Genomic DNA, 275,422 nt, shown 5'->3' with positions numbered 1-275,422 from the left:
GCATATGGTATTACATCACAGGATGGCATAATAGAGGTTCCTTCTGGCTCTGCATGGAGCTGTCAGGTTTGGAAGCAAAAGGGACAAGAGGGCTGAGCAGCATTCCCAGTCCAAGCAGTGCTGTGGGTTCACAGAGCCTGGGGATGTGCTGAATGCTGCAGCTGGCTCTGAGCAGACCCTCCCAGGTCACCAGCAGTGCTCCCTTTGCAGAGGAGCCCACACACCTTCCCCAAGACAACCTGGTACACTCCAAAGGAAACCACTATTGCTCTTTCCTTGATTACCTACACTGAGGCTGAACTGCCTCTTGCATTCAGCAGAGCTGATGCTTCTGCCTCCTAAACCCAAACCAGGGCTTGTTTGGGGTGAAGTGAGCCAATCCCTCCATGAGCTGAACTGGTGTTTTGATTGACCCTGGGCTGCTCTGCCAATGGATGCTGGTGAGAGCTGGCTGAGCTTCCTTGGCATTGCTGGGCATGACCAGCACTGGGGAAAACAGAGGCACTGGGGTCAGATAACTCTCCTCTTCCTCCAATTTCATGTCAGAGTGGTGCAAACCTGGAGTCATTTGGCAAGGAAGCAGAAGCTGCACTTCAGTGGCCATGGGGAAAAAGAGAACAGAAGGTAGATATCCCATCTCTGGAAAGAGAGAACACTCAGACATCTTCCAGGGAGCCCTGCAAATGCCCATGTTTTACCATGGCTGGGATGTCCTTCACCCATCTCATCCCCTCTGCTCTTAGCACCTGGCTTCTTTGCCCTGCTGCCTCCTGAAAGGCACCCACATAAAAAGTAACTGGCCCCAGCTGGTCTTGCTGAGTGCTCTGTTCCCTCAGTCAATGGCTCTGCCCCTGTCCTTCCTCTGAGGTGGCTGAGATATCAAGACCTTATGCCAAGAGCTCTGCAAGTCCCCAGGATGCAGCAGGGATGGGCAGGGGCAGAGCTGAGACTCCCAGGAAATTCAGGAGAGCTCCAAATGAGCACAAAAAGGCAGAAGCTGAGCCAGAATTACAGCCCAAAGACTCTGAAGGGGAGTTTGACAGAGATGTCACCTTGTCTTCAACAGCATCCACCTGGCATCAGCAGCTCTGAGGCACAGAGCAGGAGCTGGAGCAGGGACCTGGTGCTGCTGTGTCCAAGCCCACACAGCACTGAGCAAAGCCCCTGGGGCCAAGGGGATATTTAATTGCTCCTGGTCCTAAGGGAAACCTCACTCCAGAACATACCAAGGACAGGGATAAACCAGAGACCCAGATCTTGCTTCTGGATCCTTCACACACTCCCTCAGCTATCTTGGGCAGCCTGCTCATGCTGCCTTAGCAGCAGAAGAGCTTTAAATGACTGTCCTACTTTGCAGTGATGGTTTGAAGACAAATGTGTGTTTCCCTAGGGAGAGGGACTAGAGGAAAACCTGTTCACCAACCACAGCAGGGCTTAGGCACCCAGTTTGCATCAGGCATGTGAAGGAGCCTGGGCAAAGGTGCTGTTTCACACCCCTTTTTATGTCCATAGGAGGAAAAACCATCAAGATAAATTCATGGATGTGAAATCAAACGAGTCTTTGGTAACCTCTTTGACTATTAAAGTCAAATAACGGTGCTCATAACGAGCTCTGCAGTTTCCCTCATCTCAGAAGATGAAAAACAAAGAAGTCAGGCCAATTTCTTACTGCTTGCCAGCAGATAAGAGCCTGACCCAGACTGGCAGAGCTCAGCTTTGATTTCTAAGCTTAGTTGTGGCTGTCAGACCCCAAAGCCCAAGGCTGGAAACCAGAAGCAGAGCTGCCAGTCGCTTGCACTGGAGGTGGGAGAGGGTGGAGGGTTTTCAGGCAGCTTTTTGCTGGGGAGCCCTGTGCTTTGCTCTCCTGCCTTCCATGAGGCTGAGCTTTCCTGCCCCTCAGGTTCACAGTGAGAGCTGCTTTCTCAACACACAGCCTGGCAATTTATTCAGGTGACTAAATAAAAAGGAATGAGGTGGGGAGGGAAAAGCCCTGCTCCAAGCTGGGAGTGCTGAGCCCTTGGGAATCACAGCCTGAGGTCTAGAGGAATCACAGGTAACCTGTGGAGAGGACAGTGTTTGTGCTGTCTCTCCTGCAGACATAAAACCTTGCTGTTAATTACATTTAGAAGTTATTTCTGCCAAGCCTTGTAGTTTAGTAGTAGCAAAGGTTCCTTTGGTCCCTTTGTTCCCCCCTCTTTTCCTCTTTCTGGCACCTGTGTGGGATGGCAGGTTAGCCTAGAGCAGGCTGCAAGGGTGTGATCTGATTGAGTGATGGATGGGGTGAAGGAGTTTTTGCTACCACAAAGGGTTATGTGGTCATTGCTTTAACAGGATGGCATTATTTTCTGCTGCAAACTATGATTAATGGTCTCAGCTCAGCATCTGAATCCTGGGCCTTAGTTTTGGTTGGTGAGTCCAGTGATCAAATAACTACCACAGCAGTTGACCCTTCATCTTGCTGTAGGCGACCATCAGCAGCTAATTGACTGGGACATGGGGGGACACAAAGCTCTTTGTCACTTCTTGGCTCCTCAGGAACAAAATGAGCAGGAGAAATCCCTCTCACATCATGAACTTGTTCATTAGGTGCATTTGAAGGGGAGTGGGCTGCTGGTGTGGGCTGTGGTGGTCCTCCCAGAGAGCAGGGCTCTGATGTGAGGCTGGGATGGAGGCAGTCTGAGCAGTGTCTTAAAGCCTGGCAGCCAGGGAAAGAAAGGAGGGAAAAGGGGTATTTTCCCCCCTCATTGTCAGAGTCACACCATGGAGGGGTTGGGAGGGACCTTTAGGGATCATCCAGTGCAACCCCCTACAGAAGCAGCTCCCACCTAGATCAGGTCACACAGGAACATGTCCAGTGGGGTCTTGAAGCCTCCAAGGAAGGAGCCTCCACACCCTCCGTGGGCAGCCTGGGCCAGGGCTCCCTCACTCAAACACTGACACAGTTCCTCCTTGTGTTTCAGTGGACCTGTTTGTGTTGCAGCTTCATCCCATCAGCCCTTGTCTGGTGCTGGATACCACAGAACAAAATGCTGCCCCAAGCTCCTGACACCCACCAGTGAGATATTTGTCACTATTAATGAGGTCTCCCCTCAGTCTCCTCCTCTCCAGACTGAACAGCCCCAGGTCCTGCAGCCTTTGCTCAGATGAAAGATGTTCTACACCCCTGAGCATCTTGGTGTCCCTGCACTGGCCTCTCTCCAGCACTTCCCTGTCCCTCTGGAGCTGGGGAGCCCAGAGCTGGACACAGGACTCCAGATGAGGCCTCAGCAGGGCAGAGCAGAGGGGGAGCAGAACCTCCCTTGACCTGCTGCCCACACTCTGCTTGCTGCCCCCAGGCTGCCATTGGCTTCTTGCTGCTCATGGGCAGTTTATTCTCACCCAGCACTGCCAGGTCTCTCTCCTGGAGCTGCTCTCCAGCAGGTCACCCCCAGCCTGTCCTGGGGCAGGGGGCTGCTCCTCCCCAGCTGCAGGACTCTGCCCCTGTCCTTGTTGAGCCTCAGGAGGTTCCTCTGTGCCCAGCTCTCAGCCTGCCCAGCTCTCACCGACTGAGCACAGCCTCTGGGCAATCACCAGTGCTCCCAGTTTGGTGCCAGCAGGGCACTTGCTGAGGGTCCCCTCATCCAGGTGGTTGATGAAGGTGTTGACCAAGACTGGCCCCAGAATCAATCCCTGTGGAGCTCCACTGGCCACAGGCCTCCAACTCGACTCTGTGCCATTGCTCACCCCCCTCTGGGCTCTGGCATTCAGCAGCTCTCCATCCACCTCACCTCCACTCATCAGCCCACAGTGCCTGTGATGGGAGACAGTGGCCAAAGCCTGGCTGCAACCAAGGCACATGACTTCAAAAACGACATTTCTGGGGCAAAGCAATCCAGTTTGACATGGAGTTACAAGTTCACAAGACTTCCCACAGCAAGGGGAGCTCCCCACCCCTCCCTCTGCTCTGTGCTCTGCCTCTGGTGACCATTTCAGCCCCTCTGAACCATTTGTCTGGGTGGTGACAGAGATGGATCAGCCGTGGCCTTGCAGGATCCTAATGAAGCATTTAATCACTTGGTGTTTCTTTTGCTTTGGCTTCATTTTGGTTCAGTTTGCAGGAATCAGAGAAACACTCAGGCATGGAAAAAGGCTGCTATTGAATGTCTGTATCTCTTATTTGCCCCCATGATGGGGAATTAATTGCCTTTTGATTAATGAGCCCTTCAGAGCTGTGCCTGAGCTGGGGCTGGGTGAAAAGGGAGAGAGAAGGAGGGAGAAAAGCAGCTGCTGTGCTCTGTTTTTCTGGAGGGCCAAGAAGGGGTTAAAGAGCCAAAAGCTGATGGTGATCTTGTGGTGTGTGAGAAGACAGTGAAGCAGGAGTTGAGTGTTGTGAGTGCTTCCACACGCCTGGAGTGGAGAAGGGGAAAGTGATTTAATTAAAAGTGTATTTCCTTTTAATGCAACCATCAATATTTCCCTCCATGCTGATTGGGAAGAGGGTTTGTGTGTTTGCATGTTTAAACACCTCCAGGCTCTGCCTCTCTGCTCACTCCTCCATCAGCAGCTGCTCGTGCCCACTCACACCCTGCCCCATCCCCTGTGCTGCTGGGGCTTGGGCAGGTAGCAGCCCCCACCCTGCAGAGCCAACTGGCACCAACTGGGAACCCCTGTGTCTTTTTCCCCAGTGATCAGTGGGGTTTGCCATTGGATTTCTCCTGGAGGTGTGAGTCAACCCTGAGCCTCCTGCTGCACCCCAAACTCCAGCCCCAGAGGTGCTCAGGGCCAGCTGAGTTCTGAGCCCTGCCAAGGGAAGGGGCTTCGTGTGCAGAGGCTGTGTGAGCAGGCAGGCACGAGCATCCCCATCACAGGAGCTGAGAGCTGCCCCTGCTGCTGTTTCCTACATCATTTACTCAGTTGAAAATGGCAGGATTCAGGGATTTTGGCAACAACACAGGAAGAGTTGTACAGTAAAGCTCCAGCAGCCTTTCTGATTTGTATTCCTTCCCAGCATCAAAATGCTTCCCAGTTACCCATTTGCCTTCCTTCTTCCTACACCACATGGATGGATTTAAAGGATTTCTCCACAATAGCCTTCAAAGCTCCTTGCTGGGTGCTGCTGAATGGTGGCCCAGTTTGCTGCAGCTTCCCTGGCTGGGTCCTGCCCTCGGTGCTTTGCAGCTGACCACACCAGGACAGCAGCTTTGTGTGAAATAGGGCTGGAGGAAGGTCCAGGGAACAAAAAGTTTGGCTTCTGAGCCAAACAAATAGCCTTTGTCAGCCTGACCTTGAAGCTCAGCCACCACACTGCTAGGAATGGCAATGCTTTGCCCAGTCATCTTTCTCCCTCTCTCCAAAGCAGCTCTTGTCCCCTGAGCCTGGCAGCTTGATTCCTTATTTCCAAGGCTTGTGCTGTTTTGCTTTGGTTGGTCTTACTTTGTCATTTATTTGTTGTTTTCTCTAAGGTTTGCAAGGCCACTGTGAACAAGCCATCCCTGCCAGGTTGCTGTGACAATATTCAGCCTCACCTTTCCTTCCTCAGGGTTGTCATAGCCTGGATGAGGCTCTGGCTGAAAGTCTGAGCTGTGGCACAGGGTCCTGCAGGCCTGAGCTCCCATCCCACTGAGCCAAAAGCAAAGCAGCAGCTCTGCCTCTCCTTATTGATGCAGCTCACAGCTCCCTTTTCCCCTCTCATATTTCAAGTGGAAAATCTGGTGAAAACAGAAAGATCAGCAGGACATTGTTAGTAGAGCAGCACCAAGCAGTACAATGCAACAGGCTGCAGTTTGCACAGGTGCAGCCATTGCTGGGTGTGTAGAGCAGAGCTGCCAAAGGACAGAGCCAGGGGCATCTGAGAGGCTCTGAGTCTTCCTTCTCCTGGCAGGTTTGTGGTGGCAGCCCGTGTGAGTGGCCCCATCACTCCCTGTGTGCCCAGAGGAGAAGGTTGCTCTGGAGGCTCCAGTGGGGAAATGCAATTCACTGAGCTTGTTCTAAATGTGCTGTTGAAATGATGTTAATGCCTGGCTCCATGGGAAAGATGAGAAGAGGCAGGGAGGCAGTGTGAGGCACTGAGTGGAGAAGAGGCAGGGAGGCAGCGTGAGGCACTGAGTGGAAATCACACCCTGCAGGAGCCACTTGGGAGCTCCCTGCTGGGAACAACCTGTGTGCTTCAACCAAAGGTGCCTTTGCTGGACCCACACCTCTGAACACAAAACCAGGCCAGAAAGCCCCAGAGGGCTCCAGCATTTCACTGCCATGCCTGGAGAAGGCTCTTTCTCAGCCATTCCTAAGGCAAGGCTGCAGACAACCCTTTTGCCTTTTATTGCCACAGTCTGTTCCACTTCTCCCTGTGTTTCCCACCGAGCTGCTGCCCAGCCTGGTGCAGCCCATCTGCTGTTGTGTGAGCAGCTCCCTGTCCAGCTGTGTGCTGGATCCCTCTGGATCCCATCAGCTTGGCAGGATCTCTCAGGCCCCTCCTGCAATTCCCTGGCACTGGGGCTCAAGTGTGGTGTGAGTTTGGTGTCGTGTGCTCCCAAAAGCCTGCAGCCTTTGCCGGGGTGAGCTCTCTGCAGATCTAATAAACACATCCCCTCTTCCATCATCTGGGAGGTTAATTGAAATATTGAATTGTAGCAGACCAAGAGAGACCCCTGTTAGACACATCCCTCCTTTCTGACAGGGAGCCACTGATAATCCCTCTCTAGGCACAGCCTAATTGCCATCCAGAGCCGTTTCCCAGCGTGCTGAGAAGAACGTCGTGGGAAGACAGCTTGCAAAGCCTTCCAGGAGTAAAGCCTGATGACATCTCCTGCATCTTCCCCCAGCACAAGCCCTGCCACCCTGGCACTGGAAGGAATTAGATTGCTTTGACCCTGCTTGGTCTTTACAGATCCATGTTGGCTGGTGCTGGTTTTCCTCTGTTCACCCAGGTGCTCGCAGGGGCTTTGTTTGCTCTGCTGGAAATCCCAGGTACACTCATTCTCCTCCCTCCCCTCTTGAAAAGCCAGGTGTGGCTTCTGCCCTTTCCTATGGTTTTGCATCATCATCTTCTCAAATCTCTCTGGCTTGGCTCTGAAATTGTGTTTGGTGCACCCAGGGATGGAGCTGGATCCCAAACTGCCTGCCTTAGCCAAACACCTTCCAAACTGGCCCTTCCTGGCCTGGGCTCTTGCTCCTCAGAGCTAATTGTGTCAGACACCAACTCACAGCTGATCCAGTTAGTAAAGACTCAAGTGAAGGAGGCTCCAGCCTCCTCAGCACTGTGTGTCAATAGCTTTTCCTCTTCAGTTTGGGGTTTGTGTTTGAAATTCAGAGTGAGTTGTGCTGGTTTCAGATGTGAATCCATCCCCCCTAGAAGGACACAGAAGCATTTTATAACAGTGCTGCAAAGGTTGAAAAATCATGCTTTGGGGAAGAAAAATGCCTCTTGTTACTTGAGCTCAGCTCTCTTTGGAATAACTACTAATGGCTGGGCCAGAAATTGGGGTGGGGGGTTGTCCACATGGAACTAAAAGATCCAACCCCCAGACTCTCCTCCTTTTGTTTCTCAGTAACCAGAAACACCACTCACCCTGCCCTGCCTTGGCTCCAGAGAGCATCCAGTGCTGCTGCAGCTATTCCTCTGTCAGAGTTTTGTGGGCCAGAAAGCTCTGGATTCTGCTGCAGCTCCATCTGTGTGAGAGCAATGGGTGCCTGAATCCACAGCAGGCAGGATTGGACGAGTGTTGAGCAGAGATGTGTCCTGTCCCACGCACAGCAGCTGAAAGCTGGCTTCAAATGCAACCAGGATGGGGAAACACTGTGGAAATTCAGTGGAGAATGTTCTTTGGGTTTCTTTCCATCCAGCAAGGATCATTAGGTAGAGCTTGAGCTTGCCCAGAGACCTCTGGCATGAAACAGAAGGATGAAATCAGCCCAAGTGAGTGCTTGAGCTCACAGCCCACGTGAGCATCACATCCCACGTGTGATGCTACTTGAGCTCACTCACCTGCTCCAGCTCCAGCTTAGGAAAGGGTGATATTTCTTATCTCCTGATCCCATTAGAAGATCATTCCAGAAGCCCAACGCTCTTCTTAATACCTCCTCCTGACTTGCAGTGTGAATTGATTTGTGGCCCAGCTCCTCTTATGCAAACATTGTCCTTTAAGTTAAGTAGCTCTCCTTTCCTTGTGCCTGGGTGATGGATTGAGCACGAGCCTGTTTGCCATTTCAGCTGGCTCCCACAGCAGCTGCTGCTTCAAGTGAGAGAAGGATGGTGGTTATAGCTGTATAAAGCCTCCTCTAAAAAGTGATTGTTTCCAAAAAGCCATGATCAGCTCTCTAAAGTCAACACTTCAGTGCTTTTAGTGGGTTGGGGAACGTTGGAGTCAGGGGCTTCAGTTCAAAGCAAATGGCAACTTCTCTTCCAGAAGTCAAAGTTTCCATTTTCCCCTTCAGTTTGGGCTGAGAAGCCACCTGGAACAGAACAAGAAATGGTTGTTGCATAGGAGGAATCTCCAGGCTGTGCAGCCTACCTGGAGCATAAAACTCAGGCTCAGGGGCCTGAGGTCAGCTCCTGCATCTCACCCTGGCCAGGGTGGGACTTTGAGCAAGTCCTTTGCTCCCTGGCTGTGTTTCCCCATCTGTAAAGCAGGAAAGGGGAATTCACCTAGTTTGGGGGGGAAAAAAGGGGCTAAAAGAGCCTGCAGGGTTGTTTGAACAGCCAGCAGGAAGCAAAGAGATACAGGGAACATTGCACAGGGCAGGGGATGGGAAGGTGCAGGGAGCATTGTACAGGGCAGGGGATGGGAAGGTGCAGGGAGCATTGCACAGGGCAGGGGATGGGAAGGTGCAGGGAGCATTGCACAGGGCAGGGGATGGGAAGGTGCAGGGAGCATTGCACAGGGCAGGGATGGGAGGGTGCAGGGAGCATTGCTCAGGGCAGGGGATGGGAAGGTGCAGGGAGCATTGCACAGGGAACCTCAGGGTCCTGTCCCATCACTGGCTGCTGTGTTTCTGGTCTCAGATGTCACTGCATGTCCTTGAGGCAGGTGGATGAGCAGCACTGCCTGGGCAGACACAGCCACCAAGACTGACAGTCCTGACTCTTTGACCACTTCTGTTCCACCCCCAGCTCTGCTTCAAGCACAGGAAGGGCACAGCACCACTTCAGAGGTGACTGGGGCACAGCACCATTTCAGAAGTGACTGATACCCCACTGCTGCCTCGTGCTGATGTGCCAGAGAGGGGGGAGAGCAGGGGAAGGACGTGCTTTGCCTCAACAACTGCAGTGCAGCCATTTCCCAAGTGCACTGAGAGAGCAAAGTCTGTTGTGGAGGGTACTTAAATCACTAACTAAAGCTGTTACCCTCTGCATGACACTGGTATGGCCCCTTCTGAGCCTGCCTGGGAGCCATGGAGGTGGAAGAGATGGAACATCATCTTGTTTCTCTGTCTCGTGCCTTCCCCTTCGCTTTTTCCCCATCCCTCATGCTGCCTGGCCTCGCTCCTTTACCCTTCCACACCTCTTGCCTGCTTCCCATGGTTTGAAATGAACATCATATTGATTGGAGGGGCTGGAGGGGCTGCAGGGCATTTGCATTCTCCCGTCCCTCTTCGTTTCTTCATCCAAATTTGGCGGCTGGAGTGAAAGAGGGCTGGTTGCTATAGCTACCAGCACTGCCTTCCTCCCCAGGAGGAGGAGGAGGAGACCAAGGGACTTCAGAGCAAAGCCATTTTGCACAAACTTGTGCCTTTGAAAGTCAGCCAGGGGCTCTGTGGCCCCCTTGGGTGACCCTTTTCCTCAGTGCAGTGCCAGGGAGGAGGAACCTCTGACTGCTCCTGGCTGCAACGCTGAGGCTGGGCAGCATCTCCAACCAGGCACCACCTCCCAAGGCCACTTGTGTCCTGGAGGACACATTTATATGCTGGAGAAGGACATGGGGGATAGTTCATAGGTAGCTAGAGCCCTTCAGGACCCTGTCCCTTCCTGGGGATGGCAGGTACAACCTGGCTCTTTGGGATGCCCAGGGCTGCCAGGGATGATGTGCATCATCTGACATTAAACACCCAAGTGTTTAACTTGGGGGCTTGATCCCTTTTCTTCACTTTTCCTGCAGCATGCCCCAAATCAGTAGAGAGGACTGGGCACTGCACTAACCCCCTGCACCCCAAAACCTGGGCTTTCATCTCTCTTTACAGAGGGTACAAGGCCCATGAGGAAGGACAGACAAGACTCAGTCGTGTATAACACGGGCTCCCTTTGTTTCCAGGTTACCCTGTAATTATGTCTAGGGATGCATGCCATGATAATTGTTGATTATTTGCAGCTCCTGTGGGACTAGTTCCTTGTGAAAGGGGAAGAGCCTGCACGTAGCATAGACAGGGAAATCAGATCAGCAGCAGATTCCTGGAATGGGCTCAAGAGCTGAGTAAATACGTGAAGAAATGAAACAAAGGAGAGGTGTGGGGGGTGAGTGAGGTGGCTTTGCCATGTCAAGATAACTGTACCCTGTCCCCCTGCTCTGCAAACTCTGCTGAGCAGATTTATTGGTTTTAATTAACAGGAGGAGGGGGGGGGAAAGGAAAAGAAAAGGAGCTGGGAATACATCCAAATTCCAACTCACCAAATCACTTCTCCTTCCTTAAGATTGAGAGAGAAAGAGGGAGAATGACCAGAATAATAATCAGCAAAGAGATCTGGGTGCCAAGAAAGCCATTTCCCTGCCCAGCCTTTGCACTGGCTCTTAGGATGAGGAGGGGCTTGTTTCAATCTGAATGGGAGCTCCTGGTGGAGTCAGAGTCTAGGGCTGGAGCCTGTGCCAGTCTGGAGTGGGGCAGATCAAAGCTCCTGGAGAAGCTTCTCCTCTGGTAGAAAACTGAAGCTGGGTTTAACTTTTGTGTCTGTGTGTAAAGTGCTGCTTTTCACATTGTTTTCTTCACTGGGAGTGGTTTGCAACCAGGCACTTGCTGTTGTAACCTCGTGGGCAGAAACGCTGGGCACGTGCCCCTCTCCCCTGGACCAGGCTCCTCTGACAAGTGCCAGCACCCAGGGCACCCATGAGGGGAGAGCACAGATGCTGTGACCTTCTGTGGCATCCCAGAGCACTGCTATTTGCCTTTCTTTTCATTCTCCAGCCCTGTTGTGCAGGCAAACCCCAGAGCTTGGGAAGGTTTGGAGAGGGCTGTGTGCTCCTGCTGCAGGCACTGTGCATGGCTGGCTCACCAAGGACTGAGCATTGTCAGTGCCCCTGGAGCAGCCAGCTCTCTCACAGACATTGCACTTGATGATCTCCAAGGTCTTTTCTAACCTTAATGGTTCTGTGAGTCGATGATTAGTGTTGCTGGTGGCTCCTCTTTCCCTTGCCACCGTGGCCCTGTGACATCCTGGGCAGGTCCTGTCACAGAGACCTGTCCTCATGCTGCCCTGGCCATGGGGGATGGCATTCTCATGCCACAGCAGCATCAGCTGTGCTGCCCATGAGGTACACTCCTGGATGCTGGTAGAAAGGTCTTTCACTGGGGTGTTGCTGAGGCCAGTCCAGAAGATGGTGTCAGTTTAAACCATGCAAAAGAAAAGAGGCTTCAGTTGATTTATGAGGGTGGGTTTTTTTCCCTGCTGGCATCAAGTTGATGTTTCCTGCCAAGGATTTGATGAGGGTGAAATACATTTTCTCCCTGTGAGGATGGTCTGTGAGGGAGCCTTGGTCTGGAAGCATCTCCCTCACTGTGACAGGGCAGAGCTCCCTGAGCAGCTCTGGCTCCAGGACCAGCAAGAGTGCAACCTCAGCCCAGCAGTGTATCAGCTCAGGAGCCCTGGTGGGCAGCCAAAGGCTGAGCATCCCCTGGGCTTCTCCTGCTGATAATTGCCTCATTGCATGCTAGGTCTTGATTCAGGGAACTTGCCTCTACAGCCTCTGCACCATCAGTTTGTCCCTCTGATGAGGCTGAAGGTCTTCATGTGACCCCAGGAAGGTCCTGCAGGGACTCAGAAGCCAGGCTGGGAAAGGAAAATGAGCTTTGGTTTTTCTCCCATGTCAAAGTTGTTCCCTTTCAAGTTTCCTTCCAGCCCTTGAGCATTTTGGAAGAAGAAGCTGGAAGAAGAGCTGGAAAGAATGGGCTTGGATCTGGCTGCCAACACCTCCAGGGTTCAGAGGTGCTTGGACCACAGATTGTGCCTCAGTCCCATCCCTGCCCTTTACAGATGTCCATTCAAGGAGTTTCACAGGAGAACACAGCATCACTCTCCAGAAAACAGCAGCCAGAACATTTCATCTTTGACTTTCACAACAAGTCCCTTGGGGAAGAGCACAGGCAAGTCTTATTAAACATAAAAAGCCCTCCTGGAGCTGCCTGACACTTTGTCTTCACCAGGAGCTGCTGGAGACAGCAAAGCCTCCTCAGAAAGGCTCTTGGGGCAGAGCAGGACATAAATCAACCGTCCTAATAAAGGCTGGAGAGACTCAGCCCAGTGATGAGCACACAAGGGCCCGAAGGCCACAGCCAGGTGCCATCTGTCTTGTGGCCAAAGCACTGGGAAACAGCAGCAGCTCCCAGGGAAGACACAGCATGGGCTGGAAACAGCATGAGAACTGGTCCTAGAGGGTAAAAAACCCAAGTGAAAACCAGGCAGAGAGCTGTGTTCTGGCCCTGGGATGAGGAGCAATCACTTCATGCTCATGTCATGGAGCTCTGAAGGCTGGCACAGGACACACAGGGCAAGCTCCAGGGGAAACACTGTCCCTGGGGTGACTTGAGATGGAGCAAGGCAGAAAGGTTACTTCTGCTCCAAGTGCATCTAGGGGAGTTGGGCTAGATGAGCTTCAGAGATCCCTTCCAACCCTTTCCATTCTGTGCTCTGCAGGCCAGAAAGGTGCCAGCTCCAGCTGGGAGATGCTGAAGGATTCAGTGCACCTGAGATTGGTGTCCAGTGAAAGCCAAGGCCCTGCTGCCTCCCCCCTTCTTCAGAGGGAAAATCAAGTGTCATTTAATCTGGACACAACCCAATTATCTCCAAGATCTCATCCCATCTCTGCTTGAAATCTGCCCAGGTGTGTGAAAGCTTGATGGTGGAAAGGTGACAAATAGATCCAGGGGAGGTGTGACTTTACAGCCTCATTTCTCCAGGGAAGGAGGCCAACAAGGGCTAGTGGGAGAGGTCACACCTCAGATCTGATGGCATCTGTTCAGATGACTTCATCAGAGGCCTCTCTGAAACATTTCTATGGATGCTGCTGGCAGAAAATTGGTCTAAAGCCAGTGGGTTTATTCCCACTGTGTGCTAAAACCCCAACCAAGCAGCCATCCAGACAAACAGCACATGGGGAACAGACAGAGACCACTTTGCAACCAAAATATCAATACATCTGTTGAATTTTCCTCCTGCCAGTGCTGCTTGCAAGGTGCATTCCTGTGGGTTGCTCATGGCAAAGGGTTTGTCAGGTAGCTGAAGGCCAGGAGCCTCAAAAGGAGCCGCTGCAGCACCTTTGGGGTCCCTCCATGGTGGCAGCAGGTTTGTCCCCTTTTGCTGCACCAAACTGTTGTGTCCAGGAATGACACTGGACTTCCTCAACAGCAGATTTAGCCTTTGTTTCAGACTAGTGATTTATTGAACTGCATTAGAGGGTGATCTTCAGAGCCAAGGAGGTGCCAGTGCTGAGCCTGACGGTCATGGTGCTCCGGTTCTTAAGCAAGGAGAAGCTCCTTTGGTGCTGAGGGGAGGGAGCCCTGGCCCAGGCTGCCCAGGGAGGGTGTGGAGGCTGCTCAGGAGGTTCCCAACCCCACCTGGACACGTTCCTGTGCCCCCTGAGCCAGGGGAAGCTGCTGGAGCAGGGGCTGGAGCAGCTCTGCAGGGCCCTTCCAGCTTAGGACTGGGATCAGGTCTGGGATCAGCTTGAGCTGACAAGCTCAGTGCCACGAGGCTCTTCCACTTTGTTTTCTCCTTGGTGGCACTTTTGGGCAAAGGGGAGTAGGTGACAGATGGAAATTGGATGGAAAGCCCCTCTCCACTGAGGCAGGGGGGTCTGAGCAGCTCCTGCACCCAGTGCAGTCAGCCAGGAGAGAGGTGAGTTGTTTACAAGAGAAAGGGGGGGGGGGGGGTGTGGAATTAAACCTGAAAGAACATGAAAAATTAATAGGGTTTTAGGCTATTCCATTTTCCAGGCCTGGCTGCATTGTGGCTTTCAGCCCTCAATCAATCACAGTTCAATTGGACTGATGAATTCTCAGAGATCCCTCTTTGCCTGGCTTGGACTCCACTGCCCCAAAGCCAGGCCTAGGGCTGGCCCTGGGCTGCTCCTGCAGGGTCTAAGCAGCTTCTGTGCACTGACACCCACCCCTTACCAGCTCAGCTTCCCCTTCCCCAGCCCCTTTTCCCCTTGGAGCTGTGGGGTGGGATAAATCCCTGCCCTGCAGCCCCCTCCCTCTCAGCCCAGCCGTGCCCAGGGGTTAAGGAGAGCACTTCATTGTGTGGAACATCCAGCTCAGAGCAGCCAGCTCAGCCCTGGATTGTCTTTCCCTTTTTATTGCCCAGCGGGAGGAGCACGAGGAAGGTCTTTATGTGATTGTAGAGAAAGACAAAATGCCTTAATAGCAGCCTTTGCTGCCTGCCTGGGACCCAGGGGAGCCTGCAGCAGCCCACAGTCATCATCGTAAATAAAAGGGGACGGGTCTAGTGTGCAGCAAGGGCCCTTAAAACAAGCCCTAGGGTGGAAGGGATGTCTTAAAAACAAGCTTTAGAGGATGTTTCTCTCCATTTCTCTCCTCATTGCCCCTCTAATTCTCCTTCCCTGCATGGGGGAGCAGGGAAGGCTGGCAGAGCTCTCCTTTCTCCCAGCCTCCATTAGCCTGACAAGCACATGTGTATCTCCTCATCTTTACTTTTCTGCTCCTGCCCCCCTTAGGGAGGGAACTCCCACGTGCTTGGGCTCATGCCTGGCTTTGTAGCAGAGTAAAACTGAGTAAAGGGTGTCTAAAAGCTTCTCAGTCCTCCTCCACTTAAAACAACCCAACCTTTTCTCCTCCAGTGGCTTCCCCACAAGTCTTTTTGTATCTCAAGGGGCCCAAGTGCCCTTCTCTAGGTGTCACAGAGCTCTGTGAGCATCCCTGCCTGGGCTGGGAGGAGAAATGCAGATCTCTGTGCCTGTGGTGCAGGGCAAAAGGCAGAAATCAGCAGTGTTCAGAAGAGGTAAATGGGGAGAGGTGCAGATGTTCCTAAGGGGGAGGATGCAGGTGCTTCTGCAGGGATGATGCTCGAGGCAGCTGCATCGCTTCCAGGCTCCCAGCACCCAGCAAGCAGATGTTCAAAGCCCAAACTGAGTGTTTGCAAAGTTCAAAGCCCAAACAGTGTTTGCAAAGCAGCCCCTGTGCTTTTAGGAGCTCTGGGAGCAATGCTGGTGAGGGACCAGCGTGGTCATTGGAGCAGAGCTCCTCAGCAGGACACTACCCCAAGCCTGTGAGGAGCAAGGGACTGTGACCACAATAATCCAGAGTAAACTCAGGAGGCCTGAGCCAGGTTTTCAAGAGCCTGTGGCGAGGCTGGGCTGAGCCTGGTGTGGGCTAAAACCACCTTTAATGACTTGCAGCATGGGAGGGTCATGGGAGGTCTCAGGGGGGAAAGGGGCTTTAAAAGACTTCTCAGCACAGAGGATGCACAAAATCCTTTTCCCAACACAGGCTCACCTCTCTCAGGGCACTTTCATGGCTTTGCAAGCAACAGATTGGCAGCTAAAACTGTTTTTCTCTCGTTTTCTGTAGTTCCTTTCTCCCTCTGCAGATGTTTGGCAGAAAGGAGAACCTGCAGTAGAAAAAAAGGAAAGAGAAAAAGATGATTAAAAACCCTGAGCCCTGGCTGGGAAAATGTTTTGAAGCAACTGTAACTACCTTTATTTTGGATGTAATTCTTGTGTTGCCGTTGCATTCACACCCTTCCCAGCTCCTGCACACGCCTGCAGCTCTGAGGCAGCAGCACTGGGGAGGGGGAGCTGCTTACATGTGCAGGGAACCACTTCACTCTGCTTCAACCCCCCCAGGCTGCTCATGGCTGCAGGACACCTTGGAGAAACCTCTGGGAAGAGCTCCCAGGGGATTTGCCACACAGGGAAGGGATTTGGAGTGCTCCCCACTATGGACCTTCCAGCTGGCTGGGGTTGAGGGGTCCCTGTCTCTGTTTGTGGGGCTTGTGCCCTCAAAGGTGAGGGCAGCTTTGGGGACCACAGCCCCACTTGCTGGGCCATGGTTCTCCATCCCAGATCCTGCTGCCTGGCCATGACCTGTCTAGTCAAGGCTTTGTAGAGTGGGAGCTCTGTTTCAGGCTCCCCCTCCTGTTGCCCCCTTTTTGATTCTCTCCTGCATCTCACAGGGCATCATCTGGTCCAGAACTGACCAGAACTGCTTGTCTCCTCCTAACCAGGGTTGTTTTGTGCTCCTGTAGCTCCTATGGGGCAGTAGCACAGACAAAGAGAGCTCAGCCCTGGCTGCCTGGTCTGAGCCAGCACGTTCCTCATGGTGTGAGGTGAGCAAACCCCAGGTGCCCAGCTCTCACCTGAGAGGCTAACACAGCTAGCCACAGTGCTTCAATGTGCAAGCAACAGGCCTCATGTTTGTCCCCCCTGACATCTCCTGAGCAGCACAGGCTGTGTGTGAGGACAAACACAGCTCCAGGACGAAGCTGCTTCCCAGCCACGCTGTGTGACAAGAGTTCATCAAGCAATTACCATCCTTTGCAGTGAAAGCACTTGGCTTCCTCCTGCCACTTTGCCTATTGAGTCCTCTCCCTCCCACTGCAAGGAACATTTTGACTTTGGAAGCTCAGCCTCTTCAGGAGAGCTTTAATGAGGGCTGAGTCCTTCCCAGCCCTTTGTCCCATTAGCTGGAGGCAAAGCTGTGATGTCCTGCTCTTGGAGGGGTTGGATCCTGACCTGTGTGGTGACTATAGCCCCAAATCACTCAGCAGGAATTGCATTGAGGGTCTGCTCTGCTCTCTTGGCCTGTGCACAGGGTGTGTGAGGAAAGGCAGAGCCAGGCAGGACAGGGCTGTCAGCCTGCACAGGATCCATCTGTTCACCTGTGCCAACAGAGGGAAGGAGAGAAGGATGGAAAGGGAGAGAACAGGGAAGCACATGTTTAAATGGGGTGTGGATCCAGACCTGCAGGACCTGATGGGATGGAGCTGGCAGTGCTGGTTCCCTCCTACTTGCTTGCCCCTGTGCTACCCTCCTCCTCTGTTTTGCCACATTCTCCTATGGCAGCAGCTTCCTCACATCCCTCAGGGGCTGGGGCAGGGGGCTGGGCCATCAGACCTCCATGGGCCACAGCATCCATGGCTCAGGATGCAGATATTTAAGCCTGTTCTTCATCTCCCAGCCCAGATATCTCCCCTTTCAACAAGTGCAACCCAGAGGCTTTCCAGCTGCTCTTGGCAGGCTGAAAAATGATCAGTCAGAAGAGGTGGAGGGAATGGGGGTGGTGATGGGGTGCAAGGGCAGAGCACCAGGCAACAGCCACCTGAGGAAGCAGGCATGGAGGGGAGGAGGCTCCAAGTGCTAACATGAATCCTTTATCAATAGGATATCAAATGCTGAAATAGGATTTCCCATAGGGTTTGCATCTGGCCAGACTCCCCTCTGCCTGCTGCTGCTGCAGAGCCAGCACTGAGTAGAGGTTTCAATGGCCAAATCCAGCCTTGAGCATCCTGGGAGCTGTGTTTTGGGATGAGGTGCTGGGCTGCTTTGGGTACAGGGCAGCAGCTTGGGAAGGAGATGGAGATGGGGCATTGCAGCAGCAACCTCCCCCCATGGAATCAGCTCTGACCAGCCCCTTCCCAGAGCAGTTTTTCACTTGGCAGAGTGTGGGGAGGATGGCTGCAAATTACAGACAAGCAGGGGAGAGCCAGGAGTCATTGATTTAGAGAAGAGTCTGCAGGTCCTGGTTAGGGGCTGGTTTTAGCCTGGCACTTGTTGATTGTATTTGCACTGGGAACAAGATAAATGTGACACCTGCTCCATTTAATCTTTCTCTCTCTTTCCCTCCCCTACCCCCACCTTCTTCTGTGAATCCACCACAGGAGCCTGAAAAAGAGGGAGAGATGTGAGATCCATGATTCTCTGGGGGGAAAAGAAATCACTTAACTCCAATATAGAGCACTTGTGACTGAAAAGAGCTTCAAATTCCATCTTGGAGCCAGGAGCAATGTCTGGGATGACAAAGTAAGGAGAGCTCATGTCCACTGAGTTTATCATCTCTGGCCCAGGGGGGGCTTTGTGCTGCTGTTAAAACAAGCAATTGAATGAGTAAATAGCCAACCAGGCTCCCAGAGAGAAGAGCAAACAGGGAGAGAGGATGGAGAGCTGCTAATGAAGGGAGGGTTCCAGGAGTGAAGCTGGGGGTTGGATTCAGTGTTGAGGTTTGACAGGAGGGTGCCTCAGACTCTGTTGTGTTTGTGGGTGTTTGCAGCAGGCTCCTGGCTCAGGCTTGTCCCTGGATCCCTGCACACCTCAGAGCTGCCAGTCCCATGATGTCCCTGTGCTCAGGGCCACCAAGAATCACAAGGGCTGGAAGGGACCTGCAAAGCTCATCCAGTGCAACCCCCCTGCCAGAGCAGGAGCAGCTAGAGCAGGGCACACAGGACTCATCCAGCTGGGTTGGAATGGCTCCAGAGATTCAATCCTGCCTCTCTGCCTCCTTGGCTGGGCTGGGGGATGCAGTGGCAGGCAGGAGCAGAAGGGACAAGCCTGTGTGTGGGCAGTGAGGCTGGGCTGGGGGATGCAGTGGCAGGCAGGAGCAGAAGGGACAAGCCTGTGTGTGGGCAGTGAGGCTGGGCTGGGGGATGCAGTGGCAGGCAGGAGCAGAAGGGACAAGCCTGTGTGTGGGCAGTGAGGCTGGGCTGGGGGATGCAGTGGCAGGCAGGAGCAGAAGGGACAAGCCTGTGTGTGAGGCTGGGCTGGGGGGACCCTGAGCAAACAGCCCAGTGCCAGGGCCATGCCCCACCAGCCAGAGCCAACCCCCATGGCTCTGTGATGTTCCTTCCATCATTCCTCCTGTAACAGAGCAATACCAAAGCCAGTAACACAGAGCCTCAGCTTGCTTTGCCCCCCACCTTTTCTCCTGCTCTTTTAACATCCAAAGTACCAAAGCAGCAATTGGCAGTTCCCTCCAGTAACCTGGGAAGGATGAGGGGAGAAAATATTGTCACAATGGTGTTAATTCCATCGAGGGTGTGCTGATGAGCTCTTGCTGTGCTCACTGAGCTCTCTGCTGACTTCTCCCCACCCTCCTCCTCCTCCTCCTCCTCCCCCTGAGCCCCCCAGAGCCGTGTCATCAAGAGCTCAGAGTGGCTGTGAACACAGAGAGCCAAGGCAGAGGAGGGGATGCTACAGAAAAGGCTGTTTGCTTTCCTCTGATTGTTGCTATTAATAAAACATTGCATTAAATCAGTGCTGGAAGGATGTAATTGGGCTCATCCATCAGGTGTGCAGAGGAGAAGGGCTCCTGCTCATCAGGAGAGGGAACTGCTGCTGCCCCGGTGCTGAGCAGGGACACAGGGTGGGCTCCTGGCCCCATGGGCTGGATCCATCCTCTGCCCATAATCAGCACCAGTTCTGTGCATTTTCTGCCTTTCTTTGGTGTGGGGAAGGGCAGGAGCTGGGGGCAGAAGGAGCCATCAGCTGGGGACCCTGTGGCTGGAGACTGCTGGGCTTTGGGTTTGAGGCTGTTTGTGGCCAGGGCTCTGGTCACTCAGCACAGGGATAAAGGCTTCTCTGGCTCTTCTCTACAAAGCCTGAGGGAAACACCCCTCAGATTCACACCAGTAAACTCCCTTGCAATAGGGAGCAGAGCAGATGTAATTTCATCCACTTCTCAGGGCAGCTGAAGCCATGGAATGAAGGAGTCGACTCACAACACGAACCAGATTCTCCCTGAGCCTGGTCATTTGTGTTGGCCTGATGCAGCTCCTCAGTGTCATCACATGCAGCAGCAAGGAACAACCCATGTGCTCCCAGCCATGGGGATGGCATCAGTGCTGCTGGGATGGCATCAGTGCTGCTGGGCTGCTGGGGATGGCATCAGGGCTGCTGGGGATGGCCTCAGTGCTGCTGGGGATGGCATCAGTGCTGCTGGGGATGGTCTCAGTGCTGCTGAGCTGCTGGGATGGCATCAGTGCTGCTGGGATGGCATCAGTGCTGCTGGGATGGCATCAGTGCTGCTGGGCTGCTGGGATGGCATCAGTGCTGCTGGGATGGCATCAGTGCTGCTGGGATGGCATCAGTGCTGCTGGGGATGGCATCAGTGCTGCTGGGCATGGCATCAGTGCTGCTGGGGATGGCCTCAGTGCTGCTGAGCTGCTGGGATGGCATCAGTGCTGCTGGGGATGGTCTCAGTGCTGCTGGGATGGCATCAGTGCTGCTGGGGATGGCATCAGTGCTGCTGGGCATGGCATCAGTGCTGCTGGGGATGGCCTCAGTGCTGCTGAGCTGCTGGGATGGCATCAGTCCTGCTGGGATGGTCTCAGTGCTGCTGGGCTGCTGGGATGGCATCAGTGCTGCTGGGGATGGCCTCTGTCCTGCTGGGGATGGCCTCAGTGCTGCTGAGCTGCTGGGGATGGCATCAGTGCTGCTGGGGATGGCATCAGTGCTGCTGGGGATGGCATCAGTGCTGCTGGGGATGGCATCAGTGCTGCTGGGCATGGCATCAGTGCTGCTGGGATGGCATCAGTGCTGCTGGGGATGGCATCAGTGCTGCTGGGCATGGCATCAGTGCTGCTGGGGATGGCCTCAGTGCTGCTGAGCTGCTGGGATGGCATCAGTCCTGCTGGGGATGGTCTCAGTGCTACTGGGGATGGCATCAGTCCTGCTGGGATGGTCTCAGTGCTGCTGGGCTGCTGGGATGGCATCAGTGCTGCTGGGGATGGCCTCTGTCCTGCTGGGGATGGCCTCAGTGCTGCTGAGCTGCTGGGGATGGCATCAGTGCTGCTGGGGATGGCATCAGTGCTACTGGGGATGGCCTCAGTGCTACTGGGTTGCCAGGAAGCAAATTCTGTTTACCTTCAGGCAGCCTCAGCCACCCCCCAGACCCTGGGGCTCATGGAGCCAGTCCCATGGAGGGCTGCAGCTCTCCTGGGTCTCTCAGGGTCACTCTGCAGCAGTCCTTAGCCTGACCTCTAGTGAAACCCTGTGCTGGCAGCCTCTGACCCACTGAACCCAGACTGGATTTCCAGCTGGGGGTTTTGTTCAGTCCCATGTCTGTGAGATTTAATCAGCCCTTTAATATCTCCTCCTGCTGAGGGTTATTTGGCACTTTGACTTGCAGCTCTGGATGTCTTTGATAAATGAAACAGGTGGAATCTCTTTGGTCTGGCACAGCATCTTCTCCAGGTTCACTCCTGGGGCTCTTCAGATCCTGGAGCGTGGCTGGACCTACCAATGGCCCCAGCAGCCTCAGCAAGGCTTAGACAGAGTCTCCACTGAAAAGGCAAAGCAACCAGCCCTTCTGCCACCTTCATGTTTTGTTCTCCCATCCCTTGTTATGCAAAGGACAGCAAATAGATGCTGCCAGATCCATACATCAGCCTTAGAACAAGCACCAGTGATTCTGCAACAAAGCCAGGCTGATAACTGGGAAGACAGAGATTAAGAAAAACAAGACAAATGCATGTGGTGAAGTATTTTCAAAGGCTGCTCCTAATTCCAGAGCATCAAGGCATGGTCAGAGCTGGGGCTCAGCCCATCCCTCACAGCCCTGTCTCACCAGAGCTGGGGACTCAGAGACAATGAAACGGCTCCAAGAAATGCCTCACAGTGTCAATACATAGCTAAGCAATCCAAGAGGAGGGGATTACACTAATGGCATCAATGGATCATCATAAAAGACTGTCCTGACATGTCAGTGCTCATCCTCAGCTGTGCTGGAGGAACCAGGGATGGAAAAGGCCTTTTAATGAGGGGCTGGCGCCAGCGTCTCTGAGCAGCCCCGACAGCCTGGCCCAGGGAGTGGAGCTGGGCTGGCTCTGCCTCCATCTCCCAGGTCACAGCTGCCTCTTCCTTGCCTGCCTGCTCTCATGTGTTGTCAAGTGCTTTGGGAGATGCAGTTGGGGAGGGCCAGGGGATGCAGGGGGTCTGGCACAGTGCCTGCTGCTCTGCTTGCAGTGCATCCCCCACTCCTCTGCCGTCAGGAACGGGGTTGTCTGAGCACTGAAGATGAATTACTGCCACTAAATCTCCTCACACAGCACTTAGGAAGCACCACACATTGGTCTGGCTTCTGGGGCAGGGTGTTGGGTGTCCTAGACAGCCCTGCTTTAGGGGCTCTTGGGTTTGGGAGGGGGGGCTTTGCAAGGTACAGCAGCATCAGCACCCTCCCCAGCCTGAGAACTGGGTGTCACAGCAAAGCCCTGACACCACAAACCATGTGGAGCCACAAGCCATGGCCCCACCATGCCACATAGCACCACATCCCCAGCATCACATCCCTCATCACCACATCCCCAGTACCACATCCCCCAGCATCACATCCCTCAGCACCACATCCCCAGCATCACATCCCCCAGCATCACATCCCTCATCACCACATCCCTCATCACCACATCCCCCAGCACCATTCCCCCCTGCACCACATCCCCCAGCATCACATCCCCAACACCACATCCCTCATCACCACATCCCTCATCACCACATCCCCCAGCACCACATCCCCAGCACCACATCCCCCAGCACCATTCCCCCCAGCACCACATCCCCCAGCATCACATCCCTCATCACCACATCCCCAGCATCACATCCCCCAGCACCATTCCCCTCAGCACCACATCCCCCAGTACCACATCCCCCAGTACCACCCTGCCAGGCTGGAGGAAGCCAATGGGCTCTTAGGAGCAGAGAGCACAGTGTCACCTCCCCAGGGCTCCAGTTGCACATTGTTGTTGTTGCCCACTCCACAATCAGTCTGTGTTGCTTCTAGAAGCCCAGCATGAGCAACACAGGTTTGGGGAGAGGCAGAGATGCTTTCTGTGCTGGGCTGGAGGCTTGGCAACGTGGGGCTTTTGCTTTAGTTCAGTTTTGGGCAAGAGCTGGGAACTTTTTCTTGCTTTAAAGACTTGGAACTGGGAAAGTTTGGGGCACAGGAGCCAAGGGGGAGATGAGGGAACGTGGTGGAGGGCTGCTGCTGCTGCTTTGCATTTTCTGATCACTTGGTGAAATGAATCCAACTCTAAACTGTGTCTTGAGCCTCCTCAGATGAGAGAAGGACCAATTTGCTTGGAGCTGAATGGGACTGAAGGGCTTTTCCCTCTTCCTTTAATTAAAAGGGATTCCCATTTAAAGAAAATAAAACCAAACAGAGAAGCCAGAGGAGAGTCTCCAGTGGAGAGCCAGGAACAACACAGCAATGTGTCACAGCAACTGGAACCAGGCAGAAGATGTTCACTTGGGGCACCTGCTGACTAAGGGAACAGTGGTGGTGTTCTTTTCCAGCCAGCCTTAGCAGACAGAGAGGAAAGTAAAGCAGAGAAACAAATGCCCCAGTGTGTTTTCTGGGATGGGTGAGGGTCCCAGCAGTCCAGGAGAGGGGGCTGGGAGGCAGGAGGATGCTGCCATCCTCTCCTAAAAGCTCTGTGCTCTCCTGCCAAAGCCTGGCCAGGGATGCTGAGGGGTTTGGCTGTGGCTCTTTCACCCAGACAGATGCTGCCCTGCCCAGGCTGTGCTGGCCCTGCCCCTGCTGGGGGAGACAGGGTCACTTTGGGTGCCATCACTTGTCATTTCCAGAGGGGAAATGCTCCAAAGCAGGACAGAATGGAGCCAGATGTGCTTAGGTTGGGTTCTGCCATCTGTGCAGGAGCAAGCAGCAACCCCCTCCAACAGCACTCAGAGAAGGTCCAGCACTTGACAAGCTGAGGTCACCCTACTAGAAGATGGTGACTTGGGCTTGTGGGACTGTGCAGCCTGCCTGAGGACACAAACCTTTCGTGTCACAACAGTCTCTTACAGTGAGCTGGGGGCAGCATCTCGCCCAGGGGGCACCAGCAGCTGTGCTGAGCTCTGGAGGTGGGATCAGAAAGCAGGTGCTGAGCATCACCAGCACCCTGCCAAAGCTGCTCCTCAGCATCCACAGCACAGCCCTGCTCTGCTTTCCAGGAAACCTGCCTCAAGTGTTTCTGTATCCCAGCCCAGCCTTGTCAGCAAGTTCCTTCTCCTTGACTAAAGATTAGCTCAGAGGGATCCTGCCAGTTCCAGTCACACCACAGACCAGTGTCTGGGCAAAGCCACCTCCTGCAAAGGAGCCTCTCGTGACTTCCAGCAGCTGCAGCTCCCAGCACAGACGTCAGCCATGCACTGGGTGATGTGAGTGGCTCCCAAAGATGATTAGACAAATGAACAAGCTGATTATCATGGGTGGGTAAGCCCCAGAATGAAGAGAGAAGTCCTGAGTCAGGCTTTTCTTCCCCCCCTGTCCTTATGATCAGTCTCCAGGCATCTGCTCCTGGCCACTGCCACAGCTGTGATGGGAAGGGCAATGGATTGGTGAGACCCAAACACAACCCTTGCCTTACCCTTCCCTGCCTGCCCAGACATTCCCCATCATCCCCATGATGCTGCTGCCCCAAAATGAGGGGTGGGCAAGAAGAGTTTGCCTGGGTGTGACTGCAGCACCAGCAGGGCTGCTGGGCTGATGCAAACAGCACTGCTCACTCATCACTTCTCCTGGGCTTCATGAGGCTTGTGTGCTGCCAGCCACAGAGGGAGAGGGAAGCCACCCTCCCACCCTGGCCATGTTTTGTGCTTCCCCAGCTTGCAGGAGCAAGCTGTGAGCTCAGCCCAGGCAGTGGGACCAGGGGCACTGCTGCAAAGCCAGGGCCATCAAACAGTGAGCCATGACCTGGTGGCGACTCTGAGGGTCACCAGTGTCCCACAAAGCCATCACACACTGAGCCAACAGCAAACCTGGCACTGGGGTGGATCTCTTGCAAGGTGAGACAGGAAGAAAGCCTGGATAAATGGCCTCAGCTGGTCCTTCATGTGGCTTGTGTTACACTGGGTGGAGAACAGCTCTTGGTGATGTGCTCAGGGGCACTTTAAGCCCCCAGCACCACTGCAAGGGTGGCACAAGGGCTGCAGAGGTGTTACAGTGCCAGGGAAGGGAACCCATCTGTCCAGCCAGATAACCCACCTTCCTTGCAATGGAGAGGGCACATATAGAAGTCAGGGCAATGGCTGAAGAGGTGCTGTGGCTCTGCCCTGGCCAGGAGAGGTTTGGGAATGGCTTTTTAACCTTTCTCTCACTGATTTGGGGTAGCTTGGGGGCAGTTTGGTTTAACTGTCTTTCTCTAGGGTGGCTGCTGGGGGGGATCTGCTGCTGCTGTGCTCCAGCCTGGAGGAAAAGCTGCATCTGATGCCATGGCAGAGCCTTTACCCCCTGGGTGACTGATGCTTGCTCCTGCCAGAGCCACCCCTCTGAGGAAGATATGTGATGTTGTTCCTTGCAGGGAGCCCAGTCTGGGTGTGATGTGCTGGAGCCATGCTGGTTGGCACATGGAGAGTGAGTGGAGGGCTTAGGAGACACTCCCTGAGCCAGCTCTGTCCCACCAGGTAAGGAGTGTGTCTGGATCAGCCTCAGTTGGGTGCTGCTGGGGGCAGGGGTGAAGGGCAGCAGTTCTGGGGGACTTTTCCTGCACTTCAGTTGAGTTGCCCCAAGCATTTGATTGAAATCTGCTCCAGCTGGATAGTGGCTGGGCAATGGGAGGCACCTGCCCTTGAGTTGCAGGTCTCCTCTTGCAGGGTTTAACTGGCTCTTGCCTCTCAAGGCATCACTTCCACTGGAGGGCTTGGAAAGGGGAGAGTGGAAGAGCTTTAGCACAGGCTGTGTGCAAGGAGGCAGCCACAAAATCACCTCCAGTGTCAGCTGAGGAGTTAATGCCAAGAAGCAAGTTGCAGCCCTTTGCTGCTGAAGTGAGAAGTTGAGGGGCCTGAACTCACCCCAAGGCAGTTGCAAAGTTGAGCTCAGGCCCTGTGGGGAGCCAGAAACTGTGGTGAGAGGGGGAAAGCTCTGGCACATGTGCCTGGTGGTGCCCAGGCCACAGTCAGGGACTTGGACAGCTGTTCAATATCTTCTCTGTGGTCTTTTCATGCAAGAAAACCCCCCAAGTGAGTGTAGATGATGGCAATATTGTGCAAAATGCCATCTGCATAACCATCGTGCAAATGGAGATGGATAACCAGCTTTCACCAGGCTCAAGCTGCTTTCAAGTGCCTCAGCTGCTACTTCCATCACTTAAAGGACGGGGGGGGAAAACCAGACAAACCCACACCAATAAACACCAAAACTAACTTGGTGAAGCTCTCCCTGGGGCAGGGAGGGAGGTGATGTGCAGACACTGCAGTACCCAGGCAGCCTCCTGGGGTCACTGGTGGCTTTCACATCCAGAAGCCCCAGCCAGGGCTGGCCAGAGCTCCAAACGCTGGGCTTTGAAGCTGGAGGAGCCCAATGCTGCTGTGTCACAGCTTGGAGAGCTTTGGGAAGTCTCTGGGCATTCATGTGCAAGGACTCAGTGGGGCTGTGAGGAGAGCTGCATGAGGGCTGGGGCATGCAGGTAAGGTAGTGCTGTGAGGCTGCTCCTGTTGCATCTGAGGGGTTAAGGAGATGAACTGTCTCCTGCTAGAAAGGCTATCTGAGGGATTCAGTATGACTGCATGGAGGAGAGTGGAACAGGTCTCTTGCTCATGCTGTCCCTCCCCTCCTGATCTGGAGGAATCAGTCCTGCAGCTCCTGCAGAGCTGAGGGAGCTGGACCAGGGTGTGCTCACCCCTCCAGGAGGGGACCAGCACGAGCATTGCACACTTCCATCTCTTTCCTCTTCTCTCCTTCCAGCTGGTTCAGGGGACCAGGGTGATGGCATTCCCTCCCTGGGCCTGGCTGCTGGGATGCTGCTGCAGTGGGAGCTCACATCAGTTACAGACTGTGCTGCTCACGCTGCCTTCCCCACCAGCCCCTTGCCCTGCTCACCCACCACAGCCTCCTGCCAGCCCAGCCTCTTCTTTTCCTGCTTGCCCCCCTCAGATCCCTGCCTGAGGTGTCTTCTGGGTGTGTGATGCCTCTCCAGGTCTCAGCCTCTGTAACAAGAGATGAGAGCACAAGCCACGAGGGGCTTCTCATTCTGCTCTGTGCAAGGGAACTCTCAGTCCCAGTCCTCAGACTGGCTCCTGTGTGCCCCATCTGCACTGGCTTTGTGCTGGGCTGGCTCAGGAGGTGATGAGCAGGTGCCTGTGTGATGCAGCTGTGCACCACTTCAGCTCTGCTCCCTCTCCAGACCCTGGCAGTCCTTAGCTGCTCTGACCTGCATGATTCAAGACATCACTGAATGTCCTGAGGGAAAACAGGTTGGGCAGAGTGACCCAGCTGGGGTACAGGAAGATGTCCTGCACAGGCTCCATCAGTAAAAGCCACCCAGGGCTTGGTGCAAACCTGCCTGAGCCACCCTGGATGTGTTTCAGCATCTCCCAACCCAGCTGGCCCAGTGACCTCCCTGTCTGTGGCAGGATGTGACTCCTCAGGGTGCTGGCTGCCCTGTGCTACACTTGAAGGTGTCTGGGGAGAAAGTGGTGCTGGTGATGAGCTGTGCACAGGTCATGGCTCAGAGCTGTTCAGCTGCCTGCTGTGGGCAGGGTCCTCCAGGCCAGATGAGCAGAGGCTCTCAGCTCCTCTCTCTGGTGCCTCAGCGCTTCTGTGGCCATCTCCAGCTTTCATTGGTGCTTTCACCTGAAGGGGCAATAACCTCTCTGCCACAGCACAGCACCCTGCCAGGCTCTGCTGGCATTTTATAACTCCCAGCTGTGTTGTCCTTCCCTTTGCTCTTTCCTCCATTCAGTATCAGCCCAGGCCCTGGGCTCAATCCTGTTCTCCCCTGGCTCTCCCAGGCAGAGGAGCCTGTCTCTTGGGCTGTGCAATGCACCCTGCTTGCATGTGCCTTGCTGCAGAGCTGAGGCACACACCTGCCTTCTCCCCTCCTCCCATTGCTCCCAGATTGCCTTGCAATCAGACTTTGCAGCTTTGAACATCAGCTGTGGCAGACTTGGCATGGAACAAGCTGGAGATGTGTCAGAGCTGCTTTCCCCAGGGACAGCAGGCTCTGGTTTCACATCTGTGTGTGCATCCAAGGTGAGGCCAGCCAAGAGAAGCTCCACACTTGCAGAGGTGTCAGGCAAGGGAGGGAGCTTGCATGTGCCTTTTGCTCCCATGGGAGAAGGAGCTTAGGGAAGGGCCCAGAGCTGGGACAAGCTGCACAGTTGCCTGGCCACTGGTTCTTTCTCTTCACAGCTGCTTTGGAAATGCTCAGCTGTCTGTGCTTCCAATAGCAGCTTCTCTTGGGCAGCCTCCAGCCTGGCCCTGCAGAGCCAGTCCTTTGGTAGCTGGAGGAAACACCCCCAGCTTCAGTGACTTAAGGACACAGTGGGCTGCTGCAGCTCAGCCTTGACAGCACAGGGTGCCCTGGGATGCCCTTGGCCATAGGGCAGTGCCAGAGGTCCCAGCCAGCTCCTGTGCCCACCCTGTGTGCCATGGTTCTGACCATGCAGGCTCCTTGGCACTCATGTTGCTGGGCCAGAAATGAGGTGGCTCCAGTTGGCTGTTTATTGGATGATGACTTGAGGTACTCTGTGCCTCCAGTCAGGCTCTTTTCTTCCACTGTGAGATGTGTTTTTCTGGTTTCCCTGCTGCCATCAAGGTTTCAGCCCACTCAAGTGATCCTGAAACTTGCCTTGACAGCGTGTTTTGCTTGTTGCCCTATCAAACCCCCATCCTTTGCTCACCAGCAGTGCTTTCATCTCCCACTGCCTGTGATGGCAGCTCCTCTTTTTCTCCCCACACTCTATCTGAGGTGCATTTTGCTCCAGCTTTGTCAGCTCCACGTCTCCCTGCACTCCTGCTGACCCCAGGAAGAGCCCTGCATGCTTCAGCACACTCCCTCCTTCACTTCTTTGTGTGCCTGTGCCTTTCACCAGAGCCATGTGAAGCCCTGGAGCTGATGTTGCTGACTTCTGCAGCTGCATGCTCTGCACAGCCTGTACCTTTGGGCATGTTCATGCAGAATTGCTCTCAGTGTCCTCCTTTGAGCCACCTCCCAGGCTGTCACTGCCTGTGCATGGTGCAGCCCACACCTCCTGCAAAAGCCCTTTGCTAAAGGCTGCAGGTGGTTTCTCTGTGCTTGTGTCTCAATCTGCTGGCTGTGTCTCTGTGATCACACAGTTGGCAGGCTGTAATGACTGCTTTTATCTCCTCTCTTGGCAACCTTGGACACTCTGGTTCTTCAGATGCCATTTGCAAGTGCTGACTCCTCTTCCCTCAGTGATCTTGCTGCTTGGATTTCATCAGCTGGAGATTAGGGCTGAGGGATGTGCATCTTGCAGTTGCCTTCATTATTGCATTCAATGGGCTTGCTCACTCCTTGGTTCTCTCCATGGAAAACTTTGCTGTGCCCAGAGGGTGTGAAGCCTCAGGGAGGGGGGCTGTGCCTCTGAGACCAGGGAAAGAGGCAGGAGGAGCCTGTACTGTAGCTGCCTGGGGTGCAGACCCAGCCTGGATCACTTTTAGGGGGCTGCTGAAGTCATCACCTGACTGCATTGATGCAGCTACTGCCCATGGGAGGAGCAGCAGCTCCCAGGCCTGGAGAGGCATCAGTGCTGCTCCCAGATGCATGAGATGGAGAGATGTCCCTGCAGCACCAGGGAGAATTGCTTACCCCATCACCTCCCAGGGGCTGGGACTCCTCTCCCACCATCCTTTTTCCTCACATCAGCCCCTTCACAGGGGATGTGGAGCATCACTGCAGGCACCAAACCCCCTCCAGGTCCCCATCCCTGGGGTCAGCAGCGTGGTCCAGCTGGCTGTTCCTGTTGCCAAGCAACCCATCTCCCACCCCTGGGAAGCCATGGTGATGGAGCAAGAGCTTGAGGTGGGGGAGTATAGGCTGAGCAGATGCTGCTTCTCATGGAGCTGCACCCCTGCCCAGACAGGCCTGAGGGTGCAGGGGTGGTGCAGGGATGCAAGGGGAGCAGCAGCTCCATGGGTGCTGGGCAAGTGAGAAGCAGGTGTCCTTGGTGGTCCCTCAAATCTGTAGAAGGGAGAGAAGGGTGTCAAACAAGCCAGCTTGAGAGCTCAGTGCTTGGCCAGACACGATTTGGTACCTTTGAACATGCAGCAGGGAGGGACTGGAGGCTGAGCCAGCAGGAGTTGTGAAGGGGAGGGACTGTGTGAGTCTGTGGGGCAGACCTGTGTTTGATTGCTGCCCTCCTTGCTGATCAGAGTGCTCAAGCTTCCCTGTCCTCTGATGCCAGGCTGGCTCATTCATAACTCCTGGCCTGTTGGCTCACAGTGTGCTCCTGCTCTGGCTGCTGGATGCACACTGAATGCTGGTCAGCATGGGGGAAGAAACTCTCCCCCTCCCAGACTTGTTCTCCTTCCACTTGGCTGAAGCCTTGGTGGCTGCACCCTATTTCTAGAGTGCTGTGTCAGCTGGGGATGTGCCCCTTGGGATCCTGCACCACCTGGGAACCTGGGCACAGAGCACCAGCCAGGCTTGCTCAGCATTGCTGGGGCTTTGGCTGAGCTGAAGGCAGCTTTGCACACACTGGCAAATCCATTTTGGTGCAGGGCTCTTGGCACTGTGACTCTGTGGGGATCAGAAAGAGGAAAGATGAAGCCCCAGATGGGTGCTGAGGATTAGAGCAGGAAAGGAAAGGAGGAGCTCGTGCTGATGGCCTGTGCCAGGAGTTTGCAGCCACGTTCAGGAACAGTCCCAACTCTTTCTGGTCCAGCAAATGCTGCTTTTACCCTTCTAATCCCATTAGGAGTGGCAGGGGCTGGAAGGACAAGTGTGCATGTCTGCTGGAGCAGGGCTGGGAGCTTGAGGCACATGTACCAGAGGGGCATCAAGGGGGTTTTGCATGGCAAAGCTGGCTGTTCTTGCTGCCCCTCTGCTTTGGAGAGAGCATGTGCTGCCTCAACCCTCAGTGGCTGCTGGCCCTTCCCCTGCCCATCCCACCTTCTCACCCTTCATCCCCTGGCCAAAAGTGCACAAAACCTTCCCCAGAGAGCAGCTGGTCCTGTTGGGTTTTGCATGCAGAACATCTGTGGCCCAGACTTGCCTCATTAAATGGTAACAGATGAGCCCCAGGAGAGCCAGGGCATGGTACAGGGGAACCCCCAGAAGCTGGCACCTCCTGTGGGCAATGAGACTGGACAGGAGCCTGGGACAGCTCTTTTGGTGCTTTGCCATGCAGGTGATGTCTCCCAGCCCCCTTCATGGGCTGGCTCCTCAGGCAGACTCTGATTGCAATGCCAGAGCTGGATCACAGCAATAATTGGACATTTCCTTCTGCAGTTATTCACAGCCAGTTTCTACCCACTTGTCCCTGTGCCAGCATTGTCTTCTGGCTCCAGTGGCTTTTCTCCCTTCTGTGTGTTTAGTCCCTGATGTATTTATAGCTGCCATTCCCTGTTGGCTTTTGGCTTGCTGACACAAGTGATATTCCCTCTCCTGAGCACAGGTGAGCAGCTCCCAGGTCAGATCTCCCTACAGCCCCACTACCCCTCACCCTACCAGTAAATTGTGCTTCTCCCCTCTGTGCCCCAGGCCAGGTTCATCTCTGTCCTAAACCCTGACAGTTGGTCTCACTCCCAGCCACGTGGCAGGACTTGTCTCAATCCTCCTCTGATCAACCTGGTGCTTTGCTGAGGAACTGGCAGAAGCAGAGAGGAGGAGAACTTTAACCCAAGTGCCTGCTCTCACATGCCATGCTGTTCCCAACTCCATCCCACTTGCAGTGCACTCAAGTCTTGCACTCCACTACCCTGTCTTCCAACCTCATCTGCCTTCTCCCCTGGGGAACAAGGGCTCTGCTCAAAGTGCTCAGCAGGTTTGGTCTCTCTATGCCTCAGGCACATTAAGAGGCTTTTATTGCAGTGATCAAATAAGAAGAGGATTTCTACATGGAGAGGCAATGGTCCTCTGCTGCTGCTGTGGGCATAGGGGGGTTCTGAGCTGCACAGGAGCTGATCTGCCTTTGAGGAGCAGTGTCTGATGGCAGGCAGGTGAAGTTTCTCTTCTTTTCTGCCTCTTTTGATGCCTCTTCTCTTCTCTTCTCTTCTCTTCTCTTCTCTTCTCTTCTCTTCTCTTCTCTTCTCTTCTCTTCTCTTCTCTTCTCTTCTCTTCTCTTCTCTCCTCTCCTCTCCTCTCCTCTCCTCTCCTCTCCTCTCCTCTCCTCTCCTCTCCTCTCCTCTCCTCTCCTCTCCTCTCCTCTCCTCTCCTCTCCTCTCCTCCAGCCCCTGCAATATTTCTTCTGTCTCCCCTTCATCTTGCAGTGCTTCAGCTCTGTCCAGGTGGATGAGAACAGTTGATCCTGCAGACAAAGAGGATGCAGTAATCCACTTAGTGTGGCATGATCTCCCCTTGCTGAGCCCTTCCTAATGTTGTTTACTTACTTGCAATTAGCCTTGCTGTCTGAATCTGCTCTGAAGCCTCATCCTCCACGAGATCAGATTAATGGCCTTGTGTCTCCTGGTTAAATGCAGCTCCCACATGTGCTGGATGCCAAACCAATAATACTTGATGTGATAAAAACAATTGCCAGTAGAAATGCTTTTCCCTTGTGCCTGTTCTTCCCCACTCCAGGGAATTGCTCCCTCCTGCCTCTGTCTGCCCATGGAGGCAGCTCACCCTGCTTACAAACAGAGGTCAAGTGGTGCTGGGACGTGCCCTGAGTTATCCTTTCATCTTTCCCTCTCATCTCCTCACATAACAACACTTGCTCTTTCTCTCTTTAAGCCACACAGCTTCTGAGGCTTTAGAACTAGCTGTTTGTTTCAATACCTCTGGTTTTTTCTGCAGGCTCTGACTGGCTCGATGCAATTTCCACTCAGCTGAAGATCTGGTGGCCTCTGTGACCTCCATCCCAGGCCTCTTCTCTTCCAATCTGTGCTGGGGCCCTGCTGCTTCCTAAGACCTTCCTTCAAGTCACTGCTCAACCCATTACCTTGCAAGATCTTCTCTGTAAGCTCTTCTTTTTAGCTTCTCCTCCCCCTGCTTGGGAAGTCTTTGCCTCTCTCACCCTGCAGCTGATGCACCTCAGGCATCCTGCATGTTTGTGGCCATGACCTCTCACTTCTCTCACCAATTCCTTTTGCTTCTCAGTGTCCTCTCTGCTTGAAATCCAGATCCTCAGCTGCAGACTTGCTTCCATTTGGTCATTCCCCCTAATCACAGGTTGATTTAGGTCAAAGTATTCCATTTAGGGCTCATGTCTGCAGTCAGCTCTTGCATGACATTTCCCTTTCTGACTGCAGTGAAGCAGGAGTAACCATTGCCTCGTGGGCTGAGGTGAACAGAAACCTGGCAGCTCTCACATCCAGCTCTGGCTGCTCTGTGGCCACAAGCAGGGTTTGCTTTCCAGCCTCCCCTGCAGACCAGAGCAGTTGAAGTGGGTTTCCACAGGGTAAATGATGGGAAGGGTCCCAGCCAGAGTTGCTGCTCCATCTCCCAAGGGGAGGTTGGCTGTGTGAGGAGGTGACAGCTTGGTCCCCTTGCTCCCAGCAGGTTCTCTAAGGAGGCTGATTACCTCAACCTGGTGGTTCAAACCACTTTGTCCTCTCTTCATCCCTTTGGGTTGGGTCCCCTGCCCATGTCTCCTCCATAAGATTGCTCTCCAAGGGATCCATTGGCTCTCCAAAGGGTCTTTGGAGGAGATGCCAGTGTTGCATGTGAGCAACCACCAGCCAAAGGGGTTGCTCCTTAGGCCTCACCCCACACCTCCCCATCCAAGCCCTGGCTGCTTGTGCAGGGTTCCCTTGCCAAAGCTGAGCCTGGGCTGATCACTCCTCCATTTTTCAGGGCTGCTTATCTCCAGCAGAGCATGAGGGAGCTGGAGGTGAGCAGGAGGCACAGCCCAGGCAGGGGACTGCAATTGGCCAGTGTGCTTTCATCCAGTAGACATGCCCTTGCTTCAGTGTGGGGTGCTGGAGGTGGCTGGGCTCTGCAGATGGAAGCAGCAGCCTGCTATCTCTAGGACACTTGATTATTCTCTGCCATGGCCTTTCCCCTGAGGAAGCACTGCTGTAATGAAACAAGCACGTGGGGGGATTCATCCAGCAGGCTCCTGCTCTCACAAGCCTTGGTTGGCTGCATCAGTGTGACCTCCTGGGTCAGGGTGACATGCAACAGAAATAGCCAAAAGAGCAAAATCAAGCTGGGAAGGTTGGCAAGAAGGCTAAGGAAGGAAATCTTCCTGTGCTCAGCTTCTGGTTTCTTGTAAGATAAAAGCTGAGTTTACACAGCTCAGGGCAAGATGTCATTTTCTGGTTGGTTTTACTTGCAGCTCACCTGGCTGCTCTGGGTCCAAAATGCCTCCATCCCTACCCCTGCACCCCAGCTGCCCTCCCAGGCCTGTGGAGGAGCAGATCTGAGCCTGACAAGCAATCACTGTCCCACCACAGAACTGGACACAGGTGGGACACAGGCACTGGGCACCCCAGGAGCTGCCCAAGCAGCTGGGGACTGAGGGAGGTGGGTGGCAAGGGAGGGCTGGGGAAGTGATGGCAAATAGGAGCTGACTGCCCAGTAATTGTGGACAGCAAGGCTGCTGAGCAGGGCCATAAATCAATGGCAGATGGAGACAGGAGGGGTGGTGGTTATTGATTTCTTTGGGTTAGGTTTTTGTTCCCCCTGTTTTGTTGCCCAGCAGAGTGGAAAGGCTCTGGAGGCAGCACTGCAGGGACTTTCTGCTCAGCACCTTGCTCATCTTGTCTCCCAGCTCCTGGCTGCTGTGCTGGGAGAGCAGCACTCATGAGGGGCAGCATCCACAATGTTCCCCCATAGAACCCTCCTGCCTGCCTCTGGCTGAACCTGCCTCAGCACCTCAGGTCCCTCCTGATGGGCAGTGTGTTGGCTGCACTGCTCTCAGAACTGGAATCAGGGCTCAGCAGCTGGGAGGTGAGATCTGCTCCCAGCCTGCAGCACGTGGGCTCAATTTAAACCTCCCTGAAGCTCTGGGTTCAAAATCCCAGCCCCAGGCCACTCTGCAGAGCTCCAGAGATGCCACAGGCAATGAGCAGTGGTGGTGGCAGGAGACAAGGTTCCCTCCTGAGCACTGGCACCAGGCTCATCCCACACCTGGCTGGTGAGATGTGCAGCTCCTGGCCACACACAGCAGCTGCTTTGTGCACTCCCAGCTCCTTGCAAGCCACCCCTGCAGCTCAGGCCACACTGCTGAGCCTGCCCAAGGCAAGGTGGCAGGGTCTTTTGCTGACAGCAGAACTGGGTTTGGTTTCTGAGAGCCTGACCTTGCTAATCCCTCTCTGCACACGTGCTGTGGAGCAGGGGAGTGTTGGGAGGAGATGGGATGCAGGGAGAGGTGAAGCATCAGTGGTGTGGCTGTGCAAGAGGCTGGGGCAAGGGAGGGGAAGCTTTTCATGGGGAAAAACTGCATTCCTGGGAGGGAGCCCTGGCCCAGGCTGCCCAGGGAGGGTGTGGAGGCTCCTCAGGAGGTTCCCAAACCCTCCTGGACACGTTCCTGTGCCCCCTGAGCCAGGGGAAGCTGCTGGAGCAGCTCTGCAGGACCCTTCACCCCCACCATTCCATGATCCAGTGAGGTGGGGGCTGCAGTCACATGCAAGCTGTGGCCAGGGGCACCTCAGAGGTGAAATTATTGCAAGCCACAGCATTTTGTGGGGCTCTGGTTAATCAGCGTAATGGGCTGCTCACCTCCAGGCCTTGGCTCCCATTCAACACTCTGTCCCTGCAAGGCTGTAAGGGACCAAGGTCGAGGGGGACGAGACCCCCTCCTGGTTGGGTGACAGTGTGGGTGCCTGTGGGTGCCCCTCAGGGCTGCAGGGACAAGGCTGTCCTCAGGGACACCAGGGTTTGGGTTGCCTGTTTCTATGGTTACAGCAAACCCCTGTCTGGTTGCTCCAGCCCAAAGTGCTCCGTGGCCACAGACCCCTGGGCTTGCTCTGCATCAGCAGGGAGAGCCTTAGCAAAAGGGAACCAAGCCACTCACACACAGCCCCTGGGGTTTTTCCTCCTGTGTGCAAAGGCAAAAGGCAGTTTTGTGCATGAGCTGGTGCTGTTGGGAGGCCTGGTAGATGTGGCTTCTTCCCCATGAGTGCTGGAGGGGGTCTCTGCTGAGCCCACCACACGCCTCTTGCAGCTGCATGTGAAGAGAAGGAGGGAGCTCTGGTTGAGCACTCCCAAAGCAGAGCTGGGAGAGGCCTGTGGGATGCTGAACAGAACAGTCCCAGGGCAATGAGCCCTGGCCCAGCCCCTGAGTCCACCTGGAGACTGAGTTTGGGTTAAAAATGGCTTTTCAGTGAGTCCTGGCAAGGGAGGGCTGGGAGGTTTGTACCTGAGCAGCATCAATACATGAATTAATGAGTGGATTAAATGTAAATTGTGGCAGCTTATAATGAAAGTCAGACTTTCCCAAAGTGCTTTTAAGCAGTGCTTATTTCTGCAGCAATAGAACTGCCAGCAAGAGCTTAATTCATTAGCACCAGAACAAAATGAAGACCCTGTACAGTTGAAGTCCAATTTCATTTCCCCAGAAAGAGCTGCTCCTTTTTCCATCTTTCTTTCCCTTTCCCCTCTCTCTCTCTCTCTCTCTGCCCACAGAAGGAGGATTTCCATCACTTAGAGCTGCTGTGCACCTCCTGCAAATGGGATTTGCTCAGGCTGCAGACAGCCACGTGCTGGGAGCCAGGTGCTGGCCTGAGCTGGGGCTGTGTGCTGGGGATTTGTGCTGCACAGCAGCCCTGCAAAAGCAATGGCTTGGGAGAGTTCAGCCTGTAAATCACTACTAGGGTAGGGAGGCAAGGAGAGGCTCAGAGGGGTAAAATCAGCTTGTCCTGGATTGTCTTGTGTTGGTGGCAAAAGGGAAGGGCTGGAGTGGCTGAGCCCCAGCCCCGTGGGCAGCAGAGTGGCTCCAAAAGGGTTTTCAGGGGCTGTTGGTTGTACTTGAGGCAAAATCACCCAGGTTTGGGGACCTGCTGCTGGGAGGACTGTGGCTGGTTGGTGAGTACCTGAGGGAAGGCAGGATCTGGCTGGGATGGAGGTGCCTCTCCTGGGGCAGAGCAGAGGCAGCTGAGCCCATCCCTGTGTGTGTCTGTGTCTGTGTGTCTGTGTCTGTGTGTCTGTGTCTGTGTGGCAGCCCTGGCTCCCCCCTTTTGCTGCCAAGGGCAGGAGCAAGAGGGGTGGCTCAGCTCTCTCAGGGCTGCATTGCCAGTGCAGATGGTCTGTGCCCAGCCCTGTGTGTGTGCCCACATGTGCCTGCTTCCAGAGCTGCAGAAAACCAGCAATCATGTGTTTGTACCCTAAAATGTAAGAAGGGGCTGGAGCTGATGGGGGAAGAGACCCTGATGCAGCAGCAAGAGCACAATGAAGCCTCTGGTCTCCATGGAGCCTTTGTTTATGCTCCTCTCATTCCCTTCTCAGCTGTGTGTTTCTCTGAAGGGTATTTTTAGCAGTCAGGGAGCAGCACCCTGCTCTCTGCACCCAGGGCAGTCAGGAGCAGATGGTGTACAAGCTCCTCATGCTGCCCTCCCTGTGAAAACACCTCTGGCTCGAGTCACCTTCAGGTCACTGTGGTCCTGGGCTCCCCATCCTCCTCCTCCTCCTCAGCTCAGGCCATCCCTGGCTCACCCTCCTGTCCTCAGCTCCTGGGACAGCTCTGGGGCTGGGTGACAGGGTGAGGCTGCTGATGGCACATGAGGCAGCATCTTGTGCAGCTGGGGCAGATGCTTTCAGAGGAGCAAAGGATGGGGCTGGTGGCCAGGAGATGTGCTGGTCCCTGGCCACCACTGGCCCCTTGCTCTTGCAGCACCATCCCCTCCCTGGACCAAACCACATGGGGTTTGGGTGTGTTTATACCAAATCTGACCTAGTCCTGAGCATCACCTTGTTTCACCACCATCCTGCTGGCTGCTGTCTCAGTGCTGCACCAGCAAACCTCCTCCTTCCCTCCCTCCAGCCCTGGCAGGGAGGGGAATCCCTCCAGGTGTCTGACCAGAGCAGCCATCCCTGCTCAGCTCCTCTTGTTCACCACTCACAATGCATGTAATTATAGCTATTACACTCCATTCTCCTGCAGAGAATGACTTGCAGGGTGCTCCCAGAGTTCATTTGGAACACAAAATGCCTGGTGCAGCTTTCAGCCTGGGAGAAAGGCTGCTGGGACCAGCAGGGTCCCACACACAGCAGCCCTGGAGTGATGAGGGCAGTGAGGGGGGTGTTCTCTGTGTGCTGAGGTGTGTGTTTCCCTGCTCCAGCCACAGCATCATCTGAGGCTGGATGTGACCATGGTGTGCTTGAGGAGAGAGGTCTGCAGGAGGTGTGAGGCAGCTGTGTGAGGGCTGGGTGCAGGAGCCACAGGGAGCCCTGACCCTTCTGTTCTTTAGCCCTCTGCATGAGAATGCAGAAAGGAGGGGAGAGAAGCATGAGGGAAAAGGGGGCTGTCAGGGAATTGCACCTACAGATGCCACTTGCTGGATGGGTGACACATTCCCATCCAACAGCAGCCCCTGGATCAAATATCCACTCTGATATTTCAGTGTAACTAATTCATGTCATCTCAGCTCTTCCACCAGAGGAAAATATTCATCTCCAGGTAGTGCAACAGTTGAGAGTCCATCCATCAGAAATGAAGGGGGAAAGAGAGCTGAAGCTGGGGAAGAAGCTCTTCATTCCTCCCCCATGCACTGGCTGTTGGGGAGGTGACACAGGAGCATCCAGGTGATTCACTGCCCTTGGCTCCTCCTGCAGCTTTGGCTCTTCCACCAGCTCCAGCACAGACCCCTCAGGTGCTCCCAGTGCCTGGAGAAGATTTTGGCACCTCTGGGGACAGAGAACTCCTTTTCCTTTAGCATGATCATTTCATGTGCAAACAGAGCTGGGACCAATGTGGCTCTTTACCCACAACAAGCTCCAAACATCACACCTTGCAAATGAACCTAAAGGAGAGATTCTCCCACTTCATACCCCCCCAGCTTAGAAGAACCACTGCTTGGATTTTGAGGCCCCTCTGGAGCAAGCTGCAGAGTTGCTGCAGCAGCAGAAGCTTGTCCTGGTGCCCCCTCTTCCCCAGGAGCCTGGCTCCATCTCTGCCCAACGAGGAGGGGCTTGGTCTCCTCCCCACAGCAGAGATGGGGGGTTGGAGCCAGGGTCTGTCCCATCCCAGAGGGGATGTGCAGGAGAAATGCTTCTCATGCAATACTTCAGGTAGGATGGGTGTGGGAAGGAGCTGGGAGGAAGGACAGGAGACCAACAGCATCCTGGATCTCTGTTGCCTTAACTTGAGACCTGTCCCTGTTTTGCATCAGCAGCTCCAGCCATGGCCCAGTGCTGCACTGGGGATTCACTGGAGGGCTTTGGCCATGGATTCCCAGCCCATGCAGGCTCACAGGGGCTTGAGAAAGGAGGATTTGATTTAGCCCCAGCCCAGTGCCAGAGCCCACCCTGTGGCTGTGAGCTGGGGGAGGCAGAGGCTGAGGCCATGGGCTGCCCATGCAGCAGCATGCAGGGAGCTCCTGCTGGATCATTTACATGGGGGAAGGTCTCCTGCTCTGCCTCACAGCTCCCAGAGCACTTGCTGGAGGGAAACCAGAGAGGGAAGAGAAATGATTTCAGCCCATAGGGCAGCACAAGTTGTCTCTGGACTGAACCTGGGCCAGTGATTAGCTCCAAGATGGGCTTCATGGCTTGTTGGAGGTTTGGGGCTGTGAAGTACAATGGAAAGCCAAGTGTTTGACTGTTGTTAGAATTGTTAACAGGCTCCTTTTGGAGCCCTGTGCAGAGAAATGGAGACTTCAGCCATCAATAACATCGCTGGAGGAGAAAATTGAAGGGATATCTGCCCAATTAAATCAGCTCCAGGGCTGGAATTGAGAATCAATGTGGCATGAAGGATGAGGCAGGGACTGGCAATTCTGCACACTCAACCCAGCCTGGCCTCTGAGACAGGGATGCTGAGGAATCCTGCAGCTGGGATTGCCCAGGCTGGCTGCTGACAGAGGCAGGAGGTGGCCAGGGAAGGGCTCAGCATCACTGTCCTGTGGGCTGGGACACAGAGAAGGCACAGTGAGGTCTTCAGGGATCTTCCTGCTGAGGTGGGAGCTTGGGCAGGGCTGGTGGTGTGAGGGGATGTGTGTGGGGACTGGTCCATGTCCCTGAGGAGCACCCAGGAGCTGCCTGGGGATGTAACCAGGGGCTGCTGGGAGGCTGAGGCTTTCTTCTGTGCATATCTTCCTCCTGGGTGAGCTGGCAAAGTGGGAGCTGAGACAGGTTTGAGTGTTTAAAGTGGACTTGTGGAAGGGGAGGGGGGTGCTGAGAGGAAGAGGAGGGCAGGTTGCTGTGGGGATGGAGCAGAGCATCTGCAGGGCCATGGGGCTGCAGCTGAGGAGCAGCACAGGTCCTTTGTGCAGGGAAAAGGAGAATTGGAATAGAGTTTGGGGGCAGAACCATGGATCTCTGGGGTGTCTCTTTCCCCCTAAGGAACACCCAAGACCTCATCAGTGGTGTCTGTGCTCTGCAGGTTGGATCACTGCCTGGGACAGCCCTACCCAAACCTCAGCCAAGCCACCAAGGCACAGTGGCCTGGGGAAGGACAATCCCATCACCAGCAGGGTCTGAGGGTAAGAAGCATCTGCTCTGTGTGGCTCCTTCCTCCTCCTCCTCCTCCTCCTCCTCCTCCAGCCGTGTCCCCTGCAGGGTGGGCCCTGAGCTGCTCAGGTGGGGTGGCAGGAGGGGCACAGCCCAGTCCTTGCTCTGCCCCTTTAATGGCCTTTTATTAAGGAGGAATTAATTCAGTCTTTGCCTAAGTACCCATCACTTTCAGTTAATGTCTCAGAGAGTGAAGATGACGAAGCAGCCAGGTCATTAGGCAAGTTTTAATTAGAGGCTCAGATGGCCTTTGCTAATAAGATGCTGCAGTTCTTTCCCACTCTTCTCACTTTCCAGCCATGGGCTCTTCCCAGGCTCATCCACATCTTCCCATGGGCTCATCCACACCTGGGGATGTGTTGCCATGTCCTTCTTGGCTCCTCTGTGTGGGCATCAGAGCTTGGGATGGGACAGGGAGGGATGCCCAGTGGTCAGCAGCTCAGGGTCCAGAGGGAGGTGGGTGCCAAGTGGTGTCCCTCAGGGGTCTGTAAGGGCACCAGCACTGTGCAGTGTCCTCAGCAGTGGCACAGACAGTGGCATTGAGTGCACCTTGAGCCAGTTTGCTGATGCCAGCCAGCTGAGTGGTGGGGTTGGGATGCCTGAGGGTTGGGATGGCATCCAGAGGGGCATGGACAGGCTGGAGAAGTGGGGCAGTGTGATTCCCATGAGGTTTAGCAAGGCCAAGTGCAAGGTCCAATACCTGGGGGAGGGCAGCCCTCAGTGTCCTTCCAGGCTGGGGGATGAAGGGATTGAGAGCAATCCCTCCCAGAAGGATGCTGATAGATGAGAAATGGACCTGCCCTGGCACTGCCAGCCCACAAAGCCCCATCCAAAGCAGCATGAGGCAGGATTCTGCCCCTCAGCTCTACTCTGGTCACACCTTCCCTGGAGCCCTGTGTCCAGCTCTGGGTCACAAACATTCAGTGGCTGCAATTCAGGTGATGTCAAGACCTTGCAGCATCTCTTGGTGCCACAGGAGAGGTTTTGCCACCCCAGTAGCTGGCTGGGAGCTCCCAGAGTGGGAACACCTCCCTGATGCTGTGGCTTGATGGTTGTTGCACTGAGCCCACGTGCAGGATGCTGCCCCAGGAGCCTTTGCCAGGGCCAGGGAGGGGTTTAGAGAGCCAGTGTGTTTATGCAGAGTGAAGCTGCTCCCCATACACATCCCTCTCCTCTCTCTGCAGTTGTTACAAAGGGTAAGAAGTTACCTGATGAGCTGTTGCTCCCCAGGTTTCCTCTGGCTGAATAGCCAGGGCTTGGATGTAGAGAGAGCTGGCTGGAAACCCAGCTAAAAGGCTCAGCCAGGGATGGACTGAGCCATAAACAAACAGCTCCTGCTTCTATATGGCCCAGCCAGGGAGGGGAAGCAGCCCCTGAGCTCTCCCCAGGCCAGCACAAGGCCCTGGCCACACAGGGGAAGGAAACAGGAGGGAGAAGGGAAGGAAAAGGCTCTTTTCTTGCACTCTTTGCTGGTGGTGGGATGGAATCTCCTCTCCTCTGGTGTGACCAGGGCTCTGTGCCCTGCAGGTACATCTGTTTTTGTGCTGGGTAATTTCACAAGTGAGATCCATCCATTAAGCTGCTGGTTCCAGTCACTCCAACTGCTGCAAAATCACTGACAAATGGGGCTCTGACCTACTTCTGGTGGTTTTCTCCCTGTCAGTGCAACGTGGCTGGAGCCAGGCAGGGAGCAAGGAGGGATGCAATGCAGGAGGGTGGCTACAGCCAGCCAGTGCCTGGGACCCAATTGCTTGGGGCTGAGGGCAGGAGGAGGGAGGGGGACTGGGCTCCTGCTCCTGCAGCTGATCCCTCAGTGGCTGCACAAGGTTCCAGCAGCTGCTGTGCAATCCCCTCAGCCCCTCCAAAATGCTGCAGGGAGGGAAGGGAGCTGAGCCAGGACAGGAGCAAAAGGAATGCTCTGTTTTCATGGCAGAACTGGCTGTGTCCATCTAGAGGTGAGTCATTTAGGGCTGCTGTGATGAGGAGGGGACTGGAGCATCCTCCTGGTGAGGAGAGGCTGTGGGACCAGGGACTGCTCAGCCTGGAGAAGAGAAGGCTGAGGGCAGACTGTGTTAACAGCTATAAACAGCTCAGGGGTGGGTGGCAGGAGGATGGGGACAGTGTCCTTTGTGCAGTGCCAGGACAAGGGGCAATGGACACAACAGGTTCCACTGGCACAGGGGGAGCAAGTGCTTTGGTGCTGAGCTGAGGGAGCCCTGGCCCAGGCTGCCCAGGGAGGGTGTGGAGGCTCCTCAGGAGGTTCCTAAACCCTCCTGGACACGTTCCTGTGCCCCCTGAGCCAGGGGAAGCTGCTGGAGCAGGGGCTGGGGCTGGATGAGCTCTGCAGGGCCCTGCCAAGGTGATGCTTTCAGTCAAATGTTGTCTGGGAGGACAAAGAGGAGGGGAGAAAGGGCACAGAGCATTGTGAAACATCCTTGTCTCCACACATTTGGAAGGGAAAGCTTCAGGTTTTTGCCTCCAAATGTTTGTCATGCTGCTGGTTGTTGTGTTCCACAGAAGCAGCAGCTCTGAACGTGGGAGTCTCACCAGCTCAGGGAACTCTGAGTGTCACCTCCCCTCTTTCCCCACCTTCCCTTTCCTCCTGGTGGGCATCTGGAAAGAGTGGAATCCCCCTCAAACACCAGCATCTCACTGCCTCTGCCTTCAGCACTTTATACCTCCTTCAACCCCTGAGGACACCCCTTGGCTTGCCCCTCAGCCCACTCCTGCTGCCCCTGTAGGCAGCACAGCACCAGTCACTGCTGGGGGCACAAATCAGTGTGTGGACACCCCTTGGCTGGAGACTCAGAGCTGTTGAGCAGCAACCAGGGGAAAGAAGAAGACTTATGAAGAAAGATTATGCAAAAGAAGTAGTGGCCCCTTTTTTTCTCCCCCTTTCTCCTCATCTTGTGCAAATTACCCCATTATTCTGCTCCCTCAGGATGCCTGAGTGTCCTTATTTCTTCTTTTGAGCTAAAGTCATCCATGCATTAAATTAGTTCTCTGCCTAGAAATAGCTTGATTACTTTCTCCAAAGTGCAGTTAATGTGAGGCTCCCTCAGAGCTCCAAACAATAAAAACAGGGCAAAAAAAGAGGGAGGGAGGGAGAGGGAGGAGCAGGGGTAGGATGTGAGCTGCTGGAGCTGGGAGGAGATGAGTTTGCCTGCAGTGTGAGGTGCTGAGGAGATGAGTTTGCCTGGAGTGTGAGGTGCTGAGGAGATGAGTTTGCCTGGAGTGTGAGGTGCTGAGGAGATGAGTTTGCCTGGAGTGTGAGGTGCTGTGGTGTGTGCCAGGGGCTGTGAGCTGTGTGGGGTGAGTGGAGAGGCTGATGCCTGAGCCTGGGAGCAGTTGCCATGAGGACACATGGACTGGCTGGGGCTGGTCATTGTCTTTTCTTATGGCTTTGAGTCGATCAGGGTGTTTTTCCTCCTGGCTTGCCTTGGCTTGTGTCTCAGGTGTCTTCTCTTCCCCATGGTGTTGCTCTGTTGAGCTCTGGCCAAAGGTGGGACACCCCACCCAGCACTGAGGGAGACCCAGGATCCCTCCAGATCCCTCTGCCCTGCCAGAGGCTGACCCCCAGTGCAGGGCTGCCAAGGGGGAGCCTACTGCAGAGAACAGTGTATCTGAAGAGTGAAACCTCCCTTCTCTTCATCCATCAGCTGCAACAACACCCTGCAGGAGCAGACACACATCCCCCTCAGCCAGGAGCTGATCTTCAGCCCAGAGTGCAGGACACACGATGCACTCCCAGCTCCCTCAGCACCTCTGAGCCTGTTCCCTCGTTGCTGGGGGCAGCCAAGCTCCTCATCCCTCCCCCACCTGCAAGCCCCAGCATCACCCCCCTCACCCCCCTCCTTTGAGCCCATAAGCAGCAGGAAAGGTGAATGCTCCCCTCTCTCCTCTCTGAGCTCAGCATCCCTGGCTCCCTCTTTCACTGGTTTTCATCTCTTCCCCCTCATCTCCCTCCTGAGGAGCTTTTCCAAGGGGCCAGACCCATCACCTAAGGGGCTGTGAATCTCAGCTAATAGCCTCAGAGAATGTCCTGTGCTATTTGATGCTCATTCCTTTGTATTGCCTTGACATTTGACTTCAAAATGATCCAAAAGGAGAAGCTGAAAGCTCTTACATTGAAAGCACCAGACTGGAACACTTGAGCTCCTTCCAGAGCCATTCCTGGGTGTCTCCAGCCAGCCTCTTGCCCAAGCTGAACTCCCCTGTGCTGGGTATCAGCCAGTTGATGCTGCTCAGTACTGGAATAGGTGAGTGTGCCATTGCCACAGGGCTTTGCACTGATGATTCTGCTGGTGAACCACAAAGCAGGGCTGCTGTTACCTGCCAGAGGAGCTGTGCAGGGGCTAACACAAAGCCCAGTGCTGCAGCACCTGCCTGAGCCCCAGCTATGTGCTCCAAACCCTGCTGCTGTTCCCACTCAGAGCAGGAGTTAACTCCAGACACAAAGGAAAGGAGCCCATTATAGCAGCCATCAAGCCTTGTCCTTCAATCAGACAAGATTGCCACCAAGCAGGGGCATTTTGCTGAGATGTCTCATCACCTCTGGTTTATTTGATAACTGACCTTTATGAGATTTGCCAGATCTCAGGCAGCCCAAGTGAGCTCAGCAGGGTCCATCCTCCCACAGCTGCCTCCCTGCTCCTAATGACCAGTCTCTTCACAGCCCTGCAAACCCCTGACAAGAGCAATTCAGGAGCTGGATGAGCTGCTGGGATGTTGTACCCTGGCCCTGTAAGTGAATGAGAGGGATGGGGATGAGAAATGTCCCTGGGAAACAGGGAGTTTGGCACAAAGAGCCAACTGTGCTGGTGGCTCAGGTGTGGCAGGTTGGGTTGGGAGGAGCAGAGTGTGGCCAGGCTGGGGAAGGCACTGCTGGGTGATGGCTCCCATAGGGAGGGTCATGGTGTGACATGAGGCTGGTTCTGCTCATGGGGAAGGGGCTGTAAAGGTGGCTCCTGTAAGAAGTTGCTTGAAAGTCTCCCCCCAGCTCTGAGCCAGAGCCACTGCTGGGGCTGAGCCAACTGGGCTTCATGTAAGAGCATCACAGGGGGGTGCTTTGAGCTTGAGGCAATCACATCCCCAGCCCCAGTGACTGAGTGCTTGGAGGGGGAAGGTTGGTGGTGCCACTGGGAAGGAAACTCCCCCTTCCCTGGGGTGAGGGTGGGGATGCCAAAGCAGGATGGGGAGGTCTCTGCCCCAGGATTGTTGGGGTGATACCTGAGAAAGGCTGTGAGGAGTGATGGTTGTGGGAAGGTTTGCACAGCCTGTATCACCCTGAAGGTGCTTGGACTATACCTGGGCACCAGCCCTGATTCACTCCAGCTGAGACCCCAGTGAGAGCCACAACATCCCAGAGGCTCAGGGACAGCTCTGGGTCTGCCTGGGGCTCAGCACCCAGGGATGGAGAAGTCCCCAGACCATGGGGAGACTGTGGGGCTGTCAGCCAAAGGGGAGGGAGGTCAACCAAACAAGGCACTGATGCTGCATGGAGCACTAATCCCCTGCAGAAACAGGGAGGGGGAGAGGTTGGGATGTATAAAGGCTACTGGGAGGAGAACAGAAGGGAAACCAGCCAGCTCCTCACTTGAAAGGGGAGAAAATGAGCCTTTGTGCTGTCCTCACCCATTTACACACATAAAACTTCCTAAATGCTAAGCCAAATAAAGTCTTATCAGGTGTTACCACTTAAGGCTCTTCCAGGCACACTGGGGATGAATTAGTGCTTCTTTTGAACTACAAATAGGAGCAAACTGGTTCTTTTTGACTCCATCAGCTCCTGCTTTAACCCTTGGAGGGGAGAGCAGCTCCCTGGGCTCCAGCCTGGGCCAAGCTGCCTCTTGGTCCTGAGGTCTGGTGTGAAGGCTGCTGACTCCCTCAGGTGCTGGAGATGTGGGGACAGGTTTTGCTGAGGTGAAGGGGCTCCACACCATCCTGAACCCCCCCTGATTATGTGGGGTTATGCAGCTTTATTGAGCACAAGGGTGGGCTTTCCCTGTCCCACCTTACCATTGCTCCAGCAATGCCACTGTGGCTCATTGTACCAGCAGGTTTGGTACTTGCTCAGGGTGGTGCCAGGTGCTGTGCCTGCCCTGTGAGCCCCAACCAGTGCCCAGGGTCAGCTGCATGTCAAGGGGGTGACCTGGGAACCTGGAGGAAGGCCAGGTCCTCTTGTCCTTCCCCACCCAGGCAGGGGTTTGGGCACGTTGCACTCACTGCTTGATCTCTGCATGGAGACGAGTCACGAGTAGCTCAGGTGTGGCACCTCTCCCCTGGTCATGGCCTGGAAAAGGGGAATGATGGAGCTGAGCAAAGCCAGCTGGGAAGTGCTGGGGGGATGCATTCCCTCTCCCCATGCCCTGAGTGCAGGTGAGAGCAGCTCAGTGCCCACAGGCATGTGTGGCTCAGCTGGGGAGGTGTGTGTGTGTGTTTGTGTGTGTGTGTGTGTATTTGTGTCCTGGTTTGGGACCCCAAGGACCCAAGTTTGCACCTGACCTCTGGAAAGCCAGAGCTTGTCTCTGTTGTGTTTGCACAGGACTGATGTGGTCAAGTCTCCTGCTGACTGTCCCCACCATGTCACCCTGCTGAATCCTCACAGGATCCCTGAGGCAAAGGCTCTGCCAGCCCCAGTTGTGCCAGAGAACCCCAGGGGCTCAATCAGGCTCCTCCAGTCTTCTCCAGCTTCAGTGGAACGTTGGCAGCCAGGGTGTGTGAGGCTCAGGAGGGCTGGGAACTTACAGCAGCAGTGCTATGAGGTACCAGCTGTCCAGCACAGGCTGAATGATGCCTCCCAAACCCTCCCTGCCAGCAGTGGGGGTGACCTGGGCTGTTTGTGAAGGTGAAGATCCAAAGCCAAATCCATCCCTGCAAGGTTCACCTTCAAGAGGGACATCACTGGTGCCCTTCCAGAGTCCTGCTATTAATAAGGAGTCATTAGCAGAGCAGCTGTTGGAAAGAACCTCCTGGGAGGCAATGTGTGAGAGCCATATGGTGTGGGAGGGATGGGTGGAAGAGCAACGTTGGCATCTGCCAAGCTGGGGTGATGTGGGAGGCATCTTCTGCCACATGCCATGTGATAAATGGTGCTAGGAGCAGGGCTGACATCTCCATTTGCTCCTGGCTGTTGGGTGGCTCTTGGAAATGTGCTGTGTGTGCTTGGGGGTGTGGTGGAGCTGGGAGGGTGTTTGCCATGGAGCTTGATGCAGGGAGGAGATGCTGCTTCAGTTTGGGATTGCTCAGGCTGCTCTTTTGCACTGTGTTAATGTGCCAGGCTCTGGAGCAGACTCCAGCTCCCTGCACTGAGAGAAGGGAGGATTCTCCTCTTGGTGAGGGATCAGCCTCTTCCCAATTCCTTTGCAGTACCTGCCAGGATGAGATGAGGAATCAAACTCTGCTCAGGCTCCAGCTGGGGATGAAAGACCCTGGCTGACCCTTCCCTTTGCAGTCTGTTAACACCAGCTCCACTCTCTTATTCTCCTTGATTTCTGAGAGCTCCTGGGCCATCCTACAAAATTCAGAAGCTGTCCAGGTCTCTCTTTTTATAGAGAAGATGAGGGGTTGTTTTCCAGCAAGAGCACTTTGTTCCCAAGGCAAAGGCTCCTCTGAGCATGTCCCTTTCACACAAGGCCAATGGAGCTCACTGAGATCAGCCCCACACTGAGATCAGCCCCACACTGAGATCAACCCCCCAAAGGCAGGAGAGAACCCCCCAGCCCCTGGCCCCAGCCTGTGGAAGAAGCTGGATGCCAGTCCCACAGAGACTGGTTGTCCTGCTCTTTCACACTTGTATGCTCCAGGTGGCTTTGCTGGGATGAGGCACTGCTCTTCCCTTGCTCAAAAGCCAAGCCAAGAGTTGGCTGAGCCTCTGGTTTGCCTACACAGGTGGTGGGGCTGAGATGGCAAAGACCTTCCCCTCCTGCTGCTGTGGAGTTCCCCAGCTGTGTCTGTTCAGGACAGGTTGGTCAGGCAGGGTTTGGACTTCTGACTCTGTAGCCCATTGAGTTCTCTCCCCAAATGACCACAGTGAAGCTGGTGCCAGTAGCCACAAGCCCAGCAAACAGCCCCCTTCATGGTGAGCTCCTCAGCTTTGGCACCTTTGGCTCTGCAGCTCAGCATCTCCGTGTCTCCTGCTCAGACAAGACTCTCCCCTTGATACATGAAACCTCTCCCAGGTCAGTGCTAATATCATGTCCTCTGACAAGTCAGTGCCAGGGGCAGCATTTTGCTTGCTCTGTGCCCCTCACTTGTTGCTTTTTAGCCAACTTGTCCTGCTGAGCTGGACCACAGGCTGCTTAGCTCCTGGAGCAGTGGCATGTGGCAGCAGTGCCCAGGCTGTGCTGCCATGGCTCCTGGCCAGCAGCTCTCCTCCTTGCCAAGGGCTGCATCTGCATCCCAGGGGTCTCACCCCCTGCCTGATGGTTTGGGATCCTCTCTGCTTCTTGTAGACTGGCACAGTGGGGAGCTGAGTGCTGGGAATAAGGTGGAACAGGCACCCAGCAGCTGTCCTGGGAGGGGTGGTGACCTGCTTTTTCTCTTTGCATCCAGCTTGTAGCTGCAGATGAGCCCAGCTCAGACACCTGATGGGCTCAGCTCCACACCAGTGCTGCTGTGAGCCCAGTACCTGACCTTACCAGAGCAGAAAGTCTCCCCCTCAATGCTTTTGCATCACCAGAGCTGATACAACCCAGGTTGTCTTTCCTGGGCCACCATTCCAATCTTCCTGTGGTCCTAATTCTGTCTCCTCCTGCCACACAGAGCTCATCTCTTCCTCTGTACAGGTTGCTGAATGCCTGGGAGACAGAACTGCTGGGAGATGATGTTCTCTGGCCCATAAAGATCCCACCTACCCCAGAGCTCTTTGCAGGAATAAGCCCCAGCTCACCAGGCTGTTGGACTTGGTGGCTGGTGCCATGCCCTGTGACCACCTGGGACCTCAGCAGGAGAGCTGGGGACCAGCTCAGCTGGGCAGGGCTGACCCTGGGCTCTCAAGGCTGAAGTCAGAGTCCTCCTCTGCTTCTCTCCTGCACACATCCAAGGCAAATGTCTCTGCTTTGCTCACCTTGGAATGAACGTAGCAGACATTGGGTGCCTCAGGCTCAGAGTCTCTTGCAGGAGCCCAGGGCAAGGGAGAGAGCCCAGTGCAGTGGGACAGGGTGGGTGAAGCACCCAGGTTGTGCTCAAGAGGCTTTCTTTGCCCTAAAGCCCAGGTTGTGTCACTGCAACAGCTACCAAAGATGCCAGGGCTCTCCTCTGGCAGTTTGGCCCCCAGCTGGGGTTCAGTGGGGCTGCAGTCAGGGAGATTTCTGTCTCATCTCAGTTGCCTGCAGAGCCCCATCCCCTGGCTTATTGCCCTGCTGCCCCTGCTTGGCCCCACTGCTCCAGGAGGAGCCTAGAGAGCATCAGCACCTCCCCAAGTCAGGGTTCCTTTCCCCCTAACCAGGGGAATTGGTGCTCTCCCCAGGCTCAGCTCAAAGCCAGGACATGCCAGAATGTCAGAGAAAAGTCAATTTGGTCGTTTGAATCACTGTGTTCAAGAAGAAAACTGGTGCTGTGAGAGCTGGGCTGAGCCTCAGCTGCAGCCACCCAGGTGCTGGGCTGTGGCAGGATCAGACCCACCTGGCTAAAAGGAGCCCCTGAGGTCTCTGTGGGCTCCTGGCTCCTGGCTGAGTGCATTTGGTGCTGCAGTAACAGGGCTCTGGGTTTGGCAGCCTGCTGGAGCTGTGAAGGGGACAGGCTGTTTTGGGGATGCTGCTGATGCTCTTGTTTCAGATGCAGCAGGTTTGGGGGGGGATGCTGCCAGTTGCCTGACTCAGGGTGCTTTAAGGTGCAATGAAAATATGAGGCTGTTGGCTCCCACCTTCTGTCTCTCCTGCTGCCAGGGTTCATCCAGCTGTTTCCTTCAGCTCCAAACTTGATGTTAAAGCTCCTTCTGGAAGCTTGGGGTGCTGCCATCCCAAATTGGCTTCTTTGGAGCTATTTTCATGCCTTCTTTTTCCCCCTCCCTTGGTTCCTTCTTCCCTGTTCAAACAGGCTGCCAGGTGCTTCCCTGTTCTGGAACAGGAGTTTCTATCACTGAGACTTGGGACACTTTTTCCCTGGGAAGCCAGGCTTACAGCAACAAAACCCCCTTTTGCTTTTGATGGGAGCTCAAGCACGTTCATCCCAGCATCACTGAGGGCTGGCAGCTCTCTGGCAGGCAGCAGCACCCAGGGACTGCTCCCCTGTGCCCTCAGAGCCTCCCACAAAACCCCTCCCAGCAGAAGCTCACAACAAATGACCTGCCCTTGAGTCACAGGGAGAAAGCTCCTGGCCAAACCCAGCCCTGGATTTGTTTGCTGAGCTGGAAGCACAGTGCTGAGCATCACAGTGGGAGATGCCCCTTGCCTTGGGCTGGCACACTGGGAGGTTCTTTCTTCTTGCCCTCTTCCCAGTAACCTCAGTGGAGTGCAAAGCTGGGTCCTTGCAGGGGCTGGGATCACTTCTGTTTTGAGGGCTCACAAGCAGGTAATGGGGCATCTCCATCCCTTCCCTGGGATGCACCAAGTGTCCCTGCTCAGGTGCAGCTTGGCACTTGCCATCTGCATCACAAACAGAAGAGAAATGGCTTTATGGGGTCAAGGCCAGGGGAAGGGATCCATCCTGTGTCACTCACCCATCTCCCTTCAGCTGGGGAGGGTGGGAGCAGCCAGGCAGGGCCAGAGGAGGGGTCCTGAGCAGCCACATCCATCTTGGCTCTGCAACAAACTAGAATAGAAGATTAAATGTTTTCTCTCCCTTTTTAGTGTGCCTTATGCCTTATTTATGACTCTCATTGAAGGCAGAGAGGGAGCACAGGGACGTGGGCTGAATAACACCCTGGCTGAAGGGAGGGGGGAGAGGGGTTGTGGCTGAGAGGAACTTGCAGCACAGCTGGGGGAGTGACAAGGGGCTTGGGCCACATCCTGATGGGGATCAGCCAGGCTCAGGGAGAAGGGCTGAAAAGAGGGGCTGGGTGGTGGGTGAGGGCTGGGAGGTGGGTGCAGGCTGGGAGGTGGGTGCAGGCTGAGAGCAAGAAGGGCAGGACCCCAGAGGCAACTGAGCCACCATGAGCATGGTCAGGCTGGGGGTGAGAGCAATGGGTTGGAGTGTCTGTCAGGTACCAGGTGGGAAGGTGAAGGATGGGGAGCCCTGGGTGCTTCCCTGGATAAGGGTATGCCTCATCTGGGCTGCTTGGGCACTGCAGAGGGAGGGACCCTTCATACTTGGAGGCTTCACTTCTCAGCCCATCCTGAGCAAAGGGAGAAGGTTGGGATGAAGGTGCTGAGCTCCCCTGTGCTGCCTGAGGATCCATCCCCAAACCCAATAGGCAGCTAATGGAAACTCTAGAGGGCATTTCAGTCTGCCTTCTTTCCACAGTGCCTCACAGCCTGCAGGACTTGTTTGTGCTGGTGCTTGCCCACAGCACGGGAAGGTGAGTGTGCAAACACGAGCCCTCGCTGCCTCTGCTGTGAGGAAACCCCCCTCTCCCAGGGAAATGAAATCATCATCCTCCACAAGACACCAGAATGCCCAAAGCAGCTGAGATCCACCTCAAAGAAGAGCTGCCCAGGGTGTTAGGTGGTTGGGTAGCTCAGCATGTGTGGGGGAGGCACGGCGTGGTCGCTCTGTGCCTCAGAGGTTGGATGTGCCCTTGGGAGCTGTGGGGGAGTGTTGGGTTTGCTTTAAACCCATGGCAAAGGACCACTCTGATGTGCCAAGAGATGGGAAAGTCCCCAAAATGCTGCAGCTTGGGCTAGCAAGGTGCAGTTCACACAGATGCCTTGCAGCCCCAGCTCTGTGCCTCTGAGCAGATGTTGCTCATGCTGCTACCTCAGCATGAGGCTGCACAGATGTCTCTGCTTCACCAGCAGCTTCTCTGGACATTTTTCCCTTGTGCTGTGGGTCATCCCAGGTCTGAATGATTCATAGAATCACAGAATGGTAGGGATTGGAAGGGATCTGCAGAGCTGCCCCTGCTCCAGCAGCTTCCCCTGGCTCAGGGGCACAGGAACGTGTCCAAGTGGGGTTGGAAACCTCCTGAGCAGGAGCCTCCACACCCTCCCTGGGCAGCCTGGGCCAGGGCTCCCTCCCCTCACAGTAAAATAGCTTTTTCTTATGTTTCAATGGGACTGTTTGTGTTCCAGCTTCATCCCATCACCCCTTGCTCATGGGCAGTGCAGCCCAGCATGATCAGTGGCTTTGTGCCATGTGGCAGTGGGAAGCTCTGGTCCAGTGATGGAACATGAGGTGGCTTTTGAGAGCCTTTTAAAGCCCCTTTTAAACCTGGGCTGAAGCAGCAGGGTTGGTGCATTGTGTATCCCTCATTTACCCTCCAGCAAAAGGAGGCTTTGGGTCCTTTGGATCCTGCAGCCCCATTGTGCTGGAGGATCTGTGTGAGAAGTGGTCTGAGAGCCCCCCAGACTCATTGCCCACAGGATGCTTCAGTGCCATCAGCTGGTCTTTTTGCAGAGCAGGGACTTTGGAAGGGAACAAGCAGCCTACCTGTGACATCTCCACTGAGCCATATTATTAGTTTTGGCTATTAAATAGGAGGCTGTTTGCAGGTGACAATGCTGTACAAATCAGAGGGTACCAGAGCAGACATGGTGAGAATGAGGCAGGAGAACAGAGCTCAGGCAGCATCCATAATCCCTGCAGGAATAAGCATGTGAATAATGAATGTGCACTGGGAAAAAAATCCATTCTTGTGGTAAAGATGAGTCTATTAAAGAGCTGCTGCAGAGCCTGTGCTGGGAGGTTACAGCCCTGGGCACCCCCACCTCAGCAGCCCCCTGGCATGGGCTCAGCAGATGCCCCTGACTCTCCTGGCATGGACACCTCAGGCTTTCTTGGCCCCTTTTCCTCCTCCCTGTAAGTAGCTTTCAGTGGCTTTAGCTGAGCTCAAGGGAATCATTCACTGATGGGAGCTGGGTGCAGCTGGGCATGGCCCCAGGCCCCTTCCCCCAGGGCTCTGTCCCTGAGTGGTGGTAGAATGATGGAACAGGGGTGTTGGGGTTGGAAGAGACCTTTAGAGCAAGCCCTGGCCCTCAGCACCTCAGCTGTGCACCTTTTAAATCCCTCCAGGGCTGGGGACTCCCCCAGCTCCCTGGGCACAGGGGCTGACACCCCCCTGAGGGAAACACTTCTGCCCCAGCTCCAAAGTGTCATCTAATGATCCCTCTTGCAGAGAGACCCAGGTGTTGCAAAGCCTTTCCCTGCCCCACCAGCCCTGTGTGTGCTGGCAAAGACACCTCTGTCCATCCCTGGCCTGAGTTTTGCTGTTGCTGCTGCTCTGGAGGATAAAGCCAACCCCTCCCTCACCATCCAGCTCCTCCTCAAGCTCCCAAATCACCCAGCTTGAGCAGATGAGGGTGAGCTGAGGGGCAAACACCCCTCTGTGCTGCACCAGCCCAGAAGCAGTGGCAGCAGAGGTGTTCCAGGAGCTCGTGGCATGGGGTGTGAGCAGAGCTGCATCCACCCCTCAGTCCCCACGTGGAGCTGAGCCCAGCTCTGCAGCCCCTGCCTCAGAACACCCCCAGCAGCTGCTGTGTTGCTCGTGCATCGGGGCCTCTCAGCTCTGACAGGAGCCTGTGTTGTTCTGCACTGACCTGAAACGATTTGGCAGCAGCCAGTTCAGCCCTGGTGTCTGCTGCCCTTCTGAGCTCAGCTCCCTGTCCCTGCCCTGCTTGGTTGGTTGCCCAAAGAAAGGGGCTTGTTCACCCTCCTCCTCCAGTGGGAGGCTGCTTCCAGAGGAGCAGTCACTCTGCATCACAGGCTTTCCCTCCTTGGTGTGGTTGGGGGAGATTTTGCCCATTTCTTTGCTCATTTCACCTGGAATGTGGGAGAAGGGGGTGGGAGGAGGCCTGGGGCCACCCATGGGTGCTGCCTTCCCTCCTGCAGGTGGGATTGGAGACAGAAGGGTTCAGTTCACTCACATTTGGCTTTTCTTCCCCACAGGGCTTTTTCCATTCAGTAGAGTATTTTTAACCTGTGTGCTGGGGTTTTTCTTCCCAGCTGGGGAAGCTTTTGCTGTTTTCTTTACCTCCTTTTGGAAGCAAAGGACAAGAAGGTGATGCCTGGGGCTGGGGCAGCTCTGCCATGGAGGATCCCAGCTTGGGTGGCTGTTTCCAGGCTTCCTGAGGAGCCTCCACATGGTGTGATTTGGGGAATGGCTGAGGGTGGCAGAGGAAAGAGCAGCTGGAATATTGGGGTAAAGGGACATCAGTAAGGAAAAGGGAGCAAGAAGGAAAGGAGCCAGAGCTGCCTGGCAGCTTTGCTGGGTTAAGATTCACTTTGAAGACTTATTCCCCATCATGGGAAATGTGGCAGCTGAGCCCAGCACTGCCCTGACCTGGAGAAGGCAATGAGTGACCTGGAGAAGGCAATGAGTGCCCTGTCCTGAGCTGGGGGCTGAGAGCTGCAGCTTGGCCAGGGCTGGGGCACAGGGTGGTCCTGGAGCAGGGGCTGCAGCAAGTCCCAGGGTGAGTTACAAGCTGGAACAGGAGAGGTCCCAAAGGACACAAGGAAAAGCTTCATCCCTGAGCTGAGGGAGCACTGGCAGGAGCTGCCCAGATGGGCTGTGGAGGCTCCTTCTCTGCAGACATCCCACCCCAGCTGGATGAGTCCCTGTGTGCCCTGCTCTGGGTGCTGCAGCTCTGGCAGGGGGTTGCACTGGGTGAGCTTTGCAGCTCCCTTCCAACCCTCCTGTGAGTGCTGAATCCAGGCTCATCCTGCAGGGAAGAGCTTCAAAGGCTCTCCCTCCTGAAATCCCTTCCCTCCTTACAGCTCCTGCTTTGCATTTGGGTCTCTCACACAGCCCCTAATCACACTAATTAATACATCCTGGGATAATTCTTAGGCTCCATCACATTTCAATCAGCATTTATTAGCATATTGCCATGTCTGTGGTGGTTGTTAAAGTCCAGCACAGCCTTGTGCTTCATTATGAAGCCAGGAGCTGTTTCAGGAGGGAGCTGCAGCACTGCTGAGCTGGGAACCTGCCTTGACTTTTCCTCCCAGATCATTAGAGCTCTTGTGAGTGCCTCAGAACCATCCTGCTAGCACCATGCCCAGGGTGAAATGCAGCTGCAGCCAGCCAATTCATCACCTGTGGTTGCCTCCCCAGGCATCTAGGCAAAGCTTACATCAGAGAAACAGGATCATTGGGGTTGGAGAAGCCCTTGAAGCTGCTGCAGCCCCAGCCCTGACCCACAGCCCTCAGCACCACGGCTGAGCCAGGCACTAAACACCCCAAACACCACCTTTGTGAAGGCTCAGGGAGAAGGAGACTCTCTGGGAGTTGGGTTGTGCCAGGCTGTGCCCTGGGGAAGGGATTTGCTGTGTGAGTCCCTCCAATGTGGGATGTGAGGCTCCATCCCACTCCTTCCCCCCCCACCCTGGCTTTTGCCACCTCCTGCAGGAGCAAAGTGGCTGTTTGATCCCTTTGGCCTCCAGATTTCTGCTGGGAGGGACTGAGAAGGTTTGGAGGCTTTACCAACAGCACTCACTCAAGGTTTTGCCCTTGGGATTTGGGGTCAAAAGCCCTTCCCTGCCCTGTCCCTTCCCTCCCACCCTCTGATGAGCCCAGAGAAGGTGCAACAAGGATGATTGGAGACACTTAAGGGTCTTTTTTGGCACATTTACTCATGGCCCCTGGGGAGATTGGCACTGCAGGGCACAGCCAGCCCTCTCCCCTCCCCACACTCTGTCTTTGCTGCCTCTGGCCATGGCTGCAGTGATGGATTCGTGGTGTCAGCACTGGCCCCTCTGTGCTGGGCCAGGTCAGGCAGCTGTGCCCCCAGCACTGGCCAGGCTGCAGAGGAAAGGTCAAGCAGATAACAGAGCCATTCATCACAATTAGAGGTGCCAGGGTGGGTCAGAGCAAATGTACCCAATCTCCTGTTGGCTGTCAGATGGAGATCCCATGGGGCTGAGCCCCTCCATGCCCCTGGCTGGGCTGCTCTGCACAGGCTGGGGCTGGGGGGGATGTGCTGTAGCCTCTGGGAAGGGGCAGAGAGGCTGCAGATGAATGAGGAGGAGATGTGCAGGAGCCTTTTCTTCCTTCTTTTAAAGATTGTGCCCTTGCTGGGACAGTCACTGTCTCCCTCCTCCTTCTCTCTCCCACCAGCAGCAGCTGCAGAGCCACCATCACCTTTCACAACCTGATGCAGAAGCCCCAGAGGAGCCAGACACCAGCCCAGGCTGCAGCACCACACCACCATTAACCCCATCCCTGGTTCTTTTTTTCCCCAGCAGTGGTGGTTTGGATGGGAAAATCTCCAAGACTTTTGTCCCTGGCTAACAGATTCCTCCCCTTGCTGCACTCCTCCTCCTGCAAGTGTTCCCAAAATACAGGTGAGGCTTTTTCCCAGCCATCTGGCCAGTGAGAAGGGCAGAACAGAGCTCAGACTCCAGAGGCTGCTCAGTGCATGAGCTCTCTGCTCTTGCTTTGGCTGTATCAGCTTGGGAGAAGTATCCTTCAATCAGTTGAAACCCCCAGGCTTGATGTAATTTTACTGCTGCCTTCTCTCTAAGGTACTTTTACTGCTGCTGTCTGTAAGTATTTACAGATGTGGAGAGCAGCACAGTGAGAAGAGGCTTTGCTCAGTTGGTCTTGACACAGGCAGCAGCTCAAGTGTTGGCAGATGGGGCTTTTCCCCTCGCTGATTCAGGGGGACCTGTGGTGGGACCCATCCTGCTCCCTGTCAGGACCAAGGAGCCTGTTTCAACCCCAGCAAAACCTCCCTTGGCAGCAACTGGGGCATTTGCTGCTCCTTAAATCCTCCCATCCCAACCCTTCCTCTGGGGTCAGAATGAACCTTGTTGTGGGTGCAAGCCCTTGCAGGGATGCTCTCTGACCTCTGCTACCTCTTCTGTCCTTCCAGTCCCTTCCTTAAGGTCCAGCATCAGATTCCCAGAGGGAAAAGCAACCCTGGAGATGAGGGAGGCTGCAAATCAGGTTGTGATGCTGCAAGAGGCAGCACATGGGTGCACACACTGAGATCTCCACGTGCTGCTGCCCCACAGAACCCACAGAGCTGGTGCCTCTCTCTCCCCAGTGTAGAACTGGGTTACATTCTGCCTCCATCTCTGCTCATAATTCTTCTTGAGCAGGTGTCTGAAGCTTGAACTGTCAGCTGCATGGTGCCTTCAAGGAAATCCATGGAGAAGGAGCAGCAGAGTCAGAGGGACACTCAGTCTGGAGTCAGTGAGACAAAGGGAGCTGCTCACTGCTCTTCAAGGTGGGCCAGCTTTGCTGAAGCCCTGCAGGGAGCTTTTAAACACAGGTAAGTGCACAGTGTGTGTGATGGGCAAGTGCTCACCTCCCAAATAACCAACAGCTGGGTATTAGAAAGGTTCCTTTGCAGTCACAGAACAGCCCCTGATGGGCTCTGGGTCCCTCCAAGCTGCACTCATGAGGCTGGTGGCGTTTTGCTCCATGTGTGTAAGAAGTGGTCTAGTAAAGCAGAGCAGAGCCTGTGTTTCAGGCACCTTGCTTAGAGCAGGGCTGAGCCTTCTCCTGCTGGGGGGTGTTGGAGTGGGACTCACACAGCAGCCAGAAACACTCAGCAGAGCAGGGAGGGGAGGAGGGATGGGACTCCTTCCCATGAGCATCACTGGCCTCTGCAGCTCTCCCTGTTCAGCCTGTACCCTGCAACTGAGGTGGTTTCTGCACCTTTCCTGCTTATCTGCTGCCTCTCCCCAGGAGCAGATCATGCATGGGGAGGGTCTCTGCTCTCCCTGCTCTGGGCAGGGCCTGGCAGAAGCATCAGCATCTCTCTCCTCAGGTTGATAATGTCCCATGGGCAGTGTTGTGGTGTCATCTGGGGATGCTCAGGCAGGAGGGATGCAGCAGAGCCAGAATGTCACACCTGGGGCTGCAGTGACAGCTTTGGCTCTGACTCTTGGGGACATTCATCCTCACCCACTTTTAACCTGAACCCCATGAACCAGCTCATCCCAGAGCCAAGGCTTTTGAACTCCATCCAGTTTCTCTTTCCTGGGGTAAAACCTGCCCTAAACCTGACTGAATGTGTTTCATAACCTGCTTTTTATCCCACCCTGCAGCCAGTTGAAGTTCATTTACCCCCATGGCCCCAGAACTACCACCCTCTGCTCCAGCTCCAGTGCTTTGACACATCCCTCATGGAGCCATTCTACAACAGCCTTGTTTGCACTGAGATGCTCCAGCTTTGGGTGGCAGAGGTGGGAAATGACCACAGAGAGCAACAGAAAACCTGTCCTGTGGTTAGGTAGGTGTCTTTTCATCCTGTCCTTGAAAGGCAGGAGGGATTGCCACTGAAGTGATGTGGTTCTTGCCAGGTGGGACGTTGTGAGCAGCACCATGCCTATGAAAAGCCCATCCATCCAACCTCCCATCCATCCCTCCCATCCATTGCATCTCTCTTTGGGCTGTGCTGAGGCAGGGCTGCTTCTTGCCTTGACCATGCAGGTGATGGGATGCTGCTTAGTGCAGTAATCAAAGGGGAGAGAAGGATCCTGAAGGGAGGAGCATCCATCCATCCATCCATCCATCCACCCACCCATCCCCTCACTGACCTGTCTAATGGTGCTTTTGTTTGCCTGCATCTTCATTTTGTCCCACAGCCACACATGGGGGAATTTTCAGGCCTGAGTTGCAAAGAAGGCCAAAAATCCCCCCATCAGCACCTCCCTTTGTGTCCTCCAAAGTGGGGAGGTTGCTAAGTGACAGCATCTCTGCTCACACTCACTCAGGGCGAGCTCTGAAAAGCAACAACGTGGCTATTTAAGGACATGAGGAGTCCTGTGTTGGAGCACAGAGCCAGGAGCTCTTGGTTTGAGAGCACTGGGGATGTTTTTCACTCAGACATTCCATTTGGGGGGGGGGATAACAGCTTTGGGAGGGGGGTTGTGGCTTTGTGTGCAGGCACATGCTGGGATGGGGATGGTGCTCAGGGACTCACACACACGTGGGGGGGGATTTTAGCCCAGGTTGTGACCATGAGGCTCAAGGACTCTGCTCCAGGCTCCCTGCCCTGTGCAGAGAAGCTCTGGACCTTGCTGCAGGGATATTTGCATGGAGCCCAGTGCCCTGGATCCTGTCCTAGGTGTGATGCTACAGAGCTGAACCCAGTTTTGCTTGTAACAGCCAAGACAAAAGAGCAAGGGGAGCTTGCTCAGACTTTTCCAAGCTTACTCCTGGCTTGGCTTTGCCCAGGCAAGTTTCCAAGGGGGTTGGATGGATCCTGGCTCCTGTATCCCACCAGTGACTCCAGTGCCTGTCACTGGTGACAGCCTGAACACTGTCAGCCTGCCATGCTGTCTCTCCTCCCTGCCCACCAGCTCCATTTCTCTCCTTCCCCTCTGCTGTTGTTGGGTTTGCTCTTCTGGGATCCCATTTAAACACCATTGATTTACCACAGAGGCCTCAATAAGCAATTTGGAGCAATTGAAGCTGTTATCTTGCTGCAGATCACATGGTGCTGGGAGCAGGGGGGGAGGAGAAAGAGGGAAGGTGAGGAAAAAGCAGCAAGACAAAGGGCTGGAGTTCTCCCAAGCAGCCTGGGTCTGTCCTGCATTGCAGCCCAGCTCCCTGAGCACTGGGCAGGTCAGGCACTGCTCTGCATGTTATGGTCCAGGGGAGTGAAAGAGGATCTTTGCTCCTTCTATTAGGATTTAACCCAGATTTACCAGCACATGAGCTTGGGCTGGGACCCAGCAGCTTTGCAAGGTGGGCAGCATGGCACCTGCAGAGCCTGTGGGACAAGGGACAGCCAAGGTGAGCCCTGAGGGTCAGAAATGGGGGAAAGAGCTGGATTTTGACTGGTAACAACCACACTGAGGGCCAGGGGCACTGTGGAAGGTGTAGCACAGCCCCTGTGCACCAGCTGTCAGGGCTCATTCAGCTTGGGTTCAAAGGTCTCTCTGTGCTGGGGAGGAACCCCTGAAGGTTGGCTGCCACCTCCCCTCCTGGCTGCCTTTGCCCTCCTGCACCTCCTGCCATGCTCTGCAGGAACACCACTGAGATTCTGGGGAGAGCAGGAGGGAAATCACAGCCTGCTCACAGGGGGAGGTTGCCATCAGTGAGCCTTGGAGCAAAACCTTCCCTGGGGCAAACAGCCATGGCAGAGGAGGATGGAGCATCCCAGCACCACAGGCTGGGGGCTGGAGCTTCCAGCAGTGGCTTTCCAGAAACTTCATAACACCCCCAGAAGTGAGCTCAGGTCTTGAGAGTAAGAAATGCCCCAGACCCAAAAGCACCAGGAGGGAAGGTTTGAAGAGATCTCTTTTTCAAGTACAGCCATTAGCTGGGAATCAAATCCTAAGAGCTCAGGGAAGCTGCCCCAGAGAGACTTTGCTTCCAGGCTAATGGATGGAGAGCTCTCTCCTGATCATAACCCAAGATGCAAAGCCTAAGCACAAAACCAGGTAATAGGCAGAGGAGCTGGCAAGTGTGTGCACTGCAGTGATTTGAGGCAAATTGGGAGCATTTTGAGTGTGGAGAGGAAGTAAAGCAGTTCTAAAGCAGCTACCTGAAACACAGTAATGACATGAGTGAGCTGCTGCAGGAGGGTGCTGGTGCCCTGGCTGCATTCACAGGCAGCCCAATGCCATCAGGCTGTGGTGGGAAGCACAAATGCTGTTTCCAGGTGAAATGGCAGTGAGTTGGTTGCTGGAAGCCCTGGCTTGTCTCTCTCACCCCTCCAGTGCTTCCCAAGCCCTGCATTTGTGCTTAGCACAGCTGAAGTGGAGATGAGCTGTGATGCTTCTCATGTAGGGGGTGTGTGACTTCACACCATGTGGCCCCAGGCAGCTGAGGGGACCCAGTCAAAAAGCCAGCCAGGTACCCCAAGAGAATATCTCAGCAAGTTATGAAGAGCCCCCAGAGTCCCTGTTTTGCCAGGGGAAAGAGAAGGGGTGGTGCTGTGAGGAGCCAGGGCAGGCAGCTTTCCCCACACTGCAGGACCTGCTGCTTCTCCATCCCTCTGAGAGCCTGGAGACCCCTCCAGAGGGGCTCATTTCCATGCCAGAGGGATTCATCCTGGCTTCAGGGATGTTCCTCCACCTTCCTTCTACCAAGCCCACCAGGACCCTGCTCCTGTAACCTCCCAGCTCCCTTCCAGCTTTCACTGCAAGTATTTTGGCATCTTTAGCTGTTGGCAGAGCTGAGCCAAGGCCAACAGAGACCTCCACACACTCAATATCTCCTCAGCTGTGCCAACAACAGATTTATTTGGGTGAGTTTTTCTTCTTCTCAGTTCTGGAGTGGTTCAGGGGGGGAAAAATCCCTTTCCAAAGCCATCATCTGTGCTCCTGCTCTGTTCCAGCCCCAATCCAAGGGGCTTGAGCTGATTTCCAGCTTTTCAAAGCAGGACAGAAGGGAATGCAATCAAGGGATGTGTCAAGGGGGAAGCAACTTCAGATCAAAAGGTGGAAGCAGCCTGTTGCAAGCCAAGCAAACGTGGCACAAGGACATGGGCTTAGTTTTGAATGTGGGTTTTCCCCCCCTCTGTCTTTTGTTTCTGCTGGAGTGGCTCAGTGTTTGGGGCAGGAGTGATCAGGCCAAGCAGGGACAAAGCTGAGGGACTCAGAGCAAACAGCCCATCGCTCCTGGAACAGCCCAGGTGATGTTTCCCCATCCTCCAGCAGCTCCTGCCTGCAAGGGCTGTCCTGGGAAGCTGCAGGCACACAGCAGGCTGGGTTGCTAATGCAAAGCCTCACTGGAGAAGGGGAGTGGGCAGGGTGACACTTGCCCATCTCCCACTCTGAGGAGCTTTCACTTGGGCACCTCTCAGCCCCTCACAGCTCCAGAGCAGGTTTGTGCATCACCCTTTAGCAGCAGTCATCAATGGGGAGTGATGAGGAGCCTTCTGAGCAGCTGGGACAAAGGACCCCAGGGCAGGTCTCTCTCCCACCATCACCTCTGCCTGAGCTTGTGTTTTAGGGGGGTTATTGGTGTGGGTTTTTTCCCCCCCTGGCTATTCACAGCATTTGCTGAGGTTAACCCTGAGAAACAGGGATGTTGGGCAGGTGCCTGCAGGCATCTGAGATGGGGAGAGCTGCTTTAGGGGGCTGCTCTGATTCCCCATGGAGCTGCCTCTGCTTTTAGATGGTTCTGAAGCTCCTGGTCAGTGCCCAGAGTGGCTGTGAGGAACTCAGATCAATACTGGGGATGGGCAATGGGTGAAGAAGCAGCACAGCCCTTAGCAGCCTCTGGAGGATCCATGGTGGGACTCAGACCAGCTCATGGCTCTTGCAGAGGTGCTGATGGGTGCAGGTTAGAGTCAGCTCTCACTGGGTGCTCCTCATGTCTCCAGGCTCACCTCCCTCAAGCTCCCTGCAGGACCCCAGCTCTAGAAACCAGCAGCTGGGTTACATCAGTCATTAAACAGCATTTTCCCCCCCCTCCTCCATTACAGCTACAGCTCAGAGAAGCCTCCTCTGTCCCTGAGTAGCCCCAGGACCATCTGACAGCACAATGTGAGTAGCAACTGTTCCTCATCTTGTCCAAGTGTGAGTGTGGGAGGGCTGGGAAAGGTGCTGTCTCCACATCCCCCCACCCACCCCAGGGCAGGGAGATGTTTATTCATGTGCTCAGCAGGGTCCTGCCAGCCCAAATGGATATCAATGCTGAAACAGAAAGGAGTGGGCTCCCAGGAGCAGGCAACATTAGTTCCATGGCATTGATCAGTGCAGAGCTTTTGCTGGCTCAGCAGTTTGAACCCCTGCTTTTCATCAGCAGAGTGCTTAACCCTTGCCTAATTGGATTTGCTGGCATCAGTGTGATCTCTGCTGCCTCCAATTACTCTTTGCATGGCCCTGCCTGGGCACCCACCACTTTGTACAGGGGACAGGGAGCCAAAAGACCTGACCCCTCCCCTGGGCTAAAGCATCTCAGTGTGTTGGGCCATCAGCTCAGTGATCAATGAGGGGGACACAGCTGGGGCTGGGGGGAAGCTTGGGCTGAGGAAGGGTTGTGTTTGCTCCAGGGTGGGTCAAGTTTTAACTGTCCTAAAGAGCATCTTGCAAAAGAATTAGACCCTGTAAATCCAGGGAGAGGGTGAAAATCAGCTGTGATTAATTACCTAGCAGAGTAATTTATTAATTACTGAGACTACAGCCCTGAGCCTGCGAGTCACAGGCTCCCCAGCAGAGTGAGGATGTGGCAGTGCTGAGGTAAACTGAGGCACGGGTGGGTGAAGCCTTGTTGCAGGGACACACCATCTCCAGTCTCACCTTCCCAGTTGCATCCCAGTTTAAGCCACTTTTCCCTCCAGGCTGAGCAGGTTTCACACAGAATAACACAATCACAGGATCCCAGCTGCTGGGGGGCTGGAAGAGACCCCCCAGAGCTGCTCCAGCCCCTGCTCCAGCAGCTTCCCCTGCTCAGGGGGCACAGGAACGTGGCCAGGGGTGGTTTCTCCCACCACACAGCCCCCCATCCTGCAGAGCTCTTTCTTGTCTGGATTCTCAATGAAGAAACAGAGCAACAACAGCAACAGAAGGTTCCTTTGCAGGGCAGGAGGATCTGTGGGGCCAGAGTCTGTGTTTGCCCTGGGCTGCCACCAGAACCTGCTCTGGTTTGGCCCCAGAGGTGTTGGAGGCTTCAGATCTGTCCCTCAAAAGCCAACTATTTGAAGGTATTTTCTTCCCATGGGGGCAAAAGGGTGGGACTTGGCCCTTTGTGGGCTCTCACAGCCTTGTTTTCAATCATGGCCAAGAGAAACCCCTTAATGGGACCCAATGCAGAGCCTCAGCAGCTGGGTAATTGGGTGCCACTTGCTGAGCTGTGTCATGGGAGGTCAGACAAGATGCTCTTTCGTGACCTTTAAATCCACAAAGTAATGAAATTGGGGCCTTTCTTTGGCAGGGATGCCCAGCAGCATCTGCAGCCTGCCCTGCCTGGGATGGCTGGGTTTAGCAAAAGCCCAGCTGGCTGCTCATTGCACCCCAGAGCAGGGAGTGATCCCTTCTCATTGCTGTGGGTGAGGCTTCCTCACCTGCTCCAGCTCTCCATCAGCCCTCTGCTGCAGGCTGGAGGTGTCCTGGGGGGACACAGATCTGGCCCCACAGATGCCTGGGCCAGCCCAGCAGCCCTGCCCTGGGAGCCTGTGGTGGGCAAAAGCTCCTTGGTTGTGAGCTGTGGGAAATGATCCCCCTGCAGGGCTGAGGCAGTGGGATGAGAAGGAGCATTTTGCCTTATGGGAAGAGGAGAAGCTTCTTTAAAATGCAAAGGCCTTGCAAAAGCAAGGATCTGCCTCTCCTGATGCCACCTTGAGAGTGTCTTTGGGCCTTGGATGAGCCTGGGGGAGCTGGAGCTCAGCTCTCTGTGCCAAACGTGGGTCCTGGTGCTGTGGCCAGCGTGGGGAGCACCCACCCCATGGGGCTCCATCCCTGAGCTCCACCATCCCCTCAGCCTCAGAGCTTTGGCTTTGTTTGCAGGGACCCTCTGGCTGTGCAGCAGTTGCATGTTGGCAGCTGGGACAGAGCATCCCACATCTCCTCAGCCCCAGCCTTGGGGAGAGACACTTGGGGGCACAACTGGGGAAACTGAGGCACTCCTGGGAACTCAGACCAGCTCTGCTGACCCAGCTGTTGTCCAAGGGTTACAAACCATCTCTGGAGCTGAGGATTTCAAATGGCAGTTCCTGGGAAGGGCAGAGAAAGCCCAGAAAGGCTCTGGAGTTGCTGGTGGCCAAGGGACTGTCCTGGAGAGCACCAAAAGGTGCCAGCAAGCCCCCTGGCCAGGCTCTGGACCCTGAAAACATAAGGAAAAGCTACTTTACTGTGAGATGAGGGAGCCCTGGCCCAGGCTGCCCAGGGAGGGTGTGGAGGCTCCTCAGGAGGTTTCCAACCCCCCCTGGACACGTTCCTGTGCCCCCTGAGCCAGGGGAAGCTGCTGGAGCAGGGGCTGGGGCTGGATGAGCTCTGCAGGGCCCTTCCAGCCCTCACCATGCTGGGATGCTGTGAAATTCAGTTGAATGGCAGGATCCCAAACCCTTGTGGAACCTCCCTGGTGCTCCTGAGTGTTTTGGGGATCTGCAGCCTGCTCCCCTCCCTGGGGCTGGGGGGGTCAGATTCAGCTCCAGCTGCCCTGCAGAAGAGAACATCCCTCTTTCCCCAGGAGAGTTTATCTTTGCTGAGCCAGGCAAAGAACAAAATGCTACTGAGAGCCCCCAGAAATAATGGTGCAATTACCAAAGTAATTATCCTGCCTGCTGTGCAAATCCTGCCCAGTTAATGTCAACAGGGAGAGGGGGGAGCAGCACCTTAATTAAACTTCTCCTGGCCAGTCAGAGATGGCTGCAGAGAGGCTGCTGCTACTCTGGGTGCTCCCACAAGAGAGATCTGCTGCTGGTGGAGCATTTCCCTCCATCCCCTGTGATGTGGGGCAGCTCCACAGTGGCATCGTGGGGCAAGGCTGGGGCAAAGCAATCAGAGCCTCCAGTGGCCCTGGGTTTTGGGGCCTGTGTCTGAAATGTCAGGGGCAGAGGGTGGGGATGTGGCTGGAGACAAGGGGAGCACAAGAGAAATGTGCTGAGGTGGGATTTGGGGGGTGGTTCCTGAGAGCTGCTGTTGGTTGTTACCAAAGCACCAGAAAGTGATGGGGAGGTGGATGGAGGAGAAGGGGAGTGGGGGAGCCTGGGGCATAGCTGGGGCTGACACCAGCAGAGGAAAAGAACCACTTTTCACCCTGCTCTGTGTTGCATTGAAGGGTTTGGGTGCTTGGGGGAGCACACCCTCTTCTTTTAAGGCAGCATCATGAGGACCAAGCATCTCTGTGGGAGCTGGGGGGGGACATGGGGGTGCTGGGGTGCCCATCCCCAGCTCTGCCTCCTCCTCACAGGTGGTTTGTGCAGCCTCACAAGCCTGCATTAAAATGCAAATGTGTCCCTGTCTGCTGGGAGCAGATAGTGAAATGCTCAACGGGAAAGAGGCAGCAGAGAATAAACAGAGGGCAGAGGGAGAGAGGGGAGGGAGCTGGAACAGAGGCTGCTGCTTCATTGTTTTACCTCTTTTTTCCCTCCAGTGAGATCTGGCTGTAGGGGGGGAGGGTTATTTAATGGGATCTGAAGCAATAAAGGGGGGAAGGTGCTGCTTTGGGACTAGCTGGCTGCTGGTGGCCTGTCCTGGGGGATGTCCCCAGCTGGTTTTATTCCATGGTCATTGCTGATGGGGGGGATGAAATGACGGCACTGGGAGGGAAGAGGAAGAGCTGGGGAAGGGACAAGGCACTGTCAGACTCCACAGGAGCCTTCACAGTGTTCCTGTTTGCCTGGGCTTTGTCCCCAGTGTTGTGCCCACTGCTTTCTGTTGCCTCTGCTGCTGAGCTTCAGGGCAGTAGGAGTTCAAGTGTTGGTGAGTGCTTTTGCTCCTGCTGCCTGGGCTATTGGGTGGGTTTTGAGAAGTGGGGTGATGGGGATTGCTCAGGGCTAGGAGTGTGTGTGTATTTATATGTGTCTGTGTGCACACACACGTCCCTTTGCACCTGGCAAAGCCCTTTCAGAGGGAGCTGCACACATGCAGCTTTAAACACACATAGAAATGGCCCTGTGCATGCACACTGCCATGAGCTGGGCAGGTACTCGCTGTGTAACTCAGAGCTACATCCATATGGATGAGCTGCAAGCATATGCATACTTACAGCTCAATAAATAGATGGCTGTGTGGCTGCAGAGAAGGGTTTGCTCTCTTTGCTCTCTCAAAGTTGGCCAGGTAGCAATAGCTGCTGGTGGGACATGAGCTGGGAGAGGGGGAGTGTGCACAAGAGCATCATCAACCCCCCCAAACAGCTCAGGCTGCCCAGCTCCGTGGGTGTTGCCTTCCCAAAGGCTCTGAGGCAGCTCCATCAGCTGAAATGGGAAGTGATGGGCTGGCAAAGCACCGCTGGGCTTTGGTGCCAGAGCTTGGGTCTGGTGAGGAGCAGGCAGAGAGAGTGAGCAGCCAGCCCTGCCAGGGGAAAGGTGGGGCAAAAGCTGGCAGAGCTGCAGCTCTGGGGACATTCCCCTGCCACTGTGCCTTGCCCCTGACCTCTGAGGGTCTGTGTCACCCTCCCCTGCCACCTCTTACCTTGGCAGCCCCCAGGACACGCTCATGGACCAAGAGTCAGGTGCTGCTGGGTCTTATCACAATGATAAAACTTTATTGGACACTTTTCTTCCCCCCCTTTTCCTTCCTTTGCTTCTTTCCTTTGTGTCTCTTCTCCCTTTGTAACAAATACCCATCTGTGCTCCTTTCAGCAGGAGGCTGGGCAGTTCCAAGCAGGGAAGAGGGCTGGGTTAAGGGCACTGCTCAGAGCCCCTCTCAGCTCAGCAGCTCCTTCACTCACAGCTGGCTCCTTCACAGGGGCACAGGAAAGCCAAAGTCCCTGCCTCAGCCACCTGGCCTCCCAGCACATCTCCATTCTCCCATGGGAATGCACCAGCACAGAGCTCTCAGGTAAGTTTTAAGGCCACTAAAGGGGAGAAACTGAGAAACTCCTGCAAGCAGCTTTCAAAGCACCACTGCTGCTTGTCTGCCAGGGAAACTGAGGCACGGGGAGCCAGCAGGGATGGGGGCTGCAGCATTCTGCCCCCTGCCCATGAGCCTTGCATCAGGCTACCTAAAAAGGGAACCTTTTCCAGGGGGGAACCCCAAATCCATCACTTTGACCCCAAAGTGCTCAGAGCTGAGGTGAGGGGTGGGGGGTCAGAGCTGAGCCGTGCCCCCCACACCCCTGGCAGTGTGTGTGTGTGTGTGTGTGAGCCCCAGAAGCAGAGGGAGCAGCCCCCCAGCAGCACAGCAGCCCCCCAGCAGCCCCCCAGCCCCTCCCAGTGCTGCAACACCTTTTGGTTTCTGCTTTTTGGGGTGGGTTTTTTTCCTCTTTTCTGGTCTTTTATTTAAGAAAAAAAGAAAAAAAGATAAAAGAAACAAAATAAAAAGAAAAATAAGAGACACAGTGGTGGGTAACTTCCAGTCCCAAAACAAGCCCCTGCCAACCTCCACCTGCCCCTGCAGGCTGATGCCAAGGGGGCAGGGGCCCCATCCCCACACGCTCGCTGCCCGTGGGGCCGGTGGCATCCCCCAGCCCTGGCAGCACCGTGTCCCCCCCCCAGCCTGAGCCAGGCTGAGGATGCTCTGAGCTGGGGGAAGGGGTGGCCCTGGGCTGGGGAGAGGCTGGGAGCTGCTGCCAGCGTGGTGGGGATGTGGGAGGCGTTGGGTTATGGCAGTCAGAAGGCACCACAGAGGCTGGGGCTGGCTCTGGGTGTCCCTGCTGGGCTGGCACTGGGGGTACTGGGGGCTGGTTTAGCCCCTCGGGGCTGGGGGAAGCCCCAAATCACCTTCCCATCCTGGAGCCACAGCTGGGGACAGAGGGAGAGGCAAAGACAGGCAAGCTCCCAGCTCACTGGTCACCCCCAAACTGCCACAGCCCTCCCCAGGCTGACAGAGGGGTCCCAGCCCCCCCACCAGCCCCATCCCACAGGTCCTGAGCCAGAGGGTGAGCCTGGCATTTGGGGCTGGGACACAGCAAGTGCCAGGGACAGCAGAGCCCCCCCTGCCCCAGCATCACCCCAGCATGGAGCAGCAGCATGAAGGAGCCCCCCAATCACCCCAACACCCGTGGGGCAGCAAATCCCTGAACCATCACTCACCTCCAGAGCTGCTGCATCCTCCTCTGGGCTCCTGGAGGGGGGAGGATGAGCTATTCCCCCTCCTTCCACCCCCTGCCCAGCAGGCCCTGCAGCAGCACCCTGCTCCACTTCCCAGCAGACACACACCCCCAGCTTTTAAGCCCACTCCTCTCTGCCCCCTCCCCCAGCTCCCTTGTGCCACGGGTCGGGGGCCACACAGCAGAGGGGAAAGGGCAGGCAAAGAGGTGCCTCCCAAGAGGGGGGGGTGAGGATGTGAGATGTGCAGAAGAGGGAACACCCAGAGGCAGATGTGGGTCTGCAGCCCTGGGGGAAGCAGCTGGCGTGGCGTGGCGTGGCACGGCGTGGCAGCCCCCCTTCCCCTCCCCTCCCCTTCCCCTCCCTCCCAGCCCCTCTGCTAAGCCATCTCTTTGATTCTGCAGATGTAGTCGTGAAGCTCTTGGGGGTCTTGCAGCCCCATGTCCTGACAGACCCACTCCAAGTCCTCCTCATCAGCGATGGGGATGGAGTTGTAGGCCAGCTCGTCGGAGGGCAGCGTGGCGAAGGTGGTGAACTTCACCCGCTTGCGTTTGGAGGTGGGGGAATTGAGAGGCTCCTCGCCCTGGTCCCGTGTGGATCCCCCCGAGGAACCGTCCCCACGGCCGTGGACCTGGCTCTGCACGCTGGTCTGGGAGCTGCCACTGCTGTGGTGATCCCCGTGGCAACAGCTCTGCACGTTCTCCAAAGGGTTGCCAGGGCTCTGGGGCTGGGGGGACAGGTCGCCGTGGGCGCGCAGAGGCTGCCCGTTGCCCAGGAACACCCAGTGGTGCGAATGGTCCGTGTTGGTCTGACCCTCGGGAGGGATGCGCTTGTGCCGGTACTTCAGCACAAAGACGATGCAGTTGATGAGGAAGACCAAGATGGCCAAGCAGAAGACACCCAGCAGGGCGTACATGCCGATCTCCAGGTCTGTCAGCCCCCTGGTCACCTGCACAAAGCCGGTGGGGATGGTGGGGAAGTCCTGCGTGGGGTGAGACGCGCCGGCCGTGCCGCCGTCCTCGCTGGCTCCTGCTTTCCTCTCCACCTCTGCCCGCAGAGTGGTGCTTGCCCCTGCCTCTGCCAGCCCTGGCTTGCTGGGCACGTGGTCATAGTCATAGGTTGGGTCCTCTTCAGACCCAAAGTGGACCCTGACGCTGGCCAGGGCCGTGAAGAGCACGCTCTTGCGCTTGGTCTTCTGGCAGCTCTCGCAGATGATGAGCTCAGCCCGCAGCAGCTCCCCCGAGCCCTCGCTCTCCGCCACCACCAAGGGGAACGCCCGGTCCTGGCTCACCGAGACCACCCTCTCATCCAGGCTGCTCACCACCAGGTTGTAGTCCTTGGGGTCGTAGAGGGACAGAGGGGCCGTGGTGCCGTCGCTGTAGGAAATCCACAGGCTCAGGAGCGCTTCCTGCGGGACCAACACAGGCACCGGTTGCCCAGCACGACGCGGGTCCCAGCCCTCCCCTCCATCCTTCTCTCCATCCAACTCACCCTTTCCCTCCATCCATCATTCAGGTTGTTCCTTCCATCCCCTGGTTTTTCCCTTTTGCCCAGCTTTAGCCCCAGAGGTGCCTGATGTGGCTGCCAGAGCTGGGCTGGGCACCACACAGGGTTCCTTCCTGACCCCTTTAGCCACGGGGTTGTGTCCTGTCCCCAAGCTGGACAGGGCTGTCTCATAGGTCCATGGGGTGTTTTCTGGGGTGCTTTGTGGTCACCAGGGTGTCTGGAGGATGGTGGGTAGGGGTGGGAAGGGGGGAGAGAGGGGTTGCAGACGAAGACCCAATTTCCCCCCTCGGACCTCCCCAAACCCAAACGCACCTCCCTGGCCTCACCTGCTTGAGGAAGCTGAGTGTTTGCTGCACAGAGGTCCGGGCAATGATGGTGTGGCTATTGCCAGGGCTGGCATGGAGCGACAGCGAGAGGCTGGAGACCACCTGAGCCTTCAGGTCCGTGATGCTGACCTTCTCCTCCGCCACCGTCACCAGCGTCTCGCCCAGCACCGCCTCCACCAGCGGGGACACCACCTGCAGGGTGAGACCAGGGTGATACCAGGGTGCCCATACCTCCTGCCACCCCCCAGCCAAGCTGGCAAGAGGTGAGGAAAGGTGGTTGGAGGGTGGGGGATGCACCTTGAAGAGCGTGGTGCCCGGCTCCCGCCCGGCCAGCGTGGAGCTGTCCACCATGTGAGCCACGCGCGGGTCGTCCACGCGCATGAAGTCGCTGACCAGGTCGGTGACCTCCACCAGCCAGTCTGGCCCCAGCATGGTGACCACTTGCCCCGTGCCCTCTGCTGCCGTGGTGTGGAACTGGGTGAAGACCTGCAGGGTGGTGTGTTGGTACTGCAGGGCACAGCCACGGCTCTGCTTCTTCTCCTCTTCGTCCTCCTCGTGCTCGCTGTCCCGCACCGACCTGCGGGATGGGGCAGTGGGTGGCCAGTGCTACCGAGCTCCCCACTGCCACAGCTCTTCAGCCCCCACAGGGAAGGAGAGGGGTGGCCAGGCAGGGAGAAATGCAAGGGCACCAAAGAAACAACCACCTTGGTGGCTCCTGGCCATAAAGATGCCCATGAGGTGTCCCAGGGGCTTTAGGAGCACGTGGTAACGGGGTCACCGGCATCTCTGCTCGGTAACCAGCTGCCAGGACGAGGTGTCTCAGGTTGGGATGGATCCCTGGAGCTAACTGGAGCTTGGCCCCAGCCTCAGCCAGGGCAGTTTGTGCATTGCCAAGGGTGGATGTTCTCCACCAGCTGCAGCATTTGCCAACCTCACTGTGCAGGGCACAGATTGTCTGTGATTTCTCACTGATGAAGAAAAGGGGGTCCCTGAGATGACCCCGGCTCCATCATCTTTAAACCCCCCTCATTAAGCAGCTGAACCAATTCAACCCCTACCACCACCTTCACCAGGCTGGACAGACCCCAGGCACGATGGCTGCACAGCACTCACCTCCTGTCTGGCAGGATGGGCACCCTCCAGCCCTTCACTTGGCTCAGCCTGGCGTCTGAGAGCTCGATGTGCAGCGGCAGTTTGGGCACCCACACTGTCATCTCCAGAGGGGCAGAGAGGTGCTCGTAGCTGAAGGTGACCCTGGCACTCATGGAGCCCTGGGACTCCTTCCCACTGACAAACACGTAATCACAGCTGCTGGAGACCTGGGGGAGAAGGAAGGGTGAGAGGGTTGCAGCACTCCCACAGATGCACCAGAGATGCTGGCAGGAGGCTGCCTGGAGGATGGGAAATGCCAGAGGAGAACATCACCCAGCACATGCCTGGTTAAAGGTGGCCCAGGAGTGAGGATGCTCTCTCCCCTCCAAGCCCCTGCTCAGAGCTGTGGGCCCACACTCACCATGGCTGGAACGTGGGTTTCCCCTGATCCAGCTCCTCTGTCAGCCAGCCCTTGCAGGCACTTTCATTTGGTGCTTCAGCTTCCTTGGGCCCTGCACTGAATTGTACCCTGTTACTGCACTCGAGCTGCAGAGACCCACGGGTGCTTCCCAGGGCTGAAGCACACACACAGACCAGCCCCCAGCCTGTGTCCAGGCACCCTCCACTGCCTCATCCCCATCCCTCCACTGCCTCATCCCCATCCCTCCACTGCCTCATCCCCATCCCTCCTGCCACCTCCAGGAAGAGCTTCCCAGAGTCCATCTGAAACCTCACATTCATCATCTCACCCTTTCTCTTTTCATTTCCATTTATGCAAATGCCATTAGTTCAATTTGCTATAAAACAAACACATCCTGGGGTGGCCACTTACTACCAACTGAGCTGAGCCAATTAAGGAGCTCAGAGGATGCCACTGCAGCAGGGTCTGTGTTCTGGCTTAGGATTGGGTTTTGGCAAAGGCAGCAGGAGACAACCAGGCTGGGGAAGCTCCAACTTCTCATCTGCAGTGGCCCTATGACCCAGCCCTGTCTCCCCTTGGCCCTGTGACCCAGCCCTGTCTCCCCTTGGCCCTGTGACCCAGCCCTGTCTCCCTTTCCCACAGGCTGCTCCGTTGGGAATTGCATCCAAGTTATTTGCTAGTGAGGGAAAAACAAAGCTCCTTTGCTCAGCCAGCAGCACAGTCCCTGTCTCAGGTGCACCAAGTGTCTCAACAGCACAGGAGGGCTTCTTTGCAATGAGCTGCTCTCCCCTGTGGAGTCTCTGATGGCCAATATTGAGTCCATGCTGCATGGCAGCTGACAGCAGAGCTGATAGCATCACCCTCTCTCCCCATCTTATCTGTGGGCACTTGTAGGCATTCAGCTGCAGGAGCTTTGCATTTCCAAGCCCACAGGCAGAGCCTGACTTTTACAAGAGCCTGTGGTCCTCAGGGCTGGTGGAAGAGGCAGAGCCTGGGCTCCTGGGGCAGTCCCTGCTCCCTGGGCACGGCAGGGAAGTGCAGTGCAGGAGGGTTTGTCTTCCTATCAGAGATCCCAGCTCAGCACGTCTGAAAAGACAATCTCATCTCTGGTGGGGCAGTGTCTGAATAAAGATGAGCTCCTGTGCAGCTCCTCCAGCACTGGAGTGCTCTGGGTATTGTGCCATTTATCACAACAAATATGATGGGCTGCTGCTTGCATTACCTTAGCTAATAAATCCCCCCGGCATCTTCTTCTAGGGACCAACTTGCTTTGCAGTTGGAGAGGGGCTGAAACTACGACAACAAAACAAATGCCAGCGCATCAGGCTTGTCCTGATGATGGAGTGACTGCAGATTAGCTTCTAAATGAAGTGCAGGCTTGTTCAGAGAAACTTGCCATCCTCACAGCCAGGCGTCAGGCAGAGAGAGGCTGAGCCCTGCCCAGGCTCTGTGCCAAGGCACCGCTGGCTCTGCTGCTGAGGCCAGGAGCATCCCTGCTTGGCACAGCCTCAAGCGTGGCATGGAGGGGACACATCTTCTCCAAGGGGTGGGGAGAGACACCATGGCTGGTGGCACCTCGTTTCTGCCAGGGGCTGGGGGTGAGCAGAGCCCTGGGGCTCAGACCCCCTGAGCTGATTTGCTCCCCGTGGGTCCTGGAGTGGAGGTGGGTGATGGGCTCCTAAGAAAGCTTCACGTAGCAGGTGAGGTTGAGCATCTCCCACAGAGCATCCCTGGCAGCAGAGGTGGCAATTGCATCCCTTGACAACTACACAGCCCCCCCAAGGCCACCACACCAGCAGTTTCAACACTGCCCTGAGCGAGATCATCATCCTCTCTGGCCACTCACCCCATGTCACCGTGGAAGGGGATGAGGATGACAGCTCCCAGCTGTGCTCTCCCCACAAATGGCCCTGCCACTATCACAGCCACATCTACACCAGGTCCAGGCCGTGTTCCACACACACACAACTTGGGCAGAAGCAGCTCCCCAGCCTTCCTTCACATTCAATTATTTACAGTAACAGCCAGCACATCCCACTCTGTAAGCTTTGATTTATGTAACAGCTTTATAGCCCTGACACCTTCATCACACTCCACCATCTCAGCAGGTAACTGAGAGTTCCCCCAGACACCAAAGCCCAGCACAAGCACAGAGCAGCTCAGGCAGCCCCTGCAGGGAGCTGGGCGAGAGGAGCGGGGCTGCAGGGCTGCTCCATGCATTATTCATCCCAGCCCCTGGGCATGTGTCTGCTCCCCCCAGCTCCCAGGGCTGGGGACGGCGTGTAAATAGATTTATGAGTAGAAAGGCAGCACATTAAACAGTTTTAAGTGTCTTGGAGTCCATCCTGAAGTGTATTATTGCTCCAGTGTTTTATCACACTGCAGAGGACCGGCCTCCATAAATTAGAGGCGCTGCTGTAAATCGCACGGGTCGGAGTGGGAGTCAAGAACTTGGGTAAACAGTTGGTGACACTTTGGCTGACAGCCACCCCTGCAGCCCCAGAGCATCGAGGACAGCAAGGCCCAGTGAGGCTGGGGCTCTGCTGCTCAGCCCTGGCTGCACAGGCAGGGTGGCTGCTGGCAAAGGGAGCTGAGTCCCCCAGGGTGGGGACACGGGACAGCCCAGCCCCCAGCACAGAACCCTGGCATCAGCATGGTTGGAAAAGACCTTGAAGATCAAGTCCAACCCGTCATCTCACACTGCCAAGCCCACCTCTGACCCATGGCCCTCAGTTCACCTGTGTGTCTGTTGAGTAGGGCTGGTGGAGACTCCACCACCATGGGCAGCCCATTCCAGTGCTCAGTAACCCTCTCAGTAAACAAGTTCTTTCTGATGTCCAACCTAAACCTCCCCTGGTGCAGCTTGAGCCCATCTCCTCACGTCCTGTCGGTCATTACTGAAGAGATCAACCCCCACCTCCCTGCAACTCCCTTCCAGGTAGCTGTAGAGAGTGATAAAGTCTCCTCTCAGCTTCCTTCTCCACACTGAACACCCCCAGCCACTCCTCATAAGACTTGTTCTCCAGACCTTTGGCCAGCTCAGTTGCCCCTGCCTCTGCCCAAGCCAGCAGGGCCATGCAGAGGGGGCTGCCTGGCTGCAGGGAGAGGGGAGGGAGGGGTTTGGGTGAAGGTGCCTGGGGGTGGGTGGATGGAAATGGGGATAGAATGATACGAGCAGGTGGATAGATGGATGCATGCAGGGATGGAGAAATGGTGATGGGAAACTCGTGGCTGGCTTTGAGCACCAACTGCTGCCCCAGGGGCTGGGTTAGATGTGGGGGCAACTGCTGCTGTGACAGTGGGGCTTTTGCATCCATGCAATCCGCATCTCTCCTGTGCAGACCACGTTTTGCTCCCCTCCCTCAGCCCTCCCTTTTCCCTGCATCATCCCCAGCTGCCTGGCTCACTCCCTCACCCCTCCCTGGGACCAGCCCTCGGCCTGAGCTCAGCCTGGCATCCCAGGGAGATGGATGGCACCCGGAGGCAGGAGCGAGGCCAGCGATGGAAACAACGCAGCTTACACCGAGAAGTGACAGTATTTCAGCTTATCAGCACTCAGTGCTGTGATAACCCAGTTACTGCTGCTGCCTGGTGCCAGCCAGTGCCACAGCATCCCTCAGCCTCAACGGGGACAGTGACAAAGCGTCTCGTCCTTCTCCCGACAGCTCCCAGAGCCAAGCCACTGAGGGGATGAGATGCTGGGCATGCAATGGGCTTGGGGTCAGGACCCCTGGAAGAAGCTCAGCCCTTCTTTAGGCTCACAAGAACCCCTCTTTGTCCCCATACCCACCTTGATGATGTCTTCGTTGTTGGACTTGCACTCGACCATAGCCGAGACGTCCACGACGCCGCCGCTCAGCTCGATGGCGATGACCTTCACGGGAATGGCCACGGTCCTCCCCGTCAGGATGGCTGTGTTGATGATCTCTGTGTCCTGGGGTGCAAAGGGGACTGTCATCTTAGAGGGCAGCCTGTCCCCCAGCAGTCACATCCTGGCTGGCTCCTCTCCTGCTCCAGCCCTGGGGCAGAGAAGGACCTCGGTGTGTGCCGGGGGATGAGCGCATGGACGGGTGCTACGGGGCACATCCCTCAAGGGGGGGATCCAAGCCAACCCCAACGACACCAGAGCAGCTGAGCTAAGCAGAAGGCAGGAGCCAGCTCACCATGGCCAGGGGCACAATGGCCCTGATGTCCCTCTGGATGACCGTCAGCTCTGTCACCACCTTGTCCAGGTCAGGCGGGGGGTTGCGGCCGCGGTAGTCGATGTGCCACATGATGCGGCGCGTCACGGACTGGCTGGTGAAGTTCTCCATCTCGAAATCCAGCTGCATGATCTCAGAGGAGGAATCTCCATCCCTGGGCAGGGGGACAGGAGGGGGATGCAGTGAGCTGGGTGCCCCATACACACCCCAGGGTCAGCGTCCCCTCAGAGCATCCCCCGCAGGTGGCAGTGTCCCTGTGCCTGCCAGGGCGACCAGGCTGTGGGTGCTACCATGGTGCTTGCTCCCCATCACAGCAACCCTGATCCCCTCCACCTCTGCCCTGAGAGCCTGAAGGTTCCTGTGGGAATCCTCCCAGTGGGAAGGTGAAATCCCAGTGGCAGGGGAAGCCAGGACCAGCTCCACTCCCACCTCACTGGGTAGCAGCTCTTGAGAAGGTCCCATCCATCTGAAGATTCATGATACTCCCTGATAAGCATTTAATGAGTGGAAAGGAGCAGAGAAGGAGGTAAGCAAGAAGCCAGGGCCATGCTCCAGGCCATGACAGGCTCTGCTCCCTGCTCCTGTGGCAGAGATGATGGGCTTTGCAGCAGAGCTGCTGTGCAAGGCTGGGAGACCTGGGGCTGCTCAGCCTGGAGAAAAGAGGACTGAGGGGGCACCTTCTCAACACTCACAGGTACCTAAAGGGTGGGTGTCAGGAGGATGGGGACAGTCTCTGTTCTGTAGCACCCAGTGCCAGGGCCCAGCCACCCACCATCTCCTGCCCTCTCCAGGCATTGCCTACTCTCAGCCACAGCAGAGAGCTGCCCACACCAGGGAAATAACTTATTAAGCAGCTGCTGGGGTGCAAAACATCCCAAATTGTCCATCTTCACCACAAATTCAGGGCCTCTACCCCCCTCCCTGCACAGCCTGAGCTGTCAAAAGCCCCCAGAGCCACAGGGAAGCATCTCCTCTGGTTGCACAGCCCGGAGGGCAACATGGCTTTGAGTCATTTACACTTCCCATTCCCTTAATATTTGATGGAGTTGTTTGTCTGAAAGGTGATTGTAATCACTTTAAATTCATCCTCTGTCTCTAACCTTTCCAGGCTGATCTGGAACAGCAGCAAGACAGGGAGAGGAGAGGAGAGGAGAGGAGAGGAGAGGAGAGGAGAGGAGAGGAGAGGAGAGGAGAGGAGAGGAGAGGAGAGGAGAGGAGAGGAGAGGAGAGGAGAGGAGAGGAGAGGAGAGGAGAGGAGAGGAGAGGAGAGGAGAGGAGAGGAGAGGAGAGGAGAGGAGAGGAGAGGAGAGGAGAGGAGAGGAGAGGAGAGGAGAGGAGAGGAGCCATGTGCAGGGGCACTGGGGTGGCTGTGCAGAGGATGGGGGTCTCATGGCCCTGGGGATACTGACATCAGCCATGGGGCTGTCTCAGATGCTGCAGCTGCAGTTTTGGAGCTGGAAGCAATGGTGTGGGGTGGAGGAAGATCCTCCAGGTAAGCCCTTTGGAGGGATTTTCTGCAGATAGCCCCTGAGCTCACATTCAAAGCAGCCACAGCTGAGGATCTCCTTTCCCCAGCCTCACTCAGCTTGGGCAAGGTGGGCAGAGACAGGGGAAGATTTCCAACACAGAGGGCAGGAGCGACTGGGGCACATCAACTCACTTTAACCCAGCTCCTGGAGACACTTGTCTCCCTTCTCCCAAAGACACAGTGAGGGAGCTATCACAGCCTGGGATCAGTTGCTTTCCAGCACTTCAGAGTCTCTCCTGCTGGTGGTTTTGACCCCGTGCCCATCTCCTGCCCTTGCTCACCACATCTTGCCCTCATGCATCCAAAGAGCAAAGCTGCCCTGTGGCCCTGCAGCCTCAGTGCCCTCACAGCTCAGTTGCACAGCTCCAGCAATTTCCCCACCCCCTACCCCTCCAAGGCTGCAGCAGGGGGGTCCTTACCTGGGCCCAGCCCCCTCCACCCTGGCCACATCGACAGTGGCAGTGGAGTGTTTGCCACCCGTCAGCAGCTCCGAGCTCACCAGCCACTGCCCACTCCTCGACCTGGTGCTCAGCAGGTTGACACCTTTCTTGGCCTTCACCCTGCAGAGAGTGACAGTCAGGGCCAGACTCTTGTCCCCAGGCACTTTGGACCCCATAGGGGGTTCTTTTTTGCCCCCAGTCACCCCTGGCTGTCACAGACATCCAAGCTAGCAGCAACAGCCACAGGGCTGAGCCCACCCCAGCCCTTCTTCAGAGGATGTTGTGTCCCCCTCATCACCCCTGCAGCAGGAGTTTGGGTGCCCCAGCCCCACTGCTGCCCCCCAGGACAGCGATTCCCTTGTGGGGCTGGACACCCCCAGGGCAGAGGATGCCACGTCCTATGCCAGGGGTCCAGTGGCCACAGGGACACTGGTAAATGCCCTTTGAAGGGACGTAGCAGGGGCTTGTCCCCTGTCTTTAAGGACATGAAGCAAGGGGAGGGGTCTCCCTGCACACCTCCCCATACCAGGGTGCTCAGCACCACTCACTGCCCCCATTCTGCTCTGACCCCAGTTCTGGGGCAGGACTAGGGGGGGGATGTGGGGAGCCCCTGCTTGCTCTGGCAGCAGCCCCATGGCCAGACAGCACCTTGTGCCCACAGTGACTGTGAACAAACCCACATCTGCTGGCAGGGCCCTAATCCCAGTGTGTCTGGGAGCACTGGGAGGGGTGCAAAAGCAGTGGCCCACAGTGGTGATGCAGAGATGGAACCCCTGGATGCACAAGGCTCCATCCAAGCCAGGGCATCCCTCAGCCAGCCCAAAGCCCCAAAACACCACAGAACCACACAGCAGCCGCTCCTCTGGCCTCCCTCAGCCTCCCCTGAGCCCTGCCCTGCCAGCAGCTCCCACAATCACAACACACCCACTTGGGCAGCCGCCGGGGGAGCTCAGGGAGCAGCCCCCAAGCCCTCACCTGAGCGTGAAATGCTCCACCGTGGAGTTGGACACCAGGTAGAGCAGGACGCTCAGCACCTCACCCGGCTTCAGGGGCTTGTCTGGCAGGCGGATGAAGACGTTGGCATCCAGCCTGTGCTCCTGCAGGGGCTGCCCGGGCTTGGGCCGCAGCAGGCTGACGCTGCCGATGCGCAGCAGCGGGTGCTGGGTGGGTCCCTCGCTCCTGGCTGCCCCGCGCCCGGTGCCCGCGTCGCCCAGGCAGCGGCCGCCCGCGTCCGGAGCGTGCAGGGTGTAGTACAGCTCGGCTTGCTGGCTCTCCCCCGCCAACTCCAAACTCTCCGAGCTCTTCCTCCTACCCAAAGGTAGGGTCGGGGGACCAAACCAGGCGCGGGGCAGCTCGGCCTGCACCAAGCACATGGCCAAGCCGCCCCGCAGGCGGCACGAGCTCTTGAGCTCGCGGGCGTCGCGGAAGGCGTGGAGCCGCACGCACGGCAGCCGCTCGCCCACCTCGAAGTCGTCCCAGTCCCTCCCCGCCACGTAGAACAGCACCTGCACCACGGGCTGCTCGGCCGGCAGCCGCGCCTGCACGATGAAAGCTCGGACCTTCCAGTTCACCGTCAGGCGGTCGGGGACTTGCAGGGTGCTGGAAGGTTGGAGCTGCTCCTTGGGAAGCACCAAGCCCGTGCTGAAGGGGCCCAGGGTGACGTTGAGGACGGGCAGCTCCTTGGTCTGGAAGACGACGAAGGGCTCGGCGCGTTGCAGCGGGGCGCTGCCGTTGGCGCCTCGGCCGCCCCCCAGCTCCTTGAGGAAAAAGGCCAGGCGGGCGTTGGACAGGCGGTAGCTGACGGGCAGCGTGATGGCAGCGGGCAGCTCGGCGGGCTCGGGGCTGGGGGCTGCTGCCTTGGCCTGAGCTGCAAAGGGGATGGAGAGTGGGGGTTAGTACGGAGCATCTCGCTGTCCAGAGCGTGGCTTGAGCTGCAGAGCAGACACAAGCTGGGTCAGCATGGAGCATCTCCCTGCAGAGCATGTCCTGAGCTCCAGAACAGGCACAAGCTGGGTCAGCATGGAGCATCTCCTGAGCTCCAGAACAGACACAAGCTGGGTCAGCATGGAGCATCTCCCTGCAGAGCATGTCCTGAGCTCCAGAACAGGCACAAGCTGGGTCAGCATGGAGCATCTCCCTGCAGAGCATGTCCTGAGCTCCAGAGCAGATCCAAGCTGGGTCAGCATGGAGCGTGTCCTGAGCTGCCGAGCAGATCCAAGCTGGGTCAGCATGGAGCATCTCCTGAGCTCCAGAGCAGACCCAAGCTGGGTCAGCATGGAGCATCTCCTGAGCTCCAGAGCAGACCCAAGCTGGGGCAGCATGGAGCATGTCCTGAGCAACAGAGCAGACCCAAGCTGGGTCAGCATGGAGCATCTCTCTGCAGAGCATGTCTCAAGCCTTAGAGCAGACCCAAGCTGGGTCAGCATGAAGTATGTCCTGAGCCCCAGAGCAGACCCAAGCTCCGTTAACATGGAGCATTTCCCTGTAGAGCATGTCCCAAGCCCCAGAGCAGACCCAAGCTGGGTCAGCATGGAGTATGTCCCTGTCCAGACCATGTCCTGAGCCCCAGAGCAGACCCAAGCTGGGTCAGCATGGAGTATGTCCCTGTCCAGACCATGTCCTGAGCCCCAGAACAGACCCAAGCTGGGTCAGCATGAAGCACGTCCTGAGCCCCAGAGCAGATCCAAGCAGGAGCAGTCCAGCCCCATAGCAAGGAAGGGCAGCAAGAGCCTGGCTGGATTTCTCTCCTGCAAACCACAAACACAGAAGGATTCTCTGGGACCTCAGGCATCATTGTGCTTCCCAGGAGCTGACTCCAGCCTCACCAAACCCACCCTTGGCATGGGATGGCGTGTGCAGCAAGGAGGGATGCTCAGGGGCTGCCCAAAGCTGGGCCAGAGCATCTTGAAGCCACAATGGACCTTGGCAGTGCCCAGGGGAGCCTGAAGCACTGGTCACCCACCCCAACAGCCATGCCAAGGCATTGCCCCAAACAGCACAGACCCACTCACAGAGACAGGGCATAACTGGCTGCATCCCTGCTCCAGATGCACAGATGCTGCTTCTCCAGAGGCTCGTTACCAAACATTAGGCAGGTCCAGGCTAATGTTTAGCTGGCAGATCTGAGTGTGTGAGATCAAGGCTTTCCTTTTGGCTCCCAGATCACATGGGGAAAGTGGCTAAATCAGCTCCTTCACCCCAGAGCCACTCTGTCCCCACAGGCTGCCTGTACCCTCTTACACCTCCCTGTGTCACAGCCCCTCTGTCACCCATCACCCACCCAGAGGTGCCACCCACAAGGTGCTGGCCCCACACACCAAAGCACAGCCCCACTTTCCCCAGGCACAGACATGACTTGGTGCAAAAGTGCTGAAGATGCTTTTGGTGCCCCCCTGTGCAAATCCCACCCCCAGCAGCACCCAGGTCTGATGGTCCTTAGGGAAGACTTTTTTCTCCTTCCTTTTGACCATTTTGCCTTCAGCTCAACACCCCTGAGGCTGGGCAGGCAGCCTCTGCACAGGAACAGGCAGTGCCCACCAGCCAAGGGGCCAGAGCTGCCCCAGCCCCTCAGAGGGAGCCAAGTGAGAGGAGAGAGAACCCACAACAACCTTCCTGCCAAAGCAGATGCTGCAGAAGGTGGCTGGTGTGGAGCTGAAGGAGCCTGGAAGACATCTCAAGGTCTTTGCATCCTCCAGCAGCTGCCAGGGATTCCCAAGAGGCCTGGATCCTCCCCCCAGCACCTCCCCCAGCTCCTCACAGCCTCCTATTCCTGGCACTGATTGCAACTGCTCCCAGGTGGCTCTGGAGCAGAAGAGCCCAAATTACCCACGTCAAGCGGCGGTGAGAGACGGGGCTGGGGCAGCTCAGCTGCCTGGAACAGCTCAGCCCCTCTCCATGGGGGCTTTGGAGGCTGCCAGGACCCCAGGGCTTTCCCCAACTGGGAGCATGGCCCTGGCAAAGCCCTCCCAGGACCCCAGTGCCCACCCAGGGAACCCTCTGCTGCAGGGTGTGAGGGAGTTAAGAGGCTTAGAGGGTGCATAAAGGATTAACACTCAGGGTGGGGACAGGCAGCATCCACAGCTACAGCACCTGGGATGAAACTTGCCCAAGAGCCAGGCAGAGAGTTCCCCAGGGCCATGGGAGTGCCAGGGCCATGCTGCTGGCCCCACCAGAGAAGCCACTGTGCTGGTAGCACGCTGGGTGCAGCTCCAGCACCTGACAAACTAACCCTGATCCCCTCAAGCTGCTGAGCCCATCTGCTTGCCTGCTCTGATTTCCAGCCTCCCAGGGAGCCAGGAGCTGCAGGAGAGGTGCTGAGCCCCCCAAAAGCACCCAGAGAAATGCCACCCTGCTGAGAAATGACCACCAGTCAGAGCTTCTCCATCCTCCAGCCCACAGAATGTTTCCTGCCATGGAGCATCAAAGTCTGCATCCTCCCCTCATCCCAGCTGATGTGGCCACAGCTGCTGCTGCCACCCAGCAATTAGAGAAGGGGATTCCTTCCAAGGCATGGCATTATTCACAGACAAGCAGAGCTGAGAAAGATCCATGGGCTGGAATGAGAGGAGGCTGAGCAGGTGAGGCAGCAGAGGGACTGGGGAGGCCCAGGCAGCCAGGGCAGGAGGCTGAGCTTGGCTCGTTCCAGCAGCATCAGTCCTGACCCCTTCAAAATCTCTGGGCTTTCAACAAGGGTCAGGTCACTTCACAAAGGAAAGTCACCCAAAAAACACAGCCCTGAGTGAAACCCACCCCTGGGATGGTGTGAAGGGGGTGTGGGGGGTGTCACTGCCTGTCCCTTGAGTGGGTGATGAGAGAGCCCCTGAGTCACCCCAGAGAGCACCCACCAGCACCCAGAGAGCACCCACCAGCACCCAGAGAGCACCAGCACTGGGAGGGCAAAACCTGACATGTTTTGTCTGCAACTTGTCACCCAGCCCAACCCCCAGCAACTGGCCCCTCAGAACCACAGAGTCATTTGGGTTGGTAAAGCCCCTGAAGCTGCTGCAGCCCCAGCCCTGCCCTCACCCTGCCCAGCCCAGCACTGACCCCTCAGCATCCTCAGCTCCAGGGCTTTGGGTTCCCTCCAGGGCTGGGCACTGCCCCAGCTCCCTGGGCAGCCTGGCACAGGGCTGACACCCCTCTCAGGGAAACAGTTCTGCCTCAGCTCCAGCCTCAGCCTTGCTTGTTACCTGGGAGAAGGGCATGGATGGGTGAGTGGAAGGAGACAGGCAGATGAGAAGTGGCTGGAGAGCAGAGAATAGCTGGAGGAAGAGGGAGAAGAGGCAATAGGAAGGACAGCACAGTGGGGAAGGGATGGATGGAAGGGGGGATGGAAGGACAGAGAAGCAAAATAGCTCAGAACACTCCATTGCCCACAGTAGTGTCCCAGATCCTGGCAGCTCCCACCTCTGTCTGGGTTTTGGGGGGACAGAGCAGTGGAGCCCTGGCTGCTGGCTCTGCTCTGGGGCCCACTGTGCTGAACAGGATTTGCAGAGCCTGACCTGCATTCCTGGGGTGATTAGGCTGGTGCAGAGGGGACCATATGGTCCTTTCCCCCCTCACAGCTTGGCTCTGCAAGCAAAAAAGCAGACCTCCATGGGCTGGCAAAGCTCTCAGCAGCCTGGGGGCTGCCTGGATGCCCCCCCTGGGCTGAGGAGCCCTGAAGGGGGATGGGACAGGAGCTGCCTTCACCCCCTGTGGCAGCCCATGGAGGGAAAGGGTGGGAGAGAGGGGGATGGAGACACTCAACAGCCAGGGACCCCCTTGCTGAGCCCCAACATCTGCCCAGCCAGATGTGCCCCAGGCTGTGTGACCAGATGGGCTGAGCTGCTCCTCTCTCCTCCAGGGCACGTGGGGACAGCAGCAGCACCCCCCAGCCCTACCCCAGAATCCAGACACCCCCCTGCCAGGCCAAGGGGTCTGGCTGCTGAATAAAGCAGCAGCAAAAGCCTGAGCCCATCCCCTGCTTGGCAAGGACCCCAGCATGGGGTTTGGGTCACCAGCTCACCCTCCTGCTTGGGGATGCTGGGGTCAGACAGACTGATGGACACCTGGCAGGGGCTGATGGACAGACTGGATGTAGCTGTGGCTGCTGGGGACCATCAGCTCCTTCAGCTTCCCTCCCTGCTCCAAATCCCCAGCAAACAGAGCACAGGGGCAGCTCAGCTCCTCCATCCCACCCCCACCACAGCCCCACTAACCCCATCCCTGCTCCCACACACCATCCTGAGGCTGAAGAGCCTCCTCCTCTTCCCCTTAGCCAGTGCTGAGCTCCAGCTTAGCCCCAGCCCCAGCTGTCTGCCATGGGGATCTCTTTAGCCACTCTCCAGGGGGGGATCTTTATCCTGGCTTATCCCATGGGATGCAGCCAGGGGCTCATAGCACATATAGCCCCACTTAGCAGGGATGGAGCACACAGGAAAAGCACTGGAGAAGAGGGAGGGGAGGTTTGAGGTCATGCCAGGAGGGTTAAAAACCTCTGGTGATGTTGAAACAGAGGCTGGGGCCATCAATGGACCAAACACAGCTCTGAGGGAGCCAACAGCAGTGATGGGAGACACCAGCCCCAGGTGCCTGAGCTCCACAGGACACACCAGCCCACTGCAGGAGGGCTCCAGTGCTGGTCCCACCTGGGGACAAGCTGGGAAAGATGGCCAGAAAGCAGCAACTTGGGCCAATGTGGTGATAAAACCCTTCCTAAGTGCACAGGGAGGGGTGGCAGGGAGCTCTTATGGGCCCTGGCTTCATGCCCACCTTGGGACTCCTTTGGAGGGGATTCCTGGCCACAGGATGAAAAGGCCAGTGGGTTTTCATCCCTGGATGAAATCCATGGAGCTTACACTCTGCAGCAGCCAGGGCACAGCTCTCAGCCCCTGTTCCCTGCAGGCAGGAGCAGGGGATGCTGCTTCTCCAGGGCAGGGGGCTGCCAGCAGCACCAGCAAAGCTCAGCCCCTGAGTGCTGCATCCTCCTGGCATCCAGCCCCTCATCAGTGTGTCAGGGAGATGTTCCTACCCCTGGATCTGAGGGATGAGGGCAGGACATGCCACTGGCTGCCTGTTTCCCCACATGGGTCAGCACTCAGCTGAAACAGGGGGGTGATGGGTCTGCCCCAAACCCCCAAGAGCCAGAGGAGCAAGGTTAAAGTCCCCAGCCCTCAGGAGGAAACCTGGTTTGGCTGTTCCCTGCCAGGCCACCAGCACAGATGTCCCAGCTGCCACTTCATCTCCAGTCAGGAGAAAGCCACCCCACTCCCCTGAGCATCCTGCAGCCCCCTGCTCAGGCTCCTGAGGTTTTGCCCCCACAGCCAGCAGGACCAAGAAGAAAGGGGAAACAGATGCCAGAGGTGTCCCACAGCTGGAGCTCACACACCTGGGATGTCCAAGAGCTGGACTGGTCAGTTAGAAGCAGCACCAGCTCCCAGGGAAAGCCCAGGCTCACAGCCCATCTGCAGGAACAGGCATTGCACCCATCCCCTTTCCCTTCCCACCTCACAGCACCCATCCTCACAGCACCCTCCCAGCCACGGGGGCTCAGCACCTCCAAACAGCCTTCAACAACAACAGCAAGGGGAAACAGAGAGCTCCACACCTCCCAGTCCACCCAAAACTCAGATAAACCCAACAGGAGCCCCTTATTTGCACATGGGGAGGGGGAAAAAACACCCAGTCAGGAAACAGCAGCCACAGATGAGGAAACACCAGCCACAGATGAGGAAAAACCAGCCAAAGATGAGGAAACACCAGCCAAAGATGAGGAAACACCAACCACAGATGAGGAAACACCAGCCACAGATGAGGAAAAACCAGCCACAGATGAGGAAAAATCAGCCACAGATGAGGAAAAACCAGCCACAGATGAGGAAAAACCAGCCACAGATGAGGAAAAACCAGCCACAGATGAGGAAAAACCAGCCACAGATGAGGAAAAACCAGCCACAGATGAGGAAACACCAGCCACAGATGAGGAAAAAACAGCCACAGATGAGGAAACACCAACCAAAGATGAGGAAACACCAACCACAGACGAGGAAACACCAACCACAGACGAGGAAACACCAACCACAGACGAGGAAACACCAGCCAAAGATGAGGAAACACCAACCAAAGATGAGGAAACACCATCAGATCCTTCCTGGAAGCCTCCAAAATGTTTCCCAGCAGCCAGAGCCTTGCCAATTGTTTCCAGCCCCATAAAAGACAAGCAGCTGTCCCTTCCCTCTGCCACACCATGAGCCTCCATCTCCAGTCCCAGCTAATTGGAACTCAATTAAGTGAGTCATTGTTACAAGGGTGGAACTCCCATCCCCAGGCAGCGTGGGGGGAGCAGAGGCTGCAGGGAAAGGCCACCAAAGGACCTCAACACTCAGCCTGGAAGGTTAAACTCATCCAAGCTTCCCAAACCCAGCCCAGGGTAGGAGCTGAGTGAATGCTGGCCAGGAAAAGTGAATTAAAGCTTCCTATGAGCAGCAGTTTTAGTGCAAGGGTGGATTCTCTAGTGTCTAATATAGGGTTGTGTTTATCCCCAGTGAGCAATCCTATAACCTCCTTTCTTTTAGGTCCTCCCAAAGGTCCAATCTGGCTTTACCTGAAGCAGTAAGGTGGTGGGACTCAGCCCCAGCCTGTATTTTGGGGCCAGCAGCTCTAAAGTGACAGGGAAGCCTCCCTGGGCCATGCTGGGCTGTGGTGCTGAGCTCTGCAGGCTCCCCCAGGGAATTATTAAAAGGGAAAGGGTGGGGGAAAGGCAAAAAAAAGCAAGGAAGAAATAAATATGGCCTAAATGGGCTGTGCTGTGCAGAGGCAGAGCCTGCCATCAATTCCTGGAGGAGGGAAAGCTTCTACACAGCAGCCACTTTAGAGCCATTTCCACAAATCACAGGAGGGGACAGGCTGGGGGACAGGAGGAGAGGCCCTGTCTGGAGGAGGAAGAATGAAGAAATGAATCAAAAGAAAAGGGGGGAAGAGATAAAAAGGAGGAGAAGGAGGTGTCTGAGCAGGAGTGTCCCCAGGGATGGCCAGGGCAGCAGAGGGAGATGCCCTGGGATAAAGGCAGCAGCCCCTGAGCCCCCCAACAAGTGCTGTGGTGGCTCCTGAGATGAGTCCCCAGTGTTGCATCCCCCAAATGACCCCCCTGAGGAGTGAGAAGTGGGAGGAGAGGCAGCAGCCCTGAGATGGGACTGGGGCAGCAGGGGCAGCAGCCTTCAAAAGCCCCCAGCAGCACAGTGTTGAGGTAGAGGGGATGCAATGACCCCCCCTAAAGCCACTTGTCCTGCTTGGAGCCTCCCTGTGCCCTCTTCATCCCTCCCATCATGGCCAGGAGCAGGAACATCCTCCCAGCACCCTCCAAGCCTGTCCCCACCGATGCCCCTGGGCTGTCCCCTCCCTGTGCCCAGTGACAGGGTTCCCACTGATTACACACCCATTCATTTCCCATCCCCAGGGGGTGATGTGTGTCAGGCTGTTCCAAGACAGAGAGGGATCCAGTTCCAGAGGCACTCAAGGAGCATGAGAAGCCCCAGATAAACCCAGCCCCCAGCTGCAGCCCCAGACCCTACCCTGCAGCCCCAAAACAGGGCTGGGGACAGGCATTAGGGCAGGGACCTCACCAGCTCAGGGCTTCACCAGCCAGCAAAGCAGCCACAGCATCACACAGAGCTCCAACACATCCCCTTTCCTTGCTTTGCTGTAGCTGGTAGCCAGGGAGGAGCAAGGAGCAGCTCCAGCAGCTGCAGGGAGCTGGCAGTGGCAGGTATTGCATCTTCAACCTTATTTATCTCCAAGAGGGGGGAAAAAAACAGCTTTTCCTTGAAAAAGAGTTAAAAATCAATTCCTTCTCCATTTCTGCCAGTCCTGGGGAAGAGCCTCAGCCTGGATGAGCCCTTGAATGAGGGCAAAACCTGCCTTGTTAACAGAGCAGAGGCTCAGAGGTGACAGCACCCACGAGCTGGGGCAAAGCCACCCCAGCAGCATCTTCCTGGGCTTTGAGCTACTGAATGATCAAGGGTGGGAAATGTCCAAGTGATGGGGAAATGCTCATCAGCAGGACAGGCAGCCTGGGAATTGCCTTGAGGATGGGGGCCAGACCTGTGGGCAAGGGGCTCAGCACCCAGCAGGGAGCAGCAACAGGTTGGGCAACAGCTTAAGCAAAATGAAAGGATGAGGCTCCAGGAAAGCCACGTGCCAAGAAGCAGCCTCTGCATCCCTAACCCAGGGGCATCTGGGGGGAAACATGACAGCCCATAAATCCCCCAGCCTGGCTGCAGCCTCCCCTGGGCTGGGGATCTCTGGGCCATCAGCAAATGTGCCTGGAGGGTGCTGGCTTTGCTGGTTCTCAGGGAAAAGCTGAACTCCAGCCTCCTCTCCCCTTGGCAAGGAGCATCAGGGCCTGCCTTGCTTTGCACTAATGAACCACTTCTCTTTCTGGCATTGCACATGGACAAACTCCCTGGGTGACACTCTCTGGAGCCCCCAAGCCCATCACACCAGTATCACCCCAGCAGCATCCACCTCCCTCCCTCCCTTCCCAGGGGGCTGCTGGCTAACAGACACATGTGTTTAATAACAAAAGACTCCAATTAGATTAGCAAGAGTGACCTTTTCCAGATGGATGGGATGCTCCTGCAGTGGGAAGGGAACAGGATTCCTCCACACCCCTATCCTGGCCTGTTTTCACCAGGAACCAAAAGAAACCAACCAGGTTGTGCCATGTAGGCACCTCTCCCCTCAGCCAGCATCTCCCCACAGCTCCCAGGATGAGGCCATGCCCTGCTCCCCAGGCTAGGGCAGGGGATGGAGCTGGGATGTGCCAGTCCAATGTCAGGATGCTCTGCAGGGACCCCCAGCTGGGATGGGGTTTTCCTTTCCTCTTCTTTGTAGGATGCAGAGAAGCTGGGTGAGAAGAGACCTCAGCAGCTGCTAAAATCACTGAGCAATCCCCAGGCAGGGGGTTGGTGCCATTCAGTTCCCTGCCTCAATTTCCCCCAGTGATGCAGCAGGGCTGAGCCCAGGGTGCAGCAGCATCATCCACACACTAAAGGATGGTTCTGGCCAAGGGTATTGAGGCACTTAAATGCTATTGAAACCCTCCAGGCAAAACCCTGTGACTGACCTTTGCCAAAACTCCACTCAGAGGGTTTCCATCATGCTCCCAATAGCAGCTCTTGTCCTTTTCTCTTTCCTCAACAACACCAAGAGGGCAAAAGGGTCAGAAGAAAAAGGCGTTTCCCAGTGGGGTGTCCAAACTTGCACCCCCACATCCCAGAACAAGCATCCTGCTGGGATTTGAGGTACCAGGGTCAGGAGGAGATGGACACACAAGGGGTCACACAAGGACACCCAGTTTTGTGACACCAGCACTCATGCTGGGTTTAACTCAGCTCAGAGGTAGGGTCCTGCCCTCTCACCTGCCTGCCAGGGTGAGGAAAAATCCTCTCACCCCTTCTCTGCTCCTGGCTGGGGCTGAGGATGCTCTGAGCCCAGCTTCCATCCCAGCTGGGGTTGAGGATGCTCTGAGCCCAGCTTCCATCCTGGCTGGGGCTGAGGATGCTCTGAGCCCTGCTTCCATCCCAGCTGGGGCTGAGGCTGCTCTGAGCCCTGCTTCCATCCTGGCTGGGGCTGAGGATGCTCTGAGCCCTGCTTCCATCCCAGCTGGGGCTGAGGCTGCTCTGAGCCCTGCTTCCATCCTGGCTGGGGCTGAGGCTGCTCTGAGCCCTGCTTCCATCCCGGCTGGGGCTGAGGATGCTCAGCTGCTCTGAGCCCGTCGGCACGGCCGGCTGGAGCCGTCAGACAGCAAACGGCGGGTGCACGTTCCCGGTTTGGCAGCGAGTTGCTGCACGTCTCCACCTGCTGGTACGAGCATCCCCCAGCCAGGAGATGCTCTGAGCAGAAACAGGGATGTGTGGTGATCCGTATCCACCTCCCACGCCAGGGTTGGGGTGCTCTAGGGCTGGAGGTCCCCAACAGGGATGGAGCCATAGAGCATCATCCTTCAGTCCCAGCCCCACACCCGGGACTTGCCTGTGGTGGGAGATTACAGGGAGAGCAGCACAGCCCCATTCCCACCAGGATGGAGGCTCTGGAGCTGTAGGGTCCAGCACATGACCTCGAGCCTGACTTGCATTCCAGACAGATGCTGAACAACTCCAGCAGCAGCCCTGGACCACTGCCTCTGCACGAGTAGTGCCTCAGGGAGGGGGGAAACTGAGGCACACTGAGGCAAACTCAGGCTCAGCAGGCAGCAGAGACAAGAGTCCAGACTCAACCCCAGGGACACCACAAGTTATTCCACAAGCCAGTGGGTAAATCCCCCACTCTGTGCCACATCCCAACAGAACCCTCACAGCTTCACAGCACAACCACACCGAGCACACACCACCAGCAACTCCCCACCACGCTGCAGCCCCGGGATCTCCATCCTGGGGCCATCCCATCCCATCCCAGAGGTGCCAAAAGCCACGTTTCTGAAAGCAGCTGATGCAGGGCTGGCAGCCAAGCAGCTCCCAGGGCTGAGGCTGATGCTGAGGGGCTGCTCTTCGAGAGAAATCAAGGGGAAAGGGAATAAAGCACACTCCAGGGCAGGGGAGCTGGGGAGCAGGGGAGCTGGGGAGCAGGGGAGCAGGGGAGCAGGGGTGCTGGGGGCTGCTTTGCTGCAGGCTGACCCCCAGCACCAGCCCAAGCAGTTTGTAAGTAAGACTGGGGAGAATTAAGAGCTCTCAGCCTCTTTTTTTTGGCTCCTTCCAAGACGCTGATGTGTCCAGGAAAGGCTGAAGCGGCAGCGAGGGCAGCTGCACATCCTGAAAAGAGCCGAAAAACTCCTGGCAGAGGCTTCTCTGTGCACCAGCACAGCCAGACACAGCCACACACCCCCGGCACAGCCAGACACAGCCACACAGCCCCGGCACAGCCAGACACAGCCACACAGCCCCGGCACAGCCAGACACAGCCACACAGCCCCCGGCACAGCCAGACTCAGCCACGCACCCCCGGCACAGCCAGACACAGCCACACACCCCCGGCACAGCCAGACACAGCCACACAGCCCCGGCACAGCCAGACACAGCCACACAGCCCCGGCACAGCCAGACTCAGCCACACAGCCCCCGGCACAGCCAGACTCAGCCACACAGCCCCCGGCACAGCCAGACTCAGCCACGCACCCCCGGCACAGCCAGACACAGCCACACAGCCCCGGCACAGCCAGACACAGCCACACAGCCCCGGCACAGCCAGACACAGCCACACAGCCCCGGCACAGCCAGACTCAGCCACACAGCCCCCGGCACAGCCAGACTCAGCCACACAGCCCCCGGCACAGCCAGACTCAGCCACGCACCCCCGGCAGCAGCGCACGGCGACCCCCAGCCCCGCAGCATCCCACCCCCAGCCGGCACAGCCCACCCTGCCCCCCCCAAAGCATTCCCCAGCCCAGGGGCCAGATCCTGCCCTGCTGCAAAGCCCAGGCCCGGCTGTCGGCATCCCAGCAGCAACGGGGGGGGGCTTAGAAATGCCACGGAGGGAATGGGGTGTGGGGAGCAGCGTCCAGCCCCTGCACCAGAGGGGATTCCTGATCACTTGCACGGGGATGTTTCATCCTTCGGCATCGCCCCCGCCCCGGGGAAGACGCTTCAATCTCACCCAGGCAAAGCGAGGAGGATGGGGATGGTGTTTTCCCTGCTGGCTGCCAGCCCCCTGCCTGCAAACCCTCTGCCTTGGGAGTCTCAAACAGGAGAGCTCTGCACGGGCTCAGTCTCGGGGTACAGGGGAGCAGCATCTGCCACCCCAGAGGATGCTGTGTGGAGTTGCAGCACTCGTCAGCCTGGAGCATCTCTGCTCCTCTGCTGGGGTCCCCCTTGCAGCTCCTCATGATGCTCCCAACATCTCCCCCCTCCTCCTTCTTTCCCCACTGCAGCTCTCCAAGCTCTGAGAAGGACCCCGGGGGGCTGCAGATGCGTGAGAAAGCGCTGCCCGAGCCCCACAAGTGCCTTGGCCGCTGGCTGCCGGGTGAAATGGAGCCAGGCACGGTCCAGAGAGCATTTGAGCTGGGCAGTGCAGCCTCCCTCAGAGCCAGGCTGGTAGGAGGGGGTCGAGGGGCTCCCCCAAACCACAAGCACCCCTCTGCTTTCTGCTTGGCCAAGCCAGCTGCCAGGGAAAGCTGCTTTAGCTGGAGCATCTGTGAGGTTTGGTTTGACACGGAAAGCATGTGAAAAAGCCATGGATGGAAACCAGCCTCAGGGTGTGTGACCCCCTTCTTCAGCCTCCCTCACCATAAAAAACATCCCCAGGGCAGGCCGGGATGTCACCAGAGCCCAGCCACGGTACAGCCGTGATTTGGATGCAACTCAGGGCAAGTGAGTGCAGGCAGCAGCTCCCCCCCCATCCCCCCCAAGGCCGCTGCCGCCCCCAAAAACCCTCCCCCCGAAACCGGATCGGAAGGAAACAGAGGGATGGCAGGGGCTGTATCCTCATCTCTACACCCCAAAATGATGCCGCCCCAGCAGCTCCTGCCCTGGAGCTCAGCACAGGCTGGGAAAGTGCCCGGCTGCGGGGCTGGGGGATAAGCGAGGGGATAATAGCAGCTAAAGCCCCTGATCCTCCCGCTAAAGCGGCTCTGCATTAAGGAGACAAGGGCTGGGGGGGCTGGGGGGCGGCTGAAGCCCCCTTTCCCCGTATCTCCCCTCCCTTTCCACCCTGCTCCTTGCCCGGGGGAGCAGCCCATGAGCACAAGCTGTCATTTTCTTAAGCCGGGAATAAACTCTAATCTTTCCCCATTTGGCTCCGGGGGGGACACGGAGCAGCAGGGGAGGCGGCAGCTGCGGGAGAAGGGGCACAGAGGGGCAAAACCGCTTCGCGGGGGGGTGAAAATGGGGGGAAATGGATGTAAGCGCCCTCCCCCCGTACTGCAGACACACACCACAGACAGATATCCCCCCCGCCCGGGGCCAGCGGCACTTACCGGGGAGCAGCAGCGAGCAGAGGCAGCAGAGCAAGGCGGCCGGCCCAGGGAGCATCTTCTCCGGAGAGGCCATTGCAAAGTGGGGGCCAGGCAGGACGATGGGGGTCCGGGGTGGGGGACCCCGAGCCACCCCCGTGGCCAAAAAGGAAAGAAAAAAAATCCAAAGCAAGCACCAAAAAACCCGCAGAAATCCCTTAAATCCAACCACGTGTGAGGCGGGAGCAGCAGCCGACGGCGAAATTTGGGGGGGTGGGGGGGACGCGGATGGGACCCGGCTCAGGTTAGAGGAGGGGGGAATTCGGCTTTGCCCCCCTCCCCAGCTCAGCGAGCTGAGCTCCCCATCTCCGGTCCCCCCACCCCAAAACCTGCCGCACAACCCCCCCCCCTCCCACCCCCAGCTCCCCAGTGCCCTGGGCAGCGCTGAGCCGGCGGGGCGGGTCCCCCCTTCTTCTTCCTCCTCCTCTTCCTCCTCAGGAGCCGGGGAGGGGGAGAAGCAGAGCACGTGTAACCCCCTCCCTCCAGGAATAGATCCCAAAATAAAAGGAAGGCAAGCTGGTGCTGCTGGAGCCGCTGCTGCAGGGCTCGGGGGTCGCAGCCCCCTCCCCCCGGGCAGGAGAAGGGAGATTCCCAAGCGCGGGTCTTGCAAAGAAGGAAAACCCCGATAAAAAAGGTGAATAAAAGCGCTTCTTCCCCCCCCCACCCCGGGAAAAAAAAGCAAAGCCACGAGGGTAATAAAAACCCCCGGAGCAGGCGGGTGGGTAATTAATTAATCCCAGGCAGACGCAATTAATCGGCGGCGGAGTCCCCGCGTCCGAAGGCAAAGTTCGGGGGGAGCGGGGCCGGAGGGGGGTGCCGGGGGTCACCCGCTGCCCCCCTGCAGGGGCTGCAAAGGGGGGGACACGGCCATGAGCGGGCAAAGGAGAGGGGGGGTCTCCGCCTCCTCTGCACCACCAACCCCCCCCCGCCGGGTTAAAGACGGGGGCGCAGCCTCTCCTGCTCGTAAATAAAATCAGAGGGGGTGCCTTGGGGAAAGGTGAATTGGGGGGGTCTTGTCCTCGCTCCCCCCCGCCTGCAGCCGCCGGGGGGGTCCCGGCACTGGCCGCTCCCGTGGCCGCTCCCCCGGCCGGAGCCGCAGCGGGCTCCGGTGGGTGCCAGCGAGGGGAGGGCGGCAGGGGGAGGTGCCTTCCTCTTCCTCCTCCTCCTCCTCCTGCTCCCTCCTCTTCGGGCGAGGCGGTGGAAGCGGAGCGGAGCCGCGCTGCCCGCCCGGTGCGGTGCGATGCGGGGCCGGGGGTACAATCCAGTGCAGCCCCCGCTCCCCACTGACGGGTTCTGAGCCCATCCCAGCACCGCGGGGTGAAGCCGGGGGGTGGGGGGTGCACGGCCGGCCCTGCCCTCCCCTCCGTGTCATGCACCGCGCTGCAAAGGGGGATAATGATAAAGGTGGGGTTTGGGGACCCCTCAAGGTAAAGGGAGAGGGGAGAGCAGCCCTCATCACCCCCGGCATGGACACAGCTGGGTTTGGTCCCTTCTCACTACTCTGGGGGTTTGGGGTCCATTCTCCATCCCTGCTGAGGCCTGGGGGTCCCCTGTCTCCCCATCCCCCTCTGTCAGTGCCAGCCAGGGGGGCACCAGCCTTGTCACCCCGCTCCCTGCAGCTCTGTGCACACAGGCAGGGGGTGGCTGCAGCTCCCACATGTGGCTGGGGATGCTCTGTGCCTCTCTGGGGGTGGGGGATCAAGCACCATCCCACCCCCATCACTCAGGGGCTGCCAGGTCCCCTCCACACCACACACCCAGGGATGCTCCTGCTCAGGGCTTGGAGATGCTCCCAGCACGGCTGGGAGGGATCCCCTTCATCCCAGCTTGCCCCTGCCAGTATGGGGCCATGGGAGAGGCAGGGTTTTGGGGAGCATCACTACCACAGCAGCCCAGGAATGCCACAATACCCTCAACACACAGTGCCCAGCACTGCTGCCAGTGTTTGGGGAGTGAGTCCCCACCGTGGCCATTCCCTGCAAGGCTCCCACATCCCCTCCCTGTGACTGTGTCCCTCAGCTGGTGCAGCCACCCCAGCCCAGGGCTGGGTTTTCCTGCCTCCACCCCTTCTGTGAGCACCCCAGGTGCCTTCCCCCTCCCTGCAGTGCTGGAGATTTCCCCATCTCCCTTCAGCAGGAAGCATTGGCTGGTGTGTTCATCCTGGCAGCCTCATTTACAGTGGAAGTGCATCAGACATCTCCATGAGTGCCAAAATCATTCACAGCAATTAATGGCATTGACCTTGAGCAGTGACAGAAGCTGAAGATGCCCCCAAGAAGCAGCAACTCAGCAGCACCAAGGTGGGAGGAGGGTCCCAGGCTGAGCCCTCACCCAGCACCTTTGGGTGCTGCAGGGAGCTTCTTGGCAAATGATGCTGGGGAATGACAGAGGGACCAAGGGGGAAGGAGAGGAGGGAGATGAGGTGTGTCCTGAAGCCCAGACCACTGTGCAAAGGGCAGAGCATCATTGTTTTGGGCAACCAGAGAAGGCCCCAGCCCCCTGCCCAGGCAACTGCTGCTTGTTTTCAGAGAAAGCCTGTGATTTATAAGCCAATCTCCCAATTGCTTTGGGGAGGGGAAGGGCTGACTCATGGGCCTGAATCCCCAGGGATGGCAAAGCAGCAGACAGTGAAGCAGTGGCCAGGCCCTGATTCATCCCTCCCCAGCCTTCCTGGAGAGTGATGAGGCACAGACTCAGATTTCTTACCCTAAAACAGGCCCCAGGGTCAGGGAGCTGGGGATGATGCTGGGAACACACATCACGTCCTGCCCCACCACAGGAGCCCTTTGCTGCTGATGGATGAGGGCTTTTCAAGCAAGGTGCTCGGGTGCCATCCCTCCTGCCTTCCCACAGCACCCCTGGCAGGTTCTTGGCACTTGCCACTCGGATGTTTTTCAACTGGGAGAGAAATACATGTTTTTCCCCCAGTTGGATTTTGTCTCTGGCTCCAGGCTGGGCTGGGCAAGAGCAAAGGGATGAGATCCCTCCCAAGTGGGATTTCTGCTTGTCCTGGGGAGGTGTCAGAGATAAACAGAGTTACTTTAGAAGAAGCCAAGGCAGGGATGGTCAAAATGGGACTCCAGTGCAGGGTCTCATCTGTCTTCATGGGGACCCACCAGAGAACCTCCTGCTCCTTTGGACACACAATGAACTGCAGCTCCTAAGGATGGATCCCCCCAAGAGTGACTCCAATAACCACAGAGGGATGCTCAGGCAGGGCTGGGTCTGGCATCATCCCCAGGCAGGGCTGGGTCTGGCATCATCCCCAGGCAGCTTGGGGCCACCAACCTCTCACCATGGGTGACCTCCCACCACGTGTCCTGCTCACCTCCATGGCATTGGCTTTGCTGCTGATGGCATCACATCAGCCCCAGCTGATGCCCATTCCTTCCCCAGCACAGGGAAAGAATCACACAGCCATTTGGGTTGTTAAAGCCCCTGAAGCTGCTGCAGTCCCAGCCCTGCCCTCACCCTGCCCAGCCCAGCACTGACCCACAGCCTCAGCACCTCAGCCCCACGGCTTTGGGATCCCTCCAGGGCTGGGCACTGCCCCAGCTCCCTGGGCAGCCTGGCACAGGGGCTGACATCCCTCTCAGGGAAACATTTCTGCCTCAGCTCCAGCCTCAACCTCCCCTGGGGAAACTCCAGCCCATTTCCCCTTGTTTTATCACTCCTGGTCTGGGAGCAGAGACCGACCCCCACCCCACTACAACCTCCTGTCAAGGAGCTGCAGAGAGTGATAAAACCTCCTCTCAGCCTCCTCCAGACCAAACATCTCCAGCTCCCTCAGCTGCTTCTCATAAAACTTGCTCTCCAGACCCTCCAGCAGCTTCCTTGCCCATCTCAGACTCTGGGCTGCAAACCCAACAGGCTGGAAGCCCTTTAGAGCCACTGACCTCCATGAGGATAAATCCCAGCTGCAGGAGCATTTGTGTTGGGTGAGGCAAAAGGCATCCCCAGTGCTGGGACAACCCAGCCTCTCTCTGGTAATCCCTGGCCTGCATTTCACCTGCCTGTAATCCAAGACAGCACTAATCACCAGGATAATGGTGCCTGGGAGACACTAATCACTGGCTGCAGCCCTAAGCCCTGTGGGAGCTGCTGTGGTGGAGCTTTGCTGCAGCAGTGGGCACAGGCTGCTGAAAGGGCTCCCCAGGTGGTGGGTGCAGGGTTTGGGGGGCAGCTACTGTCCCTTTGCATGGGGAAACTGAGGCACACCCAGGAAGGATGGACCCCAAAGCACAGCTGAGCCTTCCTGCACAAGGATGGGGCTATAAAAGGCATGAACCAGCCCATGGGGTGCAAGCCCAGCCTGGACAAACACACCAAACCCCACCCTTGAGGGGGCTTTAAACAAAAAGCCAAGAGGCAGAGCTGGGGGGTTTCACCTGTGGGAACACTGTGGGTTGTTATTTTTCATGCTGTGAACCCAGAGACCCTCCAACACCAATCAATCATCTCTAAAGCAGAGAGACAGGGTTTTGGCAAGCCCAGGGCACAGCCCAGGACAGTGAAACCCAGCCCAAGCCTCCCATGACTTCCCATCAAGATTCATGCAGGGGGGAGGTTCCTCACCTGCCAGCAGCTCTGTGCCATGAGCTGCCTTCTCAGCTCTCCCAGCCCAGCAGCTCATTCTGCTCAGGAGCTGAACAGCTGATCCTGGAACAGGAGTGAAAACACTCAAGAGATCAATTAAGTCCATCCATATCAGCTCCCACCCCTTCAAAGCAGCATCTCCATCATCCCCTTTTCCTTATATAGTTCTGATAAGGACAAGGGAGGTTTAGATTGGATATTAGGAGAAGTTTCTTCACCAAGAAGGTTCTGAAGCATTGGAACAAGCTGCTCAGGGAGGTGGTTGAGTCACCAGGCCTGGAAGGATTTAAAAGATGGTATTTTTCTACAACAAGGGTGGTGAAACACTGGCAGAGGCTGCCCAGAGAGGTGGGGGATGCTCCATCCTTGGAAACAAGCAAGGTCAGGTTGGACAGGGGTTTGAACAACCAGGTGTGGTGGGAGATGTCCCCTGCTCTCTGCAGGGATCTTTAAAGGTACTTTCCAACCCCAACCATGATTCTTTCTAAGCAAGAAAGAAAAGGACAAGCCTTTTATTGTAATGAAGTGTCTGGCTGGTGCCTTCATGGGGTGTGAGGCTCTTCCTCCCTGCTTCTGCCCACTGACTGTCCCCATCACTCTCCCCAGGGCCACCCCATGGGTCACCTTCACCCAGGGTGATGCTGACAGAGACAAACAAGTGGGAGAAGCAAGAGAGTGGCTGAGACATTCCCCCCTTCATGAGCCACTGCAGAGCACACCCATGGCACCACTGCCCAGCCAACTGCCCTGACTGTGTGTGCCCCAAACAGTGTCAGAGACACATTAGCTATTGGATGCAATATTTATCATATTCAAATGAATATTTCAGTGGTGTATAAAAGTGAGGGAAGGGCAAATCAAAGCAGCAGCACAAAGCCCTCTGCTGATTGCCAGATAAAACCCTCTCAGTGCAGCTTTACCCTTTGGATTCATCTTCCCTTCCACTTTTACATTCTATTAAAATATTCATTGCAGGCTATAGCATAGACCTTGAATATTTTATCTGCTCTAACAAGTCAACATTCTCAAAGCTGTTGGGGCTCAGCACAGGGGGAATGGGGGGGATGAAGTGGCCCCATGGGTAGGGAACTCAGCAGCTCAGAGGGGAACAGCTCAATAAACCAGCAGCAACACTTTTTTCCCTCTTCCCTTCCAAGATTTTTCACCCCATGGGGAGATTTCTCCATTCCCTTTTTTTATTGACTCTGTTTCTGAGCCCCCCAAAACCACCCTCAAAAGGCCAAAGTTTGGGTTTCCCTTGCAGGGCAGGACTTGATGCCAGAAATCCCTGCAGGCAGGTGCTGGGCTGTGCCCCACGTGCCCATCAGAGCATCCCCCACGTGCCCAAACACCTTGTTTTAAAGCAAGAGCATCACAGCATCCTCACAGAGAAATCAGTGAGCACCACATTCCTGCAGCACCAGGGATTCAAGGCACCTAATTAGAGCAGCTCCTGAGGAGGGGGTGGTTATCTTGGCAGCCAGGGACACCAGCAAGACTGTTTCTTTTCTTGCCTCCCTGGTTGCTTTATTATATTTCCCACCCCTCCTTGTCCAAAAAACAAAGCTGAAGATGCCCTGTGGAGATTCAGGGGAGGGTTTAAGCCCTGGGCTGAGCTCCAAGGCAGCTCCTCCAAAACCAGCAGTGTGCTGCTGGGGGACCAGGGCTGCTGGGTGCTGGCACATGAAGGGAGCAGCATGGCCAGGGCCAGTCTGTGTCATTTTGTTGTGATTGGGAATGGGGAAAAGGGAATTTCCAGCAGCTGAATCAAACACCAAGCCCTCAAAGAGGCAAGAGGTGAGTGAGGCATCAGCTCCAGGGCTGCAACTGTTCACTTCCAGGCGTGGAGCAGGCTGGAGGGCAGTGGGGAGGGAGGGAGGGTGTCTGCCTGCCAGTCCCTGCCTGCAAAGGGACCCTGCTCTTGGAGGAGTTACTGCCACCCTCCACCCAGCCCTCACCAACAGCTATAGAGACATCTAGAGCACAGGAAACAAAATGCAGCAGCCCCTCTGGACAGCCTGTGCAGGATGGGACCTTGCAGGGTGCAGGACAGCATGTGGGGGCTGTGTCTCCAGGATGGGTCCCATCAATGTCCCTGAGCTCTCCCTGGGGACATCTGCCCACCCCAGCTCACCCTCCCATCCCCATCTCCCCCTCTTCCCTGCCTCCCTGGCCAAGAAGGAAAGACAAACAGGGAAAAGCACTTAAGCAGAGGAGACAAGCCCATTTGCTTTGGTTTCCCAGTAGCCCCTTGCTTGGCTCAGCTCAGCCTGTTTGACTTTCCAGATGCTTTTTAGGCCTCCCCTGGTCTCTGATCAGATCAGGGGCTGTGGTGAGGAAAGGATTTGGGTCTGCACAGCCCCCAATGGTGCTGTGGGAATGAGCTCACAGTGGGGCACAGCCCTCCCTGGTGTCCCCTCCATCCTGCCAAATGGCTCCTGCCCCAACCCCCGGGGTGCATGTGTGCTCAGATCCCCCCCAGCCCCATGGGGCAGGATCCAAACTGCTTCCTCCCCCACCTCCATGTCCCCAGCTGGGATGCTCTGGGCTTGAGCCAGCCCTGGGCAATCTGTGGGCAATGGGGAGGCTGGGTTGGAACTGAGCTGATACACAGGGTGAGGGGCAGGATACAGGATTGTCCCAAGTGGCCCCAAATCAGACAAAATCCTTCCTTCCATCCTTCCTTCCTTCCATCCTTCCTTCCTTCCATCCTTCCTTCCCTCCCTCTCCTCTGACTGTCCATCCAGGCATCTCCTTGTCCATCTCTCCACACCCTCTCCCTGCCCACCCATCCCTTCCCCCATCCCACACCCCTTTTCTCTGCCTCCTCCCCCAGATGCTCCTCATCTTGGGTCCCCTCTCCCCATGGCCACTGTGACCTTTCCAGGTGAGGACCCTGCAGCAGGGTCCCTCTGCCACCTGCACAGTGTGCCCAGGGCTGTTGCCAGCTGAGCAGGGAGAGGCCCCAGCAGTGAGCAGGGGCCTCCCTTTCCCCTTCACTGGACCTGTCACAACAGCACTTGTTGGGGACAGAGATGGGGGGAGGTGCTGGGAGAAAGGCTGAGGCTGGCTGAGCATCCCCCAGCCAGGCACCAGGATGCATCAGGCTGAGTCTGCCCATGGGCACGAGCTGGTGGCAGCTCCAGGGTCCCACCCCCACAAGCATCTCATACAGGACACACACTGCAGTGTGCTCCCAAGCTGGGCACCCTGCTGCACCCCAAAAAGCACCCAAGCATCCTCAAAATGGCAGGCCCAAGCAGCAGGAGGGGGGTTCCCCCATGTCCCCCCTTGTTCCTCCTCCCATAGCACATGATTGAACTGCTCACTGGGGGAACCTCTCTCCAGGGCTGGCAACCAAGTGCTGCAGCTAATTGCCAGTGAGGAGCCATCAAACACAGCCCTAATTCTCCTTGGATGCTCCTGAGTGGCTGTTGGGGTTCTGCTGTGGGTAGATGGGGCACCTGCCCACCCCAGCAAGAGCAAAACCTCTCCTGCCCACCAGCCCCCAGAGGCAAACCCAGAGCCCTGCTTTGATCCCAGAGCTCAGAGCCTCATCCCCAGCTCCTGCCCTGCTGCTGGGGCCCCTGGGCTAATGATGGAGCAGCTGCTAATTGATCTGGGTCATCCCTAGCAGTGGCTAATGGCCACCCTGCTAATGGCCAGGCTGTCCCCAGGCTGTGGGATCCCATCTGGAGCAGGTCCCAGAGAAGCCCCTTCTTCCTGCCATTAGCAGTTCCCAGATGGGACTGGGGCTGCTCCCATCCCTCATGGCAGGGGAGGAACCTCCTGGAAGACCATTTAGGACATGAATTTTTCAGGAGCTCATTTAGGAGCAAACATTTTCCCATCTGGTTTGGTTGCAAAGTGGATTCAGCCCTTCACCAGCCCTGGGGTGGGGATGGAGGAGGCAGATCCCAGGTGGGAACTGGCTGCTGGGATTTGGGGAGGGGGATTGAATGCAGGGGGAAGGTAGGAGCAGAAGCTGGGTTCAGTTCCTTGCATTGCTCTCTAGGGCTGATGGCAACCTGCTGGCAGGAGGAGCTGCACTGCAGCCAGCACGGGCTCAGGCTGGCAGGGAGTGGGCAGCAGCAGCCCTGGGGGCAGCAGAAATTGGGTCTCACCCAAAACATGGCTGAAACCAGCAGGAAAACCCCTTGTTCTGCACCTGGATGTCAAACCCTGCTGGGAAAGCCATGCAAAAGGCTTTTCCTGCCTCCCCCAGCACCTGCCCTGAGCCCTTGGGACCACAGGCAGTTCCCAGCTGATGGGAAGGAGCTGCCAGCCCCAGCTGGGAGGTGTCAGGGAAAGCAGCAGCTGAAGCACAGGCTGGAGGCTGGAATAATGGTAGTGCAGGGGTCAAAAGAGCCTCCTTCAGTGACATTTCTCTGCTCAACATGCAGCAGGTGCTTAAACTCAAATAAAGCCCCTAGGAAGTGCCCAGCCCTCAGCTCCACGGCTTTGGGGTCCCTCCAGGGGTGGGCACTGCCCCAGCTCCCTGGGCAGCCTGGCACAGGGCTGACACCCCTCTCAGGGAAGCAGTTCTGCCTCAGCTCCAGCCTCAACCTCCCCTTGAGGCCACTTGAGGCTGTTTGCTCTTGCCCTGTCACTCATTACTCAACAGAAGGTCCCTAAAGACAGCTGAGGGACCCCAAAGCTGAGGCTCTCCCAGGGCTGAGCTGTGCCTCAGGAGCTGGGTCCACACAGATGTCCCAGTTCTGGGCAAACCCAGGAAACAAATGTGCCCAGTGAGAGTGGGAAGAACCTGAACAATCCCATCAATCCTCATCCTCTTTACAGGCTCCAGCCCCTGCCCACCCCAGCCTGAGAGCAGCCCAGGCAGAGGTTGGCAAGCAGCCCCTCCCAGCCCAGCATCTCTAACAGCAATTAACATCAGCCCCTGATCGATCCTGGCCCTGGGCCCAGGGTTCTGCTCCCCACCACAGGCTCTGCTTCCCCCAGGCTCCTGGGGCTCTCTGTCTCCCTGGCTGCCTCCCCAGAGCTCTCTGGAGAAGCCACTGGCGCCGGTGTTATCAGCCTGACCCTGAGCCAGACCTGCCAGGGCCATCCCAAGAGCCCACTCTCTAGTTTTAATCTCACTAAAAAGCAGACAATTTGTCAGTGAAGTCTCCATCCCAATCTCCACTGAGCCAGGAGGGAGGTGAGTGGCTGCTCTGGCAGCATCCCCTGCACCAGCAGCCCCAAAAGCTGACTGCAGGGAGGAGGCAATTCTGCTCAGGGTCTGCAGCAGAGGGGGGATCCTGGCCCATGGGGCTGGGATCAGAGCCTGGGACCAGGAATGGACCCTGTTCTAGACCTTAATCCTTCTTCCTCTTTCATTCCTTACTCCTTATGCTTCATTTCTTCTTCCTTGTGCTTTATTCCTCACCCCTTACTCCTCATTCCTTATTCCTTAACCTTATGCCCTATTCTTCATCCTTGTTCTTTACTCCCCACTCCTTACTCCTTATGCCTTGTTCCTTATGCCTGTGCCTTATTCTTCACCCCTTATTCCTTACCCTTTGTCTCCTTATTCCCTCATTCCTCCAGGTTTCCAGCTGAGCACAGCTCAGGGAGGTGGGAGAAGCTGCCCTTTCCAACCATGCCAAAGCAGGTTCCTCCACTCCCCTCTCTACAACTACCAGAAACTTGGGGGGATACAAACACCATTCCCCAGCATTCTGCTGCCAGCCCACCTCAGGGGTGCAGAATGTGCCCCCCTCTCCCCAAAAGCTGCACCCTGTGCCCACAGCAGGGCTCTGTGCCTCATCTGCCACCACATTGTGTTGCCATCAATAACATTTGTAGATGTGATGTGGGGATGTTTTTAGGAGGGAGGGGAAACTCCCAGCTCCCACCTTTGAGCCCTGCAGCATCACATCCCTCTGCCTGCTCCCCAGCTCCTTTGCATCCCAGTGGGATCCAGCACCCCAAATGCTGCACAAGTCAATCCCCCAAACTGCCAGACCCAAGCTGAGCTCAGAACAGCAGCAAAGGGAGGAGCAGCTCTCCAGGAGGAATATTAAGCCTCACCACAGGTGAACTGGAGGTTTATCAGCAGCTTTGGCTGGGAAGAGATATCTGCAACAACCTGACTTTATTACTGGAAACAATGTGAGGATGCAAAGTGGCTTTAAGGCTTGTTAAAAGCTTTCTGCAGCCTCTTGAGCTCCCTTCTCCCACTGCCAGTGCTTCATCTGGGGATGCCAAAAGCTCTGGGAAGGGGATGAGAGGGTGAAGAAACGTTGCCTCAGCCCAGTAGAACTCCTGGGGGATGCCCTGGTGAAGACACATGTCCCTGAGGAGCAGACAGAGGTTTGGGTGGCACAGGGATGGGCTGAGGGCAGATCTCAGACCCTGCCCTCACCAGCCACTGAGCAATGGGGAATACACTGACAGACAATCCTCTTCCCTTTCCTCTCACCCAGATCCCCAGTTATGTGCTTGACAAGTGATGCTTGTGCCTCTTTTAGGGAGCAAACTGTAACACTGGGGTTGAACCCATGTCTGGGATCAGCCCTCCAGTCAGCCCACAGCACCCCCAGACCCTCCTTGTCCTTGGGGAGGGGGACAGAGGAGGCTCAAGGGCAGCCCTGCAGAGAGAGGCAACAGCCAAAGTGCTGGCAACTGGGGCTGAGGCTACAAAAAGGGGTAGAAAGTTCAAGCAGGGGTGAGATGGGGCTGTGGAGAGCAGTGAGTGGGGGACAGCAGGCTCCCCCAGCTCCACACTTCTGCAGGACTGCAGCCCCCTTCTGGCTCTGGGTTTGGGCAAAGAGAGGAAAGAAAACCCCCCTCTCCCCAAGCCCCTGAGGTCAGATGCTTTGAATCACCCACACAGGGTTATTTCTCTGCTGGTTTTGGCCAAAGCCATTGGATCCTGACCTTGAGCCAGTGTCTCATTTCCCTCTGGCAAGCCAAACCTGGTGGGTTTTCAGCAAAATAGAGACAGCAGCCAAGGAGTGCAGCTCTTCCCCAGCACTGCAAGCAAAGGCAGCTTGAATGGCAGCCTGACCCACCCCCATGGTCCCACCACAGCACAGGGTCACACTCACACTTGGAGGGGGGAGGAGGATTTGCAGGTGCCGTTTGGGGACCCTCACATCTCTCTGAGGACACCCAGGAGCAGTGGAAGGGGAGCCTGAGGAAGAAAGCAAAGCACCCAGAGCCTTCCCATTGCTGCTCACCTAAAGCCACCCCTTTAATGCTTCTGGCACCCTGTTTGGAGCCTAATCACAGGGAGAGATGGACTCACAGACCCTTTGGTGTGTCCCAGGTGACTCCTTGTGCTGCAGGAAGCTGTGATGCAAGCCTGGCTCCAACACAGCAGCATCACAGCAATTAGATTGAGTTATTTCCCTGCCATTTCTGGGAATTGCCAGTTAAGGCTCTCACCAGGCACACACTCACAGCTCCTGAGCTGCTTCACTTGCCTTTTAGCCCAGGAGCAGCTCATGAAGCAAGGAGCCTTCCCAGGATGCACAGAGATGGGGGTCTCACATTGCTAATGAGAGGGGATGATTAGTATTAATGAGAGGGGATGATTAATACTAACCAATTAACACCAGAGCCCTCAGGTGTGCAGAGTCAGGGTGCAGCAGAGGGAGCAACGAGCCTTTGCACCCCAAAATAGCTCAAGAGAGGAAAAGAAGGTGAAGAAGCAGAGGCCAAGCTTTGCTGTGCACTGGGGTGAAGCTGGTGGATGGGTTATTAAAGGTTATCCCACAACACCACCCAGCTGAGCACCAAGATCTGGCACCTGGGCACCATCCAGGAGTGACACTGGGGTGAGATGTTCCCCACTCCTCAGCATTTCTGGACCTGAGAGACAGAGCTGGTGACACCACAAATCTTTCCAAACTTGCCTGAGCTTTGCCAAGTTGCTGCTGAAAAGGAAGCAGAAGGGAGGAGATGGGAAGGTTTGGGTTTTGCATCAGCAAGGAGAGATGCTCTGCCTTTGCAATCCCTCCTTCTCTTTGAAGTGGCCTTCAGGGATGCTGCAAATACCCTGAAATCCAAGCAGCTCCCACCAAAGGGTTTCCTTCCAGCCCCCCTAAGTTATCATTTAATTAAATCCAAACCAAAATGCTTTGATTAGAGCCCAAGACAGTAGCAGCTCTTTTTTTTACAGCCTTCCTATTACCAACCCCCCTCCCAAAAGGCCTCAGGGAGTGGGGGGTTCCCCTGGCTCTCAGGCAGAGCACTGATGAAGCAGCATCAGTGATGGAGATGGTACCCAGCTGGGCATCAGCCCCTGGAGGGAGGTTGGGGAGAGGTCTGTAAGTGAAATCCTCTTTGCCACAAGCTACATTTTGTTGGGTTTTGATGAGTTTTTCACTGTTCAAAGCAGAAATAAAGACCCAGGTCTCATGACACTCACCCATCTGCCCCAAGTGGGGTTGGTGCTGGTAAAGCAGGGCTGCAGCTCCCTGCCAAAAGCAGTGGGGAGGATGCTGATACCCACTTCACAACTTCTCCTCACCTCAGCTCCTTTCTGTTTCCCTACTGATACGATTTTTTGCTGGCTCCTTTCAAGCCTGAGTTCCCCAGATGCTCTGTGACATCTGCTAATGTCCCTGAAACACAGCCCAAAGGGGCTTTGAGGCTCTGAAACCACAAATGGTGCTGTTTTCAGGCCATGATGGGATCAGGAAGGGTTTCCCCCACCCTGGACTCAATGCCTCGCAGTGGGATGCTCACAGCAGACCCTGGGGGTGAGTCTGGGGCATCCTCAGGGTGAGTTTTCCACCAGCTTTATTGTACCTGTCGTGGGCTGTGGCTGGGGGCTGACAGCAGCCACTCCAAACATTGGAGTGTGTAACCAGTGAACCTGAGCTTGTGTTTGCAGGCAGGAGAAAAGCTGCTGAAAGTGGAAGTGTGGGTGAAACTCAGAGAGCCCCAAACAGCAGGGCTGGCCCATCCCAGAGAGGCAGCTGCTGGGGGTGGGGGGGATGCAACAGCAGCCAGCACCTCTCACCTTGCCCAGCCTACAGATCTCCCACCTTCTCCTCTTCCTGCTAATTTCAATCACAGCAAACTCCATCTGGGTGAAACAGAAAGCCAGCAAATGCTTGGGTTTGCCCCCTTCTCCTTCCCCCCTCCCCTCCCTTTGCACACACCGGGTGTGTGGTGGATGGCAGCAGCGTTATCTGGATGCTTTGCTGGCTTAGCACAGCCTCAGATTTACCATACTAATGACTTTTTACACTCCAGGTAAAATCAGAACAAGACAAGAAGGTTTTAGAAAGCTCATTCTGACAAATTCCTCACTGTAATTACTGGAGCAGAAAGAACTCATCAGCAGTACATGTCGCTGCTCCCGGCGCTAAAAGTCTCGAGTGGTGAATGGCCCAGATCTGGAAAGTGCAGGAACCAGGGCTCAGGCAGGTCCCTGCCACTGCTCCCCCTGCCAACAGGCTCCTGCCTGGACAAGGAGCAATTTTATACACCAATGAGCTGGTATAATCCCCATCCTCAGCAGGCCCAGGGGTGAGAGCGTTGCTGCAGGGTGAGTGGGGCTCTTGGGTCCCTCCTTCCACAGCCAGGTTTGGCTTTGCTGGTGATGAAAGGCATTGGGCTGGGCTCTGGGAGGTTGGTTTGATTCTGTGGGTGTCCCTCAGGCTTTGCTTTGCTTGGAGGGGGTTGAAAAGTGGGGACTCCCTGACTTTCCCACTGCTTGCCTGGGCTCCAGCTCTGCCCTGAACGTTGCAGAGAGCAAATGCATCAGAAACAAGAGGGGAAAACCAGCCCCTTCCCTGGCAGCAGCAGGTGGGAAACATCCCCCTGCATCTCACAGCATCCAGGGCTCAGGGGATGCCCGAGGACCAGGCTGGCCACCAGCCCCTGGCTGAGAGACTGAAGGCACCAGGATGCCCCCGGGGCCAAGGGACGGTGGCACCGGGCTGGTCGGGGCTGTGGGGATGGAGATGGGGGTGAGGGAGTGTGGCTGGGTCCCCAGCACCATGCCAAGCCCAGCCCCACACCCTCACCTGGTCCAGACCCAGCGCTGGGATCGAGACACGGTCTGGGCTGCAGACACCAAGCGCTTTGATGCAGGAGTTTGGCCGGCAAGGGGCTAAGAGGAGCTTTGGAGGCGTTTGAGGGGCTGCAAATAGCCTGTGTCTCGTTCCCCAGCAGCTCCTGTCTGTGCCCGGCTCAGCACGGAGGAAAACCCTTCACGGCTGGGCTGTTACTGCCCTCTTCAGCCCAGCCCCAGCTCAGGCAGCTCCCGGAGAGCGAAATAACCTCAAAGGACGGGAAAGCCGGGTCCAGAGCCCAGGGCTGGGCTGCACAGCTCTCCCCCCAGCCCCACAGACGGCCAAGGTGACCCTTCCCCATCCCCACCCTTGTGCCAGGGACTGAGGTGGCCCAGGAGGAGCCTCTGGCAAAGGGTGAGAGCTGTGTGGTCAGGCTGGAGGCTGCTGAGATGTCCCCTGACACGGGGGAAGGGATCACAGTGGCACATGGAGTCCCTCCTGTCACCTGAAAGGATCAGTCCCGAGGGATCTGCAGCGGATCAGACACCTGGGAGCATGTGGCTCAGGCACAGGGGGAAGCATCAGCACACAGCTGAGCTTGGGGGGCAAGCTGGGGGACACACAGGCACCTTTCTGTCCCAGACAGAGCTCCACAGGCAGCAGGGCAGGAGGGGGATCTCAAGCCCAGAGGAGGACAAGCACAGACCAAGAGCTGGATGGATCCAGGGCAGGGAGAGAAATCATCTCCAGCATCCCCCTGCCAGGATCAGCTCCTGGCCCTGCTCAGCACCTCAGGCTGGGCAGCCCCCAGCAGCACTGTGCTCCCCAAACCTTCCCCCAGCCTGGCTCTGAGCATCCCCTGGCAAAGCCCAGCTCCTGAGCCACTCTCTGCAGAAGCCCAGCAGCTCCTTTGGCAAGCAATTCATGAGAATGAGGGGAGGGCCCATGGTGCTGGGGGGGGGGGACAAGGATGCTCTCTCTGCAACACCCTGAAGCTCTGCAAAGACCTTTCTGCTGATTTCTGTTGGATGGCTGTGTCAGAAATGCAGCACTGGGGTGATGTGTGAGTTATCCCTCCCCTCCTCTCCCCCCAGGCCACAGCAAGGGTTGGGAAGGCAGCAGGCAGTGCTGTGCCCCCCATTCCCCCCCAGCACCACCAGCTCCCCCACACCCACAGAAAGGGGCTGGAGGAAACCTGAAGGATGGATTCCTTTGCTCTTAATCTCTCTCTAGCTGCTAATTAAATATTGATGGTACTTAAATATTCATAGAGCATTTTGGCTCAGAGTTTTTCTCTGTCTTCAGGCACCTGTGAGATCTTTGATGTGTTATTTCTCTGGTCACCCAAGGTCCCAGAAGCCTCCAGACTTGTCAACACTCCTTTGAGGGGTTTTTCCTCCCCTCTTTCCACACGTGGCTGGTAGAGGGCTTCGATTCTTTCACTCCCAGCCCTTCTCCTCCCTCTGTACCCCCTTTCCTGCTTCTTTCTCCTATCGTGGAGCTTCTCATCCCTGCTGAGGGATGCTGACCCCAGGAGAGCTGCTCTCCCAGCCCTGCACGCCACAGAGAGGGGGAGGACAGCCTGCAACAGCCTCGAGGTGTCAGCTGGGGCCGATCCCCCTTCACTTCACTTTTCCACGTTCCTGGATTCCTCCCCAGACGGTTCCTGTGGGGCTGGGGCTGTCTGAGAGCCTGCTGCTGTCTCTGAACGAGCAGCACCAAAGGCCATGGGTCCGGCAAGAGCTGCTGCTCTCTGTGCATCGATGGGGAGAAGCCCCGCTGGGAACCCCCCGGGAGCAGCCGGGCAGCCCCCCAGCCTCGGGACCCCGAGGTGATGGAGAAGGAGGCGGCAGCAGCGCCGTTGCTTGGGCAGCACTGACATCTTGTGCCAAACCCAGGGAAGAACATCACCCGCGGCTGGGAGGGATGGAAAAACCCCTCCCCTGCTCCGGGCCCCCAAACCCGCTCCCCCGCACACCCCCACCCCAGGGCGGTGGGTCCAAAGGGCTCCCAGGGGCCAGCACCTCGCCCGGATCATGATGCGACCCTGAGAGAGCAGCGGGGTCCCAAAATCCAGCGAGGATCCCAGGCAGGACCCAGCGCTGCTGCCCAGCCCCAGCCCCAGCCCCAGCCCCAGCCCCGCACCGCCTCTGCTCATCCCCATCTCTGCTCCAGCCCCAGCCCCAGCCCCGCACCGCCTCTGCTCATCCCCATTTCTGCTCCAGCCCCAGCCCCGCACCGCCTCTGCTCATCCCCATCTCTGCTGCCCAGCCCCAGCCCCAGCCCCAGCCCCAGCCCCGCACCGCCTCTGCTCATCCCCATCTCTGCTCCAGCCCCAGCCCCAGCCCCGCACCGCCTCTGCTCATCCCCATCTCTGCTCCAGCCCCAGCCCCGCACCGCCTCTGCCCATCCCCATCTCTGCTCCAGCCCCAGCTCCAGCCCCAGCCCCAGCCCCGCACCGCCTCTGCTCATCCCCATCTCTGCTCCAGCCCCAGCCCCGCACCGCCTCTGCTCATCCCCATCTCTGCTCCAGCCCCAGCCCCGCACCGCCTCTGCTCATCCCCATCTCTGCTGCCCAGCCCCAGCCCTGCACCGCCTCTGCCCATCCCCATCTCTGCTGCCCAGCCCCAGCCCCGCACCGCCTCTGCTCATCCCCATCTCTGCTCCCCAGCCCCAGCCCCGCACCGCCTCTGCTCATCCCCATCTCTGCTCCAGCCCCAGCCCCAGCCCCAGCCCCAGCCCCAGCCCCGCACCGCCTCTGCTCATCCCCATCTCTGCTGCCCAGCCCCAGCCCCGCACCGCCTCTGCTCATCCCCATCTCTGCTCCAGCCCCAGCCCCAGCCCCGCACCGCCTCTGCTCATCCCCATCTCTGCTGCCCAGACCGGCTCTCCTCCCACACCGGCTCCCACTCACCCCACACTGGTCCTCACTCATCCTACACCAGTTCCCACTCCAGTTCCCACAATCCTACACCGGTTCCCATTCATCCCACACCAGTTTCCACTCCGATTCCCATCATCCCACACCGGTTCCCACCATCCCACACCAGTTTCCATTCATCCCACACCAGTTCCCACCATCCCACACCAGTTCCCACTCCGATTCCCATCATCCCACACCAGTTCCCACCATCCCACACCAGTTCCCACCATCCCACACCAGTTCCCACTCCGATTCCCATCATCCCACGCCGGTTCCCACCATCCCACACTGGTTCCCACTCCAGTTCCCACTATCCCACACTGGTCTTCACTGATTCTACACCACTTCCCACTCATCCCACACCAGTCCCCACTCATCCCACACCAGTTCCCACACCAGTCCCCACTCATCCCACTCCAGTTCCCACCATCCCATACTGGTTCCCACTCATCCCACACCAGTTCCCACTCCGATTCCCATCATCCCACACCAGTTCCCACCATCCCACACCAGTTCCCATCATCCCACACCAGTTCCCACCATCCCACACCAGTTCCTACCATCTCACACCAGTTCCCACTCATCCCACACCAGTCCCCACCATCCCACACCAGTTCCTACCATCTCACACCAGTTCCCACTCATCCCACACCAGTCCCCACTCATCCCACTCCAGTTCCCACCATCCCACACTGGTTCCCACTCATCCCACACCAGTTTCCACTCCAATTCCCATTCATCCCACTCCAGTTCCCACCATCCCACACTGGTTCCCACTCATCTCACACCAGTCTCCACTCATCCCACACCAGTTCCCACACCAGTTCCCACTCATCCCACACCAGTTCCCACACCAGTCCCCACTCATCCCACACCAGTTCCCACACCAGTCCCCACTCATCTCACACCAGTCTCCACTCATCCCACACCAGTTCCCACACCAGTTCCCACCATCCCACTCCGCTCCCCACTCCCCAGCTCCCAGCAGTGCCAGGGGAAGGGTTGCACAAGGCAAATCCTCCAGGTTGGTCTCAGGGCACAATGAATTCATGTTCCACTGAGTGGCTTTTCCTCCCTGGGCAGGTGGATGCAGAAAACACGTCAGACCTGTCAGCACACAGCAGATGGGAGCTGTTGGTAGCAGCTGCACCATGGGACCCAGGGCCAGGTCTCACAGGGGGATTTGGGGTGGTGCAGCAGAGCCCCTGGTGATGCTGATCCCCAGTTGCCTCTCCACATCCCACCAGTGCTGCCCAACCTGGTGCCTTGTGCCTGGAGAAAATCCAGAGAGCCCAGCAACTCCTCAGTGGGATTCTTTCATTCTTTATTCTTGACCCAGCTCCTGGGTGCTGAGGATTTTATGAGCTCTTTACTTGTTCTTTTGGGGTTGCTCCTTTCTTTCCACCATCAAATGCTGCTTCTTGCCCCCTAGGCTGGTGGGAAATGATGAGGTGTGTGCAAGCTGCAGCAATCAGGCTGGGGATGAGGAGGCAGGTGCTGCTTTGGGGCTTAGTTTTTGTCCTTTGGGTTTTAAACTTTCAGTTTTCAAAGGCCAGAGTTGGGGAGGGAAGGGAAAAGATCACTCAGCTCGAGCAGCTCAGCCCTGATGGTAATCTCAGCAGAGGGGTTTGGTGTGAAATGAGCTTTTCAGGCAGGGCCAGTCCCTGCACGGAGGCTGACAGGATGCTGAGGCCAAAGGACAGGGGAAATGAGTCAGGCAGCAGGCTGGGGAAAGGGCTGAGTTCAGCTCAGGACAGCTGAGAGAGCAACAGCACATTGTGGGAACAGCAAAGCTCCTTCCCCCAGGTGATGCAGAGAGGAGGCACCAGCCTGGATGGAAGCTTTTCACCCTTGGGATCAGCTCTGCCACAGGCACCCTGAGCCCCCCACCCACCACTTTGAGCTGAAAGGGTTTCCCTCGGGGCTGCTTCCCCCATTATGGGGCTGGTGGGGTGTGGGATGACCCATATCCCACTGCCTGGCACTGGCAGCCAGGAGAGCAGGGTCTGCCCTGGCACAGCTGCCAGCCAGGAGCAGAGGATGGGCTCCAAAGTCAAGAGAGGGCTCCAAAACCCCAGAGCTCTACACCAAAGCCACACAATGCCATTTGTCTCCCTGGGCTCTCAGATCCCACAGCCAGGAGGCTGGTGCCAACCTCTCCTCACGCCTGGCATGGTCAGATCCCACACCAGGAGGCTGGTGTCAGCCTCTCCTCATGCCTGGCATGGTCAGACCCCACAGCCAGGAGATTGGTGCCAGCCTCTCCTCATGCCTGGCATGGTCAGATCCCACACCAGGAGGCTGGTGCCAGCCTCTCCTCACGCCTGGCATGGTCAGACCCCACAGCCAGGAGGCTGGTGCCAACCTTTCCTCATGCCTGGCATGGTCAGATCCCACACCAGGAGGCTGGTGCCAACCTCTCCTCACACCTGGCATGGTCAGATCCCACAGCCAGGAGGCTGGTGCCAACCTTTCCTCATGCCTGGCATGGTCAGATCCCACACCAGGAGGCTGGTGCCAGCCTCTCCTCATGCCTGGCATGGTCAGATCCCACACCAGGAGGTTGGTGCCAGCCTCTCCTCACGCCTGGCATGGTCAGACCCCACAGCCAGGAGGCTGGTGCCAACCTTTCCTCATGCCTGGCATGGTCAGATCCCACACCAGGAGGCTGGTGCCAACCTCTCCTCACACCTGGCATGGTCAGATCCCACAGCCAGGAGGCTGGTGCCAACCTTTCCTCATGCCTGGCATGGTCAGATCCCACACCAGGAGGCTGGTGCCAACCTTTCCTCATGCCTGGCATGGTCAGATCCCACACCAGGAGGCTGGTGCCAACCTCTCCTCACACCTGGCATGGTCAGATCCCACAGCCAGGAGGCTGGTGCCAACCTTTCCTCATGCCTGGCATGGTCAGATCCCACACCAGGAGGCTGGTGCCAGCCTCTCCTCATGCCTGGCATGGTCAGATCCCACACCAGGAGGTTGGTGCCAGCCTCTCCTCATGCCTGGCATGGTCTGAGCCCAGCCACAGCTCCTTCCATGCTGTGTTCACTGCTCCTGGGGGGTGAATGTGGCTGAGATCAGGGCTTGGCTGCCACTTTCCTCCTGAAATGTCTCCCAGACAAAGATGGCAGCATCTGTTCCATCTCCCTTCTCTACATTGGTGTCTTCTGACAGTGGATGGGCCCATCCCCGCAGCCTCAGGGCAGCTGGGTACCAGCTGATGCCTCAGAGGCTGCACAACCCTCTCCCACCCTGCTGAGCAGCCTCAGACAAAATCCAAACAAACCAAAAGCCCCAAACTCTGCTGCTTTTTGAGGAAGGTGATGGCACCAGCAGGCAGCTGAGCTCTGCAGGGCTGTGGGTGCTGCCAGGGGGACTGTGAGCATCCTCTGCCTGGGGACAGGTGAGGGTGGACCTGTCTCAAGATGAACCATCTCCACACTCAGCTGGGGAAGTCCCAGCTGGGCAAGGACCTTAAACATCACACACAGGGGTTTCATGTAAGTGGTTATCTCACCATCAGCCCTGGCAAGGTAAAGGAGAAGCTGTTCCAACCGAGGCAGAGCTGTCAAAGGAAGACCAGAGCATGCAAATCTTTTGTAGGAAATGAGACTTTGCTCACATTCAGGACTTTGGCTGCCCCAGTGGCAGCAGCCATCCTGTCCCACTGTGCTTAGATCCTCCTCCCCAGGGCTCATGGATCAGCTGGAATGCAGAGAAGCACCACAGCATCAATAAAGCATCTGCAAGGGCTGAGTGGCACTGCCAGGGGGCCCCGGCCCTGAGCAGCGGTCCCACTGTGCCCAGCAGCTCTCTCTGGCAATGCAGCATCTGTGGGATGAGGCTGGGGCTGGTTGCAGAGCCCAGCAGGTGACTGAGCACTCAGGAGCTGGTTTCCCCAGGAGATGCTTGTGCTTTCTGCTCAGGGATGCACAGAGGCCGTGGGATGGGGACACCCTTGTCCCCTCCAGCAGTGGGAGATCTGAACCCCCTGCATTTCATTTGGAGCTCAGCCCCAGCCACTGCCACCCCATCCATCTACCACCTTCCCCTGTGCTGCTTGGCAGCAGGAGCAGGATCCATCCCATGTGGTTCTGCAGGTGCCAACACCTCCCATCATCCTCCCACAGGGCTCAGCCCTTCTCTTCCCCAAAGCTCCCCCCACTCTGGTGGGAGCAGGATGGATGTGGGGATGACACAGCATTGCCAGGAGTCTCCCACCTATATCCCCCCTTATTTCCTGGCAGGATTTATCCAGCCATGGCATTTCCCAGTGAGGGAGGCTGACAAGAGCTGGGACATCCCCAAGCCCCCCTGCTGCAGCCCTGGCACAAGGGGTGAGCAGAGCCAGGGGCTGGTGGCCCATCACCAGAGGCTCCTGAGCACACTCTGCAGCCAAGCCTGGAGCCAGAGCTGTGAGGGCTGGCAAGAAGCCTCCAGTGAAATGAAGAGAGAAAGGGAGCAAAAGGGAGGGTTTTTCCAACTCAGCCCACATGTGGGGCTGGGGAATCCATGAAAGGCCACCCCAGAGCAGACACCAACCTGCCCATCACAGCAGTGGGTGTGCCCATGTCCTGTGCTCCCCTCTGCATCAGACACAGGAGGGCTGATGAGCTTCTCAATTCATCAAGAGCTGCAGCAGCACCTGGTTTTGTCTCTGGCCCCTCTAAGCCCCCATGGACATCCCTGGCTCTGGTGCCAGGTCTGTGCCTACCCAGCAAAGCCCCACCCTGGCTGATGTGGGGAGGGGAAAGGGGCAAATTCCTTCTGAGATGCAGGTGACCAGTTCCAGGGGCCCAAGCAGAGCTGGAAATCCTCCATGCTCACCCCATGGGGCAGATGGCAGTGCCAGGCTCGGGGCAGAGGGAAGCCACAGGTGCTGGGAACCTCACTCCTGGAAGTCCCCATCATGGTGTGTCTCAGCATTTTGCCCAGGAGTCTCTGAAAAGGGCCTTTCCCAGTGCAATGAACCCACTTTTGGTTTGCTTCTGTTTCATTTTCTCATTGTGGGGGTGATTTTCTGACCCTGTTCCCCCAGCTGGGCCAGGAGCTGCTCAGAGCAGGGTGGGTAAGAGGGAAAGGATATATCTGGGAAGGGAAAGACGAGCCAGGCAGCTGTGCTGGACCAGGACCAGAGTCATCTGCCTTCCTCTGCTCCCCAGGATCTCCCCAGGGAGAGAGATTTGATGGGAACTGGGCTGATGCTGGGTAGGTGTTTTGCTCCTCCAGCCAGGCACAGAAACATAAACCTCCTCGTGCTCACAACTCCCTGGGACATCACCCAACCCCTCTTGCTGCACTGCTCTGCTCCCCAGCATGCACACCCCCAAAAACTGAGGCTGAATTCTGGGAAACAGCTTTGGAGAAGAGCAGATGGAAGGACACACACACAGTTCCACCCCAGGGCTGGTCCCTGCCTGGATCAGCACCCTGTGCCCTCTCACAGTGGGGCTGTAGCGTGGCACAGGGTGGCTGTGGGTGCTGTGGGTGCTGTGGGTGCCTGAGCCCCAGGCAGCAGGACAGAGCTGCCCCACAGCCCCTGCAGCAGCTGCATCTCCCTGCTGCTTCCCACCACTGCCAGCTGCCAGCAGCTGCTGTGTGCCCTGGGATGTGCTGGGGTTAGGGGGGAGAGGGGGGCTTTTTGGACAGCTGCAGCCAGGCAAAACCCTCTGGGAAAGCCCCAAACTGGCCTCTGCTTTTCCCAGCTCAGCACAGCCAAGAACATGAGCCTCTGCTTTGGTGCTGGGGGAAGGGAATTGGGGTCACCTGAACGGCCTCTCCCAGCCCCAAACACCCCCAAAAGCAGCACAGAGCTCTGCACCTGCCTGCTGCAGCCTCACTGAAGCTGCTCCTCTCACCTGCTTCTCAGGAGGAGGGGTTAAGTGGCCATTTGTCCCCTGGGGTGGGATGCAGAGCCCTGGGATGCCAAAGCTTTAGGTGCAGGGGGAGGATGTGGAGTGTCAGGAGTGTGTGCAGCTGCTGAGGACCCTGCAGGGTGCTGAGCCTGGCCCTAGTCCCAGCTGAGGGAGGTTCCCAAAGCCTCTTGCCCATGTGGGGCTCCTGCCAGGAGACAGGAGTGTGGGGCTAAACTTCAGGAGTAGCTCAGGCAGCAGCCCTGCTGCTGGGGGCTGGAGCTCAGCCTTTTCCCTTCCCAGGGCTGTGCTGGGAGGGGATGAGCATTGCTCACCCTCTGTGCTTTGGGATGTAGCAGGGTCCTCCCCCAGCCCACGCAGGCACAGACCTTAGGGAAGCCAATCCCTCCACTGCCTCATAAAAGCAGCCCCGTGGCCCTGACCCCAGCAGACAGCAGCTCTGCCCCAGCATCACAGCAGCCCTCCTGCAGCCCAGCATGGCACCAGCACCCAGGCTGCTCCCTGCCCTCCTCCTGCTGCTGCTCCTCACCCTGCTGTGCTGCCAGAGCCAGGCTCAGAGTGAGCGTTGCTGTCTGCAGGGACAGTGCCCCTGACGAGTCACCAAGCCCAAGTGGGAGGGTTGGGGTGGGAGGTGGGGGTCTCCAGGCTAAAGCTGAGCTTGTGCTGTTCCCCCAGGAGCCCCAGCTGTGCCAGGCAAGTGCTGCTTCAACTTCCAGATGAGAAGGATCAAGAGAAACAACGTGGTCGCCTTCTACCCCACCAGCCCTGGGTGCCCACACCGGGCTGTGATGTGAGTACCCTAAATCCAGCCCCTCCAGACCCTGCCAGACCCCATGTCTTGCTTTGGTGGGTCCTATCCTGATCCTTTGTGGCTCTGGAAAGCCAGTGCTGGGGTGTCTGTACCAGCACCCCACTAACCTCATCTTCTTTGTGCCCCAGCTTCAGGGTGAGGAATGGGAAGGAGATCTGTGCACAGGCAAGCAGGGCCTGGGTGAAGAGCTACCAGCAGAGCTTCAAGGTCGGCTCCTACTCCATCCCCAGCTAGCTGGGCAGCCAGAGGCAGCACGGGGAGCCCTCTCCATGGGGGACAATGAGAAGGCAAAAGCCCTTTGCAGAGGTGGCTCAAGGGACACCCCGTTAAGGACGGAGCAGCTGGCCGGGCACATCCCTCCCCATCACTCTGTGATGAGCTTCAGCACCTTCCCCAAAGGCAAAAAGGGCCAGTGGCATCCCCACCACCCAGTGTGCCAGCCCCACAGGGTGCTGGGGAGCAGCCCCCCTGCTCCTGGCCCCACTGTGCTGGCAGCAGCTGCCTGGGGGGCTCTGCAGCAGCAGGGGGTGGAAGGAAGCAGCTCCACGGTGGGGTTTTGTGTAACACACTGCAGAGAATTAAACATGATGTCATGCATGCAAATGTCTGGCTGTGCAAGTGTCTTGGGAACGGGCAGAGCCTGCTGCCAGCTTTTCTCCCACATCTGGACGTGCTGGGGTCAGGAAGGAGGCCAAAGCCCCAGCTCCCTCTGCAAGGGAGTCTGGCAGGTGCACGGGGCCAAACCGGGTCTGTGCAGCCCTTGTGGCAGCCAGCAGTGAGAGGGGCAAGAGGCAGGGAGGAGGGGGCTTGCCATGCTCCTCACCAGCCATCCTAAGGAGTGGATCCTCCTGCCTCAAGTTCCACCAGAGCTGTCCCCACGGGATCAGGCTCCTGGCACGAGACAGGGAGATGTGCCGGGCACTGCTGTGTGACAGCCTCAGGGTGAGGTTGGGCTGAGCCCAGCCACTGCTGAGCCACTCAGCCCAGCACAAAGGTGCAAGAGGTGCAGCACAGCTCAGCCAGCAATGGGTGCTCCTTTTGAAACCAAAGTGGCCTGGGGCTTTGCCAAGGGAGCATCATCCTGTGTGGTTGGCTGGTGGCAACAACCACGCTCAGAAGAGCTTGCTGACCACAGTGCATCATGAGCAGGGCAGAGCTGCTGCCTGTTGGCCACACTTTCCAGCAGCCCCCAAGGTACCACAGGGGCTGGGAGAAGGAATTTCCACTCACCAGTTGCCCTTTATCAATATCTCAAGGTGTTTTTTCCCCTGGGACAGTCCAGAGCTGTCATGGAAAGGGCTGGCCAGGGCTATATCAGGTGCAGGCAGGAGGGCAGGGAGCTCTCAGTGGCCTCACCAGCAAAAGCTGCTGTCACTAACGAAGCTCAAGGATGAACATGAAGGTCTTGTCCTTGGCCCTGCTCACCCTGCTGCTGGCAGCTCCCTGGACTGGAAGCCAAGGCATTTCCCGTAAGTACCAACACAGTGCCATGCCCAGCCCCTGCTCTGGTGGGCTTTTGGGGGGGATCAAGGGGCACAAGGAGAGCTTCAAGTCCCCAGTGCCATGCCCAGCCCCTGCTCTGGTGGGCTTTGGGGGGATCAAGGGGCAGATGAAGAGCTTCAAGTCCCCAGTGCCATGCCCAGCCCCTGCTCTGATGGGCTTTTGAGGGGGATCAAGGGGCAGATGAAGAGCTTCAAGTCCCCAGTGCCATGCCCAGCTCCTGCACTGATGGGCTTTGGGGGGGATCAAGGGGCACAAGGAGAGCTTCAAGTCCTGCTTCAGGTGTGGGTTCAGGGGGCTGATGGGCATCAGCAGCCTTCCAGCATGGTTCTGTTCCAAAGGAGCACAGCTGGGCTTGAGGATGGCTTCAGCTGTGCCACCCTGGCTGAGGAGCTCAGTGCTATCCCCTCATGGGCAGGGAGGGAACAGACCCTGGGGCAGCACCTGCAGCTCTCAGGGAGCACCTACAAGCTGTATCCCTTCCAGCCAGGCTGGGGAGAGCACCAACCCTTCTGTGCTCCTCTCAGTCCGCAGCTCCTACGCCGTGTGCTGCCACAGCTTCATCCGGAGGCCAATCTCTGCTGCCAGAATCAGGAGCTACCAGGAGACACCTTCCCGCTGCTCCCACAAAGCCATGCAGTGAGTGTCCCTGGCCCTAACGCAGCCTTCCTCCCCAGAACCCTGCTCCTCACCCTCCTCACCCCCTCTGACAATTGCTCAGCCTTTGGGGAGCCCCCAAAACGAGACAGCCCCAAAAGGTACCAGGGGTGGGGGTGCCCTGCCCTGGCTTTTTACCCTGCACCTTCCTCTCCTCGCTGCTTCATCCCCAGTAGCCCCCAACCACTTCAGCTGCACCCAGCCAGGAAGGAAGCTGAGGTTTCTGAGGCTGCTGAAGCTCAGCACCTGGGGCACTTGTGAGGGGCAGGATGCTGCAGACATCCCCAGGCTGCTGGGGGAAGCCCAGGGCATGGCTGGATCCCACATCTCCCCACGTAACAGCCTCTGTCTCCCCTGCAGCTTGGAGCTGACTAATGGGAAAAAAGTCTGTGTGAAGCCAGAGGCCTCCTGGTTCCAGCAGTACCAGCAGCAGCAGGCACCAACCAGCAGCTCCACCTGAAGCTGCCTTCCACAGGAGCTCTATTTATTTGCACCCTGCAGCTATTTGCATGTTAGCATGAGGTTGTGGAGCTGGCTCCATCCCCTCCCCTGCTGTCTCCCCTTCACACCACTCTGTGTCCCTCGACAGGGACATAAGAGGGGTCTCCTTTAATAAAATGCCTGTTTGTGTGTGACATGCAGTTGGAGGGAGATGATGTGGGAGAAAATGGAGCCACATCAGGGCTTGGCATCTCCTGAAATTATCCTGGGAAGGGCAGGGAAACCTCAAGGGCCAAAGCTGATGCTCCCAAGCTCTCCCCAGGATGAAGCAGCCCCTTGCCCAGGCAGGGGTTTAAGGATGGCCTGAGGGGCTGCCACGTTCCCCAGCCCCCTCCCTGGGTCACAGCCCTGTCCCCAGCTCCTACAGGCTTGGGGCAGACACACAGCCCTGGGGACCCTGTGCCTTCCTCTCTCTGTCAGCAAAGGCACTGGTACCAGTGCCTACAATTCCTACAGACACCCCTCTGCACAGAGCCCCAAAGCACTCACATAATACTGTGCTTCATATAAGCATGATTTGGGCTTTGAGTTGGGTGATGAGCAGTGAGAATCACAAGCAAAGGGTTCAAAGTATCCCAGAGTGCCTGTAGCTGCTTCTCTGCTGTGCAGACAGAGGCCTCCAGAGTGAGCACAGGGAGCCTTAAAGACCCCTAAGGCTGCCAAGCAGCTCTGTCCTGGCTGCAGACCATGGCACTGAGCAGACAAACCCTTCCAAAACAGTTCCAGCAAAGCCACAGTGCCCAAAGTCAGATCAGTGCTTCATCAACTGTGACATGATGCAGTTGACACCCCTTTGACACCCCAAAAGTGTGCTGAGGAGCTAAAGCAGGACGTGCTGGACATATGGAGCACGACCCTCAACCCTTCACCCAGGTCTTGCTGGACATCCCTGTGTGTGGTGTGTGGGATGGAGAGGCAGGGAGTTTGTGTTCTGGGGTGCACATAGGAGTGCTCCTTCAGCTCCCAGGGTGCAGGGGTCAGCAGGAGGGATCCCACACACACCCTCAGCACTGCATGAAGTTGCTCAGCTCTCTGATGCTGAGGTGAGTGTCAGGGACTGGGTTTCAGTAGCAGCACTGACCAGCATCACAGGGGCTGTGCTGCACAGGATGAGCAAAAGCCCTTTTCTTCTCCTGCCAGGCAGCATCCCTGTGGGAACCAGGGAGCTGTGAGTGCTGGGGGCAGTTTTGTACAGCAGCCCACACTCCCTCCTGAGCCTCTGCAGAGCTGGGTGCTGCTGGAGGGGATTACTCATGGCTGTCTAAAGATTCAGATACCTGAATGCTGCCTGAGCCTTGTTGTGGAGGTGAGATGGTGTGACCTCACCAGATGCCCATGTGTACTTTAGAATCATCAAGAAGGAACTTCAGGAGATAAGGTCCAGACTAGTCAGGGCTCAGGAGGTGTCTGTGTCAGCCTGGGCTGCATCCAGCCTCACCGAAAGCACTGAGTCACCTCTCCCAAGTCACAAACAGTCCTTTGGGGTTTTTATGACCACTAATCCACCCATTAATTCCTGGCTCAGTGAAAGTCTGCACCTCATTACCCAGCTGAACTTTACTGACATCATCCTGGGTCTCATCCAGCCTGTCCCTGAGGCTTCCCAGGAGGTGGCAGTCGCTTCCCAGCACACACAGGCAAACCTCCCGGGGCAGATCTTGGAGCTGGGCTGAGTCTCAGGGGGGCAATCTGGGCTCTCAGGCCTGTGGCAGGGCAGGTGGTTGGAAGGGGATGTGCACTCAGCAGTGGGGTTGTGGTCTGCAGCCCTACCTGGCATCCCAGGGACACGCTTGAGGGTTTGCAGAGCGTGGCAGGGACACAATCAGCAAGTCACTGGTCTTGGGGAGGGAAAGGGGAATTCCTGGGGTGTGCCTGGGGAGTGACACTGAGTCACAGGGGTGCTGACCCACGAGTGCTGACCCACGAGGGTGCTGACCCACGGGGGATACTGAGTCACGGGGCTGAGGCGTGCCAAGGCGTGCCACCGTGCCAGGAAACTGCCTGGCCTTGGGAGCTTGGTCACGGGAAGGGCTGTGAGGGAGGGGAAATGGGTTTGGGATGTGATGGGGTGAGACAAAGCAGGCAGGGGGAGCTGAGCTGAGGGAGCAGGCTCTCAGGGTGTGTTGGGTGAAGGAAGAGGACTCAGGATGTGTTGGGTGAGGGAAGAGGCTCTCAGGGTGTGTTGGGTGAGGGAAGAGGCTCTCAGGGTGTATTGGGTGAGGGAAGAGGCTCTCAGGGTGTGTTGGGTGAGGGAAGAGGCTCTCAGGGTGTATTGGGTGAGGGAAGAGGCTCTCAGGGTGTGTTGGGTGAAGGAACAGGACTCAGGGTGTGTTGGGTGAGGGAAGAGGCTCCCAGGATGTGTTGGGTGAAGGAAGAGGACTCAGGGTGTGTTGGGTGAGGGAAGAGGCTCTCAGGATGTGTTGGGTGAGGGAAGAGGCTCTCAGGGTGTATTGTGTGAGGGAAGAGGCTCTCAGGGGGTGTTGGGTGAGGGAAGAGGCTCTCAGGGTGTATTGGGTGAGGGAAGAGGCTCTCAGGGGGTGTTGGGTGAGGGAAGAGGACTCAGGATGTATTGGGTGAGGGAAGAGGCTCTCAGGGTGTATTGGGTGAGGGAAGAGGCTCTCAGGGTGTGTTGGGTGAAGGAACAGGACTCAGGATGTGTTGGGTGAGGGAAGAGGCTCTCAGGGTGTATTGTGTGAGGGAAGAGGCTCTCAGGATGTGTTGGGTGAGGGAAGAGGCTCTCAGGGTGTATTGTGTGAGGGAAGAGGCTCTCAGGGGGTGTTGGGTGAAGGAAGAAGCTCTCAGGGGGTGTTGGGTGAAGGAAGAAGCTCTCAGGGTGTGTTGGGTGAGGGAAGAGGCTCTCAGGGTGTATTGTGTGAGGGAAGAGGCTCTCAGGGTGTATTGTGTGAGGGAAGAGGCTCTCAGGGTGTGTTGGGTGAAGGAAGAAGCTCTCAGGGTGTGTTGGGTGAGGGAAGAGGCTCTCAGGGTGTATTGTGTGAGGGAAGAGGCTCTCAGGGTGTATTGTGTGAGGGAAGAGGCTCTCAGGGGGTGTTGGGTGAGGGAAGAGGCTCTCAGGGGGTGTTGGGGAACGTGTCAGGTCTGGGGGGCTGCGTGTGGCACAGGCAGCTGGCAGGAGCACAACCCTTCCCAGCCCAGCCAGCCATGAATCAGCTCCATGTGCTGCTCAGTCGTGTTTCTTGTCCTTCCCGTGAGCCAACCCCAAGTTTGCCATAGCCGAGGTGTCCGTCCCGGCTCACAGCGTGCTGCCATCCCCTGCCCCACGCTCCGCACACCTCACCCACGGGCAAGGGAACCGCCAGCCCCTGGGAAGGGCTGCGTGGCTGGGCATGAGTGGACACGCCAGGACGTGAAGGACTTGCCCCAGGGGTGGGTTCCCTCTCCCCAGGCGCTGGGAGAGCTGCTCAGCGTCGGGATGTCACCAGGATGGGTTCGGGTGCAGGCACAGGAACGTGGCACGGCGGGCTGGGGGCTCCGAGTGCAAGACGCGGATGGTGGCGGAGGTGCGAGCACAGCAGCCAGGGCTGGCGCAAGGGGCTGCAGGATGAGCTGCGCGGGGACATCGGTGCGGTGAGGAACGGCCGGTCCCCAGCGCCGGCAGAGCAGCAGCAGCGGCGCGGCGGGACGGGGGCTGAGTGGCGACCGGGGACACTCGGCCACAGCTCTCCCGGGGCTCTGGGTGCCACGCACGAGCCGCTTCACGCCGCATCCCCCGGGACACTCGCTGCCACCTCCCATCGCTCCGCTCCCGCCACCCGCCCGCGCCACCCGCCCGGGACACCCCGCGCCGGCGGGGACGGGGCGGGGCGAGGCAGCAAACAGCCAATGGGACGGCGGGGGCGGGGCCGCGGCGGGGCACGGAGCCAATGGGAGCGCTGTGGGCGGGGCCGCGGCGGGGCACGGAGCCAATGGGAGCGCTGTGGGCGGGGCCGCGGTGGGGCACGGAGCCAATGGGAGCGCTGAGGGCGGGGCCGCGGCGGGGCACGGAGCCAATGGGAGCGCTGCGGGCGGGGCCGCGGCGGGGCACGGAGCCAATGGGAGCGCTGTGGGCGGGGCCGCGGCGGGGCACGGAGCCAATGGGAGCGCTGTGGGCGGGGCCGCGGCGGGGCACGGAGCCAATGGGAGCGCCGGGGGCAGAGCGGCGATGCGAGCGGCGGCGCGGGAGCGGGCGGCGCGGGGCGGCGCGGGGCGGCGGGAGCGGCTGCGGCTGTACGACGGCTGGGCCGGCCTCTACGAGCAGGTGCCGGCAGCGGGGCCGGGGCCGGGGCCGCTCCGCTGGCCGTGTCCGCGCTGAGCGCCGTGTCCCCGCTGAGTGCCGTGTCCGCGCTGAGCGCCGTGTCCCCGCAGGATGTGGCGGCGCTGGAGTACCGCGCCCCGCACTTGGCCGCCGCTTCACTCGCTTTCGCCTTCCCCGCCCCGCCCGCCGGAGCGCGGCTGCTCGACGTGGGCTGCGGCACCGGGCTCGTAGCGCGGGAGGTACCGGGAGGGACGGGGCGGGAGAGGTTGGGGGTGGGACGGGGCGGGTCGGTAACGGGTCGGTAACGGGTCCGTCTGTCCCCGCAGCTCCGGCGCCGCGGTTTCCGCTGCCTGCACGGCGTGGACGGCAGCGCGGGGATGCTGGAGCGGGCGCGGAGCACCGGCCTCTACCGGCAGCTGCAGCGGTGCGTCCTGGGCCAGGAGCCGCTGCCCGCGCCCTCAGGTAACGGGACGGCACCGGGAGCCGGGGGGGTGCTGCCCCGGTGGGGTCCCTCCGGTGACGCTCCGCGTGTCCCCCCGGTGACGCCCCGCGTGTCCCCGCAGAGCACTACGACGCCGTGACGGCCGTGGGAGCCCTGAGCGAGGGGCAGGTGCCGAGTGTGGCCGTGCTGGAGCTGCTGCGGGTCACCAAGCCCGGTGAGGGGGCATTGGGGGGTGTCCCCCTCCGTCCCCTCCCCGCCGGGAGCGGGAGAGCGAGTCCCGGCACACGTGGGTCCCGTCCCGGCCAGGGCAGGGGGATCTGTGCCGGGGGGGGCTGCAGGGACCCCCGGCGGCGCCGACACCCGGCTCCTCTCCCTGCAGGAGGCTTCCTCTGCCTGACGACCAGGAGCAACCCCTCCAACCTGCGCTACAAGGCGGAGCTGGAGGCGCTGCTCAAGAGGCTGGAGAAGAATGGAGCCTGCCAGAAGGTCCTGGCCCAGGAGGTGGAGTACTGGGAGAGAGCCACCTCCGAGGAGGAGAGCACCAAGGGCACTGGCTACATCTCTGGGGTGGTCTACATCTATCAGAGATGCCGCCTCCTGCCCCTGGAGGAGAGCTGAGAGCTGCAGCAGCTCAGGGAGGGGGGTGAGCACTTGGCCCCTTGTGAAACGCAGCCCAAGGGCAGCTGCTGGGAGGTGCCTGGTTTTGGGGAGCTTCCCCATTCCCTTCCCTGGCTCCTTCCCCTCAAGGTCTGAGCCCTGGGGACTTTGCCTGCTCCACGTGGGGGAGGTCTCCCAGCACTACCATAAGCTGTGACATTCAGGTACGGTCCCCAACACCTTGGCCTTCCCTGTGGCATCTTGCAGCCCCACCTGGCTCCTCTGTTGCCTCCCACCCAGGATGTGGTTTCCCTGCTGCACCCACCTCTCAGCCCTTACGGTCAAAATCTGGTTCCTTCATTTCCCCCAGCCTGTGATCTCCCCTGTGATCTTTCCTGGGGGACTGTTGGAGGTGGATCCCCATCCCCATCCTCCCCAGGAGTTACCAAGACACCCCCAGGCCCAAAGCAGGAGCAGCTGTGCCAAGATGACGCCCAGCCAGAGCAGCTTTTCCCAGCACCCATCAGCCTTTCATCCCACAGCAGCTGCTGAAGCCTCTGATTTTCCTGTGGCTTTGTAGCTGATGCTCTGGGTGGGAATCGAGGCTGGAAGGGACTTGCAGGAGCCAGTGGCCTCTCCCCAGCCAGGGGCTGCCTGGCATCGCCTGCCCTGCCTGTTCCCCGAGCCCCTGCCATGCTGCCTCCGCCCTTCCTCCTCCACTGCTCCCTTGGGAAGTTTCTTACCCAAATCTCTCGCTGGGATGTTTGGTTTTGTTTCCTTTTCTCTTCCCCCAGACTGGTTCCTGCTCATCCTGTTCCCATGGCCCTGGGCAACAGGTTTCTTCCTTCCACTTGAGAGCCTTTCCCAGGCAGGAGGTCGTGGCTGCGTCTGTCCCTGTCCCCCATCCTGGGCCATCCCTCATCTCTCACCCTCACCATGGCTCTTGTCACCTCTCCACATTGCTCCCCCTCAGGTCTTGGGGTCCCTGTGCCTGTCAGGGGTAGCTGCCCTGCTACCCTCTCCCCCTGATTGTCCCCAGCACTGTCCTCTGGGCAGCCAGGATTCGTGGCTGTCCCCATCCCTGCACTTGTTGAATAAACCCTCTGCCTCTGCTGCCTGCCCTCTGTTGTTGTAGAGCTGCAGACCCTCTGGGGTGGGCAGGGGAGGGTGGCCAGGAGCTGGGGAGGGGGGATTTGGCCTTTCTCTGGGGTCCCCTCCCAGTCCCTGAGAACTCAAAGGACCAAACTCTGGGAGCCTGGTGTCCCCTCATGTCCATCTTGGCTCTCAGCACCCTCTCCCTGCCTCAGTTTCCCTGCTAGGGGCTATGCAGGGAGCACCCTGGCTGGCTGCTACCACATCCTCATGGGGACACAGGGATGTGCCAGGCTCTGGGGCAGCTGCCCGTGGCACCCAGAGGACACGTCACCCTCCTCCCCTCACTGAAATGAGCCCAGGCAGCCTCAGTGGCACCAAGATCTTTATAGTCCCCTGGGGGGGCACACGGGGGGGGGACGATGGGGGTGCATCCAGCGTAGGGACGGGCGGGGGGGCAGGACGGGGACGGTGGGTGCTCTCCTGGGGGCTGGTACCTGGGCACACTGGCTCACACATAGTCCTTCATGGGGTAACCCATGGGGCTGCAGCCTTTCACCCCTCTGTACTTGTTGGGGTAGGGGTCCTGCTGGGACGGGGGTCCTGAGCAGCACAGGATGCCCCCACCGAAGAGCAGGAGGGCGCTGGAGGCCCAGCCGATGTAGAGAGCAGAGCCCAGCTCTCTCTTGAGGGCCTGGGGCACCATGGGGTTGTAGAAGTTGCTGACGATGCTGTTGGCAGACCAGGAGACTGGGATGAGCAGCATGATGCTGGCCAGGATGAAGATGACACCGGCCACGAGGGAGATCCTGCTCTTGGTGCTGCTGTCATCCACGCAGCGGGTGCAGTCGGCGCCAGACATGGCCGTGAGGAAGGCGAACAGGGAGGCGAAGATGGAGGTGACCACCAGGGCCCTGGCTGCCTGCAGGTCCGAGGTGAGCTCCAGCAGGGAGTCGTAGCCCTTGCACTGCATCTGCCCCGTGCTCTCGTACACGCAGTTCATCCACAGCCCTTCCCAGAACACCTGGGCCACCACGATGTTGGAGCCGATGAAAGCCGTCACCTTCCACATGGGCAGGGTGCAGGTGAGGATGGAGCCCAGCCAGCCCAGCAGGGCCAGCACCAGCCCTCCCAGCTGCATCGTCATCGTCGCCATGGGCAGCACCTGCGGGACAGGGCACAGCCGTCAGCCCCCGGCCCCGAGCCAGGGCAGCTCCGGGGGGCTGCACCCATCCTGCTCCCCTTCCAGCTGGGAATGGCTGCAGGGGGGTGTGGGGACACGTGGGGCATGGCTGCAGGGTGGCACAGGGCATGGAGCATTGCTGCAGGGTGGCACAGGACATGGGGCATTGCTGCAGGGTGGCACAGGTCATGGAGCATTGCTGCAGGGTGGCACAGGGCATGGGGCATTGCTGCAGGGTGGCATGGGGACACATGGGTCATGAGGCATTGCTGCAGGGTGGCACAGGGCATGGGGCATTGCTGCAGGGTGGTGTGGGGACACATGGGGCATTGTTGCAGGATGGCATGGGACACATGAGGCATGGCTGCAGGGTGGCATGGGGACACATGGGGCACTGAGAAGCCAAGTCCTGAGGAGGTTGGGGTGCAGAAAGCCTCCATGTCATGTTTCCCTACGACTTCCCCACGGCACAGGGCTGCCCTTTGCCCAGTCCCAGCATATGGCAAGCGTTAGGGAGGGGGTGGCTTCTGGTGAGCAGGGTGGGGGGCTCACTGTGCCAGTCCCAACACACTCCAAAGCACAGACCCCACCACTTCACACTCACCCCGTGTCCTGCTGTGACAGCCACCCCCCAGCCCTCACCCCATGCCCTGCTCCACTGCTGGTGCTGAGCCTCCTTGGGCATCGTGCCACGGGCACTGCTGCTGAGCTGCTCAGCTGCCTCCTGCCCTCACCACGACACTGTCTGCCCCCTGTTCAAGGCCAGGTTTTGCTTTGCCCTCAGCAGCTGCACTGCAGCACCCTTTGCACCCGGGATTTCTTTCCTGAGGTGCTGGAAATGGGTCAGAGCTCAGCTCTGTGTGTCTGCCCCCGGCTGTGGTGCTCAGCATGTGCAGCACTGGCCACTCTTCCCTCACACCGGCAGCAGCACCGGGACAGCAGCCCCCTGGTGAGGGGCTGCAAAGCACAGGGTGACCCCGTGTAAGAGGGGTTGGCCAAAGCAAGGTGACAGAGCGCACAGCACCACGGGCTCTGGCTCTGTGGCCGAGGCCATGGGGCAGAGGGCAGCCCCGGGTCGCTGTGCTGGTGCTGGGTGGCTGGAACCAGAGCCCGGGGTGTTTATGAGCTGCGGTTTCGGCACACCCTGCACTCAGCAGAGCTTTCGCTGTCCTTTCTCCCGGCCCGGTTTCGGTTTCTCCGTGCTGTCCTCACCCAGAGTCCTCACTCCTTCCCCAGCACCTTTCATCCCTTGGCATCACAATGGGCATCCACCACTGGGCTTTTACCTCTCCTGCTTCCTCTGAGCCAAAAGTAAAGCCCCTGTCTCCAGCCAGAAGGGAGAGCCGGCGTGCCAGGACGGTGGGAAGCCACCCCATGTGCCCTTTCCCGGCCAGAGGCACCACAGGAGACATCCCAAACAGGGCACACACCCACTCACAGTGGGACTGAGCCTCACGCTCACGTTTCCACTCAGCCACCAGCACCATGAGGCCACAGACACGTTTCCCACCACTCCTGCTCCCACCGATGGGAGCTGAGAGCTACCGAGCCCCCAGACCCGAATGGGACACTCCTCGTGCTCACACAGGAGGCGGGAGGGAAGGATGTTCCTGAGCCACGTGAGAGGCAACCGTGCCCCAGCCCAACTTGCCATGCCAGGAGTGAGATAGGCAAAGCAGCCGGCATTGCCCACGCTGGCCCCGGGCTGCTCTCAGGTAGCCCCGGGGCCAGCGCGTCCCGACCCGCCCTCGCCGGCGCCTGGAACCTTCCTGCCCGGGTGGGATCACACCGGGAGGTGTGGGACAGCCCCGACCCCACGCCCGGAGCTCCAAGGCGTTGGAGGCATCCGTTTTCACGTCTCCACGCCGGGGCTGGGAAGGGGAGCAGCGGGTGATGCCAGGGCAGGAGCAGGCTCAGGGGCAGCCGGGCAGAGCTGGGGGGTCTCGGGGGGACGGAGGCGCCGCGGCACAGGAGCGCGGGGCTGTCCCGACACCGGGGCGGCTGTTGGAGCGGGGAAAGAGAACGAAGCACAGCGGGGGCTGAGCAGCTGCCGTTTAATGCGGGAAGGCTGCGGCGCGGGGACAGTCGGCGGCACAACCCGGGGCGGGGGCATCGCCAGCCAAGGTCTGCGAGGGGCTGAGGGCACCCCACGGGACAGGGCCGGGTCTCCCCCTCTCCGTGCGGCCGCACAGCCCCTCTCTGCTCCTGCCTCCCCGACCGGTTCACCCAGCCCGGCCGCTGCCTTCCCACTCCCAAGATAATGATGCCCGCGCCCCGAGAAGCTGCCGCGAGAACCAGCCGCCTGTAGAGCCGCTGTGAGCCCCGAAAGTAGGTCAAAGTCAGGATTGAGGGTAGAGGCAGGCGGGAGCCCCCACCGCCCCTCGAGACCCTGCCAGAGCCCCCGTGACTGCGTGAGACAGATCGCGTATCCCCACGGCCGCTGCTGACCGGAGCATCCCGGGGGAGGTTCAGCCTGGCGAGACCCCCCCTTGTCACCGGGAACGCCACCGGCACATGGCACAGCCCGAGACCCGGAGCCAGGAGATGCTCCAAGGCGGCTATCGGGTGGGCTTTCGGACATGCCATAGCTCCGGGGGCAGTGGGACCCCGCCGGGGGGGGCAGGCAAGACAGGATCTGCCTGTTCCCGTCTCAGTCGAGATTAAAGAGCCGGCGCCAATCCCCCGGTGAACAGAGGCGGCTCTGTCTGCCGTCCCTCGCACCGCCCCGGCGCACAAGTCTCCATCCCCGGCCGGGGACTCTGCGGGCCAGGGGCACCCGGGAGGTCCCGGTACGGCTGGGGGAGGTCCAAGCGGGCGCAGCGGCTCCTAGACGTAGTTGCTGGCTGGCAAGGAGCGAGCAGCCGTGAACTTGGCAGCGTAGGGCTTCTCGCCGCGAGGGGGGCAGGAGCAGCACAGGATCCCCCCGCCCAGCAGCAGCAGGGCAGAGGCCGCCCAGCCCACGTAGAGGGACGAGCCCAGGTCGCGCTTCTGCGAGTCGGTGACCAGCGGGTTGTAGAAGTCCCGGATGATGCTGTTTGCCGACCAAGAGACGGGGATGAGCATGAGGACGCCGGCGATGAGGAAGATGATGCCCGAGAGGATCATGACCCTGGCTTTGGCGCTCTCGTCCTCCACGCAGTTGGTGCACTTGCCGCCGGTGACGGCGAGCAGGGTGCCCAGCACGGCCAGCACGATGGCCACCACCACCATGGCGCGGGCGGCTTGCAGGTCCTGCGGCAGGGCCAGCATGGACTCGTACACCTTGCACTGCATCTGCCCCGTGCTCTGCACCACGCAGTTCATCCACAGCCCTTCCCAGATGATCTGGGCCACCACGATGTTGTTGCCGACGAAAGCCGTCTCCCTCCACATGGGCAGGGCGCAGCAGAGGATGGAGGCCAGCCAGCCGATGACGGACAGGGCAATGCCCAGCACCTGCAGCCCCATGGAGGCCATCGCTCGCCGCCCGTGCCCCTGCCCACCTCCCGCAGCGCACTGCGGGCTCCCGGGACCATGGACGGCGTTATATGCCTTTGCCGAGGGAGGAGCACCGGCTGCCGCCGCCGTTCTGCCGCCTGCACCGGACTGAGGGGTAAAACCAGTTTCCCAGGATTCCTCCGCTTGTTGTTTCTCCCCGAAGCGATGACACTTAATATCCCGGCTGCTCCCAGGGAGGAGGACACAGGGGACCGGGATCAGGCCACGCAGGCGCGGGGCCGTGTCCGTGAGCAGGCAGGAGACGCCAAGGGCAGCTGCTGGCACTCAGCCAGGGATGCGGGAGGGGAAGAGCCGGGATGTCTCTGCCATCGCTGCCAGTGCCTCTTGCTCCATCACCCAGATGGGGTCCCTCTATGGTTTTGTGCCTCAGTTTCCCTCCAGCTCCTGCAAGAGCTGTTCTGGCGGCCTCCAGCCCCTCGCAGCCTCATGCCAGGGGAGCAGCACGCTGTCCCTGCCCCGCTGCTGGGCTCCGTGCCCAGCGGGACACAAGCGGCTCTTGTTTGTCCCTTGGCGTCCGTACCAGCTCTTCCCAGCCCTCCATCGGGCCTCGGGCAGGAGGTGTCACCGCCCAGACCTGCAAACCGGTTGGAGCAGCTGCTGGTTCCCCACGGAGGAGAGACGGCGCTGCCCGGGGTGAGGGAGGGGGCAGACCCCAAATCCTACCCCACCTGGTGCTCTGCCACCAAGCCACTGCTCACAGGGCAGTGACACCAGCCCTGACACCAGCCCGCTGCCTGCTGGGGCTGCAGGGGACAGAGGTGGCCTTGAGGTGACCCTGTGCAGGGCCATGTGGTGCTGGCAGCATTTTGGCACAACCCTCTGTACCCGCTGGCCAGGCTGTGCCCGTACCAGTGCCGATGCCAATGCTTTGGGCATCCGTGAGCTCCCACACACACATCCCCTCCCTGCTGCCTCCAAAGGGCCTCCAGCACCTGCAGAGGCTCAGCAGGAGGCTGGACAGAGCGACAGGTTGAACGGACGGACATTGCACCGTTTCACCACCCCAGCTTAATCCCAGGCCTCTGGGAGAGATAAGAGGGCCTGGGCTTATCTCGGTTTTCCTGAGCAGCAGGTTACTGACAGGATCCCGTCACTCGTGTTCCTCAGTTGGTGTGACGGCTCTAGAGCTGTTGTTGCCCTCACTGGGACAACCTCGGGCATCGTGCCCTAAAGCAGTGGGACAAGCCAGGTGGTCTATGCACTGCAGTGCCACGAGGATGCCAATGGCATCTGGTGCCCAGTAAGGCAGGAGTGAGCAGGACAGTGCCCAGGCATTTGGGGACCCAGGTTTGGCCGCAGACCCTGACCTGTGGGGACGAGCCAGGGTCCAGGCTGCCTGCCCTGGGCAGAGGAGCCACCCAAACACCCTGGCACTGCTGGATGCTCTGTCAGGGAGCGCCTGCATTGCTCACATACCAGTGTGCCCACCCCGGGGGCCAGAGCCTTGTGGTCAAGGACTCCCTTTAATCCGAAGCTCTGGAGCACCCCGCCAGGGCAGGACTCTGCCTGAGGCTGAGCATGGCTTTCACCTCCCAGACGGCTCCTGTAACCACCAAATGATTTGGGGTTGGCGAGAGGCACGCGCCCGGGTGTGTGTGTGCACCTTGGGCAGGCCGTGTCCCTGCAGGCACGTGGGGACATGCCTCTGGGCTGGGGACAAATGGCAAGGTGGGGACAAGGACTCCTCTGCACGGGGAGCATCAAACGCCTGAGCCACTCACGTCCCCCTCAGAGCAGGAGCAGGCGCCAGAGCAGCCCTCTGACAGCCAATTACTGTCATTAAAACCAGAACGTGACATATATGCAAACTGGCAGCTGCCCCCGTGCCCTTCCCCACGTCCCCCACGCACTCACCCGGCCAGCACAGCCAGCCCCGTGTCCCCAGCACCTGCTGAGCCAGGGGAAGCGGCTGCAGCACGGGCAGGACCACGGCACCGCGGCCGTCAGGGCTGTCACCGCATGGACACCAGCCCCACAGCCCCGTCCCAGTTGCCTGAGCACCCCTTGGGTGCATCTTGCAGGACCTCAACCCCAGCTTTGTCCCAGTGCCACCTGCAAGGAGATGTGGTGCAGGGACGTGTCCTGATGGGACCATGTCAGCTCAGCAGGGAGCTCCTCCACCCCGAAACAGAGCACTCGACCCACCCTGAGCCTCCACCACCAAGCAGCTGCCCCAGAACCCAGCGGGATCTGCAGGATGGGGTGACCTGAGCTCCTGTCTCTGCTCTACCACTCACTAATGGAGTGACAGTAGAGCTCCTGCACTGGCACATCAACCACCAGCCCTTCATGGCAATGCCCTCTGCCAACTGCCTCTGCTTCAACAGGATGGGGACGCTGCAGCCCCGTGGGCAGAGAGGCCGTCCCCAGGCAGGGAGGTGCCATTAAACCCACTGTCACCATGCTGCCAGGAACCACAGGTGCCGGAGGCTCTGCCACCCTGACCTTGCTCCAGGCAGAGGACACCCCACCAGGACAGGCACGCTCTGCCACAAATGCTCTGCCAAAGAGCTCCGAGACATCCCCACCTGGGACACAAGTGCCATTCCCACCTCACACACGAGCCTGGCACCAGCTCAGCCCTGTGATACTGAGCCAAGAGCCCTTCAGCCCCCACTTTCCCTACAGGAACTCGCTGCCCCAACTACCTCGAGGTCCAAAAGGCCCGAAAAGGCAGGTGAGACTTGCCAGCAAGAGGTGATCCAACAGGATCTCCAGCCTCAGATCCGCTGAGTGATGCACGGCCACCAGCCCTGCTCAGCCGGCACGGCGCTGGGCAGCCTGTCCCTGCCGCCAGCCGGGGATTAGTTACCGGCAGCCCAGAGACTGAATGTTCTCAAAAAACGTCCTTGCCCAACACAACCCCCCGCCCCGAGCAGCTCAAATATGCAGAGTCAGGTTGTTTCTCACTACGGGAAGGCAAAAGTCTTATCGGCTCGGCAGGAGAGGAGCCGCACACCGGGAGCTGCGGGGTCCCGGGGGTGCAGCCTCAGGCAGCGAGTGCTGCCACAGAAACGGGAGCTTTAGGCTGAAGCGGGTCCAAAAATACAAGCCCTGTCCAATTTGCTCAGCAACAAGTGGCTCTGAACAGAATAAATAAGCACAAGTGCAGCTGGGGTGGTTGTCAAAGGGATAGGGGAGGCGGCGGCGAGGGCTCAGGAAGGGGGATGCGAGCGGGGTAATGGGGGTCCCCCCGCAGGCGGTGCTCGGGGGAAGGGGGATACCGCAGCAAAGCAGCCGGGAAGCCAATCTCAGGCTGTCAGGGTGGGAATGCCCCGGCTGCATCCCCTGGGTCAGCTGCCAGCCGCCGCCGGACCGTGCCCCCCGCCGCCCCCCATCTCCCCACATCCCCTTGTGCCGCCCGGGCGCCGGCGCTGCCGGTGGCTCCGTTTCCCCCCACACACACCGGCAGACAGAGCTGCCATTGATGCCGGGAGCCGCCTTACCTGCTCTCCGCCGTCACCGAAGGGGCTTCAACAATGGGCTGCCTGTGTGCCCTGGTCCGGGCAGAGCCAGCAGCCCCGCGCCTGAAATATAAGCAGCCGAGGCGGCATTTACCGGCCCGACCCGACTCCCCCGGGGGGGGGAAACGCGCCGTCACTGCCGAGACCGCAGGCGAGGGGAGGGGAGGGGGGAACACCCCAACCCTGCGCGGGCTGTCGGGCGCACGTGAGCGGGACGCGGCCCCGCGGCACCCGCCGCAGTTTCTGCTGTCACCTCCCGCTCAGCCCCGGGGGTGCTGGGGGCTGGGTGTGCGCTGGGGATGGGGGATGTCTGCAGTGGGTGTCCCCTCCGTGCCAGGAGGTCACCGAACCAGTGATGCACCTGCGAGCTTTGGGTCTGAGCTCCATCCAGCACCTCATGGTGGGGAGCAAACCTGTCCTCGTGTCAGTGGGGTGGTTTCATAAGGCTACCACACCGTGTCACCATGCCAGGGGACCTGCTGTGGGTGATGCTTCCCAGGGAGAGCAGAGGGGCTTCACCAGAGTGGGGGGCACAGCAGCAGGAAGGATGAGGGTGCTGCTATGACCCTCATGGGGATGCTGCCAGGATCCTCATGGGGATGGGGTCAGGACCCTCACGGGGATGGGACCAGGAGCCTCACAGCGATAGGGCCAGGACTCTCACAGAGATGGGACCAGAAGCCTCACAGGGATGGGGCTAGGACCCTCACAGGGATGCTGCCAGAAGCCTCACAGGGATGGGGTCAGGACCCTCACAGGGATGCTGCCAGAAGCCTCATGGGGATGGGGCTAGGACCCCCACAGGGATGCTGCCAGGACCCTCACAGGGATGCTGGCCCTGCTCAGCTGTTTTGGGTAAACACAGGGAAGCCAGTTTGCTCGCCACAAGAATGTCCCCTGAGGCAGCAGCTGTGGCCAGCACCCCGAAACTCGGTGATGTGCCCCTTCCTCTGCCGTGAGTCAGGCGGCTGCCCCGGCACCGTGTGCAGCCTGTACTTTGGGCAATTTGGGATGACAAAGTGGGGACGCGGCGCGTGGGGCTCTGATTGCAGGGTCGAGGGCTGTGCTGCTTCACCTGCCACGGCTCACCCCATCCCTGCCCCAGTAGCCCCTACCCCAGGGGTATCCCTGGTGCCCCACATTGCTACCCACAATTATCCCCCCTGCCCAGGAGTATCCTCCCCCTGCTCAAGGGTATCCCCCACCCAGGGATATCCCCCTCTATCCCACACCCCTGCCTGGAGTATTCCCAATGCTCCACATCCCTACCCAGGGGTATCCCTTCCCAATAGGGGTATCCTCCCTACTCCACATCCCTGCCTAGGTTATTCCCATTGCCCACACACCTACCTGAGTTCCCCCCTGCTCCCCAGCTCTGTATGGGGTATCCTCCTTGCCTCACATCTCTGGCTGGGGCATCTCCCCCTGCTCCATGCCCCTGCATGAAGTATCCCCATTGCCACACAGCCCTGCTCCTCGTATCCTCCTGCCCCACAGCCCTGCCGGGGGTACCTGCTGCCCCACAGCCCTGTGCAGCTGTACCGCTGATGTCTGCCTGTGTGTCTTGCGTGTCCAGTGTCCCTGCCAGCAGAGGGAGTGCGAGGTTGTGTGTGTGTGTGTGTGTGTGTGTCTGTGCGTGCACCGGCAGCAACCCAGCACTCCTGGCCCTATACCCACCATCGCCAGCACCTCCAGCACTTCCCAGCGACGAGGGCACAAAGGGTGCGTGGGCTCCCTCTCAGCAGCACATACAAGGTCACCCTTGCCTGGCTGTGGGAGGCTTAGAGTGTCCTTGGAGGGGGTGATTAGGGTACAATGGGGTGCTAGAAGCCCACCGTGCCAGATACAGGGGGTATCGTGGTGCCAGGGGGTGACAGATGCCATCTGGCCAGAGATAGGGTATTTTTTGGGATGCTGTGGGTTGGCAGAGGCTAACCTGGCTGGATATCAGGGGTCAGAGGGTGCTGGAGGACAAGTACAGAGTGCTGCCTGGTATGGATATGGGATGCTACAGCCCATCCAGTCAGATATGGGGTGCTGTGGGGTGCCAGAGGCAGAGCCCACTGGCTATGAGGACTCAAGAGTGCTGCAAGGCAGCAGAAGCTGACCCAGCCAGATACAGGGTTTTGGGGTGCTGCAGGGCACCCAAAGCTGACTGTCCTCCCTACGGGGTGTCGGGGCGCTGTGGGGTACAGCCAGGAGGAGACAGAGCTCCTCCCCATCACACACTGTCAGTATCCCAGCACATTCCCTCTCCAGTAGTTAATCAGTTGTAGGGGAGATTTCAGCACAGGCAGAGAACAAGCAGGAGCAAACCCTCATCCAGACACCACATTCCTGGGGAGGGGGCCAGGACAAGGAGTGTGTGTGTTGAGGGGGAGAAGGGCTGGAAGCAACACCAGCAGCACAGGAGTTTGGGGGGGCAGGGAGTGGACGGTTGGGATACACACAGCCGTTGGGCTGTGCCTTGGTTGGTTGTTGGATGTTTTTTTCTCCCTCTGCCTGCTCAGGTGGATGAGGTGACGCTGCCAGGACGGTTACGTGCTTTATCTCCTTCTTTCAAGGCCGAAATATATGAGCAGGATGAGTAAAGTGATTTATTATCTGGCTGGGGGATCCCTGCCAGTACTCCCTGACCTGGATGGGGGGGTGCAGGAGGGGGCCAGGCAGAGGGGAACCCTCTGCCTGGCCCCCTCCTGCACCCCCCCATCCAGGTCAGGGAGCAGCCGTGGGACAAAGCATCCCAACCCAGCCAAGGGAGCTGCACTTTGCACAGTGACACAAAGGTGCCCAGCGTTTGCTGAACTCTAGTTAAACGTGAGTGCTGATAAGCTCAAGAAATAAACCAAACTCTGACCTGTTGGTAGCTTTTGGAAGAGGGAGAGGGGGTGGGAAATGGTTAAAGCAAGTTTCCAGCTTCCCAAGAAGGTCCAGATGAGCAACGAGTGGGTTTTGTTTGCCAGTACCCATCTCCCTGAAAGTAAAAAGGAGGATGGCAGGTGAGTTTTCTCCCCTCCCTCCTTTCTCTGGTAACAGGCGCCATCTCTGCAAACAAAGGGGAGGGTGTGGGACGCAGGTGACGGAGGAGACTGAGAGAGAGAGGAGCGTCCAGCAGCGAAACCCCACCCCGGGCGGGCGCTGGCATTGGCCCCGCCAGCCCCTATAAAGGCAGGTGCACCCAGGTGTAAGCTGATCCCCCGCCCAGGGCTGCAAGCGGCGACGGGTTACGGTCCGTGGATTCTTTTCTCCTCCATTGAGCGCGTCAGAGAAGCGGCCGCACCATGTCGATGGGGTTGGAGATCGGCGGGGTGGCCCTGTCGGTGCTGGGTTGGTTGTGCAGCATCATCTGTTGCGCGTTGCCGATGTGGAGGGTGACGGCCTTCATCGGCAACAACATCGTGACGGCCCAGATCATCTGGGAAGGGCTGTGGATGAACTGCGTGGTGCAGAGCACGGGGCAGATGCAGTGCAAGGTGTACGACTCCATGCTGGCCCTGCCGCAGGACCTGCAAGCCGCCCGCGCCCTCCTCGTGGTCAGCATCGTCTTGGCCGTGCTGGGTTTAATGGTGGCCATCGTGGGCGCCCAGTGCACCCGTTGCGTGGAGGACGAGAGCACCAAAGCCAAGATCACCATCGTCTCCGGCGTCGTCTTCCTCCTCTCCGGCGTCATGACCCTCATCCCCGTCTCCTGGTCGGCCAACACCATCATCCGGGATTTCTACAACCCGCTGGTGCTTGACCCGCAGAAGAGGGAGCTGGGCACCTCGCTCTACGTGGGCTGGGCGGCCTCTGCCCTGCTGCTGCTGGGGGGGGCTCTGCTCTGCTGCTCCTGCCCCCCCAAAGAGGACAGGTACGCCACCAGCAAGGTGGCCTACTCCGCTCCGCGCTCCGCCGTCACCAGCTACGACAAGAGGAACTATGTCTGAGCCCCTTCGGGACCCCCCGGCAGCCCCCTCGACATCCCACACTCCTCCCGACCCCACCCGGGACCCTCATCACCCTCCACAGGGACCGGGGACGGCAACACCGGGGTGGGGGGGGCGCGAAGGAGGGGACGGGGACAGCCGCGGGGTCAGGGCCAGGCTGTGTAAATAGAGACGGTTTCGGTTAAACAAGAGGCGGTTTCGGGTCGGCGGGAGAAGCGGCACCTGGCGTGCCCCTGCCTGTGCCGAGGGGACAGAACGGAGACAGGGATGGGGACGGTGCTCCCCTCTCGGTGCCCCCCTCCCTCCCCCTCCATCGCCACCGGCCAGGCACCATCTGTCCCTGTTACGCGTGGTCTGTACCGGTTACATTTGTCAATAAACGTGTCCTGTTTTGCTAGCCCGAGTATCCTTGGAGCGTGGCAGGGGGGAGGAGGGGAGGGCGAGATCCCATCGGGTATGGAGAGGAGGGGGAGCTGAGGCTACAGCCTCCTCCAAAGAGCCACCACACAGCAGCATCAGATTTGGGGATGGGGAGGGTTTCATGTTGCAGCCCCTCTTCCTGCTCCCCACTCTGGGGGTCTCTATTTGAGGTGGGCCACTTGCCCATTCCGGGAGGGCTCCGTGTCAGCCGTCGGGGTGGGAGCAGCGGAGGAGCCGCTGAGCCTGGGCTGCGGCACTCCCTGCCCCAGCGGTCCAAAGTCTGGCTCTGCAGAGGGGAACACGGGGTTCTCTCCCTCCCTCTCCCCCCCCCTTCCCCACCCCAAGAGCAGCAGCCGGGGCGAGGCCGCCTTGCACAACTGCTCCCACCGCGTCGGCACGGCCGCGGAACCCGCCTCTCCCGCCACGCTCCAGCGGGCAGGGACAAAGGCACGAAGCCGCCGCAGGTGCACGGCCAGGGCCGAGCGGGCAGCGGGGGCCGAGGCCGGGCGAGCTCCGCAGCTCACCCACAACCTTGCCCGGGGGCCGCCTGCCCCGCTGCCCGCACCGTCGGGGGAAAACACAGCCCCGGGGGCGGGCGGTGTCGCGGCCCCGGGATCCACCGTCGGGGCGGGAGGGAGGGAGGAGGCTGCTGGGCCCCTTTGTCTCGGCGAGGGCCCCGCGCAGGCAGGCGATCGCCCGGCTCAAATTCCCCCCACAGCTGTGTTCCCCTCACGCTTGGCCGCCCCGCTGGCCCCCGAGGCAGCTCGATAAGGATCGGCGGCGGCTCGGCTCCGCCTGGGCCGCGGCCGGGCCGGGGCCGCGGGGCTGAGGGCAATGGAGGCCGCGCTTTCCCGCCCCGGGCTGTGAGGGGAGTGGGGGGTGACCTTGTCTCCCTGCCACCGCGGCCCCGTCCATCCGCCAGGGGGCGCCGGCAGGCGGTGGCAGGGGGCGGGGCCAGCGGCCGGCGCGCGCCGCCGCGGCCGAGCGCCGCCGCCATCATGTTGCTCCGGTCCCGGTGCCGCTCCTCCGCCATACCGACGCGGCTGCGAACCCCGCACACGCCGCCCGCCGCCGCCCGCTCCGTGGTGACGTAAGCAGCCGGTGGGGCGCGGGGCGGGAGAGTGGCGGGAAGGGGCCCTGAGGCGGGGGCGGGGCTCAACGAGGGGCGGGGCCGGTACCCGGGGCTTGGCCCCGCCCCCCGAGCGGTAACGGCGCGGCTCGCCCCGCCCACTCGGCGCTGGCCACGCCCCCTCCTGCCGTGGCCACGCCCCCACACACGACCCCTCCGTGTCCCGGTAGCGCGGTGCCGCTGGTTTACGCCGAGGTGGAGGGTCGCGGGGACCGGCCGCCGCTGGTGCTGCTCCACGGGCTCTTCGGTAGCCACGGCAACTTCCAGAGTGTGGCCAAGGCGCTGGCGCGGCGCGGGAGCGGCAAGGTGAGGCTCGGGTGGGGGGAAGGCAGCACTGCGGGGAGAGGAGGGGGTCGTGCGCGGGGCTGGGGTGACGTGGTGCTCCTGCCCAGGCAGGTGCTGACGGTGGACGCGCGGAACCATGGCAGCAGCCCACACAGCTCGTTGATGACCTATGAAGCAATGAGTCTGGATGTTCAGAACCTTCTGAGTCGGCTGGGCATCACCAAGTGCATCCTCCTGGGACACAGCATGGGGGGCAAGACGGCCATGACGCTGGCTTTGCAGCAGGTTAGCAGGCATATGGCTCCTAGGGCTGAGGGGAGTGAGGTCAGAAGGCCTCCTGGAGCTGCAGGCTGTAGGAAGGGGGATGACACCTGTGAGAACTGCTGAGCAGTGACAGATTTTCCCACAGCCCCCACAGCAGGTGGCTTTTCTCCCTCATGGTCTGCGGTGTTGTCCCACTGAGGTGGGCTGTTGGAGCAAGTCTCCGTGCACCAGCCCATGCTCTGCCCTGTTCCTCTGGCACTTGATTGCAATCCCCATGTTAAGGCAGAGGGAAAGAGAAAGTCAGGGAAGGGCACATGGAGGTCTCTGCAGAGGCAGGAGGTAGCTAAAAGCCTCCAGGGAGTCTGGATGGGAGCAGAGCTCTGTGCCTGGTCTTGTTGGGATTTCAGCTGCCATTCATCTGCCCTGCTTGTGTCCCCAGCCAGAGCTGGTGGAGCGCCTCATCTCCGTAGATATTAGTCCTGGCTCAACTGCACCTGTGTCTGAATTCTCTGCCTTCATCTCTGCCATGAAGTCAGTGAAGATCCCGGATGGCCTGTCCCGCTCTGCAGCCCGCCAGCTGGCTGATCATCAGCTGAGCCCAGTGGTCCAGGTAGGAAATCCTTCTCCTTGGCTGGGGTTTCTGCTCCCAGCTTGTCCCTGGGACTGGAGCACAGGGCTCTTAGGCTACGAGACTCTTTCCAGCCCTGCTCACTCGCTGCTGTCTCAGCTCCCGCAGCTGCGACAGTTCCTCCTCACCAACCTGACGGAGGTGGAGGGCCGCTACGGCTGGCGGGTGAACCTGGAAGCCATTTCCCACCACTTGGCAGATATCATGAGCTTCCCTGTCTTCCACAAGCCATACCCTGGCCCTGCACTCTTTTTGGGAGGATCTAACTCGCCCTATATCAGGTGGGACTGGAGAGCAGTAGCAGTTTAAAGTCTGTGGTTTGATGCTGGGATGGGGAAGGCCCTGGAGTGAGCTCTGTGCCTCCAGCAGGCAATGGCTGGAGGGTGAGGCAGTAACCTGGGGGCAGCCCTGGGCTTTCCCAGCAGGGCAGGGGATGTGTTCAGACCCAGGATCCTCCTCTACCTGAGGGAATGCACCTGGATGGACCTCTGACCACTCTTCCCATGGTGGGTTCACTTGTCCTGCAGCTCCAAAGACTACCCAGAGATCCAGCGCCTCTTCCCCAAGGCAGATGTGCAGTACATCGAAGGTGCAGGCCACATAGTCCATCAGGATAAATTTGAAGAATTCATCACTGCTGTCCTCAATTTCCTGCCACCACCATAGCCCTGGAGAGCAGCGTTTGTGCAAGCACTGCGTGGCACCTGAGCAGCTCTGGGCGGTGATGTGCTGCTCTGTGAGAAGGGGCTTGGCCTGCACCAGCTGCCCACTTTGCTATCTTGCATGCAAGGCCTTCTCCCATCCTGGGTCACCTGGAGCTGGAGCAGAGAGGTACCTCCATCCTGCTGAGCTCTCCTGCCACCTCACAGGGGCAGGGGATGGCACCGGCCCCAGGACACTGCCCAGCCTGTCCTGCCTCTGCTGGAGTGCCTCAGAGGGGCAGGAGAGCTCTCTGGTTTTTCTGCTGCCAAGACCACCTGGTTGTGGATCTGGATGTGACTTTGCAGATGGTGCAATAAAGGTTAATCCATGCCAAGGCAGAAAATGGTTTGGATGTGGCCATGGAGAGTAGCAGTGGGCACAGGAAGGGGCTCTCAGTTGGCTGGGGCTGTAACACACTGAGCTGTGTCAGCAGCGTGCAGAAGACAGGTCTGAGGAATCTTTGTGGCTCCCAGCAGGAGGATCAGAGAGTAGGGGAAGCCACCTCCTGAGCAAGGGGGTGCTGTGAGCTTGCGAGGAGGAGGCATGGAAGTCCCCCTGGGGCGCATTTGCCCAGGCAGGCATCCCCTCCTCCCTGAGCTCTCTCTGATTTCACACCTTCCACCTACTCAGCATCCCCAGGAAGGCAACGGCACAGCAGCTACTGACAGCTGCAGCAACCATCCACCCACGGTGGGCTAAAGGCAGAGGAGTGCTGCCATCTGCTCTGACAATCCCTTTACTAGATGATGGGTGAAGCCAGAGATGAGGTGGAAGCGGCTCTGGGGGTGATGGATCATCCCTGTTGCAACTCGGGACAGGCTCTGTCTGGGGACAGTTGAGAGACACTGAACCAGCTTTGCATTTGGTGCTCCAGAGCCAGGTGTCTGCTGCTCAGTTTGGGATTGTTTGGAGGCCACAAAAAGGAGGGAGGACAGGGGACCAAGGACTCTTTTATTCCAGATCTGTTTGGAATTGCCTAGCAGAGGGGGCACAAGTAGCTGGTTTGGAGATTGACCATGTGTCTGCAGAGCTGTTCTTGGCTTTTCCTCTTGTCCTTTTCCAAAGAAATGCATGGGGTCAGGCCACTTGCCCAGCCCTGGCTACCAGCACGTAAGTCTTTCAGATATCTTTGGGGAATATCTCCCCACTCCTCCCTGGCAGCCAGGTAGCAGGTTTGGGGCACTCACAAAAGGCTGACACACATGTGAAGAGACTCACCGTGGGCAGGAGATCAGTGGCCTGGGAACAGGTAGAACTTCCTGAGCATTGTCGTGCGTTCTTGTGACGGCAACTGTCGGGGGAACTTTCCAAAGGAGTATTGGACCTGGGGCAAGAGAGACAGCGGGGAGAAATGAGAGCAACTGCAGTCCCAGCGTGGGGAGGGTGCAGGAGGCATCCCCAGGCACGTGTCTAGTGCCACAAGGGATGCCATGGCCAGGCAGGGTGGTGATGCCTCCAGAGATCCATCTGACTTTCCAAGTCAAACCAGTTCCCTTTTTAACAGAGCCTGTTCCTGAAGGGCCTGCTGAGAAATGACGTGCCCTGGCCTGAGTTCTGCTCTGGCCCCAGCTCTGCCCTAAGCAGTGTTTCTGCAGCTTCAAAGCCTCACCTTTCGGAAGAGCTCCTGTAAGTCACTGTTCCAGGCGTGGTTTCGAAACTGCTCTATCAGGTGCTGGATGAAAAGGGAGCCTGTTACTGAGCTTCTCCAGGAGACAGTATCTGGGGAGACAGAAGATGCCAAGTGTGATTTCACTGGTGACCCTCACTGCAACAGTAATTAACACTGGGTACTGGAGCAGGAGGCTGGGGCATCTTCTCTGAGATCATTATGTTTGGCCCATCTGACCCACAACATAGGAAAAGGACAGGGCATCCCAGGGAAAGTCAAGTGACATGAATATTCTTGTCAAGCCTCTCTGCTCACCCATGCTCCCAGCCATGCCAGCTGCCAGGCTGGCACAGCCTGGAGCCATCTGTGATCTAGCAGGAGAGGATGATTTTCCCTGGCCAGCCACTGAGGTGAGATAAATTGGTTGTGGAAGAAGTGCAGGCAGAGCTGGTGGGGAGGGCTGGAGCCAGGGCAGAGGAAAGCAGCCAGGCAGAGACACAAAGCTCTTGCCCTAGTGTTGCTAAGAGGGATCTGTGGGTGTCCTGGAGCAGCCTTCTACTCTGGCACCGAGGGACACTGTCTTCTCCAGAGCCTCTTGGAGAAGTGGTCACAGGATAGGGGAGACCCACTCTGGGGAGATGGTGTGGAGGAGACCTGTGTCATCAGGAATGAGTGTCCTGTCAGGACTCTTGATCAGGGAAATGGTCTCCAGGAACTGCTTACCTGGTGTTGAGGAATGCAGAGTGGCAAAATCACTCTCCAGGTGGACTTCAAAGATTGCATCATCTTCCAGCCCTGCAGGGATCCTGGGAGCTGAGCTGAGAGTGGGCATGGCAGGGTCTGCAGAATCACTGACCATCACGGACCCCACGTTTCCTGGGAAGGCAGGGCGAGCCATCAGTGACGATGGGGCATCCCGTACCCACTCAAGGGAGCCTGGCGGGCTCCCCTGCCTCACGGGCACCTTGTAGCTGGGACTCACCTCCACGGCAGGACTGAATAATCACCACTTTGGGCTTTCCCAGCAGTGCCTGGCAGTGCTTGTTGTTGAAATTCTTGTAGATGGTGTCAAGGGAAAGGATGTCTGTGGTCTCGTCTCTGCACTTGGTCCCGCAGATCCCAGCCCTGACTCCGTGGGACATGAAGACCAGGAAAGTGCTGTCAGAGGTGCAGTGCTCTTTGTGGGCTGCAAAATCCTTCATTACCTCAACCATCCCCTACAAACCAGCACAAGGAAGGAACATTAGCCACCTGTGGAGACCCAACCACCAGCTGTGGTAGGAGCCACTACCACTGGGGACAGAGTTGTCCCTGTGGTGCCTGAGCCCCTCATCACCAACGCATGCAAGGAGGGTCTCTGTGCCACTCCTGGGGCTGGTGGCAGCTGCTTTGTGCAGTCCTTTACCTGGGAAGTTAAGTTTTGATGGACATCCACCACATAGTCAAGCCCTTCCAGCAGCTTTATCATGCCCTCCACATCCACTTCAGCCCCGTTCCGCCGGCTCATGTGCTCAAACTCGATGTTGCAGATGAGCAGAGCCCTACGGGTTCGCATCTCCCGTGGCAGATGGATGGGGTAGATCTGTGAGGACAGGGAGAGGCAACACTCAGCTATGGGTGGGTGCAGGGGCCTTTTTTTTTTGGGAGGCAACTAATAGCAGAGAAAGTCACCCGTGGGTGCAGCAACCACATGTGCCTGGGGCATCTGCCCACATCTGCCCTGCTCCTGGGTCAGTGAAGACCCTGTTTTTTCTGGGCAAGCCCCTGCCCAAGCCTCTGCCCACTCTGGCCTTCCTCTGGTCTCCTCTACCCACAGCACCTGGTCTCCTTCTGCATCCCTGATGCGCTGGTACTCGCTCAGGGAACACTGCTGGATCCACTGCTGGCCCTGGATGCTGATGGAGGGCCCGAGGGGGGCCTCAGCATTGTAGGAGGGCAACTGCACACTGGGGGCCCCTGCAAGCAGAAAGTCCCACAGTTACACTGGGAAGCAGTTGCAGCAAGAGGGGACTGTTGCAGGGCACAGGCAGTTGAGCAGGGCTGGGTTCTGTCCCTGGGGGAACCCTGTGCAGCCCCACGGGAGACAGCTACCTTGAGAGCCCTGTCATTGCTGCATGCTGAGGGAGACAGTGCTGCAGAGCAGTGACACCAGGGATGCCCAACCGCCCCTTGCCTTCAGGACTTGGACACCATGGCCAAGCCCCTCACCAGCATCCCACCAGAGGTGCTAGAAGCCCCAGAATGGCCAGGGACAGATCACAGCCCTCTCATCTCTCACCTGAGTCAGCAGCCAGACCCAGCTGCTCTGCCAAGGTGCCATCACGCTTCCTGAGGCTCTCGATGAAGATGCGGCTGGCCTTGGAGCCCTTCAGGCGCACGCTGTCGATGAGGCAGCGGGCTTTGTCAGCACGCACCGTGTACCGATCCTGCACCTCATCCACCTCCTCCTGGTTCAGCACCCCTTGGGCCAGCAGCTCATCCAACAGCCCTGAGATCAGTGGCTTGCTCACACGCTCCACAAAGGCTGTCCGTGAGTTCAGGAGCAGCTTATCTGCAGGATGGCCCAGTCAGTGCCTGGAGCCCCTGCACCATGCCTCCCTCTACCCCCACACCAAGGCTCCTGCTGCCCCACCACCTGCTCTGGGTGCTTCCTCTTTCCCATCGCTGCTACCTTCTTTATTTCCTCCCACAGCATCCGCTCTGGGTGTTCTCCTTCCTTCACTGCCAACCCAGGATGCTACTCCCTGCTTCACTGCCCACCCCAGGAGGCTTCCCCTGACATCTCCCCCCTCCTCTTTTTTTACACACCTAAAGGAAGGGCCTCAGTTGCCTCATTTGGAAAAAAAAGCAGAGCCCCAGATACACAGTGATGCTGACCTGGGCCCCAGGCTTCATGCAGTGCTTGTCCCTGTGCATCAGGCTGCCCAAAGCAAGCAGCAGGACCTGCCACCGAGCCCCAGCACCACTGGTTGTACTCACCCGCCATCTCTCAGGTCACATCCTGTCAAAGGAGCCACAAGGTCTATTTCTTTGGTAGCGGGCAGGAAATAAGCATCACTTCCTCTGCCCTCTCAGCCCCTACTTCAGAGCTGTTGTCGTATCCTGCACAACCTGCTGTGGTCTCCTAAACCCCATCATGTGCCTACAAGCCAACTGGGCTGAGGGGAGACAGGACCACTCTCTGCAACGCCCTGACAGGAGGCTGGATTGAGCTGGGGTTCGCTCTCTGCTCTTCAGTTACAAGTGACAGGACAAGAGGAAAAGGCGTGAAGTTGCCCCAGAGGAGGTTGAGGTTGGAGCTGAAGCAGAGCTGTTTCCCTGGGAGGGGTATCAGCCCCTGTGCCAGGCTGCCCAGGGAGCTGGGGGAGTGCCCAGCCCTGGAGGGATCCCAAAGCCGTGGGGCGAGGTGCTGAGGGCTGTGGGTCTGTGGTGGGCTTGGCAGCGTGAGGGAAGGGCTGGGACTGCAGCAGCTTCAAGGACTTTAACAACCCAAACGATTCTGTGACCCCTGTGAGAAGCCTCCAGCGCCATCCTGCCCACGGCTCCGGAGGGGCCGGGGCTCCGCCGGGCCTAGGCCGCGGCTGCTGCCCGCGGGGAAGGACGCTGAGGAGCACGTACCCAGAGGCTGTTTGGGGCGGGGACGGGTAGGGACTGCCTCTGCCCTCCTCTTCCGAGCCTCACCGCAGGGGGCTGCCCCCGGCGCAGGGGCGGGCAGGGCACGGGGGTGTGAAGGGGGCCCGGTCACCGGGCCCGTCACATGAGGCGTCGTCCGGTGGCCGCCCGCCCTTTTCTGAGGGGAAGGGTTGGCGGCCGCTGATTGGCTGCGGCGGGACGCGCTGTGATTTCTCATTGGACGCCGGGACGCGGGTCCCGCCCCCCGCCGCGCCGCGCGCCGCGCCGGGTCACGGGATAGGCTTGCGGCCGCGGGTGAGGGGCGTGCCCTGTCCGCCGGCGGCGCTGGGCGGGGACGCGTTCGCTCCGTTCATTGGCTGGCGGTGCCGGCGGCGCCGGGCGCTGATTGGCTGCTCCGCGCGGGCCGGTGGGGGAGCAGGGCGGGGAGCTGCACGCGGCAGAGGCGGGAGCGGCGCGTCCGGAGCCAGGTGAGGCCCCTCCCGGTTCCCCCTCGCCTCCCGCCGCCTCCCCGGGCTGCACCGCGGCTCCTGTGCCCGGCCCGGCCCCGCGGCTCCCCTCAGCCTCCTTTCCGTCGCCCGGGCCCCGCGCCTTCTCCTCCCCGCCGCCGTCCGGTGAGCGGGGCCTCCCCGGGGCCTGGCTGTGAGGGGCGGCTGCCGGCCCGGCCGTGGCAGCGCTGAGGCGGAGGGGGCGGGCCCGCGGCCCTGTCCCGGTGGCGGAGGGCCTGGGCCGGCCTGTGCTGCTGCCCGCCGCGGCGCTCGGTGGCTGGTGACAGCGGGGGCTGGCCCCGAGGTGCCGCCGGGGGGGAAATGCTGGGTCACGTTAGGAAGAAGGAATGAGGCGCGGGGCTTCCGCCGGGTCAGGCTGGGGGCGGGGGCAGCCTGTCCGCTGCCGGCCTTGCAGCTCGGTTCTGCGCCTCTGTAGGGCCTCCTCGCCGCCGTACCGGGGGGAGCGGTAGCGGCCGGCCCCAGGCGCGATGAGTTGTCAGTGCCCGCCGGCGGAAGCCTTCGCTTGCGGAACGGAGGCTGTGGGTCCGGCTCGCCTCCTCTGGCCCCACCGGGCCTGGCTCTTCCCCCAGGCAGGGGCCGCGCGGGCCGTGGATATCCCACTTGGCAGCATCTCGCGAGTCGGGCATCCTTGTGCTATACCGAGAGTAGTAACGGCGTGGAGCTGCGTGTTCTGCCAGAGACTCCTCTCGCCTGCATCCTCCCTCATGGGCTTTGCCCGGTGCCTGTGTACACGTTGCTGGGTTTTTGGAGATGATGTCTCTCTACCTTGTTGAGTACAAGCTGGCAAAGCCTTCTGCATGGTTTGAAGCTGCTGGTAGCAGAAGTTTGGTGGTTTGGTGTGTTGCAGGTTTGACACCAAAGGCCCCCCTTAAAGCAGCAATGTGTTGTAAACACAAGTTTCCATAAAGCATTTGATACCACGTCTTTGGGTTTTTCTGATGAATTAACTGGAGAGGGATGAGCTCCAAACAACCCAAACTGGTGGCTCCCAGAACCTTATTTGGGATGTTATGTTAATGGTCTCGTAAAGATTCTACTTTTGATTTGTGTCAGTGACCTGAAGAAAGCTTGCAGCTACCAGCTGATGAGGTGCACAAGATACTGAGAGTGCTGAGTGGGAGATAAGAGATGGGGCTCTGATACAGTGGTCTGCTTGGTTTGGCATTGTACTTCTGGTGAGGCCATGCATCTGTTACCAGAGAAAGCAAACTATTCAGGAATAGTCTGTTATGCAAACAGAGAAACGAGGAGGAAGGAATGAGGCTTGTCCTAGGAAGCAGTATTTTTTGCCTGAGTTCATGAATATGTGGAAGATGGAAAGCAGGGCTGGAGGCCAACAGGAGAAGGTGGTCTTTGATTCCTTACTGCAGCTGTGGAGGAGAAGAGAGTGCAGTAGCTCAGCCCTCACACTGGTGCAGATGCTTTGCTGCCATGGCCAGGCTTTGGTGCCTGTATTTGGTGTGAAGGCTGGTGGAAAGCTGGGCAGGGTTCAGAGATGATGTGTGATGGTGGGATTAAAGGTGAAAAAAGCTGCCATGCAGTGATGAGAACCCTCATCCAATGGGAAGATTTGATCAGTTTTTGTGTACTTATGGAGGATGGAACCTGCTTCTGCAGGGGGGTTGGACTAGATGATCTCTAAAGGTCCCTTCCAACCCATACCATTCTATGGAAGCTGGACTGAGACAATTCAGTAGGGCTGAGTGTGTGCATGGAAAACAAAGTGGGTATTTTTAAGTGACAGAAAAGTCAAACATGATAAACTTTCCAAAGTCAGGGATGACATTTTATTTGCAGGCAACTTTTGCACTGTCTCAATAATTTTTTAAGTGTTGCAGCTTGGCTGACAGCCTGGGAACTTCTGTGCTCTACTCTGCTCATGAGTTGGTAAGGTGGCCGTAATGTCCCTCAGGGTGTTCACTGGAAGATGAATAAGTAAAAAAACTGAGGTGAAGACTGGGAAATAAAAGTTTTTACTTCTAGTTACTAATTTCTAGGAACATGTTGTTTCCCTTTTCCTTTGCTGTGTTTGCAGGAATCTGTTTACACTGGCGGTGACAGTTATTTGGTTTTCCTGAGAGTGCCTGAACAGGGACATTTCCTTGGATGTATCCTTGGTGTTAGCTTTGTGGCAGGGTCCTTCCAGCCCTCTGCCTTGCTCACACTGTCACTTCATCTGTAGCAAGCTAAAAGGGAAAAAAACAAATCAAGGGAAGCTGTAGGGATGGATCTTACTATGATATAGAGGCTTTGGAGAATGCTGCTGTGCCAGCTTTTATCATTATCTTGATCTGCCAAAATATGCACTGGCTTGCTTTTGTTTTTTGTTCAGTGGGGCTCTTCAATGTCGCCCTTGTTCAGGCTCTGGTGGGAGCGAAGGGGACGATGGGTGCAGCCATTTCCCCCTCACGGTAGCCTGTGTCTCTCTGAGCTTTTCTCACCTGAAGGCAGGCACTGGACCTGGATGGCTCCTGTCTGCCCCATCTGTGAGCATTGCTGCATGAGGTGGGCCTTCTCTTCCAAGAGGTATTGCTTTAATCTGTGCTGCTTGGGACAGGGCTATTTCCTGTACCCTCAGCTTGTCTTTAGAGGCTGCTGTCGTCTGAGAGAGTGTTGTTCTCAGTCATAAATTGGCCAGTGAGAAAAGCAGAGGCTAGACAGAAAATGAGATTGTTTCTCAGGTGTGTGGTTGTGTTGAAAGAGCTCATGCAGTTGTGTTGGAAGTGACTGAGCTTTGCTTTACAAGCAAATCAATCAGTTTAATGTCCCACAGACAGTTTTTATCAGGGAGAAAGGTGAATACCAGAGAAAAAAAAAAGTGCTGTGTACCTGTACATCACACTTAACTTCCCAGGCCAGGAATGTTCCCTGAAGAATTAATAACTAGGCAGTTATGAAAGCTCATACCTTTCTCTTCTATCCTTGCTCACCCACCCTCCAAGGTAGCTCCAGCCAGCCAGTTTGCTGCTCCTTGGTGTTTCTACATTTCAATGCAGGCTCTTACCCTGTGACTCTCCTCTCTCATCACCAGCAGGGTCAACATTTGCAGAACTAGAATAGAGCCCTTTTTAGGTAACAATAAATGGGAAAGCTTGCTATTTAAAAAAAAATAGTTTGCTATTAACAAATTAACATAACACATTAGTCTCTGTTGGTAACCCCTGGCCTGCTCTCCAGGAAGATGCCTGTGCTGTTACAGAGCAGGGAGGAATTTTGTCTCGGCTCTTTGAGTGCACTCTTTGCTGGTACAATTGCTTCCCTTCTGTTCCTCCCTAGCAGTCCTGCAGAGACTGTACAGTTACATGTGCTCTCTACAGCCCAAAAGGATAGGATTTCCCTTAGGAAGGATCAGATGATTAGTTTATAAATAGTAAATGCCTGATCAGGCCTACTTTTGAGTGCGTTGTTTGGTTGCTCTCTGTGCTGCTGGCTCTACCTTTGCAACAAGTGCAATCCCATCCACACTTCGTGGCCCAGAACCAAATCCAAGGAAAACAGGCATACTTTCTGTCAGAGGTTATGAATTTGTGCAAGGAAGGAAACTGCCCTGGCGTGAGGTGCTTGGGCTTTGCAGACAGAGCTTTAGCCTTTGGGATTGATTTGAAAGGCTCTGGCAGCAGTAGCACACTGTGCTGCTGTGTGCACCAAGGTGCTGCATGGTTCCCTGCTTGTGCAGGAAAATCAGCTCTTTTAACTGGGAAAAGTGAGCTGAAATGAAACTGAAACATGTTCAGTGGCTGAATCCCACTGGAAATGAGCTCATTTTCCTGCCAGAGAGCGTATGCTCGTACCAGGGAGCCCTTCTCTGCAAATCAAGAGTCCTTTTTGGAGCACACATACACATCCCCCTTACCTGACATCTGTTTCCTTCCAGCTTTGCTTCATCTCTGGTTTGGTCAGTTTTATGGCTGCTGAGAGGGTCTGAAGGACAGGGAGGTTTAGGGTCTAGGGAGACTCCTTCCAGCCCAGCTCCCAGACAGCTCTCCCGCTGTGTTTACGCTCAGCTTTCTTCCCAGGGAGCATGTGGCGTGTGGCCTCTGTTCCCTCTGCTGTACCTGGGTCAGCCTCTGAGCCAGAGGGGCTCCTGCACCAGGGCACTGTGCTGGGGATGAGCATCAAAGCAGGGGAATACTTCTGCATGTGATTTGTTTTGTGGCATCTTTCTGCAGGCCTGAGTGATCTATGTACAGTAGATTTGAAAGCAGTGTCTTACCTTTCCTAGGGAAGATAATGTTGATGGGACATAGCAACAACAAAACTGAACAGATGGCTGCTGCTCTTAGCAGTGGTTAAGACTTTGGTGTTACTTATTATTTTAACTTTGCTGCTCTTTCTCACTGAGAGATGCCCTCAGACTTCTTCAAGGGGGAAAAGCCTGCCCAGGGCCTATCCCAAGAGCAGAGATGTGTCTCTGTATTCTGTTTCAACACGTATTAAGTTACCAACCTCAGAGGCTCCCTTTTATGTTGTGTGCATTTGTAGATGCCTTATTCCCTTCAGTTTCTTGTTTAGAGCAATACCAATCTTCCTTCCCTCCTGGATTGCTTATCTTCTAGGTGGGGCATTTGCTCAACAGCATGTTTGATACAGCTGATCTCATGCACTATGAACCCTGTGAAGGTCAGCTGTCCTGAGCATGCACAATAGTTTGCTTTTGCCAATATTTATTTTCCTGGGGGAAAGAAATACCACACTGTCTCTTGCAAGGGTGTGGGTCTGATTTCACTCCTGAGGACTGGCACAGCGTTCTCGAGGTGCAATGAGTACTGAGGTTCACCTAAGCCTTGGGGATGGCATTAGCTAGGAGTAAAGTGGACTGGACTGTTCTGATAACAAAGTACAGCATATCTCTTGGGCACCTCTGTCTGAGACCCATCAAGAAGCCAAATCTGGTGACTTTAGCACAAATCTATTCAGTTGCTAACCACCATCAGCTCCACCTCTCTTTGGAGGAGTCTCTGCTGGCAAGAGACGTAGGTAGACATGGCTCACAACTTATCGGCTCAGGGGCAAAGTCTTGGATCTGAACTTAAACCCACATTCACAACAGGGTATTCTCTGGAGCTCAGCTTTCTTCCATTTCATGGCTCAGACAGCACTGACTGGAAAGCAGAGTCGTTCTTTTTCCAACCTGACCAGTTCTTCATTGCAAAATGAAATTATGGAATTGTTCTCTCTGGCAGAACGTGCTTGGACATGGTACTGGCTGTGAGTGACAGCTTTATGGTAAGGACCCTCAAAGCATTTCTACTTTACAGGCAGTTCAATTGCATAGACTCTGCCAGTCTTTCTCTGACGCTGTCTGTGGAAGCTGAGGACTGCTCCGAGCAAGGGGTGCAGTTTGCATTGTTCCTTCTGGAAGCTTTAGAGGGTTTTGTTGTTTTGTTTTATTCTAGAAACTTGTTGAAGCAGCCAGCTTTCTCTTGAGTGCATGAGTGCCTTGTGGCAATCCAACACAAATCTATTCAGTTGCCTCTCTCATTTCAACTGTGCTGCCTGGGTTCACAAGAAATGTTTCTTTGACTCTGGAAGTCCTCGTCTGCATTGCTGGAGCGTGACTGGCACGTAGCACTCGGTAGCAACGGTACACAGCATGACAAAGCCAGGTGGAACTCTGGGTCACTATTTTAATGTGAACAAGAGAAGCTGTTGTCCTCTCCTCTATCTCGTTTATGAGGCATCTACACCCAGTTTTGAGAACATCTCACCAAGGGTACCTGGGGAGAGTGTGGTTGGCTGCCAGCCCAGAGCTGGGGTTGATGCCCGTGTGTCCTGCAGCCAGGGAGCTGGAGGAAGGTACAGCTTGTCTGCCAGTACCACCTGGCAGCAGCAGCACCCTATGGGCTCCTCGTGACCTCAAGTGTAGGTTTAGGAGGATGTAATGGGCCCCAGAGTTTTTGCTTCTCACCTCAGTCAGCATTGTTTGGGCTTGTACTTACTTCTGCTTTCCAGCCAGACTGCACAACCCCTTTCCTACCTCCCACCAGGTCAGGGCTGCAGCTGCCCCAGTGTCAAAAGCACTTCTGCCTTCCTTCCCTAATGGGAGACTGAATTTCCCAAAGGGTAAAATGCAGTGTTCTTGCTGAAAACTTTGGAGCAAGCCTGGGGCACCGTGTGCAAGCCACAAAAGCCTGTGTTGCCCTGAAGGTCAGACTTGGGAGTTATGACCTTTGCTATAGTTCAGTGCTGCATATATTTATTGATTTTGAAAGCTGAGGTCCTTGGGACTTGGGGAACCACTGCTGAGTTCTGATGTGATGAGCATCTGCCTGCCTCTGTGTGTGCTGTGCTCCAGGGCAGCCATGTCCCTCAGTCCCAGTAGATTAGACAGTGTAATGGCTGGGATCTCTGCAGGGACATAAAGTCTGTTTCCCCTTTCTTGGGGTATCAGCTTTTCTTCTGTCTGTTTGAATCCTTTGTGCTTCTAGACAACATGCTGCCTTCTTCTCAGTCCTCTGCAAACGTACCTCTCACCTGCACAAAGCTGTTCACCTGCCTTGTACGGAGAGGAGATCTGCTTCTAGAAAGTGCCAGTACTTCATGTTTCTTTGTCAGGGGAGCTACTGACTTGCATTTTTCACCTCTTCCACCTTTACAAGCTGCTGACAAGAGGCAACCACTGTGGGAAGGGAAAGCTCCCTGTGCCCTCTTTTCTGCACGTTGGAGGCCATGGATATGTATGCAAACCCAGCAGGCAGCTGTGGGTATGTATTTATAGAGAGAGGAAGTCTGGGCAAAAAGAAATCTCATCTTGTTTGCAGCAAGGAAACTTCTCTGGACCTGGTTTCTATAAGGTGCCAGGAGCTCTGCATGCTGCCCCTTTCCCTTCTGCTGGAAGAGGGGATAACACTGTGTCCAGGGAGAGGGACAGAGCTGAGGTCAGCAGCAGCACTTAAAGCATTTCTACCCTAGATCAGCTGAGAAGTCTGTTAACCAGGTGATTGTGGATTTTGGTACTGATACCAGCTCTGACACTGCTAGGCTTGGGTTGGTACTAAAGCTCATGCAGTACAGTGCCTTCATAAAATATTGTTATTGCTGGATTTAGGGAGTTTTATTGTCCCTGGGATAACTCAGTGCTGTGTATCCTTTCTGTTCCTGCTCCAGCCCCCACACTGCTGCCCTGCCCAGGGTCTTGTTGCCCCTAACTCAGTATATTGGGCTTTGACTGTTATTGACATACACTGGGCTTTCATGTTTGGATTTAGCTGCTTATGGGAAGAGAAAGTACCTTGATTTCAAAGGAGAAGTGCTTGTTTAAGCTGTGAAGTCCCTATTTTCCAGGGGTTTTTGAATCTGTGGTGCGTCATCGTAGCCACAGTTGTAACTAAAGGGCACATAACAGCAAGAACACACAACCTTTTCATTAGAAGCCCTGTGGTAAGGGAAGGGACCATGGTGGGAGACACCCAGGTGCTGGAGGTTTGTGCAGAAATCCCCAAGGGGATCTAAGAGCAAGTCCCAGACTTCCCTGTAGCTTTGCTGGATTGCAGCATCTTAAAGGGCAGCATCAAGTGCTCCTCAGCCTGGAGTGGAAATGGCACCTTAAGCAAAGCTGTTGTTTCAGCAGCTCTGCTCTGGTCCTTCTGCTGATGTTGGCCACATGGCTGCAACAGCTTCATTTCTGTTCCTCAGCCTTGAAGTTGTGATTCTTCAAGTGGGTGTCTGCAGTGCCTGGTGAGAATACTGAGTGGGAGCTTTGGGGAAGCAACATCTTTGAGAGGTGACCTGGGCAGAATGAATCTTTGCTTTAAGCATTAAGCAATGGCATTGACTCTGTGTTCTTGTGTAGTGTCACAGTACTGTGAGTTATCAGGGTGCCAGCCCTAGAAGAGCAGATGCTTTCTCTTCTGGAGCATGATGAACTGTGTTGGAGAGGAGCTTTGCTGCTTGCTGATGGTGAGGGATGAGGCTTGGTGCTGGAACTGATAATCGATGGAGTTGCCTCAGGCTGAGATTTGATGGAGCAGAGCCTGCAGGAAGGCCCCTGCAGCACTTAAAGATGAATAAATGATCAGAGGAAATGAATGGACGGGCATGCTTTCGTCTGCAGAATTGGTAACGGCCTTTCTTGAGCCTGTGGCTGACTCAGGCCTCTGCCCCTTGCTGTTAGAGCTGATAGCTCCTAGCATCTGAGGTCCTGTGCTCATTACAGGGCAGCCTGGAGACATATTGCAGGCAGCTGCCGGAGGGAATGCCACGTTACCGGCAGGCAGCCAGCACCAACTGCATGCAGATCCACAGGGACTGGGTGCCAGGGCTGGGATGTGCCAGCAAGTGACTCATACCCCTCACTCCTGTCCTTTGCTCTTCCTTGGACTGGCACAAGATAATTTCTTACCTACTCTGTTCTTTGCTCTTTCCCCTTTCTGTAGTTTTAAAAGTTAATCTCTTCAGTCTGCCAGTGCTGCTGTCTGGGCAGTGCCACCCCTCCTGGCACACCAGCGGGCAGACAGACACCTTTCTACTGCCTGCTCTCTGCATTTCTGTCAAAGAGGGTAGCCAAGCACTTTTGGATGCTGGATGAGATGATCCTAGACAGAGCCTGTTTTGTTCAGCAAAGAGAGTAAATGGAGATTATTTTTTAATATCAAACTGTTGAATGCAGAGGTTCTGTGCAGACCTTGTAACTGCCTCATTAGGAAACTCTGCAGAGCTTTTCATTGCCATTGGTAAATGAGGCAAAAGAGGAAGCAAAATTGTTTTCATACTGTAAAGTGGACTGACAGTTTTGTCTTGCAATAAACCACAGACTTGATGAAAACTGAAACCCCCTCTCTGCATTTCTCTCTTCTGCTTCGTCTTTCATTCTTCAATAGGTCTTTCTACTTTCCAGAAGTATGAGAGAGACTGTTCTGCCTGTGGGCTTGCCTTTGTGTACTGAAATACAAGAAGTTCCTTAGACTTCTCCAGAAAGGTTCAATAGGTTTTGTGGCAGAGCAAGTCACATTTTCAAGATGCCCTGCGAGTGATGAAGCAGTCAAAATCACAGCTCCAGCAAGCAGCAGGCTCATCAGATGGAGTTCCCTGGGGCACAGGGAGCCCAGCAGGATCCCACCACACTCCTGCTGCCCATAGCTCTGCTGTCTCTACTGCTTCCTCCCACCCCCCAAAAAGCAAAGAGCAAAGGGTTGTTACTGCAGCAACAGAAGATGGAGAAGCAGGATGCCTTCTTGAGTGCTGAGGCTCTGGCTTCTTTTGGCAACACGGCTTTCAGCTCTGCCTGTTCCCCGTTGGTGCCGGCACCCAGAGCTGTTCTGCTGCAGCCCTGCCTGCTGCCTTGTGTGCAGAGCCTGTGCTGAAAGGAGCATGCAGTGCTGGGGAAGATGTGCCTTCAGCTGAAGCTGCTGATAGATCCATCACTGCTTTTGGTGGCCATGGCATTTTGTCTGTGTGTGTCTGATGTGCTGACAGGAGGAAGGTGACTATCTTGTATTCAAACAAAGAGGCTAAAAACTCCCCTTGCCTCTAGAGATCTGCTTTGTGTTTAGATATACTAAGTCTGATGTGTTTCATTTTTGTCCTAAACCTTTCAGGGGTAGGAATTCGATTCTTAATGAGTTTTAATACAGTCACTTATTAAAGGTGAGATATGCCAAGCTCTATTCCTAGCACTGAAAAATATGGTGTGAATTGCAGCAGATGAGTATAAATCCTCAGGCTCCTTTCAGTACTGAGGTTGTCCTGTGGCTGTTTCTTGCCCTGTGCTGGTGGAAGCTGGCAGTGGGAAACAGACAGCACGTGTGAATTTGTGCAGCTCTTGCTGCTAGGTAAGCAGGGGACTTGCTATATATATCAAATTACCTTCTCTTTCCTTTTATTGATTGGCTGGGGATTTCCCTTTCCAAGAGTGCTTTTTGAGAGGATGTCATGGACAGCACTGTTTTTAGAAACAGTTAAGATCATGGTAGAGAGCAGAGATGGCAACGATTAAGCTCAGCTGTCCTGTCCACATCATTGGAGGTGAGTTAATGAAAGCAGGTCAGTGTGCAAGGCAGTCCCTTCACAAGACTTTGCACTGCTAAAGTGCAAAATGCATTTTTTAAAGGCTCCAGACACCTAGAAATTAAAGGCTACATACTCTAGTTTAACCTTCCTAAATCGGAGATTTGAGGGGCTTGGAGCAGGATTGTTAAAGGCCAGGTTAGGTATTGTTTGGTACTGGGAGGGATACCACCCCCAGAAAGAGCCTCATGAAGGGCAGGTTTCTGATTTCATTGCTCTGTGTGCCAGGTTGGGAACAGCAGTGGTGACAACATGAAGTGCTGAGAAGGCTCCTCTCAGTATCAGGGGGAAGGAGGATGTCCAGGCTGTTGTCAGAGTGTGCTGTCCAGAGAAGCTGCCTGCAAAGGCTGCGTTTCAGCAGGAGCTCAGAGCTTTGATGGTTGCATGACTGTTGCTCAGCAAAAAGCGAGAGGTTTCAAGCTGAATGTGTAATCGAAAGTGAGCTCTTAACTTATTAATAACAGCTCTCAAGGGTTTTCCTCTCATCTTGTGGTCTTCTCTCTTCCTGTAGCTTGATGGTAGAAACCCTGAGCAGATCTTTGTTGCTCCACTTCAGAGCATTCTTTCTGTGAAAGGTGGAGTTACTTCATTTGGTAATGGTGTAACTATTGCAAGTGTAGAGCGGAACTGGGCTTCCAGCAGGAACAGGGAGGAGCACTCGGCACAGCCATGTGTTCCCAGCTGTGTTTCCAGCAGTTGGAGGTCACTGTCAGTGCTGCAGACCCTGGTGTAGGATCCTCACCTTCTCATTGGTGTGACTAATTGTGGGCAGGCTATCGGGGAAACTGGGCTTGGTTTGGGTGACTTGATTTGGGTGAGTCAAGAGAAGAAACCTTGATGCTGTGTTGCCCTCTCAGAATTGCTCTAGTTCCAGTTGTAGCTTTCTCATGCACGTATTTCTATGGGTAACTAAAAAATACCTCCCTTTATTCTCATGGAAGAAAACTCCTTGGAGAAAACAAGCCCTCCTGGTCATTTTGTATGTGGGTGATGGTGCATGGGCTCTGGCCTGGGGTCTGCCTCTGCTCAGCAGCACGTGTAGAACAGTCCCTGGGGTTTCAATGCTGACGACGCACAGCCAGAGCTGGAGGTGGGGCTGTCAAACCCAGTAGTGCTGCAGGACCATTCCAGGCCATGGGATCACCTGTAATAAGAGCAATAGCTTTTTCTTTCAGACACTGTTGCTATTGACTGTCTGTCTCAAGGGGAATTCAGATGCTTGCAGGCAGGTGCCAGTTTAGTCTAGTACCACTTTGGATGCCAAATCTTTCCTCCCAGGCCTCCAGTTGCCTTTAGCGAGGAATAATTCCTCTGTTGGTCCTGCCCCTCTGGCTGCTGGCAGATGCCTTAGAAGCCTTAGGACTTCTAAACCAATACCAGGTGGGTATGTTCACACACCTATAGGAAAGAAAAATAGGAGTTCTGTTCATAGTAGCAGCAGTGCTGAAGTTGTGTTGCTGCTGTGAGTGTGCTGTATCTGGGTGCTCTGAAGAGCTGTGAGCTTGGCTTGGGAAAGATAAAGTGGGGTGGAGACAGGAACAGCACACTTCAGGACTTTCTCTTTTGATTTCTGAGCCTTCTGGTGCATTTGGGTCACATATTTTTGGCTTTTTTCCCCCCTGCAGTCACAAAGACTGCCTTTCAGAGAGCACCACGGCTGTCAAAGGCTCCAAGTTGACGGGAGTTACGCTCCTGATGCATAAGAGCTGAGTGTTTGCACAGAGACCAGTTTAGACAGCACTTCTCCAGCCTGGAGACTTAAGATGTGACCTCAGTAGTGCAGGCACCATTTCCTTGAAGCTGATGCTGCTTCCTTCCTGAGATTGAATTAAAACGTGCTCACAGCTCAGTGTGTAGAGAGGTAATGGTGCTGCCAGTGGCAGAGTGAGAAGGAGCCTGGTGCCCACATGTCTCTTAGGGTCTCTTTTTTTTGTCTCCCAGGCAGAGGACTGGGAGCAGGCAGGAGCCTGGATTGCAGCTGGGATGGGTCCATCTGCACTGCTTTGGGTAGGGACCAGGCAATTGTTTGTACTTGAATAAAGGCTTAATTGTGACTTGAAATGTCCCAACTGCTGCTTTTTTTTAAAGAAAAGCAAACAAAACTGGAGAACAACAGGCTGGAGATACAGGGGACTTTGGAAATGCTTGCCAAAGCTCTGCTCCCTGTCTTCCTTAGGCTGGTGGTTGTGAATTTTAGTTTGGAGCCTTGCCTTTGAATCCCTTCTATGCCAGCTCAGGATGGAGGGTGGGGATGGCATGGGGGCAGTGGGGGCTCTTTAGGTCTGTGGTTCCTCTGTGTGCCATTGAAATGAATGAAGGGTCTGTCTCACTCTCTGCTGGTGGCTCAGCTTCTCACTGGCTGTGATGGGAAACGAATCAGTGCAGCCATGGCAGCATGTGTGGCATTACTCAGAGCCTTTGCCTAGTCCTTGTGCTCTGCCAGTTAGGAAGATGGAGGAGGCAGAGGCTGACCTGGCAGGGAGTATCTCTGGTGTGCTGCTGCCACCTTGTGCCACCACCTGCCCCCAGCCCCTTGGCTGCTTCGTATTTTGCTGGCACAGCCTTGGTAAGAGAAAGGAGATGTAAGAGTAAGGCACACTAGTGGCCCTTGCTCTGTAGGATGCGGGGCTTCCTTTGCAGCTACTAGTTTCCCCTTGAAACTCTGAGTTCACTGTCATTAATGTAAAGAGTAGAGTCAGCTGGCAGGCAGGCTGCTGAAATTAATAATGCTTGGAAGATTGCAGTGATGGATAGGAGTGCTCAGCAGGGCTCTACTGCTCTTCCCTCATAATCCTGGACACCTCAATGACATCTTAGTGGCACTGCTGTTGCACCATTCCCTTTCCCCCTTATTCTCAGTTTCTCTCGTGCCTCCTGCATGCTGTGTAGTTTCTTCCTTATTAAAAGCACGGCTCACCTCTGCTCCTGCTCACCTGTGGCTCATTTTCCCCCCCACTTTCATGGTTAACTCCTTGTACGAAGCCTACTCAGACTTCAGTCCCTCATCTCCTCAACCTGCCTTACCTGCTGTACTAGACCTGTTGCTGCAAAATGCTAGAGCTTGGCAAAAACTCTAAATTATTCTCCCCCCCTTCACTGCTCAGGAGGTTTGACTCTCCATGGCAGCTGTGCTTCTGAAATTCCTTCCCTAAACTCGTTCTGCCTGTTTTCTCCCCTGCCCTGATGCTCCTTCAGCATTTGCTTATGGATTTGCCTTCGCCAACGGGCTCTGGTTTCCACCCTCCTGTTGCTCTGTGCTCTCTGTAATCTTATCCACGTGCCCACATTCATCTGCCCTCCTTTGCAGCTGGCACATGCATATACTGTTTCTCTCCTCAGTGCCTAGCTATCAGTCCAGCAGGGCTGGATAATGTCCCGACATCACCCGCGTGACTCCGTGACCTATAACGGCGCTGGCTCGGAGGTCGGCCTCCGACATCCTCCCCACACAGCTGTATAAACTTGGGCTGAGGGTGGGTGTGAGGACTAGCAAAGCACTAGCCAAGCCTGGCTATGTTTTTGAAGGCCAAAAAGTGAGTGTTTCTTCTAGGCTGGTGCTGTGTAGTCAGGAGCATTTCTGGCTCCAGCAGCTCTCGTGTCTCTGTGCAGTCCTGCAAAGAGCTGCTCTGTGTCCTGCTCCGATCTCTCGAGTGCAATCCCGTCTTTGAAACCTAGATGTTTTTGCTTTGAATGCAAGAGGAGCCTCAACAGTCTCCAAAGAGGTCTTGGTTGCTTTTAAATATGCAGGAAAACACTTTAGGAGCATTTTAATGATGAACTGCCTCTTCGATTGGACAGCCTGGAAGGGTTTCCAAGCTGTTACCCTCTCCCAGCCGCCACAGCCGTGCTTTGGCTCTTGGGTTCTGTGCTGTGGGCTGACTGTGTCTTGCTCTTTGTTGGTCCAAGACTGACCCCTGTAACTCAGGATGAGGAATGCATGTGGAGCACTGCAGTGCCATGGCAGGTAACCCTGTCACCTGGGAGAACATGTCTTACCATCCCACATCTGGCAGGTAGGTTGACTTGGAACGTGAGATTCATTGTGTCGAGGAGCAGCTGGAGGCGCGGTGTGCTGAGCATCACGGGCAGCTCTGCTTCCTCAGAGGCCTGTGGGGATTCACGTGTTCAGACATGGATGAAAAACCCCTACTGCATTTCCAGTACTCTAAGGAGTAAAAAGGATGGTATTTTTCATAAGCTTGATGGAATTTACCCAGTTCTGAAACTTCATCTGCCTGTAATTGGATGGAGTTGCATCCTTGCCAGCAGAGCTGCCCAGAGCTGACTCTGCTTTGCATAAATACTTAAACAAGTATCTCTTTTCTTTTTAAATACCTGCATATGCAAGCTCGTTGTGTTTTGGATCACTAGATGAGTTTTGTCTTTCTGCTTCAAACCTGCTGTCTTAGCCCTGGCCACCTGAAGGCAGCTATAGCCATCCATGGTCCTCAATTCACCACCTCTGCTACTTTTATATACCTTGTCCAGCAACTCATGTGGAGGTGACTGTGGGGTTCTCTGAGGCACACAACTGTTTCCCAACAGCCCTTCATCTTGTGGGTCACTGGATCTCTGAATTCATGCCTTGCCTCTGGTTATTACCCACTTGCAGTGAAATTATGATCACTCAGTGTTGCAGAGCAATCTGAATACTTTGGCCACTGGTCATTGTCATCTGGTGTTACTCTGACATTCCTAAGCTCTGGTAGCCCAATCTTTTCTTGTTTGTAGTTATTCATCAGTAAAAGTGTTTTGCTGTAGAAGCCCAGCTGGTGGTGGCCTTCATTAGGAACAGCCCCAGACCTGGAGCTTTGCTTATAAATAACAAAGACCATCCCATACAATCTGCTTTGCTTGTGACTGTGAGGCCTGACAATTACATTTTCAGTCTCTAATTAATTGAGAGGCCTGAGGTAGCTGTTCTGTTTCGTTTGGGATCAAAATGGGGTTCCTGGCTGTTTTCTTCTAACTGTTTAATACTGAGACTTGTTTTTACCCCTATTGAGAACATCAGGACTAACTCTACCATTTTAGCTGAAATTACCCTGAACTCTCAGCCTGGGGCAGGCACTGAGCACAGAGAGCTTCCCTCCAACTGCAAACAATTGGCAAAGTTTTATAAGCAATTAAACCCGAGTCTCACAGCGGGAAGCGTGGAGCTGCCAGCACGGCCACCCACCTTGCCTGGGGTGTGCACCAAAAGCCATGGCACAGCCACCCTGACGAGGCCTGAAGCCCCAGTGAGTGCTCACTGCCTTTCCCACCTTTCCAAAGCTCCTGTGTGCCCTGCTGGGCATCCTTCCTCCCTCCCAAAGGACCTCTGCTCCCCGTGGCGTGCCGATGGCAGGGAGCGGCCCCGCGGTTCCGTGTTTCCTAAGCCTAGCTTTGCTGTCGTTAGTCAAGCTCTGCTGAAGGCAGGGGTATTTTCACAAGCCTTTCTGAGAGGCTTCTGTAAATAACACAGTGGCAAAGCAGTGACAGGCTTTCATGGCACCTCCATGAGATAGGGAGAGGCAGTGAGGACAGAGTAAATGTTTCTTCTGATCTTTAACAGCCCAATTGTTTGCTCGGAGAGTCGGGTTTTCCAGTGCACATGCAGTTTATATCACACCATGACTTACAGCTTGAAGCTGAGAGCAAAACGGGGTGTTTTGAGTCCAGAAGAGCAATTCAGAAAAGGGAGAACAGGGGGTGAAATGTCTGGCTGGGGTGGTGGCTGAGCACAAGTGTGCCTCTGCGGGTAGAGCTCAGTCCTGTCCAGGCTTCATCTGCAGCAAACGGGGGCAGAGGTTTCGAGGTGGCTGCTGCTTCGGTCCCTGCTGCTCTGTTTCTCTCTGGGAGAGGCAAAGATCCCTGGAGGAAACAACACAGTTGCGTAACAAAAGGCACAATAACACGTTTGAGTCACATGGGCAAGAGGGCTGTGGGGAGAGCACATGAAGATTTTTATGAGTGTTCTCAACTCTGACACTTATTATCTGAGGGTTTGGCTCTGAGATGAATAGTTTCAGGGTAGAATACAGGCTATAAAAATGTTCAAGTGAAGTGAGTTATTTTCTCTACTTCCCTCAATACAGGTGTTTCAGGCAGCATCACCCTGCCAGCTCTGTCAGCAGGACTGGCACTGCTGGTGCCACCCTGTGCCTCCCTCCAGCTGAGCAGTGGAGAGGGCAAGTGGGCTGCTGGCTCTGCCAGCCCCTTCCCATGGGGCACAAGTCTCATGCTCTGCCTGGGACTGCAGGGCAGAAACAGCATGAGGCTCTGGGCTGCCATTTCTCTCTGTGCATGAAAAGGCATCATTCCCTTCTACCTCAGGTTTATCTTTTTTGTCTTGTCTTTATCTCTGGTCCCCTCTTAATTTAATTTGGCAGTGCCAGCCTAGGTTGGGCATAGCAGGTGGCCAGCTCCAGCCCATCCCTTCTGACCAAGATTTTAAGGGAGCTTCTGGCCTGGATTTTTGGGGAAACCAACTTCAAAGGTGGGAAACAGCTCCTTGAGCAGCTGCAAAACCACTTCCACGGGAGTGGTGGTAGGAGCCACCCCAGAAGCATGTTGGGCAGTGGTGCTGGACCACGTTGGGCAGCTGGCATCTTCCCTCCTGAGGTCTGGAGACCTCTTGGCTGGAAGCAACAGCAGCAGAACCAGCAGCCAGTTGAACATGGCAGCCTTGAAAGGAGGAGGAACACAGCCAGCCCTGCAACAGGGAAGATGGATTTGGGATGCCAGCAGAGGAGCACCTGGAGCTGCATGAGTACACGATTGAAGTTGCCTGGCCTGCCTAGGCCAGGTGTCATTCGGGTGGCCCTGGAAAGCTGAGGCTTTTCTTAGGTTTTTGTGGTATCTCCTGGCTTCTTTCACCCCATAAGTCCTCTGGAGCCCCTTCAGCTTCATCCCTGCTCCAGTGAGGAGGAGGAAGCCCTCTGAGGCAGGCGGAGGAGCAGCATTCCTGCGGGCTGAGCTAACGCAGCTGCAGGAGTCCCGGCTGTGTCCCTGAACTGCCTCCTCTTGGGCAACTGGCCTTGGAGAATAGCCTGGGGGATGGGAGTGAGGAGGAACATCCTCAAACATGACGTAGCCAGAGAGAGCTGCAGTTTCTAGTGATTACCAACTTCTCCCACAAGGAAGGAAGTGAGGAACTGAAGTGGCCATTAGCAGTGATTAATACAATGGTGCTGCAGAAGTATTCCCGTCTCATCACTTGTATCAATAATTCAGATCTCTTCAGGCTGGGGAACAAAGCAAACTTCACATTTTACATCCTCTGCTAATTGTGTTTTTCACCTCATCTGTAAGTCCCCAGTTGGCAGTGGCTCTTCCTGGTGGCACAGGAACCTGTGACTAGAGATTTTTCCCTCTTATACGTGTGGTCATTTTGTTAAACAGTGGGGGGAAAAAGGCCTTTATAGTTGAAAAGAGGCTGGAGCTGAGCTGGAAGGGAGATCAGTACTGGAGTATTTGGCTTTTTCTGTTTTCCCAGGGAAAAAGCTTGATTCCCATTGTGGGCTTTTCCCCCATTGTGGGCTTTTCCCCCATTGTGGGCTTTTCCCCCATTGTGGGCTTTTCCCCCATTGTGGGCTTTCCCCCCATTTTCCTGACACTTGGTGATCTATTTTAAGATGCAAGATGACACAGTGCACAAGTTCTGAATCCTTCCTGAACTACCTTTCCTTTCCCCTATCCCTTCTCTTTGAGTGCATGGCAGGATAATGAGTGATTAAGTACCAGTGTAATTAGTGCTGGCTGCCAGCACTGTGGGAGCAGGGTGAGCTCCCTCCTGCCTGGTGCAGCAGTGCTGAAGGACTTGGGTTTGGTTTGCTTGTGGTGAAGATTGATTACCTTTCCAAACTGACTCCTTAGTGCCAGCATTCAGCTTGGCCTTCTGATGTGTGAGTGTCGAATCAGTTCTGGGCTGGGAAAGAAACTCCTGAGTGGAAAGAAAGCCTTGAGCGGCTATTCAGAAACGTTTGTAGCCACTCCTGGTCCTCAGTGGTGGAAGGAGGAGTGATTCTCAGACCAGATGTGCTTTGTGAGATGTTTAGATAGTCTCCAGTTCCACATTTGTTGACATTTGTATTTTATCTGAGGAGGAAGAAAGTTGAAATAATTGGTGATAACTTGCCTTGAGTGTTCCTGGAGCTTTGGCATGCTGCAGGCTGCTAGTGACTGGCAGAAATCAGGTTTGGTTGATGACCTCTGAGCCATCTGACATCTCCACTTAAAACACTGTTATTTTAGGAAACCACTGGGACAGGTGCAGATTTCTGTGCTGTTTTGTGCACAGTGGAGGGGCTGCACAGCCAGGTGAGTGGCACCAGGAATGGTGGAAGTGCCCAGAGCAGCTACAGGGCTGTCAGCCTCTTTCAAGTGGCAATGTTTAATTACATGGAATTCAGTCGCCTGTGTGGGGCTGGAAGAGCAGAACAGAGGTCAGAATTTAGACAGGTGAGAGATGTTGGTGATCAAATGATCCCATATCAGAGAGATCTGAAAACCTTGAGGAAGGGTCTCTTCCTCTGTGGTAATCCCAGGATCACTTGTGGGACTTGTGCTATTGGAAGGGATCTTCTCAGAGCAGAGCCTCACTCAACTCTTGTGCTTGGCTTTTCCCCACAAACCATCTCCTGCTAGTGGGGGGAAAGCTGGCAGAAGGGGTTGCTATTTTTTAGCACTTTGAGCTCTTGTGTCCTGCCCTACCTCCTAGACAGGCCACATTTTTAGAGGTGATCTCCTCCCAGGACCATAGCAATCTTCTCCAAGCACTCCTACTTTCTATGAAGGACCCTCCCCAAGTCTTATCTTCCTTCAGCTCCCTCCTGTGCTGCCCCAGGGTGTGTTTTCTGTACCTCTGGGGTACTAACTGTTGTGTGCTGATGGGTTACAAGTCCTGCATGCTATGTGCAGCAGCTGACTGAAAGGATTTGGTGTCTCCCCTGTGATGCTGAATCTGATTTTCAGCAGCACCTGAGAAGGACACCAAATAGAGGTTAGCAGTGATAGATACAGACTGCTGGCCTCTTGGGCTCTTGATTTCTTTTCCCCTCTGTGTTCATACTGAAGTATTGTTTCTGTTAATCTAAACTTCTGTTCTTTGTTGTCTCTTCTTTGCTGCAGCTGAGACTAGTGGAAGAACAAGAAGAGACTGAGCTGTGTTTGAGCCAGGAGATTTTGGACAGTGTCTGAGGATGGTGAGTATGTATATTCTTGTCTGCCTCTGTCCTCTGTGGGTGATTGTGTCTTTGTGTGTCTGTACCTTGTATTGATTTGCATACATTTAGCAACAGTAAAATAATGGGAAAGAGTGCTATAGCATTGTGTATTATGTGTAATAGTATAATAGAGCTTTTATTTCTGTGGCCAAAATGCTGTTGGTAAGGTAAGTTTACCCCTAAACTTGTTATTGGAATATACTGGGGGAAAAAGTAAATAAGACTTGGAATCCTCTTCTGCCTCCTTGGACTGCTGACAGTCACCTAGTTTCTGTGCCTTACTCATTTGTTTTTACTTTAAAACTTAATGCTGGAGCTTCTTATCCTGTTCCTCTGTCACCTCTCAGTGAAGACTTAACACCACGTGTCATGTGCTCTGGTGCCACCAAAGTAGCAGAGATTTCACAATAATTAGTCACAGAAAAAATATGAAATGAGAGGATCTGGAAAGGCTGAAACACAGCCAGCTTGCTGATAAACTTGGCTAAAGTGCCTCTAATGCCTCCAGCAAGAAATAACCCAAAATACATGCAGTCTGATGAGAGGAAGAAAGCTGGAGACAAAGAATGTTGAAAGATATGCTGAAAGTGTTGTTAGGGCTGTAGTCTGAATAGGGACTGGAAGGCAACGTGGTGCTCTGCATGTTGGGCTGTGGGTGGGCTGAGAGCCTGAGTGTTGCTGCAGTAACAGGGCAGCAGCAGCAGCTTGGTGCTCGCCAGCAGCGTGGTGTCGTGGTGGAAGGAGCACGGAGAAGAACAGCACAAACAGGCACAGGGCTGGATGTTCAAAGTGAGGACAGGAACAGTTAGGTTCAACATGCAAAGTAAAAAATCAAAACCAAAAAGTCTGGCAGAGTGCTGGAGGAAACAGTGATGTCTCCTATGGGATTGTCCCCCATGGGAGCTGTTAACTGGAGTAGAAAAGGATATGTGTTGTCTGCACTGATGGAACTGTCAGCTTTTGTAGTTATGCAGGCAGCATTTTTGGTGTGGTCTCCATTCTCATGCTCACTGGTTTTGTCTCAAATTTTCCTATGTTTTCTGTGCTGTTGGAAGAGTTTCTTGCCACACTTCAGGTTGAGGAGCTTGCTCTGGGGGGGAGGGATGAAAGTATGCCCTTGTTGTAGCCTGCTAAAGTGTTGTAGCCTGTCACAATGGAAGTGTAAAAACCCAACAAGTTGTCTGCCTGGGATCCAGAGGAGCAATGCAGATGTATCCAGATATGAATGGGGGGGAAAAAAGGGAATAAACACATGGAAAATGCATCAAAAATCCCTCCAAGTGACATGGAAAAAGCCAGGCTGGGTCCACCAAAAGCCTGGCTAGTCAGATACCCCATTAACAGGGGCCAGTGGTGAATGCTGCAGGGAGAGCTCTCACCTGCCAGGATCTGGTGTGTGCCCTCACGTGTCAGGATCTGCAGCTCAGGGACTTGGTAAGCCAGAAGGAATTTATTGATGTTTTATGAGCTCTTGGTAGACTTTTTCCTTCTGTGAATCCAACTAACTGCTTTTCAAAAGCAAGCACAGATCCCACATTGTGGTGAAGAACTGCACTGCCCCTCTGGCTTTGGTTCTGAACCTGCCCATGTCGCTTCAGTTGATGGTTCCCAGTTCTTGGGAGGGGAGTTAGTGAAGTGTGGTGCTGCCTGCAAGCATCTCCCTGCCCTTTGGGATTTTGTAGACCTCTGGCACATTCTCTTTAGACACCTGAAGAGCTCAAGTCTTTTAAATCCTTCTCTGAAGAGAAACCATCCTTAATCCCAGTCACCCCTCTCTGGGCCTGTATTCTTTTAGGAGTGCATAGGCTGGAACTTTGGATATATTAAAACATGGAAGCTTTGGCTTTTCACTGTTGTTCTTACCTGTATTTAACTTGCCCTGACCTGGCCCTGGCCTGCCCTTAGTTGTAACCACAGATGGTTTGGTTTCTTCTAGACAAGAGGGTCTGCTGTTCCTTTTGAGTACCTGAAGATGATTTTGCAGTTTGGAGCAGAGGACCTTCTGAAAAGCATTTCTGGGTTTTTCTGATTTCATTAAAATGTTCATTTGATTAATTAACTTTTTTTTCCCCCTTTAGAATAAACTACCAACCAACAAATAAACTCCTCTCACTGTTATGGAAAGAGATTACAGGCTTATTTTTTTTCTCCCACAACAAGGGGAGAGAATGCAACTTATTTCTACAGCTTGCAATTATAAGCATTTACCTCCACCTACCTACCTGAACTTCTGTCAGCAGTTGGAGGTAGAAGGGCTGATGTTAACTCTCAACAACCTCCTTTGAGTCCTTTTGTGACCTCTCTGGAGGGTTGTGACTTCAGAGTTAAAGGCAGGTCTGCAGGAGTGGAGGTGGGTTACTGGTTGATGGGTGCTCCTGTTTTCTCTTAACCCAGGGTGCTTTGGGGCTGGACCTCTTCAGCCAGCTGCTGAGAGGGTTGGCTGGAAACTCTGTTCCCTGCAGGCATGCTGAGCACTTAGTTAATTACTGGTGATCACTGCAGGCAGAAGGCACAGCACCAATGCCCTCTGGTTAGCAAGGGCATGCTGAAAAGCTGCTTCTCAGCAGCACCCCAAATGTGGATCACCAGCTGCTCTCTCCTTGCTGCTGGTAGGAATACTAGTGTTAATTAAGAGCTTTGCTTTGATTGGAAGCTTCCCCTCATGTCTTCCCCAAAGACTAGCTACTGATGAAAATGACCTTGAAGACAGCACTAGTGGTGTTTAATCCTTAACTCAGGCTAATGGAAGTTCTAATGAGAACCCAACACCTGAATACATTACTGATGGGTAAGTTAGTGCAAGCTGCTATGCTCTGACCATATGCTGTACAACTCCACAGCAGCATTCCCTCTTACTGCTGGGGATATTGAGACTGTAGACATCTGGATTTCCACAGTGATTTGTACCCACAGAGGGGATTGTGACTGTTAGTCCAGGTGAGGTTTTGCAGGTTAGCCATCCCTCATCCCCTCTTGCTGGCAAATGGACTTGATAGCCCTTGACTTCTTTCCTTTGGTCCCTCTTCTCAAAAGCTTCTTGCTTATTTCTGTTATGTGCTCACCTCTGGTCAGCTTTTTGAACAGATATTAAAGGCAGAATTACCGATCTAAAAGCTCTTCTGTCACCCTCTCAAGATGAAAAGTTGGCACTTACTATCCCATTCCTGATTTACAGGATATAAAATAGTAACTTCTCTTCACAGTAGTTTAGAGGTTTATTTCTGGGAGGCCACCTCAGTGCCTCAGCAGCCTTTCAGTTCACCAAGGACCTCCTTAGGCTTTGAGGAAACGAGCTATTTTTGTGGAGGGACCTGAAACAAAGATGTTCTGCCTCCTCTGCTTTTGTTGCACAAGTCCCTTTGGCCACAGCTAGTCAGCTCTCTGCAGCAGCTTATGTAGATGCCCTGCCTAGGCAGTGGAGAGAACTAGAAATACAGATCTGAGTGCAGCTCATCCCACCCTGATGTAGGTATCTGCTAGCAGAAAGGGGGAAAAAAGAGCTTTTAGGAAGAAATAAATGATACAAGTCTCTCCCTTCCCCCTGTGAAAAGGTCTAGATACTCAGTTCCTACCTTGATCTTCATTGCAAATACTGAGAACTGGACAGATATAAACTAGAGGAGCCTGAGAAGATCTCTGCTGCTGGGAACATCTCAGCCTGCAGCAGCCAGTGAAGGCTCAGTTCACAGCCAGAGCCCCAGGCTGTTGGACAGAACTGCCCTGGCTCCCATCGATGTGTTTCTGATGTCCTGGGAGTACCTTCCCAGGAAAATCACCTCCTCCTGCCATATTTTTTCTGTTGTTTTTCTCCATCTGCAGGCAGATTAGGGCAGTCTGCTCAATGCATGTGCTGCCAGGGACAGGGCTGCAGATTCAGGTCTCTGCCATCCAAGGTCGTAGCCCTTTGTGTTCCCTCCTCTCCCTCTGCAGGCTGATGCACTGTGCTGTGGTGGTGAAAAGCTCACCCTTAAGATGTAGAAGGAATGGAAGTGGTGCCCTCTGCCTAATGAAAGTGTACTTACAGTAATTTTACTTGTGATGCTTGAAAAGACAATGACACAAAGATGTCAGGATTGGGAAGGATGTACCTGTCCTCTGAGTGTGCTGCAGTGGCACCTCAGTGCCTGCACCGTGCTCCCAGTACATGTTCCCTGGGAATGTGGGACCAGCTCACCCCCATGAACCCCTGTGCTGCAGCCTGGGCTCCTGCTGCATGGAGGGAATATCTCCCTTGGAGGCTGCAGGATGGCCCCTTGAGTGCCAGTCCTATCTCTGCCAAGCACTATGCTCTCTCTCTGAGGCTCCAAATCCCTTTTGGGATCTTAAAGAGAGGTTGCAAGTTGTTTAAGTGCAGTGTGCAAGCAGAGATGTACTGAGTGATGGGAGAAGCAGTGTGAACAATGTGCAGTGCTAGAGGGAGGAAAAAGGGTTAATTACTGCCAACTGGCCTCAAGAACCTGTTGCTCACCTTATGTTCAGCTCCCCTCTTCCTCAGTCCACGAGGCCATTAGGATTGTTGTGGTGTGGAGAAAAGGGGGGAGGTTTATCTCTCTCACTGCGTGGATGTGCATGTGCACAACACTCAGAGGAGCCCAGTTATGTGAGAATAAACTTGTCTTCCCTGCTCTGGTGGTGGTGCTTAGTGATGACAGAGCAAATACCAGCTGGGGAGGCATCTGAGGTGGCATTTAGGAAATCCCTCTAGCTCAGTCAGCTAAAGGAGGCTGTGAATTCCCGTGCCATGGGCAGTCTCACTGCTGCTGCTTTTATCCTGGGTGATTGGATGGAGATAAATGAGTATTTTTGTGAAGAGGGGAAAATGGTGAAGTTAGAATTCAGTTCCCTCTGAAACTCTGCCAGCCTCTGAGAAGCTGTTGGACTTCAGGACAAGGTCTGCTTCTGCTCTGCACCAGATTCAGCTCTTGGGCAGAAGTTTCTAAGCTCTGTGTGAGTCTCTTTCTGATGCTAAAAGTACCAAAATATTTCAGTGAAAGCAGGAGAAGATCTATCTGGGGATGTTCAGGTCAGCTGAGGTTAGAAATTCAAAGTCATGATCCTGGTGAACAACCTTTTAACTCTGTGCAGCTCCAGCTTGGGCTTACAAAGGTCCTTCTGCAACCTGAGTTTTGGGAACAGTCCCCATGCCAGGCCTTGAACTGAGCAATGGTCTTAAAAATCTTGCTGTGGCTGTGAGCAGGTCTCTCACCTGCCTTGGCCGTGTTTATGTGTGTTTTAAACACTGGCCATGTGTTGGATGCACTTAATATGTTAAATCCTGAGGTATGCTTTGACCCTACCTAAGTCTTCAGTGTTTCAGCTTTGTTGCTTTTACAGTTTCTACAGCTAGGCTTTCTTTCCAGTATAAAAGGCTCCTTCCACCTTTTGCTGCTCTGGTTTCTCAGCAGACCTCTGGCATTCACCCCAGAGGAGTACCTGCAGGGAGAAGGGGCACCTCTCTGTGACCTTGTCCTTAACCCTGTGTTGGCACTGTGCTGACTCTGTACATAAGGCACATGTGTTTTGATTTGTGGCTGCCAGCTGGACTGAGGTGCCCCCGAGGCTGGGCAATGCCTGACTTTTGCCCACCCCTCACTGTGTAAATGGTGGAATGGAGCCAAGCTGGTAATGGGATTTCATGGCTTATCTCCAGGCTTGGGGGTATCTGGTAGGACTTTTATCCAGGCTTGTGAAGCCCATGTGTCCATGGGGTAGTCTGTTTCCTCAGCAGGGGTGTTCACTGAACAGCTTCTTGCCTGGGCACTGCTGCCTGGCAGTGACAAGGAGCAGCAGGACTGGGAGTTGCAAAGCTGTCCCTCCATTGAAGCAGCTCAGAATAATATGACCCTTAATGATTTTGCAGAGAAATGCCCACATCTTCTTAACTGACTTGAGGAAAACCTTCTGAGATGCTGTTGGTATTGCTGGGTAGAGCAGTCTGTGGTGTCTTAGGGGCAAAGATGGCCACAAATGCCTCTGTTTTGATGGTTCAGGAGCAAAAAAAGCTGGTGTTGTTTAAGCAAAATAGTTGGGCCTGGGCCTTGGCGCATCAGTGATGGGATGAGTTTTGATTTACATCTTAAGAAAGAGACTCTCACTCTTTCTTCGTGGTAGGAGGTGGAGGGCAGTGGCAGTTGGTGGTAGAAATGGAGATGGCATTGCCCAGGAGGCTGCTGTCTTGGGGCTTCTGGGGCGGGCTGTGACCTGGGGAGCTGGCTGTTTGCTCCTGGACTTGACGAACAACTCGTAAGTCAGCTCCTGCGGGGCTGGGGTAGGAAGCTGGGGGCTCACCCATGTCACTTCCCACACCCGAGGCATTTCCCCAGTGTGTGCCAGCATAGCCAAACGGCAGTGGGGAAACTTCCCGAGGGAGCCAACTGTGCTTGTGCTCAGGCGGGGCAGGAGGCCCTGGGGAGCCCTGTGTGCACCGGGAACCAGGCTCTAGCACGTGAGTGCTGGGAGCCAGAGCCAGCCTGCTGCTCCCTGCACGCTCAGGAGCTCCTGCCAAGGGGGACTTAAAGGCTCGGGAGTATTCAGCAGTGAGGAAGCAGCAGGGCAGCCCCTTTGTCCTTCCTTCCCCGAGCAAGCAGAGGGGCGGCTGCCAGGCTGGTGGGAGGCAGCCCGTGGCTCACAGGCAAAGGTTCGCAGCGGGAGGCTCCCGCCGGAGCATCCGACGGCAGCGCTCGGGGCCATGGGCTCGCCGCCGGGGCACAAAGGCTGCTGGGCGCTGTTGTTGCTGGCGCACACGCCATCGGTGCGGCACAGGCGGGGGCCGTGCCCTGCCCGGGGCTGTGCCCGGCCCGGGGCCGCGTCTCCCGGCCGCTGCTGCGCTGGGCGAGCCCGGGGATGCGGCGCTGGCGCACGGGCACGGGCAGGGCTCCGGCGGGGTCGCGCCGGGCGGTTCCTCCACCCGCTGTGTCTCCGTCTCGCTCGCCAGGGACACGCTTAGATGGCAGAGCCGCGCTCGGCGGCCTTCGGAGGTAGGTGGAGTCTGGCCGTCCTCCGCCCCCCCTCCCTCCATTGTCGGCGGCGGCGCGGCCGCTGCTCCGGCTGCAGGGATGCTCCTGCCCTTCGCGGCGGAGCCGGCGGGCTGCGGCGGGCCCGGGGCCGCGGGCTGCGAGCCGCTGCCGCCAGCAGCAGAGGGCCGGAGGACAGAGATGCTGCTTGTGTGTGCCCGGCCCAGCCGCCGCCTCGGGAAATGAACATGAGTCTGCCAGGCCGTGTCTCCTGCTCCATGCTCAACTGCTTTGTAAGTGATGCTTTTTATTTCCTACCCCCCTCCTCTCCTCCGTGCCGGTGGGGCTGGAAGCCAGCTTCTCTCTCCGGCTCCCATGCTGACTTGGCTGCCCCAGATCAGGCCTGTCCTTGAGGATCCTCCTGCCCTGGCTGTGCTTGGCCTGGCACGTCACCCCCCAGCAAAGGGGGATCCCCTTCTCCTCCCTTCTCCATCCCTGCCACGTGCTGCCAGGGGATGCCGTGGCCCCTGTTTCGGCCGTGCCGCTGTCCTGCTCGAGCCCAAGGGCACAGCAGTGCCTGCATGGCAGGTTGAGTCAGCCAGGAGGCCCCAGTGACCGTGTGCTGTGCCACACAGGCCAGTCCTTGCCTGGAGCTGGAAAATTACTGTGAGAGCAGCTGACCCAGGGGAGTGAGGATGGTGCTGTAGCAGGAGGGGGTCCTGAGCTTTGGGGGTTTTATACTTTCAGGGAAAGGAGTTTTCTGGCTCAGGGGAGATCTGATACCTCTTCCTGCAGAAAGGACCCCCTCCTCCCACCCCCATGGGCTCTCAGGGCTTCAGGAGATGTCTGGCTTGTGAAGAGAGTGGGATCCTGAGCCCCCCTGCCCTGCTGATACTCTGGGATGGAGCTGTGGCAGGAGATGCTCAGCCTCCTGCCTGTCATTTCATGCGGCAGGCGAGGAGGGATTCAAGGACATCCAGGCCGGTGAAGAGCCTGAGCTGCTCTGTTCCAGTTCCTGCTGCTCCCTGGGATTTCTTTGTGAGCTGCAAAGTGATGATGGGAGAGGATCTCTGCTCTCTGGCTGCTGCACCAGCATGCAGTCTTACACCTTTTCTTTGTGCTCTCCTGGGCTGGTGCCTCAACATCAGAGCAAGCTGCTGGCAGGAGAGGCCCCTGAACCCCCCGTGGTCCCCAGTAACTGGCTGCTGCTGGAGCAGATGCTGTGCCCTGTGTCCCTTGCAGCCTCACACAGAGTCCTGCTGAGAGGGGAGGAAGAGGCAGAGCCTTTGCCTCCAGCTGGCATTGATGCTGAGTTTTATGCAAGCTCCAAGCAGTGTGTGCACAGGTACCTCTGGACCTGGGAAGAATGGGGGCTGTGTGGGGTCTGGCTGCCCCTGTCTGAGGTCCAGGGACCTGGTTCTGGTTTGAGTGACTTACCCGGAAAGCGATTCAGTTGTAAAAGAAACACAGGAGCCTAGAGGAGCTATGGTTAGAGAGCAAGAGGCGTTCTGAAGCTGTTCCCACACCAAATGCACATGGAATTAACACTGTCCTGGGCTCCCAGCAGTGAGCATCCTCAGCTGTGTCTGGATGCTGCTTGTTTGTGCAGTGAGCTGGTGGTTTGACTGTGTGGAGTGAGGGCTAGTGAAAATTTGGACTGTGATTTCCAGTTTGGGACCTGATTCACACACTCCATGTGTCCTCTCAGCACTTCTGAGGCCTCCTGAGGATGAATGCCCTGCTTGGGTGCTGTCACCAGTCAGCAATGCATGTTGTGAGTTGGGCACACTGGGGTGTAGCTGTTACGGGGTGGTAACGTTTCATTTCTGTGTATTCTGCTCAGAAATCTTTATCCTCTTCCCGTATTTCTTTGAGCTAAGAGTGAAAGTGAAAACTCCCAAAAGAAAGCACTCCTTAGGAACATAAGAGGAAGAAAAGCAGGTAGAAGCTGGACTGTAGGTGGGAACACTCTGTGTTGCAGTGTGTCTGCTGTTAGGCCATAGTGGAGGAAATAGGGTAACATCTCCTGTGACAAATTGCTGTCACATCAGTCCCAGCTTCTGTCTGTGGTCAAGGTGTATCTACTTGGCTTTCCAAATGCCACATAGCTGGAAGAGATGAAACTTGCAGATCTGCCTTGGTCTTTCACTGTGATGTGGGTATTCTGCAACAGCCAGAGGAACTGCTGAGGTCCTGCAATGCAGAGAGTACGGTCTGGAGGCAGAACAGGCATTGCCATGCACAGGTCCAGGGGATTCCCAAGGTATTGGGGTGCCAAGAATATCCAGCAGCTTCAGTTTTTGGCTTTTGATAACAGTGTTATCTCCCTCCATGTGTGTTTTGTTTGCAATGCAGGGTGAGGAAGGCCCTCCCAGTTTGGAGTATATCCAGGCCAAGGACTTGTTCCCACCAAAGGAGCTCGTGAAGGAGGAAGAGTCATTGCAGGTAAGGAAGTAAGAAAACCAACACAGCTTTGGGATTCATCAGACTGGCCTCTGGTACTGTGAAACCTGAGAGCCCAGGACATGTTCTGGAGGCCGTGGGAGCTGGCTGGTGCTGTAGGTCAGATTGGGATCGATAGGTCCTTGTGAGGCTGCTGATGGCTGCTCTGCCTGCCCTGGCCCTGCCTCCCCAGCCCTGCTGAGACACTGCCATTTGTACAGCATCACATCTGCTGCTTGGAAATACAACGTGATGCAATACAGAGCTGTCCTGGGTATCCCCTGTCCTCTGCCTGTGCTGACAGTGAGAAACTGTGACACTGCCTGCGTAGCTGTCTGCAGCACGTAGATGCTTTCTGGGACAGGTCAAGCATCAGGCTGTGTTCTGTGGAGCCATAGCATGCAATTGCAATAGCTGATCTGGCCTTAATACACTTTGGTCCTGGCATCCTCCAACTGCAGAGCTGTTGGAAGCAGAAGCCTCTCATGAGGTGTCCTTCGAAGACGCAGCATCTCATGGGGCTGGGCAGTGAGTACCAGCTCTGTTTCGTGCTGTTGTCTGCTCTTACTGCATGAAGAGAACCCTTTCACTCAGGAGATGCATTACAGGGGCAGTGGGAAGAGTGGCTCTTGGCATTTATGGTGCACAAAGTACTCTGCATGTGTCCTGAATTAGTGATGTCTCCCTTGCAGGTCCCATTCACTGTGTTGCAGGGTGAGGGAGTAGAGTACCTTGGCCATGCAAACGATGCTGTGATCGCCATCTCCAACTACCGCCTGCATATCAAGTTCAAGGATTCTGTCATCAATGTGAGTCTGGAGCTGCCTGTTCCTCCTGCCTGACCCATCACCTCTGGCAGTGGTTCTGGGAGTGATGGGGCACAAGGCATTTCTGTGGTCTGTGGTGTGGGAGCTGTGCCTCTTGAAGGATGCCAAGCCTGAGGCTGTCTCTGGTTGCGGCTGCTCACGGGGTTGCTGTTTTGCTGCTTCATTTTGGTGTGTGGATGGAGTTTTCCTCTGGGTAACGATTAGGTCTTTCCTCTGCTGTTCTCTTTAAATTCAAGCATTAAACTTGGCACTTCTAAGACTGTAAAGGTCTCTTTCAGGCCAGTTTTAATGAGACTTCTCCTACCTGGAGACCAGCAACAGAGTCAGACAGTAGTAGCCTGAGGCTTTCTCTCACTGTCTTGACTTGCCGTCTTTTATTGCAGCTTTTGTTTGTCTGTTACCTGTGTGTGTGTCTGGATTTAGTCTGTGACTGGCCCCAGGTAGGAGACTACCCAGGGACAGAGTAGAAATTGGAATAGTTATTGTGGAAGGAGGCTCTGATGAGTCATGAAGCTTCCTAAACCTTGGAGTAGGTTTGTATTTTGAGCTAGAAGCTCATGATTGTTTAAAGAGCCATAACTGTGTGTCATGGGCCCACAGGCAAGGCTGCTGTATCTGCTGAGTGGTGTGGTATGTCTTGTCATGCCTGACATCTGTCCCTCACAGGTGCCTTTGAGGATGATGGAAAGTGTGGAGTGTCGGGATATGTTCCAGCTTCACATTGTCTGCAAGGACTCCAAAGTGATCAGGTATGCCTTTATTGCAGTGGTGTAGATGCCACTGCAGGCTGGCTGCTCTGCTGTGTCCCTCTGTGCTGCCTTTGGAAGGCAGCTCCTCATGGCCAAGGTTCCTAAGACTTGGTACTCTGTTCCTTTTCCTAGTTAAGTGGAACAGAGCTCCCAGTCTGTGCATCTTGACTGAATGAACGTGCCCACTGAGGATGATTTGCATTTGGGTTTGCAGGTGCCATTTTTCCACCTTCAAGCAGTGCCAGGAGTGGCTGAAGAGGCTGACTCGAGCCATTGCCCGCCCTGCTAAGCCTGAGGACCTCTTTGCATTTGCCTACCACGCCTGGTGCTTGGGAGTCTGTGTTGATGAGGAGGACCAACATGCACATCTCTGCCGGCCAGGTAAGCTCCTGGCCTCTCCCTTGCCTGCTCTTCTCTCCAGAAACACTGCAATGCATTTTGAACTGTGGTTCATAACCTAATGTCTGGTTATGTCTCAATCTCTGCTGTAGCCATAGCCCAAGGTAATCTTGCTGAGGGGCATCCTGTACCTGGCCTGGGGATCCAGCTGATGGCCAACTGCAGCTCAATAACAAGCACAGTGAGAGAAATAATAGTAGTAAACACAATAAGGATCATCCTGAGCCAGTAGCACATAAGCAGCTTTTTCCACTCTCCTTGTGAGAGAGGGAAACATCCCACACTTCAGTACTCTCATCATGGTGGTGGAGAGCTGAAGCAGCCGTGTCCCTGGATAGTCAACATCATCAGCCTTTTGGTTTCTGAAGCAAGATCCTTGCCATCCAGCTGTCCTGTGGTTTCTCTCCAGGCTGTGATAGTTGCTGTGGAGCTGCCACTAACATGTTTAGATTTCATCAGTTCTGCACAGCTGTCAGTAAATGCCCTGTGCTCTGTTCTTCCAGGAGACCACGTGAGATACCGATTTGAGATGGAGCTGGTGAGGATGGGCTTTGACTTGCAGAACGTCTGGCGCGTCTCTGACATCAACAACAATTACAAGTGAGTGTTTCACCACCAGGTTCTCCCCATTCTCCTCTTTCCTTACCTCCTTCCCTTTGCAATCCCTGTGCAGAGCCATGGGTGAGTCAGACTCCAGCTAATCCTCTTTCCTGGCCTTGATAACCCTCAGGCAGATCAGCATATGAGACACATCTCTTTCCTTCCTGCCGTTCACATCATGGAATCGTGGAAGGGTACATGCCAAACTCAGAGCTGGCAGCATCTAAATGCTGGCTCAGGTAGTTTATACTGTGGTGGGCATAATTCATCCTTGAAGATGTTAAGAAGTCTTAGAGGAACCATCCCTCACAGGATTGCCTGACATAGGTCAGTTGTTCTCTCTCAAATGCTCCCACTGTTTGAAGTAAAACCAGGAAGTTTTCAGAAAGCTGAGCAGCTCTTCAGCTCTGAGAGTCTGAGGCCAAGCAGCTGAGGGGGGCTGTCAGGATGCTCAGAAGTCTGGGGAGTGAGAGAGACTTGTTCAGTCTACTGCAGGAAAGGCTAAAGGGTGATGTACTTGCAGCCTACAGCTGCTGGAAGGGTATTCACAAAGGTGAAACTCTTCTGACAGTGGCAAATGACTGAACCAAGAGGCAGCAGCCACAAGGTGCAGTGTGGGAGGCTCAGGCTGGACATGGGAGGAAAAGGTATCGTCCCCCAGGAGTGTGTCAGTGATTCCAGCCTGTGTGCTACTCCTGGAGGAGGGCTCAGGAGCTCTTGCAGAAGCACTGCAGCATTCTTTGCAGCAGGTGGCATTAAGCCAACAGGATTTCATTAAGCTTTGACAGATGTAGTCACTTGTGCATTCCTTATAACCCTTTTCTTGAGATGACTGCTATCCCCCAGTCTTTTCTCTCTGTCTCAGTCACTGAAGGCATCTCCTTCACCTGTGTATTGGACAGTTCCAGGTCAGTTTCTTGTGAGACCCTGAGAAGCCTCATTCATGCAGGCCTGGGGAAATCCTGGTGGAGTTTTGCAGTTTGCTGCCTGTTCTCTCTTCCTCAAGAATCCAGGCAGCAAGCACTAGATGTGGGGGTTGATTTTCAGTTTCTGCTTGGCCATAGTAGCCACATTTTGGGCTATTAACATCACTTCTGTTGTACTTGCACAGTTTCTCCAAGGATGTCAAATAAAGATGGTTCTGCTGAACTGCTTGGTTTTGGAGTGCACAGCCTGTAGGCCTCTGACCTGAGGAGAGTCTCTGTGTCTTTGAGACTTTCTCTGCTGCTAGATTTTGGGATGTGATTCCTTCTTACATCAGAAAGTTGAACTTAGATTGGCCATCTGTGGTTCACATCCTGGCCAGTAACACACAGCAATCAGCCAGCTTCTCTAAAGACAGAGGTTTTATTTCCAACCAAACCAGGGAAGAAAGAACTTGAAACAAACTGGATACAGGCCTGGTTGTGCTTTCCTCCATCTGCTGGGTTCCTGCCTGGGGATCCTGACAGGTCACAGCTTCCTGCAGACATCCTGACAACTCAAAGGTGGTGTCATCTGCTTGTGCAACTGAGAAACCAGTTCTCTCTTGCTGCACACAGGGCAGTGTGTCTTTAAATCCTGCCTTGGCTTTTGATCGTTACCACCTGCCTCTATTCACAGGAATCAGGTTACTTTTTAACCGTTTATATAGTCCTTTTATCTTTTATTTCCCAGCACTGGCAAAACAGTGTTGTTATAGACAGGATACTCCAAGGTAATGGCTTTGTTCATTGTCTTTCAAGTCTCTTTTGAGATGTCCTTATCTGGAAACTGTAATCTTCTTCCTGGCGACAGCCATCATAAAATTAGAGCAATACAAGCATATAACAACCCCTCCTTTAGTCTTGATACAAGGATACTATTTCAGCATACATTGATAATAAACTTATGGCATGGTCTCTGTGTGGCTCTCACATCTCCAGTGATCTGTATACCCAGAGAAAAGGCCACGTCCTGGCACTGCCCATCTACTGCAGCCGTGCTGGGCAGGGGAGTTGTTTCATCCCCTGGTGGGTTTGGTGTGTGTGGAGTTCCCTCAAAAAGGAAGAGAAAACCCATTCTCCTTCTTTCAGTGTTGATGTTTGCTTTTGCCTTTGATCTTTTACAGTTATGACTTTATTTATTTTTGCCTTTATGAGGAAAAAGCTGCCTGGCATTCTGTGTTACAGCTTTGGGCAGCTGATGTTTCCTGTTCCTAGGACAAGGGGCAGACTGGGTGATCTGAAAGGTCTCTCCCGGCTGAAACGATTCTGTGATGCTGTATTTTGTCTTATTTTGTTACAATTCTCTACAAATTTGAATGCTGTCCTTTGCTTTTATTGGAAAAGTGGCAGTCAGTGTTCTTGTGTTTGCCACATGGGTAGGTAGACCAGAGGACTGTTAGTGATGTGTGTGTGTGTTCTGCCAGGGAAGATCTCTCACTGAACTGCCTCTTAGCTTTGGGGTAAGAAGATGCTTCGTCAGTCCCTGTGTGTAGGTGTGGCTTGTGCTGTTCGATGTGTTTTGTTACAGCCACCTTTTTCTGGGACTAGACCTCACAGTTTTAAATGTCTCCTTGGGTGTTGTGGGTCAGTGTGGTCCCAGGGGTGTTTCAGGCTGCTGCTGTATGACCTGTCTCTTCCCTGTCCATCTCTTCCCCGTGACACGTGAGCATACTGCACAACACAAGTCCCTTAGGACTCCCTTTGTTGTGAAAAACAGCCATTGCAGTCTGTACTGTTTCTTATCTCTTCAAGAGTTACTGTTAAGAGGAGCTTCCTTCAAGTCTTTGGTGAACAACCTGTAAAAATACCCCAACCCAACCAAAACATCTGGAAATCCAAACCCAGCCCAGGTGCAGCCCCATGAGCTGCATCTGCTGCTTCAGGGATCTTTCCAGCAAGCTCACATACGTGATGTGCAACCTCCCCTCCACCAGAGCCATGTTGACTCTTCCCAAGTGCCCCATGTTTACCTTTGCACCAACTGTGACACTTGCTTTGTCCAGAAGTCTGACTCCAGTGGTTTCCCACGTTCACCCCAGAAACCTTCTTACAAACTTGGTCCCGTGTTTGCCACCTTTCATTCCTCTGGCACCCGAGCCAAGGTAAGCAATAGCTTACACGTCTTGGTTAACCATTCACCTGGTGCATGTTTGAGCTGCTCTAAAGATGTTGAGCATTATCTAGTCCTGGTGATTAGTTCCTCCTTGTAGCAGATTCTTCTAAAACTTCCCCTGCAGAAGCTTCCATGTTCCTCTCTTCTCGTGCCTTGGCTCCTGTAAAACAAGGTTAGATGTGGCACCTTTGGTGTTCAGCAGCCACAACACAAATACTTCTGATTTTCTGGCATGTATTAGACCTTCCATTTCAGTAACAGGCTGATTCCTCCACTTTCTGCCAGGGAACTGATTCTGGTTTTGTTTCTGTAAAGCCCATTCTTCCATGGACTCAGCTATTCCAAAAGCTCCTCCAGGTTTAAGAGGTGCTAACCCTCTTCCACATACCTGTGTTCTCAGTCACACTTCGGTGCTTCTCTCATTTCCTGACCAGCTTCACACGTGGAATCTGAGGCATTTCAGAGATGTCCATGCCTAGACATCTCACCACAGACATCCTGGCTTTTGGCTTCTTACCTGACAGCTTTAATTTTGCATCCTGGATTCCTCTCCCTCACCCTGTTGTTCTGATTCAGCAGCCTGACCTTGCTTTCTGCCTGGGGCTTTCGGAGAAGCCGTCTAGACGCTGTATGAAATGTCGTCTTCCAACGTGGCACTTCGTGATGCTAGAGAGGAACTGAATAATACCAAGTGCGTGCCTTTTTCCATCAGCTGGGATAGCCCAAGCTCAGGGAAACACCAGGCCACTCTCTGAAGCTCACTGGCTGGACAGTTTCACCCCCCTCCCTTTACATCCCATCCGCCCCGAAAGGTTCCTCCTAAATGATGTGAGTTCTAGCTTACAGCTAGAGCTTCTCTTTGATGTTCCCTTGCCATGTAGGGCTTTGCCTGCCCTGGGCTGCTGGAGCTCATCTGGGCCAGATCCAGGCAGAGCTTTGTCTCTGAAGCCTGTGACCTGCCCTGTGTGTGGCTGTGGGCTGTGAGTGGCAGGGGCAGGGCAGCAGCTGCAGCAACCAGGAAGCCCCAGTGCTCCTGGGCTTTAAATGTGCTTCATTCTCCTTGTATTGCTCTGTCCCCTTCTCCCCAGCACTCTACCTGTCCCACTCTTTCCCTTGGCTCCCCTCTTGCCTTGTTGATAATGTACTTGCAGTTGGGTTTTCAACACTTCTGTTGGGATTTAAGCATTTGCAGTGCTGTTGCCTCCTCTCATCTCCCCCACCCTCCACAGCTGAACTGCTCATTTGCTTCAGGAGACGTGGGGCTCCTCTGGTACTGCAGCTCTGTGTGCTGAGGAGTTGGGTGTCCCCTGCTATATTAGCACAGGGACTTGCCCATCACAGCCCTCTCACTGCTGGCATGTATTCAGCTGTGTGTTAGGAAGCTGGTTTGTGGCAGCTCACCAAACAAGGTATTCTTTTAGCTTTCCCTCGTGTCATTTTGTTATAACATACACCAAGCCACCATCACCATCTTTCTGGGCACAGTTATGTCTTCCTTGCAGAGAAATGTGTGACTTTTATCAGTGATGACCTGTTTTGTGCCAGGTAGGAAGTGGCAGTTGATCATTTGCCAGCAGTTGTGTGTGTTTTGGTGTTTGCAAGTGCTTGAAAACCAAAACCCCACAGAAACTGAGGACTTGTTCCCCTAAACTCTCATGAACTCTCAAATCCAGAGGCATACTTAGCGTGAGCCCAGAGGTGAGGCTTGAGGTTGAAAGGGTGTTGTGTTCCCTCAGTCCTGACAGCATTTCTTTGGGCCCTTTTTCCCATATTGGGACTGTACTGAGACAGATAAAGAGCCACAGTCCTGTATGCTGAGTCTGGGGAGATGGGAGCTGCTCCTGCCCATTCTCTGCACACTTCTCTGGGGCAGATTTTTGATTACTGAGTCTTCATCTTGCCTCTGTGCTTTGTCTTTCCCAGGCTTTGTTCCAGTTATCCCCAGAAGCTGCTGGTTCCTGTCTGGATCACCGATAAGGAGTTAGAGAACGTGGCTTCGTTTAGGTCATGGAAAAGGATCCCTGTGGTGGTGTACAGGTAACCACAAACCCAAAGCACTTCCTTTTGCCTCCTGCCTGAAAACATGCTTCTCTCAGGGCTTCTCCTCCCAGCACAAACATCAGCCTTTCTGGGCACCCAGTCTGGGACAACAGCACAGAGTGTTGTCCAGAACAACAGTGTTCAGGAACTGCTGCTTTTTCCTCTGAAGATGTGGCTGACTTTCCTGCTATGGGAGATGCAGAAAGAACACTGTCACATTAAGGTTCTCTTTCTTTTGAGCTGCCAAACATTTCACAGATCAGTACTTGTCTAGCTACTGCTTAGAAAAGAAACCTTGGCCAAACTGAGCCTGCTGTGTGGCCTTGCTCTCAACTGCTGCCCAGGCCTGGATGTACTTTTTAATACCCAAGTGCAAATCTCTTCTGTTTCCATCAAGTTCTGAGAATTTGTGACAACATTTAGGTAACAGAACAAGAGGTTTGCAGGTGCCTGAGCTTTTCTGATTCAATAGCTTATCATTATTCCCTGGTCAGGCTTCCCAAAACAACCTATACAGGGGTTTACAGGAGGCTCAGCAGCAAATACAGCAGGGCTCTTCAGGGTAGGGGGTGGTTTCTCATGCAGCCTGTCAGCTGGGAGACTGACATGTCTGAAACAAATGGGAGGCATGTTGTAGAATTGTGGTTTCTAAGCCTTAGACTCTGTGTCAGCAAATTACTACATCCAAATGTAAAAAGCTTTTGTGAATATCACAAAGGACAGCTCTGGGAAACACAAAAGCCAGGAAACTAAACCATTGCTGGAACTCCACACCTTCATGTTTCATGGTTTGCTGTTCTGCACTGTGCCTGGCCAGCATCTGGAAGAAGTAAATTCTACAGCAGAGCAATAAGAAGTGCTCCTCACATGGAGCCTTTCCCTCTTGGTAGCCAAGTCTGCTAAGGAGTTAATTTGTGATTTACTTTTGCTAAAAATGGGCTGGTGCTGGAGTGTCCCAGTGTGCCTCCCCCCCTGAGGGCAAGGCCCTGGCTTTTTGCTACTCTCACAATTATTTTGTTCTTTGCTTTATGGTATCTCTGTAATGGCACCTGGTAATTTACAAGCTGAGCTGCAACCCTTTGCAGCCTGGAATCAGATTAGAAGATGCTGATGAGGGATGTTCCAGGATAAGACAAGTGCTTGCTCATATGTGTCTCAATTTCATGCACTCTTTATTTAGCCTTTGCCCTCAAAATGGAAGGCTTTTGGCCAAGGAGGGTCTGTGAGGGTCATGGCTGCTTCTGGAGTGCCTTGTGGTGCTTGGAAGGGGAAGAAATGAGAAGCCTTACACAGCTCCTCCTCACTCATAGTTCAGGAGAGGGTGGACAAGTGGGTTCAGGTGCAGCCAGTCCAGGGAGTCTGTAAGCACAGGATTGTTTGGTAGAGTTTGTTGAGTCAGATCTGTAAAATATGACACCAAAGGTACCACATTATCAGTTTGCCTTATAAAAAGGTAAAATTTGGCTTTTAGGCAAAGCAGAGATTCAAGTCTCCGTCTCCAGGTCCTCAGTGGAGATGGGGGAGAGGTGCAGGAGCCTCCAGGTCACTTCTGAAACAGCTCAAAGGATGCAATTAATTATTCAGGTGCCTGGAGAGGCAGGCAGGCAGGCAGTGTGTGCCAGCCACTCCTCCTTATGCCTCTGTCTGCACAGCCACCTTCAGAAGACCTTGGCTCTGTGTTAGCAAGAGAGCTCCTCACAGACACTCAGCATCACCTTTGCCTGTGTTCCTGCTGCAGTGGTTGTCAGGGAAGCAGCAGGCAAACAGTGAACATTGCTCCAGTGTCGTGACTGAGTGCTCAGTCTCAGCCTTGCAGGTCATCCCAGAGTGAGCCAGGAGCTTAGCCCAGAGACTTGGGAAATGAAAGCTCTTGCATATGTGCATCTCACTCGAGAACCTTTAGGTGACAGCTCTGTAAACCCTCCCTTATCTCTTTCTTATGCTTTAGGCTGAGCTGCTTGGCTTTGCATTGGGATGGGCAATCTTACAGCCAGAAAATAACAGAGAGGGGCCTTCAGAGATGTTAGCTGATGCTTCCTGGGTGGTTGTTATGGGTTCAATGCATGTATTAACAGCATCAGATGTGCTCTAGCCTTGTGCTCTGAATGAATCTGAGAGTAAAAGCTCAACAGTAGACTATAAAGGCACCTCATACTCCAGCTTTCAATTCTGAAAGGGTCTCAAGTCATTAAGACTTAACTGAAGATGCCCAAGAAATCATTTTACCCACAGAAGTTAAAATGCTGTGGCACCTTCTGCCATTCCAGTTCAAGAAAGGAGTTTTCTTCTTTGAGGAAAACCTCCACAAGAGTCCCCAGTAAGAAAAGGCCTGAAATGCCTCCTGGGCCTGTGCTGGGGAGATCAGCAGGGGAGCAGAGTCGAGCTACAGCTGCTCCCCTGACCTGGGAAGCTCGTTGTCATCTCTGTTGTGGATTTGGTTCTTCTGATGGCACCTGCTACACTTTCTGCTTGCTGGTGACTTCATGCTCATCATTGCTGGCCATATTTCCTTGTGTTGATTGGCATGTCATCATATCTCTTGAAGCTGGCCTCCAAGGCCATCCCCTGCTCGGTGTTTGTTGCAGTGCTGAGAGGTTTGTGCTACCAAGAAGTTTTGAGTTGATTATGACTCTTTGGCAGTGATTTCAGTGTTATATTGTCAGTGCACTTCAAGTAGCCTACACAGCTAAATTCTTCTTCCACCCTCTGCAGCCCAAAGCAGTGTCATCACATCCAAACAGCCCGTTGGGAGCAGCCCCTGGCACAGCACCTGCATTTCCCAAAAACGTGCCCAGGCCTTGTCTGGGAAAGTGCTGCTTGGCACAGGCCACAAACTGTGGGTGTGCCAACAAACAAGCTTGGATGATCACAGGCCGGCACTTCAGTCCACACCTTGGCTCTGTTTCATTTACTCACATAAACAAAGCCTTTGCTGCTGTCTGCATTAACCATCCTTCAGTGATCCCGAAGACAGGAACAGATCCACTGGGAGGGACTGCTCTGTGAGCCACCTTGCCAAACAAAACAGCAGCAGGGGAGGGCACTGAGGGGAAAAAGATCTCATGGTGTTTTGACTTAGCTGACCATGTGCAAGTGTCCAGTTTAAAGTCCTCATCGGCGTTACCTGAGGTGTCATTAAGGGTGCCACGTTTTCTGTGCTTATTGGTACGTTGCCTCAGCAGAACAAGGGGATCTCCTTGTCTGAGAAGCAAAATCACTCCTGCAAGCTGCAGTAGCTGCTGGTGAGGTGCTGTGCACCACTGCTAGGAGTTCAAAGCCTCAATGCCTTTTCTGATAGCGTGGACAGGCACTGTCATCCTTTGCAGAACAGCACAATCCCTCATGGGAGTGAGAGAGAGAGATACCTTCGAGAGCGCTGCTAACAGCCCCCACTAGCAGCTGAACAGCCTTTGGGTGATGGGTTGGGGCTCCTGCCTTTAGGATCTGGGGTATTACATCCCCTACTTTTGTCACCAGTGCAGCTTTTTCAGAGGTACTGACCTACAAACAAACAAGGTCATACCTGGATGTGGCTTTTCTACATCTCTGAGGGGTTTTCCAGTTTATTATCCTGTCTCACTGGGCCAACCATGCAGGTGTTCTTTCCTGCTGCAGATTTGGAGCAGCCAGGCTCTGGATTTCCTACAGCAGTTACTCAGGAGGTGTGGCTGTGCCTGGTGAGGCTCAGGCTGCAGGGGAAGCCTCAGTGGGCTCTCGCTTGCTTTGCAGACACGTGCGCAACGGGGCGGTGATCGCCCGCTGCAGCCAGCCCGAGATCAGCTGGTGGGGCTGGCGCAACGCTGACGACGAGTATCTCGTGACATCCATTGCCAAAGCCTGTGCCTTGAACCCTGGAGTGAGGGTGGCTGCTGGGGTGGCCCACAACGGGGGCAGCGACGGCAGCGAGGCCTGTGACACCGACTTCGGTGAGACATTTGCTCCCTTCCCCTGTGCCCGGGCCGTGGGAGGGATTTAGTGCTTCCTACACCCTGCTGCTGCTGTTGCAGCGACAGGTTCAGCCCAGCTATCCAGATGGGTAATCAAGGCCTGCCATGCCTCGGTGGAGGTGTGTGGCTTGTTGGTGGCCGGTGTTGGGTGGCCCCAGAGGCTGGTTGTGGGAGGGCAGGAGGTGCTGGGGGCTCAGCCTGTGCTGCCTCCGCAGACTCGTCGCTGACTGCGTGCTCAGGAGTGGAGAATGCAGGAACCCCTCAGAAGCTGCTGATTCTGGATGCCAGGTCCTACACTGCAGCTGTGGCCAACAGAGCAAAGGGAGGCGGCTGCGAATGTGAAGGTACAGAGCGCCAAGGACATGCAGAACATCTTCCTCTTGGACCTGCTCTCTCGAGAGGGTCCCAGAGTGCAGCTGGAGGGCGGGTCAGCATTTTATACCAGTCTCTGGGAGTGTGTTCCCCTTCTTGCTTCTGCAAAGTTGATTATTCCAGATCTATTGCTGCTGGCCCCAATGCTTTGGTGATAAAACTGCCTGCCTGGAGCCCAGGAGTGATGCTGTGTGCACACAGCTAAACTAAGCACATGGAGGCAGTTGCTGCAGTGACATCAGCCTTCTCTGAATGTTTCTGTCTCTCTTGTGCTCAGAGTATTACCCGAACTGCGAGGTTGTGTTCATGGGCATGGCCAACATCCACTCCATCAGGAACAGCTTCCAGTATCTGCGTGCTGTGTGCAGTCAGGTGCCAGACCCCAGCAAGTAAGTGACTCTTCTCTAGCTGAGTTTGACACCATTATCTGTCAGTGTCCTCAGGGGTTTTCCCTCCCTGTTCCTTTTTCCCTATCCCAGGCTTCTACCCCAGAGCAATGGAGGGATGGGAAAGCGCTGGAGCGCTGCTTATTTTGATCCCTGGTAATGCAGAAGGGGTTGCAGCACTGCCTCAGTGTGTGTCCTCTGAGGGTTCCTAAAATGGAGCAGTATCTGGGCAAAACTGAGATGAGGGGTTGGAGTCTTTGCATTATTTCCAGGCTGGCTGGCTCCTCTTGGGTGGGTTTTAGAATGTCCTGATTTTCACTCAGGGCTCCAGAAAACACTGAGGGCCTTTTTTCCCCTTTTTTTTCACTGAAGAGCTAAGCAACTATTTTCTTGTGTGGTTTTTTGTGTACACTTTCTAGCTGGCTTTCAGCCCTGGAGAGTACCAAGTGGCTGCAGCACCTCTCTGTCATGCTGAAGGCAGCAGTGCTGGTCTCCAGTGCTGTTGACAGAGAAGGGCGCCCGGTGCTGGTCCATTGCTCGGACGGCTGGGACAGGACCCCGCAGATTGTGGCACTGGCAAAGATCCTGCTGGACCCTTACTACAGGACCATGGAGGTATGAGTTGTGCTACACTGCTGGTTTGTGTCTGTTAAAAGGCAGCTGAGTCTCTGGAGGGAGGCACAGGATTGCATTTGGCAATAAGCTTCGTGGTGTTTCAGAGCTGCTGTTGTGGGTGTTGGGTTTTCCATGTTCTCTTCTTGCCTGGTTTTGGTGAATTGTACCTGAGGACTGCTCAGTTTGAAGTACTGTGGTAAATAACCTCTCGTGGTCAAGGTTCAGCTCCTTCCTTACTCTTAACTGTATATTACTCTATAGAAATAACAGCTGTTGGTTTCTCTTTGGAAACCTCTTGCATTGACATCTGCTCCCAAACCTGACTCCTTTCCAGCCCTTCAGAAGTCTTGAGTTTGCCTGTCCCTTGTGGGGGTACATGCCCACAGCAAAGTATCTGCACTTACTTTATTCCTTGATTCACAGGGCTTCCAGGTGCTTGTTGAGTCAGATTGGCTGGATTTTGGTCACAAGTTTGGCGATCGCTGTGGTCACCAGGAGAAGGTGGAAGATCAGAATGAGCAGTGCCCAGTTTTCCTCCAGTGGCTGGATGCTGTTCATCAGCTTCTGAAGCAATTTCCCTGCCTCTTTGAATTTAATGAAGCTTTTTTGGTAAGAAATACCAAAAACCTCTTTGTCCCTTGCCAGATGTGAGCAGAGGGAAGGCCATGAGATTTTTACAGTTAAATAAACCCCCCAAAATTGTGTTCTTTATAAATGAAGTGTCTGAGTAGTGGTTGGTCTCTGCTGGCATTACCCACGTGTGCTCCCTGTGTGGGTCCAGCCCTGGTGGTATTTTGGCCTGGTTCTGTACATGTGGTGCTTCTGTTAGCTGCTGGCAACTTCCTCCTCCTCCCAGTGGGTTCTGCAGGCTTGGAGCACCTGGCAGATTGCACAGTGGTGAAGGGTTTATGTTTTCTGGGTGCTTTGAGTCATTTCTTCCCCAGGTCCTTTCCCATCTCAGTGAATTCAGATACCAGCAGCAGCTGGTATTTGTTTAAAAAAGTAAGGAAATGATAGCTGTTAATCTCTGTCTTACCAAATGGTACAACTTATGGTTGTAGAGTGATGGGTGCAGTACCAGCTGGCTGCTGCTTTTGCTTAAGTTAAAGGGATTGCTGATGTGATCCCCTGTCTGTCCCACCCTCTGTGGAGCTGAGGACAGCAGGAGGGTCACCGCCTGGGTAGGAAGTGTGTGTTATCCCAGAGGACTGGAAGAGGTTTTCCCCTGTAGCAGGAGACACCATTTCCCAACAGCCTCAACAGTTGTTCTGCTTGTGATGCTGCAGGTGAAGCTGGTGCAGCACACGTATTCCTGCCTCTACGGCACCTTCCTTGGCAACAGCCCCTGCGAGCGAGAGATGCACAACATCTCCAAGCGAACCTGCTCCGTCTGGTCCCTCCTGCGGGCTGGCAACAAGAACTTCCACAATCTTCTCTACATGCCAGGGTCTGAGCAGGTCAGTAGAGCTCCTGGCTCAGCTTTTGGGGCAGGCACCAGGGACAGTGTGGGGAGAGGTTTGGAAGGGTTTTCCTTTTGTGTTGTTCTCTGATACGAGCGGTTGTTGCAGGTGCTGCATCCCGTGTGCCACGTGCGAGCGCTGCACGTCTGGACAGCAGTGTATCTCCCAGCTTCCTCCCCACATCCTCTGGGACAGGATGATATGGACATTTACTTGCCCCCTGGATCTCAGAGCCAGGAGTTCAGTGGCAGGTGTTTAGACAGGTAAGAGCCTAGAGCTGCTGGCCCAGGCTTCCATCTACCCACAAGCCACCTTTTCTTCCTTTTGTCTGTTGTTCTTCTCTTTCCTGTGGTGAGTGAGAGCTCTCTGGCATCTAGGACAAGAGGAACTGGCCCCAGGTTGCCCCTGGGGAGGTTGAGATTGGAGCTGAGGCAGAACTGTTTCCCTGAGAGGGGTGTCAGCCCCTGTGCCAGGCTGCCCAGGGAGCTGGGGCAGTGCCCAGCCCTGGAGGGATCCCAGAGCCAAGGAGCTGAGGTGCTGAGGGCTGTGGGTCAGTGCTGGGCTGGGCAGGATGAGGGCAGGGCTGGGACTGCAGCAGCTTCAGGGGCTTTAACAACCCAAATGACTCTGTGATTGTCCCAGCCACTTGGAGAAGAATATGTGCAGCTCCCTGCTGTGCCCAGGCCAGCAGGCTGCAGAGGCTGTGGTGTTGTGCATTTCAGCTCGTGCCACTGACCACCCTTCCCCACCCACCCCACGATGTGTAATTAGCAGCACTTCCCACATCTCAGCTTTGACTGAGGTGAGGGAGGTTTCAGGAGTTGAGATTTGCTCTGCTTTTGGGTTCCAGACTACCGAAGACGAGATCTATGGACGACCTGCTCTCAGCCTGTGACTCCAGCAGCCCCCTGACCCGCACGTCCAGTGACCCCAACCTCAACAACCACTGTCAGGAGGTGCGGGTGGGCCTGGAAACCCGGCACGCGGCTGCTGAGGGGGCTGAGCTGCACCTGAGCGAAGGCAGCGCCGTGGCTGCAGGAGAGACGAGGCGGGTGGAGCAGCAAGAGGAGGACACTCCCCTGCAACCCAGCAGCACAGGTAGCAGCCGTGCTGAGCAACTGAGCAGCTGGGCTTCTGTGCCACACAGCAGTGTCTCTGTGGAGGCAGGAACGGGAAACGGAACATCTGCAGAGGAAGGGGATGGCACGTGTCCAGCTCCAAATCCTTCTGGACAGGAAAATGTTGACAGGGTTTCCAGCAGTCCTGGAAAGCAGTTGGAATCTTGTCCCCAGGAACCTTTGAAGGCTACTGGTGTGGTGTCCAATGGAGAAGGCTGTCCCAAGAGAAGCACTACCTGCCAAAACATTCCCAGCCAGGAGTCCCTGGCACCGAGTGCCCCTTGTCAGGACATCCCAGGCCCTGCCCAGGCCACCCTGTGCCCGGGTGCAGACAGCAGGGCCGTGGGACGGAGCGTGCCCTGCGAGGAGCCCGGCCGGCTGGGCAGAGCCCCGCTGGAGCAGTGGCGCAAGCCCATTTCCCAGAGCCAAAGCAGCGAGTTCTCCCTCCTGGGATCCAACTGGGACAGCTTTCAAGGCACGGTGACATCGCTCCCCAACGGGGATCCAGCACCCAGACACCTCCTTTCCTACGGCTGCTGTAGCAAGAGGTCGAGCAGCAGACCTCTGCGGGCGCCAGGCCTGTGCCTCAGTGGCAGGGAAGCTGCAAAGGCCTCCGGCTGCTCTGGCCACGGCAGCACGCGTTTTACAGGCCCTGCGGGGAAGCCCGGCCGTTCCTGGCTCCCCTGCCACCCCAAGCAAGCATCCGCTCCCAAGCACATGCCACCAAAATGTCCTTCTCCTGTGCCTCCTCTCTACCTGGACGACGACGGGCTGCCCTTCCCCACGGACGTGATCCAGCACAGGCTGCGGCAGATCGAGGCCAGCTACAAGCAGGAGGTGGAGCAGCTGCGCAGGCAGGTGCGGGAGCTGCAGCTGCGCCTGGACATCCGCCACTTCTGCGCCCCCCCGGCCGAGCCCCCCATGGACTACGAGGATGATTTTGTGAGTAGCTGCCCCCCAACACCCCAACTCCCAGCAGCAGTGATCCCCACAGCCCCCCTCACATCACCAGCCCTTCAGCTTTTACTTTTGGAGGGGTTGGTTAACATTGTTCCCGAGGAAACCGTCAGCCCTGTTCCCCTCCTGTCCATGGGCTGTGTCCCCGTGCCGCCCAGAGGACCAAGCCTACGTGGTCTTGAGTGCTTTAGCCCCTGGTGTGGGAGCTGTGGAGCCCCCTCACAAGCCCTGAGCGTGGCTGGGGCAGGGCAGGCCCGTGACACTGCGACTGGGGCAGCTGAGGGGGTGTGTGACTTGGTCCCTTTTTGCAGACATGTTTGAAGGAATCGGATGGCAGCGACACAGAGGATTTCTGTTCTGATCATAGTGAAGATTGCCTGTCAGAAGCGAGCTGGGAGCCTGTTGATAAGAAGGAGACTGAGGTAGGTGTCATGTCAGGGCAGCTGCAATGCAGCAGGAATGTTTCTTTGCAGCTAACTCTGGTGGTCTGGAAGCAAGGCAGAGAGCAGCCACCCCTGTCCTTTAACACATCCTCTGCTGCTGTGTGTGATAGAAGGGGACCTATGGGGTGGGCTTGCTCTGAGAGAGCCTCTTGTGGTCCAAAGCCACATCTCAAGCTGCTCTGGGGCAACGAGAGCTGGTTGTTGTGGTGTTCCAAAGCCCGAGCTGATGAGGACTGGTGTCTGCCCTAGGTCACGCGCTGGGTTCCGGACCACATGGCCTCGCACTGCTTCAACTGCGACTGTGAGTTCTGGCTGGCCAAGCGAAGGCATCACTGCAGGTAAACAACATCAGTGCTGTGCTCCCCCTGTGTCTCACAAAATGCCTGTCTCTGATGGTTTGTTCCTTCTAGCTCCTAGGAGGAAGTTTTAGGTCTTCCCTTTATTTGCCAGGCCTCCCAAATTCCCTGCACATTGCCACTCTACATTGTTCCCGTTCCTTTTTCTTACCCTCCTCCTGAGAAGTCATGCCCAGTAGTCCCTCCTTAGTGCCAACCAGTTAGCTTGCACTGGAGACCACAGTGTATAGTTTAAGCAGCATGTTGACAGTTTATTACCAAGGCAGATGCTTTACCCCTGAGCAGGATCCTTTGTGCTTGCTCAAGTTGTGCTGTGGTGTTTCCAGCTCTCTTCTCACTGCTTTTCTTGCTCCTTGACAGGAACTGTGGGAACGTCTTTTGTGCTGGTTGCTGCCACCTGAAGCTGCCCATCCCTGACCAGCAGTTGTATGACCCTGTCCTCGTTTGTAACTCCTGTTATGACCACATCCAAGTGTCTCGTGCCAGGGAGCTCATGAGCCAACACCTGAAGAAACCCATCGCCACAGCTTCCAGCTGAATGCCACACAAGGGACCTGTCTAAGCCCAGCCTTTTTCTCTCATGGGTTTGAAGGGTGACTCTGCCTCCCCAGTAATTTGAAGGCCTTTGGTGCAACATTTGAACACCAAGCTCAAATGCACTGGCTTCAGCAGGCTTACTCACAGCCTGGAGCAGAGGAGCTCGGATTAGAGAGCGTGATGTGTGTCCTCACCCTGCTACAGGTGGGCCTGCACATTGGAGTCTGACGACCTAGGGCTAAGGAGGAGATTGCAACCTCTTTCTTTTGTGGTCTGGAAAGCAACATTTTCACAGATACTGCCTGTGCAAAGTACCCCCAGAGCAAGAGAAAGGCACCTTTAGAATCGACTCCTCCTAGGAAGGCAGGCTCTGTAGGAGAAGGAAGAGAGCAAGCTCTGGGTGGTACCATGTGCTTTGCAAGGGCCTCAGCCTGGAGCAGCTCTGTAGATTCTCTTTCCATGAGTGTGATTTGCGATCAGCTTGGTGGACAAGACTCATTTAGCCATCACTAACTGGTTTTGTTTCTCTTGTGCATTGAAGTCGGCTGTGGCTGAGGCGGGGTCAAGCAGCCTCTGTCCGTCTGTGGGCCTGGCGAGCGCTGGGCTCTGCCCCCAGCCCCCTCCTGGCAGGGAGAGGGGAGGTTGGCTTCACCTCTGCTCTGCTCGTCTGCTTCCTCTGTGGTCGTGTCACAGCCTGGTGCTAAGACAGGAATGGCACCCTGATCCTCTCCTGGCATGGAAACAGAACTCGTGTTCCTGTGTTGCTCCTCCTCCCCTTTTTCTGCCCTCAGCTCTCCACTTCCTACTGCTCTTTATCCTGAAAACTTGATACCTTGAGGGTATAGGCCATAACGTGTTGTTTTACCTCCTGGAATGTGCTGTCTGGTGTATGTGAGGGTTTCAGTCCAAATGCTGCTATATATTTCTGTGCACTTAATGTAACCCGAAGAAGGGAGAATGAAGCATCGATACCAAAACAGGGCTGGGGAAGGACAGTGGCTGACACAGACACTACAGCCTGTGCTTCTGGCTTCGGGGTGTACAGCCCAGCTGCAGTGATCAACGTGACGTGTGGCATCTGCTCAGTGGTGGAAACAAGCGCTCTGACTTGCCCCAGTGCTACCTAAAATGCCTCTTGAGTTTGACTTCATTTGTCCCCTGTACAGTGGTCTAAGTTCAGAGTTGCCAACTTGTAACTTCCTCTCTTATTTCTTCTTTAAAACTAGAGAGCAGGAATCCCAGCTCATTCTAAGGAAAAGGAACTGGGTTTAGAAAGAAAGTGGGCTTCAGGTGGCCTTCAATGCCTAGATCCCTCGGGGAGTATCCATCCTGCCTCCTTCCTAAGAAACCTGCAGACATTAGTGAGGAAGAGGAGTTTGGCAGTGGGGCACCTTTGCAGAAATGCAGCTTCTCTTTCCAGCTGAGTGAAAATGCACCTCTTGAGCTGAGACTGTGTGTGTGGGGAGGACCTGTGAGGATGGGTGGTCCACTAACGAGGCAAAATACTTCATGCTGTTGGTGATCTCCCAGATTCTTTGCTGAGGGTTTGTGCTGTCTGTGGGAGGGATGGGAATGGTGACCCCCATCCTGCACTCTGATGCATCAGCCTCTGGTTCTGCAAACCCCAGTAGTGTAAGTGACACTAGCATCGTCTGAAGGCCCTGTCCTTCCTTGGACTCTGCTTCTTTTCCATACTGGGAACAACCAATATGGCTTTGGGAAGAGAAAGCACCTTGCTTCAGGTTCTCCCCTGCCTTGGGCCTCGCAGTCATTGCCAGACATGGAAGAGTGACCGTGGGGCTGGCGGAAGGAAGCGGATTTGCTCCCGTTTTGCACGTGTTGGGATGGCTGCAGGCCGTGAGGAAGCCAGAACCTCGGTACTGCTGGCCCTCCTGTTCAGGCCGTTAGTCCAAACTGCTTTTAGCTCTCGTGAGTTTCAGCGTCACAATGTGCTGGCCAAAAACTCTAAAATCAGTTCGATCGCATTGTGACAAACCAAACGTGCTGTACAACTCCACACAGTCAAAATAAAACCTCTATATTAGTGCTGCTGTCTTTGGACCCGTTCTTTGGCTGTGCTGGATTCTTCCCCAGGCTGCTCTCGCTTGTTGCCTTTTCCCTTGGCTCAAGGGACGTTAGGAATGCAGTATCCCTTCTCGAGCTGAGAGGCTGGAGATGCAGCTGACACCAGCCCCTTCCAGCCTCTCCCATGAAGACTGGGTGAGCAGCTTATCCAAGGAAGAGCTGTGAGGTGGGGTTCAGTAACTCCTCACCACCCTGCCTGTGTTGTTTTTGGCCTGGGAGGCTGTGTGGATGTGCTCACACAGCATGAGGACGTGGGACATGGCAGCAGGTAAGTTACGGTTTGTGGTGGAGCTGGGGAGGCTCTTCCAGAGCAGGGACGTTCAAATGAAGCAGATCCCAGCTAAACAACTCCCACAGGTCAGGTCAGGGAGAAGTAAAGGCTGTGTTGTGTTAGAGATGTTGGGAGCAAGGTCGCTCATTGCTGCTGGATGACAAGAGGGGCCGTGGAGGAGCCGCCGCTGCCCGCCGCCATCAACCCCGACAGCTCCCGGCCAAGCCGTTCGCCCCCAGACCCACCCCAGGCACCACCCCCGGCCGCAGCCCCCTCCCCGCCCTCCTCCTCCGGCCCCGGGCCTCTCGGTGGGACACACTTCGCCCGTGTGTTTCATCTCCTTCCCGGGCACCGCGTCCGCCCGCGCTTGGGGCCGGAGCCCTGCGGCCTCGGCTGGCGGCGGGGCCGGGGCCAGCAGCAGGTTTCACCCGGCGGGTCCCTCAGGGGAGCGCTGCGAGCTGCCGGGGGCAGGCGCCGAGGGGAGGGCGGCAGCTGAGGGGACCGGAGCCTGAGGGGACGGGGAGCTGAGGGGATCGACAGCCTGAGGGGAAGGCGGCAGCTGAGGGGACTGAGGCAGACGGCGGGGCCGGGCCGGGCAGCGGCTCTGAGGGGCCGGTGGGGCAGAGGATGGACGGCAGCGCGTGGTGGGCCGGGCCGGGGCTGGCGCCTGGGAGAGCGGCCGTTGGACGACAAGCGGGCAGATGGAGGAGCTGCCCGCCGCCATCAACCCGCAGCACTTCCCAGCCAAGCTGTGGGGCTTGGCGAACAGCCCGCGGTGCCGTTCCGTGCAGTGGGACGACAGCGGTGAGGGGCTGCTCATCTACCAGCCTCAATTCGAGCACGAGGTGCTGGGCGCAGAGCCCGAGGGGCCGAGCAGCCAGGAGCTGCCAGGAGCTGCCAATGTCTTCAACACCAAAAGATTCAGGTCCATCTTACGGCAGCTCAACCTCTACGGCTTTCACATGACGGGAAAAACGTCGGAGCTCAAGTCTGACAGTGGCAGCAGCTCCACTGTGCACCACTTCCAAAGCCCCTTCTTCTGCCGTGACCGTCCTGACCTCCTCATCCATCTGAAGCCCCAGAGGAGCAACAGGAAGGCAAATCCATTTGCTGGTCTGCAGGCCCCCAGCAACATCCAGCAGGTCCCCAGCAACGTCCAGCAGGTCCCCAGCAACGTCCAGCAGGTCCCCTGCAACATCCAGCAGGTCCCCAGCAACGTCCAGGTATTGGCCCCCCAGCTGCTGCTGCCAGGGGTGCTCGTTACAGCCAACAGCCCAGGTGAGGTGGAGCCCGTGTGGGACTGTGGGGGGTTTGGGGAGCACTGGGTGCCATGGGCTCTGACAACAAGCACTGCCCTGAGGAAGGGGTTGACCTGTCCCCGTTGCTGGCCTCATTTTACCTGGAGTAGGTAAATGGTGGTTCTTCTTCACACGAGTAGATCTGTTGCTAGTGGGCACAGGCAGTGCGGTGCACATCTGTGTTTCATGCTACAATGCAACCCCTGTTGGGTCCTGTGCTCAGAACACACACACCCCCCATCTCTGTGGAGCTGGTACAGTGCTACCAGATGAATGTTACTCCTCCTTGCCCCTCAGTGGGGATGCTCAATCAGCTCATTCATTCAGTGTGAATCAATGGGTTGTGCAAAGTGACAGCTAGAGCATCCTGACAGTTCTGTGCAAAGGAGAAGAGACCTGGTAGTAAGATTTCTGTCACTCGTCTCCTGAAAAAGAATTACAATCTAGATGGTTTTTAAGGAGGATTGTGTGAGTAGGTGAACGGAATAGCTAAACAGAAAATAATGTTGTTAAAAAGCTTCACAACACGTTTTCTTTCTTTCTAACCCTCCTCTGAGCTTTCCAAGACAAGTCTGAGCTCTCAGAGGGTGATTCCACAAATAACAGATAAACAGGAGAGTGTTGTAGTTGACACTGTGGAAGGAAGATGTGAATATCTTGTTCAGCTGTGTGCTTAGTTTGGTTGGACTGTTGGCTGCTTCCAGATGAGCAGTTCTGCTTCCCATGGCTGTGGTCTTGTGTTAACCGTCACCTTCCTTGCAGCTGACACAGCAACTGTGTCAGTTCATCACAGGGATCTGAGGAGACATGAGGAGCTTGGCTGCTCTTGTGGATACTCTTAAATGTTTAAGGGACAGGCAACTTTTGCCATATGCTCCTTGCATCATAGAATGGTTTAGGTTGGAAGGGACCTTAAAGTTCCAACCCCCTGCCACAGGCAGGGCCACCTTTCCCTAGATAAGGTTGCTCAAAGCCTCATCCAGAAACACCTGCTTGACGCAGGAGATGGTCCCCACTCCACATTTCTATCAGTTACAGAGCATAGGCTGAATTTCATCATTTATTTAGATGTCTGTTTCTCAACTAGTCCCCCAGCCTTCATCTGCAGCCAAGGGAAGGAAATGGGTATCTTTATGTGGATCACATAGCTTTGGTTTAGAGTTTGTCTTGGGGTGAGATTACTCATGTCCTGAAAGTGCCTGTTTTGCAGTACTGACTGTAGAGGGGTTGAGGGAGACCAGGGTAGATTTAGAGATGAATACATAGATCTAACTGGATGACAGTGGTCTCTTTCACCAGAGTTATAAAAGCTTAAAGAATAAACACGCTCTGTCATACAGGTAAAGTCTTGTGTGGCAGGAGAGGAAGGGAAGAGCAGGATGAAAGAATAACAAATTTTGCAAGGTACAAAAATGAAGGTGTAACTCAAACTAAAACAGAGAAACTGATGGAACTGGAGGCTTTTGGAAACTCCAGTGAATTCATTAGTACTTCTGAGAAGATTAAGTTTGATGTTTCACTAGAGACTATTATAAATCTTTTGATTTTCACTGTCAGTTAAGCCCTGTCTCGGTGGTTTTACTTCTGTTCCTGTGTATCTTTTAATCTCTCCACTATCCTTTCTTCTGTGTATTATAACCTACAGAATGCTGGAAGCTTGCTTGCTCATCTGTCCACATGAGAAAGTCTGCCTTCCTTCATCTGGAGAGCACAGCACCAACATTAGCTTATCTGATAAGTGATAGTTCAGATATGGATTTGGTAAGGGGACTAAAGAATGTATTTTTCAGTCTTATTCTTGACTCTTTTCATTTGACATTTGAAGTCCCATTAAACTAAATCAAAGCAGAACTTTGTCAAAAGGTTTCTTTTTATGTATATCCAAACTTGTTTGTTAACTTCAAGGACCAAAAGATTTCCCTGGTTTTTCATTATGGATCTTATTGAAAAGACAGTAACATGAAAGGTGCTTATCTGGATCCCTTTTTCCCCACTAGCATTACACCATCATGATTTGAAGGATGTAGCTCTGTTCGCTTTCAGCTGCCTCCAAAACCTTTGGCAGCACTAGGACAGCATCAAAGAAACTCAGCGAGGTTTTATTGACAGAGAGGATCCTAATAATGAAAAATCAGTCGAGGAGACTATGTGAAAAATGTCAGTTATTGGTGCCACCTGACATGGCAAGTCCAGTCCTGCCTCTCAGAGACATCAGTGGCTGTAGGGTTTGCTCACCTGTGATAACCTTTCTGGTGAGGGGTAGCTTAGGAGCAGCCACGTTACTGTGAACGATACACCTTCTGTTGAGATCAATGGGGTGGGTTTTGTATGCAAGCCTTCAAATTCACATGGTCAAAAGGGGGATTCAGACACTAAAGAAGCAGCTGGAAACATCTGTTTTAACACAGCATGAACAGCACCGTATTTTCCCTTGAGAAAAGCAGACTAGATGCATTAGTAATGCACTTGTAAAACTAGTTGTAGGATTCAATCTTGCCTAAGATTCATCTGAATGTATAATACTTGGCTGTATATGCCTGGGCTTGTCACCTAGATGACATATATAGTCAGTAGAGAGAAACAGGCACCTCCCAGAGGTTGAGTCATCCCAACTTTCTTAGACATATGCCTTTGGAAGACAGTTCACTTCTTTCTGATGAGCCTGTTTGCTCATTGACTGTGCAGAGTCAGTAGCTGCTGGACGTCTGAGGATGTGTAGCAGCAAGGCAATGAATCCCACCTACATGAGTTCAAACAGTATGGTCTTTCCCCTTGACCTTGGGTATCACCTTCGTTTTGGGTGGTAAAGGATTGGAGCTTGCAGGGTTTCTCTCTTCAGGCCCATCCTGATGTGTCCATTGGTCTGGCAGGAGCAGGCACAGCTGCATTCCCTGATTTCTTGCACAGCTTTGAGTACTGTTGAGCCAGTTGCCTGATGAATTAACTGGCTTCTCTTAGGCAGAACCTTTGGATGTGACCTGGTAAGTTCACACTAAAAGGATGGTCTTAAGGTTCTTCCTTTGTATTTCCCATGCAGCGTGTGCTGCAGTGGAAGGGCAGATACTGGAGAGTCAGTCTCATGCCCTTTGACCCAGCTGAGAACACTTATTAATGTCTTTTGCTTTCTTAAATGATAGAGATGAGTGTTCCTTCAGTTTCCAACAGATCTTCAGAGAGATTGTGGTGGTTGTTGAAGCTTGGAAAAGATCTGCTGCTGGTCATAGTGGGTTTGCATTTATTCTGGGGGTTTGAGCTTTCCTGAGCTTGTGTGCAGTACTGGGACTGTGGAAAGCATCAAGTACAGATGTGAGCAGGTTGAGCTGTGAGCACGGAGGGGTTCTCATGTTACAGACTCTCTAGTCTTTGCATTAATGTACTTGTGAATAATTTCCTTGGGAAGTATTGATTTCTTTGTCACCTCTACATACATTTTCAGTATGTTTGAAATGCAGAAGTCCAACCCTTTTGGCAGAAACCAAACCTGTGTTGAGGCCCATCCATCTTTTTCTTGATTTCCTCAGTAAATATTCATTTATTCCATAAGATGCCATTCATCTCTGTCTCCTGAGTACTCAAATGAGATCTGTGTTCACTGCCAGTTATTTCATAACAGCTGGTGATAGAATATGCTTTAGCTGGTAATTTCTTCTGAGTATGACTAGATGGACTGCATGTTAGACAAAGGGGCTTAGAAAAGTCTTCTCTTTAATTACCAGGGTAGGACAAAAGCCTGTGAGTGAAGCAGGTATGTTTGTTGAATCATGATTCAATTTGAAGACTTTTTGTATTTGTATTTGTGTTCTTGCAGCTGCACCAGAGTGTTTTGTACCACCTGCCCACACATATCCCCTGACTGGCTGGGTCAGTCCCACGGCTTCCATGGCCACCCACAGCATCCCTTCCCAGGTGAGTGTGGCGTGCTGGCATCAGGTGAGAGCAGAGGAGGCTGTGTGAGTGAACAGTGGGTTTATGGATTCTGGGAGGAAGGGTATGCATTTGAAAATTGATCTGCTTGAGAGAGTGACAGTAATGTCATTTACAATCTATTTCAAAGAGCCACTGAACATTCAACAGGTAGGTTTCTAGCTCAAGTCAGGTTTCAGGGCAGCAGTGCAGTGGGTGTCCTCAGGGCTGTGGGGTTTTGAAGTTGGTTTTGCTTGACTTCATCAGAACCCATTTTTGTTAATGAGTCTTTTTAGTTTTGAAGAATTTCCTTCCCTGGACAACAAGAGATTCTGTAATACTGTGGCAATACTGGGAAACAACTGCTCTTCTCTTGTCCCAGACAGCTTTATGCTGTTTCATTTGAAGAATAACGACAGTGACTTTTGGAAGTGGCCCCACCTCAGAGGTGTTGAACCAAAGACAACTACATCACTTACTGTGAATGCTTTATATAGTTCTGGTGGAAACTGCACTTCATTTGGGGGGCCTGACGTACCCAATATCAGAAGATCTGTAGTACAAATGCAAAGGCTTCCTTTCCTATTACAGCATGATGCATGTACTTTCTTTTCCCCCCTCACAGAGTACAAGCAAAGCAAGTTATGCTTATGTGTGTTGAAAAAGAGTTGACCTACCCAAGCTTGATCATCCAGTTTCCTGTCTGGCAAATATCAACCTTTGTCTTTAATTCATGGGTTTTGTTGGGTTTTTTTTAGTATAAGCTTATCCACAGTGGCCAGGTTATGGCCAGCATAACATGTTGGTCTAAGGATATAAATAGCCAATGGCCAGTCATGCCAGTGGTGCTCTAGTACTGATTAGTCACACAAAGCATCTTTGTCCTCTTGTCTTCTTTTTCATCCAGGACATGAGGATCAGTATGACTGATGGCAAATCACAATCAAATAAGTCTCAGAAGGCTGAAACCAGTGTTTGGGACAGCAGGTCATTCCAAAGGAAGTTGTCAAGGGTGGTGGTGTGGCCAGATTGAAAGATAATGTAAATACACTTCCCAAAGGGTCTAGTAAAAAGCAGTTGTTTGGAGAAGTGAGCCCATGAGCAGCATGGGGAGTCAAAAGAGATTCAGGCCATTTACTAGTGGATGCTTTGATAATATGACTCTCACCAGGGAACTCCCAGTCAAAAGCTGCTGGTGCATCTGGGCATTGTCATTTGATCTGATGTGGCTTTCCTAGTAGGTCCCTGTTGATTCTGTTCCCTGATTGATTTGTCTATGGAAGTAGCTTTTAATTAACCATTACCTCAGCTAAAAGGTCTGAGGATAATCAGACACTAGGGACTAATCTGCCATAGTAGATCTCTTCCAAAATAAGATGGGGTTTTAGATGGTGCCTGAGTTTCTGTTCAACATCATTCTATAACTCATGTTTATCAGAAGAAATTGTCCTTTAACTCTTGAGTTATCTCCAGAAGAAACAGCAGTACAGGCACTCACTGCTCAAATGGGATTTCTCATTTCACTTGGGTGGGATTTGCTGCTTTTGCAAAACACTTCATTCTCTTCTCTCTGCTTTAAAGGTTCTTTGGTTTATGTGAGTTCTGCTAAAAACATTGTCATGGGATTGCTGGCTGTCCTGTCACCTTGTGATTTCAGGAGCATGCAGACCTGCTGTGTGATGGCAAAAGATTGTTTTGACAGTTGCCACCAAAGGTGAAGGTTCAGAGAAACGGTGAAGCCATTTCTGATAACCAGTTCTTGATCAGTACATGTGAGACCAGCACCTGTGAGACTCATGTGCACCAGTACACACCGAGACCTGCTGTGTGGGCAGGCACTCAGCATTTCATTTTGGTGTCTGTGTTGGAGCTGCTGTTCTCTTGTGCTCTCAAGTATCTTGATGCCTCCAGATTTGTTTTTAAACCTTGATATTTGTAGAATTGTTTCTAGAGCCCTGTGGAGTATCTGAATTGAGGTGCTTACCTGAGTTCCTTTCTCTCCCTGGCTGGTTAAGGCTGCTTTACTCACTTTTCTAGAGCTTCTCATTCTACAAGCATCACCAGGAACGGAGAGGTTTAGGTCATCACTCAGGGAATTTGTTTTCTAGCTGGTGAAGGCAGTGAACAATAGTCCTCCTTCTTTCTCTTTGTTTTTACACTTAAGAAGGAGTTGTGGTTCAGGTGTTGGACAGAAGCCATTGCTAACCAAATGGTTTCACAGGGCCTTGTTAATAGTACTAATACAATATACACAGACAACACATTTAGAAGAACAAATACTACAGTCAAGTGGGCATCTGGCAAGTGCAGGAGATGCAGTGGGGGGAACCAGATCTCCCTGGAGTATTCAATTCCTGTGTTTGCACAGGCCTTTTTGAGTATTGTTACACAACTTTGATGTCTCAGTATTTCTGTGCCTGTGCACACACGGTGCCTTTCTGTGCGCAGCGTCGGGTGACGACAGGCTCCAGTTGGAAAGCCTGACTTCTGCTGTTACTAATATCTTACTACCAAGTGCAATCATCTTTTGTGCTCTGTAAACTCACACACACCAGTTTGCATGAGGTTTGTTTTACTTAATAGAAGGAGACATTGCAGGCTTTGGACAATCATTCATCCCTAGGATATTGACTGACAGGATATTTGCATAGGAGAGGAATACTCCAGAACAGATGACAGTGAGAACATCTTTCTGTCTAAAGATCAACTCCAAGTGCTTGACTTTGGGCCCTTTACTTCATTGGTGGAACAGAAACACAACTTGGTTGTCTGGCTTTTTTTTTCCCTTGAAGCCTACAGACTTTTGCCACGTGACCATGGAAGTGCAGCAATTCAGCAAAGGGCTGCTTGCAAAATGCATCTGGAGCAGCAGCAGAGGGCTCCACAAAGCAAGCAACACGTTATAATTTACCATCTTCCACAATTGGATGGGGTGGGGTGAGATTCCCAACCAGAACTGTGTGGCTTGCCTGTGTAGTTTTGCATCACACAGCTCTGTCTGAGCTCGATCTCTCATTGCTGATACACGTGTTGGCAACAAGGAGCACACCTGCATTTCTTCTAGCTTGTTTCTTATAGCTAGTTTGATAACTGGGGCCAAAGTTCAGACTGTGAGGACATGTACCCTAACTGTGTGTATTCTAGTTTTCCAATTTCATGTTGTGCTTAGTATGACCTGTTGCAAGAGCTGGAGTTTCAGTTTGGTAACTTTAATACCACTTCTTAAGTAAACCATCTAGGCAGCATTCAACACTTGCTAGATGTCCTTTTGGAGTAGAGAAGAATAGTTATTATTTTATCCCTAAAGTGATCACAAGAAACTGTTGAGTGATCTTTGGTTTGTTTATGTTTTTCCTTCAGGTGTATTTTCAGGGAAATACCAGCTTTGAATGTCAGCCCTGTGTGTCAGAGAGAAAGAGAGACAATTGACTTGAGGAACTGAAGAGACAGATTCATCTGTAAAGCCTGGCTGCAGGAAGACACAGTTCACAGGGAGACAGCTGCCTAGGTAAGACTCTGCTTATTTTTTTTAAGAGATTGAGACAGCTACTCTGAAACTATTACAGCAAGGGAGGATCAGAATAGTTCATTTGGTGTCTGCAGCACAAGTACTTCATTGTGCCTTTAGTTAAAACATTCTACTTGTACAACCTCTTAGTGTCCTTACAAACACGCTTCTATACATCTGCTAATTGCTCTTCTGTGGAAAAGGCTACAAATTATATCAGTAAATGAAACCTGAAGTTCTGGGAGTTGTGTCAGAAACCTGGATGTCACAATCTTGAGATGAAGTCCACAGATAAGTTTGCTGGAGCATGGCAGCGCTGGGAAGACAACACTGAGTAATGAAGTCACAGGAAGAAAATGCACCAAACTGATGAAGTTAGTATACAAGTCCAAATGTTTTGTCTCAGATCACTAAATCAGCTGATACCTGTGCTGAAACACATGAGGAAAACAAGCAGCAGAGCACCTGAGGCCAGACAATTCACCACTCCAGGAACTCAAGGAAAAACCGTAATGTCTGGAGATAGGAGACATAAGAGGACACAAAGAGTACTTTGGGTCCATTCTAGAGGAAAGGTTGGTGCAGCCTGCAAGTCTTGGAAGGAGCTGTTTCCCTCACAACTGTTTGTCAAATTGCTGATGGTGGAGTTTGAAGAGCTGTTGTTCACTTCAAAGGGTAGTTTCTACAGATAATGATGCTGGTTAATAATTCAGCTCATAATGCACATCAGTTTCAAACACTGTGTACCAAATGAAGTGTTTTTGTCAAGAGGCTGAGAAAAAGGGTCTGATGCCATCTTGAAAGAAGACAGGCTGTTGTTTGAAAGATAGAATTGGGAGTTCTCCTTCCATCACTTCCCAGCGTAATGGGTAACTCGCAAACTTGTCAGCTTTCACATCTAAAGCAAAACCTTTGCTTGATACACCAGCTGTGAAGCTATGTACAGGAAGGTTTGGGAAAGCATTTCCCTGGGATTGTTCCACTGAGATGAAACACTTATGCTAATGCTAATTAGCAACAATTAGTGTAGAGTCTACTCTTTGGGACACGTGATAGTCACCCAGGTCTACGCTTCCGCGCTCGGGCCTTTTAGGCTCGGTGTAAATGTAAAGGGTAGAGACAGACAGCACACCTGAGCCAAGCATGGTCAGACTCAAGTTGGCCCAAAATAAACTGGGCACATACCACAAGCCTCAAAGCTGGCAAAGCCCATGTCCTGCATTTCAGCAGTAAGCCTGAAGCAGGCAGGTTTAAATAGAAGCTGTCTGCTGCTGCTCTGGCTACGTTTGTCTGTCAGAACCTCCTTTCCTCTCTGAGTCTTTGGAAACAGCTTCTTCCTTAATCTTTCTGTGCTGAAACATTTCATGGTGACAATTTCCAGGTGTTTCTTCACAACTTGTGAATTTTTGCAGCCCATCATTCTGGAAGTAGAGATCTCAGGGTGGAGCAGGTGGAATGTGTTGCTTCTGGATTTAAGCATCTAAGGATCTGGATACATTAAAGAACAAGCTTTCTTTCTCAGTGGCCATATATCTGTTCCTTCAAGTAATCTGGCAACCTCCTGAGATTTTTTGGTACAAGTACACAGATGTAATAACTGAGATGCTGCTGACTCAGATGAATCCATCACGCTGCAAGGTACCCTAGACACTTACCACCCAGTCTCATGCCACTCCAGCCGTGTTGCTCTGCATTCCCTCTCCTTCACTCCAGGGTAAACAGATTTATAGGTACAACTGCCAAGGGCAAATCTTCATTCAGGCAAGGTCTCCTATACTATCATGTGTTCACTTGAGCTGTTTCCAGCATCTTCCAGCCAAAAATAACGTTACTGTTCACTTAGTTTTCCTAATGTCACAGTGAGATCTCCTGCAAGGGTGGTAAGAGTTAATGTGGGGACAGGCCTGGCCCTGAACTCTTCAGCATCTTCTGTCCGAACCCCCAAGTGAAGTTGCTCTCAGGAGTCTGAACTGCAGCTTCTTGCTCCAGCTCAGCTGCCATTACCTTTACTTCATTATATATTCAGTGAAGGACTTTCAAATACCTGTCCTGGCAGCCTGCTCTCCTGCAGGAGTGGATGTTATGCCCTGTCTCCTAACGCCACGCAAGTTACAGTTGCATTGTTACCAGCCCCCTCATTTCTACAGAGTCTGCTTTGGCAGGAGGCAAATCCCAGAAGGTGCAGGAGCAGTCTGTTGGGCAGAACCTTTGCAGTTTAGGAAAGAACTAGGGCTGGAGTTCTTTTCCTAAGGTGTGAATTTATCTGTTCAGAGATGCAGTTTCCCGTAGGTGAGGTTTGCAGTGGTAATGCTGTTGCAACTTTGTCAGGGGACTTTTCCTTGACCTGCAAGATCTGGCTGGACACTGGGAGTGTTTTCATCTTGCCATGGATAAAGCTGATTTTCCTCTCTTGTGACACCTTTCCCCAGTCCTGGTGTACTTTGAGGCAAGCAGGCCGGTTATGGATAAGTGAGGGTACATGTCACAAGCAGAACAGGCATTTCTGTAGATACTGTAGACACCCCTGGGTTTTACAGTAATGAAAGTTTGGTGGTTGGTACCCATGGCAGTGAACACATGCACAGATAATGTGTCTTGAAGAACGGGAGCACTTTGATAATAATTTGCTTTGCTGTTTTATATTTAAAGTTTTGAAACATGAGAATAATTCCTGTTCTGGAAGCAGAAGGCCTCAAATTCTCAAGGTATAGTCTGCCTCCTAGGCTGTATTTTATAGTACCTGATAGGAGTACAATTGCTATGTATGCTGCCAAGTGAAACATATTCAAGGACTAATATTTACTCAGCATTCCCTTTTCTTCCTAGATTTACATCTGCTGGTAGATGCAGCTTGGAAGCAGGAGCACTTGCCAACCATGAAACAAGAGAGCAAGAAGTGGGTGCCAAGTATGTGAAAATGTGCAGCAGCTGCCAGCTGTGTTCCCTTGTCTGAGGACTCCAGCCCCAGTGCTTTGCACACAACAGGCACTTTGGATCGTTTCTCCTGTGTTTTACCAAACACCCTCTATTCTTCTGCTTTCATGTTAACTTTGTAGGTATTAGTGGTTCCATTCTTTACCCCTCTGCCATTACATCTTCTGCCTGTCAAGTTCTAAAGCATCTGGTGGTTATTTAATATGAAATAATTACTTAGCTGTTTGTGTTCTTTAGATACAGAAAGTCTGAACTTTATTTAAACAGGAAGCCTTAAAAACTTTCTTGAAACTTTCTTACTGGAAAGCAAATAGGTTTTAGCACTGTACTTGGAAGCTTTTTGCTCCACATGGTTGGAAGCTACGGGAGGCTCAGTGTAGATGGTGTTTGGTGCTCTCACCGCCTTTGCTTGCAGCCACACTGTGGCCCTTTACTGGGAGTCCTGTATGAAACAAAAGCATAGCAAAGTCACAAGATTGTGGGTCTGAATGGGTCAGGGATTTCAGCAGAGCAGCTACAGGAAAGATGAGCTAATTTTCAGAGTGATTAACCAGGAAATGCTCTTCTTTCCCAACCCGACGCTGTGTTTCAGCAGCGAGTGGATCCTTTCTGGTGGGTATCCATTTCCTATGGCAGCTGTTGAGCTTCTCCATTAATGGGGAATTCTTGTGTTTTAATGATTTTTTTGATTCTGCAGGGATGAATTATTTGCTATTTTCATACTTTGTTTTAAATAGGTCTGCAAAGGAATTTTTAACTTGTACAATAGAGTTGTATTTCTATTAACAGCAAGTGAAGCTTTTAACAGCCACACATTTGTGTTTATGGTAAAGTACCATCTGCAGGATAAAGGAGGCACATTCTATACTTGTCTTCTCAGGTAAATTCATAAACCAAAAACTTCAATTACCTCACACATATTGATCCTGCTTTTATAACTGATTAGGACAAACCTTGAGCAAAATGCACAAGAAAGGAGCAGAGAGGATTTATCAGGAGCATCTCAGCTCTGCCCTCCAGAGCTCTGTGTAGCTTCTAGCTGTGGTCAAGATGTCCTAAGAGAGGCAGGATGATCTGAGGCAAAACCTTTAATTGTTCACCAACAGCCCAAATTAGACAAATGCAACCTGAGGATGCTTTAGGCAGGGCAGGTGGGAGCTTTACCTACTGCTTGGCCTCGGATTTGTTACTCTTCCTTGCCCATGACCTATGTGCAGTGCAATCCTAGCTGACATGAATAGTGAAAGGCTAGGTGCTTGCATTCAAACCCTCCTCAAATGAAAGCACGTGGAAAGCATTTCTGGGTGAATGAGAGTCCTCAGGTAGTTAAAAGGAAAAGATGTTTGAATGCATTGCTGCAGCTTTATCACCTGAGTGTGGTTTTGTTCTCCCCAGCTGGTGTGGCTGGGAGACCCATGGATAACATGCCATGGAGAGAGGGGGCATGTCCTGTGGTAGTCTGTGTTGGTAACAGTAACAGGGTCAGCCTTCCTGGTTTTAAGGTGTATGGAGATCACAGGAACTCAGCCTCATCAAACTGGAGCTGCCTTTTAAATTCAGATAACATAGGAAGGGAACTTCCTAGCTTACCTTTCTTGCCCCTGTTTAGCACCAAAAGTTAATGTGCTTTCAGACATTTAAGTGAGCATTAGTGCCTTAATGGCCTGTGATTCTACAAGTGATGAAATCTTAGTATGAAATGTTTTAATACAGTAATTGTCAAAGGTTGTGCAGTTGGCTCTCCTGCAGCCCTGGACCTTGAGAATACACCTGCCTGTCAGCCCTGTTTGTCCTTAATCAACTCGCCAACATACCGCGGGGCAGAGCGCAGGAGGAAGGGCACTTGCTACTGCACAACGCCAGTGTCAGCCTGCACAAGGCCTCCCCAGTCTCAGGCAGCTGTAGATTAAATGGCAGGCATTTTATCATTTTCACGTGGATGTATTTCAGTCGATAACTAATAAGTAGTAACGTTTTTAACGATACTGGCTTTCCTGAGTGGACTTTTCTCTGAGCAGCAGGAGCAATAGCAAAGGGCTCCCACAACAGCTGGTGGATCCTGCACAGGGTGCGTGGTTTCTGCATTCATGTCTGAGTGCCCTCTTGCAGTGCATGCCCATTTACACACTTCCAGCTGCAGCCTTCCTTTGAGGTTATAGGTCTGACCTACAGTATTCTTCACCTCCCAGCGATGTCAGAGGAGAATAGCAGTTGAATTCCAGACCTCTGACATCAGTCTGACCTGAAACCTCCTCGCAGCGGCGACTGGAGAGGGGCTACTGAATCTAAATGAGCGAGGGCCGAAGAAAGGCCGCGGGTGAAGTGGCCACAAGCCCCTCGCGGGGCCGCAGCGCCCCGGCCTGGGGCCGCGGGGATGCTGAGCGGCTGGGGACGGCGGCCGCCCGGGGCCCGGGGCCGCTGCCCCTCGGCGGTGGGCGCCGTGCCCCGCTCCGCCTCGCCCCGGCCGGGCTCGGGCCGCGCTGCAGGCGGGCGGCGGGGCGGGAGGGGGAGCCCGCGGCCCCGGCCCCGGCCCCGCGGGGGGCGGCGGCTCCGGCTGCTCCACCCTCACTTTGTGTCAGCAGGTAGGAGAGCGCCGGCCGTCCCGCGGGAGGAGCCGGCCCGCCGCAGCCCGCCTTCGCCGGGGGTCGAGCCCAGCCACTTGCCTGGCGCTGGAGTTTTCGGGTTTTTTGCTGTGAATTGATGTGTTTTTGCCGGGAGGAGGACTCGGGGCAGGCGCTCCCGGGGCTGTCCGGCAGCCCCCGCCGCGCCCGGGCTGAGCCGCGCTCGGGCAGCCCGTGTCGGGCTCCGCTGCCGGCTCGGCGTTCATGGTCCCGGTTTTATTTTCCTTCGTGCTCTCGGCGTTTAGAGACCACAGTTGCGTTTGGCGGAGCGGGAAGAGACACTTTGGTATCCTAAAGGAGTTCTCCCGAAGCGTTCCGGGGCTGTTTCTCGGGTCTGTGCGTTACATGCGGACACTTTCAGCCATGCCTGCCCCAGGAGTTTTCTGTCTGCAGTAATTTTCTCCCTTTGATCTCGCTGAATTCTCTCTGGGGCTGTGGAGCTCCACTCGCACCTACCTGCCTGCTGCGTGTGTGCAACACACATTCCTTCCTCTTCTTCTTAAACGTTTCTCTTTCAATTACAAACACCAGCTTTAAACCTTTGTTTTTAGAAGACCAAAAAGCAAAACATCATCAGACCCACACAGTTTTCTTAAGCTACTGGAAGCAGCCTTTGCAGAGGACCTGCAGCCCCGACCCCGGCAGACTCACAGCCTAACAGGTTTGCACACCTTTCTTCTCTACCCCTTTTTCCAACTCACTTTTTTTTTCCCTCCACGGGTGTGTGTGATCCCCAGGACTTTGGTTTCATTGAAAGTGTTCTCTCTGTGTATCCTCACAGGTATGAAGAGTCCTCGACGCGTTTCACGTGACCTCTGGGCAGACCATGGAGCTTCGTGTTTTATTTTGTGGGGCCTTCAGTCGTGATCCTCAGCCGTGCCAGAACGCAGGCGTGCACAGAAGCAGCACGAGGGAAACCAGACACCCTGGAACTTTTTGCTTGATACCTGTTTGGCTCCACATCTAAACTTTGAAAGTGTTTTGGGGCCTTTTTATTTCCTGGCAACTTGAAGCTATGAAGAGGAGCTCTGTGCTTTATTAATCGTCCTCGAGAACTGCACCTGGAGTCAGAGTCCGGAGATGGATTGCTAGGTGGAAAGCTGAAGTTGCTCTGCAGACTTGAATGAAGCGTTTGTGGTGTAAGAAGGATGGAAAGGATCGGTGCAGCTTGCAGGAGAATGCTATGGAAGCAAAGCTGAATTTCACCATAAAGTCAAGAAATACCTCCCCCCTAATTCCCGAGGATACCGAGCACTGCAGATAACATTGGAGGTGAGGAGCTTGAGCTTACGTTGTGGGAAATGCTGGCAAAAAGGTGAGATGTCTCTCAAGGCTACCTGAGATGGATCTTTTTAACCTGTGGATCTCCCCAACTCTTGAGCGAGAGACACGAGGCCGCCGCATCCATGGGGAGAACCCCTCGTGCCTCATCTCTGCGGGCCTGACGAGTTCCTAACGCTCCCTGCCGTTCCTGCATACCTGAACTGATTTCTCTGCAACCTGTTGTGCTGATCTTTCCGGATTTATCTGCTGGAGGAGAGACTCATAATTTAGGAATTCCCTTTTTCTTTCTTGGTTTCCCCCCCACCCCCAACTCTGTTTGTTTAAAACATGCCTCTGAGCTCCCGGCGGCCTCTGAGCACGTGGCACCGAGGAACAGACACGGTGATGGCGAGAACCGGACGAGCTGTCCCGTGAGCAGCGCTGGCGGTGCCAGAGCCCCTCGCTCCTCTCTCTGTCCCTGTGTCTGGCTCTCTCCCGCCTCCCCGGCGCTGGCACCGGTGCGCTCGGAAGCCCGACGAGCTTTGCCGACGGCCGCAGCCCGCCGCAGGGTGAGGACACGTTCCTGAGCGGTATGTGTGGCCAGAGCCCGCTGCTGCAGCTGGTAGCATGAGTGCTGGCCCCCAGCTGCAGCTGGCTGTCCTCTGGCCTTGGCTGCTCATGGCGACCCTGCAAGCAGGACTTGGCCGTACGGGGCTGGTGCTGGCGGCGGCGGTCGAGTCGGAGAGGACGGCGGCGCAGAAGGCCATCATTAGGGTGATCCCCCTGAAAGTGGAGCCCATCATACTGGAAGGGGAGTTTGCAAATGTTGCTGAGGTGACTCCAGCCGAAGGCAAACTGCTCCAGGTAAGAGCAGCTGTATTTTATCCAACCCCATCCGCCTTCGCTTCCCACTCCTGTGCTTTCCCCTCTTTTCTCTCCCTGCTGCCTCAGCTCTCAGCACAACGCGTGTGACTTTATTACCTGACTGTAGATTTATCGCTGAAGCAACGAGGCACTTTTTTATGAGCTGGTCACCTGTGTGTTTTTGTTCCTTTATGTTCCTGCCCCCAGCTCCTCACGGTGCTTTGGGTCAGAAGAGATCTGCAAATGGTTGCTTGTGCATTCAGTCAGGATCTCTAGCTGTGCTTGTGTTAACGTTGAATTTTGGATGTGGTCGGTTGATCCCGTGGAGATTGTGGCGTATCTTAATTGATGTTTTAAAGCTGAGTGTGTCGAGTCACATGTTGGGGTGATAAACATCTGACAGAAAGCATGGTTGAGGGGTTTCTTTTGGTGAAATCCATAAGGCTTTCTACACACTTCTGCTGATGGCTGGGGTTCTGTTACAGCTAAAATACACACCCAGACTTTGCCCACCTCAATGACTGACCCTGCTACTTCTTGTCTTGTGTATTGCCTCTACCTGAAAGTTGGATTTTACTCATACTGCGGTTCCTGTGGTGTCACCACCGGGTATTTTTATAAGTGAAATGAATGCTGGTTTCTGACCTTTACTAAGGAGAGAGCATCTGAACATCTTGCCAATGAGGTGCAGAAGCTGCTCAGAGCAGAGCCGAGCCGTTTGGTGACCAGATTCATCTGCATGTGCTAAGTTTTGATCTCGCTTTCCCTGAGACCTCCTGTGTCCTCCCTCGCTTCTGTTGGTGATTTGCTTGGCAGTCATGTGCTTTATGCTTGAACTACATGACAAGCCAGCCTGCATTAATAGGAAATGTGGACTTTTGCATGTCTTTTCCAGGCTTGGCTTCCTCAGGGTGGTATGTTGTAACCTCAATTAGATTTGTAGTTTGGAAAGTTAAATTAAAGTAATGGATTTTGTATAGCCTTAGAAGAAAAGAAATACAAGTGAGCCAGCTTTAGAACACGGTCAGTGAGAATGGGCAATGGGTGACACTTGTAAAGCCTGCTGTGCCACACCTTCTGAGCGTCTCACAGCGAAAGCTGAGCTGTAAAATTGTATTACCAGCCTACAAAAAAGTGTATCTTAGACAAATGTACTCAAGGTCCTGTTCTGTCGTGAGGCAATATCCAGGAAAGTCAATATTTATTCCTTACAAAAACTACAGTGGTGTTGCAACTGAGCACAAAGTATAGAGTGTGGAGCTCTTGGAAACGGGAAGATGGCAACTTGTGTGGTGTGGTGTGGGGACGTTACTCACCAAATGCACTGATGCAGAGTGGGGTTTGTGTGATGAGCACAGAGCAGAGCTGTTGGATGTGAAGCTGTGCAGAGGGTCAGACTTACAAGTGGGCTTCATCCTTTAAAAATCATCCTCAAAAAGGAGAGAGCTGGGGAAATGCTAATCTAATCTGTTGCATCTGTGTACACAGATCCTGACCTGCACTGTGGATGTTTTTCAGGCCTTGATCCTGCCACTGCGTGTGCACAGGTGATCGTTCCTGTTCTGTATCCCACTGAATCCAGTGCAGAAAATCCTCTGGGTCTGGTTTCAGATGGCAATGCTGGGATCAGGGGGGGTCAGGCTGTGCCTTTTGCAGCAGGATGTTTGCCTGGTGCCAGGCACCATGCTCTGAGAAGGTTTAGTCAAGTGTACCTCTGACCTCTCATGTATATCTTACCATGTAGTTTCTAATTCTGCCACTACACATTGAAACTCAGAATATAAAATGACATTTAGAATTGTTTGGGGCCTGATCCTGCAGGGTGTTCCTGCCTCTAGAAAGACAAAATGGGTTAAGGGAGCTGTAACTGTTAAGGTACAAAATATGTAAGAAATTAATGGGTGGAACTATTTTCAGTTTGCATGTAGCCAGTTGGACATGAAATACACCTGATTTCATCTTTATTGGGGTTTCTCGTTTTACATGAGGTTGGCAACATCCCAGCCTTGCAAAAACATTAGGTCAGGTGCTTAACTTTGATGCCATTGGAAGTCTTGTGGAAATAAACCTCCTCACACATCCCCCTACAGCTGGTTCTTTAGATGTAATTTAGGTACATAACATGATTATCTTTACAGTTAGTGGGTTAAGTAGTTTTGTTTTCACACCTTTTTTTGGATAGGTCTTCTTGGTTATGTCATGCCCTGTAAGCTGGAGTCAGCCCTCACACCCCTGGCAGAACACAGACTGCACAGCTTAGCTTGGAAAAGAAGAGTGGATGGCCCAGTCCTGTTTCCAAAGCAGTGCTCTCTTAATTCAGTGGTATAATCAGATAGCTTAGGGATAAGTGGTGCAGAGTTAACCCTATATTCAAGTAAAAGACTCTTTAACTTATAATTATCTTCAGCATGTTCTGGTCAATATAGTGTTAGAAATGTATTCTTGAGTGATGGGGCCCCAGCAAATGTACTTCCACCAGAACATTTCTGCTTGCCATAGTCTGTGGGATCATCTGGAGAAACAGGCTTTGATCACAATGTGTTACACTCTTAGCTAACTGGAAAAATACCTCCTTAGAATAGAATAACCTCAGTGTTGAATTCCTCCTCACACCCTTTGTCCTTGTGACCAGTTCTTGCTGGGAAATGTCTGGGTTTTCAGTTTTGCAGGTCACTGAACAGGGGTGGGTGAGTGGGTCGATGCCAGGCAGCTGCCCAGGCCCTGCCTGCCATCCGCTCCTTTCACATTAACCCAGGCAGTGTTACCTCTGGCACTGCACCCTGCAGTATGATGCAAAGGGAGAGGAATTTCTCAAGTAGGCAGAGCCACTTAAGATTTTGTAGGTCAAAAAACCAACACCTTAGACTTCTTACAGAAATGATCTTCAAGCTTGCTCAGGGCTCAAGCTCGTACAGATAGCACATGCTCTAAGCATTAACTATTGCTTAACATAGAAGTGCTGCAGTTTTCAAATGGCTGTAGGTTTAGATCCCAGCTGAGCTTAAGGGAAATCAGAAAACAGCCCTGGATTAGAGATGGAAGAAGCAAACCTTGTAGACAAGTAGGTTGGAAAGAATATATATGGACCTTACTGGTAACTGGCAAATGAGCAGCTAAGGACTCAGCGTGGCCTCAGAGCTGCAATTCCTGCAGCTGTTTGCAGCTCAGCCCCTGCTAGTGCCATGTTTACAGCCTCCCCTGGGGTGTAATGCAGAGAGTTGACAATGTTGGTTTGAAGGCTGGTAGGAAAATAAGAAATGTCTTGGAAAGAGAAGGAGAGAGCCACTGGGGAGACTTGAGAGAAGGGAGTCTCAGGTTCTTGCAAACTGAATTTCAACAGAATTCACATGCAAACCTGCTTGTGGAATTAAAAAACCTTTTGATTTCAGCAACAGTTCAGCATTTGTAGTTAAAACTCAGCATTAGTGTCTTTTTACTTGGGTCTATATAACCCCAGTCTTTTAGTATGTGTGGTGTGCCTGGGACTGTTTCAGCCTCCAGTTCTGGGGCTGGTGTTTTGAAAGTAAGGTTAAAAATATGGGAAAAATCCCAAAGAAATACACTTAAAAAGAGAGAAACTCACACTACTGTGTTTACTATAAAAAGGCAAAGTAATCATCAATCACCTTGCATGCCTAAACACAGAACAAACATGTAGAAGTGTCCAACAGCGAAACAGCCTTATTTAGCAGGCAAAAGTGTAACATCAGTTTTCCCAACGTGTGTTATTTTATCCCAAGCCTCACAATGTTTTGTTTCACTGTGATATGATCTTAGCAGTTACATCCTTAGGTGGTCATAGGAGAAAGTCAACTTTCAGTTACCCACTGAGCACGTTGGTTTAACTTATGACTGCAGGAAAACCCCCTTGAGAACACAGAGCAAGCTCCCTAAAGGCTCTGACCTCTCAGAGCAAGCATTATCCTTTGTCCTCTCCCCCAGAGAAAGAAATTACTGTAGAAAGACTTAAGTCAGTCTCCAGTGGAATGAGTGAGAATTAGAGGATCCCAAATCATAGATTCTTAGCTGTTGTGTGCAATTCAGAAGCTGAAAACCAACCATAGGGATATTCAGAGAAGCAGCGTGGTGTGTGTCGATAACAGCAATCGTAATTAACCCTGGAAATTGCTACAGTGAACCCAACATGATCATCCTGGAAAGGGAGGGTGTTTCCAGTGTGGCAATGCATAGTGCTATTGGAGGCTTATAATCACCTACTTAACTGCTGAGAGAGGGTTACACTCCCAACCCATAAGAAAGTAAATATATTAGTAGTCTTCTATACTCCAGCTCTCCTGGAGGTTGAGTGCGTAATGTTGACAGAAATCAAAGAAGTGGGAAAGTCTAACTGAATGATAATGGGGACTTAAATTACCTGTGGATAAACTGGTCAGATAGCACAATAAGATTAAGTTCAAAGAAGCAATTTCTGCCTCTTGGAACAGCTAGTACTAGAGTACACAGAAAGATATTCTTGACTTAGTGTTAAGTAATGTGCAAGAACTGATTCAAAAGCTGAGCAGTGATTGAGCCACTTGTACTGACTGCAGCATAATGACATTCATTGCCTGAGTACCAAAAAGTGGAACTCTGATGGTAAACTTCAGACTAAACTTAGAAACTAGAATGAAACAGTGACACAAATGGCTCTCACAGCTTAAACAAAGCCTTTAAGTGGGACAGGAAGGTAAAAGCAGCCTTGGGAAACAGATGGAATCAAAAAGGCAGTAGTTAACCAAACACAGAGACATTGGTAGTGCTCAAAAGACCATTTGGGCCAAGCAGATCTGTTAAAATGGAGTTGGGATGGTATCTAGTATAACCCGCAGTGTAGATCAGTGTGGTGTTAGTGCAGGATTTAAGCTTATGTGAAAGGTGAGCCACTAAGTCTGAGCTAGAGTTAGCTGCTAGAAAAAGCTGAGCTTAGAGGCAGTTTCTGAACTTCCATCACTCTCTTGAGTGTATGTAGAGGCTGAGTTGGAGCTTTGCATGGTGGGTCTTCACCTTTCCTGAGCCACAAAACGTGTGGTGGGAAACTCTTCTCTGCTTAAGAAGGAATCTGAAGGAGTTTAAACCTAAATCCTCCAACTCCCCAGTGCACCAGCCCGTAGAATCAACCACCATGCTGGTTGTTGTCCCAGTAGAATAACTATATATGACACATGTAGACACAGACCCATCCTGAATTGAAGTTATTCAGTGCTAAAAAGGTCACAGATCTGGAGGACCAAGGAGTTGCACAAGGCAGGCATAAATAGGAGAAGCAAACCCAACTGCAACAGAGCAAAGATACATGGTCAGAAGGCTAAATAACAGGGCTGGAGTGAGTGACAGTCAGCAGAGGACTTCTGGCAATGCACACACATCCTGGAATGTTTCCAAGGAGCAAGTGGACATTTCCCAAAGATAAGCTGGCAGAGGGGTAAGGTTACAGGAGCAGGGAAACGGGCCTCAGTCGTTTCTGTTGTCTGTAGCCCAGGGTTTGTGGGTGAAATGGTTCTGAACCATTAGAGGAACTACTTTATCATCTGTGCCTCCATAAAACTAAAGGTTTGGTAGACATTTCATCCAGGTTATGGAACACTGCTGACTCAGGTGGGAATTCATTGTAGTTAAATGAAAGCTTTGAGAACTGTCAAAGTAACACCAACACCACAGACTCAAACATACCTAAAAGCTTTCTGGAGGCTTTCCCCAATCATCTTACTTCATGTGGAAACTTAAAGGAAAAGAAGTAACAGATAAGTGCAATGGAGAAGGTGCAGCGTGGTTTGGTTTTCAGTGTAGCAAAGAGTCCGTGTTGCAGGGGTTGCCAGGAGTCAAATATATGGCATTTTGGTGTATTAAACCAAGGGGGCTGGTAAGCCAAACCTCAGTGCAGGCGTATACAGCACACTCAGGCAATGCACAGTTGTGTTTTATCACCCTTTTGGGCTCCACTCTGTTCTAGGTTTTAAGATTAGACATAGACAGGAGGACAGGGCATAAAGTGGGTGTGAGGGGATGGATGGTCACGGTGGTCTCTTCTGTCTTTGAGTTCTGTGACTGTTTTTCCTATCTGTTTGTTTTTCCCTTCTTCCCCTGGCTGTAGGGCACAGGAAGCATTGCACTGCCTTTTATTTGCCCATAACATTTTCAGTCTGCATTAAGGAATCGTAATCACATCTCATGCTTCGGAGCTTTGGGCTTGCTGCCAGCACAGGCCAGGCAGGAGCTGGCCAAGAGTTTGCCTGGGACCTTTTCACCTCTTGTTTTTCAAGGAGCATCAGGTATTGGTTGCTACCTTGAAACAAGGCACTAAACCATACACATCAATGCCCACAGGTAGCAGAGAGAATATTGTTCAGAATATGGTTGTGTGAGTTGCTCCCGTGCAGATCACCACATCTGAGTGGAAGACTCACTTCCCCCCTGCACACACTCAGTTCAAATGATCTGAAATATTGGGTGTGTTTCCTCTTCCTCTGCAGTTTGAGACATGAATCATCTGCCTAGATTAACGGATGTGTTCTCACCTTGTCACTTCCCCAACCCTAAAGTGACTAGTTAATGGCATTCGTGGCCCTTTGATCTCTCTTTTGTTCTTCATCTCAGTAATTTAGTCTCCAGTGATCAAATGGGTTCATCTAATTGGTATCACTGTGCTCAGGATCAGGATAGTGGCAGAAACAGAAGAGATTGCCATAGACAATCTGACTGGGCAGGTGAGTTAATTACTCTGGCCACAAACTCTGTGATACAAGTGACAAGTTTTTGACCAACTTCAGTTGTGACCTGTAACTTTGACTGTAAATAAAGCAGTTTGGGGATTAAAGGCTGTGAATCCCAGTTCAAAGTTAAAGAATAGAACTGAGACTTCCCACTTGTTCCATGGGGTCTTTGTTCAGCCAGGTGGATTTGCTCCAGACTCCTGGTGCATTGCTGTAGAAGGGATCTGTGCACTGCAGAAACTCAGACACTGGGATTTAATTGGATGCAGATATGAAAAATGAATGACCCTCTAGTCCAATTAGAGACTTGAGGCACTTTTTCCTTACAAAGGCCAGAAAGCCCAACAATAGTGCAAATAAGGTACAGTTGAAGACACTGTCTGGAAAAGGATTTGGGGCTATTGCCACATGGTAGAGCAGAAGAGACGACTTGCAGACATCTAGGCAGTGAATGGAGAATATTGGTTCTTTTGTTAGTTGAATTTTGCAATATTAGCCCAGCATTCAGGGTAGGAATAAGATTTCAGAAACCCTGTGCTGGCTGGGTTTCACTGTAGTGAGAGAGCTGACACATGTGTGTCTGTTATTGCTTCAGTCTTGAATCATGCTACCTGCAAATTGTCTTTAACTTTTATTTACCACATTTTATTTATTCCCAAATAAGTGGAACCTGTCAGACATCCTGAAGAGAAAGAGTTGCCCCTCTCCCCCTTGTCATGCTGTACCTCATCTATGGAACACAGGAATAACTGTCTTATTTGACTGGTAGTCCTCATTTGCAGCCATGCTGTCAGTGCACACGTATCCCTGAGTGTCATTGCCAGAGACTTCTGTCCAAACATTTTCCCCAGGGCCACACAAATATCTGGGTCCTCCCCATTACCCTCTGTTTCATCTGGTCTTATTCATACAAGTGTAAGATGCCCCAGGTCATAGAGTTCCACTTGGCTACTTTTTTCTACTCATCTGCTCTCAGAAGTCTCTTTCTTTTTTAATCTAAAGAACATAAAGATTACATCAGTGCAGATTCCTGAGCAACTACTTCTGTCCATCTGAGGCATCTCCAATTTTCTCTGACCCTGTGGTCCTAAATTCTGTGTGGAGCTTTGGTGGAAGCATAAGATCTTAAGCAGGGTCTCAGCATCCAGACAGTGTGATAACAAGTGCCTGTGGCAGCTTGCTTATTATTCCAATCCTGTTCTTAAATGTGATATTCCTGATAACAAGAGGGCAAGAAAGATGCACTGCTAAATGTCTAACATCTAGTGTTTTCATTCACCTCCTCAGATAAGGGGTTTTTATGTGCTTTCCTGGGGTCATATCTCACTGGAGCCAGAAAATAGCCTTTCGTTTTCCCCCAGCAAACCCCAGGCCTTCACGGACAAGGTGCTGTGTCTCCTCAGACATTGATGGCGAGCAGACCATCTCCTTCATCTCTGCACAAACCTGTCAGGTGGCCTCTGTTCATTTGTATCATGAACTGGGAGATAAAGAGGTGCAGTGATACTGGTAATTGCATAACATATTGTATCAGGAGATGTTCTGATACTGCCTAAGTGTTTGTGCCTCCGGCCATCAGTAAATTCCATCAAAGGTCAAGTTGTCCAGTCGCCTCTCTGGAGGATGTCTCCATTCTTGACATCTTCAGAGCTGGCATGTGGAGCTCTATTACATTCTATACCATTGCAGATGCTTCCAGGAATGATGCCAGGTTAGACATTGTGGTTTGCAGACTGCTCTAAAAGGCTCGAGATGCCCCTCCCCGCTTCCTTGTGGCAGACACAGAGGGAATTAGTGCTTGGAGTTACTCACTTTCTGAGCTGGGATGTGGATTGGCATCTGAAGAAGAAAAGCAGATAGGGTGATAGTAATTGGGCTGGTTTGAGATGTATAGTACAAACCCACATTAACTGATCTCTCTGCTGCCACTGGAGTTTTGTGGTTGGGATGAGCTGTAGGCCCACAGTGAGGAGTATATCCATGCTCACCGTTCTGAGTGCAGCCATGCTGACAACATGCATCTCAAAGATGCTTTTTTCCTTCCACAACAGTGATGTGGCCCTGGTGCCATGACCTGTGAAGTGATGGGAAAAAAGGGTGACGTGAAGCCAAGGGTATTTATGAGTGGACAAACTGCTCTGAGTGAACAAAATGAATGCCAGCATTGAGAATCCTGATGTTTCCCTGAAGATGAACTTGCTTGTTTGTTTAATTCTATTGGCCATGTTGAGGACTTTGAGATATCTTTAATAGCTCATAAACTCAGATTAAGCATCTGTATGAACATGGGTATAAACAGATGGGCTGAAGATGAATATTCCCACACTTCTCCAAAGTTTGTGTAGGACTTGAGAAGTTCTGTAGAACCCAGGTGGAGGCTACTGACACTTAAGACTTTTGGGGGATCTGTGTTTACATTAGCACAGGTTTGAAGGAGATTTAGGTAGATTTTAATGTTGAATTGTAGCTTGTCTGTGTCCTGCTGGAGAGATGACATGGTCTGGAGAGAGTAGTAACAGTGTGGCTGCCTCTTTGCTGTGCAAACCAGTCTGTAGTTTGGGTGTATGTTAAGTATTTCCTTTGATCCAGTATGGCAATTGCAGTGATCTTCAGTCTCCCCTGTCTAAATTGTACTCAGAGGATCACATTTGACCTTTTGACCATGATATCTCCCTGGCAGCATGTGTTCATTTATTATTTGGCATGATAATGTCCTCTCATCGACCTTTGGTTGTTTTCAGAGCCAGTGAGTGCTTTCAAGGGGACAGGTCCCTCACTCTTTCAGTATTTGCTGAACTCCTCAGTCTTGTATTATGTTGGTGTCTGTGGTTATTACTGAACACAGTGAAATGTCCATTGTTCCCATGTGCCCAAGACATCAGAGCTTTGGTTTTGACATTATTTATGGTGGTGCAGGACTTTGTGTTATCTACAGCAAGATTGCCAGAAGTAGTAATCTGAGTTTCTCCATTCCATTTTTTCCCAGTTAAATAGGTGCTTCTTACATGATTTCATTTCAGTTCCATTTAAATGATTAAACCCAAGTGATTAGAGCAAGGTGAGGAAAGCAGGACAATATATGTCTTCTCTGAGTGCCTGACTTGCGGCTATTTAGGTGTGTAGAGCCATATCCATGTTTGAAGGATGGCTGCTATGCATGCCTGAGAGTGCATCTCTGTCAAATTTCCTCTCTTCACTTGAGAAAGGGAAAACACTGGTGTGAGGAGGAACTGAACTGTGTTTGTCAAATGTTAGTCTTTCTGTTAACTCTCAGTTGATGCATTAACAGGTGTTCACCCAGCTTTGGAGAAATCTGTGTCATTTTGGCTGTAGCTGCTACAGTGCTGAGGATCTGCAATACAGAAATCAGACAGCTTCTGACACAAAAATGTCATCTAATAGGAGAAAAGACAGCTTGGTGGAGTCCAGTGCTGATTTCTGCACAGAAGGCATCTGAGCACTGGTGGAGGGGTAGAACTTTGAGTCTCCAAGTAGATTCTCCTTCATCTTTTTATGTTGTGTTTTGTCAGTTCAGAGTAACTTCAGGCATCCAGCTGGCTCAGATACACTCACAGGGAAAAGATATCCGTCATTTCCACTCAGGCTGCACCTGTAAGCTGATATCCTTGGGTTCCTCTTAGTTTCACTGTCTTGTTTTGCTTTGTTTTCCACCATGTTGAACAAGATAAGCATCTCCCAGTGTATTTCCCCTTCATTTCAGTAATTACCTTCTCTAGTGCCTGATTTCCTGTGCTCTTCTGTTCATGTGTGACAAGATCTCAGTGTGCAGCTCAGCTGAGCCCTCACTTAATCATATCATCATCTCAGGTCGTTCATTAAAAGCTCCTCAGAGCATCACATTAAAAAAACCAACCCACTAATTCCTCTGAACTCAGTTCCCAAAGACACAACCTGTGTAAACAGAGATGCTTCCCAGATGCCTGGAAATTTGACATCATCAGCCACTGAGGTGGGAATTGAGTTTCTTTCAGGCTTTCACTGTAATCACTTAGCCCCCAAAAGACCAATCCAGGTGGTACAAACTCAGTGTTTTCCACTGTTCTGACTTACCTTGGAACAACATAGAAAAAGAAATAGGTTTGAGTGTATATCCAAGGTTCAAACTGTGCAGGAATCTGTGACTGAAACACAGCCAGTGACGTTCTGCATTAAATAAACAGGGAAAGCATTTTATCTGTGCCATGCAGATGTAGCTTTTAAAAGATGAGTTAGGCACGTGTTGAGCTACATTCTGCATCCTCAGACTCACTGTGGTGATCTTCCCTGATAAAAAACCACCCAGATAACCAGGATCCAACCTCACTGAGAAGCGAGGAGACAGCTACCGTGGAGCAATGTAAGTGCAAGGTACTTTTACTCATTATCAGCTGGAAGTTCAGGATCAAATGAGAAACCAAGGTTGTAAATTCAGATACCTGAACAAAAGTCAAATTGATAATGCCTTTTTTCTTCTTACTGCCTGGCAGTACTGTTGCAAGTCTTCCTTGGACAGTGCTTGGTCAATGTTTATATAGGCAAAATACTGTCTGGAGCAAAGACAGATTATCCTATTGCATCTTCACTCTTCTGAGGTGTCCAGTGACCTCCCAAACATGCTGAAAAGGGAAAGGGAGGTTAGCAAGAATGAGCTAAACCAGTCTGAGGATAGCAGGAGAGTGATTGTACGTGTGCACCTCGTCTAGAGCCTCCCACAGAGATAGCAATGATAACCTCAGCCTTGCTAAACCGTGTGACTGGTTTATTTGGCATCAAAGCCTGGAGCCAGATTTAAAGGAAGTATGAAAGCCTGAGCTGAGGGTTTCATTCTGTGTAGGTTCTTCAGTGTTATTTCCTAGCAAATTAGATAGTACTGAACCTCTCCCACCAGCACACTGAGCACTGTGCCTGTGTTCATAAATAGCTGTCACTCGTTAAACCATGCACCAAGCAGCCTGACATCCTTCATGCAAAAGTCTTTACAATTAGCTCAAGATTGGATAATTCAGAAAAATATGGTTTCATCTGCAAATGTTGTCACCTCATTAATTTACCCTTTCCCAAGTAATTGATGAAGGTGCTGAAACACTCTGCGTGGGACCTTCCTGACTTCCTCCGTAGCGAGCCGTGACGCAAACAATTGCTTCAGCTTTTCTTTGCAGATCTTTTTTGAGTGCATCTTTCATTCCCCATGTTATTTGTTAGCCACAGAAATCCACTAACAGGCTTCCAGCTTCTGATGTGTTGAAAAAGCCTTTATTGTTTGCATGTAAGCCCCTAGCATGTTTTTCTCTCTTGACCAGTCCCCTGAACTTGCCAGGATCACAGTCTTGTCTGCTCTCATCCTTTGGATGCAAGTTCCGCTTTTCAAAGCTTGCCTTTTCCTTCTCCTATTCTCCTTTCCTTTGTTTTCACTGTTGGGCCTTTGGGGTCCAGCTAGGCTCCTGTGCTCCATGGCATAGGTTTCCTCTGAGCCTCTAGTAGATCTCTGAACAGTTTCTGTATCACCTCTAAACATTTTTACCTTCTCACTTGCATTATAAAGTGTGTTTCTAACTACTTTCCTTATTAGATCTTTGTAAATGGTTTGGGGAGTTGATTTCCCTTCCCTATAAATAGGAGAGTTTGAAGATCTGGAGGTCACTATTACAGAAACAATCTCTCTTCAGCCAGAGCCTCCTGTGGACTGTGCAGCATTGACTCTGCTTTGCAGGTTTCTCCACATTGCTCCATAAAGAAGTCAGTAAAGATACTGAAAGCTCCCTTTTTGGTCAGATCTCACTCAATACAGCATTTGCCCTGGCTGGTGATGCTTGAAGTCACCATTCATACTGTGCTTTTCCACTTTTGCAGCCTTCCTAACTTCCCTTAGTCTCTCCTGCTCTCTGGCATCACCAAGGATAGGTCAGTTGTTGGTAGCTTTAATACTTTTTCTTTCCATACAGGCTTAGAATTTCAACCTGTAGACCTTTGGAACTCTTGCATGCAGTTAGGTAGCAGTACAGCCTACTGTATTATTCCTGTACCTCTATTATTGCAGCATCCTCTGGATTTAATTCCTTACCTTGAATTTCCCAGATGCTTATGAAATGAATATTCCAATTTAAAAGTAGTATTTTGTGGTGCCCATCTTAACTTGAGGCTTGGGTTCTGTGTTACATAGATACAGGTATCTAAACACACAGGTACATGTATCTACAGCACTCTGGATGCACAAGGCACTCTTGCCTGGTGGGTGTCAGTGCAACAGCCTCTTTTTTTAGGTGCAGGAATTGAGAGCCATTTTCTATCCAGATTCCAGCTGTTACTGCACAAAACCTGACACACAAAACTGCTTTTGGGACCTGCTGGGTGGGTGCTGCTCGAGAGGGGAGAGCTGAGGGCTCTGATTGCCTGCTGCAAGTGCAGTGAATTGGAAAGCCCTGAGTGAAGTGATTAGCCCAGAGCAAGGCAGAGCTTGACTCGGGAACAGACGAAGGGCCCCGATCGAACGTCTGCAGCACTTAATCTCTGCAAATGTTCATAAAAGTATTAGGCAGGCAACATGTTTCCTCTTGTTTTGTTATGGTTGAATTTCATATGCAGACAGCATGCCATGAACCTCATTTTCCCTTGCCATCCCTTCACACCAGCAGCAGCTTTCCCGAGCCTCAGGCACCGCAAGCTCTGACTCATTTACTTAATATTCCTCTAATGAAACTGCCCAGAGCTCTGGACCTATTCTCCTCCAAAACAATCTTTCTCCTCCCTAGCTCTCCACACCCTTCGCTTTCTTCTCAGCTGCCGTCACATTCCTAATCAGCCTTTAGCTGGGCTTCCTTCCCTTGCTGCCAGCCCTGCCATTCCTTACCCATCCCCTGTGTCCTCTGCCAGCCCAGCTGTGGCACACGGGCTGTGAGGACCAGCCTGCAAGTGTGATGGGCATGGAGGTACCAGATTGCCTCTATAGTGAAGCCAGGAGGGAGAGAAATAAGCCAGGAGCATTTCAACCATGGTGCAATGGGGAGAGGGGGCTGCCATCGTGGTGTCCTCTCCAACTTGGCTTTCTAGCAGCACTTGAAGCTGTGTTCATTTGTAGGGCATCTTTTGCCAGAGGACAGCAGGGGCTGTGGCAGAGGAGCTGGAATGAGCACAGAGTGTTCCTTGTAGAAAGGATGGGAATGGCACAAAAGTCTGTAACTGGCCTGTGGAAAAATCCTCCCCCCACCCCCCCCAGGGCTGCCTGTGATGCTTTGGTGGGCTGGAGGGTACTGGGAAGGGCAGAACCCCAGCCCAGGGGCCTGCCACCAGAAATAAGCAGAGAGCAGCTGTGTTAAGTGTTGCCCAGCTTTGAGGAGAGCCACGTTATCACCTGAAATGCACAGGTGATGAGGGGGTAAAGGTTCAGCACATGGTCAGCTGCAATGCTGAGGTCCAGAAATGGGGAGTTTCATCCTCCTTCCCTCAGCCTCAGGTCCGTGGGCTTCGCTTTCTCCTCGCTCAAAGGCTGGTACTGAGCATGGTGAGCAGCACAGCAGCTGGGATGAAGGGGTTCGTTTCTAGATCATGTATTTCTCATTGTATAAGCTAATGGCAGTGCATGAGAGACTGTGGTGGGGGTAGAGGGAGAAGGAAAAGAGGTTTAAGGGCAACCAGCACAACTGGGACACAAACGGTGCTGGAATGGGTCAGACACTGACTGGACTGTGTGGGCCAGCATCAAGAGATGCTGATGGGCCTCTGCTGTCACCATCACTCAACATGTGGAGATCTTCAGAGGCACTTTCACACCCATTCCTAAAGATCTCTGCACCATTGATGGATTGTGTGGCCTTTTTTGCTCTGTACTTGTTTGGTCTGGAATGTCCAGCCCAGTTTGAAGGAGTTTGGTGCTCATGGGAACAAGATGGGGCTGATCCAGAGCAGGGCTGGCTGCTGCATCTTCACAGGGCTGAGAACCACACAAGCTGTGAAGCTTGGCTTTTCAGGCTCGGTGCTGATGACCAAACAGCTCCTAAGGAACACGTTCTGCCCAGCTTGCAAAAGGGTCGTGCTTTGTGATCCTCAGGGTGTCTTTTTCCAAAGCACTGGTTCAGTCGGTCCTGGATCATTTGGTGGCATCTGCAAAGTCACTGCATCCAGTGCTTGCTGCCAGTGAGTGGCTTGGTGCAGTGCTGGCTGTCCCTGACCAGGTTTTGTGGGCAGTGGATGGAGCGTTTCCTCCTCCTGAGCAGCTCTGTGAGGAAACACAGCTCTGAGCAGCGGGGGAAGATTTCTTTTGGTGGCTGATCCGCCTGGCAGAGGGCACATGGGGTGGGGAGGGAGGCAGGGGAGGCTGCGTGGGGCAGGTGGGTTGGGGGGTGCTGGGAAGGAGCTTTTCCTTCACAGAAGGTGATTAACAGGGCGAGGAGGGTCAGGTCTGTCCAGGGGTGCACACGGGAGGAACAAAGCCATTTTAGGTGCAGGATGCAGAGACTGCAGGCTGGTAATGAACCTCCTGCTGGCAGGGAAAGGGCTGGTGCGTGTGTTATTGTCGGCCTTGCACACACAAAGCTCTCCTGGGCTGGCTGCTCCTGCAGCCTGTACAGACAGGCCTGAGCTCCTCAAAGACTGAGGGATCGGATTCTTGCCCTGCGGGGCTTTCCAGCCAGCTCCAGTTCAGAGGAGCCCTTTCTTTCTCCTGCTGTTCACGCCCTGCAAAGAATTTTCTATCAACAAAAGAAATTGTTTTACAATCAACTTGATGTTCATCCCCAGTCCTGGGGTATGAAAGGGGTTTTGAAGGACCCAGGGAAATGAAGTGGTGGGAGCAGAGGATGGCAGCCGGTGGCATTGCCCTGCTGAGATGGGGCAGATGCTGGGGCACTGCAGGCAGTAAAGCTCTCTGGTGCAGCCCTAGGAGTGGGAGTTAAATGGACAGAGTGCCAGCAAATGAACAGTCCCTAGAAAGAAAGGCTTGAGGGATGGCTGGTCCATGCTCTGGTAGGCTGAGAGGACTGTTACTCCTGCAGCTTCTGTGACTGGACTCTGCTGGATCTGTTGTGTCTGTTGTCTCTGCTGGGTGCTCCATCCCATAAAGATCCTGGAAATGCTGGTTGTAGTTTGGGCTGTTCCTCTAAGCCAGTGGGACTGTGTCAAACTCAGAGGGATTGTCTTTGAACGCTGTTGGTCATCATTGCAGGGGAAAACCAGTGTAGTTGAACCCTACTCAGTGGCAGCTTTGTCATGAATCTTGTGTGTGATGAGAGCCTGGGGAGGTCTCAGTGTCAAGTTCAAAAGCTATGGGACAGTCCAGGGAAAGAAGAAAGTTTTTTCCTTGAAGAAAACACATACTGTGGGTTTTGCAGTGCAGAGGTTTCAGATCTGGAGCACACAGATGTGGGTGACAAACAGATTTGAGTTTGTCCCTGCCAGTGGAGGTGCTGGAGAGTGCTCATGGCACACAGCTGGCCTTGCAGCTCTGAAGGACAGATGCCATTCCTGTCCCCAGGAGAGTGAAACGTGCTCAGTGTGCAGGCTCTCAACACACAGCTGCCACCAGCATGTCCTGGAGCAGCTCCCTGTCTGCCATCACTGTTACAAATGGTTTACAGTGGGAGACAGAGAACTTGCCATTTTTATCCCAGAGATGCCCTGCAGCCTTCTCTTCAGTGATGGAAACATTAAATGCTTCCAAATCCCATTTCCACTGTTTGTGTGCATATTCCAGCCTCATTTGCAGCCCAGGTCTCAGGGTCCTGCCATGAAGCCAGTAACTGTTGTTCATTTCTTTGCCTCTTAAAGCAAAAAATCCTCAAAGCTCAGAAACACCTGGAGCTCAGGCAGCACAGCTGTGCTTGCAGGATGAAGATGGGGCAGGGTGCTGGGCAGGTTGCTGAGCAATATCAGCAGAAGGAAGGCACAGCCAGGACACATGGAGTCAGGGGAATGGCAACTTCAGGCTGGGCAGAAGAAAACCTGGCTCGAGTTATGTGACCATACTTCAGGCTTTTGTGAGGCAGCTGTTGCTTCCCTTTGCAGTGTGAATGGTGAATGGCTCTGCCTGGCTCTGTGGTGGTGAAGTCAGTATTTTTAGAGAGAGGTGGAAGCGTGGGCTCAGGAGCTGGACTCAGTTACCTGACTGGTTTTCTTGGCTTCCATGAACGTGTCCAGAAGCTGGTGAGTTTGGAAAGGATTTGTGTGTGTGTGTGTGCTTATGAAAGGCAATTTTTAAATGTCAAAGTTGAAAGTACTTTTCCTTAGCAAAAGAAAAATCCCCAGCAAGGCATCCAGAACTTGCTGGGCACTCAACCATCTGAGCTGGGCACTCAACCATCTGAGCTGGGCTGACTCCACTGCATTTTGTAAGAGGTTTTTGAGCCTTTCAAGGCAGCCTCATCTTGATGTTTTATCTCCTTGCCAGGAGCACACACTGAACAACACACAACAGCCTTTGAGCTGTTTGTGTCAGAATTGTTTGCTTACTTAATTTTAAAGTGACCACATCCACATAATCAGAGGGATTGCCACATCATGGTGCTCTGGAAGTGTCCTTTGGCACTGCATTTACAACAGCTCAGTGGCAGTGGGGGTCAGTGGCCAGTTAGCCACCAAAGCAGGAAACTGAATGACTGTGAAAATAAATAGTGCCTCATGGAAGTGGAGTGTGTGACAGTGCTAGAAGCTGGGAGCATGGATCAGCCTCCCTGGTATTAGCCATGGAGAAGGCTCACTGTGGCTGCTCAGCTGTCTGCCAGCAGCCATGGCCATGGGAGCAAAGGGCACAGGGATTCATCCCCCTTCCCTGCACACACGTGTGCTGCTGCAGGGGCAGGAGCATTGTGTTGCCCAGTAAGCTGATGGTTTGTGCTGGGGATGGAGGGGATGGTTGCTACAGCTCAGCAGAGATGGAGGCTCTGCAGGTTTCCAAAGAATGAGAACCAGCCATCCTTGGACAGATGTGTGGGAGAAGCAGCAGCGTGTGGGAATTCCCCAGGCAGAAGTGATTGATGTGAGCTGTGAGACTGTAGGATTGGTAACTGAGAGACAAATGCTGTCTGGGCTGTCAGGCTGCCAGGGGTGCCCGTGATTAACAGCACTGTCCTCTTGGCTGTGCCAGAGGAATGGCAGGAGCTTTGCAGACATAAGGACTTGATCACAGAGAGGGGAAGAGAGCTCAAGGCCAAGAAGAGTGGGAAGGAGAGGCGGTGGCAGTCTTCATGGTGGTGAGGTTCAGCCAGGAAGGTCACTTCTAGGCTCCATTTTTGGTGCTGGAGGTGGATTTTGAATGCTTCTCCAGGAAAAGTGCCACCCCCACTACCCCACAGCAGTTTGTCCAAGTTGACCTCAGTGGTTTCCTGCCAAAAATACCTGTGAACAATAATGACTTGTTAATGATTTATCCCTGTGTTCTCAAGTGCTGCACTGATTCCTAACACCACAGAAACCATGGAAGCAGTGCTCTGCAGCCTTTGAGATTTTGGCCACAAAGGCTTTCTTTTTGTCCCTTGCACATGGACAGTGCTGCAGGTGGCAGCTGATGGCTTGGTGTGTTGGGCAGTGCAAAGGGTTCAGTGTAACACTGGGGAGTGCTGGTGGGAAAATGGACTGAGCCGTACTGAGGGAGAAACCAACTGGGCTCTGATGAAGGATTGTTGTGAACAGAGCTGTGAACAGACACTCCAGCAGTTCCCAGGTGGTAACATCAATGCCAGTGACACACAGCTGTGTGGAGAGTTTACTTTCTGTAAAGAGAACTGCAGATTCATGTTGCATGGACCAGGGATGGCTCTGGTGATGGGAGCAGTGGGAATTGGCTTCCAGACTGGAGATGAGGCAGATTCCCTTCCATGGGAGATGGGCATCTGCTGTTTTCACAGGCCATCAGGGCAGAAATATGGCATGGGAGGTATGAGGTACAACAGTAAAAACTGTTCTCTGTGCTTCCAGCATGGCTGTGTAATAAATCCTTGATCAGGCAGCTTGCCTTGGTGAGGGGGGGCACAGCAAGATGAAAGGCAGCAGAAAGAGAGGGAGAATCAGTGATTGCAGCAATCACCTCCACCCTTCAGATCCAGCAGAAATGGCAATCAGGCTTAGGGACTGGAGTCTGCATGAGTCAACTCAAGGTGTAGATGGCTGATTTTACACAACATAGTGTAGCTGTAACACTGAGCAGCCACGTCAGAAGCTCTGTGCTCTCCTTCCCAGTCATCTCCTCTGGCAGGGACCAGTGAAAAAAGACAAAAGGAGAATGGGCAGGTGTCAGGCACCAGCTCTGCCCATCCTGTCTCCTGATCTGCAGCACCCAGAGGTGAGTCCTGGAAGCAGGAGGGCTTTTCTGCTTTCTGAGCCTCTTTTGGTCCTTAAGCACCGTGACTCCACACGTCCTTCTCCCAGCACTCGCCCTGCTTTTGGATCTGTGTCTCAGCCAGGGTTGGATCCTCCAGTGGAGTTGATGTCATCAGGCCTGAACCAAATGATCTGAGTGGCTCCCTTCCCATTTTGCAGAGTGAAAAAGCTGTCAGGGTTCAGTCTGCACCATTTGAAAGGAACGTCAGGTCAAGTTTATTGAGTGTCCTGGAGTAAAGACAGCCAGGAGTCCATCTGCTGGATGCCATCCTGCTGAGCAGGGGAGTTCCTTCACTTTGTGTCCAGTCCATCCTTGGTCCTGCTCATCCACAGCTCCATGCAGCTCTGAACACTGCAGAAGAGGTGACTGAAAATGGAAATGTCTTCACCTCTTTGGCCTCAGCCTCCCGAGGACTGGGCCAAGAGCTGTGTCATTCTCACCCCTAAGAACCTCTGCATGGAAGTGTGCCCTTTAGTGACAAATGCTGGAGTCTTCAGAGGCTCCCAACAGGCTAAACCCAAGGGGAACTGGTTTATGTTTACCTGCTTCGAGCTCCTTTCAGACTGCCAGCCCAGCTTTTTGAATGCCTGTGATATCTTCAGTGCCTGGAGTGCCCAGGATGCAAGCGTGGTTACACACTGGAAGGGTCGTAAGAGCCAAAGGGGTGTCTGAGAGGTGACAGACATGACTGTGGGAAATCTCAAAGAAAATCATATCAAAAAGAAGTGAGTAGTTACTGACCCAGCTGAAATCCTTTCTGGAGCTCGTTTGCAGAGGGTGTTGTGGAAGAAATATAAATGTCCAAGAAGGGAATGAGGCATGTCAGTGAAATCCTTCAGGGTGGTCACCACCCTGCTCTGGGTCTGTGCTCCAGAGCAGTAACTCCAGGGATGCTGGAAGGGTGTAACAAGTGGAAAACCACCCTTTGAGTGCTCTGTGCTGGCTTGTGAGAGACAGGTCGTGGGGATGCATCACTTCTGGGGCTGACCTCCTGTGCCTGTGCTGAAATTCTCACCTCTGCTCAGCATCTAAAGACACTGATGGTCAAACAGTTCCAGCTTTGGTGTTCAAGCTGCTGCAGCCTTGTGTGACTGTGTGTTGTGTGGCCTTAAAATCAGCACATGCTTGTACCTTGGAAGGAGCAGGCTGTAAACAAGGCAGGACTGTGACCTAGGCACCCCATCTTTTGTAGCTCCTGTAGGTAGGATGAGCTCAGCATCCCCAGGAGCTGGGAGCTGCATTCTCGACGTTCCTGCAGCTCCTTAGATGTCAGTGATGTCATCGACAGCAGCCAGGGAATTGCAGATCCCAGAGGGCCTGAACTCATGTCTTAGCAAGTAAGCGTAGGAGGAACCAATCTTTGGAGTGTACTCCACTGTACTGGCAAGTTTTATTGAACCAAACCACACCAAATGTATTTGCAGCTACAATTCCGTCTCCTGGCGACACTGCAGCATCAACAAGGGAGATACTTGTGTCCTTCACCAGCCACTCTCAGCCCTGTGAAAAAACTCTACATCTGAGTAAGAAAACAATGGGAAGCTGCTATGGGATGTGATTAAAAAGCAAGTAATTTATTCCTTTAGCTATTCAATCTTCTCCCTCATGCCTGGGACCTGCTGACATACGCCGTATTTCAAGCTCACAGTTGGCACCATGTGAAGGCATCAGCCCTTCTCTGGAGATCATCCCTGGGAAGCTCCATCTCTCAGCCCACAAAAGGGGTGCTTTGGCATTATTTTGTGCAGGACAAAATGCTTCATCCTGGGAACACAGGAGCAGAGTTTTAACAGAAGCTGTCGTCTTTTTGATGTCTGGCTTTTTATCTGCAAAGAGCTTTTGGATGATGCAGCCTCCTGGTAGACAAAGGGATGCATCAGTTCCTGCTGCTCCTGCAGCTGAGAGTTTTAAACCTCAGGCTGGAGTGAAGCAGAACGGGCTGTGGATACTTTGGCAGCTCACTCTGCAGAAGGTCTAGTGTTGAACAGCATCTTGCAGCCTCAGCTTTGGTGGTAAGGGGCACTGATGGTCCATGAGGCACGTTTCTCTGCGAAACAGAGGTCTAGTATATTATTTTCCTAGTTCTGTTTGGGAAGTTGCCTCTGACAGAAGCTTCCAGGAGCAGTGCAGAGCACAGGGATGAGCTTCTGCTCTGGCTGAGCCCTCCCCGGCTGGGGTGGTGGGTGGGACGGAGCCATCCTCTGCAGCTGCGCTGTTTTCTGCCTCAGGAGCAGTTTGCTCGGCAGCCTTGGTGCTGCTTGAATGTGGCTCTGTGTTACTCAGCTGGAATTAGAGCACTTTGCCAGTTCTTGATTCCATGCCTTCGTTTCAGTGGGCTTTCCAGACTTGGTGCAGTTCGCCTCAAAGAGCTGGGGCTTGTTTTCTAACCCAAATCTAGCCAGACCTTATTCCTCCACCTGCATTTTTCCAGCTACAAATAACAATGGAAGTGATTTTTATCTAATCTCCCACCACCTGGTTTGTTCTTGTCCACACTCTTAGGCACCAGCGTGTTGAAAACGCTTTTGGCAGGAGCAGCTTTAAGCCGTGTAACCACCACCATTAACACAACCACCCAGGCTGAGGTGTGGACGGCAGTGACCTCGTGCAGGGAGGGGAAACCTGGGCAGCCAGAGCTCGTGGGCTGTGTGATGTCCTCTAACAGAGTCTGGGAGCCAGCACAGCCCGAGGCCTGCGCGAGGCCCCGCGGGGCACAGCCCAGCCCCCGCGCGGCCGTGGGGCTCGAGGGGCTGCGGGAGCCTCCGGGCCGCTGCCGTGTCGGGACGTGACGTGGCGGCCGGGCCCTGGGACACCTCAGCGGAGCAGAGCTGTGACTTTGCAGCTTGGGTTTCAGGATGGAGCTGCCGAGGCCCCTCCTGCGCGGCGGCATCTCGGCGCTGTGCTTTGGAAGGACTCCAGGCCAGCAGTGAAGGGCTCTTTGATAATATCTGACGGGCGGGTAAGAATTTTGGGCAGCAGCCAAGGTACACAGTGCCTGTAATCGTTAACTCGGTCTGTAAACAGTTCAAACGGCACTGAAGAGCCTGTCAGTTATTACATTAGAGAAGAAAGCCTTTCATCTCCCCGCTCAGAAGCAGCCCAACGGTCCCGGCCCCTGCAGAGCCGGCTGGAGCTGCAGGGCTGCAGGCAGGGCAGGCACTGCCTGGCCATACAATGAGCACCGTGCTGAAGGCCTGACCTTCAAACCTTCCGTGCTGAAGCAATAACTAAATCATTAGTTTCCCTTTGTTGTGCACCTGGCCCAGGCGGTGGAGCCCGGGGATAGCCGGAGGGGAGGGGATCAGGCGGCGTTCCCCCGGCTCAGGGGGCAGCAGGAGGGCTCGCTCCAGCCTCTGCCCCGTGCCCGTGTCCTGCAGAGCCTGCAGCTTTTCCCCTGTGAGCACAGGTCGTGTGCAGTCCTGACAGATGCCCACAGTAAGGCTTTCCTGGGCCGTTGCTGCTCCGTCCTGAGCCACCGCTGTGGCCGTGTCGGGGCCCTGCAATCTCCAGGTAACGGTCAAGGCAACAGTGCTGCTGAGCTTCATCACCAGGAGACTTCCAGAGCATTCACTGCCCGGTCCACACAACCCTGGGAGAGCTTTGTGGTCTCCTTTCAGGAGCAGTTCAGCCCTCCTGGAGATGTGTGAGTCTTCAAAAGGAATTATGGCATAATCTGCCCCAAGGAGAATTTCCTTGTCAGTCTTTGCTCTTCTAGATCTGTTATCTCCTTTCTAGAAGAGCAAGAATGCTCTTTCTGGCATCCACTTTCAAGGCTTTTAACTTTGAACCCACTGTAGAAACTTGCTGGTTGAGGAAACAATACTCCAGTCTCTGTGATAAAGTGATCTGAGTTTGTATCTGGCCTGTCGCTGCAGAGTCGTTTTTAGGCTCAGAGCTGTCTCCTGTAGAGGTTTGACACAGCAGTTGTGAAAGACCTCGTGTCTCTGCCACCCTTAAGCTAGTCCCAGGTGACAACACAGCTTTGTGCTTTGAGGGGTAGGAAGGATGCCACGGGGCTGCCCTGCTGTCTGCACAGCTTGGCTTTTGCCAGTGCTTTGAGCTGTTGCTGAGGGCCAAGGCTTTGCATGAGTTTTGTGGGCTAGTGTTGAACTCCACAGGACTGTCAGCACAGTGCAGAAGGTCATTGTGTAAGAGGGCTGTGTAGTATGGAGATTGACAGTGGTGCTGGCCTCCAGGGTGGGGATGAGCCCTCCAGGGTGTCCGTGAGGTGAGCAGGTCAACGTGAGTTGGGTGCTGTTGGTTGAGTTTTGGACTCAGACTGCTTGCAGTGTGCTTGGAGGCAGCAGGAGCGTGAGCTGTTCTCCCATGACTTGGACCAGCTTGCCTTTACTTTCATTTAGTGGTGTGAGTCAGGGCTGACCAGAGGGACCTCCCTTTGCCTTTGATATTCCACAGTGGATGTGTGCACCAGAGCCAGAGACTTCAACCAGACCTTGCCATCAAACTTTGCCAGAACTTTCCGTGCTGGCCCATCCTATCATCTTGGTGGCTGTGCTGGAAGAAGTGACTCTCACAAGCCTCTGTGTTGGACCTTCCTGGTTTGGAGAGCAAACTTCAGGACAGAGAGGTTCACAGGGAGAGTTTCCTCCACCACCGTGGCCGTGCTTGTGCAATTAGACGGAAAAGCTCCAGACTTAGTGACTCACCTAAACCATCTAATCTTGCACATGTGCTAATCAAATAAACATCCCTCTTGGGGTTCAGCATTTCTCTTTATTGCTCACCAGCTTGGTGATGAAAAGGAGAAGGAGATGCAGTTATTGATTAGGGACTGATTTGTTGTATCAAGCCCTTGGGCACTGCTGACCCTTGAGACGGGTCAAAGATAACGAAGCTCATGAGCACGTGGAAGCAAACGAGGAGTGTTGCACTGTCAGCTGGTAGGTGCTTTCTCTCCTCTCTCACCTCTTGCTGCTCTTTGAGGGACTTGGATGGTCCTCTGAGCTATTCACACGTTGAGGTAGGACCTGAATCTCTCGAAGAATAATGTGTTTGTTATCAGTGAACATGTTTGTCTGTGACTCACATGTGGGTAAGGTGTGTTTGCTGTTATAACAGCTCTTGAAGGTTTATGCAAGTAAATTGAAAAGCCCCACATCCTGATGGCTGAGCCTCATGCCCAGAACTCATGGAAGCTGCAGCTTTTCCTTGGGCTCCCTGAAACTCGCTGCCATTCTCTTTCCAACCAGTCATTTCCATCCTCTTCACAGTCCACGTCCCCTTCGTCTCCCTGCCTCATCCCTCCTTATGCTCCTATGTCCTTCCAGCAGCATCCCACAGCACTTTTCAGCTCCACTAAAGCTGCATGTCAGCCTCCTGGCAGCATCTCCAGTACCTTTGATATTCATTCCTGCTGCTGTGTCTGTGACAGCTACATAATGGAGTGATCTCATTGTAAGAGGGGCTTCTGTTGAGCTGATGGTGCTGAATCACAGAATCCCAGCATGGTGGGGGCTGGAAGGGCCCTGCAGAGCTCATCCAGCCCCAGCCCCTGCTCAAGCAGGTTCCCCTGGCTCAGGGGGCACAGGAACGTGTCCAGGTGGGGTTGGAAACCTCCTGAGGAGCCTCCACACCCTCCCTGGGCAGCCTGGGCCAGGGCTCCCTCCCCTCAGCACCAAAGTCCTACTGTCCATAGCCTTGACCTTGTAGGAGAACAGAAGAGGAGATACCAGTGTATGGCATTAACAGAACTGCCTTTACCCTCCCACTTACTGATTGTGCTGAGGAACCTCCTGTGCTGTGAAGCATTGCTGTCCTTGTCCAAAGTGCTCCCAGTTCTTCCCATCTCATCCTGATGCCACTTTGTACCGTTATGCTTTGGCAGGGAGGTCAGGATTATCCATCCCATTCCCTGCATCACCCACAGCTTCCTCTCATTCAGCTGGGTGTTTGCAAGCTGCAGTTCTGCAGGTATTGTGCTCAGTGCTGGGCTGGATTACGTGGTGATGTTAACAACTCACTGCTTCTTGTCCATTCTTAGAGGCCTTTGATGAACACTGGCTTTGTCCCCTTCTCTTCCCCTTTGTTCTGTGCCCCTAATTCTTAGTTATACATTTTTTTTAGTGCTACTTCAAATAAATGAACTCTTCTGACTGATCCCCCATAAAGGAGTGTGAAGTACTCAGAGTGCCCTACCCAGAGGCAAAACCGAGGCTGTCGGCGACTTTGCTTCTCTGAGTCCTTTTTCAGGCCTTTCCCTAAAGGTTCTTTGCCAGCAGAATAGGGAACAGAAATGTTTAAATGCTTCTTGGGGATTGGGGAGCAAGTAATCTCTTTTGAGTTGATTCAGTGAGAAATAATAGGCTTAGACTGCAGCAGCAGCAGTTCAGATCAGGCCTTAGAACACACTTGGTGTGGAGGAGATGGAGCCCTGCCTGGGCTGTTGCAGTGGGTGAGGAGCCTCTGCTTTTGGAGGTCTCAAAAACAGGTTGAGCAAGTGTCTCTGAGGAATGTTTTAGGTCTGGCTGATCCTGCCTTCAGGCAGCAAATGTGACCTCTCAGGGTCAGCTCTTCCTTTTTTCCCTACTGTTTCATAAATGAAGCCCCCAAGTGAGAATCAAGCGCCTCCCTATGCCTGGCTTTCCCCTGGACCTTTCCAGCTCCCCTGTGTTTCTGCTGCTGGGTACAGCCTGGGAGTGGTGCTGGCATGGTGGGAGGGACAGGCTGGTGTGAAGGGAGTGGGTCTCCTGGGAATAAAGTGGGGAAGGTGGCAAGGAGAAGTTAGAGAAGAGAAATACAGTGTATTAGGAGGAGTGGTGTGGATGGAAAGGGTAGACAAGATGTTCTAAGGTAAGGAAATGGGAAAGCAGCAGCATGTAGGGATGCAGAGGAGCTCTGCATCGTGATGAAGGGCTGACAGGAGGGATGTGGTGACAGGGAGAGATGGAGTGACAAAGCCAGGGGCTCACAGGTCTGCTTGGCAGTGTCCTACAGCAGTGCTGGGGCCAGAGCTGGCAGGACTGAATTACCCAAGAGCAGGTCCAAACCCTGGCAGGGAGCTGGCAAATCCCAACCCCACCTCTGGGATCTCAGCACCAAGGGTGGGAAGAGAGGGAAGAGGGTCTGGAGCAGAGATGAGTGACACATGTCACTTGGATGGATGATGTCTCTTGCATGAAGATCCTCCCAAGCTGCCCTCTGGTCATTTTGCACAGAGTGCTGAGGAAGGCACCTGAGCTCTCAGCCTCCAGAGGTGTCATCAGATGGGGGATAACGGAGCTGGGGGGCGGGGGGGGGGGGGGTCTTTGGCCCTGCAGGAGGGGTTGGAGCCGGCCGAGAGCCCCACCAAGCGGCCACAGCTCCTGCTGCAGCCCCGGGGGTCTGCTGGAGCCGGTGGGGTGAGGATCGGTGTGTCACAGCCCCCGCGTTGGAGATGCAGGGCAGGATGCTCCGAGCCTGCAGCCTCAGGCAGTTCCAGCTTCACCTCTCTGGCTGCAGAGGCTCTGACAGGCAGAACTCTCCTCCCCATGCCCTGCCCAGGAGGGCCAGTGGGGACAGTTTGCATCTCTGAGGGAGTGGAGGTGCTGCTTGTCTCTTCTGAAGGCTTCCACACAGAAGGGAATCGTCTGCACTCGGCTGTCACAGCAAGACGTGGCCATGGTGCATCTCCTGAAGGACATGGCCCAAACCCCCTTGGGCTGAGTTGTGCTCCCTTGAGGGACCATTCCAAGGCAACATCAGCATGTCTGAGTTAGCTGAGATGAGCCCTGTTCTCCCTCTCCCCCCTGGGTTTGGGCAGTAAGCAGTTGGCAGGGAGGAGGAAGCATCATCTGGCTGTTTCCCAGCCTGTCTCATTCCCCAGCCCCATGCTGAGGGGTGAGCCCGTGTCTCTGGGTGCCCCAGGTCCTTGCTGGGGTATGGAGGAGTCTGAGGATGGGAGCAATGCTGACCCCCAGCCCCTGGGGCAACATGGCCAAGTGCAGGTGGAGGATGAGGAGTGTCCTTGGGCTGCTCTGACAATTCCTCCCTGTTTTCAAATGTGCCATGACAACAGCCTTTTTTTGCATAGCACTGGGGTGCTGTTGCAGTTTCCTGCAGGGCTGGGCCCTCTGAGCATGCTTCTGGGTGGGCAGCAGCTACAAAGCCTGCTCTGATCCTTCTGGTTTATAACCTTCAGCTTTCTCACTTGTTTCCCACACTTCCACTCAGCAATGCAGTGCCAAAAGCTGTGCAGCCTCAGTATGGACAGGCTGCTGAGCCCCAAGGCAGTGTGGAGCCCCAGGGTCTGAGTTTCCCTTTGCTTTTGTCCTGCAGTCCCACCCTCTGTCCCTGTGCAACACCAGTGAGGATGAGCACACTGAGTCGGGCTTCATCACCATCGTCAAGCTTGAGCAGCCAGATCGAGATCCCAACCCCTGCCTGTCTCTGGCTAACAAGGTAAGTGATGCCACCAGCCTGGGAAGGGAAACCACAGTACAGGAGAGAGAGCAGGAGGAGGCAGCAGGGGAGGAAATAGGGGTTGAAGGGTGGAGAAGATGCTGAGGGTAGAGCAAGTTCCTTGAGGCACTGTGCCATCCATCCCCAATACACATCACTCCTTGTTTGTAGGACTGCCTGGCATTGTATAAGGTGTGGAGTTTCCCTTAAGGTGACAGCTCAGACCTTTCCCCAGGATCCTGTGTGCTTTAACAGCTTGGCAGCCTCATGGCTCTCCTGTATTGCAGGATTTGTGCTCTGTCCTGTGGGAAAATGTAGACACAGAAGGTACCCTCTGTGCCTCTGTCTGTAAAACAACACTGTGATGCTTCCCTGGACCAGGCACGTGAAGAATCAGTGCTGAGCAATTCAGAGGAACACAGACCACACAAACCCTCTTAACAGTGTGGGCCAGCATCTGTCCCCCACAGGCACAGGAGATCTCAGAGGTCTTCAGGTCTCCTGTGGAAGAGGGACCTTGGTGAAGCAGCAGTTACTGTGTCAAGAGCTGAGGTTGCTGGTACAGTTCTGTGGTAATAAGGAAGTCAGGTGGGAACGAGGGTCATCCTAAGCCTTCAAATCTTTGTGTCTCTGATAAAGTCGTGTGGATAAGGCTAATATTAGCTTTTTCTTCAGTGCTTCACTGCCTCCTTTTATTGTCTCTGTGCTAAATGTTGTGTTGTTTCCCACAAGCACTGTATAGACATGAAAAATAAACCCTTGATTAGTGCTTCTTGGCCTTATCTGGGTTGTCCCTGTTTGCTTTCTGCTGGTGGTGATGTGCTGGGGATGGAGACACAGACTCCTTTTTCTGTCCTCCTTGCAGCCTGGCTGAAGAGGACAGGCAAAACTTGTCCCAAGCAGCTGTTCCTTCGCAGCAGGGTTTATTTGCAGAGGCTGTGGCAACAAAAGCAAGGAAAGAGATGTGATGCTGTGATGGATTTGTCACCTTGGGGCTGCTTCCCCCAGCTGCATGAGCAGCCAGGCAGCAATGCCTGGCCCTTTCTGGATCAGAGTGGAAGCTTGTTTGGTTTGCTGCTGCTCTGGAGCTGATGCCAGCTGTTAGCACAAGGCAGTGTGCTGGAGTTACCCACCTGCTCATCAGTAATCCCACATCTGGAAGTAGCCTGGTCCTACCTGTGGGTGTTGGTGAAGCTCGAGGATGATGGTGGGATAAAGACGTTACCTGAGGGCTTCCAGTGCAGCTTGTGATAGTCATGAGAGCAAAGGCTCTGCAGGTGCCTTCAGGAGCACAGCTGAGGAAGGTCTGCACAGGGAGGACAAGACATGGTGCATTGCTGCCCTGTGGTCAGCCTTACTAGCTCTGATCCCTTCTCCAGGACCACTAATCCCCCTCGAGCACACAAACCCCTCAGTTCATTGCCATGCTCATGGCTTGATAGAGTGACAGTTCACCAGCCTCCAGTCATCATTGCTTTGTAACCAGAGCTGAATCCAGCTCAGGATTTTGCAATCTGGCTGCACATGACATGGGTTGCCATCCTGCCTGCAGGCAGTCTCACTCACTGAGGCTCACAGCTCTTCTGCCCCCAAACAGGACTAGTTTAGCCATGAAATACAGGCAGATGCTCCTTAATCTGCCCACATCCCCAGGCCCTGTCCTGGTACCTTGGTTCCTCCATTCCTGTGCAATTGCTGTTTGGCTGCTTCTCCATTCTTCTAATGCCTCTGCCAAGTTCTTTCCCTCCAACATCATACAGATCCCTTCCTCAAAATCCCTGGACACTGCCTCTCCTCCAGAGCAGGGATGCAGCTGTGGGATGTGGCTGGTGCTTGCTGGAGCAGGAGCCTGGCTTTCTTGGCCTGTGTTTCTTGTGGCAGAGCTTTGCATGTTGAATTGCAGTGCTATATCAATGATGATAAAAATAGCCATGTGCAAAGTGTTATCATAACCTCTGCTTTAGCTGTCACCCAGCCAAGCAGTGCACACACACAGCCTCATCCAGCCCAGCATGGGGATAGCTCTACCAGCCACCTCAGGCACTTCTCTGCTTCTCTTGAGTTCTAGCAGTGCTTCAGCATCTAAAGATAAAACCAGTAGGGAAGTTGTTTTCTCTGTAAGGAGAGAGGAAGGCATGGAAAATACCTCTGGGATTGACTCAAAGTGATTTATTTGCATCATTTGTAATTTCTGGGGGTGTATTTTGTGTTCTGAGTGAACCACTGATTGCAAAGTCTGGTTGGCAGATGGCTGAAACCTCCTAAATCATCCTGTAAATACATATTTGTACCAAAATCCCTCAAAGAGGGAGGTCAGCTGTGCCATGTGGCTGAAGAGATCTGACACACCACCAGCGAGCAGTCGGGCTGTGAGCAGCCCCAGCACAAGTGTGTCCTTTGCAACAGAAAAGATGTCAGGAAACAGCCACTTGTGCAGTCTCAGTTGTTCATTTCCCCACCATTTGTGTTTTTAGCAGGATGGTATCTTTGTAGAGCTGTTCATCAAAGCTCTACAGGCTCCAAGGGGTGGAAGCCACTACCTGAAAGTCCTGTTTCTTCCTTGGTGCTGGCAAACACTGCGGCTCCTTTGATGTCAGGCAGGACCCCAGTCTCTGATCCCTACCTTGAGCCTCTGATCCCACTTTTCCAGCCTCTCCATCCTGTATACCAAACTTGAGAACATCAAATTGTCCCAGCAACTCAGAGCCTTCAGCCCTGCTTCTCCCTTCATACCCTCATCCCTGTCCTCGGGCACCAGCCTCTGACAGCCGACGAGGTGCGTGGAGGTGACGGCCCCTGCGAGCCAGCCGTGGAGGGGAATGCCCCTTCCTTTTGCTCAGCCAGCGCCCTGCATTTGCTCCTGCAGCTGGGAAGCAGCAGCACTGACCTCTGGCCCCTGAGCTGGGGTTTGGCAATGCAGTGGGTAAACTGCTGCGGCAGCTCTGGCAGCTCCCTGTTTGCACAGGCGCTCGGGACGCGCAGATCAAAGGGCTCCGCATGAGTAACAGCGGCCCAGCCCTGCACTTTGTTCACGTTCCTGTCTGCCTTTCACAAGAGGCTGCCTCTGCCTGCCTGGAGGGCTCGAAGGGCTGGGTGAGAGGACCCTGCAGAGTCCTCCAGGCAGGCTGCTTGGACCTCAGCAGGGTGGCACAGTGGTGTGGTCCCAGCCCCAGGCAGCCGTGGGATGGGGAGGGAAATCAGAGCTAAGAAATCAGGGTTAAGATAAGAACAGGTACAATGACTAAAGCAGAATGAAGAAGAATAAAGTATAATAATAGTAATTAAGAGAAATAAAGCCCAAGACAAAGGAGTGCTGCCCAGTGCTGCCCTGTGCAGTTGCTCCCCACCTGCCGACCGATGCCCCAGCAGCCATCCCAGTTCCTGACCAACCTCCCCCAGTTGCTATACTGGCCGTGACATCCTGTGGTATGGAATAGCCCTTTGGCTAGTTGGGGTCAACTCTCCTGGCCATGTCCCCTCCCAGCTCCTTGTGCCACTCCAGCCCACTCACTGGCAGGGCAATGTGAGGAGCAGGAATGGCCTTGATGCTGTGCAGCCCTGCTCAGCAGTAACCAAAACATCCCTGGCTTATCAACATCCTCTTCAGCATAAACCCAAAATACAGCCTTGTAGCAGCTACTAGGAACAAAATTAACTCTATCCCAGCTGAAACAAGGACACACATGTCATCATTTGGCTGGGTCTCAAAGCTGTCCTCAGTCTGCAGCAACCGCTGGGCTGTGACAAGCCCACTCACTCCTAATCTGAGACCAGACCTGCATCCCAGGCATCACCTGAGCTTTCCCCTGATGACTGTGAGGGATGGGGAGCAGGGAGAGCAATATGTGTGGGAGTCAGACCCATAGACAGCCCTCAGCTGGTGCAGCCGTGGGGAGAAGTGGGAACTGCACAGGTTTCTGCTGCCCTGGGATGGGAGCAGGGCTAGTGGGGCTACAGAACCCTCCCTAGCAAATCCAGCTCTGAAGCAAAGGGTGAAGTGGCACAGAGAGATGGAGAATTTGGTGGTTAGGTTTATGGGTTGCCTTGTCTGCAAGCCCACCAAATAATTTGCCCCTACAACTATAAGGAGAAACCATGCATGAAGCACAGAGCAGGAGCTACAGCTCAACACAGGTACAGAAAGCAAGGTGTAAACTGTTTTCAGTCTGAGCAACAACTGCTGCTTCATCCTGTGAAGAGCCAGGGAGGCAGATACATATCCCAATGGTAGGTGTTGATAGAGATGGACAATACAAAACCTGCACTGAGGCTTCTGTTCTTTTGGCCAGGCAAAGCTTGCAGGGGAGCGTGGAGCCCGTGCCATCCTTTTTGACATCACGGATGATGAGAGTGCTGCCGATCAGGTACAAACCCCACTGATACTGTCCCACCCCAAAGTATGCACAGGTTGGACCAGATGATCTCTAAAGGTCTCTTCCAACCCCTGCCATTCTGTGATCTGTCATTGTGTTTGTTGTCCTTACAGCTGAGAAAGCCCAGAGGTCTGAGTCAGCCCGTGGTGCTGATCAGGGGCCACGATGCTGAGCTGCTCATGGGCGTCGTGAACAAGAACAGAGAGGCCCACGTGAAGATAGAGGTCAAGGAGCCACCAGCTTGGGTGAGAGACACACCATTCCCACTCCCTCCTCTATCCTCCCTCTCAAGCTGCTGTGGAATAGGACTTTCCCAGCGATGCTGAGCTCCCTTCCCCAGGGAGGGAGACCACAGCCCTCTGCAGGAGCGGCCTGTCTGCAGTGTTCATAGTCCATGCTGCAAATAAAGGCTCAGAAGCACTTCCAGCTCATTCCATTTCTTTTGCTTGAACATCACAAGTGAGGCAAGGGGATTCCCTGTCTCTTCAAATGAGACCAAGCCTTGATTTTCTCATTGTGTGCTACCTCAGGCCACTGAGGGATCTGAGGAGCTGCAAGAGCAAGGAGCTCTCTTCTAGGGAGCTGAGTCACTGCTGGAATGTGCAGAAAAGACTCAACCTTTTCTCTTTTACTTATAAAGAGCAAGGAGGTAGAGCTTGGCCAAGGCTCATGTGTTCAAAGGAAGAGGTTGGGATTCCCCTGCCTAGCCTCCAGTTGCCACCCCTGCCACACAGGAGTCACTGCTGTCCTGTTTCACCCCACAGCCAGACTACGACGTGTGGATTCTTCTCACCGTGGTCAGCACCGTGGTCGTCATCATTCTCATTTTTGTTGTCCGCACAAAGTGCCACCTGAACAGGACTCAGGTAGGAGCCTCGTGGAGCAGGTGTGTCTGAGCCAACAGGAATGCATGCAGGGCAGGAATGGGCAGGGTTTGGGATGGGGAATGTGCCTCTGTATGGACTGAAGCTGTGGCCACGCCAGGCGAGGGCGACCCAGGGATGAGCAGAGTGACCCTGAGATGGGCTGGCAGCACCCTTTGTGTGGTGACCTTTCTGTATCCTCCTGCAGCCTGCTTGTCCCAGCACAAGCTGCAGAGCTGGCCCACTAGTTCTTGATGCTAAGTGCTGTCTGTGCTACTAGAGAGCAGGAGACTGAGTGGTTTTAATAGAAACTTACAAATGAAATCATCATCTTTCCAGATTTGGTAATACCCCATTTGCCCTATACAAAACCAAGCCTTTGAGGTTCAAAGATCCAGCACTGCTGGGTGATTTGGAATGTCCAGTGCCAGATGTGTCTCCTGCTGATGACAAAGCCTACTCTGGCTAAGCCAGGTCAGACAAAAAGTCACCTCTGGCAATAAGCATCGCCCCCAAATTCCTGATAATCCTGTTTTGAAAAGGGAAAGGCAACGAGAAGGATGGCACTGCAAGGCTGAGCCCTTCCTCCAAGCCTCCTTTCTCCCTGGCAGGACTCCTTGCAGCAGCAGACCCTGCAGGCCATCGGGCAGCTGGCCACACGCAAGTACCAGGCGAGGTGCCGGCCGTCGCGCTGGGACTCAGCCAGCAGCTGCAGCTCAGCCCCCGTCTGTGCCATCTGCCTGGAGGAGTTCAGCGAGGGCCAGGTAGGCTGTGGGCACTGCCCCAGGGTAGCCAGGGCTCTGAGCTGCTTGCTTGCAGTTGGGTGGGAGCTGAGCAGCCTGGCAGAGGTGGGAGGCCCTTGGGGTGTTTCCTTCAGCAGCTCCCAAGGGCTGGGAAAGGACTGGCTTGGGTAGAGGTCTGCCTGACCTTTGGCCAAAGAAGCTGTGTCCCTGCTGGAGTCATTTGCCTGCAGATTGAGGTTCCCTGAAGGTGGATCTCCAGCTGTTCTGTGTCCATAACCACAGAATGCCAGCATGGTGGAGATTGGAAGGGCCCTGCAGAGCTGCCCTAGCCCCTGCTCAAGCAGGTTCCCCTCAGGGGCACAGGGGCACAGGAACGTGTCCAGGTGGGGTTGGAAACCTCCCGAGAAGGAGCCTCCACACCCTCCCTGGGCAGCCTGGGCCAGGGCTCCCTCACCTCAGCACCAGGGAAGGTTTGCTTCTCCAAAGCACTCGGTCTGAAACCCCCTTGTTCCTGAGGGCTACCACATCTCTGGACATTCACTCCCCTGAACTGGACTCAGCAGGCAGAGCCAGAGCCACCAGGCTGCTCCACAATCTCCTCCATGCAAAGCTGGGCTGCAAATCACCATTAGACATCTTTCCTTATTGCAAGGCTTGCTTCCATCAAGAAGGACCCATCCAGGTCCTAGGACATGGTTCTCCTTGCTCACACTCTTCCTTCTCTCTCCACCTCTCTCTAGGAACTGCGGATCATCTCATGCTCCCACGAGTTTCACCGGGAGTGTGTTGACCCCTGGCTGCAGCAACACCACACGTGCCCACTTTGCATGTTCAATATTCTTGGTAGGGCTCAGAGGCAGCATTTTCCAGCCAGGGATGGGGTCAGGTGCAGGGCTGTGCCCAGGAGCTCCTCGTACTCTTGGTCAGCAGGAGCACGTGTCTCTGTGCCCGTGGGCGTACAGGGCAGTGTGTGCCTGCAGGGGGGCCCTGTTTGTGTGAGCCTTGGGCTGGGACCTGCATTGAGGGAGGAGTTTCCAGTGCTGAGACCTGCGCTGGGAGAGGGAGGTGGGGTCTGAGTCAGGGCAGCAGGGAGGGTGCTGAGTGCACGGGAGCATCAGGATGGTTTGGTGCTGGCAGTGAGGAGTTGGAGGGTGTGAGTGGGACATGGGCCCATGCAGTGGAGGCTCGCTGGTGCTGGGGCTGCTGCAGCTGGGCTGTGGGACCTGTGCTGGATGCTCCCTTCTCTCTCCACAGCCAGAGACTCTGTGGACCAGGCTGCAGCTGCCGGCTCCAGGCTGGCCCCTCAGGACATGGAGCCCGGACGGCGGCTCCACCTCTTCCGCCAGCACCCGGGCCATGCCCTTTACCACCTCCCACACCCGTATCCTCAGAGGAACCTCAGGAGCTTCCCCTCAGAGCCAGCCCACGGCAACCCCTTCTTCCGCTCCCCAGAGCTCTCCCAGCTGGATTTTGGCACCATCCACTACGTGCCCTACAGGCCGGCAGCCACCTCCCTGCTCGCCTGCGGCCACCCGTCCCCGCTGGGCCAGCAGCATCCCAACCCCTCGGCGTGCGGCCAGGCGCCGCCGCCCCACAGGACTTGTTCTCTGCAGCCCCCTTGCCCGGGGCTGAAGGCGGCCCTGGCACCCAAACAGCACCGAGCGCCCGCCCTGCGCCGGGGGCACGGCCACGGGCATCAGCACAACAGCAGCGGCTCCGGGGAGAGCTACCTGACGGAGCACAGCGGCTACCTGGCAGACGGGCCGGGCAGCGACTCCAGCTCGGGGCCCTGCCACGGCTCCTCCAGTGACTCGGTGCTGAACTGCACGGACGTCAGCCTGCAGGGCATCCACGGCAGCTGCTCCACCTTCCGCAGCTCCCTCAGCAGCGACTACGACCCCTTCGTGTACTGCAGCTCCGAGGGAGCCGCCGCCGAGCGCGGCCACGACCAGCCGCGGCCGCACAGGGACGCGCGGCCCCGGTCCTTGGACCTGCTGCTGCCCGGCGCCGCTGCTCAGGCCAAGCCCCAGGTGCTCAGCCACGTCCACTATCACCACCACCAGCACCACCACTACAGGAGAGACGCCGAGTGCCCACCCGGGAGGGCCGGGCAGGCGCCTGGGCAGCGCAGGTCCCGGTACTCGGGGGCCAAGGTCGGCTTCCACGGTGCTCGGACGCAGAGGAGGACGGAGAAAAGCCCCCACTGCCAGCAGCCTCCCGAGAGCAGCGCTGTGCTGCAGGAGGCAGCTCTGGCAGGACACGCAGCCTGTCCCCAGCCAGGCCAGGAGGCCCCTCACGCTCCCTTTGCTTCTCCAAACGGGCTGGACTCGGGCGTAGATGCCAGCAGAGAGCCGGGAGCAGGCGGCACGTCGCCCGGCCCGCTGCCCTCCAGACACAGCTTACAGAGCCGGCACCACCGGAGGAAAAGGAAGTGTCCCCTGGAGCCCGACCCCGCTGTCCCGCCCGAGGCCTCGGCCCTGCCCAGGGCCTGTGGCACCCACAGCCACGGCTGCTCGCCCGAGGCCCAGCCCCTCATCCCAAGCGCTCCCCAGCCCTGCAGCCCGGGCTCTCGGCCGCTCTGGAGGTGTTTAGTGCCTCAGTCCGGCTCAGAGCTGCAGAGGCAGCAGGAGGGCTTGTCAGGACGGGAGGGGAACCACACGGCTCCTGCTGATCTCTCGGGGATGGGCAGCCCCAGGCACAGTCTGAGTCTTCACCTGCGCTGCCCGTCTCAGCAGGGTGGTCGGGGTAAGTGTGGCATTTGCCCCCTCTGGCAGCAGGCAGGGGGATGAGGGCGGGTTGCTGAAGCTGCTCTGGCTGTCAGTAGATCCTGGTGCCTCCATGGTGGCCTTTCCCAGGCACCACCCCCAACAGAAGCAATTTCAGAGCTCACTTGGCTGGAGGTGGTGGCCTGAACAATTAGCAAGTGTGTTAATGAGTGCACCAAAGCCTGCAGTCCCATCCCAGGATAATACAAATGAGAAATAAGGTGTCTGTGCTTAACTAAACATCACCAGGAGCTGGAATATCTTCCAAAGGTAAGGGTGGGACCGTGTTTCTCAGTGTGCTTGCATCAGTCTGGATGTCTCACTGCTGTAGTTATCATCCTTCAGGCTTCTTGGACTCTAGCTGTTGTAGCCAGCCCCAGCTGCCTGGCATCAGGAAGGAAGGGACAGACTGAATGAGTTCCTGGATGTGCACATCCCTCGTTTCTCACCTGCCTCTGCAGTGTGGGAGATGCCTTTTACTGCATGCTGGCCCTTTGCCTAACTGCTGCACCTCTGTCACTGAGAGAGGGGGAAAGAGCATTTGAGATGAGGCTGTTTGAAAGAACCTGACTGAGTTTAGCTCCCAGGTCTTGCTCTCAGGCTCCTCTGAACACAGCAACCTGCGAGTCAGCATGGGCAGATGCTGGCTCGGGGCAGAGCCTGGCTCCCTTCCTCACCCTGCCACTGACTCACTGCACCTCCTCAGGCAAATCATTTTGATTTAGGTACCAAACACAGATCTAGCTGCCTAATTTTGGTGAAAATGGCCAGCTTTAACCTTGTGACTCACGAGGCCCATTGTACCATGGAGATAATCACTTCCTCCCCACGCTGGTCTGTCCTGCCCTACACCACACCCAGGCTGCTGGTGCTGGAGCTCAGGCTGCTGGTGCTGGAGCTGCTGCAGGGAGGCATGGGGAGGGCCCTGGTGCTGCCTGTCCCACAGAGCTCTCAGGGCTCCCAGGAACTGGAGTTTTTTCCCAGGCACAGAAGAGCCTGATGCTGCACAGAGGTGAGACAGGAGGTTCTTCAGAGGGGTGCTGCCAGTTGGAGGGAGGAGGAGGCATCAGTGCAGAGATGTGTCTGTGTTTTGCAGAGAGCTCTGAGTGCTGATGTTCCCCAAGGTGTGAGAGGAGGCTGCTGGGGAGCTGCTTTGAGCTCCCATGTCAAAATGAAACAGGGAGGACTCCCCAAGCCTCCAGAGCAGGAGTCTGTGCCCCAGGAGAGGTTGAGGTTGGAGCTGAGGCAGAACTGTTTCCCTGAGAGGGGTGTGAGCCCCTGTGCCAGGCTGCCCAGGGAGCTGGGGGAGTGCCCAGCCCTGGAGGGATCCCAAAGCCCTGGAGCTGAGGTGCTGAGGGCCAGGGGTTAGTGCTGGGCAGGGTGAGAGCTGGGAAGCCCTTCCAGGGCTTTGCCAACCAAAGTGGTTCTGTGATTCAGTGCTTCTGTTGCAGGGCACTGGGTGCTGCAGTGTCCAGGCCATTGCAGGAGTCTGTGCTGGGGTGTCTGTTTTTGCAGATGTTCCCAGCAGCCCAAATCTGTGCCCACCTCCTGATGTGGTGAACACATTGGTTCACATAACACAACACCTGAGTTGTAATCACATTGGTTCTTTATCTTAGAAAGGGATTGGACATAAATCAATAGAGGACAAGTAAAAAGAGCAAAGAACAATCTGAAGAAACAGTCTCATGTGGACAGAACACAAAAAGCAGACAAGGAAACCATGCAGAAATGCAGATATGCTTCTAGATAGGTGTTGGAAGGCTAAAAATGGAAGTTGGATGGATTAGAAACCCCACACAGTGGGACTCTGTAATTCCCAGGTGAAATTACAGAGGGGAGAAGTTTGTGTCTCGCAGTGGCATGGGAGGGACTCTGTGAAGGACTAGACAAAGTGTGTGGCTAGACAAAGAAAGCAGAGCTGGGTGCAAAGCTGAGTGCAGGCCAGGAAGGATTTCTGTGAACAGCTTGTGCAAAAGAGACTATTAATGCATTTTCAGCTCCATCAGAAGCAAGAAGGCTGCCAGAGGCTCTGCAGGTCCAGGGAGGAATGTAGGTCTAGGAGGGATGAGGGGTAGCTCTGAGCAAACAGAACGAATGTAGGGAGTTCATGTGGGGAAAAAGATGATCAGCAGAGGCTGTGAAACCAGGGGAAGGCAACTAAGGGACTCAGAGGTGCTAACAACAAAAGAAGTGCTGGCATCAAATGGGAACCAGAAGCTTTAAAACACCCAGTGAAGCGACAGAGTGTGTGTGGTGAAGCTGGTGCTGGCTGTGCGGAGGATGGAGGTGCCAGAAGTACAATGGGATCAAGAGCTATCAAATGCAGAGATGCAAATGCACCCTGAGGGAGCTGAGGGAGTCCCTAAACCAGGGTTTCCAGAAGCTGAGGGTGCTGGTGTGGGATGCAGCACCCTCCAGGTGTATCCTCACCTCGCCCAGCTCCAAGGGGAGGATGAGTCTTGGTCCACAGCCCCTGCAGAAACTCCACTTGTGCAGGCAGTGCCAGGCAGGGGCATCACAGGGACTCAGGCTGCCCACAGCCATCGCCAGGGCCCCACAGATCACCCCAAAGGTGATTCCGTGGTATTGGAGCTTCAGCTGCTTCCTTCAGCACCTCCCCCAGCTTTTCCTGGTGGGGTCTGTATAACATCCCTGAACCTGGGAGTTGTGCCACTGAAGAATCAATCCTCAGGCGATGTCTGGATGGATCCTTTTAAGAAAAGCTGGACAGCTAGCAATGAATGGCAGGTAGATGTCTTCCTGAGCCACCCCAGCACCCAGGGATCCCATCCCACAACAGCCAGGTTACTCCCAGCACAGGCTGATGAAATCTCTCCCTTCCTCCCCCTGGGAAATCTCCTTGCAACACAGTCAGCATTCTCCCCCTCTCCTCCATCTCCTGCTCATCCTCTTAACCATTCCCTTTCATGTCCTGTCTTTGATCTTTACTGGAGAGAGGTGAAAGGATTAGAGGGAAGAAAAAGACCACCTCTAAAACCTGATAGCCACCCTTTTCTTGCACACCCACATCCCCTGCAGCCTGCTTTTGTTGTCTGGAGTTTCTGTTGTTGTTGTCCCTTGTCCCTAGAAGGTGATGCCATGGCACTGTGTGAATAGGGGTCAGTGTTATTTTCTGTTGCTAATCGTTTCTTTAAATGCCTGTGCAGATTTTCCTCAAAGAGCAAACACAAAAAAGGCCCAAAAGCAAAGAGCTGGTGGGGATGTGAGCCCTGGGCTGCACCACCTCCTCAGCCTGGGGCTTCTCAAAGGTGTAACCAGTACCTCCATGTGTTACCTTTACATGTTACTGTGCTTTGACTTAGAGGAATAAACTGACTGGGGAGGTGGCCAGCAAAGTCCCTTCAAAATACTGGGAGAGACTTGATGGTTTCCACTGTTCTCTGTGTGGCAGGGTCACGGCCCCAGAAGCTGCAGAGCTGGGAACGTTCAGCTGCTTGGAGCTGACACTTTTCTTTCTCCCTTTAAATGCAGGATGTGAAGAGGAGGCCCAGGACTTCCATGAACACTCAGTTTAATAAAACACTGGCCTGTTTGCTTCCTGGAGAGCTGGAGTGGACAAAGATGTTCAGCATCCCAGCTGCAGAGGAGCTCCAGCACACACTGACCAGCCCTGCCCTGCGTGGCCCGCGCCGAGGTGCAAACCACAGACAAGGAATGTGACACTTGTGGCCTCCTCACGTGTCCCCACGACAAGATAGTCACACAAACAACGTGTTCTCCAGGTCCCCTCCTCCTTGGAAGGCACAGGCAGCCCATCTTCACCCTGTGGTACCTTGTGTGCGTGGGCTGGCTCGCTCAGAGCCCGGCCGTGGGAGTCACCAGCTGGAGAGCTCACGGAGTGAGTGCAAGCTGCTATTTTGGCATGTTCATGCCACAGAAGGTTTTTACTAAACACTTCAAAAATAAACAAGCCTTCGAGACCAAAAGCTGCAGAAATTACTTTTCTGTGGCCTGGTAGCTCCTGACTTCATTTCCTCACTTAGGTCAAAAGCCAGACTTCTTCATTTAACTTTTCCACTCTTATTTCAGACGCGGGAACAGGCTGTTCTCCAGCTCCCCACTCGCAGGGCTGGCCTGTGAGGTGCTGCTTCTGACTTCACTGGGAACCAACAGCTCTTCACTACATTTGATCACTTCGTTGTCCCTCAAGCTGATGCCACCTTGGCCACTTGCTGCATTTTGCCAGCAGCAGGAGAGGTGAAGACACGGGGGACAGTGTCAGCGTTTCTGGGAAGGAGCTGGGTCAGACTCTTCCCATTGCAAAGAATCCATCCTCTCATCTGGCAATGTGAACAAGTCTCTCACTCATCCTCTCTTCTGGCTGGAGAGATGGCCAGCCTGGTTCAGAGCAACTCATTTGTTGAGTGTATTTCAAAGCTGAGATGCCCCTGTCACAGGAGTCATGGAAAATCCTTGAGTTCACGTGGTTTCTGCTGCTCTCCTTCCTCCCTGTGCCCCAAGACACAGCAAAAATTGCCAGCAGAAGCATCCACAGGAAAAGCAGAGCCCAGCCCCATCCATCACCCAGCTTTACCCTCACATTCTGAGACCCTTGAAACCATCCTGCAAAGGCATTGTTTCAAAATACCCCTCTGCCTTTCCTGATGTTTTGATGGTGGAGACAGAAAGCTCCACAAGTTGCCAGGCTCTTGTTTATTACTTCCCTCCCCCTCTGGTTTGTGGGGATGTTTCTGGAATGTCACTGTTTATTTCCTGCATCTCACAACCTGGGGACGTTCAAGTAAAACAAAACCTGCCAAATTCCAAACATACACAACCCAAACCATTTCCATACAGCAGGGAATTAGACCATCAAGTTCATTGCCTTAATGAGCTACGGTTCTGTGGTTCTAAGGGATCATCCAGGCCAAAGAATGAGCCAGGTCCCATGTGAAGAGCACATGTACCCAGCACCAAGTGTTTCCAGAGCCAATGCTAATGAAGCATTGGTGAGGATACAGCTCTGGAGCTGGAGGTAACTCCTGACAGTTTGAAAGCCAGTGTAGGGACAGACTTTCCCCCTCTGCTCAGGGCTCAGTGAGTTTGCTGTGCTCTCCTTTGAAGCATCAGCTGCTGCTCCAGTTCCAGGGAGTGCACTGGTTGTGGAGAGCCAGTTCAGGACAACCCTGCTCTGCCTGCCTTTGGTGGTGCAGAAAGCTTTGTACAGCACTTGCTGCCTCGAGTCTTTGAAAAAGGCATCTTTGTCCCAGCTGCTCATCACTCACTGACACTCAGGTGATGGTGTTAAAAGCCAATACAGCTCTTCTAAACAAGACATCATTCCCTTGCTAGTGCTCATTTCTCCTGTCCTGTGGCTGAGCCACTGCAGGACCTTTGTCTGGAGAAGAGCTGAATTCCTTCCATCAAAGAACCCAGCAGAATTACATTTTCACCTTTCCAGCCTCTTGCTTGTCCTGCAGAGCAAGCAGAAGACACAAGCTCAGATGTTTTCACCCTTGCAGGGAAGTCAGTCTTAAACTAGAGATAAACCCCCCAGGAGCAGGTCTCTTCAGCTTCTTGTGCACATGGTCCATGGCTTGTCTCAGCCAGCTTCCTATGTCCTCCATCCTGGAGAGCTCAGGTGGCTTTACAGAGGGGAGAGTTGTGAAGCCTGGGGAGCCTCCAGGGATGCATTTCACTGCCTCAAAGGAATGAGCATCTACTCTGCAGTCTAAAAGTCCTGCTCTCTTTGCCTCCTTATCCTTAAAGAAACCAAAGAGGGCTCTGAATCTGCAGCAAGCCCCAAGCTTCTTGGAGAAAGTGGTCAGCACTGACGCACCCTTTCCATTCCCCACTGCAGTATTACCAGGCTGTGCAGGGCAGTGCCTGCCTTAAAGTGTTTTCCTTTCCTAATGTTATGCTGCTGCTCCTTTTCATCTAGAAAAAGGCCATCCTGGATGCTGGGCCCCTCCCCAGGGCTTGCAGAGCTGAGTGAGAGCGTGCAGGTCTGCCTCGGTGGGTTCTCAGGTGGGAGGAGAGGGAGCAACTCTCTGGGAAGGTGGTTTTTAAGATCCTCTTCAGCAGATGGACTGCCATGCTTGGCTGATCCTCTTCAGCAGATGGACTGCCATGCTTGGCTGGCTGGAAGGGAAGAAGCAATATCTGGCAGAATGGGGAAGGGCTCCTCTGAGTCCCTGCAACTCTTGCCTCAGGGTGCTGCTTTGGGTCCTGGGGACCACTGGGCTCCATCAGTTTCTCCAGCATCGCTGCAGTGAAGCACGATTCATTTTCCTTCATTGCATCCAAAGCCCAAGCTGAAACCTGCTGGAAGCCAGAGCACCCCAAACTTCCTCAGCACCCCAAACTTGCTCAGCCCGAAAGCAAAGCCGTTCGGGGGCTGTGCTCTTGGCAGCCCGGCTGGACGTCCCCGTCCCTGCACACAGCCTCTCTTCTCCCTTTCATCACGTTCAGATCCTTCTCAAATGTGAATATCGGTTTGTTTCGGTTGTGTTCTCGTTGTTGTTTCGTGTTTGGGTTATTTTTGCTGAGTCTGTCCTGGCTCTCGGGGCTTGGGAATAAATTATGACACAACCCCCTCCTCCCCCCCAAAAAAAGAGGAAGAATACGTTTTATATATATGCAAAACTGTGTATTTATGTCGGGTAGAAACGGAGATGTGTGAATATGCTGATGTGCTCAGAAATATATTTATTTACTAATATATTTATCCACGTACCCGCTGTGCTCGTGTCCTTTTGTTGGCGCCGCCGAGCCTGCGGCCGCCCCCGCGGGCAAAGCGCCGGGACGGGCTGCGGGACCTGCTGGGGCGGGACCTGCTGGGGCTGGGGCTGGGGCTGGGGCTGGGGCTGGGGCTGGGGCTGGGGCTGGGGCTGGGGCTGGGGCTGGGCCTGGGCCTGGGCCGGCTCCGGCTCCGGCTGCGGCCGGGATCAGGGCCCGGGCCCGGCCCCGCCTTCTCCGGCCTCCGGCCCGCCCCGGCCTCCGGCCCGCCCCGGCCCCGCTCGGCGCCTGCGCGTTGGAGGCGGTGGCGGCTCCGCCATGGCGCTGGAGACGGTTCCCAAGGACCTGCGGCACCTCCGCGCCTGTCTGCTCTGCTCCCTCGTCAAGGTGCGATCGGCCCCGGCCTCAGCCCCGCTCCCGGCCCCGCTCCCGGCCCCGCTCCCGGCCCTGCTCCCCGCCCTGCTCCCCGCCCCGGCCCGGGCCCTGCTCCCGTCGCCCGCCTCGGCTCGCTCCCTGGCCTCGATAGGCCTTTCCCTCTTCTCTTCTCTTCTCTTCTCTTCTCTTCTCTTCTCTTCTCTTCTCTTCTCTTCTCTTCTCTTCTCTTCTCTTCTCTTCTCTTCTCTTCTCTTCTCTCCTCTCCTCTCCTCTCCTCTCCTCTCCTCTCCTCCCCCTTCTCTTCCCTTCCCTTCTCCCCTCTCTTCCATCTTCCCTTCTCCCTTCCCTTCCCTTCTCCCTTCCCTTCTCCCTTCCCTTCCCTTCCCTCCCCTTCCCTTCCCTTCATTCCCCTCCCTCCCTGTGGCCCGGCTTCCCCGGTCCATCCATCCCTGGCTGCTGACGCCTCTGTCCCGCCTCAGACCATCGACCAGTTTGAGTACGACGGCTGCGATAACTGCGACGCGTACCTGCAGATGAAGGGCAACCGCGAGATGGTGTACGACTGCACCAGCTCCTCCTTCGACGGGTGAGTGCGGGAGGCCGAGCCCCCGGGGCTGGGGGACGCCTCGGGTGAGAGCAGCCCTGACGCCGTCCCTCCCGCCCGCAGCATCATCGCCATGATGAGCCCCGAGGACAGCTGGGTCTCCAAGTGGCAGCGAATCAGTGAGTGGCTCTTCCCGGGCGGTTCGGGAGGCAGAGACCCCAAACCCTGCGCTGGGCTCTGGCTGAAGGCAACGGGATGGATTCTGCGCTGTGGGCAGAGCCTGGCAGGGACACTTGGCCACCTGGCTGCTGCCCCGTGGGGTAACTCAGCCCTTTCTGCCCCCAGGTAACTTCAAGCCGGGTGTCTACGCGGTGTCAGTGACCGGCCGCCTGCCCCAAGGTACCACATCAGCCTGTGCTGGGAGGCTGCTGCACACGGGGGGTTGGGGCTGCACACGGGGGTTGGGGCTGCACACGAGGGGTTGGGGCTGCACACGAGGGGTTGGGGCTGCACATGACTCTGCACACGGGGGGTTGGGGCTGAACATGGGGGTTGGGGCTGAACACGGGGGTTGGGGCTGCACATGACTCTGCACATGGGGGGTTGGGGCTGCACATGGGGGGTTGGGGCTGCACACGAGGGGTTGGGGCTGCACATGAGAGGTTGGGGCTGAACATGACTCTGCACACGAGGGGTTGGGGCTGAACATGGGGGGTTGGGGCTGAACATGGGGGTTGGGGCTGAACACGGGGGTTGGGGCTGAACACGGGGGTTGGGGCTGCACACGAGAGGTTGGGGCTGCACACGAGGGGTTGGGGCTGCACACGGGGGGTTGGGGCTGGACACGACTTTGCACACGAGGGGTTGGGGCTGAACATGAGGGGTTGAGGCCGAACATGACTCTGTACACGAGGGGTTGGGGCTGTACATGAGGGGTTGGGGCTGTACATGAGGGGTTGGGGCTGTACTTGACTCTGCACATGAGGGTTTGGCGCTGTACATGAGGGGTTGGGGCTGTACTTGACTCTGCACATGAGGGTTTGGCGCTGTACATGAGGGGTTGGGGCTGTACTTGACTCTGCACATGAGGGGTTGGGGCTGTAGCTGTCCCTGAGGTGAGGGAAAGTGAGCTTGGACTCAGAGGGAGCTCTGCTTGCTCAGCAATTCTGACTCAGTCCCTCTGGCCTCTGCCATGCTAGGCTCTGCCCACACACACCACAGATTTTAGGAGTGTTTTGAGCCTTGCTAAGGCATGGGTGGCTCTGGGGAAGCAGTGTGATGGGGGCACGGGCTTTTTGACAGTGGGGGTGGAAAAGGAGAGCTGTGCCAATATGAAACAAAGCCCTCAGTTGTCTGCTGCCGTCCCTGTTGTCTGGGAGCCGCTGAGGTGGGATGTGCAGGCAGGCCACAGCAGTGACTCAGGTTGAAGAAACACCCTTGAAGAGCTTGACCTGCTCAGTACAACCTCTACCTGGTTCCTTCTCAAGGCAAAGCAGGAGCTGGGGAGCTCTATCTGGGCGTGTAAACCAGAACCAAACCTCTCTGAACAGGTCTACTAGGAGATAACGAAGCGCTGTCCAGTTCTTGATGTGTGCAGTGAGAACCACACAACACAGCACCCAGGTGTCCTAGAGGATGCTGAAATGTGTTTGTCTCCTTGCTGCAGGGATCGTCCGGGAGCTGAAGAGCCGTGGCGTGGCTTACAAATCCCGAGACACGGCCATAAAGACCTGAGGGGGGCCCGTGGTGCTGCCCAGAGGATCCCCGGCGTGTGGGCACAGGGGCAGCGGGCACAGGGGGCACTGCCCCTGGGCCTTTTAGCTTTAGCACGTGGGAGAGTGAGCCTGGACTCAGGGGGAGCTGTGCTGGCTCAGCTCCTCTCGCTCAGTACCTCTGGACTCTGCTGTGGGCCCACACACACCACAGATGATTTTCTCTTCTCAGCCTGGACGTGGGGGAGGGTGTGGGTGGGTCTGGGGGAGCCCTGTGTGATGGAGGGGCACAGGCTTTTTGGCCAGTTGGTGTGGGAAAGGGCAGAGCTGTGTCAGCATTTCAATAAAACCCGCTGCCTGGTCAGGGTTGAGCCCGTCTGTGTGCTCAGGGCACTGCAGGGGGCAGAGGCTGCAGGGAGGCCCCTCACACTCAGCCTCCCACGCTGGTTGGAGCCCACCCCTGCCATCACTTCTGCCACAGAGCGTGTTCCTGCCTTGAGGGGAAGGTGCTGCTCTGGCTGAATCAGACTGTCCTTTGCTGTAGGAACAGGATCTGAGCCTCACAGCTCAGTGCTGGATGCAACAGGTAAGGTGTTAAATGTTTCCTGAGGAGATGGTTACCTGGAGGTCACGGTGCTCTGAGCCACAGGGTTCTGCACAAGGGACGTGGAAGGACCTTGAAGGACCTTCAGCTGGCTGCTGCTGGCCTCCAGGACAGGCAGAAGGAGATGGGCCTGTGGCTGGGAGGCAGCCCTGGGCTTTGCAGAGGGGAGAGATGGCCAAGCAGGGGTGGAAGCACCCATGCAGCCTGTATTTGTGGAGGTCCTGCTGCTCTGAGTGTCAGCTTGGGCAATGTCTGCATTGCACAGGCTCCTGAGGGGTTTGGTCTCCTTAAGTGATGACTGGCTTAATTTGGCTGGTTCCAGTTGAGCAGCAGCAGCCACCAGTCCCGAGGGTGGCTTGTCTCCAGGTGAGCCAGAGCTTCCTGCAGGGTTTCAGAGCAGGTATGTGGCTGCGTGAGCACAGAGGGGCTGTGTGGGGCCAGCAGGATGAAACCCTGCAGAGAACGCTGCCTTAAACCACGTTTCTCTTGGGGACACACAGCTGTGATGCTGAAGTGTTGGCTAATTTATTTGGAGAGCATTTGCTTGGTGCAGACCAGGCCCAAGTCAGGTTGGTGCTGGGCCCTGGGCAGCAGATGCCTTCAGGTGTGGATCTTTGTAGGGGAAGAGCTGAGAGTGCTTCAGCCCCCAGCCTGTGGGTCAGAGCCTCCCCTGGCAAGATGGGGCAGCAGGTTCATGTCCTCAGGCAGAGAAAGGAGTTGACTGTGACTTTTCACACATCCCTGGTGAATGTCCAAAGTATTTGGGTCCCCTGGTGGTTGTCCTCCAGATTTGCTTGGTTGTAGGGCCTGGCCAGGTCGTGCACCTTGGCCATGGTCAGGTCTGGGGGAGAGGTGCCCCTGTCCCAGCAGCCCAGGTCATGACACTGCAGAATGCTCAGGATTAGATAATTTAGGCATGGACCTCTGGGTCCTAGAGGAGGGGTTTTGGGGTGTGAGAGGCTCAGGGAGGAGCTGGGATCCCTCCAGGATGAATCCATCCCCTGCAGAGTGCTCTGGGCAGCCGTGGGAGGCTGATAAGGTGCAGAACAGAGGATGAGCTGGGCGGCTCTTTCCCCAGCTGGAGGGAGCTGGGTCTGGGGAGGGAGCTTTTGGCTTCTGCCAGGTTGGAGGGATGTTGGGGATGACAGATGAGCCCTCGGAGGCTCATCCTTGCAGTGCCACGGGGCGGCAGCACGGCCCTGCTGCAGCCTGGCCCGGGCTGTGCTGTGCTGCTGCTGAGGACCTGCAGCCCAGCTCCATCTGAGGCTGTTCACTCACCCCTCGCTCCCTGCCGCCCTCTCAGCTTGTGTCCCCTCGACCCTTTCCTGCTGCCAGGGATGGGGGTGGCCATGCTGGAGCTGCTCCACTACTAGAGGCACATCAGGACCCTTTCTCCAGTCCCAGGCCACTTTTGTCCCCTGGCCCCACAGTGCAGGGGAGGTGAGGAGAGAGGTGACGTGGTGCCCTGCACAGGACCCCGGGCAGGATGGGCTTGTTCGGCTGAGTGATGGGTGTGGGGCTGCAGGCACGGTGGGTTTTGCAGTAACACACTCACTGCTCAGGACCAGCAGCTTTGCTTAGGAAACGGCCCCCAGGGAGCATTGTCCCCACCACTGTGTCTCTCAGAGAAGGGGAGGGGGCTTGTACAGCCCCCAGAGCCCTCACCCCTTGCCTTGAAGCACAACCACTCCAGCTTATCTACACTTAGGAGCAGCCAGGGCTGCAGTGTGAGCCCAACGGGGCCAGAAGAGTGAGGTGAGTGATGCTGAGGGGCTGTGACAGCGAGCTGCATCTCCTCTGCCTTCAGCAGCAGCAGTTCAGGCTCCCCAGAGCCCCGCGGCTGGCTCGGTGGGGCTGTGCCCCGCTCCCCGGCTCGCCCACGCTCAGCCCACCCGCCCGGGCTGATTCATCGCGCCCAGGCTGCACAAGCACCTGCAACGAGCCTCTGGCTGCGGCTCCACCCCCGGAGCTGCAGAAAGCCAACGGATGCGGGAGCTGTTTGTTCAGAGAAAGTAGGGCAGGCAGCTCTCACGTTGAAGAAATGGGAAGAAAAATGTGCGTGTGCTGGCCGGGAGTGATGGGGAGAGAAAGGCGTGAGGAGATGGGGAGCTGGGAGCGGAGGCAGTGCCAGGCAGCTCCTCCCCCTGCACCAAATGACGCCGAAATATGTCAGCCAGAGCCTGAAAACCCTGCGGGTCTGGCACCCCCAGCTCTCGGGCATTTGGGGGGTGAGGGGTGCCGGGCTGCGCAGGAAGCACGAGCCGCTGCATTTCTTGGTGCGGGTTTTGAGAACCGATACCCCCCCCAGCCCCCATCCCCCAGCCCCGGCCGGGTGAGAAAAGTGACTTTCCAAAACCGCAGAGCTCAGAATGTTGCTCGGAGCAGCAGCTGGGGCCGGGAAATGCCCGTCCCGAGCCGTCCCCCCCCGCGCGGGGGCCCTGCGGAGCCCCCCGGAGCTGCAGGCAGCGGGGCAGGGCTGCGGGGCTCTGGGCGAGGAGGGTTGAGGCAGGATGAGACCCCTGTGTGTGTGCTGTGGGGGCTCAGCCCGTGCCTGTGCCAGCCCTGTGCAGCAGCAGCAGCTCAGCTTCACCCCTCATCTGCCTTGGCTTGCTGCCTGGTGCACGGATCCAGTCTTTCCCAGGGGCTTCTCAGCCATCCCTGTGCAGCCCGGGGGAGCTGCTCTGCTGCAGGGGAGTGGAGAACCTTTAGTGATGCTGGGAGGGGGGGAAACAACCCCAAACAAGCCCCAGCTTCAAATAGTTTTCTGTGACAAGTGGCTGAGGAGGCCTGGGGAGGGTGGAAGTGCAGGGGAAAGGGACCTGGGTTGTCCTGTTGCTGCTGAAGTGCTGCTGGAGGGAGGATGGTGCTGCCAGGGTGCCCCACGATAACCTGGAGCCCATCCTGCCCATCAGCTCTGCACCAGGGCCACTGAGGCTCCCCAGTGTGTTTGATGTGGTGGGGACAGGAGGAGGCCCACAGTCAGCTTTCAGCAGCAGTTGTTTGAGGGGCTGCAGGTTGCAGAGGTGCAAAGCTTTCAAAGCATGGCAGGAGTGAGGCAGAGCTGCCACGTGCCACCCCAGAGGGTTCCTGGTGCACTGGCAACGGAGGTGGGTGGGTGAGGAATGTTCCCTGCTGAGGTGACCTGCAGGGAAAATGGGGGGCTCTGAGGGTGGGCAGCTCTAAACCTGCTGACAGAGTTGGGGTTTTAGTGACTGGAGGGGACACAAGAAGCTGGTGGAGGGTCTGAAACCCCTTCTTGGCTGAAGCCTCTCACCTCCCTGATCTGCTCCTGCAGCTCTGCACCGTGGGAAGGGGAGATGCCAAGGGCTGGTGGGTCTCACCCTGCTGTTGGGGGTCACTGGCAGTGCTGAGGGCGCTTTTCCTGAGGGCAAGTGGCAACGTGAGACCACAGCTGGAGTCAGAGGAGAGATCTGAGAACCTGGTGGTATCTACTCCATCCCTGGCTCCCCCAGACCTGCTGCTGCTTTCTGGGTGCCACTTGCCCTCCTTCCTCCTTGCCAGATGTGCATCACCCAGGCTCTGCCCACTGCAGGTGCTGGGCTGGAAGGGGCTTTTATCTCCTCCAAGGGAACGGTTCTGCTGTGCAGGCAGTTGCAGAAGAGCTGTTGAGTACCCAAGGAAGGCCCTGAGACACGCTGGGCCCTGAGACAGGCTGGCTGAGGACGTTGCACATCCTCTGGTGAGTCCCCAAACAGCCCAAGGCACGTGGTGCAGGGCAGGCTGCACTGGTGGGTGCAGGATCAGGCCCCTTAGCCAGGTTAGGGGCTCTGATACCACTGTCCCAACATGGCCTGGCCCAGCCCAGCTGGCCTGGGGAGCTGCTTCCTGGCAGCCTGGATGCCTGTCCCAGCTCCTTGGTGACTCTGGACCTTGGAGACGCTCAGTTCCTCCCATGCCCCATCCTGGAGGCTCCGGGGAAAGGAGAGGCTGCCACCAGAGAGCTCAACCCCACATCTGCTGAGCCCCAGGATATCCACAGCCTGGGGCTGGGGGCTCTCCTCCCCCTTCCCCACCTCAGCGCTGAGCTCACCCCAGCCCGCGGGCGTGAAGGTGGGAAAGGGGAGCACGGGAGTCACCCCCCATCGGGGCTGCCCCTGCAGGGGGGCTTCAGGGCCCGGGGGCTCCCCTTCCCCCCCCCAGCTGCCACGCAGGTGCCATGGGAAAGGCCGAGGCGCTCTGGGCCCACCAACGGCCTCACGCGCAGACGGGCGCCATTGGCGCAGCGGGGCCGCGATTTGCCTATATTTGGGCAAAGCTGGGCGCCCGCAGCCCCCCGCGCCCGCCCCGGCCCCCCCGGGCTCCCCCCGGCTCCCCCCGCCCTGACAACTTCGGCTTTTTGAGGTTTCCTCGGCGCTCTCGGTTGCCTCCTCCCGCCGCCTCTTTCACGCCGGCAGTTTCTGGTTGACTCACTTGCAACGGCCGCGCTGAGCCCCGGCCCCGGCGGCGCCTCCCGGGGGCTGCGGCGGGCAGCGGGGGCAGGACGGCAGCACAACCCCGGGCTGCCACGTGGCTGAGCCCGGTGGGGCTCACCCCGAGCTGGGCACAGAGCTGGGTGCTCAGCCACGCCGCAGATGCTGCGGTTCCTCCTCGTGCTCCGCAGCAGGAGCGTGGCAAACGGCGCTCAGCCCGTCCAGAAGCTCTCAGGAGCTGGTTTTGGCACCCCCGGGGTTATTTTCACACCCCACGCTCTGCAGAGCCCTCTGTCCCCACGAGCTGCTTGCGCTGCAAAGCAGGGTGACCTGTGCCCGTCCTGGCACCTCTGCCCCCTGTGCTCGGAGGGGATGCGGTGGCTGGGGTCAGGAATGCAGTCAGTAGGCTCCAGTGCTAGCAGTGTGTGGCTCTGTTGGGGTCTGCTTCTCGGGAGGTTCCCAAACCCTCCTGGACACGTTCCTGTGCCCCCCGATGGAGAGGAAGCTGCTGTAGCAGGGGGTTGGGCTGGAGCAGCTCTGCAGGGCCCTTCCAGCCCCACCACGCTGGGATGCTGTGGTAATTCTGCTTTCCCCACTGGTCCCAGGGTAGTGGAGGAGGCTCAGGGAGCCCTCGGGTGAGACCTTCCTTTGCCCTTCCTCCTCCTCCTCCAGCACAGCTCTCATGCCCACGGGGTGCTGGACGGACGGAAGCCCCACGGGCACGGTTGGGCAACAGAGCTGCGTGGCCAGGCCAGGGCAGAGGCAGGAGGGTGTCTCCTTTAGCCAGGGAGCCGGGGCAGCTTCCTCCGTGCGCAGCGAGCGCCGCGACCGCAGGCGAGGAGGGGAAGTTGCTGCAAGGGGTGATAAGAAATATCAGCCCTTTCACAGTGCCCGGCCTGTGCTGCCCGACAAGGGCCCTTCCCCCTGGCCCTGGGTCGGGGCTGGCGCCTCGGCTGCCCCCCGAGCCCCCGGCACCCGCCGCCCTGCGCCCGCCGATACTGGGAGTTACTGGAAAAGCAACAGCCCCGGGTCCCACGGGGAGCTCTTGGCCGTGAGCCCTTGGGGCTCGACACGCAGCCAAAACTGGGTGCAGGGGGATGCTGAGGGTGCCCCGAGGAGCGAGGAGGAGGTTTGGGTGAGGAAGTCCCGGCGGGTCAGGGAGCTGCAGCCTGAGGAGCAGCAGCACCCAGCACCCAGCACTGTAGGGTCCTTCAGCGGGTCCCTGGGTGACGCAGGGTGCAGAGGGACTGGACACGCTTGTGGTGATCCCCAGGGGAGGAAACGCAGCTGTTTCATCCTCCCCAGGCTCCCCAGAGCCTCTGTGCTGCCAGCCCCTGGGGAGCTGCTTTAGCCTGCTGTGCAGGAGCAGCCACCCGGGGCCGGGGGCTGGGGGAGACGTTCCTGCAGCCTCCTTTGCTGCTCGTTACAATGAACCAGCGCCCGGGGGATGTGGGAAGCTCATCATCAGCTGGAGGCTTTCAGAGCCCCAGGAACCAGATCTGCTGCTGCTGGCAGAAGGAAACCAGCTCGAGACACCCGAAATGTCATGTCCCCCAGTGTGTGCCTGGCCAGGGAAAGAGGAAGCATCGCCTCCCCCCACTTCCCTACTGGGAAGGAGCCGCAGCCTTCCCGCTGGCTCCTCAGCACACCGGCACCGGAGGGGCTGGCAGGCTGCAGCTCCTTCTCCCCAGCGCCAGCCACGTGCTTCACCCTCCCTCCCCATGACAGCTTGCCCTCTGCCATGGTCTCTCCCAGCTGCCTGCTTTAGGAGACACATCTTCATCTTCCTTTCCAGCGTGGTTGGATGGACCTTTCCTGGCGAGGGCTTCTCAGCTTGCCCCCTGGCTCGCAGCCACCTGCATTCAGCTTCTCATCCAAGCAAGGTGTGCTGAAAGAAACACAGACCCTCAGAGCACAGGGACAAGTCCCTCAGCAGCACCTCCGGGACCAAAGGCCCCCCAAAAGGCTCCTCAGCTCTGTTGGTGTCTGCACCCTGTGCAGCTTTGCCCCCCAGGATGGCACCCAGCACCGCAGGGCCCATGGCACCGAGTGGCTGACAGCACTGGGTGCTGCTGCAGGGGGGTCTCTGGGTTGGGATCATCCTGCTCACACACACTCCAATGATGTTCACACATTCCAGGTGTGCCCAGGAGGGTTAATTCAGGAGGCACCAGCCATGCACGTGGCGACCAGCGAGGCAGAGGGATGCTCTGCAGGGCTGGAGCCCCATCAGCTGCCACACAGACCCTGAGCAGCCGTCACCAAGGGCTGCCTGGACTTCCCCATGGGATTTCTCGCTGGCACAGGGGGCACGGTGTCCCCAGCCTGGTGACCATAAAGGATGGAGATGGGCACAGGGCCAGGGATGGTGAGGGACAGGGGCTGGAGGCCCAGGGCTGGGGGATGGGCTCCCTACAGCCACCTCTGGTGTGGGGGTGGGTTTTTTTCCACTGAAACCCTGAGCAGTTCAACGTCACTTTGAAGAGTTTCCAGACCAATTCCCCCTTCTACCTGCTCTTGTCAGCACACATGCTGTTCCAGTCAAATCACTTCTGACTGTGCCCCTGCTGGGTTATTTTTGTCTTGGCTCTTCCCCTGCCTCCTGCCAACCTCCCCAGGAGCCTTTGGGGTTGGTTTTGAACACTTCAGATTGTCAGAGTGTGAATGGCCTAAACACCAGCCTTTTGCAGAGCTGCAGGAAAACAGAGGCTGATGCATTGCAGAGGCTGATGAGGCCCCACTTGCAGCCCCTTTGGGGTCCCAGCTGGTTGTGTTTAACCTCGATTCACCAGAGTGGGCTGTGCAGTCACTCCCTGCTCCATCCCACGGCTGCCTCAGGCAGTGATGGCCATTGGGACCCAGGAGCACAAACCCAGTGTTGGAGTTTCTTGCCCTCAGGTCCCCATCTGCTGTTAGAGCTGCCCAGCCTGGGGAAGTCGGTGCTTGCAGAGCGCTGAAGGGCTGAGAGGCTGCAGGACATCTCTTGGGCAACACGTTTCCTAAAGGCTCACAGCTTGCTACCACCACATCCCCCCCTGCTTCACCCCAGTCACCAGGCAGCACCCTGAACCCTGCAGACCCCCACCACCCACTGCCAGCCCAGGAGCATCTCACTCCCTGCATCCCCACCAGGATGAGGCGAGGAGCAGCAGCAGAGCCACGCACCCTCCCTGGCCCCACTCATCCGCGCTGGGGGCGACTTTGGTTCTCCTCACCCTCTGCAAACAGCTTTTCTCTATCTTTTTGTGTCTCTCTCTTTCTGGGGTGGGTTATTTTTTGCACAAACATGTTTGTGACGGAGCAGCAGCCCAGGAGAGCGTAACTGGCTGCTCTGCAACGGCTCACGGTGCTTCCGGCGCCCGGCAGCGGATGCTCCGCGCTGCGGTCGGGCCGCCCGAGCCCCAGACGCTGGGTGGGACCAGGCACCGTTATCTCCGCTGCTCTTCCTGTGGTCGGGGCCACGTGGGCAGGACGGGGTTAAAAGCTGCCCTGCTCCCCATGAGGGGCCCATTGCTCCACGGCCACCACCACGCACCCCATGCAGCGGCACCCCACGGCACCGGCACCCGGCACGCACCACCGGCACTCAGCGTGGGCCACCAGCACCAGGGTGGGCCACCAGCACCAGCCTGGGCCACCAACACCCAGAGTGGGCCACCAGAACCCGGGACAGACCACCCACACCCTGACCTGGTAATGGGGGTCCCACATGAGGTGGCCTCGTGGCACGGGAGGAGCAGCGTGGGGTCTCCTGGGGTCTCTCCGTGCCGGGGGCAGCGGGTGCTGGGGGCTGATGGCAGGTAAGGGGGTGCCCCCCTCCCCGGGTTGTGGAGCTGGGGGAGGAGGAGCTGGCGGAGGGTGGAGGAGGGAAGGGCCCGAAGCAGAAGTGGCAACTGGGGTGGAGGGGTTGGTGGCCACAGGGACGGGAACGGCTGGACGTGAAGGCTGATGGGGAAGGTGAGGTGAGGCTGGTGGGGCTGCTGGGGCTGGGGTCTGTGTGGCCTCGGGTGTGGGGGCTCGGGGTGACCCCCAGCACGTGGCCCAATGGGCAGTGGGGCTGTGGGAAGGGTCTCCATGTGTCTGGCAGATGGGGTGAGGAGGAACCCCATGGGGAGCCCCAGGACATGGAGACCCCGTGGGCAAGGGGGTCTTCTGTAAAGCAGGGAGGTGAGGTGGGGGTCTGTTTGCCATAGGATCCCCACCATGGGGACAAGGCAAACGAGCCCTCTGTGGCCAGAGTGGTGTTGGGGTGAGGTCTGCACGTGGGGACGGTCTCACAGGTGGAGTTTGCCGTGGGCTCCCCACCACAGGGACAAGGAGAAGCAGTCCTGTGTGACCAGGGGGCTGCTCGGGTGGGTGCCCTCGTGAGGACATGGCAAAGGGGGGTCTCTGTGACTCAGGTGGGGGTTGAGGGACAGTGATGGTGTCTGAGGTGGGATCTCACCCTCAAGACACAGGTGTGGGGGCTCTCAGGTTTTAAGGGCATCGATGGTGTTGGAGGTGAGATCTCTGGTTCGAGGTGGGGTCTCTGCTGCTCCTCTGAGGGGGATGGGGTGTGAGGGGAGGCTGCTCCGATGGGGATTGAGGTGGGGTCCCCATCAGCAGGAGCAAGGCAATGGGATTCCCTGTGACCAGATGGGGTCTGAGGTGGGGTCCTGCACTTTGTCAGTGGTCTCCTGTGACCAGGATGGAGTATTGGGTGGAATTCCCTCCCTGGGGCAAGTAAAAGCTTGTGCTTACGGACAAGATGGGGTCTGAGGTGAGGTCCATTGTGTGGGGACAAGCCAAAGCCATTGTCTATGACCAAGCTGGGCTATTAAATGGCTTCCCAGCTTTGGGGACAAGATGAGAGTGTCCCTGGTGCCCAAGACAGGGCTCAAAGTGGGACAATGAGGCAAAGTCCTGCCGTGAGGAGCACGTGAAGACGTCCCCTGTGCCCAGGAGGAGGATTTAGGGGAGAGGAGGGGGCAGAGGCAGGATCCGTCCCGTGGGCATGGGGATGCCCAGCACAGCTCCCTGAAGCAGGAGGCGAGCTGGGAGAGGCTGGGTGGCCCTGGGGCAAGAGCAGCCCTGGGGCAAGAGCAGCCCTGGCCTTTGCCTCGGTGGCCGGGCTGGGGGTGGGCACGGGGCGGCCGTGCGCGGGAGGAAGCGAGACCTTCGGCTGCGGAGCTGAGCGACAGGACGGCGCCTGAGAGACAGTGCAGTCACCCATAAAGTAGAAAGCACTACTAAACAGCACTGCAGGGTGTAGTGTTTCCTACTTTATGGATGAGTGTACTGTGGGCTACGGAGAAGAGAGCACCCACCGCCACGACCCACGCGCCCGGCACGCTGCGGGCAGGCTCACGGGACGATGCCCACCTACCCCATGGGGATCACCGCCACCCTGTGGGGACCACCACCCACCCCAGGGAACCACCACCTTGTGGGGACCACCACCACCCTGTGGGGACCACCACCCACCCCATGGGACCACCACCCACCCCATGGGGATCACCACCACCTTGTGGGGACCACCACCACCCTGTGGGGACCACCACCCACCCCGTGGGACCACCACCCACCCCAGGGAACCACCACCATCCTGTGGGGACCACCACCACCTCATGGGACCACCACCACCCCATGGGACCACCACCACCCCATGGGACCACCACTACCCCATGGGGATCACCACCACCCCATGGGACCACCACCCACCCCACGGGACCACCACCACCCCACGGGACCACCACCCTCCCCAGGCTTGTCCCCACTGACCCTCTGGCACCTGGGGACTGGCCACATGGGGAAGAGGGGCCACGTGGCCCAGTGGTCAGAGCAAGCCCCACACTGGGAGCTCAGGTAGGTAGCAAAGGCAGCAGTTCCTGTTTCTTTTTCCCCCTCCATCTTCATTTTCCACGTGGTGAAGAGGTGGGGGGGGGGTGGCCACGTGCAGTGGGGGAGGTGGGTGAGGGCTCCCGGGTGCCTTTGTGCTGCTGAGTGACTGTGGTGTGCAGCAGGGCCAGGGGCTGCTAAATAAAGCTCTTTCAGCATTGACTTGTGGACTTTTTTTACTCTACTCCTGGGGAACACAAAGCTGGGGAACAGACCTGTGCAGAGCCCACAGCCACGGGCACAGAGGCTCTGAGAGCTGCCACGCTGCTGGGCACGGTGCTCACAGCCCTGGGGACCATGAGTGGGGGTGGTGGAAAGAGCTCAAGAGGAGACAGCAAATGTCAGCCCAGCCACACAGGGCTCACACCTTCTGTCCCTCAGGGCTGCTCTTGTCCTGTGGCAGCCCCAGCCATGCTCACACAGCCACGTGCAGCAAAGAGCCCTTCCCATGGGCTCTGCCTCCAGCCACACTCCCCTGCCTGGGGAGAGGAGTCTAAAAGCATCCTGGCTTCAGGGATGCAGGAGGAGAGTCCCCATCCCCCAAACCCCAACTCCCAAGCTTGGTTTTGGGCTGGTCTCAGGAGCATTTGTGGCTGTTTTAATTGAGTTTGGGGGGATTTTTCTTTCACTTGGAGCCCTCCCTGACGTGGCCAGAAAGGACTGGCGTGGTTTTGCTTCTCTTTGTCTTGTCCTTCCCACATTCTCTGGTTTGAAGGGGATGTGGAAGGAAAAAAAACCCCACTCCCAAAAGCAAAGCTGTTGTCATGGACACAGGGAGGTGAGTTTTTAAACAATAAACATGAAAAAGGGCTAAAAAACCCCCAGCCCCAAGCAGGCAGCACAGCCTGCCCCGAGAGGCTGCCCTTGGGGTGTGCTGGGAACACAAAAGCAAGTCCAAGTTTCCAACATGCAAGAGTTTGGAGAGTTCACTTCTCAATAATGAGGGTCCAAGTGTTGGGAAGGGTAAATCCTGGGTGGTTTTGCTGGGGGCCCGTTGTGGTTCCCACTGCTGCAGCCGCTCAGTGCTGGGGGAGGCGTCTGGGGACGTGTTTCTTGCTGAGAGCAGCAAACCAGAAACTGCTGCTGTTTTCTAGAAAAGCCTCCAAACCAGCCCCATTTCTTAGTGCCCTCCCTCTGCCCTCAACATGCTTGGGCAGGTTCCCACAAGGACCTGTGTCCTCTCCCTGTCAGGGGAGGGCTCCTGGGCTCTGAGGGATCTCAGCTCGTCTGTCCGTGCCCCTGTGTGGTGCCACAGATGTGGGCAGGCTGTGTGCTCCCTACTTTGCAGCCCCAGAAATGCCCCAAGCAGGGCAGGGGCTGGGGCTGGGGTCCCTCCAGGTGCCCATCCCAGTGCTGTCAGGGTGGCTCTGGGGCATTAGGGTAAGAGTCAGCCTCTCCCAAGCCTCAGCCCCAGCACATGTGATGGTGTTGCCGTGCTGGGCTGGGCTGCAGTGTGACCCCTGGCAGGGCCAGCCCTTCACATCCTCTTTTCTCCTAGGTTATTTTTAACAGTGGTTCTGTCCCCATGCTGCTCCCATGGCATGGTCCTGGGGAGGAGGGGCATGACTGGGGTGGGGAAGAACAAGTGTGGGCAACGTAGGCATCTCCTCCTCAGAGCTGTACCAGGATGTGTTGGAGCAAACCCCTGCTCACAGGGTGGCTGCAGGGAGGTGGGAAGTGGGAGCTGGAGGGCTCTGCTGGGAAAGCAAATGTCCACTCATGTCACTGCAGGTTCCTGCAGTCACCTGTGTGAGGTTGTGCACAGAGGCAGGAGGGGCCATCACCAAGGATCTGCTGGGAACAGGATGGAAATGGGTTGACCTCAGCATCCCAGCATGGTGGGGATGGGCAGAGCTGCTCCAGCCCCTGCTAAAGCAGGTTCTCCTTGCTCAGGGGGCACAGGAAAGTGTCCAAGTGGGGTTGGAAACCTCCTGAGGAGGAGCCTCCACACCCTCCCTGGGGAGCCTGGGCCAGGGCTCCCTCACCCCAGCACCAAAGCAGCTTTGCCTCATGTCCAGCTTTCTCTGGAGGTGCCCATGATATCCATACACCATCCCCACAGACATGTGTGGGTCCTCCAGGGCTGAGATGGCCCCAAGGGCTCATCCTAATCTTTCCTTCCCCAGCTGAGACCACGGTGAAGCTCCCACAGCCCTCTCCTGGTCCTGCCCAGCATGTCCACAGAGCAGAGGAGCTCAGCTGAAGACACTGATTGCTGTCAATTACCCTGAGCAGCCTCTCCTGGGCCCCCTCCCAGGGACCTGCAGCCTCTGCTCCAGCAGCATTATTTAAACTCAGCCCTGAGTCCTCACTCCTTGTTTGAGCTCTGGGGTAAGGATCTTCTGCTTGATCTTCTCTCATCAATGGCCCCATGATATATGGTCTAAGAAGCTCCTCTCCAGCCACACTTTGTGATGGCAGGTCCCTGCATGCTGTGAGATGTGAGAATTAGACCTGCTGGTAATTCCCTCCAGCTAAGTGGGTCATCTTCATCCTTTGCAGCCAGAGGTGAGAAATAACCAGCTGGGTGGTCACTTGCCTGCCCTGTCTGTGCTCAGGCAGGGATGATGTGTAGCCAACAGCACCCACTTCAAGAGTTGCCTCACCTGCACAGTGCACATCTGCATGTGTTAATGAGGCTTTCAAGGTGAGTGCTCACAAGGTGGTGTCTGAAAGGGGCAACAAAGACCCCACCACCCCCCATGGTGCCTTTCCTCCTGCAGGAGCTGTGAAATGCCAACTGCCATGTCCCCCGCAGTGGGGCTGGGAGCCTCACACAGGGATGTGGGGAGGCAGGGCCTGTGCCCAGCTGCTCAGCAGTGGCTTGCTGGGATCCTCTCTTGCTTTTTGGGGTCATCAAACCTCACTCTGCAGTGGCTCGTGCTTTGAACAGGGCTGAGGAGCAAGGACAGAGAGCTGTCCCCATGGATGGCTTTTCTCCTGAGCATCCCTAACGCTGTGCAGCCTGCTGGAGGAGGTGATGCTCATCAGAGAGGCTGGGAGTAGGCAGGAGAGACACAGACTGCTCTCTCTGCTCCGTGTGTGTATGTCCAGGGATGGCAGTGCCCTCTCTGTGTGCTCTGTGTATATGCTCAGGGCTGGCAGTGCCCTCTCTGTGTGTGTGCCTAGGGCTGGCAGTGCCATCTCTGTGTGCCCTCTGTGTGTGCTCAGGGCTGCCAGTGCCCTCTCCGCCGTGGAGGAGAAGGAGCAGTCTCACTGTCCCCAACACATGCATGGTGGGGTGAGGCGGGGGGCAGGTGCGGAGCTCTGGGGGCCCGGCCGCTGCCCCGTCCCCGCAGCATCACCCCCGTCCCCGCAGCATCACCCCCCGTCCCCGCAGCATCACCCCCGTCCCCGCAGCATCACCCGCGCCGCCTCATCAATAGGCAGCGAAACCCCATTCCCGCACGGTTGCCATGGAAACCGCCGGAGCCGCAGCTATTGGCGGCCCCGGGGCTCGGCGCGGGGCCCCCCCCGGGCTGCCCGACACGGCTTCATATTGATGACTCGGCAGCGTCTGCGCCGGGGGCTGCCCGAAGCCACGGTGAGGGGCTGGCAGCTCCCCCGGCCCCTCCGCGGCGTCATCCCGGCCCGGGCGGGCGGCGGGCATGGGGCCGGGGGCGGCGGGGGGCTGAGAGCGGCGCGGAGCAGCCTTTTGTAGGGTGTGTGAAGGGGGGAGGGATCCAGGCGGGGATGGAGCTTCTCCCGGCGCGGGGATGCTGCCGCCGCCGCCGCCGTCCCCGCCGGGAGCCACCGCGGCCCGGGCCGCTCCCGCCGCTGCTCTGATGCCCTCGGGTTTCCCTCGGCGACTCCAGGCGGGCAGCGGCTGAGCCCGGCGCCGTGCCCCAGCCATGCAGCAGCCGCCGCCGGGCTCGGGGCAGAGCGGAGCCCCGGGGGGAGCCGCCGCCCCCTCGCAGCGGGACCCGCGGGGGCACAGCGACGGCTCGAGCCGCCGGCCGCCCCCGGGGCTGGACGGAGCCCGAGCGTCCCGGCCGCAGGAGGAGCCCCCGGGGAGCCGCGGCCGGACCCCGCCGGACCCGCAGCGGCTTCGCTCCGCGCCGGAGCTCGCCGGGCCGCCGCGAGCGATGGACGGGCTGGGACGGGAGCGGCCGCGCACAGCCCCGCAGGTAAGGCTGAGCGACCGGGGGGACGCGTCGGGGCAGCGGGAGGCCGTTAGCTGGGCACGGGAAAGGGCCGCGGCTGAGCCACCCCCAAAACCCTCCCTGTGGGGCTGGGAGCTGCCAGAGCCGCTGCCTTTCCACAGGGATCCCCGGCCGCCTCTGCCCTGGCTGTGCCGGAGCTGCCGCGGGGTCTGGGCAGAGCTCACCTGGTGCAGACACGGCCCCTGCAAAGGCTGAGCCACCCCTGCGGTGTCTCCTTGCTCTGGCAGCATCGGTGGCTCTGCAGGTAGTGATGGTGACATGATTCACTGTCACCTTCTTCCAGAGCATCCCCTCAGCTTAGCCCAGAGAGACTGGGGCGCCTGCAGTGCAGGGAGGACCTGTCCCTGCAGACAGCATCAGGGCACCTGGAGGTAATGCCATGTCTAGCCCCTTGTGCATCTCTAAAAACAGCCCCAAAGGTTCCCTCGGAGTCTCATCTCCTTGATTCAGGCCACTGAAGTTCATCCTGCTTAGGACAGCTTGCCTTCCTTTCCCATGGATAAAATCATCCATTTTCCTGGAGTAGCTCTGCAGTGCTTTTACAATAAGGGCAGAAATCAGCTCTTGGCTTGTTTTTCCTGAGCAGGGGGAGAGGAGCTGAGCTGAGCTGATGGGGTTTAGAAGGAGGTTTTTGAGCCAAGGCTGTGCTGTGCTCCTGAGCCTGGCTGAGAGAGCACACAGCACCAGCCCAGAGGAGAACCAGCACTGCTGGAATCCCACTGAGGGAAACTGGTTTCACTCAAGGGCAATTTCTTGTGGGTCCTTTTGAAGGGCTGTTTACTGGGATGCTTAGGGAAAGGCCACACTGAACCAAGCCCTCCTTGGTCTGCCTCTGACCACAGACTCTGGCTGTTCCACAAGAACCCTAGGCAAAAACTGGGGCAGCAGAGTGGGAAGCATCTCTTTTCAGCCTAGGGTCTAATCAGTTGTGCCAAACTTCCCGGCTTCTCTCCCTTTGAGGGAGCTGGCTGGTGGGGACTGATATTTCCCTTCCCACTCCTCTGAGGCCGTGGCAGCAGAACCAGTGTACAGGGGCTGTGCTTTGATGGTGGCATCAGAGCAAGGGTACTGAGGCAGTGCCACAGCAGCACTGGGATGTTACTGGGCTGGTACTAGTGACACCACCTTTGACATTGATGGTGATCCCCAGAAAGGCTGACTTGTCTTCTCCTGGAAATAAACAACCCAGCATTTCCTTCTGAAGTGGCTTTAGTGATGTGAAAGGATCCCAGTTCAGAGCCAGGAGGGAGCTCAGTCCTGCTGCCTCTGGCAGAGCAAGTGCCACATCCTCAAAGCCACTTGCTGGGGAGCGAGGTGCTGTGTCACAGCTCCCTGCAAAAGCCCCGTGACAAACGCCACCAGC

The 275,422-nt window shown here is 55.3% G+C and overlaps 13 protein-coding genes across 14 annotated transcripts; 8 read left to right on the top strand and 5 right to left on the bottom strand.

Annotated features, from left to right (window-relative positions):
- Positions 1 to 69,670: 69,670 nt before the first annotated feature.
- On the bottom strand, positions 69,671 to 93,826 carry TMEM132E (transmembrane protein 132E). The gene is made up of 9 exons (XM_062012451.1): positions 93,754 to 93,826; positions 79,782 to 80,673; positions 78,786 to 78,926; positions 76,800 to 76,992; positions 76,427 to 76,570; positions 72,237 to 72,442; positions 71,421 to 71,700; positions 71,124 to 71,315; positions 69,671 to 70,699 (listed from the first exon to the last, which is right to left on the bottom strand). The coding sequence occupies exons 1-9, from the start codon at positions 93,824 to 93,826 to the stop codon at positions 69,671 to 69,673; spliced, it is 3,150 nt and encodes a 1,049-aa protein (XP_061868435.1).
- Positions 93,827 to 117,634: 23,808 nt separating this feature from the next.
- LOC104554407 (C-C motif chemokine 4) lies at positions 117,635 to 118,203 on the top strand. Its single transcript, XM_010197433.2, has 3 exons — positions 117,635 to 117,716; positions 117,834 to 117,948; positions 118,098 to 118,203. Exons 1-3 carry the CDS (start codon positions 117,635 to 117,637, stop codon positions 118,201 to 118,203), a joined length of 303 nt encoding a protein of 100 aa, XP_010195735.2.
- Positions 118,204 to 119,365: 1,162 nt separating this feature from the next.
- LOC104554408 (C-C motif chemokine 13-like) lies at positions 119,366 to 120,586 on the top strand. The gene is made up of 3 exons (XM_010197434.1): positions 119,366 to 119,438; positions 119,997 to 120,108; positions 120,487 to 120,586. Exons 1-3 carry the CDS (start codon positions 119,366 to 119,368, stop codon positions 120,584 to 120,586), a joined length of 285 nt encoding a protein of 94 aa, XP_010195736.1.
- Positions 120,587 to 124,786: 4,200 nt separating this feature from the next.
- On the top strand, positions 124,787 to 127,021 carry METTL27 (methyltransferase like 27). The gene is made up of 5 exons (XM_062012649.1): positions 124,787 to 124,882; positions 124,990 to 125,118; positions 125,206 to 125,341; positions 125,443 to 125,535; positions 125,701 to 127,021. Exons 1-5 carry the CDS (start codon positions 124,787 to 124,789, stop codon positions 125,937 to 125,939), a joined length of 693 nt encoding a protein of 230 aa, XP_061868633.1. The 3' UTR covers positions 125,940 to 127,021.
- Positions 127,022 to 127,521: 500 nt separating this feature from the next.
- Positions 127,522 to 128,166, bottom strand: LOC133627365 (claudin-4-like). Its single transcript, XM_062012362.1, has one exon. It carries the CDS (start codon positions 128,164 to 128,166, stop codon positions 127,522 to 127,524), a length of 645 nt encoding a protein of 214 aa, XP_061868346.1.
- Positions 128,167 to 131,019: 2,853 nt separating this feature from the next.
- On the bottom strand, positions 131,020 to 131,649 carry LOC133627368 (claudin-4-like). Its single transcript, XM_062012394.1, has one exon. The coding sequence runs from the start codon at positions 131,647 to 131,649 to the stop codon at positions 131,020 to 131,022; it is 630 nt and encodes a 209-aa protein (XP_061868378.1).
- Positions 131,650 to 138,279: 6,630 nt separating this feature from the next.
- CLDN3 (claudin 3) lies at positions 138,280 to 139,478 on the top strand. Its single transcript, XM_010206159.2, has one exon. It carries the CDS (start codon positions 138,437 to 138,439, stop codon positions 139,079 to 139,081), a length of 645 nt encoding a protein of 214 aa, XP_010204461.2. The 5' UTR covers positions 138,280 to 138,436; the 3' UTR covers positions 139,082 to 139,478.
- Positions 139,479 to 140,474: 996 nt separating this feature from the next.
- On the top strand, positions 140,475 to 142,841 carry ABHD11 (abhydrolase domain containing 11). Its single transcript, XM_062012435.1, has 6 exons — positions 140,475 to 140,591; positions 140,801 to 140,936; positions 141,027 to 141,200; positions 141,619 to 141,789; positions 141,907 to 142,088; positions 142,335 to 142,841. Exons 1-6 carry the CDS (start codon positions 140,500 to 140,502, stop codon positions 142,471 to 142,473), a joined length of 894 nt encoding a protein of 297 aa, XP_061868419.1. The 5' UTR covers positions 140,475 to 140,499; the 3' UTR covers positions 142,474 to 142,841.
- A 612-nt stretch (positions 142,842 to 143,453) lies between these two features.
- On the bottom strand, positions 143,454 to 147,886 carry LOC104553005 (caspase-1). Its single transcript, XM_062012411.1, has 9 exons — positions 147,098 to 147,886; positions 146,397 to 146,669; positions 145,938 to 146,074; positions 145,524 to 145,700; positions 145,101 to 145,335; positions 144,842 to 144,994; positions 144,119 to 144,228; positions 143,728 to 143,833; positions 143,454 to 143,563 (listed from the first exon to the last, which is right to left on the bottom strand). Exons 1-8 carry the CDS (start codon positions 147,102 to 147,104, stop codon positions 143,741 to 143,743), a joined length of 1,185 nt encoding a protein of 394 aa, XP_061868395.1. The 5' UTR covers positions 147,105 to 147,886; the 3' UTR covers positions 143,454 to 143,563; positions 143,728 to 143,740.
- Positions 147,887 to 148,020: 134 nt separating this feature from the next.
- LOC133627395 (basic proline-rich protein-like) lies at positions 148,021 to 161,701 on the bottom strand. The gene is made up of 2 exons (XM_062012648.1): positions 161,648 to 161,701; positions 148,021 to 148,890 (listed from the first exon to the last, which is right to left on the bottom strand). Exons 1-2 carry the CDS (start codon positions 161,699 to 161,701, stop codon positions 148,021 to 148,023), a joined length of 924 nt encoding a protein of 307 aa, XP_061868632.1.
- Positions 148,163 to 196,787, top strand: MTMR4 (myotubularin related protein 4). The gene is made up of 19 exons (XM_062012483.1): positions 148,163 to 148,218; positions 167,374 to 167,447; positions 176,777 to 176,866; positions 177,556 to 177,672; positions 178,357 to 178,439; positions 178,654 to 178,820; positions 179,342 to 179,438; positions 184,440 to 184,553; positions 188,286 to 188,482; positions 188,719 to 188,847; positions 189,153 to 189,264; positions 189,681 to 189,876; positions 190,300 to 190,485; positions 191,163 to 191,333; positions 191,445 to 191,599; positions 192,187 to 193,396; positions 193,723 to 193,833; positions 194,104 to 194,192; positions 194,571 to 196,787. Exons 2-19 carry the CDS (start codon positions 167,445 to 167,447, stop codon positions 194,746 to 194,748), a joined length of 3,405 nt encoding a protein of 1,134 aa, XP_061868467.1. The 5' UTR covers positions 148,163 to 148,218; positions 167,374 to 167,444; the 3' UTR covers positions 194,749 to 196,787.
- A 16,333-nt stretch (positions 196,788 to 213,120) lies between these two features.
- Positions 213,121 to 256,302, top strand: RNF43 (ring finger protein 43). 2 transcript variants are annotated; one of them, XR_009820108.1, is made up of 10 exons: positions 213,121 to 213,494; positions 240,786 to 240,908; positions 245,198 to 245,272; positions 245,395 to 245,526; positions 246,046 to 246,147; positions 246,756 to 246,908; positions 247,628 to 247,730; positions 248,142 to 249,632; positions 253,148 to 253,514; positions 253,706 to 256,302. XR_009820108.1 is itself a non-coding variant. In XM_062012291.1 (9 exons), exons 1-9 carry the CDS (start codon positions 213,258 to 213,260, stop codon positions 253,189 to 253,191), a joined length of 2,460 nt encoding a protein of 819 aa, XP_061868275.1. In that variant the 5' UTR covers positions 213,121 to 213,257; the 3' UTR covers positions 253,192 to 256,302. The 2 variants fall into 2 exon arrangements, 1 of the variants encoding a protein (XP_061868275.1); XM_062012291.1 differs by having other exon boundaries at positions 253,148 to 256,302.
- Positions 256,303 to 256,625: 323 nt separating this feature from the next.
- On the top strand, positions 256,626 to 259,349 carry SUPT4H1 (SPT4 homolog, DSIF elongation factor subunit). Its single transcript, XM_062012292.1, has 5 exons — positions 256,626 to 256,741; positions 257,209 to 257,315; positions 257,397 to 257,452; positions 257,619 to 257,672; positions 258,940 to 259,349. Exons 1-5 carry the CDS (start codon positions 256,673 to 256,675, stop codon positions 259,005 to 259,007), a joined length of 354 nt encoding a protein of 117 aa, XP_061868276.1. The 5' UTR covers positions 256,626 to 256,672; the 3' UTR covers positions 259,008 to 259,349.
- The last annotated feature ends 16,073 nt before the right edge of the window (positions 259,350 to 275,422 follow it).

Source organism: Colius striatus, chromosome 20 (genome assembly GCF_028858725.1).
Source record: "Colius striatus isolate bColStr4 chromosome 20, bColStr4.1.hap1, whole genome shotgun sequence".
NCBI lineage: Eukaryota > Metazoa > Chordata > Aves > Coliiformes > Coliidae > Colius > Colius striatus.
The sequence above is the reverse complement of the archived record's forward strand: the minus strand, read 5'-3'. Positions and strand labels throughout refer to the sequence as shown.

Bases quoted from the DNA above. Each gene is read 5' to 3' on its own strand.
- LOC133627365 (XM_062012362.1), bottom strand. From the start codon at position 128,166: ATGGCGACGATGACGATGCAGCTGGGAGGGCTGGTGCTGGCCCTGCTG.
- TMEM132E (XM_062012451.1), bottom strand. From the start codon at position 93,826: ATGGCCTCTCCGGAGAAGATGCTCCCTGGGCCGGCCGCCTTGCTCTGC. The intron at 80,674-93,753 runs GTAAGTGCCGCT...TCCCCTTTGCAG, and splicing joins CTGCTCGCTGCTGCTCCCCG to CTCAGGCCAAGGCAGCAGCC. The intron at 72,443-76,426 runs GTGGGTATGGGG...CTTCTCCCCCAG, and splicing joins ACAACGAAGACATCATCAAG to GTCTCCAGCAGCTGTGATTA.
- CLDN3 (XM_010206159.2), top strand. From the start codon at position 138,437: ATGTCGATGGGGTTGGAGATCGGCGGGGTGGCCCTGTCGGTGCTGGGT.
- MTMR4 (XM_062012483.1), top strand. The intron at 177,673-178,356 runs GTGAGTCTGGAG...TGTCCCTCACAG, and splicing joins TCAAGGATTCTGTCATCAAT to GTGCCTTTGAGGATGATGGA. The intron at 193,834-194,103 runs GTAGGTGTCATG...TGTCTGCCCTAG, and splicing joins TTGATAAGAAGGAGACTGAG to GTCACGCGCTGGGTTCCGGA.
- LOC133627368 (XM_062012394.1), bottom strand. From the start codon at position 131,649: ATGGCCTCCATGGGGCTGCAGGTGCTGGGCATTGCCCTGTCCGTCATC.
- METTL27 (XM_062012649.1), top strand. From the start codon at position 124,787: ATGCGAGCGGCGGCGCGGGAGCGGGCGGCGCGGGGCGGCGCGGGGCGG. The intron at 125,342-125,442 runs GTAACGGGACGG...GTGTCCCCGCAG, and splicing joins GCCGCTGCCCGCGCCCTCAG to AGCACTACGACGCCGTGACG. The intron at 125,536-125,700 runs GTGAGGGGGCAT...CTCTCCCTGCAG, and splicing joins GCTGCGGGTCACCAAGCCCG to GAGGCTTCCTCTGCCTGACG.
- ABHD11 (XM_062012435.1), top strand. From the start codon at position 140,500: ATGTTGCTCCGGTCCCGGTGCCGCTCCTCCGCCATACCGACGCGGCTG. The intron at 140,592-140,800 runs GTAAGCAGCCGG...GTGTCCCGGTAG, and splicing joins GCCGCCCGCTCCGTGGTGAC to CGCGGTGCCGCTGGTTTACG. The intron at 140,937-141,026 runs GTGAGGCTCGGG...CTGCCCAGGCAG, and splicing joins CGCGGCGCGGGAGCGGCAAG to GTGCTGACGGTGGACGCGCG.
- LOC104553005 (XM_062012411.1), bottom strand. The intron at 145,336-145,523 runs GTAAAGGACTGC...GCTGGTTTGTAG, and splicing joins ATCAAAACTTAACTTCCCAG to GGGATGGTTGAGGTAATGAA. The intron at 144,229-144,841 runs GTAAGCAGTTCC...CTGTCTCCCCAG, and splicing joins TCTGCATTCCTCAACACCAG to ATACTGTCTCCTGGAGAAGC.
- RNF43 (XM_062012291.1), top strand. From the start codon at position 213,258: ATGAGTGCTGGCCCCCAGCTGCAGCTGGCTGTCCTCTGGCCTTGGCTG. The intron at 245,273-245,394 runs GTACAAACCCCA...TTGTCCTTACAG, and splicing joins ATGAGAGTGCTGCCGATCAG to CTGAGAAAGCCCAGAGGTCT. The intron at 249,633-253,147 runs GTAAGTGTGGCA...CTTTAAATGCAG, and splicing joins GTCTCAGCAGGGTGGTCGGG to GATGTGAAGAGGAGGCCCAG.
- LOC104554408 (XM_010197434.1), top strand. From the start codon at position 119,366: ATGAAGGTCTTGTCCTTGGCCCTGCTCACCCTGCTGCTGGCAGCTCCC. The intron at 119,439-119,996 runs GTAAGTACCAAC...TGCTCCTCTCAG, and splicing joins TGGAAGCCAAGGCATTTCCC to TCCGCAGCTCCTACGCCGTG. The intron at 120,109-120,486 runs GTGAGTGTCCCT...TCTCCCCTGCAG, and splicing joins TGCTCCCACAAAGCCATGCA to CTTGGAGCTGACTAATGGGA.
- SUPT4H1 (XM_062012292.1), top strand. From the start codon at position 256,673: ATGGCGCTGGAGACGGTTCCCAAGGACCTGCGGCACCTCCGCGCCTGT. The intron at 256,742-257,208 runs GTGCGATCGGCC...GTCCCGCCTCAG, and splicing joins TGCTCTGCTCCCTCGTCAAG to ACCATCGACCAGTTTGAGTA. The intron at 257,673-258,939 runs GTACCACATCAG...TCCTTGCTGCAG, and splicing joins GACCGGCCGCCTGCCCCAAG to GGATCGTCCGGGAGCTGAAG.
- LOC133627395 (XM_062012648.1), bottom strand. From the start codon at position 161,701: ATGTCGGAGGCCGACCTCCGAGCCAGCGCCGTTATAGGTCACGGAGTC. The intron at 148,891-161,647 runs GTGATGTCGGGA...CTCTCGGTATAG, and splicing joins TAGGTCACGGAGTCACGCGG to CACAAGGATGCCCGACTCGC.
- LOC104554407 (XM_010197433.2), top strand. From the start codon at position 117,635: ATGGCACCAGCACCCAGGCTGCTCCCTGCCCTCCTCCTGCTGCTGCTC. The intron at 117,717-117,833 runs GTGAGCGTTGCT...CTGTTCCCCCAG, and splicing joins CTGCCAGAGCCAGGCTCAGA to GAGCCCCAGCTGTGCCAGGC. The intron at 117,949-118,097 runs GTGAGTACCCTA...TTTGTGCCCCAG, and splicing joins TGCCCACACCGGGCTGTGAT to CTTCAGGGTGAGGAATGGGA.